Genomic DNA, 288358 nt, shown 5'->3' on the forward strand with positions numbered 1-288358 from the left:
GGAAACATGTTTGTAACAGCAGTATATCTGGGCACAGAAATTATTGTACAATATTTTCATCTGCAAGCTGCTGCTGCTGCTTTCAGTTGTGTAGGGTGGTTCTGCTGTTGCTGTGCAGTGACACATTAGGCTGGGCATGTAAAGTAATGCAGTGTGACTGATACAAGCTGATGTTACACTTCACAGCACAATGCTTCATAATGTGTTATGTCAATGAGAGCATTGGAAAAAAAAATAAAAAAAATTCTCCAGACAGAACTGATAGAAGAATCCAAGAATAATCTCCCTTTTTTCCTCCTCCCCTCGCCCTCAAAAAAACCCCCAAAAAAAGACACTGAAAACAGGGCAATTTGTATTCAACACACAAAAATAACTTCTGGAGAATACATAGCAGTTGTTGGTTGTATAATACACTTAGAGTCGAATTAAGAAGGGGAAATAATTTTTATTTTAAAACCTGTCTTTCTCTTTACAGAGTTAACATAATTTCACAGATGTGACCTCTGCTGGCTTTCAAAGCCATGTGTTTTTAGAGGACTAAGACTAGAGTGCTTTAATGTACCTCTGGTCTACATAATGTTATGAGCATTTTCAGCTTGTAAAGCAACATGTTATTTCAATTCCAAACAGAAATATTTCTTTAATGAACTATCTTAGGTTTCTCTTGTACATTCCTTTTATTTATTTTAATTTTTAAACTTAATGTCTGTTTTTCAAGGTGTACTTGTTATTTGTTTTTATACAAATACTTTTCTTGAAGATCACATGAACATACAGAAACTGGCACAGTGTTTTCTTCATGTTATTGTAAGCTTGTTGAATTTTCTTTTCCATGGGATCCTTCTGAAGTTTGGAAATCTTCCCATCTTATTCTCAAATTCAGTCCTTATACCAAAAAACCCCGAACCACATTCCCCCTTCTCCCTCCCCAGCTCAAAACCCTCTTCATAAATACACACACAAACAAATGAAAACAAAAAAAAAAAAAAAAAAAAAAAAAAAAAGAAAAAGTATTTCTTTGACTAGTTAAACTTCTTTTGGCCTGAAAATTAGAAATTGATGAATTGATAAATTTTTAAATTTGATAAATTATTTTTATACCACATCTTACAAATTAAGCGAAAGGGAATTCAGAAATCAATGAAACTTCGGCATTTAGAAAAAGGATGGTAGAAGGATTAAAAATCAGCCTTAAAAATATCTGCCTCTTTATCAGTGTATCTCAACATCCCAACGATTATTCACTCAAATCAGGTCATCCTCGAGGACACACTGCTTGTAATCTCAACCTCTATAAAACATTTTTCATCCCCTTATGGTTGTAGGTTTGACCTTCATGTGAGAGCTCAGTGAGGAGGGAGCTCACAAAATAATGAGGAAGTTTCTTATGGGAATGGTGCTGCACTTTTTAAGTTTCTGGAAACCCAGGTGGTAAAGGCATTCATCTGTAACACATTTTCATCTTTTCAAACATGCTGATCTTCCCAATCAAATACTATAATTAGTATATTCTGTTGTTATTTTGAACATGATCCAGTTTTGACTGTTCCACATAGTCAAGGATTAAATTATCACATTTATACTATATTTTATAGCTATTTTCTGATAAAGTGAAAGGAGAAACTAGCAGTAAGGATAAGTAAGCAATTTATGAACTGAAAAAGTCAATCTGTTTCCTCAGAATAGAACCTGATTTTGCTTTCCAATGCCAAATCTTCCATTTTAACAATCAAGAGGAAAAGTTATATGTTTCCTTAACGTGAAAGATTATTTTGGTGTATTTATGTGTGCTCGGTTTTTTGGTATTGTTTTTCCCCAAAATAATGCCATTCTGTACAGTTGCACAACATTGCTTGAAACACTAAATTAGAAGACAAATATCAGAGACAACAAATATGTCATATCAAGAAAACAAAATCTTATTAGAAAAGCTCAGATTTTAAACATATTAGTAGAGATTTAAAATCAGCAGGTTTTTTTTTTAATTAGATAAAGGAACTATAGTAAGTCTAGCAGATATTAAGTTGTTAAGTGGATGAAACATGGATGACACAGTGAAAAAACTTCTACAGCTAAGTCCTTAATTAGTCATGCCAGTGTTGATGTAACTCCATCCTGTAGTCTCTCCTACAGTGTTGTTTAAGTAAAGGCTTTATATCCTGCTGGGAAACACTACTCAGTGGTTAACTGACCAAGAAGGATATAATTAATAAATTTTAATGTATATGAAGTTTAGCATGGGCTCTTTATTTTAGCACCTTATCCCTTATACTTTGTTTCCCTGTTCCCAGCACTCTGCAGGAATTCCCGTTCCTGCCACTTGCTTTGCAAAGGGAAGAAACTTTTCTTTGGACCAACCTGTGCTACTGAGTCACATGCAGTGGAGAATTCTGGTGCCTCCTGAAGGGCTCTGCCACCTTTGTCCTCCACAGATCCCTGCTGGCTGCTGAGATTGATGGGAAAGAGCTGACCTTGCTTCCCTCTGTGTGCTTCTGCTCTTTACTTCTTTTATTTTTTTTATTTTCATCAAGAAAATGTAATCAGCCAGGACTGGACTTGTTGTTTGAAGTGTGCCATGTCCTGCTACAGTAACAGCAGCAAAATAATTTAGGTTAATTTTGGTTATGGAAAAAGTAAAATTTTGGATATTTTCCAAATATCCAAAATCCTTTGTGTAAATGCTTTTTTTTTCTTCTTCCTGCAGCAGAAAAAGCTGATATATATCAGCTTATGATAATAATGGGGATTTTTTTTTGTTTAGACTTGTAATACCCATAAACCACAGTATTTGGCCAATCTCATTTACTTGGTGGTTTTTAACCAAAAGAGGATGGCAAAATTGTGTAAAAAGTTCACACTTTGGTGTACTCTTATACTTCTATAATAATAGCAATAATTTACCATTATTGTACTACCATTGATGTTTGGAGGGCCTGCACAGGGATTGTGCTATGGGGTTCAGCTTCAATCTTTTTTTTTTCTGTGTTGTATATATGTGTGTTAATCAACTTTTTCACTGGTGAAGAGAAACAGGCAGTTTCAGAGCACAGTTTATAGGTTTAGGTACGGGCTTTATATGAAGCTTCAAAGCTTCACTCTGTATCTCTCTCCAAAAATAAAGGGAATCCAGACAAAAGTCTGGTTATGTTCCCAGTCACAGGTGTGACATGTGACCCCAGAGAGATCCAAACTAGGGACCACTGTGAAAATGTAGACACAACAAATGGGTGTCAGTGCACAGCCTCCTTTCCCTATGGAAGCTACCTTGGCTAAATTCCTAAATAGTTCCTGCAAGCAGATATTTGAATTAAATTGGAAATAATCCAAAATTTCAAAAGACAAAAGACCAAAAATACAATGTAAATAAAGTACTGTCCCTTTTCTGTTGCTACATGTGCAAATGGAAATAAAATATTACCCATGCATTGCTGTAATGTTCGTGATTCAGAAAAGTCAAGGAAGAGTAAAACATAGTTTCATTATTTTTTATGAGGGCCATCAAACCCACTTGTGGGCCAGCCAGCTGGAGGGCTGCTGGGGAAGGACACATAATGTGTTACAAGTGCCAAGTCTGGTAGTTACATGCTGTAGTACAAAATAGTTCTTAGACAGACAAGTGTTTTTATACAGAACAGATCCCAGGAACTGTAGTTATTACTGGAATGTAATATTAAAACCAACATGAAAACTGACTAAAGGTTACAGCATTTGCTATTACGAATCTTTTACAGTTAGCATATAGTCCTCTTGGGGTGAGAGTGATGGAGAAAGGAGCAAGTGTTGTAACAGGAGATCTGACATGATCTGATTTATTCATGTGCTTGAACAGCGGCTTATGTTATCTGCTTGATTCGTCATTTAAAAAAGAAATTATTACAACTGAATTTTAGCCACAGACATGAAAACGAGGGAGTCATCCTGAAAAAGACTAGAAAACAGCTCACCAGTATTTGTGTTCCTGCTGTGAAATTGCTTCTTTGCTTTTGCATATGCAGGAACATAATAAAAGGTGTTGACATGAAAATAACTGTAAAAGTTCCATTTTCTTTTCCCTAAAAGCAGGAGGCTGAGGAAAATTTCTTTTGGCAATGCATGGAGTATATGGAAGGAAATTTAAGACATCATTATAATTCTCTCACAGCTGGAAGAGGCAGACTCCACCAGGAAGCTACTTCATCATCACAGCTTAATTTTATATTAAAAAGTTCAAATATGTAAAATGATTAAAACCTCCAGTGGTTTAAGACTTTATTTCTGGGATTGCAGATACTGCAGAAAACGGCATACTTTACCTTGAAAAGAGAGGGTACTTTTCTTTCCTTCAGTTATTGAAATAGAAAACATCTATAGTTGAAATGATTGAAGAATGACATTGTGACTCAGTGTTCTTCATTTTGAAATGACAAGACACTCAGCATTTGCCCTCAGTCGCAGCTGGTGTTAAAAGCTCTCAGGTATGGTTAGGACGAAGGCTTCAAGCACCATGCCTAGATCTAATAGATGACCTTAACATATATATTTCTGCATGCCTTTCATAAAAAAATAATTTTATTTGCTTTTAACCATTTTTTACATAAATGAAATTTAATAGATATATTTTCAGTAACCTAATTTACATAGGCTGGAATACCTAATCCATTCTTTCCAGACAATATTATTCTGGTAGGGGAACTTAATTTATCCATATGCTTCTATTGTCGACACCTTTTTTTCTTTGAGGGTTATTCAAAATTCAGAATAATAGTTGTTGCAGACTTTTTTCTGCTTATATTGATGAAGGTTTTTTTGGGTGAGAGAAGATCTCTCTTATTGTACCTTTTATTTTGGAAAATGGAAATGCATTCAGAGTTAATTCATAGACAATCTGTAAAAAATATATGTATATATATATATAGTTTTCATTAGAACAATATCTTTATTAGCTAAAAAAAATAAGCAATACTTCATAAACACTTTATAGAGTGTTTAAACAAAACACGTTTGTTTCTTCACTTAAGGCTAGCCTAGAATTTTGTAATCATTGTCTTTTTTATTTTTCCCCTAAGATTCTATTTCAAAACTTTGAGTGGTTCTGGTAGGGTATGAGCCTGTGGTGCCAGTAGCACACTATGAAAGGAAGTGAAATTTATGTAAGAGAAATAGACTGTGTTTCATAGGGAAATTATTCTTAATTAAATAAATAATAAATAGGGCAATTTAATAGTTTTCTGAAAAAAATACCTTAAAAGTTACAGAGATAGAAAAAAACCGGTTAGAGAAAGAGGAATGGAGACTAATAATGAACTTCCTGGCTTTAATTTAGCTTGGAATAATTTGCTTAGTCTGGGTAGCAACAGCAGGAGCAGGGCAGAAAGGCTCAAGTGTGTTATTAGAGGAAGGTCAAGGAGCTCATATGGTCTTGAAAGAGAGGAAGTTAAGAATACTTGTGATGTGAGGAATAGGTATGGGATGGGAAAACTATTGTCTGTCTGTTTACAGCTTTAAAATACACTGAAGGATTTTGAAATTTGTATTTTTAATCTCTTTGTGTTAGAATTTGAGCACCTACAGAGCCTCATGGGGAACTAAACTTGGTGCTTGCCAAGCCAGGAGTTCAACCTGAACTTGCAACACATGCAGCAGGGCTTCAGGAAAGACTCTTGTACTCAGCGAGAGGTATCTCCTGCACTTTTCATTCTTCCCTCCTTCTTTGCCTCTTGTAGAATTAATTCTGGTGGGGCCACAAGGACAGAGTGAAATCTGCCCTGACTTTGCCATGCAGGATTGCTGGGAACAGTCCCGCCCTCTTATACAGCTATTCCAGACCTCCTGTTAGTCTTTCATCAATTTTATAAATATTTTTGGGAAAGAAGGAAAAGCAAAATGCAGCTTTGTCACCCAGATTAAAGAGCCTTTTATTTTAATTCTGACAGTTTCAGAACTGTAATGATCAAAGACTCTGGCAGAAGGAGCATTTCCATGACTACTCTGTATTTCAGCCTCTTCGTCTTATAAGCCATGAGCTTGTGCTCAGATGTTAGCTTTAATTTTTAGTTTAAGTTTTAAGATGTTTCCTTTAGTTTTTAGTTTAATTGTTTGTCTTTAATGGTCACTTTTCAAGTCCTGATAATGAAATAATAATCTTCCAGATTTTGATAATGGGTTGAAAGCATACTGCTGTTTTCCAGTTAATGAAGTTTATGGTTAACCTATGTCATGAAAAAAAAGTATTTGATACTTTTATGCACTTCTATACCATCAAAGTCTGTAAAACCACACACTTCCAATTTTAAGTAGAGCACAGATATTGTAGGTAGCCAAGTCTGAGGGCAGGATTAAAAAACCTGATTTAAGTATATAGAAAAAATTCAGCTTGATTTACAGAGTTTTAGTTTCTCCATAAATAGACTTTTTCTTCTTTTTTTTTTCTGAAAGAACAAGCATTTTGAATTTGAAACCTGCATTCAAACATAAGAGTAATGACTATAGATATTGTAGATGTTTGTAAATGAACAAAAGTCCTCCTTGATGGGATCTACACATGCCTGTTACTTTTCCATAAAGCTTTTACGAAGGTGCAGATTATACCTGTACAAGAAAATCAGTACAGTTCCCAGCCTCTACACCACTCACTTGGGAATGAAAAGCATCTCAACAGGAGCCTCTAACTAAAAGCAAATGGGTGGAACAGGAACTATTTTAGTCTACCTTACATTTTTGGCCAGAGTAGAAGGAAAGAAGAGGTTATGTTGAAAACATAAAGGATTATGGTGAAGGAAAGTGAGCATTCTGTGCTGGTGAAATAGTGTCAGAGGAGAGCTGTAAAGTAAAAACCATCCTAGCATGGATAATGCTATCAAATGTAACACAAGACATGTGTAAGTAAGTGGATTTTTTTTAATGCCTGACAAGTCTGGCATCCTGTTGCACTGTAGCTCTGTTGAACTAATATCTCTAGTCTTGACTGTGCTATGGCTCTACTCTGTAGAACTATCAAAAATTGTCTAACAGAGAAATCTCTGAAGCTTTTGATGGAGCAGTTGAAGTACAAGGTATATAAGCAGAAGAGCTGATGGTCCCAGAATATCAAATCAACCCAAAGTTCTTCATTCTTTATTTAGAATAACAAACCAAACCAAACCCTGAATTTGTAGAGCCCATGACAGATGAGACACCACTACAGTTTAAAAAATTATTTTCACCTTATTTCTCTGAGTGTTTCCCTTATTACTCTGAGTTAAGAGAAAGCTGATGCTTCAAATACCTACAAATTTGTAATCAGTGTGCTGCTCTAAATAGCAACGAAGCGTGTTCCATCGTGCGTTGTTAGCATATGCCACACTTGGATAGCAAGCAAATAAAATGAACTAAATATATGGCTTCAATTGTCTAGTGACAATGAACACAGAACCTGTCAGACTTTCATTTTAATAAAATTTGAGAAATACTTTTTTTTATGAAATTAATATTAGTATCTTATCAATCATGTCAATTCTATAATTGAATCTTCTTAACAGATGTTTTACTGAAGTTTGCATAGTGATGTTGAGGTTGCTTGAAGCTTTCCCTACAGCTTACATTGGTGTAGGTTTTTTTAGGTCAGTGATTACCATACACACAGATGAATACAGAAAAAAGACTGTTCCTACTGCCTTTTGCTTTATTTTGCTGATATTAAAGTGAAAAATTAAAAAGTTGACCCTATTATCTAAAAATCAGCCTCATTGTCTCACTCTTTGTCGTATTAAGTTATACAAAGCTTCTAGAATAATTCAGATGATGATCTTTCCTTAAGTAATTATTAACCAAACCCAAATTTACAAACCTAATAAGCCTATCTTGCCAGTCACAAACCTGTCTGTTAGAACCTTGATGGATTTAGCACCTCTACAGTATGCAGAGTCTTACTTTGGTATACAATTTTTATCTAAAAGCTTTGGATTTGTAACTTTTCCTAAATCAATAAAATGAGATAAATACAGGTCAATATTTGGATGAAATATCTTACATTTCACAGGGTGATCTAGTAGCAGCAGATAAATTCTTACTCTTCATTTAGCTGTGAATAATTGCCATGGCTTTGCACCCAGAATTTCTGCCTTTTTTAAAGACATCCAGCATAAAGATCTACCTTATTTGGTGCTAGAAATAAACAATTCAGTCACAGATATATCAGTCTCTGTCCTGGCAAAATTCCAGGCTGTTAATTAAATTCTGATTGCCTAAACCTTTGTTTGTTTGGTCATTGTTAATAGAGTGGAGGTATTTTATATTCTGTGAAGATATTTCATGGCCATTGACCCCTGGATCCTAAATTTCTTTACAGATTAAAGACCAAAAATATTTATTTTGAACATGTGCATTACCTGAAAGTGAGATAAATCTCTTTGAATTTATTATTGATATGCAGATCTTACAGCATGTCACACCATAAATAATAATCATTATCCACACTTTACAAGTGGGAACAAGGCTCAAGGCATTGCAAGCATCAAGAGGTCACCCAAGGACAAATGCCAGAAGAGAATATATGTCTTCAAAGTCTGTCTATTAATTCACTGTATGGATTGTAGATGGTTTAACTGATACAACTGTTTTATTTTTTCTTGTTTTGTAAGAATTTAAAGAAATATTTTAATACACTGTACACACCAGAACTTATTGACTCATATAGCAGTCAATCAATCAAAGTCTTTTACAATTCTGTTTAAAATTATTCTATGACACATTATTCACTATGGGACAGTGACAGCTGTGCTTTAAAAATAAGTTCCTAATTTTAAACTGTAAATCTTAAAAAGCTAGAAAATAGCTGTTATTATTCCAAGGGAGAGGAAAGATAGAGTGGTTTTTAGATGTCAATTTGTGTTTTCTTATGTTAAGACAATTTCTGGAAAATGTGTTTTAAAAGTAGCTTTCAATGTATTTTCATTAAGCAGAAGTGAAAACATGATATATTCTGAGTGAAGTCAAAGAAAGCAGTGACATTTAATGATGGTTTTTAAAGGAGGGTAGACAAGTTTTCAGCCAGGGCTTCCAAACACATAAGTAGTTCTAGCAGTTGAAAGCAGAGCATTTAAATCCTTTTGACATCCTTAATTGGATGTTCCCTCACTCTCTCGCCTGTCTTGCTATTTGCCTTTACTTCTCTCTGAGTTTTTCAGAATATTAAAAATGTTCATAACCTTACAAAAATAATGCACTTAAATATTTGTAATGCCCTCTTGTGTATACAGCATCAAACCATTAGTCTGTGGAATTATGCCTGGTGATATTTTTACCACCCACCCTTTACCAGTCAAGGCAGATAAACAGATGTGTACACTTCTTTAAAATCTTAATTTTGCCAGAGGTTTGGTATGTGGCGAATCAAACTGACAGTAATGGTGGGTTGGTAGAGAATGGGAGTAGCATGAGCTCTGCAATAGTGTCCATGTGTGTTTATATGTGTGATATGTGTAGTAGTACATACAAAAAAAAAAAAAAATCAGGCCAAGTTTTTTATCCTAGAATCTGGATTTTTAAAAAGCATTATCACATTTTACCAATATTCAGTATTTTTTCAGCTGACATTTTCTTATCATGTTTCTTGGTATGTCATGTGGGACATTCTCACAGTTCAGTAATAAAAGACCACCACCAAGCAGCTACCACCAGACTTTCAATGACAAAAAACCTGCATGCAAGAGAAGAAGGGAGGTTTCATCATTATTATTTTTAAACACAAACAGAGAAAAAGGAAGGGTAAGAAGTAGGAATATTTATGAGAGGAAAAGAAGCCAACACACACACACAGCCACAACCACCTTGATTGTGTTAATGTCTATGTGATTTGTTCCTGTTTTTAAATTACTAAATTCTATATGTAGACATAGTCCTCTTAATTTTAAAATTGTGTGGTAGAAAGAGAAACCGTTTAGAGAAGAACAAAATGAGAGTTCAAAGCTATGGAATAGCTTCCATGCAGAGAATGACAGGTAAGCAGGGAGGGTTTCTGAAGAGCTAGCAGAAGAGATAGCAGAAGAGATAGCAGAAGAGATAACAGAAGCGCTCTGTGGAAATGTGGCTCAGATGCAGAGAGACTGTAGGTGTCAATAGTCATCGTCTCTTCCAAGACAAAAACTGAAATACCAAACTGATGCACAAGGTGACACATCCAACACCAGCACAAAAACTTTCGGGCCTTTAGGATGTTGCAGATACCTGACCTTTGTACGAATTTACTTTTTTACTGAACAAGAATCTGCATCAAGGATAGAAACACATGGTGTGTGCAATTTTAGCCAGTGATCAGCATCCTGAAGTACTGAGAGGGAGATCTTCACAATTTTTAATACAAAATTTCACTGTATCATGTACTTTTATGCATTGCTTTCCAAGGAAGCAAACCATGAATTTAAGCAGAATAAAAATGAACATTGTGGGAGCATTCTTAAGCCCTGAAACTGAGAAGTAAGCAATGCAATGAGAAGAAAACCAGGTGGGATTTCTTGAATTTGGATCTTTTTTAATCACCTCTACTTTTTATTTTTTTCTGAAATATTATTATTAAGTAGATCTTTTTCATCTTTTCTTAGGCTAATATTTTTTCAAATTTTGAACCCAATATGACTGACATTTAAAATAATGTGTGTAATTTTTTCTCCTTATTTTTTCTTTCATGATGCTTGAAACATTTTTGTTATGCTGATAATTTAGCATGGAAGTGTCCAATCTAAGCAAACTCTACATTTTCAATCTTTTCTTTTTGTTTATTTGATTTTACCACCCCTTCAGTTACATAACTGTGTTATGTGGGGTTTGTTTCTTTTTTTCCAAACCACTCATTTCAAAACATTTTATCTGTTTAGCACAGTACATCCCAAGCTATTGAACATATCAGCCAAGACAAAATGTGGCAGTTGTAGCCTCAGGTAACTCATAAATGGGCTGCGTTCACATCTGAGAGAGAGGAGGAAAAAGTACAACTTGCTGTGCTTAGCAGTAACTGAGTTAATTATTTGCTGACATTGATATTCCACGATAATTGCCACATTCACCGGATTCCACAGAGACTCGTGTGTTACCAAGGTTCAAACGTGTTTAACCAAACCAAAGGAAATGAAATCAGGAAGTTCATGAACTGCAGATTGCTGGAAATGGTATGGCAGGAACCATAGCACTACAAGCTTGTCCTCCTCTTGTAGTCCCTCAGGTGCCTGCTGCTGACCTCGGGCAGAGCTGATCCTTTGGCTGGCTGTGGCTGTGGCTGGACACGGTGAGCCCCAGACACAGCTGGGGCACTTGTGCACTGTGCTGTGAAAGCACTGCACAGCTGGCAGGGGGAAACACTGCAACCCCACACCAACACAACACAGCTGGCTCACAGAATATGACTTTGCCATGGCTGCTGGTCTGCCTGAGCTGCTGGCCACTGGACCAATAAGTGGTGAAAGCCCCTTTTTATTCCCTGGAAAGAAGTGACGCTGGGAGGGAGCCAAACTCTGCCACCACAGACAGGGAATTTTAGGAATTGACCATCTGAGGTCATTCACAGGCAGAGAACAACAGCTACCAAGAGGAATTGAGGAACGAGGTTTTTGGATTAAAATTAGCAGGCGGTTTATATAGGTAAGGCAGCTGCTGGAGAAGAGGCAATGTAATAAACTATTGATCCTGTGGAGGGTGAGACAGCTACAACTGGAACACACAAAGCTGAGATGTCTTTGACAGGCACAGAATAGAAACTATATTACCTCAGAGAGTGCTTAAATAGACCTGGAGAGCAAGGAGGGACACTGTTAGCGAAAGGGAAAGAAAGATGGTGAACTTCTGCCCAGAACAGAAGGAGAGGATAAGAATATCACTGCAGAGAGAATTTAAACTGAAACAGTTACTGAGAACATTCACACCAGGTGAAAGGATAGGGGGTTGGTGAGTTTAAAAAAATCCCTTATATTTCTATTAACACATATTTCTAATGAGTTTTGAGGCATCACATAAAAGTTCTCCTATAGAAATATAGGATCTTTGTGTTTACTATCCACAGTTAAGCATTTTAAAACTTCCATGAGGTAGTAAGATCCATTCATTGCCCCCTGACTATATTGTCTCACTTCATCATTGGTAGATTAGTCACATAATGGGATACTAGAACAGGCACTTAAGTTTTTTCTTTTGGTATGATAAATACACACTTCTCTCTTTCTACATCAGAGCTGTGAAACAAAGAAGCGTTACAATTATACACATAAATGCTTCTAAGATGTGAAACTTTTGTGACAGTGATTTTAGCCCTAAGAACATCAAAGTTATTTTGGGGATTCTCAAAATTTCTATAGCATAGATGCAGGAGGAGGAATGGAAGGGCTGGTGGCTGTTGAAGACCTTTATCCGTGCCACAGCAGTCTGATGTTCTCACGCAACCGATGGAAATAAGTATAAAGAATTTTCTAAGGCATGACTAATTATGAGTGAAGTTGGTTAAAAAGAAAAGTTATGTGCAAAGTATTTCTTGTCTTGGGTATCTTTTGTCTTTTACCTTTGGGGAAAAATATCATTTTACTGTTTTTTGTTTTGTTCTCTTTTGGAACACAAGCAAATTGAAGGAAGTTATTTAAACATGATTTTGGTACTTAACTAAACTAATAAATCCACACAATTCCTGATCCCTCTGCAGAGACTTAAGAAAAGGTCCAACATAATTACCTTTATTTCAGCATCTATTCAGGACAAAATTAATTTGTTTTTCAGAACTCCAGAATGTAGATATTGAACAGATTAATAAGAAACAAGGCAATTATTTGGAATGCAGAATTTGGGGAAAGATAATTGGCAAGAAGATGAGGGCAGACGGATGGGCCTTCTACGTTGTCAGTCACAATATTCTTTGTGGGAAATCAATAAAGAGTTTGAGCTAAAAAGAGGTGAAAATCTTTTTCTAAGTTTCAGGCTAAAAGTGTTCAGCCCTCATTCATGCTCATTGCAGAGAAAAAGAAGGTTTATAATTTTGACCGTGCTGTTGCGAGAGCACTTGACAGCCTACTCCTTGTGCTTGTGAGTTATTTGGTTATTACTGCTTGCTGTGCAGTATCTCAGAGCCTGGGGGAGAGAAGGGGCTCACCAGCTTGATCAGTTTCTCACAGCTTTCTCTGCAGTACATTCTGTGTCCCTTGGTTGTCTCTCATACTTGCACTCTCTCATTACTTTTGAAAACTGAGTTGTTAAAAATGAAGTTAGAAATCTTGTTTGGTTTTCCCCAAACAGCTTTTCCATGATTTTCTGGACTGCTTTAAAAGGAGTATGGTTACGATGCTGACAACTGCAAGCACACTGTAGTCTGCATGTTTTTAATAATGCTCTCAGGTAATTTCTACTGGTTTATTACTTTTTTTTTGTACTATTAGTGCTCTTTCTTGCTACATTGTTTTACAATGTTTTTCATTAAAATGCAAATGTTTATCCATTTGTTTGTTTTTTTACCATAACACATATTGTGTTTCCTCAGACATTAGACAGTGCCCATACGGTAGTTTAGGCATCCAGTATCTCCCAAAGGTACTGTCTAGCTGCGTGCTAACCCATCTAGTGTAAAAAGGTATTTGAAATCCGACACCTTTTCCCAAGGAAATTCCTCTCTTAGCTAAAGGCAAACGTTCCCATTTTGCCTGTTTTCAACTATTTTGGCCTTACTCAGAAAGAAAAAAATCTATCAGGCTGAAGAGAAAGAGAAGTTGAAGCATTTAAGCGTTACCCTAATCCTGAGCTCATCCTGGAGAGTGTGTCCTAGGGAATGCCTATCTTTCTACACCCTCTACGTTCCCTTTTGTTAACTCCTCATTAACAAACCAGATCTTTGGTGTGTGTTTTTTTCTTAAATGTGAGAGTAGTGAACAGAAATACAATTATACAATTATATACCCAGGTATGAGATTAAGCATGTCTATAAGGTTAGATTTTTGCTTACTTGTCCCCCATGCAGTCCATACAGACACTGAATGCCCTACCAGGCTGGTCTGATTGTGCTGTACTCAAAGTTCTTTCCTCACTGCTCACCCACCTTGAGTATCTGAAGGATGGTGTGGATTACATTTATTTTAGCAAAGTCTGCCAAGGTGAGCTGAAACTTCCCCACTTCAATGCTTACATCTTCTAGGATCCAGGATTTGTTCAAGCCTTTTAGAATTCAAAACATTTCATAAATAACTAAATGACAAGAATAAAATATTGTTTTTATTTAGAAGTATATTCTTTGTAGTTGCTTTTTAGATCTTGGTTTGGGTCATGTCACTGGACATTTGATTTTCAAGCAGAAATTCAATATTCAAACACTCATGTTACATGCTAGAAGATACTTGGTGTTCTTGCAGACACCCCAAACACAACTCCATGGTCCCATATCAGATCCCTGATTTCATTCTGGGGGCATTCATAAGTCTCACATAACTGGAAATTTCGTAAATCCCAACCTTTTTTGTTATTATTATTATTATTTCTGTGTAGGAGACATCATCTGATTTTTACATGTCATACATCCTTGCAAAGGGCACAGACCAGCTGTAGGTTCTCTGTGTGCACAGCTGCTCAGTATTAGTTTTCCTACAACACCCAGATTTGGTGGTTAATCAGTACCCAAACTCTCAGGTGCTTAATTGTTGTAAGCTGTAGCAAGACATTTGTATGAAATGTGGAACCACCTCCAAAAATCTATCAAGTGAAAGACTCTGAACACGTGGCTGGAGCAGGCCCAAATTTATTACAGGAGAGTTCTTGCTGCTGGGGCTCCTCTGTAAACACATGCATTAATTTGTTCACTTTTTTTCACCTTATCATGTGAATATAAAGTAACATTTAAATCTCTTTTTTTTTCCCCCTGAATGTTGTTGTGACAGTATCCCTCAGTATTGTATTTAAAACCTTTCCTTGCTAAAAACCAAGCCTGAGCACAAACCCACCAACCAAATACCCCCAATCTGATGCTGAACATTTAATGTTGAAAATCTGTTATCTTGCTGCAGATTTACCTTTCATTAGGCATTAGAAAATAATCTTATAATCAAACCAATATTACACCGTTTATATTGAAGATTGCAGAAAGGCTATATCTTCCCCTCAGGGCCCATAATCAAGTCTTTTTCTATGTAGTTCAGAGTGGTTAAACAGCTGAAAGTCGTAAAAGAACAGGGAAGCTTTTAAGATGTGGAGAAATTTAATTTGTGCTAGTTTTTAAAAGTAAGACCATATAATTTACTTAAAATTTTATGTTAAGCCCAAAAAGAGAGAAAGGCCACCACAGAATGACAGGGAGAATATTAGTAAAATGTGATTCTGGGTGTAAGAAAATTCAGAAATTCTCTGTCTTGTGTGTGAGAAAGTTAATTTGTTACGCACTTTTCAGCTTTGAGAATAGAAACTTAAATTTCAGAAGATAATTTTGTTCTTCCTTTACATTTATCAGAGTCAGAGCAAAGTTTTCTCACCAGTGCTTAGAGGATATCACTGCCTGAAGGAATTACCTCATAAAGGAAGCTGGCATGGAGGTGAATGTAGACTGTGATTCACATTATTCTCAGTGTCTGTAACGTCTATGAGCAATAACCACCAGTCAACACCGCCTTTAATATTTTGCAGATTTTTATATTTGTGTTTTTTCCTTATTTTGGAATCAAAATTGAATACATGAAATCATGCTTTTTAAATCAGGGGCAAGCTGAACATAGTGAACATTTTCTTTCAGTCGTGTTTCTCTTATTTGCTGTTTACTCCTGGAACATTATTTATAGCTAGGTTTTTCTCACACTAGAATTTTGATTTTGAAAAATCTGAAATTCAAGCCCTAGTGGTTACCTAAAATTTAATCTAGGGGTGGGTGTCATGATGCTTTAGTTCTGTTTACACCAGAAGAACCATACTCTTTTAAACACCACTGGGTATAATTTTGATGCCAACCAGTTACCAAGGAGGCAATTGGGAGACAAAGATCACGTGGTGTGTAAACTTTGTGCATCAAACACCCTGCTCCTCCAGCAGTTAGTTCTACAGTTAGTTTACAGTTTGATTTTCTGCCTGTGTAATGCTGCAGCGTGCTATTAAGACTAGCAGATGTTCCCTCCAGGGATGGTTGCACTTCATTTGTGAACAAAGTGATTCCCGTGTGGAGCATGACAAGGTATACTCTGTCATAACTTGAAAGTCAAGCAAGTCCGACAGATGTAAAATTAAAATGAATAATTGAAACAGAATTTGATCTGTTCCCAATATTAGGTTTCAGAAAGCATTTATAGTCCATGCAAATGAAGACAACTAATGAATATTTATGCAATGCTATTATTCTAATTATCTTTGCATATGGAATAGTAAATATTGGTACTATTAATAAAGTTAAAGCAAGATGGAATTGAATATTCATAATTTACCTCACAGTACATTACAGATGTTTTACACTGAAAATTAATTCTGTGTGAAGTAATATGTAACTTTGATAAGCTTTAATTTGGCTGCTTTTTTATCTATAGTATGCTTATTCTGTCCTTGATTATCACCTTCTGGCAAAAAAAGTCATCTATGAGGTTTTCCATAAAAAAAAGGTTGCAAGAATGAAAAATGAAGAGAACTTAAATTGTTCTGATACAAAAGACCTACCTCATTAATTTAAAAAACTTTTTATTTGTTTCACCACTGGAATGACAAAAAAAAAATTATCTTTCTCTCTCTCTATCATAGTTGATTTTTTCTGCCCACTTGTTTAGTATGATTTCAGTATTACAACTTGCTTTTCATTCTTGATATCTTCCTCCTTTTTTTTTGAACCTTCCAGATTTCTAGAATTGCAACTGTAAGATCCTGTGCAGAGTCCCAAACCTTTTCCTGAACTTCCATCCTTATGCATCTGAGGTATCACCTGTTGAATATTGCTGGCATCTGAGATTTAGTCTTTCTATGGCTGTAGAACTACCTCCTTTCAAATTTCTGTTTATTTCCCTATTTCTCTTAAATTATTGTCATTCCCAGGGCTGCATTTAGAATTCTGGTCTATTTTTGTCTCATCTTCACTCTGACAAATAACTCTTCAGTTCAACAAGTTGTCATTGCTCTCTCTTCTCTTTTCAGTGCTTCTCTTTTCAGTGTTTCTCTTCCTTCAATCCTCTTTTTAATCTTGTTTTCTGGGCTAATGAAAAATAATTATAAGTTTAAAAATATTTTTAGACAGAAGATTCACTTATCTTAAAACTAATTAATTCCACTCCTTTCCACCACTGTTTATTTTCCTTGGAACACAAGCAAGAAAGTCCAAGAAGGGTTCATGGGCTCCAGTTTCTTTTGCTTTGGTGGGCAGCCCCATGCAGTTGCTTCAAGGCTTGTGTTTATTTTGTTTTCCCTTGAAGAAGAAATTTTATATAGAAAAGCAGTGTCTTAGCATGATCTGTTCTCTAGAGATAAGTGTCCTGAGGTTTTTCCTGTTTGGCATTTGTTTGTTTTCTTCCTGCTCTAGACCAGACGTGCTTGGAAACATATATTAATGCAGCTTAAATAGAAATTCAGGTCTTTTAAACTCTTGTATAACTCATTTTGCTTTTGAGATCAACTACTAACTTGTTCGTATATTGTAACTATATAAATTCATTATATGCACTCAAAATTGAATCTATATAAATCAATATAAACCAAGGGAATGAAGGATCTGCTGTTTGATTGCTAGTCTTTTTCATTCCTCAGGAAGAGGTACTTTGCCAACAAACAAGAAATGGAAAGGAATTAAAATATAAATTAAAAATTAAAAATTAAAAATAGTCTTCAGGGAAATCCTCAAGTATACCTTAAATTACATTGATTAAGGAATATTTCAGCTTGAGATGAAAAAAATTAGAGTAAATATAATTCAGCAGGGTATAAAGCTTACAGATATAGGCTCAGAGTACATTTAACAAAAGTTTATCACTAAGTGTTCCTCAGTTTTGCACATCAAGCCCCCAGGTTCATTTTTTCTGGATGCCTGATTGCATTATCTGTGCCTAGCACAAAAGTACTGACCTGAAATTCTTGTTTAAGTGACCATCTAAGAATCCTTTTTTAGAATGAATCACAAGCATGAACAGCATCCTTTTCTCTAGGGTAAGATAAATTATGCTGCCATAATTACAAATTACTAATTTTAAAATAGTTTTCTGCTAAATTTAAAACACATATTTAAAGAAATAATATAAATTATTTATGAATAATAAAATAATATAAATAATATAAATATTTATTAATAATTTCCCAGATAACCTTGAATCATCATCTGCTGCAAAAATATTTTTAACTGCATGAGGCAATGATGGGGAGGATACAGGTGGAAGAGAAGGGAAGCTTTGTTTTTTTCTTCAATACACTAATTTTTAAAGCTTTTCTTTCTATCTCATCCACTAGAACCACAAATACTTTTATTTAGTAAATTAGGACCTACCAGTTGTTTAATAAAAAATTAATTAATAGTCTCACAATCCACATGTGTGGATTTCATTAACATTCTCACAGTCCACACCACTAACTAAAAACTAGAAACACCCCCACAACATCAAAACACAAACATCCAACGATAAATTTTCAGAATTATCAGCATTAACACCTGGGTAGCACTCAGTTTAGAAAAATGTAAAATCATATTATCAATCTCATAACATAGTAAATTAACATTGGTATCTTTGCAGTCTCTGAAATGCTATTAAAATTATTCTGGTGATGTGAGGTAGTGAATTCATTTTTCTGGTGTTTATTCTTGACCTTCACAGAGCTGCAGCTGAACTAACAGAATGAGGTTGTCTGAGTGCCCAGGATGCTGATTATAGGTTATCCATGTTTGATATACAGTTTCCCTAAACATCTTCAAATCACTCATTGCTCAGTTATACTCAATTTTCTAGAAAGCAGAATGTTTGCAGCACTCAAGCTGCATTTAAATTATTGTAGTTTATTTTTTTTTAATCTCTAATTAGAATATGAATTTTTGTTCCAGTCACAGTCTCATCTGTGAGGAACTTTGATAGCTCCATGAATTTGCAATATACTTAAATTTCAAATTAAATTTTTTTATATTTTTTTATTTTGTATTCTGAGTTCAATTCATGTTTCTTATATTTTTAATTTCAGGAGAAAAAGAGCCTCCTCCAGCTAACAACCAGAATTTTTCAGCAAGAAAAATGCTTTCTTTTGCGACAAGTGCTCACATTTGTCACAGGGTTCTAGGCTGTGAATTCCCAGTGGAGAAATAAAACATTTTAACTCTGTGTTTCCTTTGGCTGGATTAATCAGGCCTTAATCTCTCTTCTGAGAGCTTCTGGCCACAGTCAAATAGTGTAGTCTGCTTTCTTTTCCTTTCTTTCCTTTCCAAAATACGTGGAGAAGCACTCACACCACTAACTCCTTGCCAGCTGCTAATATAAAATGGTATTTCTCCCTAAGGAGACCTGTTCCATGTGTGTTTTTCCAAAGATCAGTATAAATTCTATCCCACTCTTACAGTTCCCTTGCAGTTTTACAGTAGCTCTGTACGGCCATGGTTTAGCTCTACCTTGGTTAATTTCCCATGCACTTGGGAGAGTGTAAAACATCACAAAATTACATCCAGCAATTCAAACACCTGGAATATCCTTTCCATTCAAGTATCTTTCACTTCCCACCTCTTTAGTTAAGACATACATTTTTCTCTGGCCTTCTCCAGGTCTATATGCCTATATATGATTCCTGAGCACCCATGATAAAGCAAAAGTTTGCAAACAGGAAGATCTAAATATTTAGATCTAAATATTATTATGATCTAAATCAAATATTTGATTCTATAGTGGATACCTGATCATTATACATAGTTTAAAGGGGACTATTTGCACACTTTTCAAACATTTCACTTAAAAACTGGTATTTTTCCCAAAGTAGTTTTGCAGATCAGCTAAATGTGCACACTTCAGTCCTTTAGGTGTGAAGCAGTCAGAAGACAATTGTAGTAAAAACTTGTATTTCTATTTAGCCACAAACATATTGCTAAATGCAACAACAATGGAGAGGTCAACAAATAATAGGTACACAAGGTCAAGTTTTTTCATCATGGCTTCTCTACAGAAAAAAAAATTCTTATCTGGTCCTTCATATTCTGCCAAGGATATAGTATTGAGTATACTAAAGTTGCAACACCAATGAAAACAAAAGTATTATCCACAGATGCTAAGAAACTGTATTCAGACAACTTAAACTGCATTGAAAACAAATCCAAAATTACTTTCAAATTTCTTATTACACCCTTATGTAGATGTACTCAAGAAGAACTGAATAATCCTAGTTCTTGAGCAGTTCTATGGTTGCTTTTACTGTGTTTTACACTTCTCCAGTTGCATTCCATGGCTAAGGGAGTAACTGTACATGTTGTTCCAGCAGTGCTGGATGTGAGGAATCATAGTTTGAGATTTGTAACTACTGTTAAATCTACTTTGAAAATTAAATTTGATGGAATTTCATGCACCCTTTTTTAACTGAAAACTTCATCTGGAGCAAAAAGCTTGTATTTTTCACAGACTGCATCACTTGCCAAGTGTCGTGCTCCAAATTTGGATTTATTATGTTTTGGATCAACAACTGTTTTATTATTTTATGCAAAGAAATTTTCTTAAAATGGAGAAACACAAGACACTGAACAAAGAAAAGTCTTTGTTTTTCAAACTAGAAAAACAGACCCAAGATTCTGTTTTCTGCTTTTCCCTCAGACTTTGGGTTACAAATTATTCTTCGATTGCTTATTTAAAGGCCTTTCTGCTCAAGGCATTCATGCAATTAAAAAGAAACCAAAACTGTAAAAACAAGTGAACAAGCTAAAAAAAACAGCAAAAAAACTCTACAAAAGCAACATAAACTTTAACATTACAGAAAAAGCTGATCTAAGGAAATTTCACCATTTAAAAAAGAAAAAGCTGATCTAAGGAAAATTCACCATCTAAAAAAGTTATATGTATATATATATATACAGCTGTGAAGTCTGTTGGGATTTAATCATGAGTGCCTTTATCACTCAAGAAATGGCAAAAGAGAAATAATGTACTTTCCAAATAGATACACCTGAGAAAAAAGAAGAAAATTGAAACTGTTGCATTTGTTTAAAATTAATTGGATTGCCTCATAGAAAAATGATATTCAGATTACCAAACATTTAAATCTCAGTGAATCAGATTTCTCTCTTTGGGCTAATGGGAAGGAAAGTTCACCTCGAAAACCAGAAAATTTTACAGCTCTTTCTTGATGATAAGGCAGCAAAGAGAGCTGATGCGACAGCTCAGTCTAACAGAAGCAAACTAGTTTATTCCCCTCTGTAACACCTAGTAGGAGGCAATGCAGCATCTACTGATGAACTGAATCACTTCACCAAGGATTTTACATGTATTCCATTCAAAAGACATGATGTGTTAGATATCAAATCTTTTTGATATTGCAATACACAAACACACACATACACAAAAAAAATATTTCAATTTATTGTTCCACTCTTGTCTTATATCAGTGATCAAAATAATCCAGAAACTCTTTTCCGGATTTATTAATCCATCAAATATCATGACAATACATTCTGCCCTTTATCACAATATGCAAAACTAAAGTATTTCTTTCTTAACAGAAAATGAAATATTCTGATCTTATTCCCATTTTTTACTGGATGGAAATAAATCTATTTTAAAATAAATTATTGGAATAATAGTGTTGAAAATGTTCATCAACCACAAGAATATAATTTCTGACAACAATGGTTCTTCAGCTTGATGCAGTGTCAGTGAATCTGGCTAAGTTGTGGAAAGAGAAGAGTCTTTGACTTTTCTTTTTCATTTATTCTTTCCCCCTAGCCCTCTCCCTGTTCTTTCTTTTTATTTCCAGATAGAATACTGCATGACAAAGCTCTGGGAGGGCCTGGGGGAGAAATTATCACCATATTTCTTACATTCGCTTATTTTTCCTCCCGTTTGTTTCACACTGTTCTGCTTCTTTATTTTGTTACTCAAGAAACTTTCTGGAAAAGAAGTGTATTGTTTTCCAGGACTGGAAAATGCTTCAGTACTGTAGGTATGATTGCAACATACAATTACCTTTATAAAAAATGAAATCTTATTTAATAACAGTAATCAGCAGAGGCTGAACTCGTGGAGCTACTTAAAGCACTTTGCAAAATACACAGAATCAAACAAAAGTGAAATTTCTTTCAGCAAAAGTGGCTCATTTTTATATAAATTGCAAAGTTATTTTTATTTGGTTTTAAACTTACAAGATTCTTAATGCCTTTATAGGTTCTGACCCTCTAAAATTCTGATGTTGATTCCACAGAGCTTTTCCAAATATAAAAGCAAGAATTCAGTGTTTCTTTGATGGCATTCTTCTGGTAGGAAAACCTTTTCTTTTCTTACAGATGTTGCATAAAACATGAATGCATTCTTTCCACTTTATCCCATTGAGATCAGACAGAGAGATTTGCCCTGAAGCAGCCCTAGTTCTTCAGATTATTTTGCTTGTTATGCAGGGGGTACATTTCTATGTTGTTTTTTCATGATGCTTCTTGAATTTGGCAGGTAGGTGGTATTTCTCTGGATCCAAAAATGCATCAGACAATGCAACAATGTTTCACACTAAGCAATATTCAGGAGCCTAACTTAATGCTTGCCACTTTCAGGTGAGTGATTTTTTTAATATCTCCACCCCCTGTTTCTTGTGGTTCATACTGTATTTTTGTGAGCCTCAAATGGGTATTTTGCATACATGTTTTATCCCCATAAAATTCTGATACCTGGTAGCCTATTCAGTTCACAAACCATGAGAATCACACAGTTCTTTCAATCTACATGTTTGTTACTAAATCACTCAGCTTTTTGCATGAACAGGGTTTTTCTCTCTGGCTATGACAATCTAGTATATTTCAGTTCAGAAATCACATCTCCCCCAGTTTATTTTTAATGTCAGCAATAAAAACTATCAATTTTCTCATCATCCAATTTAGCACAGTCAGCACACCAACGATTTGGAACATAGGTCTCAGTTTTCTCTGTAAAGCATCACACTTTACTCATACACGTTCATTCACCTGGCCCTCATGGTGAGAAGAGTAGGAAGAATTATCCAACATCTCAGGGTGCTCACCTGGAAGACCCACTTTCTTCATGAAAGGCATGTATAAGATCTAAAAAAACAAAGAAAAACTAATCTAGAGGATAACCAAGAATCAAGACCACAGAATTCCTTAGTCAAATGATTTTCTGATGTTGTCAATGAATTTGTTCCGTGTTCCACAAAATTAAAGAAACTGTTACTTCCATGTGGTTTCCTATGGCTGCTTGTACATTTGGCTTAAGATGAGAGGAGAAGACACCAAAAGGAGTCTGGGCCTACCTGCCACTGACCTATTTTGCCTAAACAGTACCATGAGCTTATTTATTTTTGAAATTTAGGAATGATTGCAACCAAAGATCTAGGGAATAAATTCAAGCATACCCATGTTAACCAGTTGAAATAAACTTCCAAGTCACTCTACCTGTAAACTCTTTCTTCCTTTTCTTCTCTTCTTTTTATTTTCTTTTATTTTTTAATATAGTTTGGCTCTTATTCTGAAGTGTCTAATCTTTTGTAAAGTTACACATAAAAAAACCCTAGGCTTTTCACTGAATCCTGGGTTTTACCCTGGAGTCAAATACCTTCTGAAGCTAAATTTGGCAATCCTTCGTTTGTGTCCCCAAAGTCCCAAATGGGATCTAATCCAAAGTGCTTGACAAGATAAAAGCATGAAATCTGTCTTCTAAAAACCACATATTACAATTTTCTCTTTTTATATATAGCTATAGCTCTCACAGCTAGGACATTCTAGCCAAAAAGTAATAAAATTAGTTAGGCTGCCTTCCCTGTGAAGATCTCTTAAGCCCCACTTGAAATTACAGTAATCTGAACAGTAAAGATAGTTGATATGAAATACATCAGAGTTATCTTGTCAATGAGAAGGCTTCATAACAAATCTGACAGCTTATTTATGAAGAAAATGTGTAATTTCCTAAAGATTTTATATCAGTCTTCATAAATTGCTTACACATTCTTTCCATGAAAAAAAAAGTCAACGTTTTATCTATAGAGGTAGATTCAGTTAAAGAATAAAAAAAGAATTAAAGCAAACAATCCACAATAAAAGAATTTAGGTAATAATAAAAAAAAAGAAAAGATAACTTATATTACACTGAAACATTAGAAACTAATGAAATATTTTACCTGGGTTCACAACAGGCTAGATGAGCACAGAAAAAAAAAAAAAAAATATCTACCCATTAGAATTTTTGAGCATAATATTTGGCCTTTTATCACTTTTGTTGTGCCCTGGAACGCTGGTCATTTCCCTCAGAGGCCAAACACAAAAGAGAGGGTGCTCTAAACATTGTTTCTGGATTTAATAATTTTTTCCCATCACAAAATTATAGCCAGAGGTATTTGTGTTATCATTACTCAGAGAAACAGATCAGTTTTATAAAACTGAAGATACAGTGAGAGTCTTAAAAGTCTCTAGGTAGATGTGTATAGCTGAGACAAGAAAAAAATACCAACTTTAGATTAAATTTTCTGCTTTTGTAGTGTATCTATTCCTGTGGTTTATTAAAGAATCAAAACTGTCACGCTTTTTTTAAAAAACTCTTTGGAAGCTACTTGAGGACAGAAAAAGGGCAGATGTGGAAACAAAAAAAAAAAGGGGAAAAACATTACTGGGAAAGATTTTACAAGCCAGTGCATGCTAACAGGTTAAATGGTCATGTTACTTATTCTGTGTGCTGATAAAATGTAGTCAAACTGATCGTTACTGATCTACAAAGCAATTCATAAATGACACAGGAAAAAAACTGACATCTTTAATTTTGTGTGTAAACCTTCCTCTCAGCATGTTATTGTATTTGTAAAGGATTAAAAAATCAGAGCAGTTTAGGAAAACAACTAAGGAAAAATACAAGGGGTAGGTATGATCAAGCACAACAGAATTCACAGTTGAGTGCAGAAGAAATTAGATAGGGTAACCTCTACACCACTAGGAACTATTTTTAAAAATTTTAGCAGGTTACTAAATTTTCCAGTTTTATAAACTGTGAAAAAAAGTTACAAACCATCTAAATATTCCAACTGAGAGAAATGGGGAAGAAATTGTTCACAGAGTAGTTACTGGTAGCTCACTGAAAAATTATAACTATCCTAATAAGGACAGAATACAACTTTCAAATATTTTTACTAAACTGAGAAAAGAGGGATGTCTACTCTTTGAAAACCAGATTAAAATTTTATAGTTTCTTTTTTTTAATATTAGTGATAACTCTTCTGACTCCTTGCCAAGCCAAAATTGAAGCTCAAAGAAAAACCCTAAAAGAAGAAGGACTAAATAAAAACCAACCAAATGTAAATACATTTATAAATAAATAAATAAATATAACCTGAGGAAAAGAAAACAGAACACTAAGTAGTTTGGTTAAAATACAGTAACATAGGAATGGAGGAAGAGGAAACAAATTTGAGGTTAACATCAGGACCACATTTCACTAAAATTACCTGCCAAAAATGGAATGAAGCAACAAGTACCAGCAGAGCTACCAGCCTGCTTGGCAGAAGTTATGTGGCAGCCAGTTCAGAAATATGGCTATTTCTGCCAATCTGTTTCTAAAAAAATGCAGAAAAACTGAGAAGAGTCCAGAGAAGAGCTATAAGGGATAAAAGACTATCTATAAAATATAGAACATCGAAAGATTTGGATATTCCCTACTGAGGAAAATGGGAACATATAGTTAGCTAAATTTCTAATTTAAAAAAACCCTACGGTCTGATAAACCAAAGAACCCCTAACCATAGATAGAAATAAATACTGAGATCAACTCAGAGGTTGTAGGGACACTTTCACTGTAAGTGCTCAAGGAGAAAGAATTAACTTTTATTAAATCTGTTTCAAAAGGTCTACGAAAACATCATTCTGACTACCAGCTGGGGAAATCTCCATTCTCCCTAACAGTTCTAAACATGAAACTCTATTTTTAGTTTAGTGAATTGGGAGACAAATGAGTTTAACACCCCATGTTTTTGGAAGCCTAATAAATGAGAACAGAAGAGATAATGAGACATAGTTCTTGTGCAAAAACCTAGAAAGAAATGAGGTTACATCTAGTATCAAGAAAGCTTACAGACCCCAAGCTACTACTGTGGAAAACTGAATTTTCTAGGCTTTTCACAACCAAGCATATATTTCTCAATGTTTCAGTATGAGCATATGTTGTACATTACAAGTTGAATATATTTAAATCAGACAGCAATTAACAAATAAAGCTATTTAACATTGGTAGAATAAAAACCCATCTATGATCTAAGCAAACAATATTGTTAATAAATTTTAGCTTTTAATTATAATCCAAGTTTTACAAAGGGAGAAGAACTCTTTTCTGGAGAGCAAATATTTCCTCATATAACAAGATTTAGTTGTGTTCAGTGTCCTAGTAAATGGAGGAATAAATCTGGAAGAAGTGAATCAGCTTGTTTAGATTAATAAAACCTGACCATGACTTTTTTGTAGGTCAGTCACTTTTGAACCTATGGGTGACAGCAGTAACATATACAAAAATTAAGTCAAATTCAGAAGCTGGTTTCTACCAAACGTGGAATGGCTTCACACAGCTTGAGTGGCTTAACAGGGTGAACATTTACATTTTTTTCCCAGAAGGAAGTGCCTTTGAATGATGAAAGCTGCTCATAAAAGGGATGACAGAAGGAATACTCACAGTCTTCCAGCCTTCTGCTTTCTTATCCTGTCTAGAGCTAGTCCACAAGACAAGTCTACAGGAATTTGTGTAGGACACTTTCAAAATACTTAGCTAAAAGATTTGGGCATGAGCTGGGAGGAAACTAGGATGTCAGAAAATGAAAAAGCGGCTTTTATGTGGTATTTTCCTGCATTAAAGTCAAAAAACTATAACACCTATGGCCTAAAAACCAAGTACAGACAAATATCAAGCTTTACACTACTCACCATGCCCTCTGCAACTGTTGTAAAAGAGAGGTTATCAACATGAGATACGAATTAATGAGGATTTTTTTAGCTTACCTACCATGTAATAGCTGACAGACAGAAAGCCCTGATGTTAAACTGACTACAGATTGCTCTTTCTAGATCATAAAAGATGAAATTCAATATATTTTCATTCCACATAACACTTCAATACTTCAGTAAATGACAAAGTCTTTGGATAGTTTCTGGTTACATTTTATTTACTTTTTTTTATGGAATTATTTCTCTTGACTTTTTATGTGGACATATTTGGCTTCATTCTTGATGAACATTCCATCTATAATCTTTCTAATGCTTTGCAAGACACATTTATGTGTTCACAGCCTGCAATCTAAACTTACGTAAACTTTCTTTACGTCCTATTGTCATCTGTGTGCAGCTTTTCAAAGCTGCAGTTACAGGATAGAATACAACCAAAAGAATATTTTATTCGGAAGGGACCTGCAACAATCATCCAGTCTGACTGACTGAGCACTTCAGGGCTGACCAAAAATTTTAAAAAAATTACTAAGGTCTTTGTCAAAGCACCTCCAAAACACTGAGAAGCTCAATGAATGAACTACCTCTCTAGGAAACATATTCCAGTATTTGATCACCCCCTCAGTAAAGAAATGTTTTTTAATGGCATGCCTAAACCTTCCCTGACATAGATTTGAACCATTCCCACACATCTTACCAGTGGATACTGGGGAGAAGAGCTCAGCAGCCCCCTTGCCACTTTTCCTCCTCAGGAAGATGCAGAGAGCAGAGAGGTCACCCCTCAGCCTCCTTCTCTCCAAGCTGGATAGACACAGCATCCTTAGCTCCTTCTCCCTGGACACGCTTTCCAGCCCTGTCACCAACTTTGCCACCTTCTCTGGACATATCCAAGGACCATCACATCCTTCTTGACGTGTGGGGCCCAGAACTGCACAGAGCACTCAGGGTGAGGCTCCCCAAGGCTGAATGCAGTCACCTCTGTTGGTTGTCTGCTTGTGCTGTGCTTGATGCACCCCAGGATGGGGTTTTGCCCTCTGAGTTCCCTTCCCACCGAGACCAACACCCCCAAATCCCTCTCTCCAGGGCTGCCCTCCAGCCAGCTCTCTCCCGATTTTACTCGTTCCCAGGGTTTCTCTGTCCCAGGTGCACAAGCCATCATTTGGATTTTCTATATTTCATGCTACTGACGATGCCCACAGCTGCAATCTAAAACTATTAACTGAATACTAAATTCAGCATTTCCCAAAATAAAACGTGAGACATTAAGGTGGCTATTAGTTCATACAGTTTTACAGAGCTCATTGTATCTAGAGTAAGGTCTGGAAGTGCTTTCAGCTTTTTCAATTTTTTTTTTCCTCCTCTAGCTTTTTCATGTTACAACTCAGTTAACAACAAAGGTTTTATGTGGAGAAAAAGGTGATACCTTTGCATGTTCTTTTGATGTCATTCTGCCTTTTTTAAAACCAGCATATGTGCATATTAACATTCCTCTACTTTTTCTTTCTTTCATCTCAAAGATATGCCTTTATTTTCAAAGGTTCATAAATTGCTTTGATACACCATATAGGCTAAACTACTCAGCTTTATACGTGTCACTCAGCCTTATACATACATATTTCCTTGGAGAACCTTCAGCATATTTGTTGATATTAAACATTTCCTTTTTAAAATGGAAATGTCTAGGCAAATGGCGATCCTCTGTCCTGTTTTTGCTTAGCGGAAACTTTTACGAAACTTGAAGAGTTTTAAGGAAAACAGCAAATCTGTCACTTTTCTCATGTGACTAATGACTTTTAAAATAGAGATTGATTAATTTTGTGACCATGGAATAATTTGAAAGGGTACCTAAATTTTTAAATAGAAAGTACTTTCTCATTTTTCAAGCAGAATTAGTAAATAGATTAACTGTTATTGTTGTGACGACGAAAATGTATTAGTCACTTTAGGGATATTTGAACTCTGCAGCAAACTTATTTTTCATTAAAGGAAAACTTATTTTTCATTAAACTATTGGAAATTCAAAGTGTATTTCAAAAATAATTAAACACAACAACGACACTTACTAGGTCAGATGTGGAGTCACATACATCTAAATCCTACTCATTCAATATTTCTTTTGAATCAAAGCAGAATAATGAGGATTATTTTCCTCATTGCAGTACAATGTGAGTGGTTGCATGAACTAAATGTGCAGTGGCACTAATTAGAAGGTTGCCCTACTCTATGTCCTTGGAGCAATAGACCAGTCAGTCCTGAAAGAAGAAACATTTATATATTTACGCACCATACCCTATTTCGTTTGACCTTTCCATGCCTTAGAACCTACTGATGATTTCAGCCTGTTAAAAATATAATCTTTGGATTCATAACAGAAATAACCTAATTAATAATTCCTATTTTCTGTTCACTCTATAGTGAAACTGGAACCAGTGTCTGATGCAGTAGGTATCTCAATGTGGCTCGCTATTGCTCTTACTTTTGCATAATCCATACCATTTCATAAGACTAGAAGAAAACTGTTTTTAGTGTTCTATAGCCCTAGTCATAATAATAGAAAAAAATTATATTTCTTGCAAGAGGAATGTTCAGTGTTTGGGAGTGACATCTTTGTTCTGGGAGAGAGGCAGAGAATACAGTGCTGAAAAGCCTGATAAGCTATTGGGTAAAAATGGATTTGGGGTGAGCTTCACCTTGTATCAACCAGTCACCCCAATCAGCCAGCGTGCTTCTTATTTCTCCAGAAAACTCACAGGCTTTGTATGTGAAAACACAGAATACCTCCAATTATTAAGGTTTAGGCTAAATAAAATTCAACAACACATTCTCAGGTAAGAAAATGAAAGAGGAAAAAGCACAGGCAAAGTCTTACAGAACAATTGTACTGCTGTGACCCTGTTATAGACTAAAAACTATCACAGCTCTCAAAGTCCTTTATGAAGAAATTCTTCCAATATACTGCATCTCACCTAATCAGGAGAAAAAGGATCTTCCTGTAAGTTCTTATTGTGTATTTATTTGCTTGCATAGTCTTGCAAGCATGCACTTCAGGAAATGCTATTTAACGACTTCAATATAAACTATTCAGTTAGTTTTCAAAAGTAAAGGTACAATTGCCACAGCACTAGAAGCATTTAAAGAGAAAATCTTTGAGTTCTCAGCTAAAAGGTGTTTGGTCTTTTTAGGGACAGTGTCTTAAAAGCTAATCTTTAAACAAGTATAATCTAAAATTTGAATGAAATTAGAGTCCCAGAAATAAAATTATTGCAACTTTGATTAAAATGTTTCAGGGCAACATGCAAATTAGAGTGATTTATCCACTTTAAATTTTTTTTTTTTTTATATCCAGATTTTTCTTCTGCCTTCATCAGAATAGAACCATAAAGGACTCTGTGCCATGTGGGTGTCCTATCTGAGTAAAGCAATATTGTAGAAATCTGCATGGAGTAATATGGCCTCCATCCATTTAAATTTCTAAGTCAGTTAATAGTTTATTATTTAGCAGGGTAAATTTTTGTGTACAGTGCAAAGAAAACATCAAGATACTTTCTATGTCTCAAGTATTGTATGCTAAAATAGTCCAGTTAGAAAAAAATATAATTTTTGAGAAATAATGAACATCAAGTCACAATGTTTAATATTAAAGTGGTTTTCAATAATTTTGTAAAATGTGTCAAATTCAAAAATTTTTCATATGCATTGATTGACAAGATTTCTAGGAAGCAATACAATTTTTTTTTATGCATTCCAATATATTACACAGGTCAGTTTCTACAACCTGTTGCTTATTATACAAATTCTGTTTAATAGGATTATCTATTTCTATGCTTCTATAACTCTTCATGATGTATGTATGGTCTACCCTACTCAGACTCATTTTATGCTAAGTTGGTGGACTGGACACACCAGGAGAGAAACTTTTCTCTGCAAACCAAGAGATGTTGATGCTGTGTTACACTAAAAATACAGAACACCATGATACCCTTGTGTTACCAAAATGTAATTATTCTGTCATGAAGAATTGTTTCATAAATTAGCATTATTTCCCCCCATCCCCCTTAATACTGTTGCGTTTTCTCAGCAGCTTGAAAAATCTGTTATGGCAGAGTCACCAGAAAGAAATAAATACAGGCTGCAATTACAATCTAGATCTGTTTTGTGTGTCTTTGAGGCAAAACTATTCCCTCTTAATGCTGGAGCTACAGTAAGCAGTAATGGAACATGTTGCAGAATTCAAAGCAATAACAAGATGCACACTTCCTTGTCTATATTTAAACGATGAGAGTCCTTGATGTACAAGATTCTATGGTTATGTCTGAACATTTTTAAGAACTGAACTGAAAGAGATCTAGTAGAAATTCAGAATATGGAGTGTGATCTCTGAGAAACTGAAGTCCTAAGCAAGTAAAAAATTTAGCTATACAAGAATAATACATTAGGCTATTTTATAGTGGTTTAATTTTAAAGCTCAAATACACTATTTATGATAATTTAATTTTCAGTCTTTAGTTGACCAGTATCTCTTTGCATTTTTATAAAAAAATTATTTTCTGAAGAGTTATCCACTGTAATTAGTTAGTAGAAAAAGCTTGATACATCTGAAACCACAAAATTATTAATATACTGTGATCCCAAGAGTAATATGGTATTTGAAGAAAATATGAGCTCTGTTGAATGATCTTTTAAAACACAGTAGATAATTTTTTGAAATTTTTTGAAAGAACTGGAAATTGAAAACTGAGCCTTTGAGAAACATAAAGAAGTGACTCACTGTTGGGAGCCAAAGTTGCAAATAATATATTTGAGAAACAAATAAATGAGTCACTTGTGAAACAGGGAGAAAATGATTTTATTAATCAAAGCACTGATTGTCAAAATAAAGTGAAAATAATACTCTGGAAATCAAACATCTGTACAGTATATATATGTATATGTAAAGTCCTTGATACATCAATTAAATAACTGAAATCTTCATGTCCTGTCCTTGAACTTCTACAGTAGTATCCACTTCAATTATAAAATTACTTCTGCCCACAACAATGGCACTCTTTAAAACATTTTAAGTTCAAGTGTAGTCAACTGGAAACAGGGCAATATAGTCAAGCATTATTACAAAGGGGATGAAGAGAGTTGTTGCACAATTGAGCACAAAAAACCTGCATTCTAGTCCTACTTAGGTTGCCCTCTGGAAAACTATCAAGCTTCAGGGCTCTACACTACTTGTAATAGCAAATGGTTTTACTTGAATTGTCATATTTTTTCTTTACACGATTATAAAAAAGCCAACCTCCCCAAACAATCAAACAAGTTACAGTTGTCTCAAATCTGTTGTAACTACCATGCTCCTCAGTACAGGAACCCAGTCCTTTTCACCAGAAAGAAGCAGAACCTAAGAAATTGGGCTGGTTCTTTTTACTTTTTTTTTTTTTTTAATTGAACTACTGTGTGAGAGTAACAAACATTTTCCCTAATTGAATGATAAAAGGAGTACTTAAAGTATTTAATGGTCTACAATGTCTGTAATTTTGTCTAAAATAATGAACATGTAAACCAGTGAAATATAATTCAGAATGTGAAGAAAAGGCCTTTAAGCAACTTTTATTTTTTGTTTAAATTTTGAAACAAATGTATTTTTTTTGGTATTGTGAAACTCTTTGAATCCAGTTTGTTCTAGTTATCGAAAACCTTGTAAAGCATCAAAGACACAACAATAACACCTTGTCTTTTTCCCTAAACAATTTTTATGAACATGAAGATCAACATAGATAAATGGAACTATTTAGGAGGAGACAGAAATTTGAAAAAAAAAAAAGTAAAATTTTCAGATTCTTTATGATAAATATAAGAATTTCTGTATCACACTATAAAGTCTGGAGGAGATATCAAAGCATAATTTAGTTTACCTGCATACCAAGAGACAGCTTCAGGAAATCAAACACTATCCCAAATATAAATAATTTTAAACCCCTAAACATTAGTCTTAATTAGATAAAAAACTCTTCATCTTTACTTACACATAGGTGATGATACAAATTTCACATAATCTCTGTTTCTGTCAGGAAAAAAAGCTGTAAATCCACACAGTCAAGCATGCTGTTCAATCAAGCTGACAAGAATCTCCCTAGGACCACTGGCTGTTTCTTCATAACTCATCTGTTGGACAGTTTTCTGCTCCTTCCTCTATCTGAAGCAGGGTTCAGGATTTAAATGTTCCTGAAACTCTCCTGTGAGTATTCTTTCCTGTTCAAATTCTCTGTTGTGTTCTTTTCCCTTTGCTAAGTGGCCAAGACCTGAATATGACTTTTACCACTGTAACACCTGTTCTAGCACCTGCTCTGTAACACTATTCATGTGACAATCCACATTACTTCCTTTTCATATTGCTAAGAAGATTAGAGGAAGTCATTGCAATGAAGGCATAAATCAGCTCTACCTTGCAGGTCCAGATGCAGGCCAGAAGAAACCAAATTAAGTCACTAGGTCTTCAACAATCCACATTCCCCAATGATGTGATGTTAAAATATAACAACACACAGAAGAAGGAAAGGGTGGCAAGGAAACTTTCCAAGTAAATTTAAAAAAAACCACAAAAGAACTTTCAAAGCCACAGCCACTTAAAAGAATTAACAAATTGAAAGATTGACAACCATAGTAGACATTAAGATAATTTTCCTACAATTTCCCATCAGAAACAGTAAATTATCTTAATATACTCAGGCTACATTTGCACATGATAGCTCAGTGTATAGCTACTACTGATGTTATGAATTAATCTCCAATTTGAAGGAGTTCAGTGCAGAACTTACCTTTATATGAACCCACTCTATACAACAGAAGACTGTTAAAACAGAAAACGTTACCTTTGGAGCTGGTTATCTAAACTTTTCCACTCACATTTGTTTAGATCTAGTACTCAAGAAAATTTACACTGATATTTTCAAGAGTAGAATCTTGTGAGAAAGAAAATAAGCCAATTTTACTTGTTTGCATCCCCTAAAAATGGTAATTCTGCTTTTACAAAGTTTTTGCTTGTATTCTCCTTGTTATTAAAACATAAGTAAACATCTGACATCTGAGAATGTTTCACTATGTCTTTTAGAAGTCATACATTGTTGTAACTGAATTTCCTATATGGCTTTGTATACATCAATTTAAATAATCACCCATCTGTGCAAAAAGAGAGCCAATTCAATGTCAAACATAAAACTAAAAGCATTTTTTTCTTTCATTCAAGAAGAATGAAAGATAAAATTCGTTCTCTTTCATCTCCTGTGTTATAAATAAGACTTCCTTCTTTCTTTTATTGTCTGTTTAAGGATTAGATATTTAAATTAGTTGTTGGAGAATGAGAAAATTTCATTATCTTATCAGTTAATTATAACTCATTTAATGACAATAATTTAATTTATTATTTAATGACAGTCTCACTTTTAAAATAGATGAGGTACTTATTGATGTTCATGAACACTCTTTGGAACTGATGCCATGCATCATGTCTTTGAAAACCACAGACTAATTAAAAAAATTTACATTCGTTGTTCAATGTTGGTTTTACTAATTTGATGAACTATGTCAGTAAGAGTAGAACAACCACTGGCACATGAATTACCTCAAAACTCCACATTTGCCATTTCATTAACATTTAGCTCTACAAAAATGCATACAGATAGGATTAAATGTGGGATTTCCCATCCATTTTTGACAATAATTATGTCTCACTACAATCATTTGTGCTTCTTATTCATTTAGAGTCAGTCCATGTCAGGTTAACTCAATTTTGATTTCATTAGGGATGAACATACGTCAAACATTGTTGACTGAGTTGAGACTCAGATTTTCAAAGATCCACAAAATCCAAACTACTGTGACCTGAAGTAACACTGATGCTTGTCACCTCAAATGAAGATCAGCTAAGGCATGGGTATGGCAGAGTTTATGAGGAAAGCAAAAATTGTGCTATGACTAGGCAAACCCAGAGGCATCCTGTTCTGGACTGAATAAAGCCTACCTTTAGATTGATTATGTTTAGTGATTTGACTTGTAATTTCCTCTTGAATCATGAGCGTCTGAGCCTTGACTGTTGCAGATTTTGACTTATTGCTGTTTCATGCTACATGAATGTGAACATTCAATATCTCTCTCAGCAGTCCCAGTGTCAGTGTGATTCTGAGCAGTCCCAGTGTCAGTGTGAAAATTCACAGAGTATATCAAATGCACATTACAAAGCCAAAAGCTAAGATCTCTCATTGTGGATTGTTAAATAAATATAATTCTACTTGATTATCAGTGTTGAGACTTTTCTGGGTGCTCTGCATGCATGTGTCTCCTCAGATCTAATTACATGGACTTCTCTAACACTCTCCAAACTCCTCTGGTTTTCCTGACCTGAGGCAGCTCTCCCCCACAACCCTGTTCATCATTTATTTCTCTTCTGGACATCTTTTATTTCCACAATTCTTGTCTCTTCAGTACATCACTCAATACTCATATTATTTAGTTCATGAAAAAAATAGTTAACTACCTTTTGATTTTGTTTTTCAAAAAATTAAATCTGTGCAAAACAATGATAAAAAGGCCACAGCAGCTGACCTTTCAAGTTACTTTTTAACCCTACATCACCTTGACAAGAGATGAGGTTCATTCAGGCCACTCTAGCATTACTTCAGTGAAATCTCTTTTCAGATAACCCCCAGTGTGTTGGGGGGGGTGGGGTGTAGGTACTTGTTCAGCTGGAACCCTGTGGTGAAAGCTATTCAGAATGGGAATAAAACTGCAGTTCAAACCACAGGTGTTAGAATTGAAATTCATTATGCAAAAATCAAAGGAAGGTGTGCTTGTACTTTGCTCCTGGGGAGGACAGAGAAGCCAGCCATTACACACCTTAATAACTCCTTAGTCAGTTAATAATAGTATTCATTCACAAACCCTTTATCAAAATGCAGCAAATTTTAGTGTAACCTGAATTACATTTTAAAAAACCTAGAATGTTTAGAAGAGAAAATTGCCTTAATCACAGTTGAGCTGAATTCAAGTAGCAGAATTGAAAAAGTCATCATCAATTGCTCTGAAATATTAAATCTTTTTAAGAGTGCAAAAAACCATGTAAAACTTCATGAAATGAGTAAAAAGTTGTACATCTTACAGACATATAATGCAAGCCAGAAAAAGTAAGTACACTTTTGGCTATAATTGTTTCAGCTTTGTAGCAGTGCAGAAATGCACTTTAATTGTAAGGATCTAATACTGCCTAAGGTGTTATTGTTCTTGGCTATTAAGACCCCTCTTCTTCCATTTACAACTCATCAAAATTAGAGACCAACATGGAAGTAGAGATATAATTATATTATCTCCCATATTCAAAACAGGTATTTTTCCCAAAACAGATGTTCAATAACTATTATTAAAATGGCATATTCATATTGTAATATGAATTTATTCAGATAGTCAAAAATATCAACATGACTTCCCACTTTTAAGTTTGCTTTAGAAAAAAATTCAGCATATAGATGGAACACTGGAAGTTTTTTATCCCTCTATTTTTTCTGAGTCCGCACGTATTTTTCCATAATATAATTATTAATCAACTCAACAACATTTCAAATAACGATTATGCACACTTGAATACTTAATTATGAGACAACTCATGAAACGCTTCCTAGCAATGTTAAAAGGGATTATCATAAATCAAGATGGATACTATGGAGGACTCTGTCACAAGCACATGGGGTTAACAGAGCAGCAGTATAAAAAAAGTCATTAAAAGTATCAGGATGAATGCAAATTGGGAATGCTTTCCCTAGACCCTATTCTTGATCTGAAACTAAGATGCTACATCCTAAAGGATGCAGTGTAATGTGAACTTACATTGTGGAGGTATTTGAATCGCTTGAATAGCAAAAAAGACAAATATTCCCATATGACCGTTCCCTTGATACCTGCTCCTGCTTTCACTAGAGTCTATTCAGCCTATCCGTGTAACATCAGCCCAATGAGAGAGAAAACACAGGCAAAGGCCTGGTTTAGATGCACAGCAGAAACACCATACAGGGGGTACAAGGTTACTCTGCCTTCTAACATCACTTCAGATTTCTTTCATACCAAATATTATCTATTTATTTCTCTAAAATTCTTAGGAACATGAAAGAAGCCCAAAAATGTCCGATTATACATTATGCATACTGTAATATTTAGCTGACCATTTAGCCGATAGATTTCATGTGGTTTTATCCCAAAATAAAAATATGTTTATCAGCATTGATATTAATCAACATCTAACCCCAATGTCTTCTCAAAAGACCATTTAAATTAGCCACAAAAATAAGGCATAGTATAGCATGTACACAGGCACGAGATCTGTTGTCCCAGCAAAGTTTTCTCATTGGTTTATTTCTGTGTTTGGATGCAAAAGTGAGGAGATTCTCTGACTCCTTTTCCCTGTCATCTTTCTGCCTTAAGAAGAAAGATGGAAAACATATATCTTCCCACAGGGAAATAATTTTTTCCTACCTGAAAATACTAGATGAATGGCACTGTAACACCAGCACTTTAAAGTTATTGATCAAGTTGTTCCATATAAAAGAGCATTAAACGTAAAATTAAGATGTGCCTCACAATTTCCCACTAGTAGCTGTGGGGTTTTTTTTTTGACTCCCAGGAAACAAATTCTCACACAGCTGTTATTTCCCCATTTATTCTCTGCATTTTTACAACCCTTTCACTGCAGATTAGTTTCAGTGAAGGTCACACAGAGTCTGACACCCAGAGGAGAAAATGATATTCACAGAAAATTTCTCTGATATCAGATGGGGAAATCATACAAACGAAAATTTTGGTATAGGTAAAGCTGAAGAAGCCTATCCTTTTGGGAAAAAAAAAAAAGCCCTCCAAAGGCAGCAGCTCTGCAGTTGTATTTAGAGACATATCTCTTTTGGAAAACCATACTGTCTCTTCCAGAGAATTGCTTCATTTACCTAAAATACTTCCTAGTCAAAATATTCCCTATAAGTCTGCAGAATTTAACAAATTTATCATAAGAATAGCAGAAACCAAGAGAAAATTTATTTCACTCTCATACAACAAGAGAAAAACAGCCGTAAATTTTTCATGAGCGAGATGAGGAAATAGATGGAGAAAAGCTTTCTCCTAGATCAAAAGTTAGAAAAAAACGCCTTTTCATAAAGAAGAAATTCCAAATTTGTGTAGACACAAATTAAAGGCTGATATAAGCTATTAAAGAAAAATAAATTCAATCTGGGCTATGTGATGGGTTGATACGATTCATTCCTGTTCATCAAAAATTTAGTTAGTGCAAAACCAGGACAGATTACTAAAGGCAAGTAGCAATGTTTGAGGTACAGAAGGAAGAATGCTATCCATGTGTACAACATGGCCTCTCCTCACTCTTATGCTCAGGGATTATTTGGACTCTTTAAAACAGCAATGAAGAAAAACATGACTTGAAATAAATGCTATGTTAATAACTGGGTTTCATGGCAGCAGGACCAAAGGCAAAGCCCTCTAAACCTTTATAATGCTGCACATCTTGGACATCCTATGATTTAAATTATGTTAAAAAAATGAACTGAAAACATCATACTTGTCCAAAATTCTTGTTAAATAGACAACATTATGGTCAACATCCCCAAATCAGAGTGAAACTTTTGTGACAGTACCTTACATTAAAATATTTGAATTTTCTTCAGAGTAGCATTTTAGTAAATATGATCCAGAAGACAGAATGCTTTAGATGGAATTAAGGAGGCATGATTAAGGACAGATAGGATAGTCATTTAGTTACTCTGCACGGGAGGCTGAAAAAACATAAAAACAATTTCTGATTTAATTGGATAAAGCCAGAATCCAAGCACCTAACTCATGCCTTTCCACCAGCTAATTTTATATCTCTCTGAGTCTTCTAAATTATTAAAATAATTATTAAAATAATTTTATATCTCTCTGAGTCTTCTAAAGGTGTAAAGAGGCATGCTGCTTACCGTTGTTTTTGTTATGTACACTATGTGTTTAAAATAGATCAATGAATAATAGGTTGAAATGTCCATGAACCCACTTGGAAGTTAATGCTCCTTTGATTTTTAAAGGTTTTCTAAACATTGATTCTATGGCACAATTTTAAAGGCAGAATTAAGAATTGATTTTTCCTATGATTTTGTTCATTTCAATGGGTGTAGTAGCTTTTTGTCAGCTTCATTTACCAAGAAATTTCACACCATTACACATTCTGGTGCTGGAGATCAGTGCTCACTTGCTTTCCTCATCTAGCAAGATCTTCCATCTTCAGGTTACAAAGAAACTTCACAGGCCCTGAGGGAAAAAACCCAAGGAGATAAAAAATACTTCCTACAGGATAGCTGTCTTCCTTGATTATCTAAACCAAGCAGTTTTGTTTAATTTCCAGCATCATTAATTCTCTAGAACAAGACAGAATCCCAAGAGAAAATTACTCATAACACTATATAAATTGCAAAGGACTTTTCATGGGCTTTTTAGTTTTTAGAAGTAGAAAAATAGTATATTTATTTTTTAACTTAGCTTACCACAGCTGTAGAAATAGACAAAATGTGCAAACACATAATAACTAAAAAGGTGAAAACATATCATGGGTAGATACAAGGAATTATCAGTTAACAATTCAAGCATGATGCAGCATAGTTGGGCAAGAGCTGCTCCCATTTGTGTTTTGCAAGTTTAAATAAGGGCCTGGTTTAATAAATAAAGCATGCTTAAAAACAGGAAGATGGCAACACAAATGAAGTCCTGACTGGGATATTCACAAAATTTCAGTCAGATTTCTGCTAAGGTCAAAAGTCAGGTAATAAGAAATGTCACTTTCTGTTGTGACAACTCTGTGTTGCCACCTTATTACAAACCTCATTATTAGGAAAGAACTGGTTTTATTAACATAACTTTAGGACAAGACCACAGAAAGTAAGGAAAATAACAACCCACTTTATATTTTTATCTTTTACAGCTATGGGTGTTTCAGAAACACCCATATGGTTTTCCAAAAGTATTTCAGTCCTTGTGGCCTAATAAATACTGATTGTATCTGGCTCTAGGCTTGTTGAACTATCAACACTGGCCTCAGGCCATCTCTGACTTTGGGCTTGTGTTGGCCTGTCTGGAGTGGTGATTTGGCTTGGAGGAGCTGGTGGCTTTGGCTTCAGAAATGTGTGTGGCACAACACCTGCTGTTATATCTGGGGTTTGCAGGAGATGGCTGGTAATAACAATTAGTTGTTATGTGTAGAATAACTGTCCCTGACTGCAGCAGGAGCACAGTGTGTGCCAGGACAGACACACGATTGTAGCAGGAGCCTTGAACCATCACAGGAAGCTACCGGAGGCACCAGAGCTAGAAATCCACCAGTGCTAGTTCCCTGGTTAACAAAGAAGGGCAGCTCTGGGAAATGAGCAAAAGCAGTGTTTGGGACAGCAAAGAGAAGAAAGTATGGAACACACTTACTGGACAGCAAATGTGGATACACCATGGAGACCTGAGCAAGGGAAGAAATACAAAGGCATGGAGGTTGCCAGCAAAAGTGTAGAAACTTCCACTGAGTTCTCACATGTGGATGAAGAAATCATCATCATACTCCTGGCAACTAACTGGGTATGCTGCTGGCTTTTCCCCTGGAAGCCCAAAAACTTCCATGTCAGGACATGGGAAATAAGTGGAAAGAAGGTACCTATAAAAGAAAGCGGTGCATACTCTGCAGAAGTTTGTGTATATTAATTTTAACTGTACTTCCTTAAAACTCTAAGTCCTAGCAGCACCAAAACTGGACTAATAGTAATGTTTTGATTAGAACTACTAAGATTTCAGCTAGATTAATAGTAAATCCTAGACTTATATATACAATGTGTTACCCAACTTGCACAAAAGAGAAATTTGAGTGCAACAAATTGGCAGGAAACTATCCTCCAGGAGAGGAGGATCAGGGAATCCTATCAATGTGTACAAACATCTAGTGGAGGGTAGTAAAGAGCAGGGAGACAGACTCTTCTCCATGGTGCCCAAAGACAAGAGAAGTGGCAACAGACACAAATAGCAGTTACAGGAAATTTCCTTCAAATATCAAAAAAGCCCCGGGTCTGTGTCAAGTGGATTGTATATCCATCAGTAGTTGTAATTTTTTATTTCTTATACCTCTCTGTCTATTATGAAAAGAAGTTAATGCACTCAAACATAACAAAAAACACATTAGAAAAACAATACTTTGTACTAGAAGAATCAGTTTAGAGAGCTATTAAATATAAAGTGGGAGAAATAGTAAATAAAGTTGTTAAACATTTGCATTTTACCAGTCTTATTTCTTACTGCCTTTACTTCTTGTCTCTTTCCAGTTGTCACAAGACTAGTAAGTAGAAGAAAGGCAACCCTAGAAACAATGAGGGTTCACCCAATGGAGTTGCATCCATATGAGATGCTGTACTCTGACAGCATTACTATATTGCAGAATGTACTTTTGAGGAAAGTTTTTATTTACTATGCTTGTATAAACATTCCAGGAGCATAAAGAAGAACCTTTGGGAGTTTTGCCAACTCATGTCTGAACACAGTGTAAAGACTCTCTTTCTCTGGATGTAACCAGTGGCAGCAGTTAAAGGACATATGATAGCTCCTCTGCAGATGACTTAACACAAATTTTTTAACTTAAGGAACAAGCAAGAACATATTGCTTTTTTACTTTGTTTTTAAACTAGGTGACATGGGCCAGTTCTAATCTCTTCAACAAGGACATAAGGCCTGTATATACTTCAGTGAGTAGAAATGCTGTCAGGCTGTGAGATTATTTTGTGTACAGAAAGTTTCTCTTTGTGTTCTGGCAAACACAGCAGCAAGATGTACTGTATATAAGTGAACTAATGTGCATATAAAACTTTAACAATTACCTTGTGGACATTAGAACAAATTCAGCAGACATATGCCTATGTGAATTGAGATCTAGTTGACATCCTTTTTCAAACATGTTTATAGACCAGGCATTTTTTTCTCATGTTAGCCCTGAAGGTTAGATTAAACCTTCATAAAGACTTTGACACACTTCATTAAAAAGTAAAATGGCATCACTGGGGTGACTTTAAGTGAGCAAAGTAATCCAGGATGAAGGAAAAACTGGCTAAACTTATTGAAAAATTCTTTGGATTGCCAGCTGCAACAACCAACTGCAGATCTACCACAGAAGCTTAATTCAAGTTTTTAAATAAGAGAGCTTTGCTTTTTTTTTTTACATGCTGATATTTAGTAAATAGGAACAGATTTTTACTTTCATTTCAAAGTTTTCCTCTCATTAGTATCCTCTCATGCTTCTTTTTTTTTTTTTTCAAAGTTCTTGCATTCACAGAGTACATGCAGAGAGTAATTCAGAAACAACTCAAAAAACAGGAGGAATTTATTTTAAGACAGGATTTTCACTGGAATAGTCAATCTAAATGCAGAGTTGCCTTTATTTCGGATGTAACTATAAGAAATATAGTTCTCTGACTCTCAGATTTCACTTAAAAAAATTCCTTCTGCTTTTGCATGCGTTTCAGAACCAAAGACTTTATGGGCAGTCAGTTTCAGTGGGCTGAGGATTATAATCAATCCAGAGAAATTAAAATACTTGTAGACTATGTAGCTGGTGTTACATAATTGTTTGAATTTCCCTGTGTATTCAGTTAATCCACTCCAACCAGAGACAGATGTTTTTTACTCAGATACATCTGTGAGAAGAAAATACATCATCATCATCCATTTGATGTCATATATTCTTGCAGTTTAAAAGAGGCAGAACACAAAAAAGTCAAAAGGGAAAAGTGGAAAATTCAGTAAGGCTCATTGCTAAAGGCTAGCAGATACTTCCTTTCATTATTAGAAAGTTTTCTATCACAAGTTATCTTTCTTAAGATTAGAAAATCAGAAACACTTCTCTGTGGTCTTTATTCTCTATAGGTCTGTAAAGTTAAATAAACACTCAGTTACCCACACTAAAAAAGATTGTGAACTTAGTGCACCACACTGTTCTTATATTTCATCTGCAGTTTGAGACCTCATATCCATCCTTTCATGTATTTCATGTTTAAAAACAAATTAAATTTCTGTTTAATTAATAAATTCTGTTAATTAAATTAATTAAATATTCATTTGCCCAGTCAAGTCAAATTCTCTATAGGCTCTCTTCCATAATAAGCTCTTTATTCTCTTTTAGAATTGTCATTTAAAGACTAAGCAAATAGTAATTCCATATAAACAAAGATCTGATGAATTGCCAATGCTTGGAAATCCCACAGACCATAATCCTGCACATGCCTGTCAGATCCAATGCCACATGGACCAGATCCAGCAATGAAAACAATTTAAACAAGAGGAATGTCTCTCTGTATCAGTTCTGCTCAGCATTGGATTTGGGCTGGCTGAAATTCTGTCCTCCTCAGGCTACAAAAAAATCTCTTCTAGGAATGGGCAGGAGATGTGGTTTTGACCCAGCTTCCCTTGCAAATATGGGATATTTATTTTTATTTGAAAAAACTATTTATTTTTATAAACTAATTTATGTTACACTGTTGTAAAAAGTTGATTCTTAATTGTGCTGAAAGAGCTAAATAAGGTAAACCTCGTTTATTTCTTTACAAGAAAAAGAACATTTACTGCCAGAAGAAAGGTTTTGTGTGGAAGGCTGGAAGATGCAGTATCTTCCTTGAGACATAAAGGAAACAACTTTGAACAAAAAGACTGAGATCTGATCTACTTGCTTGTCAGGGACTCCTAGATAGCTGGTGGTTTGATTATAGGAGCTGCCTATGAAAAATTGAGAATAATAATTTTTTCTAATTTCTCAGTTCTTTGTAAACACTCTTTGTTTCTGCACAGAGCCACAGAAGTCCTAATTATTTTGTCTCTAGCTTTTCGAATAAGCTAGATATGAGGATCTGAGTGTAAAAAAGGCATTTCAGGGCACGCAGGCTGATCCTTAAAAAAAAACTTCAAATAAAGAAAAGAATAAGGAATACATTTTAATGACTAGCAGGTTATACTTTTCCAAAGGCAGCTTCATCTGAGAGCAGCCAAGAAATATATACTCCCACAGGTAATAAAAAACCCTTCTATATAAAGCAGCTTTGAACATAATTGGAGATTCATAAAAAAGTATATGGGTTTTTCACAGGCTGCTTTTCAAGTAAATCCATAAATATACTACCATTTTTCTTAGAGCTAAGCCCAATGAATATTAATATAATTACAACACCACTGCTGAGATATTTGTAATATTACATACTCATACGCAGCCACAGCTTAAACCATTTGGGGTACAATCCTGCTAACATTGTTCCTAGCAACATTTTTCCCCTTTCTGAGACTGAAACAGAGGTACTGGAACCAAGAGAGAAAATTATCTGGAGAACGTAGAACAGCTGACCTGTTATATGCTTTGCTCTTTTCATTTCTGTTTCCCGGAGCAAGAAAGCAGGTGCCAATCCAGCAGCTCATTTTCACCAGATGAAGATAATCACAAAGGACACCTCACCATTGTCTTGTCATTTGCAGAACCTCTGACACCAGCTGGTATCAAATAGTAGAAAACTATCCTTGCAAACAAGCAGAACAGGGTGGGGGAGAAGGAGGGTTGGCAGCTTTGTTTTCCATTAGCAAGTTGGATCAGCTGGAGGAGAGTTCTGGCAAACACCAGGGCCAGGTGAGGGTTTGTAGTGAGAGAATGAAACCTGGATGCTGTGGGTTAGCCCTGCATGCAGTCAAGCCCCACACAGCTGGTCACTCACTTTGTTCCACAGGATGGATGAGAATTTGAAGAATAAAAGTGTAAAAAGTCATGATGTGAGATGAAACAGTAAAGGAAGTAAAGAAAAGCTGTGCACAAACAAAGCAGAACAAAGCCATCCCATGTTCACTGCTTCCCATGATCTGATCAGTGCTCACCCATTCCTAAGCCAGGCTTCATCACATATAATGGTGACTTGGAAAGGCAGATTCCACAACTTCAAATATTCCCATTCTTTCCTGCAATGTCATATGCTGTCAGGTATCCCTTCGGTCAGTGAGGGTCAGCTGGCCCAGCTGTGTCCCCTCCAAACCTCTTGTGCAACCCCAGCCTACTCACTTTATTTAAAAGTCTAAAACTGGAACTAAGTGTTTAAGCACTTCTCAGCAAGAGCTAAAACATTGGTGTGTTATCAACACAATTTTTGGTCACAAATCCAAAACATAGTCCCATACCACCTACTGTGAAAAGAATTAACCACCTCGAACAAGAACACTGGCTATCAGTTTCAGAGAGGTCACAGAGAGACAGGCACATGAAAATACCTACTATGTCCCTCTCCTCCTAAAAATATCACCTGAAATTGGTTAAGACATTTAGATTCTCAGGCTTTCTTTTATAAGACTTCAACACCTGAGACGAGGTACCCCAAGTAAGAATAATCACAGCACCAAGAGGTAGATAATCAGAAGAGAAGAGAGAATTAAATTGCAAAAAGCAGGTAAGATGACAAGTATTACGGAGATTCATGAGGAGTAGCAAAAAAGGTCATATGAAATAGCATCTCATTTCACAAGACATTTTAGTGAGATATTTTAATTAGTGCCACCATGCATGTGGCACCTTAGTAAGACATATCTCTGTGGAAACTCTCACCAGTTTGTAATGCCAAGCATTTGGCATTAGACAAAAACTAAAAACCAATTTCATTCGCTTTTTGAATATTGCCCTTTAGGAGTCAGAATACCCACTGGATTTCTACCAGACAAAGTACGAAGTCCCAATGTACTAAAATATGTCTCATAGATGATCTCTACATTTCAACAATGAAGGATTTAATGACTCACATGAAAAAGAGAAATAGAAATGCAAAGATTAATAATTTCTAATCATTTGTTTAACAGTCTCAAAGCAACACAGGCAGCTCATAGCAATGAAATATTATTGAGAAGTATGAGATCAGGAAGGAAAGATGTTATCGATACTTACATAACAAAATGAGAGCACTTGTATTTTTAATATCCAGGTATGAGCATTCCCACTGGGAGATCTAATTTCCTCTACTTCAAAATAACCACAAATCAGTGGTTATTTTGAAGTTCAATATTTGAATCAATATTGTTCAATATTTGAACAATATTGAGTGTGATGAGAAATGCTTACTGAAGAACAATATTTCCTTAGAGGCACCATTGACTATAGATACCCAACTCAGTAATTTAAAAAAAAAAATTCCATGATTCTGTGGCTAGAAAGAAAACTCACATGTTAATTCCAAGCTATTGATTTGCAAAGAGGAGCAATAATTAATGTCTGTGTATGTATGTGTGTATATGTTTACAAACAAATTTTTATGTCATGAGTTTTGTTTAATATTACTAGAAAAAAAATCTGGATATGTAATCAAAACCAAAAAGCATAGGGAGTGTATATATCTATATATATACACATACATACACGCACACATATATATATACACATATACATATACACACACACACACATATATATATATATACACATATATATATATATAGATATTGTAATATTTCAGGTAGGCTCTGCTTCCAGGAACAATATCCAGGGCTATTTAAGATGGGAATAGTGTTTGAAATCGACTCTGAACATAGGAGAATGGATTTTCAAGTGTCAGAGGATAATCCTTTTTCCCGCTTGGTAAAGGATGCATCTGAGGCTAAGCTTTATTTAAAAGTCTAAAACTGGAAGTAAGTAAATATATGGTAAGAGATAACATAAATCAAAGTGTCTGTATGTGATAAAGCCTGTTAAGAGATAAGGAAAAAAATATATCTGTCAATAGACTGGCCATGAGGTGTTTCCATGTTTCTTTAAAAGCACCTACATACAGTCACACTGTGAAAATTCACTCAGATATTCTAACCAGATGCAAATGTTATTTGTTCCAACTAAGCACACTTTTCAAAGAAATCTTACTGAGTAGTCATTGTAAACAAGATGCCTTTGAAGATGATGAGGAGGTGCTAAAGTGAATTTCCTGTTAAATCAGATACTGTGGAAAAATACACTGTTAATAGAATGAGACTGGTATTGAAGCATGAATTTATTGTCCTAATATAGAAAAACAATGACAGTGAGAAAATGCATCAGGATTTGGTTCACTTTGAAACAAGAAATAATTTATTGCATAGTATCAAGAGTAATAAAATATGTAATATATCTGTCTTTCAAGCTCTTCTTTTTTCTTGTTTTCTGGTTTTGCTTTTTATCTCTGTTTTTCCAGATACATCCCAACATTATATAGGCAAACCATCATTCTGTACATCTATTTTCCCTATCTGATAACTAGTTTATCCAGTCTTAGAGCTTACAACTTTCTAATTTTAGAAATATTAATGTCAGAGCTATGAATGTAAGTGCATATCATTCAATTGCTGTTAATATGAAAAGAAAAACTCTAGAAATTCAGTTTTTATCTTCAAGTCCTCTGAGTAAGCTTTTTTTTTTTTATGCTTTATGGTTTATTATACAGCTAGATCCATGTGTTAGATAAAGGTATATCTTTCAGTAAACTATTTCTGACAGAACGCTGGAATAATGGCATTTAGTCAAAATCTGTGCACAGATTTTGACTGCCTTATTTGGGCTTTGCTGTAATTGATAGCTCGTACTTTTTGAACTGTGAAGAATCAGTTTCATGGAGACCTTCTAAGCTTAATGATACTGGTCATTCCTTAGCACAAATGTTACAGTATACCCTAATAATTACTCATTCACCAGTAGTCAGTCTGCACCACCCATTCCTTTAGTTCTGTTTTAAAAACAGAAGGCACTGGAGCAGATCTAAACAGCACCCATCTTGTGCATCACATGTGTTTGTTTCTGCAATATCTCATTTTTCTCATTAATTGGTCGTTGATGCTTTCCAAAAATCAACAGTCTTGATTTCTGCTTTGGTGATTAGTTATTCCCCATTAAAAACTGTAGCACTTATACCTCACCAGTGGAAAATGTGTAATCATTTGCACCTTTCAGCAAGGTAAGAGTTATATTTCCTTTTACATTTGTTTTACAATGGACTGTACAGACACAATCACAGTTCAATACTGATCTTCTATTGCGTATGCTTATCAGGAATTATATTTTTCCACTAAAATAAACTAATTGTAGTATTAAGAAACAAAATAATAAAAAAATAAAATAAAAGATTGACGGGATACATCTGGTTTGTTATGCAAACAAGCAAAACAACAAAAGACAATATTTACTGAAAGTTAAAAACAACGATTATATCATGTTCCAATTCAGCAAAATCTCAAATTAAAAAAAAACCCTTATTCTTTAAATACTTTCTTTGTTTTGAGGACTGTAAAAAATCCATGACCGATGCAACCTGCTATGGATGAAAGATCAAATATTTTTGCGCACTGCAGATGGTGCTTTGTTATTTTTGCAAGCAGGTCACTAAGTAAATTCTGTTTGCATTTTCAAATGGACAGCTGTTGCCAGATGTTAAATTGATCTCTAAAACTTTTAAAATATTTCTTTGTAAAAACAGAAAATGGAGAGATCTGATAGCACCAACTCTGGTATCTCAAAAACAACAACACTGCTTTAAATAAGTCAATAAATACAGGTACCACACAAGAAGTTAATATTTAAAATCACCATAGATAAAGGACTTAAAATATTTATTTTCTATGTTGTAGTAGGACAATATTTCCTCTAAGCAACTTAAGTTCTGAATTTTATTTCTGCCTAACAAAACTTGGACCACAGAACTGAGGTCAGGCCACTTCAAATATATAGAAAAAAAAGATTAGCACACTTAATATTTCCTACTCCTTCTCTAAAAGTTTGAGACATCAGTGATTTCTTATATTTTATTTTTATTTCCATCTTTTTCACATTTACAATTCTAATAAGTAAACTTCCTGTGCCAAATACACTGACTGGCTTCATTGCAGGAAGTTGCCTGTTAATCTGTCATTCACCTGCAAATGCATCTCCAGCTTCAATCTGTCAGCTGACAAAAAATGGAGAATAAGAATCTATGCAAGAGTATAACTCAGTATATATAATCAAAGCTTAGGAAAAAAATGCTCAGGTTTTTTTAATAGTCATTTAGAGAGAAAATAACTTTAAAAAATTTGATGTTCCCTGCTAAAAGAAAATAGTGGAATGAGGAAATCTGTGAATTTGGTGCAATCATGTGCTTCCAAATTTTATGAAGTAATCAATTAAACAGTATCATCAGCTGGTCATACATCTGACTGGACAGGCACAGTATATGAGCTTCAGAAGTTTCAATTATGAGCTGGAAATAAAGAGAGGATTTGTAAGAAAAAAGATTTTATTATGGTCAGGAAATGAAACGTCTTGCTAGCAACGCTGACAAAATTAATTTAGCAAAATGCTAAATTAATAAGAGAAATTAATATATGTTTCTGCTTTGTTCCTACTGCTTTAGTTAATATTGTTAACAAATCTTTCATACCTGTCTCAAACTTTTAAAATATACTGGCTTTACCACAATTCAGTAGAGTTCAAGTGGATGATTGGAGACCTCAGTAGGCAGCAGCATGTAACAGTGTGATAGCTGCTGATGTGAATACCTAAATTACCAGCTGTGCATAGAAATAACAAAAATATTATATTTAGAGAGGTTGTTTAATTTGTGAAAGCACTGCTCACTCTCAATATTCAGTTCAAACAAATTACTTTAATGTAGAAAGGCTATGAAATGAAACAAACAAAACTCCAAGCAAATCACAAACACAAGAAACTAAATGCACGAGTGAACAAACAAGAGAACCAAGTACTGAGAAAACCAGTTTATGGTTTTGCATATTTTCACATTAAAATTTCATCTTTCATTAAATTATACTACAGTTAAATAGGAAACTGAATTTTTGCTTTTACCACTGTAATTTCCTTCTCCTAAATGAATGACTGCACCTTCAGACCCTTTTATTAGGTAATTAGCTAAATTAGTCATAAATAATTCAGACTGCTCTGTTCTCTTTGCATTAAACAAATACATTTAAGATTCTATACAAGGGCAGTGCACTGTGTGAAAAATAACAAAATAGAAAATTTTCTAGCAATAATAAGGAAAAAAAAATGGTTTAATTCTTATATAAGGGACCCTTAGATTAACAATGCTAAAAAGAAAAATTACAAATAATGACAATTAGAGATTACTAAAATACTTTCTGGAATAGCCCAGATTCCAACTAACATGTATTTTTTACATACTAACATTCAATAATATAATTTAAAGACTACTGGCACTACAGGATTGATTATATTTTTTTTTAAATATATTTTTTGCTGAAGTGATCTAATATACTCTTTCAACTCCTTTTATCACCACAGCAGCATCGCAGGGTCATCCAAAAATAGTTTGCTCTTTTAAAAACTTTTTATCTTTGTTTATATTGTGAGTCATATATGGTTACCTGAACCAAGGCTTTTAAATGTTTTAGTACTTTTCAAAGTACCAAAAAAATCAATAGCAGGTTGAAAGGTCCCCAAATGCCTTTCGATCATACATTAAGTAGTGCAGCAGATTTTCAATGTTGAGCCTGCCCTAATATCTGTTAAAGGGCCTTACAAAACACTGTTTTGTTTGTTTCTTATATGAATAGTGACACTTAGCAAGTATGCCCAGCATTTCTGTAGTATTTAGTAATAGAAATTTAAAATAAGAACTTTCTGAATTTAATAAACAGTAGGCTGTATGCACCTTGGATATTTACTGCTGTAAATATGTATTTTATGATGGATGTCTTTGATGAAAGTAGTCTGGGGTCATTTTAGAGCTGCAAAACCTATTTCACAAGGCACAAAAAAGGGTTGACATACAAAGCATGGAAGTATTTATGTGAAAATACATAGGAATTCAATGACTTGTAAAAATAACATTTATATGACAATTTTTCAGAATGGAATAACATACAGAGGGAAACTGTAATCTTGCTATTTTATAATTAGATCATATGTTAACACAGTGTCTCTTACAACCTCATCCATCACCACAAATTAGATACCACCTTTAGGAGAGAAACTCAGGGATCTGTGTGTCTCTTCTGACCTGAAATCTTATTCTCTGCCTCTATGACCTCCCCACAGTGGTTTGTCATCAGCTAAATGTGAACATGACTAAGAAATGCTCTTTCAAACCCTTCAATAACTCCTGATCTTTTCCCAGCCACTGCTTGCAAAGTCACTCTGCTGACCCCAGGCTCTGCTTTCAACCATCACCGCTGACTGATCCTTTCTGTGAAGTACCACCTCAGTGACTCTCCCTGTGTGGCTCTCCTTGTCCACCTACCCAAGCTACACTCTCATCTCAAAAACTGCAGCACCCTATTTTCTGGTACTGACAAACCAAATGAATGCTGTCCAATCTTTTCAAACTGCTCCAGTACCCATCATTTGCTAGCTGGCTTGCAAATGTACCTATTCCTTCCTATCTATTGATCAATTTGAATATATTTTTTTACACTGAACACAGATTATGATCTTTACTCTGAAAAGACAGACCCTTCAGGACCTTTACTCTGAAAGGACAGACCCTTCAGAACATTTTGCAATGACAACCAACACCTTTTAATTCACTCTAAAATTCTTTCAAAATTTCCTCAACTTTTAGACTCTACCACCTACCAATTTACTTTGAAGAGGGGAATCAAGTAGACTCCATAATGCTCCTTCCAACCTATCTTTTATGATTCTAAGTTTTCTAACAAATTTTCTGTGCCTTCTTTCCTACTACTGTAACCAACCCGTTATTCTCCCTTTAATTCTACTTAAACGTTTCATTTTGTAACACCTACAGAACCTTAGTGTGCGTTGTACTGACAATTTCTTACATAGTTAACCTCTACTGATTGATCCCATGTCCTCAAGATTCTGTATTTTCATACACTAATACTCAAAAACCTACAAACCCCATGAAGCTCGGCTTCCATACTGTTAGGCATGAAAGGCTCCAGCCAATAGCAAGAACTCCTGAACACTATGACAACATAAATAATAAACAAAAATCAGCCTCCAGATTTAGGTTGCTTACAATCCTAAAACAATCATTATTTTCTCTTGAATATATTTTTTTTTGCTCTCCTAACAGTATTATTATAGTATACAATACTTATATTTTGATGAATTTATGACTTTTTTAACTAACCTTTTTCACATAGTATTTCTCTCTATCTCAGCAACAACATTAATTTTTATATTTTCATACTTGTGTTCAAGCAGTAGCTCCCAAGGTTTTCCTATTATAAACTGCTATGCAGAAAAGGAATTTGATGTGGAACTGTCAGGCCGTAAGAAAAATCATGTTTCATGACTGAATGCAGTTTGCAACATTATATTCGACCTTAAATATGTCTACACCCTATTAAACCTCTGATGCACACATGACCATTTAAAAACATCCCAGACATATTCAGTGACTGAGTTTGTGAGTCACAATTCTACAATATGTTTTAAGACTTAATGTCTTGATGATATGATTTTATTTTTCCTGGAATAATTTATCTGTATACATGTAAAAAATATTTCGTTTCCTTCAGAGTAAAGGTAATCTTTTGACATATGCTTCTAGATGACTAGCAATATTTGCCATTTTGTCCCAAAGGGACAGACTCTAGCTTCTAAAAACTTTAGACTTGCAAAAGAAGAAAGCAAAACACACAGCTTTGGTTTTCTTTTAGGAACCAAAACTTTGAAAATCCATTATAAAATTAGAAATAATTTTAATTTATCATTTTACAGTTAATAGGATCCTGAGACTTTTCATAACTGAAAATAATCTTTTCATAATCTGAAATACAGGGGTTTTCTTTTGTCATAGACAATAGATTTATTATAAAAACTTCTACATGAGTAAATTATTGACATTGGCCCACTTCTGCCACAGTCCTGAAGCAATTGGGAACAAAAAGAATAGGCTTCTTCAAAGATAATACCATCACCAAAGGTTTCCAGTTAGAAACCAAAAAAAACCTTCTTTACATTACTGGACAACACCAGCCAACAAATTCAGCCTGCTTTTCATGGAAAAACTATTTTTCTCAGAAAAACATAATTCTATTATGCTTGGCCACTGAAAGCCTTGATGTGCTCTGTCTACAACACCAATTTCAGGATTCTTACTCAAGTCTGTTTTGTGACCAATGGGGAGCATTTTTAAAACATCTTTGTAATTTACTAACCAACTGAAGGCACTCTGCACTTCTAAATTACTTATGCACTTTCCTACTTAAAGCATTTAACAAAATGATATAAATTGGCTTTTTGCTTTAAGAAATCTATTTTCTTTCTCTTAAGCAAAGTTTCTTTATTCATACAATGGTTTTCAGTCCTTTAACTAATTTTCTCTAAAGGTAAAACATTTTTCATTTTAAATTATTGGAGTGGAAAATTGCACAGGTTTAAAAATTTATGAAAAAATATGTAACAGCCTACGGTCTCATAAAATATGTATCATGCAGCACCATATTTATTCTACCTACTTGTTAAATTTGCTTAAAGTGCCCACTGTGATTTGTTTGGCAGAACATACTTCTTCTGCATAAAAGTCTTTTCTGTGTCTTACACTGTTATCTATTGTTTGAGCTGTGCCAGAAAAAAAAGAAAGCATAACATTTTTGATTATTTTTTTTCCTGTCTTTATTAACAGAGGTTAGCTGATAGTGGAAATATAAAACAGCATTATTATTTATTATTAAATCTGAAGAACACTTACTAAACAATAAATATAAATAAATATAATGATAATTATATAAATATAGTTTTTACATTTAAGTGAAATTTTCGATCAAGATATGAGAATCTGGAGTGAAAATATTAATTTTGTTTAACCATGATATTCTTTCAGGTCATCTTCATTCAGTAACAAGCTTAAATATCAGAATATTTTACAACAGGTCCCGACAAATTATTTGTTGATAATGTGTCTGCCTAGAAGTGGAAAAATTGCAATATCAGCAACATAGCTTAAAGAGAAAATCTCTTTAGCCATTTTTTTTTTCAAGGATAAATAAATATTGGTTTTTTCTGTACTAGTTTGTAACCTAAGCAGAAAGTAAAATAATAAAGATAAAAATAAAGATGAGTCGATTACTGTTAGATAAAGAAGACTATAAAGTTTTTTGGAATAGTTTTGAAGTCTTAAAAGAGTTAAAAAATATAGTTCTAGTTCGTAGCTGTTTCTGGAATTTTTCCCACATTTAAAATTACTGAATTTGCTAATAGATTTTGAAATATCACTCACTATGTCATATGATGTTGGAACTCTTCTTTACACCATTTTAGAAAATGAAAAATTGTTGGTTTTTTTTTTTTATCAAGTAAATCTTCAGCAGAACTTCTTATCATATCACTTTCATTATTTTTTTATATTTATATCAAGAGAAATACATATGCGAGTTACTCATCATGCTGGGTCACAAATCTGTTGATTCAGGATTCAGTTCTGCTGTTAAGTGTATGCTTAACTTAGTAAAAAAAAGTAGTTACAGATCAGTTAGTTGTAACTTGTACAGCAGGAATACCAATTGATATGAATAGGAATATGTAACTTCAAAAAATGCATCGCACACTTTGAATAAAGACCATAAGCAGCTTGTGAATTGTACAGATTTTTCTACCTTCATTAAAAAGATATTTCAAAGTTAATAAAATCTATTTGCAGTTATACCACTAGAGACATTAAATTCTTGTTAAGTAGCTACTGAAATTCACATCTTCCAGAACAAATTGATCTACCTGGATATCCGACTCCATCCATGCACCGAGATTTCCTCTGCCTTCTCCCAATGACACATGTAAGAAGAGCAATATCTCTAAATATATAGATATATAAGTCTACTGCTTACTTCCAGTTCTCGCCACATTTTTAATACTTACATGGATTAAAATATGTGATACATCATGTATTAAAAGTGAATAAATCTTTTACTTCCCAATAAATTGCAACTGAATATAAAGCAGAAAGATTTTATAAACATATTTAATTGCTGTACCTTAATTTTTCATACCCATGAGCTTTATACTACGTCTTGCTACAGCTTCATGGTATCTTGCACTAACATCAATATATCCAGAAAGGATACCAAAATTAAGGTTTATGAAACAAGATTTTAGGTGGAAGGTGCTGAAAGCAAAACCAGCCTCTAGCATATTGAAGAAAATACGGTTTTAGAGCAGGTGAAAAAGTCCTAATTTTTAAGATGCTTATTTATTTAAGATGCTAATTTTTAAGAAGCTGTAGATGCTGCATCATATGCTTGGTCATACAAAGAAATTACCTTTAAAATTAACAGACAATCCACACCGTGTGGATTGAAGAGTTATGTGAATGAAAATGTGACAGATCTATGATCAGTACGTCTAGGAAGTAGGATACTGCTTTTATTTCTCCTATTTTGGAAAGAATTGCAGTAGGAGTTTTAAAAGTACAGATCATTCATCTCTGTACAAGGAATTCCCGTGGGCTTCAATCAGTAAGGTATTTTTAGATTTTTATTAAATTAAGTCTGACTGCCTCATGTTTGTAATGACAAAATAGCTGTAAAATCAATTTAGTGAGATTCCTTCCTCTTCTTAAGCATAGGAAGACAGAAAAATATATATGACATATATCTTATATAAGTAAAAATGTTTCAGTAAGAAGGAGGAAACCTTCTTAGGTTTAGGGGGTTCTTTGGCAAAAGTCATTCACTGATAAAAGTCATTGGATGTTTGAAGAAGTGTGAGACAAATAGAATACGAACAGATGTACTGTTCCACATCCACCAGAACCCAAGAAAATAAAACATTGTCTCCATTTTTTTTTATTCCTCTGTTAGGAGTTGCAAGTGTTATGAAATGTAAAGATTCACACATTCCCTAAGGTTCTTTGAAACATCACAGAGACAGGTTAACTCTGCCTTTTAAGGGAAGTGTGCACTGCTGTATTTCATTTATTTTTTTGTTCTGCAACTGAGAGAAGTTTATTGGCCTTTCCAATTGCAAGTGAATACAGCATACCCAAATGGTGTGCTTGTAGGGGGATTGATTCAAATCTAACTACCACAGGGGAGTGGCATAGATAAAAGCTGAAAATAATTAGTTCATATATAGATTGTAACAAGTTTCAAAGTAGTTCGCAAGTGTCTAATCATTCTAATTAATTACATTTATGAATTCTAAAATGTGCATTACATTATACTCAAAAAGAAAGATGCCTTTATTCAGAATCACTTGACTTCTGAAAGAATATATGTGACCCTTCAGTATTATTATTTTAAGATGTCATAATTTGCTTCTCAAAACAAGGGTCATTACACCGGGCATAGCCAAATAAAAAAAAAAAAAAAGAAAAAATAAGTAAAAATTTTCTCTGAAAATAATTTATTTGATACTGGTTAACATTTGAAAAGAAACCAAACCTACATAACTAATTATTAAAGTTTATTTTTAAAAGAATTTAAAAGTTTTAGTGTGACAGATGCTCATCAGCACTCATTTTGAAGATGTCACTTTGAATCAGATGGTTATTTCTGACCAGACAATTAGAAAGAAATCCCCTCATACTTGTTGATACTTAGTTGACTTAGTTTGAGTTGAATAACACTTTAATTTTTTATCTTCATTTTGCAGATAGTACAATTATAACAAATTGCTTGAATTTTAAATATGAATTTCTGTCAGTTCTTAAAATGAAAATTCTCTCTTTTCAGGGTAAATTATCTGTGTGATTTTGCAGCTATCTTCCATTTACCTACAGAAGATGTTGTCTTCATAGTCTTTTAGTGGAGTGGAAAGAGGAACAGAGTTTCAGTAGCTCTCAGTTATCCTAAGAAAACAAAATCCTACAGCTTTTGATGCATGTTCCAATGATCACTCATTCTTGAATTCTATTAAATATAAATTTCTGAAAAAGCACTCGTAAACAACAGGCAGAATCGATTCAACAACTGACATTCACCCATTGGCTCAGCTGCACACCCTCAAGCTCAACAACTTCTTTTCTCCCATCTGCTATAATATGACTAGATAGAAATGGATGATTAAATGATCATGTGTAAAATGAACCCTAAAGGAAGAACTTGCAGCACACACAAAAAAGGATGCATGTGCATCCTTAGGGTAAGAGCTTTTTCAGTCTAAATTTGTCTGAATCTGGACTACATGTTGAAATATCAAATAAGGTTATTTAAAAGCCTCTCAAAATTAAATCTGAGCAAGAATGAGGTTGCAAAAACAACACAAAAAACAACTAAACAACAAAAAACTAAATCTCAGCTGCTGGTTCAGAACTTTACTTTTTCAGCCGTAAGAATGTCTTTATCTCAGCCTACATACTAGAAATAAGCTGCTGGCCTACATGCAAAAGATGCATGTGTCTTCTGTAAATTCACTGGCCTCAGTTCTCTTCCTACAATAAGTTCAGATCAAACCTGTGAACCTGCCTCTATCTGTACCTTAAATTTACACTCACATCCACCTATCTCCTGTATTTTTCTTTTTCCTTAACCTTATAAATGATTTACACGTATGTATGTATGTACACATATTGCATGTATTTGAACATGTATTTCTCCTCTTGTGTGTTCATACTTGTGCTCTCAAACACAAGTCTCTCCATTTCAAAATTTGAGAGTAGTTTAGGATTGATAAGAAAAACAAATAAGGCATAAGCCACTGGTGTAAACTTCCAAATACATAGTTGAAAGCATTAGGAAGTCTATACTTTCTGATTAAATACAGAGATATGGGAAAATACTTAAATTCTGAATTATTTTAACCAATGTAGCTTTTAGTGATTTTCTATTCAGCTACCCTCTCATTTTCAGTCACGGACTCATTACAGTTTTCATGTTAGTGAAATTTAAATGAGGCCTATGTACATATCTCCAGGCAGTCCTAATCAGGGCTGGCTCCTCACCTCTGCAGCAGGAAGACAGAAAATCATAACACTCAGACTTAAGTGGATCTCTTGTGGGTTATATATATTAAGGATTTATTCATGCTGTGAAGCAAGAGCATTCAATTCTCTCTTCAGCAGTGAGAGCTGGAAATCCTAAAAATCACAGCTTGAAACAGAGGGAACACTCAGGTATCTTTGATTTCCTGTGAAAGGAGACAGGAAAAAATCTAAGATTATTCACAGACTGAAAATTTCCAATCTCCACCACTTTGATTTGAACTTTAAAGTTTTTCTCTGGAGATGGATGGGTAGAAAAAGTCCCTTAAGAGAGGAAAGCTGCAATTTTAAATACTTTCCTGCAAGATATGATCAAATTACAATATCAATTCTTATTAAAGCAATAACTAACCTGTGCATTTCAAGAATGAAATAGCTAGGGTAACAGGCAGCTTTCAAATTTCAGCACTACATAAGATATGAATAGAATTAAAACTTCTTTCTACTCTAAAAAAGAAGGAAAAAAGGCATATTTCATAAAAAGTAACAAATTCCAAAATCTTACAGAAGTTTTGATATTTTTTATCTTAAAAATATACCCAAATACTGAAACAGAATTTTTCTAGTGAAAAATATTTTTGACTGAGAAGTAAATATAAATTCTAGTACTTCTGATAGTAAGAGAAATACTACTCAGTATAAAAAAAGTATTTTTGCTGTAACACAATAAAAGATGATTATGAAAGGGGAAATGTATGCAAGCCATAAGCAAAAACTTCCTGATACTTATATACATTATTCATAGCACTGATAGGAATATTCAAACTAGCCTCGCTTTTTGTATGATTCAGGGTAGCAACTTTCCACCAGTTATCTCATTATTGATCAAAAAACCTTTTGTTTGGCTGAAATGTGTCTTTAAAAAAAAGAGTCATCTACCCCTGTTAACAAAAGACAGAAAACTCATTTCCTTTTGCTCTTTCTCCTGTGACTAATCTCCTCACTGTTAATATTTATGCTCAATTTGTACTTCAGATTTAGAACGCTGTAGTTTACAGCCTTTTTCCCTAATAAGAAGTATTCAGTAGAAAGTCACACATTAAGTTTATTCTAATAAAGCAATCAGATGAAAGTCTTTAACAGAAAAAATTTATCACTTTTCAAGAAATACTAACAGAGGTATTGGAAAGCCAAAAATCACCAACCATGAGAAGATATTTTCAAAGGTCAAAACCAGTGATTTATCTCCTTTGAAACGCAAAAGACAGAAGTAAGGGCGATCAACAAGTTTTACAGGAAAATTCCATTTTTACACAAAAGATCACTAATCCTCCACCAGTTCACAATGACCTTTACAAAATTAGATCTGTACAGAGTGCTACAGGGTAAAGTAGCAGTCCCTGGATTTGCCCTTTCTACTACACTGTTTCTATATTTTCTGACAAAGAGTTCCCTACCAATTTCTGTTTAAGAGAATCAGAGAGGAAGCTTCAAAAGAGAGCAGCTGTATGCACTGCACTGACTTTTCCATGCATTATCTCATCGACTTTCATTTCATAAAAGCTACAGATGTCATCTGTCTGCATTTCTGTAAGGCACATGAATACATAAATCCTTCTATCTGAATTGGAGAGTTGTAGATTTGATAGGTGGACTGCTCAGTGGCTAAGGAGTTGGTTGGATGATCACATCCATAGGGCAGCAGTCAACAGCTCAGTACTCAGACTGAGATCAGGGATAAGTGGTGTCATTCAGGGGTCCATATTTCAACCAGGACAGTTTAAAATATTCACCAATTAAAGGACTGGGATTGAGTGCAGCTTCAGCAAATTTGCAGATGACACCAAGCCGAGAGGTGCTGACAGACCTGAAGGATGGGAAGCCATACAGAGGCCCTGAACAGGCTCAAGAATCTCATGAGGATCAACAAAGCCAAGTCAAGGTGCTGCACGGGGGTCAGGGCAACCCCTGGTATTGTCACAGGCTGGAGCATGGACAGATCAAGAACAGCCCTGCTGAGAAGGACTTGGGTGTGCTTGGGGGTGAAAAACTGGACATGAGCTGGCAACATGCGCTTGTAGCCCACTGGCCAGCCATATCCTAGGCTGCATCCAAAGCAGCATGGCCAGCAAGTCAAGGGAGGTGACTGACCCCCTACTCCACCTGGAGTATGCATCCAGCTCTGGAGCCCCTAATTTAATAGGAGATGGACCTCCTGGAGCAGAGAAGGGCTATGAACATGACTGGAGGGCTGGAACAGCTCTCCTGTGAGGAAAGGCTGAGAGACCTGGGGCTGTTCACCCTGGAGAAGACTCTGAGACACTATTATGGCATTAAATACTATATAGTAATATATAAGTACCATATAGTAAAAAAGGACCTTCTTTTCAGTACTTAGAAGCAGCTTACAAGATGGGAACAAACATTTAAGCAGGGTCTGTTGATAAAGGATATGGGCTAATGGTTTTAAAATGGAGGAAGTTTGATTTAGATTGGATGTTAGAAAAACGTTTTTACATTAAGGGTGGTGGAACACTGGAACGTGTTGCACAGAGAAGTGGTGGATGCCCAAACCCTGGAAACATTCAAGATCAAAGTTAGACAGAGCTCTGAGCTATCTGGTAGTTGAACACATCCCTGCTTGTTGCATGTGGAGTTGGACTACATGACCTTGAAAGGTCCCTTCCAACTCAAATTATTCTATGATTCTATGCTTCCAAATCTTGAAAATGTACCACTTTAAGTTACACCTGTAGTTTAACATTCTCAGGTGAGCCATTTTTGCTTTACACACCCCTGATCGTTCCTACTGGTCTTGACAACTGTTTCATTTTTATCACCATCATTTCTAGTTAACTCAATTTTTGTTTATGTCCCATTTTAACTTGCAAAACTCGTTTCTCAAAATGTATGTATTCTTGGACAGGACACCTTAAACCACAAATTTGGTTATTAGATATATTTAGGTATCTATGTATTATGAATAATTCCAAAGAATTTTGCACCAATTGCCTATGAAAATTGACTCGAAAAGACAATTTTATGTCACATTTTTTCCAACAGCAAATCTAATTGAAGAAAATAATCTCTCATCTCAAAAAATGCTTTTTTCTGCTTCTCAGTTATGACACTGCTGTAAACAGATTATAAAGATTAAAAATGTGGCTTTTTATATAAAGTAGTTGTTCCAAGTTTTTTCTTAATACTAATCTTTTATCATAAACTGCTGTAAGTCATTAACTGCAAAGAAAATGCCAGGATAATAAATTGAACATATATAGGCATATACTTTTAAATAATTCCTTTTCTATTTTATGGGTACTTCTGTATTTTGTAAACCACCTGTAACACTGAAATTCAACAGAGATACAAGTTTTGTGAAGGGTTCATTTCTGGCACGACAATGATTCCTCAACTCCTTCATAATCAAGAACATATCTTAATACAGTAAAAAACTAGTGTTTGAATAGGCAGTGTAGGGAATACTGTTTCATACTTTGTTGCTTTATATCCTAGAACTTAAAAAAAAAAGATTACAACATGAACCTAGGGGAAACATCTGTTTTCTTATTCCAGATACTACCTAAGAATACATAGGCTTCTGTAATCTTGTATGAAAAGAAACTGTATGACAAACCAGTACTTAATACACATCTGTTAAAGACTTTGTATTATGCTGAGGGTTCATTTTGCCTGGTGTTACCACTTTCTTTGTAAATTACCCGTAAGTGACAGTGAATATAAATACAGACTTAAGAGAAATAGGCAGAAAAGGTCAATGAGTTCAGAGAACTCCTTCAAAATATTTCAACCACCAAATATCCAACCAAAACCCACACAAAAAACTGAGAAAGACAAGACTTTCCAAAACTGCAAATTAAAAAGTTGCATTCTAAAATAACAAGCAGTACAGTAGTGAAGAGGTTAAATAATCTCATTAAATTTCCTGGTTAGATCAGCTTGTTTTGTTATTTAAATTCACTCAAAAGCATCTATAATTTTATTTATTTTGCACAGCTAATGTTATATCCTATCCAGATGACAGGACAAATTTAGAATTAAAGTTGCTTAAATGTATATTAATCAAGATAATCACACACAAAAATAATCAAGAAAACAGTCATTTACATCACTTCTGGTTTTGGTCCTTCCCTTGCCTCAGTACGTAAAATATTCTTCCATGTATGTTCCATAATTCCTTTTCAGCGCTTGGAAGTAGTTCTAGCATTCATCATTTAAAGTCACAGTCAAACATAATCATTAATCTGTGATTAAGATTAAGATCAATTTTTTGGTAATTCACTAGTTCTATATAATGTGGTATGAAGCCAAATTACTCACTTGGAGACCATCCTTGGAGAATTTAATGCATTATGGCAAATTCTTTGCCAATGGAAAATTCCTTACGGGGCATGTAGATCAATGACTGAATTTATCATGGTATTTAGTATAATGAAATAAATGTAAATAACATGGGCATGATGTTCATATATTTTTAACTGAATATTTTCTAAATTGTAATTTCCTGTATAGATAGATATTATAACTAAACAATTTTTATAGAAAGTCAAATAAGTGGGAATAGTACTGAAGAAAATTTGGTTTGTTTTTTTTCCTTCTCCAACACATTGGCTTCTCTCTGTGCTTTCTTTCCTGTTTTACTTGGTGTTTTCTGAGTATCCTTAAAATTAATGCCCGGTTTTCCATCTTTGATTCCCTATTTTGCTGTTGAAATTGGACTGTTTATTTAGAATCTAAATATTAATTAAGTGATCTGGGTCCTATCTTGGTCTACATTCCTTAGCCACCAACCAATGAAAAGTAGAGCCAGGGAGTTCTTTGGTTTATTATTATATTAATATATGATATTAGCATTATATTAATACATACTATATTATCATTACCTTTTTCTTTAAATCCTTCATTCTGACTATGGTTTCTTGTGAACTGGAATCAGTAAGCTGAGTTGTTGAGTTTTTAGTCCCGTTAGTTGCTAACACATATTAAAGACCGTATAGAAATAGGCTAACCCTGTCCCCAAGGGTAGCAGGGCATGTTTGATTAATTCCACTGTGCTTCATGTGCTATGTCAACCACAGAGCATTTCTAGAGTCATTGCTTGACTAAAGAGGGCACTTCCATGTTCAGTGTGAGAGTATGAAAGATTTATTTAGGGGATCTAATCATGCTTGGAGTTTAATGCTGACTCAACTGAAGAATTTACAGCCTACAACTTTTAATGAAAATTTCAGGTCTTTGTGCTTCCTATCACCATAAAACACAGCACTAAACTCCATGTCCTGTTGCAGCTCATATACAGAGTTAACAAGTGAATTTACAAAAGTGGCAGAATAGAGACATTTTCTTTATAGTCTATATTTCTCAACTCCTTGTTGCCAAGGTCTGTTTCAGTGGATGATCTAAGGAGGTGCCCAAATGCAAGGTTTCCAGTGTGAGCAGCACATACAGGGAGCTTACTGCCCTTCACTACTGCAATAGCCAAGTTAATGTGAATCATTAGTGGACACTTAAGGAAGAAAAAGTCACAGAATTACAGAATGGTTTGGTTTGGCAGGGACCTCAAAGAACATCTAGTTCCAAATCCTATGCCACAAGCAGGGTCACCTCTCACTAGACCAGATTGCTCAAAACACAATCAAACCTGGCCTTGAACACTGCCAAGGATTGGGCATCTACAGCTTCTGTGGGCAATATGTTCCAGTGTTTCAACATCCTTGCAGTAAACAACTTCTTTGTAACATCTAAACTTAAACCTGCTTCTTTCAGTCTCAAGAGGTACCCTCGTTCTGCCACTGCAGTTCCTTAAGATGAGTCCCTCTGGCTGCCTTATAGGCCAGATTCTGGGAGGCTGCTACAAGGTCTCCTCACATAACACCAGGAAGTGTGGTTTGTATCTTTCCACATATTTATGTTTCTCTATGAAAAAGAATTTTGGGAAATCAGAAGCCAACCATGCACAAGCATGCACATATGCTCACAGATACCAGTGAAATAAAAAATAGTTGTGTGAACAGAAAAATCTACAAAGAATAATACAGATTCAAGCATCAGAAAAATAGGATTGCCTTGAAAAGAATGACTCAGATTTTGAAACAACAAATTCTTGTTCAGTGTTTTGCTCCAAGGAATACCTACTAAAACTAAATATAAAACAGGTAAGTACCCATACACTGTGATGATGGGCAAACTCATCAAACATCCTTATGACATAGCAGTTGTACTTTTAAAATACATGTCTGAACAGCACAACTTAAACCAGAATTTAAGCCATTGGAAATGATAAATTCGAATTCTGAGAATAATTTTCAAATGTGGCCTGCCCAGTTCAGTTCAGCGGATAAAAGCTCTATCAGCTTATGTGAAAATTATACATTGATTGAATTCTCAATCCTTTGTAAATAACACTGACTTGCAGTTATCATTTGATAGTATATGGCCTCTTACATTTGGAGGAAAGGGTGAATTAATTTTTTACAGTGTAATCTAAATAGAGATGCATTCCGGCCCGCATCAAATTTAATACCCACCAAAGAAAAGCTGTTTTTGAAAAGACATGAAATAACATTCTAGTAGTATGTAGTATCTAGTGATAAAGCAAGAAGTCATACTACTTGTAAGGAATGCACATAAAACTAAGAAATATGCATAGAAATTTGTGCTTGTCATTTATGAAGCATCCTTGATTTGCATTTTTGACACACTAAAGTCCCTCTAGAAGCCTGCCTTTTTTCATCTATTTTACACACACTGCAGTGCTGTTCTCAAGCACTGCTGTACTGGCAAGAGCTCAAAACAGAAATTTATAAACATTAACTCTATCCTTTGCTTGACAGAGGACTTGCATAAAACTTGTGTTGAATAATTACAAAACTTTTAAGTTTCCTCCAGTGCAGTCTGGGAAATGACAGTTTTCAGCAGAGTATCAGTAGACTTCATTTGTTTCTGGCCCACAGAGATGTTCACCTTAAGGCACTGCCTCAGGCTTTTGGATTTCTTAAGTTTGCCTATTTCCTTGAGACTGTTTGCACTGCTTTTTACTTCCCACTAAATAAACCTACCTTAAGAACATTTCAGCACCCTAGAGCAGTGCTGTGTTCTAAATTCAGCTCTATCTTTATCGAAAGATAATTTATAAAAGGAAAAAAAACCCAAAACTGTAGTATCTACACATCTGTGTACAAACAAGAATAAAGTGTGATCTGGATAGAGCAAAGACATTAGTCTGCTCAAAAAAGCTCTGCTCACAAGGATAGTTTATCACAAGCTTTTGCTGCTGCAGCAATCATCAGTTACATGCTCTTTACAAATCCTGTAAGTAGACTTTGTTTTACAAATTTTGTTTTAGTTTATGCAATTAAAGAGGTAAAATGCTATTCAAACAGAGGGGATTCCTTTGGCAAATACAACTGTTTCACACAGGGGCTCTGCCAGTACAGAGTAGCAGGGGTCTGTAGAGTCATACACAGCAATCTGCAGATGAAGAGCAGTTGATTTTAAAGCTACAGGCTTCTAGAAACTGTTAGCACCTCTAAACTCGATGGCAATTCATTTTACACATTAGCTGTGAGTGCTGCAGCAGCACCTACTTACAGGTGTAATAGGCAAGCACAATATCAGGCATTACTTCTGTTTTCAAGAACTTAGCAGCTGAAATTCATGCAATATTCATATATTGCTCCAAACTCTTCTTTAAAAAGGCACTAATTTTCCCCTATTTCAAGTGTCTACTATGTATTTGATACTTCCTAGATGAAGCTTTGAAGTGAAATCAAATGTAATATTTTTTGATTTCTTTAAGTTAATTATAATAAATTACATTCTCACAATCTATGTTTGGTAGGACTAAGGACCAAAAGATAGATGAATTTGCAGTAAAAATTGAAGAAATTACTCATACATTGCTTTTCAAATAGTCCATTTTTCTTTTATTTTAAATTAATGCAGTCCCTGTTTTGCCTGAGCTCTTAGATACTTGTTACTTCTTAGATACTTAGATACTTAGTTACTTCTCTCCTACTGCAGAATTTTTCCCAATAGTTTGTATCTTTTTTTTTTTTCCTCTGATTTGTGAGGAATTTCCCATCATAAACAGTGAAATCCACTGAAAAATTTTGTTTAAACACAATAGCAATATAATCCAAAGTTGTTTCACCTTCAACAAGTTGAATCACTTGTTCCTTATACCACTTCAACCCTCTAGCACATCCCTAGATGTGCTTCCAGTCCTTAAGCTAAATTCTCAACAACACTAAAAATTGGAGCACAAAATTTGGCTTTAAGCAAGTGCTACTAAATATAAAGCTTACTGCTCTAATTTCAGAATATGCTCTTGCCTACAGAGCTTTAAGGATTCATTTAATTTTTTTTTTTTTCCATTTTTCTAGTAGCTTAACACCTTCATGCTGTTGTAATTAACCAGGATATTGCACACACAGAATGACAATACAATTGGCACTTGGAAAACTAATGAGGAGTATTAACTCAGCTATTATGACAGTACAGAAGGCAAAATCTCTAGCTCACCCTATGCATTTACTGTCCTACTCGCAGAGCACAGAAAAACTATTGCCTATACTGTATTTTAAGAATACCTCCACAGGTTTGTAAATATTTGTCAACAAAACTTTTTTTAAGCCCAGAGCACATTCAAGGACTTCCTGGATGAGGCCCAGATAAACCAACTCAGGAAAACAAAACTTTAAATCTGAGTGTTTTAAAGTCTTTCACTCCTGACTGGTGCTGCTTCCCTTCACGAACATGCATCCTTGACCAGCACAATCAAAGATAACACTAAAATACCTTGAGACAAGACAAAATAATTTTTAGGCATTACAAGGTCAGTTTTTCATTTAATACCTTTCCCATCCTGTCACAGGAGCTCTAGATCATACTGTCAATTACTGAAAGTCCAGGCTGTCTCCACGGCCAGAACCAAAACTTGTGTCACCCTTTCAATGGTGAACAGAAGATAAACTTGAAAACCCAGTGCAGCTATTTTCCTTTATCTCAGTTCACTGTCCTCTCTGCTGGACTCACCTCCAGAATTAGCCTCAAAAAGAGTGTTTGTTCTCTGGTCTTTTCCTTATCACCACTGTAAGCCAGGATTTGAGGAATCCAGCCATTAACACCAGTTTTCTTGGCACCCATTGGAATGGCATTGCAAATAATCCTGTCCAGGGTTTTCAAGAGTAGTTGACAAAGTATTTACATCCTCACCCTGACAGTAGACAGTGAGGGGTATGGGGCACACAGGGACAGCCTAGCTGTTCCTCCTGGCTGAGAATAGGTAGTTAAACAATGCTTTTATAAAGCACATTCACCACACAGTTGTTGAACAAACCACTGCATATGTGGCAAGACAGGTATTGTTTTTTCTTACAGAATCAATAGATCAAAATACCTTTCCAGTGGCTACAGAGACTACACATTAAAGAAAGAACCCATATCCAAAAACTAGATTTATTTTCCTAAATAAACTAAACTAAAACCTAGGCTCACTATTCCCATTCTTGATTCTGCTCTACTAAAAGGGTGAGATCTCTCAGGATGACAATAATAACTTATTTGTGAGTTCCCTCTTTATGTATATCTTATATTCTGTCTGACCTATGTCCACATTTACTTCACATCCCCTTTTGTTATCAGGCTGGAGAGAAAGGATGACTCCTAATCATGCTGATGTAAATCTATAAAGAATCTGTTATTTATGAGGATTAGTAAAGAACTTTTTTGAGGTGTGTTCAACATTTAGAATAATCAAAATACTCTACAGATATGCTGTGTAAAGGCATTCAGAAGTGCTGAGTCTATGCAGACAAGTATTTAATTTAAAGATAAATATTCTGGCTAATACAGTCAACATCTGTGAGACTGACAGACTTAGTCCTGCTTAATTTTCCTGTTAGGGCAGATAATAATGAAAATCAAGCCTTTTCCCTCGTACCACTGTGGGGAGGGAAGGTAGAACCGGGAAGAAGACACAAGGAGGAACTAGAATCAGTGGACCAATACATGAGAGCAGAAAGGTTGTGTCCTAGGTCACATTTCAACAGATGTTCTGCAGTATGGGCACACCTAAGAAAGAACAGTCCCATAGTGTCTCCATAAATTACAAGATATTTGCAGTGCAGTCCTCAATGATATCACTGATATTTGACTTTTTTCTTTTAAAGAAATGTAATTTTAACGAAAGTTAATGTTCTTGGAATCAAAAGCAGAGCAGATTTTACAGAGTTGTTCCCTCTTGTATCCTTGTTGCTGCTCACAACGTGAGTCTCAAAGGTTGAAGTGTGAGATGAATACCAAAAGCATGACTCAGACTGTGGGAACTTAGAGTAACAGTGGCTAGGAGCATGCTATACCCTAATGATCAAATTCTGAAGTTATTAGTAGTCCAGCTTTCAAAACCACAGTCAACATCAACTCTCTGTTTCAAAATCCATTCCTTTGTGTTTTGTTAATTTGCATGTCCTAGTTATTTGCATACTAGTACTATATAACCTCATTTGGAGAGTCTCACAAGCTAATAGCTTCTGACTCACATCAGCAGACTCCAAACTGTGGTTTAGTATTGCCCAATATCTTCTAAATCAAACCATAATTTATGTAGAAATGTTTCATCATCAAATACTGATCAAAATCTGGATTAATGTGTGCAGCAGTATTATTTCAACTTCCAGTAGAAATAAAGAGGGGCAAGAAAAATAAAGGACCTCCCTCACACCATTGTTTTCTTAAAAAAAAAAATAAGGAAGAAGAGGAAAGGAAACTACAGAACTAAATTAGAATGACATCATTTGACCTTTCAGAAAAAGGCATTTGCTGTATTAAAAAGAAAAGAAAAGAAAATGATGAGCTACTACTGACATTTTTAGAAGTAGAAACAATAGCTCTCTAAGCTTCTGAAAAGCTCATTTTTTTACTCACGTCAGGGTAAATGATTGTTTAAAGAACCAAATCTAGCATCAAAGTAATAAGTTGTCCAACTGATGAATTAGAATCTTTCTTCTTCACCATCTCCTTTAAAATTTTCAAAATATCCTTAAGCTACAGGCAGACCCCGAGCCTTTTGGAGCTATTCAAAGGTCATTTCAGCTACAAACTCTATCATGCAGATTACTGCACTAACCAGGGGATAGGAATCATTTTAATCCAAAAGTGAAGTACATGTAATGAGATGTGGCCATGGGGCCTGCACACTGAACAAAGAGTTTACATGCTTTCAGTCAGAAACCGATGTATTTGTCTACTCAAGAAAAAATGACGAAAAAGGACACACCTGGTTTCAAATAAAAATAGACACAGATTAATCATTTAATGCTGGTGTTTTACTATACATTCTACAATATTCTAAATGCTTACTTTTAACCAGAATTTTGGTTTTTTTCTGAAGACCTAGTCTTTGGCAAGTATGCCAGTCTGAGGAGCAAGACTAACAAAAAGGCAAGTACGAAAATCTGTGTTACATACACAAAAATAATGTGCAAAACATTTCGCTCTATGGGAAGTGAACAATGCTGAAATTTGAGCTAATAAAGGGAGAGTTCATTTGTCAAAATTAAAGGAGCTAGAGATTAGGATGATGAAATAAAGCTTTTTCATTCTTTTGCTTTTGATACCTTAAGATAAAAACAATTATATTAGTTAAAATTTAGAAAGAAATTGTTTCATTAAAGCCTGCCTTTCAACATGATATTTGACACTTCAAACAGTGACAATAGCAGGCACAACAACATATTCAAACCAACTTTGTCAAATACAGAGTGATGCTAGGTTGTGTTTTGGGGAATAAAACAATTGGGTCTTGCTGTGATACCCAAGTAAGTTGTGCTCTCATAAGCAGCAAGCATCTTAGAACCACATTTCTCACAGGCTAATTAGAAGCCTGTGTCGTGGCTTACCCCCAGCCAGCAGCCAAGCCCCACGCAATCACTCCCTGACCAGAAAGATCAGGGTGAGGACTGGAACAGTACAAGCCAGAGAACTCATGGGTTGAGATAAACGTGGTTCAATACGGAAATCAAAATCTGCACACACAAGCAAAACAAAACTAAGAATTAATGTCCTGTTTCCATGTGCAGGCAGGTGCTCAGCCATTCCCAGGAGTGCAGGGCTCCATCACAGGTAATGGTTATCTGGGAAGACAAAAGCCATCACTCTAAACATTCCCCCTTTCCTCTTTTCTTCTTTCTACTTTACATACTGAGCATGATGCCATTCGGTCTGGAATACCTGCAATATCCCTTTGGTCAGTTTGGACCTGTCCTGGCTGTGTCTCCTCCGAACCTCCCTGCACCCCCAGTCTCCCCTCCCAGCCTGGCAGAACAGAAACCAGAAAAGGCCTTGGCTCTGTTGCAAGCCCTGCTCAGCAATAACAAAAACATCCCCACATTATCAACCCTGTGCTCAGCACAAATCCAAAACACAGCCCCATGCCAGCCACTGCGACGAAAATTAACTTTATGCCAGCTGAAACCAGCATACCCTGTTATAGCAGTTAGCTTGCTTTCAGGCATTAATGAGTATTACAATAATGGAACTATACTGACACTATATCAGCTGGTCTGTCCAGACACTGCAGTGCTCAGAGCTGCAAGTTCAAAAGCAACAAGTTTAAAACAAATTTATTTTGATGTGAAAAAAGCATTACCTGGGACCAAGGGTGTTTGTCTCTTTTTTGTTGCAGGAAGGAGAATATGTTCAGCAACAGTGACATTATCTACTTAGATTCCCATGGATAAAGCAAGAAAGTACAACAGCTTTGACATTAGGGGAAGGTAAACTGCATTTTTAAACAATCCCAAAACAGAGGGAAGAAACAAACCAGAGCTTTGGACTCTGCTATACTTTCTTCTAAATAATTAGATTTATATGGGCATCCTTTCTTCCTGGTCGCTTCCGCTCATCACTGTGTGATTCAGGTCTGAGAAACAAGGTGAGATACTCAGTTCTACACAATGATTAGCCCTTAAGGACACTGTCTATTCAGAAGTTCTCACACAGTTCTTTATGTGTTTGTGGGCAATAAAAATGCACATCTAATAACTGCATGACCTGAAGGTATGCAAATATTTAGCACTATTGTTAATCCAGTTCAATGTCCTTTCTTTTCAGGAGAAAGCTTCTGCTGGAAAAATCAAACGCTAAAAGGAGTAGCTTTTGTTACTGATTTGAACAACAATGTTCTCCCTGGGTCTCCTAAACCCCCCTTTAATTCTCAGAGCAAAATAATCTTTGCATAGTATTTGATTTGTCACACTTTAGTTCATTCAAGACAATTTTTTTGTTTCCTTTTCTCAACATAAAGGGCTCCCTTCAGGTATAGCCAAGAAAGCATGATTGTCATCAGGGATGAAATGTTTTAGTGCAAAGTACCATCTATTAGCTTGAAAAAAATTTAACTTTTCATATTTTTTTAAATTTTTCTGAAGGATAAGTCTGATATTTACAAATGAAGTGACAAGTCTCAAAAACAACAATGCACATCAGAAATTATTTGAGTTTGCATTTTCAGTACATTTCTACATTTGGCATTTGTTATTATAATTGAGATGACTGGCAAGTTCTGCTGCTGAAATGTTAAACAGCGTGAGCTATTCATATAACTCAAACAACCATCATACAGATCTATTAAAAATACACTTTCCTCTTATATTACACACATCCTTGATGTTATAAGCTGAAATGTGTACTGAGAGTACACAAAAAAATAAGGGTTTATTTTGCAAGCTTATATAGTATTGTCAGCATGTGTTTACAGCCAGCACTAACTTTTTTCCCTGATGTTTGCTGTAGTTCAAGATTGTATGGAAAGTAAACACTTAAGGCCATGCCTAACTAAATGCTACTGCTCATTCCGTTCAGGATAAGCACAATTACAAGTTGCATCTTGTAATTCCAAAAAAGTCAGATGCTCTTCTCTCTTCATTTGACATTCTGCATAAATGAAATTCTGATCATGTTGTTTTCCAGTTAAGACACACAAAGACTACCATTAGAACTAACACTGATAGAATTTATTTCACAAACATCTGGAACCCACTCTTAGTATCTTGAGTGGGAAGGTTTGTTATGACTTATTAGTGTGCTGTACCCGTAAAACAGGCACATATTGACTGCACAGAGCCCTCAGAGATTTATTGATGATGGGATCACCTACTGAACACACATATAAACCATTTAGCTACAAGTTTACTGATATAAAAACACCTCATGAGTAAAACATGCAGGATCAGATTATGCTACAAAAATCTACATTTACAAAATTCTACAGGGCAGAAAGTAGAGCTCTTTCCATATCCAGCTCATCACAAAAACAACAAAAAAGTACACACATTCCATTAAAATAAGTTAACTAATTAAACCTCTGAAAATATTACTGATGCACTTTATTGAAAAAGATTACTGATATTTGTGCCTAGGCATGATGCTATTTTAAATATTTTTATGTAAACTACTTGTGCTACAACAGTTGAATAAATAGTGATAATTAAAAACTCAAACAAGGTTGGTCTACTACATATGACTATTTCTCCAGCCATTGTTGAATGATTTGGAACTCAGAATTACAGGCTAGCTACAATTTCTAAAAGTTCACCATTTAAATGGCAATTTGCAAAGAAACTTAAAAAAATCTTTGAGAATTTGTTCTTAGCATATACAAGAGGAAAATAATTTGTGTTTTTTTTTAATTAATTTTACCTACATAAATAATATGCAAGATATATTCAACTTTATTTCCCTTATTATAATAGAGCAGGGAGCTTGTGAAAATCCAGTCAAAATTCTAAGGAGGTACACAGAGACCTTAAGAAAGACCAGCAAGATGAATGTCCCAAACAGCAATGAGATGTTCAGATTTAACTCAAGGACAATAAATGTGATTTATACTGTTTTCATTGAGCTTGCATTCACCCTATGATAATTTGTATCAGCTACAGTAAGATGAATCACCTTAAAAGCTTGTTTACCTTCTCCATTTTATGTAAAAATGTCAGTTTATTGGTGCTTCTTACTGACACAGTATATTTACCCATATATTATATTTTGTTTTATCAGTAGATAAATCAATATATTGCAGTTTTAGAGGGCTTTTCAGATGGCAGTTCTAGGAGGCAGTTAAAAAGCAACACACTGTGATGTGAAGGTCTTGGCCATGATGAATATCAATTGCTCAACATCCTAATATTCTCTGAAATCTTCTCTGCTAATTTGGCACTAATGAGCACCTGTCTATTTCTCTCACTGAAGTATAAATGACATGGAGAAAACAGAATAAACAGAAGGGAGAAACACAGCAATTACATTTGAAAAAGAGGTATGTAAACACAGTTATATCAGCCAAAAAATAATACTAACTACATCATCACTGATGAAAGAGAAAATTTAACAATGCAAAAAGGAAGGTAATTCACCATGAAATTTAAGGAAATGGGACAAACTTGTTTATTTGTCCCCACCAGTTTCATCTGCAAAGCCAAAACTGGGAAGGGGTGAAAATTAACAGTATGCCTCACCCATTTTCACCAGTAATATGTTAACCTCCCAGGGAGACTTAGTTAGGCTATAACTCCATATTAATCTTGAATAACTACCTCACTTGGGCACAAGTGAAAATCCTCACAAGAACATTCAAAGTTTATTCATGTCTAATAATGGCACAAGACTAAGGGTTAAGAGGTAGGTCACTGGTAGCAGTATTAGCTTTTGAAGAAAAATAATAAATCTGGACTCTTCCAGCTTTTTTCTCTATCTTCTTACTCCAGTATGGAGAAAAGAGAGAAAACAGGACAAGAAAGCAAGATCCTTTGAAGCATTCCATTTAGTCTAAAAAATGGTAGCATTAATGACATGAATGAGCCTGGTTCTACAAATGTAGCAACAGATTTGGAAGGTTTCAATCTCCTCCTTACAGCCATCAGACAGAAAATGTGCAGCTTTACCCTCTCTGTACACATTTCTATTTCAGACGAAAACAGTAACATCAGGTGATTTGCTTAATTAGCCAGTGCAGTCAGACTCAGAAACAGTAATCCCAGTAAATTTACAAAATTAATCTGCAGTGCAAGAACTGTTTGCTGGAGAAATCAATGAATTTTTATTAGTTAATAAGTTTAACATTGTTGTATTTCAGAAAATTTCCAGATGGTGAAGGGGAGTACAGTTATTGAACAAATAACTCATCTCTGCCTTGTTACAGAATGTGTTGGCAGTCCTTGGGTACAATACTTAGAGCCTAACTTTAAGGAACGGCTGCTGAAATATTCTTATAGGAGGTCAGTGTAGTTCTTTGTTTCCTAAAAAATACCTCAAACCCCAACAATCTTGTTATTCAACCTGTAGGCATCTTTGTCTTTTTTTTTTCAGAAGGAACATTAGGAACTTGAGAGACACTCTTTTTCCTATTGTCTGATTATCAGGCAAAAGATTTTTCTTTTCTTTAAAGTATTATTCTTAATCATATGAAATACAGCTGGAAAGAAACAAGTGCTTCTCCTTAATGCAGATCCAGACTTTGAAAATCACTTAAACACACAAATATATATGACAAATAATATGCAAATAAGTATCCATTTATGCATAATTTATATAATCATGTCGTTCAAAGGCTAAATTGCTTCTCACATTTCTACTACAGAACTAACATTTAGTTCTTGTTTCTTTCCAGTTTTTACTTTTTTTTTTTTATTTATTTTTAAAATTTTTTACTCTTTTACATCTGTTTCAAATCAAAGAATATTTTGAGTTGGGAGGGACCCAAAAGAATCAAGTCCAGCACTTAAGTCAGTGGCTCATATGGGGATCAAACCCACGATCTTAGCATTGTTAACATCATGTTTTAACCAAATGAACTCATTTTTATATCTGTACTGCTGTGAAGTTAAGCAGTTACTGTTAGTTAGGCTACTCCTACAGTGTAATATTAGAATTTCTGCTAAGGTTTTCTATCATAAAGGAGTTAATTGAACACTGCATGACTAGTCTACAAGGACTGGAAGTTAATCATTATTCTGTTAGCACAGAGGAAGTCATGAGCTTTTGCAGAAGGTTTTTATCTGGTGTTTTTTTCCTGAAAAAAGTAAGAGAATCTATGCTTTCCAATACTGCTCTTAAGTGACTTTAAATATAAGCATACATTTTTAGTTTTTTTTAGCAGTCCTATGCCAACCAACAGGTAGCATTCATTGGCAAGTTAGTAATCAGAAAATGTGTTTTCCCTTGGCATTGGAATGGAATTAGACATTAAGATAAGGGAGGAAGAGGATTCTTCATCTTTCACCTGCTATCTAGCAGCTAACCACTCTCTAAACAGAATTTCCAGTTTGAATCTTAGTATGGTGGAATGCCGCACCAATATTGAAAATTATTTCATGTTTAAAATCGGAATATATTCCCTTCTGTAGATTAGAAGGGAAAGAACTGAATACATACCAGAAGAAAAGGAAAGATAAAAAGTACAGGGCAAGAAAGTGTAAGTGTCCTTTCCCTGGCACCAGCTGTTGTAGGGTGAATGCCTTTGAAATCAGACAGACCAGTTCTGTTGTGGTGCATGAGTGATGCATTAGGAAGAAATCAAAATATTTTCAAAGGTTACAGCCTTGGGACAAATTAATCTTCACTTTTCCTGAGTGAGGACTTTATTTAATGACAATTACATATGACTGCAAAAGTATAGAAGTTAAACTGTTCTGAGCATCATTGGATGCACTACAATGCTGATTGCCATCTCAGTGATGGTACTGGCTTCAGTTCCCAGGAATTCTGAGGACACTTGTGCATACTGCTGGCATTACTAATGAGGTCTGGATATAAAACAGGTACAGGATTTTCAAGGCTAGGCAGCACATCTTAGGTAGTGAGTACAGATGAAAAAGCATACAAATTCAGATTCTATATCCTTTCTCCAGATCTGTTGAGATATTTTCCTTTCAGACATGTTTTGATGAATGCTTAAGAATCAGATGCTTTTTTAAAATGCCTGTTTTCTACAGCTCAAATGAAAACAGACAGGGAGGTCACTATGCTGAATTTGTACCAGTGACAGGTCCTCTCCTCCCACAAAATTTTCCTGAAGCAGAGAAGGTTACTTGCTATGCAGAAATAGAATGAGACATAGGATAGAAGGATAAATAGATTTTAAAATTAAAATAATGTTATGAAGTTCAAAGCCTACGTTCTCTTGTTCATGCTGATTGTTCTCATATTTCATGAGTTCTGCTTCTGGTTCTCCAGCTGAGTTCTGACATTTCCTTTCCAATGCTAAATTTTTTGTTTCTGCTTAAACTATCTTTATCACACTTTTCCAAACAAGTGTTTTGTTTTCAAATGTGTTTATGTAACAAAAATACATTTTCAGTGCCAAAGTTATGAAATTTCTTCATGGAATAGCAGCCATCACATTGTCAAGACAAAAAAAGTAAAATGCAAAGAATCAGTAGTTAGTGTAGACAATAGAACTCAGGATTCTTTCTTAACTTCAACAGTAATCTTCCAAAGCTTATAATTTTCTGGATTTTAGAGAATATAGCTATTGAATTTTGACCCTCTTAAAATAATTTTAAAAAATTCTAAACTGAAAAGCAATTTCGAAACATGAAAGATATCAAAAGATTTATTTAGAAACTACCAACATATTCTTACTCTTTCATTTGTTTATTTTTAGTTTTGGGATCCTATCCCCAAATCTAGTACCTGACACTAATTCACAGACTATTGAAAAGCCACTTGATTTTGTTACTGCTGAAAATCCTTCTTCTTTAGGAATGAATCTTGATTTAAAAAAATTTCCTAGTTTGCGAGGCACCTGGAATCTTCAGAATATTTGAATAAAACCCAAAGTAAAAGCTTTTCATACTGAATTGATTTCAAGAACTAAATATATAACAGAGACAACTTCAAACATTAAGAAATTTCTCTGGAAAAAATGAAACAGCAAATGGACTCACCGTATTGCACATTCTGTTATAATTAATCTGCAGCACACAAGTAAGCAAGGCATTCTACTGGCAAACTGAAATATTTTTATTAGATAATGCATCTTAAAATATAAGAACACTACTAAGCTTTTTAAAGCTTGCTTACTACCCATTTCTGGAACGTCATTCTGTGCTAGATTCAGTGAAATCTTAAACACATCAACCCACATGAAACCAGAGTCTGAATTCTCCTGCTGCCTCTAGCTTGACCCAATTAGTTTGAAGACCTCGGCCAAAACCTGTCCCTTGACATTTTGTAATCAAAAGCTGCTGCCACCATCACTTTATATGTGCTCAGGAAGGCTCTTTGTTCTAAAAGGCTCCAAACTGACATGATAAGCAATTATCTTGTAATATTTTTTTCACGTTCACAGAAACCCAAGACAGTACAGTTGCTGTACTGTCTACTTGACAGATTACAATACAATAGTATATGGGACCAGGGTTTCTTTAGACAGAATACAGCTCTATAATTCCTTAATCTTTACATCTATATCCTTTGAAAATTGCTTGCATATCTGAAGGAAAAATTGAGCTCACCATCCAGTCTCTAATAGCAGAAAAGTGAGATGACATGTATAGGAAGTCAAACACAAGAAACGGCAGTCCAGAATAAGAATTTGTAAAGGGGAAGCTTTCATGGAAAGTACTTACTTTCTGGAAGCATTAATGAAAAAGTGTAGTTAAAAGTGCATCTTAATTATGTAGAATATTTGCAACTTTATATGCAAACATACCATATAAATACTATTTTCCTTTTACCATTACTTTATAGTAAAGTTCATATCCAACTATGTCCTATGTTTTCTTTCTGTGTTCCATCTTTCTTGGAAAACTTCCCATGATTTTTTATAGAAAGTGTATATTGCCAGAAGGCTGCAATGGAGACACTGATGTTACAGGTGTCAGGATTAACTTCTTCAGTCTTACTGAACACTGACAGAAAATATTAATACTAGCCACAGAAAAAAAAAATTGTCAACAGATGTTCTAACGCAGTTATTTTCATGTCTAGCCTTTTACATTTGGGAAAAAGTTCTAATGGAACTGAGAGAAATTCTGCTTAGAATTTTTATTTAAAGTTTGTCAGTTCTCCTTTGTGGGCTCTCCTTCCTGCCTCTTCCTCCCCTTTTTTGAAGTTACACTGGTGTCTTATCAACAAGAAACAGCAGTTAAATTATTGCTCAATGTGTACACCAATAGCTATTAAATTTTGCACATTTTACAGAACTTTGTCTTATCAACTGTTTCTAAATTTTCAGCGAGTGATTTCAGAATTGTGGCAAGCTATGAATAAGAAAAATTGAAATTTTTGCCCATCCATTGCTTGAAATGAGTCAAAATATTCCTCAGTTCTTCTACATCTCAATGCACTATTTCAATTTGGCACAGACAGAAGAGAACCTCCTGAGCTGATCTAAACAAAGTCTGGTTAAAAAGAGCTGAGATAACCTACTTCCGTCAACTCCTATATATAAACAAGCACAAAGATTTTTAATGCTTTAGAAACCAAGAAAACCATTCCTTATAATTTGAAAGAGATCAGATTCAACCCTCCCCAAAACAGAGCAGGAAGGAATTTGCTGAGAAACTAGACAATAAATCACCTATCTTTTCTCAGTAAATACAAGGAGAAACCCACAGCAATACAGTGAGAAGGAACCTGTTTTATAAACTGCAACAGCAAACAGTACAACTGCAAGTAACAGAATTAAAGTCAGATCCCATCCTGGGGTGCCCACTTATGAAGGCTGATATTAACAATCCTGATACATGAAGTAACTCACACAGTTACTTTGGAAGTACATTATGAAACGCATACCATTTCTAAGAGAAAATATTTTTATTAATTAGCTTATCCCTAAGAATGTTTTATGTACAGCACTGCTTTTTCAAAATCTGTGTGGGTTACAGAAGTAGCAGCTCCTCCTCACATCAGATACAGATTTATTCAGGATCATACCCAGAGCCTGTTGAAAACAGGCAACAAAAACTCCCCAGCTCTGGGTTAAGCACCACTATTTAGTGGGTGGCTAAACACCCTGTGGCAGGCTATGAATAAGATGGTAAATTGAAAACTTTGCCTATCCAGTGCATGAAGTGAACCAAAATATCCCAAAACGTCTCAATGCACTATTTCATTTAGGCACAGACAGAAGAGAACCTCCTGAGCTGATCTGCAGCTACCACCAGGGAGTCTTTACATTCAAGGGACTGTCCAGACCAAAACAGAAGTAGAGTCCCTTTTCTGGATAGGTGGGAAGAGGATAGTGAAGTGCTTTTGCTTCCATGAAGCTTCACCACCCACCCAAAGCCCATCTGTTCTAACAGGAGATAATGTGGAGAGCAGCCATTCTGTATAAAATACTTTTGGGAAGCAGGGGGACATGGGGGGGGTTGGTGTGCCGAACCTTTTACTCCTCTGCTGGCTCATACTGCAGCTTTTCCTCAGTGGTAAAGCTACTGGAGCCAAGTTCCAAGACATAACTAAGAGGTAATAAGCAATTTTTTCTTTCCAGTTCAGGTGCCAAATAGGACCCAGCTAACCATACACTTACAGAGAATCCCCTTTACCATCTCTGGTTCAAGGTCCACCCCAAGCTGGAGCACACCAGAAGAGACGCAGGATGTGGCAAGATAGAGAGGAAAATGCAGGAGAGGAGAAAGCTAGAAGGAAAGGAAACTCCTGATCTGAAGAAAGACTGAAGCCATGGGAGTTCAGTGGGTAGAAGGTACATGAACAAGAGAGTGAGCCCTCTTGTGAGGGCTTTTTCCCTCCTCCCATTACCCCAGAGCTGCCCCATAGGGACCCATCTTTCCCTGCTTTCCCTCTGGCCTAAACCATGCCACTGTAGCCCACACTCCCACTCACCAGGCTGCTGGAGCTCGCCTGAAAGGCCAGCCCAGACCTTGGCCCTGGCAATCCCACCTCCTGCAAGGGCCAGCCAGCACAGCTGCCACACACCCGGCCCCACTGGGGGAACCCGGGCTGAGGACACAGGCTGAAAGGAATGAGAAAGACCCAAAGAGCCCCAAAAAGCAGATGGAAATGAGCCATTAAGTATAGCTGGGGTATTCCCAAGGAAAGGAGCAGGAGACAGGAGAGGGTAAAAGAGATGCTGAGAGAGGGAGCCATGGAGGTTCACCCAGATATTCACCCTGCTTCCCACCAGGCAGGCACACACAGACCCCACTGCTTGTGGGTCATTTAATCATGTGTTCCCATGAATCCCACATCGTAGTAACTCACTGCTCTCCTCATATCAGAAAGAAAAGGGGAGAAGAAGTAAGAATTCTGAAACACATTTCCTTCCTCATCTTCCCAGCTGTCTGGGAAACCAGGCATAAAATGATTTAGTTATTTTGAAGGAAAACAAATAAAAATGGTTTCCTAGCAACAGGATTTGCAGTACTGGTCTCTGAGGAAACTCTCCTCAATGTTTTCAAGACTTTGCCCTTTTACTAATATAGGAATAAAAATACTCACATCATATTAATGTGATTTGTTTAAACAAGGACAAGTGTCTACTACTTTTTGGCAACAGAGGCATTGCAAAGGATGGTGTTAAAAGAGCTCAAGTTCTTCCAAAAAGCAAGAAATTTCAAAACTTTGTAGCAAACACATAGCATACCTTCAGCACATGTAATTTCATTTAATCATATCAATCATATAGGTATTATACCCCTTCTTACAAACCTACAAAATTCTGTTTCAAAACACAAACCTAAGAGTACCTGGAACTGCAGAACAGATAATCAATATTCAAATAATTTATAAATTAGAAAAACCTGCTATTACAACAGAAAAGGCTACAAAAGATGTTTCACTTCTTCAGCATCAAAAGAGCTAAAAAAACAAACAACTTAGCAATCCTGAGAAAGAAACAGAAAACAGAAAATAAAAAAAGCATAGAAAGGTAAACATCCATGGAGTAATTATATGTCAAACGTGAAGGTTTGGTTCCTCACTACAAGAGAAGATGTTACTGCACTCACACAGAATCAGGACTGGAGTTTGAAGGGGCCTCTGGAGATCATCTAGTCCAACCATAAGCCTAACACTGCCAAGTCCACCACTAAACCACGTACATAAGGGCCACACCTACAGATCTTTTACCTCCAGGGTTGGTGACTTTACCATTTTCATGGGCACACTGTTCCAATGATTTGCTAACCTTTCAAGGAAGGATTTTTTCCTAAGATCTATTTTAAAAATAGACAAGATAATCAAGACTATAAAATGGTTTTCATATGAAAAGCAAGTAAGATTCATCTTACAGCACACAACACTTTGTGAAGTCTGTAAGGAAGTGAAAGGCTGTGTATTTTTCACAACCTGTTGTAAAGGCGAGCTCATCCTTCATGGTAAAATTGGCAGGTAGAGGAGCATCCTTCACAACTCTTATCATTCATGCCAGCTTGAAGATTGGAAAGCTCTCCTGAGTACCCAGGTGAAATCTATCTACCAGAATTCTCTGCTCACCTCATAAGATATGAGAGACTCTTCTTCCCTGCAGCAATCTCTGAGCCATCTGTTAATCTTGCTTGACTTCCTCTACAATTGGCCTGTACATCAGACAGCAGAGTATTACAGACTTTTAGAATCTAAGTTAGATTAGTTTAAAGTGTGTTGGGTGATCCCAAGCTGTTTTCAATTAGTTGTTGTTTGTTATTAAGTCATTTAACCCAAATAAGCTCTGCCAGAAGTATATATTTACCACCTGGTTGTAGCTGAATGAAATACCAAATCTGAAGCTCAAAGACGAAGAAATTGCAGGGAGTATGAAGTTTAGCCATTCCCACCATGAGAAGAATTGCTCTTATGCTTATCTTTCTCTAAATTACTGCTATAGCTTTGTACATAACTTAATGGAGTTTTAATTCCCCTGATTCAGCACTCAAAATACTTTTTTTTATGGATCACTTCTGCTGTCTTGTTCACCATCTAATTAGAAAACTTTAAATGAGAAGGAGGTCCCAGAGTTTTTGCTTTTATTTTATGAATAAGAAATGTGTTTGGCAAAGTCCAATATTTTGCGAGACTGGGCTGGATCCAACAACTAAAAGCTTATTAAATGAAATAAAATGGGTTTGCCACTGGCGGCTATACCAGGCTGGCTGCTTTTCTGAAAATCATGGTACCATAAGCTGCCTTTAATTATGTATTCACACTTCTTACCATTTATTATACAGGCAAGAACAGTTTCTTGCTGACCACATTTAAATTGGCCATATATTTTTTATTTATGATTCATGGAAATAATGAATTTTTATCTGAAATGCTTCACATTAAAAATTCATAATGCAAATATGGCACATTTATGTAGTAGCCAAGTTCCTGTTCAGAGTCACTGCTTCATTTTCCAGGGAACAGCCGATTCCAGTTCCGATCATTACAACTCACTGGCTCAGCTTTTGGCAATGAAACAGAACCAGCTTTGTTTAAACAGCATTAGTACCATACTGGCAGATTGACAACTGGCATAGAAAGGTGCTATGCAAAAAGCTGACTGTTCATTTCACTGGTCATGTAGAAAACTGACTCAAAACGAAGAAAATTGCTTCTATGAACTTCTCAAAACAAGCAAACCAAATAAATAAACAAATCAAAACCCAACAAAAACTCTTAGGGGTGCGCAGAAGTTGTCACTCCTCCAAACATTTCGTTTTCTTTTTGATTTTTTTTCAAATGTCTTTAAATTGAATGTGGATTTTTTTCTTATTTTAAAAAATTCATACTGGAAAACGAAGGGAGGGAGGGAGGAAAAAAATGTTCTAGAGCTTTTACTCAAATTTGCAAGTACTACTAGACATGAAAAAGTTGTTGGCTAAGGTTTTGAACTAAAAGCTTTCACATGGCATTGGGTATAATCACAGTAACAAATAGACTGTGTTGATTATATAGCTGGTATTTATATTCCTGTGTCTGCAGCAAAGATTTGACTATCATCTTTCAAAATTACTCAATTAGCTTTAATAATGTGATGTTGTTTTCATTAAATAAGAAAATACAACCATTCCTTAAGAAGCTGAGACAATTTTCTTTTCTCATTGCTGCACACATATGTACCTATGAGAAAATGGATCCTGGTTAAGTCAGGTGCAACACACATAAACAAGAAAAAATAATAGTGGACAGCAAACAAAGAGAGAGAATGCTTAAATAAGGAATGCTTAAATCCTCGTTTTACAGACCATAGGTTGAGAGACTTGAGACTCAGTCTATGTCAGAGCTATTACCTGAATAAAATGAATGCAAGAGAAAGACAGACAGGTAAGATATATTATGGCATTCTGAAAGCAAGGCTAGTGATCTAAGATTATATTCCTGATGTTGTGCCAGTATGCATATTTTATATTTTCAATTTGCTTGTTGAAAATCCATATTGCACTGTTTTTCAATATCTTGTTGAAGAGCACCAACCCTCCATATTTTTACAGAATACTATATCTCAACAATTTTTCTGTCTCTGAAGACCTGTGCTTTAGTTATTCTTGCTAAATAGAATTTTAGAGTCAAAAGGACATGATGTGCATGCTGTTTGCAGCTCAGCTAATCAGAACAAAATAGTTGCCTCCACTCATAAACTCCTGCAAACCTTTGCTATATTGTAATTGAAAAAATATCTGCTGGATTTCTGAATACATGCACCTGTACATACCTGTCTAGTAACAGCTCTGGGAGCAGCAATTGACACTCCAGTTAGACCTGTAGAAGAAGACTGACTCTATGCAAGACCAGGGTTAAACTGTTACACACTTTCAGATTTATTGTTGTGCATTAATAATCTACTACAAATCCTGAACTGACCATTTTGAATTAATTAGAAAGCAGGCAAATAAGCTTCATTCCAATATACAAGTTTCTGTAATATATGTTTAATATTATTCTGTTTATACGACTAGATGGAATCTGAAAGAAAAAAATATTAAAAGTATTATAGTTTAGACAAAAAAAAGACATATGGAACCTACTTCCCACTTATTCTTTAGTATGAAAAGAAAAAATGACATTACAAAAGACACAGGAAGGACACTGATGTGTTAGAGCAAGTCCAGAGGAAGCCATCAAGATTAGAAGGATGGAGCACCTCCTCTACAGGGGAAGGCTGAGAGAGTTGTTCAGCCTGGAGAAGAAAAGGCTCCAGGGTTACTGAATTGTAGCCTTCCAGTACCTGAAGGGAACCTACAATGGAGATGGAGAGACAATTTCTACAAGGGCACATACTGACTGAACAAGGGAGTTGTTTCAAACCATTGTAGAGTAGGTTTAGATTAGATATCAGGAAGAAATTCTATACTGTGAGGGTAAAGAGGCACAGTAAACAGATTACCCAAAAAAGTTATGGATGTTGCATCCCTGGAGGTGTTTGAGGCCAGGCTGGACAGAGCTCTGAGCAACCTGGTTTAGTGAAAGTTTTCCTTGCCCAGGAATGGTTGAGACTGGGGAGGTTGGAACTATATGATCTTTACCATCCTTTCCAAGCCAAACCATTCTAGGATTCTATGACTAGAGAACAAAACATTCTGAAAAAGAACTCTGGACGAGAATTTATATAACTGGAAAGGGTGGAAATTGTTAAAGATGTGAGGGATTCTTGTAAATATTTATTAACAGCTTTATAAATTCATTAAATGCAGACAGAAAGATATTCAGAACAAATTAATTGCATAACAACAGCTTACACATCATATGACCAAATGTGTAGATCAATAAAACAGACAAATTGGCCTTTAATGTCTATATATATACATTACAGAGGGCTTTAGAACAAGCTCTGGCTCATTGATTTATCTTGACTTCATTGTTATTCAGGATAGTAAGTGGATCGTTCCTTCTAAAAAGGGGGGAGGGGGGGAATTAAGGGATCTTTCTATGACACTGATCACTGGATATTTCCTCAAAATAAATGTTAAAATATTTGTCACATCAGTTCCTACAGAAAGAATGGTCTGCAGGGGACTAGACTGGCGGAGTCAGGAAGATGGCACAGGATGGGCAGTTCTGCAGACACAAGAAAGAAATGTTCATTGACTACAAAGTGGCCCAGCTCCCTGAGACAGGAATGAAATGTGGGCATCAAAGCTGGTATACAAATGTAATTTGCTATATCATTGGTTTTCATCCCTATTTAAAAGCTCAGACAGAAACAATAAAAGTTTTATATTTATCCCATGGGACAAGATTTCACAACAGTGCCTTGTTAGAAGCACACATTTTAACACCTTATCAAAGGAAGCCTGATAGAGACATAACTTGAAGACCATGAATTTCAGGTCTGCCATGAGGGAACACTGAGATTATGCTTCATAACTTGCAGTTACTGCCATTGTCTGGCAAACACCAAGTTGTCTGACACTGCAGCACTGATAACACTGATAGTTTTGTTCCTCTCATTTTAGAAGGAATTTGTTTGGAGCTCATAAGTTCTACCATTGGTTTCAGTGGCTATTGAGGTCAGAACTGAACACTTCTGGGAGGCCCACCGCTCTTGCCTGGCAAGTGAGTATTTTTCAAAGAACACCTTTCCTTCTCTTTTGTTTAGCATGGCTTGACAGTGAGTACAACAGTAAATTCTTAGTTGTCAGCCTGTATTACATACTGCATCACCACATTCAGTGATTCAACCTGAAACTGCACCTCTGGGGTTTCAACTCATATACCCACTTTAGAGATGACTAAGCTATACTTACATGAAGAGGTCTATGTGCACTAATTAACACAGAGAGAAAAGAGTATAACAGCAGGACTCCTAAAATATCTCTACATGAAACGTGTTACCATGACAGCAAACAATTTCAACATCTGTATAGGAGCCTGTCCTTTAAGAAAGCGTATCAAATGAAAAAGCTGGAGTTGAGGGTAAATAATAATACATGTATCTGGTAAAATTAAGCAACTCCATCAGCTACTTTTTTATGAATCATTCCTATAAAATATCTTTAATCTTGTGAGTTATCCACTCTCTGATATACCAGGAGATCTAGAAATGAGAAGCTCATACACTTCAGGGCTAATTATATTATCAGTTTATTTCAGAATTGCCATATAAATTTAATTATGCTTTTTTACTACATAAAACTTTAGAATTTGTATTAATTTATGTATATATACAGTAAGATAATATATAAAATTTACATATATAAACAACCATCTAACACCAACCCTAAGCTACTGATGAAATTTTTCTCATGTTTTCTGTTGATAATTAATCACCCACTTAGCTTTTGATGGGGAGCACTAGCTCATAGATTCTTTTAGGAATTGTAATTTAAATGTTATTTATGAAAAACATGCTTCATAAATTTCAATACATCAGGAAGAATTATATAGAGTCCACATATTGCATAGTGCTGTGCTTTGTCCTCAGACATGTTCCTTTTCAGTTTTGCTTCTCATAGAGCAGAACTTCCCATATATAAAATTCTAAATACCAAATGGGTTATTCAGCTATAAAGAATAACATATATCTCTTCCCAATGTTAGCTGCAATTTTCTTCTTTGGCTATTTTTTAGTAAATATACAAAAAATACATTTTAATCCTCTCTTTTCTCATATATATATATTAATGTAGTAAATGTGATAAAAGATTAAACTGAGTTAAGCTGGTAATTTTTTGAAAGTCACTTGTAAGGTCTTGAATGATTCTGGAACGACCTGGACCACTTCTAGCACATATAGGACCCAATACCTGAGTACTTCATTTTGGTGTGTCCCCTGTCCCTTTTTCTGCAGAAATTTGAAGCATAGAAGTATAGAGCTGAAAAAATATTACTATAATTTTTAAGTCATGCTTTTCTTTTGTTCATCATTTTCTGTGTTCATTATACCTTGCTTGATCCAGAGTAGGAAAATATATTGTATATATTACATTAAGAAAATTAGTCATAGAGTAGTTAATTATTAATAAAGAGCAAAGGAGTAATTTTCAAATTAAAAAAATAAAATATTTGTGCAGCTCTGCAATTGGAAAAGTTGTTTCTACCTGAAGCTATTACAAAAAAAAAAAACAACAAATAAATCATCAAACAGTCCTTTAATGTCATTGTCACAGAATCTACCTTACTATCAATTATAGAACTCTGCATTTTTCTGTTAGCTGTATGCAGATAATATTGGGGTTTTTTTAACCTTGAAATGAATGTCTGTGTTGCATTAAAAATAATATGGTTGTTTTTAATATTAATTTGCAAAATAGATTCTGGCCACTTATTATTACTTTTCTATACTTGAGTAAATGTAGGTAAGGAAGGATGGTATGGTTTATTTTTGCACAGATAGTTTTACTAAATTTCACACAGAAATGATGGTCCAGGAACTACATCCTTCCAGAGTAAGAAACTTGGCAACAACTTGGACACAAAGTCCTGCAATGAGGTCTTCATTACTCCAGATTTCATATTACTATAGAGCTGACAAAAGCAGTTGAAAATGTGCAAGAACTGGACTCCTTTGTAGGCCCTTTAGCAAAACCATTGCTGTGGGCAAAATATTCTGTGTGTTGACAAACCAAGAAATCAGCAAATGCCTTCCAATCAATTGCAGTACAAAGTTGACTTTTTAGAATGTTCAGAGGCAGAGCATGGTGAATAGATTAGAGAGTTTACTTTGTACCAATCAACACTGCAAGGGTGCTTCCATATGAAATAATATGTTCTGTTTTGACACTATTTTAGTGTAGATTTCTGAGGTCTTTTGAATGCTTACTTCTTACAGCAGTAATTGCAAAATCAAAACAAGTCATAATTGTTGTATTAAAGTACCTGGCATCCATTTCACTCAGAATCAGTAGTTGTGCTATCCCACACAAGCATATTCTTTCAGCCTTCTAGACTATTCAGTAATTACATTAATCCTTTCAGGATTTTTTCCAGAATGATTTATGTTATAGTTTGCATTCCCTTCTCTACTGCTCTATGACACACATATGCCATGAAGTCACTGAGGAGCCTCCAGCTCTTTATAGATGAATAAAAGTCTTCACATTAAACAGCAGATATATTGATTCTTCTTCATTTTACTTCCCTGACACTTTACCGTCCGTACATTTCAGACAAAATTAAAAGTGCCAAGTGTAATATGAAACAATGAACACAGTCAGATAAACTCACCCCTGATTTGAGTTAAGGAAGAAGAAAAGACAAAGGAATAAAACGTATAAAATATTTTATGTTATATCACTGATGGGCAGCATATTGAAATTAGCTTTTATGGGCATACTACAACATCTTGTTGTTCTTCTTTTTACCTCAATATAGAAATAAAAAATATATTTATTTAGTGAGTTGAAAACTTATTTTGTTTTTAACAAGGGAAAGGTCTTATTTTTAATGCAGCATATTCAGACAAAAGAAAAAAAAAAGAGTGAGAGAATAACTGGAAACTACAAGAATAAGCTATTTTTTTTCTAGGCTGATACAATTTTGTTTGATAATGATATATCTAGATTTTTTTCCTTTCTTTTTAGCTTACTTCAGGCAGGTAAATTGCAACCTCCTTCAAAGTTTTCATTAGATAGCCTATTATTCCCTTGAAAGAAATCATACTCTATGCATTATTCATGAGGGGCAGCAAATCTTCAGAGCAGTCACACAGGCTGCAGTATCACAGAACTACTTGAAATTCTATGTCTTCTTTCTCCATTTTCTGCTGAATTCAGTTCTGGTCTAATCTCCGTGCATAATGCAATATCTCTGGTTAATTCAGATAATGCAAAGCTGAAGAAAGTACATATTTTTTATTAGTGCTGGATAAAATAATCTCACTTTTATTTATCAAATACATGTAGTTCAATCTGTGGATGACATTTTGATACTTTCATCTTTTATTGCTTTTTGTTTGTTTGTTTGTTTTATGTTGGTGCATATTTGTACACATCTATATGCAGTGGATGTCCAGAGAGAGTGTTTAACTGATGCTCTCCCCTGTTTACCTCCTAGAGTTTATTTTTTCCAGGAGTCTGCTTTATGTGTGCCTTAACAGCTTTCTGTACTCATTAAGAATGTTACTGTGTGCTTCCCTCAGTTTCCAGCCAGCTGCTACATTACCCTTTATGGAGAAAACCAGTGAATTCTTCTTTCATATGTGTCAGATGATGCCAGCTTTACAAGGTGGATTCTAAAGGGTTTTGGAGGTGAGCTAATAAAATAATTCAACTAGATTTCTTGGGTGTGTTGTTTTCTCTCTCTCTCCTCTAGATATCTCTTCTAAACAATATAATACAAGTTAGGCAAACCATGTATTTCAGCAGAAAGGTCACTGCATGGAAAGGTATAGACCTTCATCCTGTTCATGACTGGGCCATTGACTTTCCTGTTTTTTTCCCTCCACCCAGGACTTACAGATGTCATTTCTGCTTAGCACCCAGCTAAGAACACCAGAGCTGTCATTTGCTATGCACACATTCAAGCAAAACCCTCATCAGGGGAACTTCAGTCTATAAAAACCCCAAATTTTAAAAATCACAAGTTGCTGATTTTTACCTCCTGTTAGTTACCTCATATCAGCTTCTTTGCTTTTTCTCTCATTTTTCCTGTCACTGTCTTTTCTGACAAGTCTCAGTTCATCTTCTTTTAAGTGCAAAACCTTTGAGAACAATTAGAAAGAACACATGGTTCCTTCTAAAGTACAGTTCAAAATCTGATTTAACCCTTCACTACTTTTCAAATGATTGTGTATATATTACCTTAACTGCTGGTGGGGTATAGTGCATTCTTCCTGCCACTCCTGAAGCTAGTTATGTTAGTTAACACACATGTTCCAAATCCCACGGTACCTCTTTAGTCAAGACTAGTTTCTGCATATGTTATGAGGTGCAGATTTTAACAGCTGTCCTTTGCCTAATACTTTTTTTTTTTAATTTTCTGATAGTATTAATTATTGCTTTTTTTGATCTCGGAATAAATAAAAAACTTTGAAAAACAAGAAGATATCTATGATGCTATATGAGCTGCTTAAAGACAAAGAAAGTGATATCCTGAAAAGATATTGAAACAAATTGTAGAGTTCTATAACCCTATAATTACCAAAAAAAATCAGAGCGGGGAACAAAGTGCAAGAAGACAGTTATGCAGTAATGACTAGAAGAAAATCTTGTATTATCCCTCCCCTCAAATGAAGTGGTGATGGTTGTTTCTGGGAGTTTTTTTCCCAATTTTGACCACAAGCACAGCGTGATGACAAAATATGTAAAGAAATTAAAACCAGCAAAATACAAATTACTCTTTCAAGCCTGAAAGCAAATCTGAAAAAGCAAAAGGACTTGTGATCTAAATTACCTCCATACATAATTTTCAAAACTAGAGAAATCAATTCCAAATCTTATACACCGATCAGTCATTCTACAGATTCAAGACACTTGCCTCAAAAATTTTTTACTTTATTATCTAAGTATTCAAATAATATTTTTATAATACTTACATTAAAGAAATCCCATCACTGTCAATACATACTTAAACACATTTATAAAATCAAAAAATTAAATTCATATTACAAAATTAAGATGTTTAAAACTTAATTTTCTTCAATTGTGTATTAAAATGCCAACATTATAATTTTCATCAACCACATTAATTTTGGTACAATACTGACCAAAGACGTTTCATTATTGACATGATAAAATTGAATTATATAAAAGTAAGGTCATGAAGAAAAAAGATTAAAGTATCAGTACAGCGGTTTTTGGTTTTGTTTTGTTTTTTAATTTGGAGAATTCAGATTCTAAGTAGTATGAGGATATAAAACAAGAATATAAGAACTTCTTTTTACCCGTATTTTCTCAGAGGGATGGAGGATTATCGACAGCTCTGAGTATGGGACTGGAAGGTAAGGTCTGGAGCTGAGGCAATGATTAGTATTCATATTTTGCAGAAGATAAATTTTCACATTAAATATACAGACACTCATGTATACTGAATGTCACTAGGGATTAGCATAATATTTCTATTAGTAACGCTAGCTTATCTAGTTGAGCGACACTCTTTAGTCAAGAGAAAAGTACTGGAAGGATGAAAATGAGCTTAAGTGTTCCCAGTATGGGTTAAGGAAGGAGAGTGACCATCCAGATAGGCAATTATTTAGCCTTAAGTGGACCCCCCACAAAAATTCTCTGTCCTTACATAACCAGTTGACCTCCCTTCTTTCTGTGTATTTCACTAATTTCTCCTTTTCTCCATCATGCTGCTCACTCCAGATGCCACCAAATGAAATAAGAAAAAATATAATTTTATCATGGAAAACTGAAATTTTTACCTCAGCACTTGATTGTAAAAATAGTCTTTGTGTATGTCAGATATACCTCTTTCAATGCAATATAAATTATAAATAATAAGTCCAGAATTTTATGTTACTACTATTTGTTATTGTTACTGCAACTGAGCAATTAGCATAAAAAAATCCTTGCTTAAATACTATATTAATAATTTAATTTTCATCTTTCCCACAGTTGCAATAAATTTGGTGCTTCCACATAGAGAGATGTAGCACAGGGTATCTCTACTCTTTACCCAAACATACAAACCATATATGAACAATGTAGATTAATATGCACAGTAGATCAGAGAAAGTTCACCCTGATGTTCTCTTCCTGAAGAGAACAGTGAATTTTTTTTCCTTTATCATCAATGGGCTTTGTGTTGGAAAGATCTTTTCACAGAGAACACCTGGTATTGCTTGTGTGGTTTTAAATAATATTACCAGGATGAAAATTTAAGTTTAAGTCAATCATCATATTATAAAAGCACTTTAACCTGAGTGAGAAAGGTTGAGACTAATCAATTCAGTACAGGAGGGAAACCAAAAGAACAAAGCAAGACAAGGAGCCAGGACAGAAAGAGATCAATCCTTAAAAAGTACTTCTGAAGTGAAAAATCCTGTTTGATCTCTGACCCAAATTTTTTGAGGAAAATTTTTTCTGACTGGATTTTATTTTTTCTAAATCATATAGAGAAAAACATAGTGTCTATATACTTCTCTGTACTCTCACAGTTGAAACAGAATGGAGAACAGTGATAAAAATACTAACAACCATAATTTTATCCTTGGATACATAATACATATGCATATAGATAGAACTATCTCAGTAGATATATATATTTCAAATACAGTTATTTGCTCATATTTGGAGAACAAGAAGTAAAAAGAATATTTTATCATGAGAAGAAAGAAGAACAAATGTACTCTGTTGAAATCTGTTTCAGATAAATGTAATATGAATTATCATAGCTTATTAGACAGGGAAGTTTCAAACCTGATAAGTTAGATGTCAGGAGTACCCATAACAGAACACTTAGTGACAAAATAAGATTCATTGATTCAACATATAGGTCCCATCCTGCTCCCTGACTTACACATGCTTCTGTGTCAAATCAACTCAAATCAGAAGGAGGGTGAACTGAAACAATTTTTTATATCGAGACTTCAAATTCAGGGATACAGATCTAAATTATTTTGCAAGGCTACAGCAGCATAATACAGCCAAACTGGTCTTCCTTGCTCAAGTAGAAATTTGTGATCAGAGCTGACAAGAATTTCCACTCTGCAGGAACTTGATGGGAAGAGCAGGGCAGGAATGTTCAATTTTGTAGAAGAAAAAATCCACTGGAAATTTTCTAACAGGCAAGAATTTTATTTTGTATGACTTTGCTTCATTTACAAAGTTTTCAAATAAAATTGAGCTTAGGTACACCTGAGGTCCTTGTTCCTTACATATTCTTAGCAGATGGATGAGGACCCAGAAGACCATCAGGCAGACTTTCCAGCCCTCAGCTCTGCAACAGGTTGTATGAGGAATCTGACTAATCCAGGTAGTGGATGCAAGTGTACATCATGGAAATCCCTGTCAAAGAATAGAAGCATTTTATTTTCATCAGACAATAAACATTTGCATTGAATTAATGTTTTATGTGTTATCATGAGCTCAGCAATGTGATGTCAGCCTAATGTTTCACACCCTCCAGCTTCCCTTTCTCTATTTTTATTTATTATTTCATGAAGACTTGTCCAAATAACGTATTTTTTTTCTCAGCATAATCCAGGTATCTCAGCCAAAAAATTCATTCCACAGTGAGAATAACCCAGTGCATCATTTATTTCATGGCCTACCAAGACTTATTCAGCATTCAAAAGAATATTCCTATTTTGGTAGAAGTAGCTCATTATCAAACTTTCTCAACAATTAATGTGGTGGATGATCATTCATAATCATTAGAAGTATTTTTCCAAAAAAATGTTTTATTTCTTCCTATATTAATCTTCATGTTACCTGATGAACAGATTTTCACTTGACATTACCTCATCAAAAAACATAGATAAACCCCATTGCCATTACTTACTTTCCTTGCTTTATCAGTGATTCAGAGTTTCAGAAAGCCTTAGTTTTTGGTAATTCACTTCCCCACTTCCTTCATAGAAATCATTAACAGGCAATCACTAGCCTTATACATATTTTCTTCCCACTGAAAATAATTCAAAGGAGCTACCTGCCTTTTTCATGCCTTGCTTGTTTTTCTAGCCGAGACAATTATGTTGTTACAGTCTTTCAATTCTCTCAATGCCACTACCTTAAACATCTCAGGGGGTGAAACACTGTTGTCTACCACCATCCCACATCCATGTCTCATCATCCTACCAACAAGAATTCCCACCACAACAGTAGTCCCTTTGAGGCTGTTATTTGAACATTCCTCCTCCTTTTCTCAGACATTTTTACTGAATAACTTTCCATAAAATCATTACCGTCTGCTGATGACTTCATTTTGACTCTCTCTGTTACATTCTGAATAAACCGAGGTTTACAGATCCTTACCATCTAGCACAAAATATAAATAGAATTTGACTGTAAGACCCCTGATGTTCTCCCACCAATGTAAAAATTTCTATTGATGAATTTAGACATGGGTGCAGAGAAAAAAGAAAAAAAAAGAGAAAATAATAAAATAAATAAAAATGGATTTTTTTTCTCTAGACTATAAAATATGTGTAGGCAAAATTTACTGAAAATATCCAATGGCTTATTTCTATTTCACATATCACAGTAAAAATGTTCAGGTACTTTTGATTTTAACTGTAAGCTTTTATTAAGCGCCTTATGGCTACAGCTTTGATCAGCATTCTTTCTATTTTTTTGTCTTATTACCAGATTATAATGGTATTATACAAGAAGTGAGATCTCAAGGATCATTAGCTGTTGCAAAATATTTGTTTAAAAAGCGTAAAGTGACACCATATAGTGAAAGTAGAGATACTCCTTGTTACAATGCTAAAACCATTTGTCACTCTCCCAGTAGAATTTCTATGTTCAAGAAGGAACAGTGACCCTGTCTTAATCCTCTCAGTGCCAAAGGAATTTTGTTGCTCCAAGTAAACTTTTTTTTGTTTTTTCCTTTTCCTCACATAGCCAAACTAAATATATTTGAAGTTCATATAGTGTGTGAGAGTTGCTGAACAAATGCGTAATTATTTAACCAGAGAAAAAGGGTTATATTTAGAAATGTAGGACCTTTTGAAAATTCTCCTAATTCTTGTACTGGGAGTCAAGACCACGGACTCTGAGGATCATTCAGTTACTGCAAACTTCTCTAAGATGTAAGCCTTGTTCACTAATTAACAGAACATTGGTTAACTTAGGGAAAAACACTGAAGATTCAGTGAAGATACAGCGACCCAAGTCATGTGCAGTAATAAGATCAGAAATGTCTGTGATACCAGAAAAAAAATATAACTTTACACTGTACACATTTTTGAATAAGAAAACTTGCATTTTTTTATTTTTGAGTAGAAAGTTCTGGAATTTCACAAATTTTTATGGAATCAAAATTCTCAGAAAAGCAGTATTGCAACATCATCAAAGAATTGTCTGTTCCCTTATGCATTCCAGTTGTGGACTTTGAGGACAACTCGCTATACATCAGTGTGTTTGTTCAGATTCCTTTTCTAAATAAATATATGAAATGTACATCTGGTAAGCTGATTTTGGTTTGGTTTAGTTGGTTTGTTCTTCTTCCAGCATTAATTGCACTGCATTTCTCAATAGTGAACTTCTTTATCGCACTTTGGAGAATACTGACCCACAGCAACACTGTGTTTCAAGAGTGAAGCTACGTGTGAATCCCTGAATTCCTACATAACCCCCCCATTTCCAATCTCTGTGTCACTTCAAAATTCTATACATGGTGAGAGATCTAAATGTTAAATATCATAACACCTAAATTATATTGTGGCATATTCAACATTGATTAAAGAGCCTAAGCTTCCCTCCAGATTCTTGTCTCATAATGGAATTGATTATGGGAGCTCAACTATAAGTAATCAGGTCTGAAATTTTTATCTAATTGTACCAAAAGTAATTTTATTACATTTTTTAATGTTCATAATTTGGGAGAATATCATAGTCCACTGTAAAAATTTGTCTTTATTACACCTTCATTTTCATGAAGGACTCAAAAAGAATGAAAATCTCTTCTCTCAAGAACTTTGTACTACATAAAATCTTAATTTTCTATGTGTGGAAATGCTCTCAAAGGAATAACATAAATTCAAGATGGCATGAAATGAAAGTTTAAAAACTCCTAAGCATTCATGGTATTTCTGTAATTTATAAATTTTGTTTTCTAGTATTTTATTTCTGTTGGTTTAACCTCACGTGAGCATATGTTTCAACTCATCTAAAATAATTTTTGCCCCAGATGCCTTGTAGAGGCTGGCAGTGTTAAAGTGCTGATGTGAAGAATCCATACACTCAAGTTTTTTGTATTCCAAAGGAATGACGTAAAACCTATGGAAAAATGTTTCAAAATATATTTTTTATATATGACAAAAAAATTTGTTGTGTTTTGGCGTGGTTCTAATTTATACTATACATATTTTTTAACCCAAACAGTGCTTGTCATAGTTGGCCCACAATGACATCTTGTGGCTACTCTGAGTTGATGACTCAATGATTAATAAAATTAACTTGTCTTCTGACTTTCAAGAATCCTTTACACATGAACAGGAAAGTTATCCTCAGTGAAGATCCTGCATAAGACATCTGCCTGTCACAGTGGTGCCTGGTCCTTCTAATCCTTAGCAATCATTCCAGTTGCTCCGTTTTTCTGTCAGTGGAAAATTAACTAATTAACTTTTCATATAAAATAATCTGTAATAGTGGCTACACTACACTGTGCAAGTGACAACTGAAAGTCTTCAGGCTATCAAGATGTGATAGATGAGTTTATATCTGCAACTTTAGAAAGAAGGAAACCAAACCTAAGGGAGTGATTTACTAAGTCAGGTCCAAAATAAATCCTTTTGTACAAACTTCAGAGAGTTCTGGTTTAGTTGGGTTTTTTATGGCTTTTTGTTTGGTTGGTTGGGTTTTTTTGCTAGACATTAAAATGGTTTGCCAGTACACCTTTTTTTTTAGAATCAGTCCTCAACTATTTTGAACAGATATCCCTTCTCATTTGCTTCCCTTTCTGCAAGTACGAATTGCAATAAACTTCTTGGGATATCAATGTTTACCTAAAGCTATGTAAATAAATTCATGTAACCATGACTGTTATGTTATTTCTCTGACTAAAACACTTTTGCTTCCTTAAATATTTCTCCAGTGGTTTCTTAATTTCAAGGGAACTTTCCCTGTCCTTTGCTAGCTCATAGCCTCTTAACTGAAGATTCCTAATAAAAGTTGAGGATTCATTGCAAATGTTTATTTTAATATTTCCCCTTTGTCTGTTTTTGGATAGAACAGCAACTTTCTAATTTCACATTTTGCAGATTGATATACTTTCACAAAAATTATAATAATACAACAGTCTTCATGGTTCACTGCAGAATCACCAGCAGCATAACTTGGAGTATTATTAGACCTCAAAGTTATTTTAATTTTTTTTCTCTTACTTTTGAAGGACAATTTCATAAAGGTAATCCAGAGTCCTTTCCATTTGAACTAGGTTGTAGTGTATTATAAATACACACATATACATATGTAAACACACATACACACACACACACATATATATATATATGTGTGTGAATATGAGCATGTACACGTTTGAAGCCCATGTTCTGAGAGGACTGTCAGGGAATTTTGGAAGATGATCACTGCCCATCCTTTATTAAACCTATAATTATCACCGAAGTGTTTGATTTTCCTGAACATTACATGAGGCAAATCTGATTAAAGGCTTCCTTATTGCTCTTCACTGCACGTGGATAGTTTCATACAGGGTTTTTGCTGAAGTAAGAGCTATGCAAAACACAGCATTTGGGCTCAGGGGGAAGCCATCATTTGGTTGAGGGAGGAAAGAAAAGCATTATACTCTTTCCAGCAGTACAATGCAAAATTCAGGAAAGGAGAGCAGCTGGAAAGATGGAAATGAGCTGGGGAGCCCAGATTTGGCAATGGCTGAGCACTCACTGAAGAGAATCAACATCAGACTGAGAATAGAATCTTCAGTTGCATTAAGGATTAACATGTCGCTCTATTAGGGATGGCAAGATGAACGACACAGACTCTCTAAGGAGTCGATCAGGAGAATTTCTCCTAGTTTATTGCTTCAGGTCTTTTTTATAGACTGATACATGAAAAGTACAGAAAAGAAACTCTTATTGGTTAGCAAACTACTACATCACCATCATTGGTCAGTGGGGCTCACCACCTCCCGACCTTCTCTTGCAAGAAAACAAGGAACAGACAAACAGCACCTGCAAGGCTGTTTTCTGTCTCTGAGGATTGTTTTAATTCCTCCCCATGAATTCCCAGGCCACTTTCTCAGGCAAGACTGAGAAAGCTATGCGGCCTGCAATTTTCACAGGCACTATGCCGCCTGCTTCAGAGTTAGCATCCATATTAACAGAAGCATGAGGTGAAGGATGAGGCAGCAAAAGGATTTTGACAAAAGGAGGCTGATGGAAGGCTGCAGTACAGCAGTAAACAGTAAAAGGAAGAGAAGGCATGATGAGAACGCTGCTCCCCCAACCATTGTCAGTGAGGGTGGGTAAATAACACCCATTACATAAAAGAGTGGGAAAGAGTGAAAAGAATGGTGAACTCTCTAGCTGAACTTCTCCAAAAACCTATTGTGAGACTCAGGTTCTAGCTCTAATATAAACATCCTTTTTTGGGTAGGGAATTGAAGTTTTTCAAGCATTGCTAGCATGCGGTTGATGGACTAGAAGTTACCAGTGTTAAGAATTACTTGCATTGTCTACTGGTGTGCTTTAAACTCCAAAATACAGGCTTGAAAACCTTAAAAAAAAAAAAAATTAACTGCATGTGTTTGTTATGAATAATCCCATTTGTATTAGCTGCTAATTTAAACTCATCAGTAGCATATGCAACAATGTTATCAGACACAAATTGTAGAAACAGAATTGAATGTGTTGGAAAAGACCTCTGGAAGTCTTCCCATTCCAAGTTCCTGTTCAAATAAAAGTCAAGTTGAAGTAGGTTGCTCCATTCTCAGTCTGAGGAAGGAGATTTTACAGCCTTTCTAGGCAATCTTTGACTGTATTTCGCCAGATCAAAAAAAACCTCGCTGCCTCTGCAGTTAACTTAAATTTCTCCATTTTTTCTATTTCTGCAAAAATTTATTAGCTCCTATGTTAATAAATGAAAAGTTATATATGCTTTTCACCAAAATACAGCTGCAGTGTTTTTTGTCCATTTACTTAAACTGACATCCCAACTAAAATAAAAATAGAGCAAAATTTGTCTAACTGCATTTGGAGATGTCTTAGACATCTGCTGGCAGTCTTCACTAAGCCATGTGCCAGAAGGTGTCACTCTTTTGGCAGAGATGGGAATCTAGTTGCCTCAGGCACTTTGAAATTCAGGAAACTAACAGGGTTGCACCTTCATTCCCTAAGGACACCGATCCAATATGCACCAACATACAATAAGGAATTTATCTGAAATTGTGTGATTAGGCAGAAAAAGGCCACCTTTTGCTGAATAGCATTATGCAGGGATTTCAAACCGCCCCACGCAGCCACCCTCTTGTCATCCGTGAACAGGCACAAGTACAGGGAGGTCTTGTGTTACAGTAATTGTGCATATGTTGTTTTGTTTTGCTGGACAATAGATTGCCACTGTCAGTTGACTGTCAGTTAACATCAATCAACTCATTAGAAGCTCTTGACTTTCTCATCCAAGCTACTCACAAGGTCTGGTAAAAGAGTGCAGGCAGTCCTGGGCTGGCATTCCCCCTCAGAAAACTAAAATAGGATCTAGGGAGTATTGTGCTTGTGAGGTGGTGAAAGCTAGAAGCAAGATTTAGATGAAGGCATGATTTGAGTTACCCCTGCAATCATGAAAAATGGTATTGAGAAGGAAGGAAATGGTATGAAATTGGGTCACTGTTGCTGTGGAAGGGGAGGACTAGCACCATGTATACAAATGCCAAGGTAAACCGCATTTGGGTACAACTCACCCAAAAAGTGGGAAAATGGGGAATAAAGGAAACATGGGATCTTCCTAGTCACCAGGCCATTTGTACATCTTCATACAGTGTTATGCATTTTCCTTGTGCGGCATTTTGAATGTATTAAGTGGAGCTCAGAATATGAGTATCATATGCCTAGGTGTGATGCTACACTCTGCTACTGCACATTCCTGAGGAGGTACAGGCCATTTCTGGCATGTGTCTGTTGCAGGTGAATTTGTAAAATTTTAAATTCTTAGTTAAATAAAAGTATAATCTGGAAGAGAACAGCTTCAAGTCAACTCAGTTTCTTCCCCAACCCTTCAAAAGATCCCCTACAAACCACACAGATTTCTAAGAGATTTCCGAATCTACTGCAACCTCCACAGGAGTCTTCTTTGTATCCTAGAATTCAAAGGCTCTCTTTGAACCCTAAAATTGACAAGTCCTTGAAAAGCAGTTTCTATTATGTTTCTATTTATCGTAATTCAGGTTCCACCATTCTTTATTACTCTAAGCATTTTTTGGAATCTGATCCAGGACACAAACTTCCAAAAGAACTGTTATAAGACGTAGGTTGGTACAAACTTGATAGGAAATTCCATAGCTTTCCCTTTTTTGTGATAAGGGAGCCTGTTGTGCGAAGTCAAATGCCAACACCTAATGCATACTCAGGGAAAACAGAGAAACACAGAGAAAAGCTGTCAGCCCATCTTGGATAAATCCAACATTCACTTTTTGGACTCCTCTTCCCCACCACTGGGGTCTTGTGCTGTATAAACACTCAGAGTAAAACCTAGCTGAAGTTAATCTTGATGACTCACAATCATGTCAAACAATAGATTCCATAAGAGACACAATAGATTGTTCTTACAGAAATACCCATGGGAATCCACTTATTTTCTATTGCTTCATTTTAATTTCTCAGGTGCAAACTATAAATTTCATATTAGGACAGAATAGTCCCTCTCTGATCTGCTTCACTCCCTAGATATTTGATATCAGAATCTAAACTCAGACTTTAATGGGAGAGAGTGAATAATAGAATTCATTAGGGTTTATTGCCATTGTAAACTGTCCTGTGGTGCACAAACTATCCTTTATTTCTTTCTTGATTACAACAAAATTGCACTTGCCTGCTGCATCAAAGTTAATGACCCAAGAGTACGAATGGAGTTGCTAGCAGCTAATAAAGGTGTTATTTTAAGGAAGGTATGCAATTAAATAGATTCAATTAATGTGCTGGTCCTACTGATAAAAAAAGTATTCTGCCATCTACAATGAACTTCCATCATGAGAAGAATTGCAGAAGTTGTATAGTAATGCATCTCTTTAGTAATAGAATTGGCTGGTACAAACCATGATTCAGAAGACAAAGAGTAACACTTTTAAAATCAAATGTATAAGACAGAGCAATGATACACAGGCCTGAAAAATATGAATACTAGCTGATAAAACCACATTATGGATCCAAGCTTGAATATGTAATTTGTAAGCAACTTCAGAATAGAATAGTGAAAAAGAAGTTTCTGGGCTTAAAAACCATGAAAAGCATGCAGTGTTGTAGGGAAAGGAATAGAAAAACAAATGCAGCATATCAATGTGTACAGCTGATGTAAACATATGGTGCTTGTTTACAAATGGAGTATGTCCCTTGGAACCAGATAAAATAATAAAATCAATAGAAATTATTACGACACAATGTGTAATTAATAGATGTAGGAAGAATAGATCAAGAGTCACTTGTTTAGGATTCACAGCCTGTCAATTTTTGTCACAGAATGGGTCACCAGCACAGGTGCCGGACATTACACTTCCTGCCTGGTTTATCATCCTATTGCAAAATTGTGGCTCTGGGGTTGTAAGGACATAAAGAGCACAGTCTCAGACACTGTTGAGGACACAGAAAGATTTTGTCATGAGATAAACAAAAAAGGGAGCAAAAGAATGGCAATAACTTCAGCCAGGAAGAAGTGAGATCTGGTTGAACATCCTGGGTAATGCATCCAGACAAAAATTCCCACAGTGGCAAACTAGAAGTGAAGTAACTGCTCATGTGCATATCACTGTCTAAACAAAGACCACTCCAAGTTATGGGACAGATGACATGTGTGACACTAATGACAACAAAAGCCCCCCTGACAATGCTCTGTGAATACCTGGAATTTAGACTGTAAATTAAGCCACCACAGCAGGAACTTGAGATAAGATGAAGGTGGCACTGGGTGTTATCTCAGACCTAAGGAGAAGGTAAAGATGCTGGGGTAGAAGAACGTATTACCGCTAGTGGACACAGAGAATGCATAATTTATGTGCTACAAAGAATATGGAATTTATGGGCCACAGGGAAATTCAATTTAACAACTGTGTTGAAATCAGCTCCAACTGGCTAAAAGGTAATTCCAGCAGGGGGGAGACCACAACCCACCAGCTCAAGACAAGAAACCCACTGACTCAAAAGAAGAGAAAGACTGAGCATGTGACTAATTAGCATTAGAACCAAGGGAGTCATTTAACCAGTAGAATAAGGGAACTGTATAGCCAATATGCACTAGTTTCTTTTTTTTGCTAAAATGTATAAATAGTGACCATCAGTGAGAAACCTGAGGTGAAGAGACTGGATCCACAGGTAGTGACTATCTTCTCCTAAAACTCTCTGCCTGCCCCCACCATCTGCCTCCTCATCTCTTCTCTTTTCTTTCTGTCCGTCTACATCACATTTTACTGTTGAATAAAATCTGTACTATGGACTTCAGCATATGGTCTTTTTTTGCACCTTAATTCAGGCTGAGGCATCTCTCGATAATCAGGTCTTAATGGATGCCAAGTGGAGTTTTGCTGATGAACCAATTTGGCCACACTAAACGAGGTGTACTTCCTGCCCTATCAAGACCTTCAGGGGGAAGTGTTTAGTGGCTCAGCTCAACACAGAGCACCTAGCTCAACATCTGACCACCTACAAAATGACCTTTGGAAGGAAGTAGAGGACTTGAGGACTTATTATGTATTCCTCCCAGCAATCATGGATAACATTTCCAGAGTGAGCACACTGACACTAGTCATGGGGATCACATTTGCATTGTGATCCAGCTGTAACTGTTGTAACCCTTGTGCTCAAGTTGTGATTTCAATAACTTACCCAAACATGCTGCTAAATCTAAATCCTGTGTAGTCAAGGATCTTCAAAAATGCGAGCTGGGTTTTAAAACATTAAACTCTTCCTGTGTGGAATATCTAAGATATCTGTTCAGAAAGTATTGGACCATGAAATAACCTGTCACAGTTATGTATAATTAATCTAAACTGGAAACTTGTGTGTTCAATTTGAAAACAGGTAAATGTGTGCAAGTCTCTTCTTGATTTCATTTTGGCCAATTGCTCTTGATTTAAAACATTATATGCAGTATTTCTTCAATTTCTAATTGTGTGTAACACAACACACAGTTAAGTTAGCATGGGTGATTAGTACTCTCACTCTAAACCCATGAACTTTCTGTTTCATGTAGCTCTTAATCAAGCCATTGCTTAACTTCCTCCTTAACAACAAAAGCTTTTAAAATCTTTCAGACAAACAAGTGGGTGAGTTCTGAAAGAATTTTTGTCTCTGCTGAGCTCAGGACTAGTAAAACTAGGCAAAACCTTCTAGTAAAGAAGTCATTAATACCCTGAAGAAGTAAAATCTCGTATTCTAATTATACTTAGTTCATAATTTCTCCAGATCTGATTTACATGTATTAAATTTTTTTGCATTTAATTTATTCTTATACTGTGCTGCAAAAACCATTCTTATTTGGATTCAGCATTACAAGCTGAGGTTTTTATAAACCCCATATTTTTCCATAATTATAAAACTAGAATGTTGACACTTAAAGGCAGGATAACAAACATTAGGCATTCAAACAACATCCAGTATGAATAAAGCATAAGTTTGATAATTTTAAGTCAAACAAAGCAAAAAATATTGCATTGAACCCTCTTGCGACCACTGCTAAATAATCCTTAGGATTATACTGTTTAAGTAATTTAAACAAGCCTACATTTTATCCTCAAACACTCATTGGAAAGCTATTGAGCTTTCATGAATATTTTATTTGAATCCCTGATTTGTAAGATGAAATTTCTCTTCCACAGACTTCATACAGAAGTACAAAGTATAAATTGAGTTTTATAAAAGCAAACTCCTTGATGTGAAACATCACTTTATCCCCACCTTGTGGAAGCTTTCGGCATATGTTGAAATATGATATGTTCCTTAGTTGAAAAATAAATTCATGGGTGTGATCCGAACAATTCTAGTAAAGTAGCTGAAGTAGGTAGTGTATCCATAGGGATCCTCTTGAATTTACCTTGTCATGGAGATTTATAGCTCCCAAATTAGGTTTTCAATTAGGTAAGCCTGAGCTGAATCTGTTTATCAGAAACGCCAGGAGAGAAGAAGTGAGGGAGAAATCAGAGCAGGTAAAAATTCACATTCAGGTTTTGTTTCAAAGATTGGTGGTTCTAAACTTTAATCTGAAAAATAGATAATAAGAGGTGAACTAAGATGGATTGATGTTGTAGGACAGAGCTATATTTCTGAACATTAATCACATCCATTCTACAAAGAGTTTACTGAAGCATTGAATAATTCATTTATGCAAAAAGAAACAGGGAACATGGACAAATAATATAAATTTAAAAATTAAAATCTGAATTCTTACCTTGATCTGCAGTTGAGATTCACAGTTCCTATTTCTCCCTGTTCTCTTTTGGCAGAGAAAATATATTATCTTCTTGCATTTAATAGTCTGGAGAAATGCAGAAATGAAGAAGTAAAGTGATCCCTGGAATTTGGTTCTCTGCTAATATTAAAAACAGCATAGAATAATTTCAAAATTACTGTTAAGTTCTTTTAAAAAAATATTTTTTCTCTCTATTTTGCCACTAGAAGGTTGTTGCAGAAAAGATTTATATTAAAGAGTAGGAATATTTTTATAAATTTTTTAATTTCCAGCCTTAACTCGAGCTGTTTAGTTTTTGCTTATTTATTCTCTTACTAGTTCTAGCTCATTGACTGAATAATTACTTGCCCTTCACTAGAGTTGTTCACTGTCATTCACATTTTCTTTTAACTGCAATAATTAAAACCCCTCAGCCTTGGTTTGCTTGTCTGAACATGTCAGTGCCTTCATGGCCTCTTTTCCATTTACCTGGTCATCTTTGGAATCTTTCCATGCATTTTTTTCCCTAAAATCAACTCCCTTGAACTGCACAAAGTACCCTCACACAGTGTCTCAGCTAAGATTTTACACAAGGCAGTCCTGTCATCATACTGAAGCACTTATTCTCAGGATAACAACAGAATCACAATTCTGCAGGAGCTCTGTCCACTCTGACTGTGTTCAATATGTCCAGAAAAAAACAATTGTTTTTTTTAAACTCTTTTTCTTGAAGGTTTTTTTTTCCTCATTCTGTTAGTAAAACTTATTTTTTTTATGTGGGACAGAAGAGAAACATTCAGCATTAAAATAGGAGGAGGAAGTTTCACATTCATTTATAGCTAAAAAACGCTATATTTTAAATGGTATTTTTACCAATCTTCCTTTAGTGATGTTTCAAATCCAATATATGTAGTAAATATGGTATTGCTTATTTACAAGTCCACAAAAGCAGGGCAATTTTATGAGTCATGTAAAACAAAACCCAACAAAAACAACACAGACTGAAATAGTAGTCTTAATATTTTTGTAACCAATATGTTTCTTTTTGCTATTCTTTGCAAGCTATTTTTAATTTCATCTTACAGACAAATAAAAAAACCTTAAAATGTTGGGGTTTTTCCTAACTTCAGTCAGAGACAGTGTTTTACCTCTTTTATAAAGCCTTCCAGTAGATTTTAAATATTGTGCTCCTAGCTGTATCTTAATGGAAGAATGTCAAACCTTTCAAAAGCACAGATCACAAGCTACTGACACCATAAATGCTAACAAAAGGAAGATTATATAAACATATAAACAAATAGAACAAAGCAAGGGACCATTATCTCAATATGAGCTCAAGTAGTACAGACTGGCCACATCTGTGCTGCACAGCTCTGGGCTGGGCCTCTCCTCCAGACTGGATATGGAATCTTTACAGATATAGCATAATTGTCATTTCTTTAGTTACTTAAACCTCAGAGGGAAAGACATAAAATGAAGGTGGTATTGTAGTTCATCAGAATATTTTTATATGGGAAATTGAGGATGAATGTTAAATGAATATTCATATATTTTCTATGAAACCATGGAGAAATAACAGCAGCAAGCTTCCTGAGGGACTGATCAGGGGCTTCATAGGATTTTTATTTTCTTCTTTTGACAGACTGAACCTGGCACAGGCTCATCCATTTTGCCTAGTGCACAATATCCCACAAAAACAAGGCTTGGCATTGGCTGAAAATATATTTGACAAACTGAATTAGCAGTTAAACAAAATGAGCAACCAGACATTTGGTGCTTATGTTCATCTTTCACCTAATAGAGTACAATATTAAGGGCAAAACAGATAAACTGGCTTCCTGTGGGACACCAGAGTTATATTTTCAGGTATGGAAAGCAAGTACTTCATTGGTGCACTGCTATGAGCTTGACAAAGCATCAGTGTAGGGTGTCGTGATGGTGGCAGAGGAAAGGAAAACCTTAGGGTGATGTTTCTCTGATGCATCACAATATCAATGATCTTTATTTTTTATTGCTATATAACAGTGAACACCTAGGTTTTATTTCCTCTTTTTCTGTAATAAACTTCTAAAAGCATATTTTATATGCCTAAATCTGCAGAAAATCTGAAAGATACTCTGACTACATGTAATCATCGGGACCAGTGATCCAGAGGTATTCTTATTCAATTGTTTTACTGATTTAAACAGTAACCTCTTGCTCTTCATTCCTCAGTTACAAATTTTTCAGTCACCCTATAATACATTTGCAGCCTTTTGATATCCTGACAAACTAGAGAGGGAGAAATCCCTGGTTTCATCTCTTTGCTGAGGATGTATGCCATCCTCACTGTGGCTAAAACAAGGTTGTGACAGCTGCCTTTTTTTATTTGTTTGTTTTTTCGTTTTGTTTTTTTTTTTTTAAAGTAGCACAGCTATGTAGAGGTTTTTATGTGGGTATGTAAGCAAGAGATTTTGGGAGTGGCAGCTATGTAAGCATCTGTAGAGCAGAGACCTAAATAAACCTCCAGCTGACATTCTGGCATAGCATCTAATCCCACACTTGTTTTTTCACTCATTTGAGAATTTGTACAAGTAAAAGGACAACACAAATTATTATTATTGCCATTTTTATATGGCTGTTGTTAAATTAGTCTGAAGGTTTGATCATTTGGGTTTGGTATTCTTTTTCAATCTCACAAAAAACTCCCCCATACTTGCTTAAACACTGCATCAGATACTGAATATTTTCTCCTTGTTTACATAGTACAATATTACAAAACTTGCAAACTCTACTCTGTGTGACAACAGCAGGTGGCAGCAAGGGATCTGGATTTAGACTGTGGGGAAAAAAAACAACTAAGGTTTGCAAAATATGAACACAGTATGGGACAAGTTATTTTCTACAGGAGCAGCTCCTCTCATGGAAATAGTTTCCTCCAATCCAAACTGCCACTAGGGAGAGTGTTTCCAAAATATTTTTGATTGAAACTAAAATAAAATAGTTTAGTTTGGTTTAGATTTACTCATTCCAAATACCCATACCTGGCCTATTTAATTTCAAATTATTTAAAAATTCCAAGACATTAAACTGTTTCTTAAGTAAGGACATGGGGAAAGATGGAATGTGAGCCTTCCTAATCTACTTAACTAAGCCCCTGAATGCTCTGAGAGCTGTGTGAACATCCACATTATGGAACAACCAGCTCTGACAGCCAAATCTGCACTGTGTTGTCCCAGTCCTGCAAGGAGATATTGGTGACTTCAAGTTTCATTCATGTGAAGGAAGGCAGAATAATTTGATGACTGCGTAAGTAAATTTTTTTAGGGCTTTCTCTTTTTTTTTTCTTTTTTTTTAATTTTTGGAATTTAAACTATTAAATTTACACACACTGAAACAGCAATATTTCTGAATTTTGCTAATTTCTGGTTATCACTTCTCTCTGCCTATTTTAGTATCTTCCAGGCAATTTGAACAGAATAGACCTGAAACACTTGCAAGACACTTGGCAATCTTTCATAACTTTAATTTGCTGTGTATGAAATATTTGTTTGGCCTGGCTTTCATTTTTCTGTTTGCTTCTAGACAAACATAGGATGATAAATTAATTTCTGAGAGCTGAAAAACTGCAAAGAAATGAAGATGAAATGGACAGAAGGAAACTAAGAGATAGCTCTAGCCAACATGAAAGGCTATATGCACGTCCTCATCTATCAGGAGCCAGAGCACAGCCACCACCATCCCCTGCCTTTTAATGACATTCTCCACAGACAGGTAACACAGCAGACAATTCCCATCACCCAAAACAAAAGGACAAAACAGAGGCTGATAAGGACAACTGGAATGATTACATTAAAAATGAGAAGGTATGAGAAGAAAAGTATTGATTTTGCCTTGTCCTTCACCTCATATCAGAGAGTCTCCTTTGATGGACTTAGGAGGCTTCATCTGCATTAGTTCTGGCTGAAAACTAGAGAAGCTTCTGCTTCCTGGGAGACCATTAGTTACCTCCTGGTTGGACAGCAGTGTAGGAAAATTAATTTTCTTTAAAGGATATGTCATACTAGAAATAAGAAAGTGTAATATGTTCTGAACCTAAAAGCAAACATTTGCATGAATTATTATTATCTAAGTCCTGCTGAGTTTGTAAGTTTGTGCAGAACCACTTGCTCTCTGGACTCATGTCCATGATCACCAAGTACTGCTAAACAGACTTATTTTTCTTATACCAATATGTATTTGTGAGTGCTGGTTTTTTTTCAAAATCTTTCTTGCACATTCAGATCTGTGCTGTAGTCTCATATCAGGTTGGAAATTATCTCCTCAGTTTCAGGTTTTCCCATCCTGTCTGATGCTTCAAGACCCATCCCAGCTCTGTTCCACTCTCAGGGCTCATTGCCACATGGCATCATGTTCTGATTCTGTCCTTTTGCTGTTGTTATCCTGTCAGCAATTTGTCTTGTCTTTTCTTTCTCTTACCACATCCTCTTTGCCCCACTAGCAATACCCATTTTCCCATTTTCCCATCAGCTGGTTTTCATGTCCATCCCTTCCATTGCCTGCACCAGCTCTCTGGAACAGTTTGCTGTCCTCTCAGCACTGGTTCTGAGACAGACACACACAGACTACCAGAGTGATTAACAACCTTGTGTGTAGCACATGTGGTTGTGTGGTGGCTAAGGAGAGACACTGTCACCACAAGCACAAGCACTGATACATGGAAAATGTATAAATAAAATAAATTACCAAATTTATTTGGTAATTTAAAATAAAAAATCAAATAAAATTTGCAGGTAAGTATGTGATAAGACTACATGCTGACAATTCCTTTTCCTGTCTTTAGTGTCAGAAGCCAAGTTCCAAGACTCTTTCCAGACTGCAGACACTGCAGAAATAATGATGAAATGCGTGAAGGAAGATATTTCACACATTTGGCAGATGAGAGAGGGGAACAGTGAAGTCAGTCTTTGACAGGTAACATGCTTTTAAACACTGCCAGTGTTTCCACTTGAGTCAGAAATTTTACTAGAGATATTCTGTCTTTGAATTTGCCTAGTCACTTATTCTGATGCCTTTTTCTGGATCTAGAGATTAACTGGCTGTGCAGCCAGGTATGAGTTACTTTTAAGAGAAAAAGAAGTGATAATATAATACATATTTCTGAAAAAGTTCTTGTTTTGGGGGAGAAAAGTTTTTCTGAGGAAGCTGTCCAATGAATCTTAATAATTGGTTCAATCAAACAAGAATACAATGTGTATTTATGGCAGCTATTGTCATCCAGATGATGTCTATATGAAAATAAACTTAAGCATCTCCTAAAATTAAGCAGTGGTCAAGACACATTTCCCATACTTAAATATATCAAGAACAAATTCAGCAAGAATACTATTTAGCTTGGAAGTTTCTTCTGGGGAAGGGACTATATGTTGTTAAACTGAATTAAGAAAAAACTGAGAAAGTTACATCTTTGGTAAGGCATTTACTTCAAAATTATTTTTTTTTTAAGGCTTTTCTCCTCTTACTAGAATTTTGTTCCGATAAAGACTTATTCCTGGAAAGATTCCCTACCTGTTCCTCCAGCTGGAAGACGCAGAGGTGGATTTGACTGTGTTGTCTTCTTGCCAAGGAACAAGACTGGAGGGTTGAGCCAGGGACAGCAGCACAAGGCTGGCTCTGATGTCTACCCTGAGAAGCCCCAGCCAAAACACTGGATATTAAGACATATAAGACTCACTTAAGTCCAGTAACTAGGTGGTACTTCGCATTTTTCAGGGTGTTTGATACTCTTGACAGAGCCAGCAGGTGCAAGATATCATGTTTGACACTCCTGGAGTAGTAGGTGAAGACCAGGAGAGATATCCTAAGGCCCCCAAAATAATCATAAATATCATCTGGTCTATCCTCCTCTATGTTTTAAGCTCTAGCAGTAACACAGATTTTTTTTGACAGCTGCTTGGCTAGCTAGGCATAAGGGAGCTTAACATGCAACTTCCATGTCTGCAGAGGTAACACCACTGACCACAGTCACTCCCAAGCTGGGTTGCCTCAGGATCCCATGGCTTTTGAACCAAGCACAGCTCTGCTCCACTGGAATTTAGAGTTGTGCTTGTCACTTTTATGCCAAACAAGGCTTAGCTACTATTGGAAACTCAGTAGTTTATTTAAAAATATGTTTATTCTAGAAAGAGACAAGCATTTATAAAAAGCTAGCATCCTTGTTTTCCCATCGGCTTAGGTAAGTCGGCATCATAATTATCATTTTTATAAGTTTTGCGTGTAACATGCAAAAAAAAAATCACTGTACTACAAAAGTAAGTGTCATTTGAAGTGGGGGGTGGTGGTGTGGTGATTCACATTACTGTCTTGCAACCATAATTATGTTGAAATGCCACTTCTAAAGTAGGTGGAAAACTCTGCTAAAGATTAAAAAATCCCTTTAGAATAATGAGCAATGCCAAGAAGTCAGGTTCCCTACGGAATTCCTTTAGTTATTCACTCCCTGTTAATTCACTCCCACTTATGCCTGATATTTAAGGGCTTTATCTATTCATATACATATATAGATAAAGATCTATATAGATATATACAAAAGCAGAGTGTTTGATTGTTTTTAAGCTGTGCTACAGAATAATTTCTGAACATACAGCCGTAGAAGAGAAACACGTTGGTCTTACGAAAGCTATTACTTAAAATCAGACGCTCTCAAATGGATTTACTAGCCGCCTTCTACTGTTTTACGCAGCTTTACCACCAGATGTCAGCACTCCACACATCAGTGTGAGATCCACCATATCGTCATCCCCTTTAACTGTTTTCCTCACTGCCACTAAAAGCTATAAAATATATATATAAAATATATATATAAAATATATATAAAATAGTACTTTACATAGATAATCTCTTTATTTTGTGTTTTTGGAGGTGGTGGTGATATTTATATGTAAAGATATTTAAGGAGGAATAAGCAGGAAAATCAGCATGCTTTCAATTTGTTCACAACTGTGTCTATGGGTAGAGCACTCAGCTGTGTCATACAGGCACTATGAAAAAAAAAAAATATATATATTCTTCCTTCGGGATTTTCACTGATGTTTACTTAAATTGTATTAGAGAGGTGTGATCGTGCCCTCGGAGGGCCTGGTCATCAAAAACTAAACTTGAATGCCAGAATTTAATAGGAAGATTGCTCGCAGTTATTTGTAGCACATCTTGACATGTAATTCAGGGCAGAAAAACATTAATAATATCCAATTTCAGTGTCACCACAGCACTTGTACTTGATTCCACTTTTATTTTTTTCCTTTTTTTTTTGTGAATCTACTTATTTTGGTAGAAGAAGGATTTGCTTTGAGATTAAGGCATTTTGAAACTTATAACACTTCAAAAAGAAAAGTTAAGTACATTAAGCTACTTTAGTTAGATTTCTCAGTCTGAACAAATTCCTGGAAATAAATAGAGCTGAAATGATTGAATTTTCAAAAATGTATACGGAAAAAGTATTTTAAAATAATAAAAAAAAAAATTAAAATTGCCAAAAAGTTCAACACCAAATAAACTGAATTATATTAAAAACTTTTCTCTCTGTACTACACAGAAGAAATTAAATTGGGTCACCTGTAAGTATATGAAATTAAGTCTGCATGTGCCAAAATAAAAACATAGAACAAGTAAAAATAATCTCCGAAAAAATTATCAAATTTAAATGTAGCACTAGATTATGGTGCCCCTGCCTAATATCAACCCAAAAACTCACAAGCAGTAGACAAAACAATGCTGGATGAAACAAAGTTTTGTTTCCATTAGGTTTCTATAATTTTTTCATCTTTTTTTTTTTTTCAATTTGGATTAAAGAAAACAAAACAATAGAACTGTTAGGAGGACTATGACCCTAGAAAGAAGTGCAGTCTTTTCAGTTGGCTTCCTGGGAAAACCAGTGACACAGAGTTCAACTTTAATCTTCTGGAACATAGTCAAATTGTCTGCATGTCTGCTCAGAAATACCTGTTGGATAGATCTGGCCAAATACTAGTCCAGGAACTGAGTGGATTTTGTTCTCAAGAATTTAATCCAGTTAAAGAGATTAATGCAGATAACAAACTCTTACTGCTCCCCATGGCACACAGGGAAGCCTTTGGTAAGAGGAGATGACTTTCACAGTCCAACGGCTCCTTCAATGCACATGGTCTTCAATTATATTTTAATAAAGTTAAGTACAAATGGATATATGAATCTGTGTATTTGTTGTCAGAATGCAAAAAATTTCACACCGCTCACAAATTACCAAAAAATTTCTGAGTAATGTTAAATGGTCTTGTACTTTAAAAAGGACATTCTTTTAATCTCTTCTTTTAATCAACTTTTTTCCTAAGGATTATCACCTCCTACTGTTCACTTAATTATATCCCGTGAATTATGGTATGAACTCACATTACTTTTCATTTCTTTTTTGATAGACTTATTTGACTTGGCTTTTTTTTCTTTTTTTTTTTTTTTTTATCATCAACTTCTTTGTTACAGATGAACAGCCCTCCCAGTTTAGGGAAATATTATTTTGTCTAATATTGCTATTTACTATTTTGTTTGATCTTAAAGAAAAACAACAATAAATCTTGAATAACAGTTGAAAAACATTGTATAACACAAGCTAGGATTTATGGTAACACGATACATTTAAATATCTCCCCACTTGCCTGGTTTTACAGCGGGAATACTGAAGGATGATAGAAATTTCTCTAAGGAGCTCAGGTTTTTCTCCCTAGTGAACATCTTCTCCATAGCTGTTCTTCACAGGGTAGCTCACATTTGGATAATGAGGCTGAGAGGAGCCAGAGGAGCACGATGGATAACCGCGTGGGGGGCTTGGCTGGGCTCAGCATCGCGTTTGATCCGAGGCAGGTGAGATTAACCCTAGTGCCAGCCTCAGCCTCTGCAGCTGGAGCAAAGCAGACTACAGACATGAAGGGGAAAGCTGGGCCCAGCAGGGGCTTGCCCAGGGGCAGGGATTGTGGGTGAAGGGAGCACCAGGAAAAGAGAAAAGCAAGCATGAGGGCACAGCACCTGTGCATACACTATGGAGGCTGTGCAGGGAGAGAAAGAGCAGTACTGAGCTTGCTGAAGAAAGGCAGGCAAAAATATCTGCTCATGCATGTATTTCCATGTGTTAAATGCTGAGAATTAGGCTTAACATTTCCAGCAGAATCTTCGGAAGATCTGTAGGGAAAAAAAAATAACACTCTGAAGGCCAGAGGCCTGCTATAACCAAAAAGCAAAACAAGTTGAATAGGCTCATGAAGAAATACCTCTGTAGATGATCTTATCATTTGGAAAGTATCTGATAACTGTGGTAGAGTAAAATTTATGCCATTTTTTATCTGAAAATTTTCCCTAATACTTTAATTCGCTGCTTTTTCTTAAGGTTGTATGTATTGAATGTATGCGTGTGTATATTTAAAAGATATGAAAAATGCAAGAACTTAACTACTACATTGCAAAAACTCTTGACATATGTCACATACAAAAATCAGATTTTCCAGACTGATCACCCTCAAATCCTTACTTTTCTTCCTTGTGTTAGTGAAAAACAACCTTGCTGCAGTGGGGCCAGGACGATAAATGCAGCAGAGGTCTTCTTCTGCATCATCCCCTGAGCTGTTTAAAGTGACACAAACTCTACCCCGTAGTTCCATGCAGTTGCATATGTGACACATCAGCTCTGCCACCATGTTACTCATGCTGGGAACAAATCCTGAGAGTGCCCAGCCAGATGACCAGTGACCAGGTCCTGCTGTGACAATTAAAGGTCTACAAGTTTCTCCCAGCCATCTGCTCCTTTTATGAGAAACATGACTTTAGACTGTCCAAAATCACTACATTCCCAGTAGCATTTTCCCCTTGTACCTTGTCAGAAACTCTCACTACTCCTAAAGCACTGGTCCTCCAAGGCATACCTGTATATAATGCTTTAACTGAGGTACTGGTCTCAAGCCCAGCTTATCACCTAGCAGCTGGGGCTTACTAGGAAAGGAAAATCTTATACTTCTTTTTATCTGCCTTCCTTTTTCGCTGCTCTCATCCCTGTTTCCAAGCATGTGGTACGTTGCTGCTCAGTGGCATTGGTACATCCCCTCAGTAGAAAAGTTTTGTGTTGCTTCAGCTCCAATTCAAATTATGGCGCAAGGAACAGCATGTCATGGAGAAGTAAATAATGAACGGAAAGCTGAAATATTAATTAAAAACCTTAAAGAGGTAACTGTTCTTAGCATGTTTCATACTTCAGAAGATGGCATCAATATGAAGCATTCAACATTGCTGTCTTGGGAAAGGTTTCCATCTGCTTAGTCAGTTCAAACCAGGCAGCTGATGAACCTGACACTTTTCTTCTGTGTTTAACCACGTGATTTATTTTATTACTACAAAAGGATAAAGCGGTGAGGATGTGATTGTACATACAATTAATCTAGCAGAATTGTAAAATCCAGGAATTGATTTGCATGCTTTAACAGGGACATGAATTTGTTGTGGATAAATTTGTTTCCCCATGAGGTTTGTTCTAAAATTAATATTTATCCTTGCGAAGAAATACATGTGAGTAAAGATATTTAATAAAATGCAGGACTTAGAGTCTCAGAGACCAAATATTCTCTATTAACCACAGGAAAGTGATTCATGCAAAGTATCATTTTCCTGGGCAACTGAGAAGAAATCCTATTTAGACCCTTTGAAAATCCTAGCTCTAATAATCCCTTTTCTGGCCTTCACAGTATTTCTGTCTTGAGTAACTCATCATGTAGAACCATAGGATATTCATGCAAGGATATTCTCTTGGGGTTTTTGCTTTGTTTTTTAATGACTCCTAAAGTAGATACACCTGGCCCCAAATCATCCCTTTCAAATATTGGAAGCTCAAGCAGTGCCAAATCAAAGACTGACTCAAATGATCTTCACTGGGGCTCACATTTATCTGACCAAAATCCACTTTACACAGGGAAAGAAAGAGTCCACAGAAGCTTGTGGGCTGAACCTTTTTCTCAGTATAAATTTCTCCCTGCAAATCTGGCTGATGCTTAGACTACTGCAAGCCAAAGATGATCCACTTCTCTGCCAGTCACCATCCCTGTTGGTGTGCCGGCAGAAACCCTTACCTGTCTCCATCATTGTTAATAACTGTTAAACACAGAAGTAACTCTGTGATGTGTTGGGGTCCTCTGCAGACACCTGAAAGAACAAGAAACTATAGCTGAAAATCTCAAAATTCAGAAACTGCTGGAGCTCCTCCCTTGTAGAAAATACAAGTTATAGGAACCCATGTGGGACAGAAAGCTGTTAAAGACAGTGTGCGCTCTGGACTTGTTCTTCCCAATTGATATCGATCCAAAATGGAGGCAGCACTGGAATGTGAGACATAAATCGGCTTGCTGTTTAACAATATATGTGGGGTTTCTGTGCAACCCAATGAAAGTAAAATGTTGGGATTTTATAAGAGAGAGCTTGTATAAACATCCCCTTTCCTCCTGACATGAAATTTACTATAGTCTGATCTTTTATGGTTTATAAACTGAGCTGTGCTCTTCAGAAAACCAACTACATAAATGCTTGTGGTAACCCAGAAGTGAAAAATTAAAAAATGCATTGGTTCGTGATGATAGAAAAGATTCTAGAAACTGTTGTCATTGGCTATTATAGGAAATACAGTACAGAAATATTCTGTCCTAAAATATACTACATCAGCTGAAGGTGAGTTGCAATCATGATAATGTTCAATAAATACTTACAATCAATGAAGACATATTGCAATTTAAATAATTGCATTAATGTAAGATTAAAAGTTGCATATATAATTTAAATTAAATTTATGGATGGATATATATTTCCAGTTGTAGTTGAAATTCTCTTACTTTAGCTCCTGTGGAAAAAAATATCATTAACTATTTAGAAATATTAAATAGGCATATAATTTCAGTGTCTCCTGCTTTTAACTATGTCACCTAACTATTTGCTGCATTGGTTTAAAAACTGCCATTCTCTCTACCAAGGTGTAAACACTCAGCCCCACATCTGCCATGCACTGCTGTGCATTGTCTAAATCATGCTGATTTAATGTTCTATCTGCTGGTGCTCAAAGCAGAAATGCTGTTGCTGAGGGAAACAGTCCTGCTGAGGGATAAAATAATCTTGTGCAAAAGAAAAGGGGGTGATGTGAGTGGGAGAAAGGGACTGGGAAGGATTTCTACCTCAAATCATTTTTTAATCTATTTTGTAACATGCTATTAGTAGTATTTACGGGGCATAGTAAACTGTGATAAACATGCAAAACTGAGTATCTGAGGCTAGAATCCTCTTAAATTGAAAATTTTCATTTAACTGAAGCCTTTTGTCCAGCAAAAACCCGCACCAAAAAGATTAGTCTACAATGGTTTTCTTGTTTCTTAAAAGCACAATAGACAAAAGTTTAGATTAAGCACAGAAGAGTTTATAGAAATCAAGATTCATTCAGCCTACCTCAGGAAAAATCAGCTCAGGCTGTGAACAAACAGAGAAGACTCTGGAATAAACCAAATATGCACAGACTTTGAAGTGAATCACTTATGACTGATGTGCTGTGGGAAGCTCCTCCACTCCCTTGGCTTGTGCTGCTTCTGAAAAATTGTTTGCCATTATGGCACATGTTCTCATCGAGAGCACACAAAGAGCTACATAACAGCTAGTTAACTGAGAAACAAACACATTATGGAACTGTATTTTAAATAATTTTCCTTAGTGGTATCAGGTTAGTTGGCATGGCTATAGATCTCTCTTAACCATTTCAATTACTTTGCATGCACATAAGTAATGTAGTATTGTTATTGAGGTTTCAAAGTATTAGCTACTGTAACATCCAGAAATCAGTATCCTCAGGAATATTCAAACTGCTGTCAGATCAGTTTCTGCTGAGCTGTTCCAAATTATACTGTAGTAATGGGATTCTTTCCCAACTGTTCTTTTGACTGATATGTTAAAAATATAGCAAGTATGGCTCCTGCTACCTGTCACTTCCTAGAGTACGAAACTCTGTTCTAAGAAAATATTTTGCTCTCTTAGTCTTAGGATATATGATTTCTGACATTAAATGCTGATTAGGAGACATATTCAAAGCAATCTGTGCAGTAGCAAGGTCTATGGGAGAAACAAACTTCTTCCATTTTTGGTTTCAGTGACCTGTCCAGTATAGGCAAAGAAAAACTACACAAAGAATTAACAAGAACACAAAGTACACAAGTGTGTTTATTACATTTTGCAAGCACTTTGTTCTACATTTCAAAAACGCCACCATCAAGCTGTTGGCACATTTATGTACAAAACAGATTAATTGTAATGCCTGCTACAAAGCATTCTTTGTGAAAATACAAACTCTAATACCAGAGAAGAGCCAAAAGCATTAACATCATTACATGAGTTTAAAAGACATAGTTTTAAAAATCAGCACAAACATTTTAAGACACAAAACTGAAACACTACAATATAGAATCCAAAAAGAGGTTCCTAATACTTTTTGCAGAACTGTAATACCGGTACTGCACATTATCAGAAAACTGTTGACCCCGTAGGACAGCTTAAGTGTAAAAAAAAAATTCCAAACCAAAACCAAAACCCCAAATCAAAAACACAACCAAAAAAACCCCAAAACAAGCAAAAGAAAAGAAAAAGAAAAAAAACTCAACCAACTAATACTACTTAATGCATTATCATGCCACAAGTAACTATAGTATTACCTTCTACTTACTACAAGAATCGTTAAAAATTACTGATGATGCATGACTATTAATAGTACAAAGAAGAGTTTTACTCAAGAAGTTTTATTAGAAATGCACTTACACTGAGAGAGAATTCACAATGGTCCAATAAGTGCACAAAACTACCTAAGATTTTTAACACTGACAAAAATGTCTTGTCAGGCTACATCACTTTAAAAGACACTTTACAGCATTCTTGTAGCATTAGAAATAGGCAAAATAAAATAAAAAAAAATCCACCAAATTTGGTCCAATAATACCGACTTTTCTTAAATAGGGTTTTTTGTTCTGTTTTTGATACAGGTAATTCTTTCAAATTAAGATGACCTATCTTTCTGATAACATTTTCCTATCAAAATAAAGGTTCAAATATATTACTACACTTTGAAATAATAAGCTCTGTAGTGGTCTTTCACCTTACTTCAACGTAATACAGGTAAACCATTATGTGTAGGAAAGCTAGAAGCCAAGCTATAACATTTATGGAAGTCTCCTTTAATATATCTTTTACAGTTCAGACAGGTGCAATCCATTTAAATTTTTAAAGCAGGTAAAAAGACATCTGACTCCTATGGTCACTGCATTTTTTGATATATTACTTTCATAAATGTAGCTAAGCAGTAATTTCTTACATCATCACATGGACAGCTCCAATTTAGCATAACCATCATTGAATTAAAGAGAGATTATTCTGTAGAAAACTATGAATAACTATATCACTTAATTAACAGTTGTCTATATACCATAACTCGTTAACAGGTAGCCGTGGTATTGAATTCCTTCAAAAGGCAAGTGGCCATGCATTGTTAGCACCACGGACTGCATGCTCACAATACAAACAGGAATTATCACCCATGGAACTTGAAACAAGAGAATATTCTTTAAAAACATCAATAATACAATGTTAACAAAGATAAGAAGCACTTTTTTCTTTTTTTTCTTTTTTTTTCCTTTTTTCGCTTTTTTTTTAATTTTTTTACCCACTATTACAAATTTAGAAATTGCACCTTTGATTGTTTAAAACGTTCTTAGGACCTTCATTCAAGTTGATCAGGGTCCCTCTGGCAGGTTTTCCATATATAAAGGAAAGTCATCAGAATGTTTTCTTTATATATTGTACATCATGTACAATGGTCCCTTTGAAGTATACCTGTAGTTAAAGTAGTTACTGAACTCAAAACTAAAAAGTATAAAAAGCTACTCTTTTTTCCAAAAACATATAAGAAACAATGCAAAAGGTGTTATGCATAACACATACAAAGTGATTAAAAAAATCAAACACATAGTTGTATTTGACAATAGTTTAGTATCCTTGACCTATCAGAACTAATTAGCTTAAAGGGATTCAGGAAAGTCTATTTAGGAGCTTTGTGGTGTAGAATGGTCACACAAAGTAAGAACTAATTAAGAAACCAAGTGCTAGACAACCAAGAATTGTATGTAGGTGATATGTAAGTCACCCAAACTATCTTTTGTGAGAAGCACTTTCATTTGTTTTTAAAATGATAGGATGGCCTTTAGTTAAACAACAAAGCATTCACATGTTAGGAAGTAAGACAAGGTTTCTTTTATGTATAAGCATTGAGCCGCTCTTTAGAGCGAGTAGAATGAATATCATGCAGCTCTTGTTCCTCCTTTGATTTAATATCCTCATATTTCTGCATTCTGCAAGCATCTTTCACATAGGCCCAGTTGGCAGACAAGACCATGAGATAGTGAACCTGCAAGAGAGGTAACACAGCATTAAGAAGCAATAGAGGCAGCCAGAACAGAGCAAGTACAAACCTGAAGGCTGTAGGGCAGAGACTGGGTTCTCAGCAGCATGAACTAGGCATTCTTGTGTCAAGAAGTAGTATAGGACATTGATGGCAAATTCAGGCTTCATTAATCTTCAGATTACTCATCTCGTAGCTGTTACTGTTACTATAACTAGCAGTTGGTAAAAATAGATATAAGAAAAAAGAATCTAAAACCTGAAAAATCCACAAATCATCCCTGCATTATTTTTCAGCTAGTCTGCAAAGGTGCATGTAAAAATGTCCTCTGGTTATGTATTTATTGTACACTTTTCCCTGCTGAAGAAGTGTTTGTTAAAGTAGTTCATAAGATAAAAATATGCCATAGACATATCTTATGGCTATATATCTAATATAAATAACTACAGGAAGTTTTGCTTTTTAATTTCTTAAAGTTAGCATTGTCTTTCTATTTAGCTATGACTTCTTTCAATTACAATTTTAGCTCTGTATTTAATTCACCAATCTGGGGAAAAATTGTCAATAACTGAAAAATAAGTTCAGTTAGGCAAAATGAGATAAAATATAACTGAAAAAAAAAATAAAAATTTGGATGTTCTATTTACTCTGTATTGAATCAGAAAATAAAAATGTTCCACAAGGATAATCAACTGGTTTATGCTGGGACTCTCTAGACATTTATTCCTTCCCTAGCAGGCTTTCAGACACTTTCTGATGAGAAAATCTCTTTAATTTATGTTAGTCTACTTCCTCAGAAGCAATGGACGATTTTGTGAGATCCAAAGTATTTCACTTCTCTAAGAACTAAAGGAATTATAACAGGGTTCAGTTAATGGAAAATGGAATAATAATACAATAAATAATAGGAAAACACCTTGAGATTATGGAAATTCTCCCATTCATGTTGTACTGTTGTAGATACAAGTGTCTTACATTCATATTAAATGAACAGATCTATTCTAATACGATTTTTTATCTTTTGAAATATCCAATGTTATTTGGGCCTTTTTTTTTTTTTTTTTGCTGATTAGTAGAGCAAACATACAAAATATACAAAGAAATATACAAAAGTATATTTCTTTATCTGGATAATCAAGATCAGGGAAAGCACTCTGAAGCCCTTAAAAAGACCAGATATTTTTGCTACTTTTTTTATCCTCATGTTTTATGCCAAGTTTCCAATTAATCCTTATTTGAGGAATACTGTCTGACTTGAAAAGGCATAAAATAGAAGTTGTTCAGAGAATCTGTTCTCTAGGAAAAAACCCAAAATTAGAGAGTAGTATTTCTGCACATCTTTAGGATTTTCTTATTATCTAAAGAGCACTAGCAATGCAATCCATGAATATAGATTTTGGAGATGGCAGCATGTTGTGTGTCACTCTGGAACACTCTCTAGTCATAATTTAGTGCACAGGAAAAGGGAACACCTTCTATCCTAACTCAGCTCTTCCAAAATCTTTCACTATGGGTAGTTTCTGGATCAGGCATTTCTAGATCAAATGAAAGATCCTAATCCTGGATCCCCATTGTACTGAATGAAACACCTTAAATTCTCCACAGCAAAACTATTGAGAAAAATCAAAATAAAAAAAATAAAAAACATCAAAATAAACTGGTAATCTTAACAATTTTGTAATCTCAATTGCAATTTTCACACAATGAAAACATGAATACTGGTCCTTTGAGTCTGAAATTTCTGTTAAAAATACAACCTAAATCTCAGACGTGAGAATCCTGAAAGTGGGGGGCATCTGAGCAGTGTACTCACATCTTCATGACTTTTTAAAACACATTTACCAGAAATCCTTGCAACTGAAGAATCTGTGATGAAAATGGGATTATGTAGGCAGTTGTCTTATCATCACTGAATATTTGGTAATGACCCAGTGAGAGACAAATTTAAACTCAATGTCTTGCAGCTTCACTTGGTGTTTTTCTTTGTTAAAAAAAAGACTGTTTTGAAGGTATACTGGTAACAGTCTGACCTTCATTAAACAGCCATTCTTTGTCCATCCCTTCTTTATGAAGTTGCTGAATCAAACTACTGTAGTAACTGTTGAAAACTCTTGGAGTTTATATTCACAGTAAGTAGGAAGACATGCCAGGAAAGACTTACTTTAACTTCTATAATCTCAAATATATGTCCATGTTTTATAATGATATATACATTGAACTGTCCCGCCACCTTTGTTATTTTTATTTTAACACCAAGTTCCTAGATAAAATTGCCACACCAAGGAGGTCATTTCTAAGTGGCTGTGTAATTGGATTTCACAATTCCATGACCTGGATAGCCTGAAGCCAGTGGGGCCCCCATCAAGGCTTATTTAAATTGAAGCCAGGCAGCTTCCACAGTCTGCCTCAGGAGGTTTCAATTACAGACATATGCAAAAGAGTGGAGGGTCTTTCCATACCTATTTCAGCTTAGATTTCTTCATAATGTGAAAGTATGCTTCAGTGTTTAGAAATTGTGGAATTGCAGGTAGCGTAGCAGGGTATTTGGAAGGGGGTAGTTGTATTTTTCCATTCAGGACATGTCACTACTTCCCCAAGACCCAAGTCTAAATAACTTTTCTTCCTCCCTTTACATGCATCTCATAACCTGCTGTCATGGGGTTACTTTACCTTTAAGAAAGTTAAAGTTGCTGGGGACTGCTGGGAGTTGTCTCTCCTGACCAATTATCGGTCATTGCTGAGAATTGACAGCAGTTTTAGCCATTGAAAAGTGGAATCAACTTGTGAACCCCACCTTAAAGTATAAAACCAGAACTCTGTGGTTCTCTTTGTTTTCTGGCTGTGAAAGGTAGCAGAGCTTCGGCCTCTCGGGCTCTGCCCGGCCACATGTGGCCGGGCGGGGGCCGGGCTGGGCCTGCCGCGTCTCCCGTCTCCCGGCCGGGAGATGGGGCCTGCGGGAGCTTGCTCCGAGCCAAGCTAGGCCAGGCCGGTTCCTGGCTTGGCTGCAGGTTTTGCCGTGATGGAATTCACCAGAAACTGCCGAGTAAAGAAGGAGAAGAGCTCTAAGCCTGCTGCAAGCAGAGACAGTGACCATGCTCTCCAGAGCAGCTATGAGAAACTTTTCATCGCAGACAGCTCCAGCTCCTGTTCAGCAGAGATCACCGAACCATCTACAGAAGCTTGGGCAAGATTTTAACTCTTTCTTATCCAGATGAGACTTGCGGATTAATCTTTTTATCCAGAGAGAGAAAAGGAGAGTGATCAACATGAAAAGAGACTTTATAAACTACTAGTGGCAAGAAAGAAAAGAAACTTCAAGAAACGTAGAGAATTAAGAAGATGCTTTAATTAAGCTGAAATATCTTTCTGTTAAAACTATGGGGATGGACAATGAAGTCCTGAAAAGAACTCCTTTAATTCATGATAGTGTATGGGGAGGAATAGAGTGTTCAAAGTGTAAATTTGAGTAAAAAGCAGAGTAATTATGGTATAGTGAAGTGCTGGGAGATTTGAAGCCTTGAGAGGCAATGAAAAAACTGTTTTCTAGTGAAGCTCACAGAAACAGATGAAGAATACTTTTTGCCTTTGACTAACTTATCCTTAAAAATACTATCCCTAAACATCATGACCCATAACACATTTCAGAGTGATGTGGAATGGGAGGAGTGAGCTTTGATAACAGCAGCTCTGGGCAGCTGATATCAAGGAAACAGAAAACTATAACAAAATAGCTTTCTTGTGAGAAACTCCATAAATTAACAGAAAGGAACTTCTGTTTCTTTACAGAAACTGAGGAAAAGACTATAGAAAGAATTGGGACTGTTTAACCCATCAAAATTATTAAGTTTTTGTCTCTGTTGTCATGTGAACAAAAGAATGGTGAGCAGTAAGAAATGAAAAGGTTTTTCTGGAAGTTTATTCTGGTGTTCTTGTTCTTGTAGTTTGTCAATAAACTTTCTTTATTCCTTTTAAGTTTTATGCCTAGTTTGCTCTTGTTTTAATCCATATCTCACAGCAAGAAATAAATAATTCTTTTTTCCCCTTTTTGTTAATTACTGGTTCAAAACCACGACACCTGCATAAGAGCACAATCATACTGGGGAGAAGGACAGACCACTTTACATTTCCCTTGTTCCTATTTCAGGATAATTGATTGCATCTCCACCTTGCAGGACATAATTTGTGTGGAAGTTAAGGCAAAAGCTCACGTGGTAACTTTTGAGAAAGTACATTTTACATCTCATAATTAAGTTTTTCTACAGTATTTTTGGGGAAACACCACAGACGGAATGTATACTGGCTTTACAATCAACTCTTGATTTTAATGATCTTTTCCATATGCATTTGTTATTCACTCAGACATCAGAAAGAACAGTACTCCTCAGAATTATCTATGGTACAAATTAAATATGATTCAAAAGCTTGGCTATATTTTCTGTGACGAAGACTCTCAAAAAGCATTTACAACATAAATAACTCTATCAGGTTTTGGTTCTTTTTTTCCCATCCTGGGTTGAAGCAGGAATTATACATTTTTAAAATAAACTCTTCAACGGTGTTCTTTGATGCAAAACAAAACTTTCCCTGACATATACTGTAAAAAACATGAGTTTTTTCTATATATCAGACCTAATATGTAGGACAATTCTCCTTTTGAACCCCCAAATTCTCCTTTGCAGACTAAAGAGGAATCTAGTGAATTGTGAAAAAATTCATATGCAAATCTGAGACCAAGAGATATGAGGAATTTGTGATTTTGTGACCAAATGGTTTTGCAGGCATTAACAAGTTTTGTGATGCTTTTCTAATAAGTGACTACTTTTTAAAAAAACTGTATTTTTAAAATACAGTTTCATGAAAAGTATCCTGGGGACAGATAGAAAACATTTATGAATAAGCTGATTCTTTTGTGAATTTTGTAGAACATATTGACATTGGAGGGTTTAGGAAATCTTCAGATATTAAATAGTCTGGCACTTGCAAATGCTTACAATTTCAGAAGTGAAGATACAGTGGAGTATATTGATGACATAACTTTAAATGTCAATTCAGAGGGCATATTCAGCAGTGTCCCTGATGTTGCAGTAGTGTTACTGGCTGGCCATAAATACAATATACTTACCACTTTAGTCAGACGGACAATTCTGGTTTAAAGTAATTGTTTGCAAGAGAAGTTTTAAGAGTACACTATATTAATAAGCTTTTTCTTTTGCAAAAGACTAGTATTTTAATCTAATTTTCCTGTTGAATTTCACCAACATGTTCTGGATATACACAAATTTCATGTTTGTGATTATTCTTGAAACAGCCCATGTAGTGAAGGGCAGTGGTTCTCCAATGACTGAAATGACTTCTGCAGTTTCTCACTGCTGATGCATTAGCTCTGTCTACTAATTTGAGTGTAAGATCTGGAGAAAAAAGATTTCTTCTTCTTCCTAGATGAGATAGTTAGGACCCCAAATTAATTTTTCCTCCCTTAAATCACTTTTACCTTGGGAAAGTAAACTTCCCTTAAAGGAGAACCTGTTAATATCTGCATGTCCAAACACAAAATTCTCAATTTTCCCTCATGTCCTATGCTTGTGTTTGGGCTACAGTGTCAAGTGTGAAGCACAAGTCTCAACCTACAGATATGGTCTGGGATGCTGGTTTTAGAAATTACACTATCAGAGAGTGGGGTGTGCTGATCTTTAGAAGGTACCTAACATATTAAAATGGTAGGTTAAAAACAAACAGTACAGTGACAAACTTGAAAAAAGTGTATAAAACCATTGCAAACTTTTAATGAAACATACATCTACCAGCACTGGGACAGTATGCAATTTATTAGCACTTAGAACACAGTATGCAATTTATTAGCACTTAGAACATTAATTTTTGTTTTTGTTGGAACAGCGTTATCATGTCTGCACTGTGCAGTTATAGAATTCAACAGAAAGCACACTCGGATATGGGCAACCCTTCAAAAATGTGTGAATAAATGTGCACCATCAAAGTGAATTCAAAGGGTGTTTGTGCCTGCTGTAATACAGCTATGGTATCTTTGATATGCTGAGCTTTGAAGGTAACTGAATGGTAATTGAATTACTATCACCTCTTTTTAAAATCTACATTGAAAGTATTATGTATTTAAACTATGTGGCAAAATGTACTTAATTTTCTTTCATTGCAGATGTGTTATTTTTTTATTGAATACCTTTTGGTGGCTATTTGGATTCAAAACTTTCTTGAAATGCAGAATTTTCATCTGAACGAAATAGCATTTTATGGTGTCTACTGAATATACTTCAAAATAATCATACAGTGGAAAAATGATCTCTTGGATTAAATTTCCTAACACCAATGATATATTATCATAATTGTTATATGGTGACCATTTTTGGAATTATAGCAGAAAAATTTTGGTTTGAAAACAACAAATTATTATTTTCTGTCTGTACTTTTTTATAGATGCAATTATAAGGATAAAAAATAATCATGGCCCTATGATCCATAAAAAATTCCAAGTGTAAGCAGTATATAGTAATCACCACAACTAACACTTATGAATGCATCAGCACCAAGTAAGAGTCACTTTTCATTTCCCATTCCAGGGTGCATAATGCAAACCTACACCAGTACAGAACTGCGAGTCTAAAAATATCTTTATGCTTAAGCAAATACAGCAGACAAACGACAGAAGAGCAGGGCACTAGCTCATGCACTTTTTTCTCAGTGGAACCTTCTCATTGAAAAAATGTCACTAAATTTAAAGTAATCTTCATTATAAAGGAGCAGAAAAATTAGTCCTGACAGAAAAATCAACACATTCATATATATTCACAGAACTGACAAAAAGATTCTGCTCCTAAAATAGCAGTGTGGCAAACCTATGAATACCCAGAAAGGCAGAGATCATAAAAGTATAATACTATGGTTACAACATAGACACATGATTCAGTCACTTGTCTGAATACAGCAAGAGAATAGTAAAAATTCTTAGCATGTGCTTAAAGGTGGTTTTTTTAATTAAAAAAAAGTAATCATCATATTCTATTCTACTTCAAAGGGAATCCATCAATATATTAAATAAAAAAATAAAAAAAAAAGAAAGATAATTGAATTACAGAACTACATTTTAACAATAACTTTGAGTGATAGTATGGAAATTGAACAGCTGATCCTAAGTCAGAACCAGAAGGTATCAGCAATTCAGATGAGAGTGTTGGGTAGCTTACCATAGCAATGACTGCTGCTCCAGCTCCAGCAAGTGCCACAATGAACAAGTGGAATGTCATATTTAGCTGCAAAGGAAAGTAAAGAAAGGACTGTCATGGTTGTACAGCAAACAGAAAATGAACAAAAATTCAGAACAACATAGAACAAATAATTACCTTCCTGGTGCCACCCTTCCACAGAAGAAATTAAGAGGAATATTTTTCCAAGAGATTTATATCACTACATGTAATTGTGCTTGTGCTTGTTTTGTTACAAGGCTCATATTGGAGGAAAAACATATCTCTATTTAAAAATACAGTATTTACATAATAAAATATTAAAAAAATAATTATTTAAAAATCAACACCGCAGTACATTTTGAGGGGTTTTTTGAGTTCTTTTTTTTTATGCTGCAATACTACAACGCTACCTTACAAGGCTTATGTTTGAAGTGGTTTCTCCAGTGGCAGAGACAGCCTAAGAAACCCCATTTCCCCCTCATTAACTGTAGCTTTTCATCCTCATATATTGATCCACTTTCCTCTCAAATTTGTTCATAGTGATATAATATAAACCAGGTTACTTACATAATTCAAATTAACCACCTTCCTCACGTCACCCCAAACCAAATGACTACATTTGCTTTAAATTTCAGTGACCTGGTTTACACAGCAGCCAGAGAGAGTCAGTTGCACCATAAGAGCTGCATTTTCTAAGATGGTTTTGGTATAAGGGCAGATTGTGTACCTTCCCTCTAAGATTTATCCAACCATAGTAAGATCCAGTAAAACACTTAACAAATGTTGATCCTTCTGGCTTCAGAGGGATCAACATTTTAGCCTCTCTTTGTTTTAGGCAGATGTAATTTTGTTTGTCCTGTCTTCATCCTTTATCATTTAAAAGCGAAACCAGAACCCTCAGCTGCACTGAAACAGGTGGCGATTGCCCAAGGGAAAAAATACAAAGGAAAATGTACTAAGTGCTACTATTCTAAAGCTCAACAAGGTTTGGCCAAATCCATTTGAAATCTTTACTCTTCTGTCACAACAGTAATCACAAGACCTTCAATCAGTGATTCATTATATGCACCTATTCATTGTGCAGCAGGGGCATTAGCTTTCAAAAACATCTCAGTAACAAACAACTAGATACTGGAATCATTAAAAAACCCCTAACAAATAAACCACAAGTGTATTTAGAAAACAAATGGATGGAGAAATTGCACAGACTAAATTTGGTACTTGGTAAAAGACTAGGTAAACTACTTGCTTGACTGTATTTTTCACTGTGATTTAATTCATCACCAGAGCTATAATTTTACCATTAACAGTAAGAAAACATAGATCAGCTACTTCCTACTACAACATATATTATGGATTTGCCAAGAATACTATATTTATTTACCTCATTAGAGTCACACAACTTGATGAAACTTTCTGATGAGGTGCAAACCTTCTTTTCCTCTCCAACAGTTACAATACCTGGAGAAGAATAAATATCCACATTATTTAGAATTCCTGGTACAGATCAACTTCCTTTATACGAGAAAAGCTAAGAATTTATTTTAACAATGATATTTGGGTTTAGTTGACAATTGGGAGTCTGGAGCCACTCTCCTGTAAAGACAAGCTGAGGCAGTTGGGATTGCACAGCCTGCTGAAGAGAAGGTTTTGGGGAGACCTTACAACAGCCTTCCAGTAACTAAAAGGGTCAGTGTGGGGAGGGATTTTATACAAGAGCATGCTGGAGTAGAATAAGGCGTAATGGCTTCAACTGAAAGAGGGTAAGTTTAGGTTAGATGTAAGGAAGAAATTCCTTATTGTTAGGGTGTCAAGGCACTGAAACATGTTTCCCTGAGAAATGATGGACATCCCATCCCTGGAAGTGTTGAAGGACAGGTTGGATAGTGAGCAACCTGATCTAGAGGAAGGTCTCCCTGCCCCATGGCAGGGGGTTGGAACTTGTCGTTAAGGTGCCTTCCAACTAAAACCATTCCAGGATTCTATTTCAGCCAGCACAAAACTAACACATCTATTTAGTGAAAGCCCTAGTAAGATATATGTAGGTAACAATTTTTCTGCCATTTTTCAACATATTTTTATTCCCTACTTTGATCAGCACAATGATTAAAAACCAGATGTTATTTGAAACCAGTTTATACACTTAAAAATGTTCACAAACCTTCTCTACCTTCACGTGGAGAAATGTGCTGTATATTTGTTTCAAACATATTGATCTGGTATAAAGCTTCTTTCACAAGTTATAAAAAAGCATTACGCAATCTTAGACTTTATTTTTTCTCTTTTCAGCAATAATAAGTAGAATCTGCTACCTTGCTTCCTTTGGCTAATGTCCAGATACTAAACCAAAGACTAACTTGAAGAAAAAACTGCAATTAACCCAGTTATCATGAAAAATGGTTCTTTCCTAATATTAATCAGTGCTTTTTGCACTGAATCTACAGGGAACTGCTACATTCACAGAATACACGCTGTATATATTAGTGTTCTATAAATATTCTAAATAGAATTAATAAAACAATAATAATGAATATTAACAAAATAAAAGCTCATAGAAAAAAAAATTTAATACACTTGATGGGATCTATACGGATAATTGCTTTTTAAATTCATCTGCCATGCTGTGCAGGAAAAAAACCCAATTAATAATAAAAAACCCCCAACTTTTCTTTCCTCTCATGAAAGAAAAATGTCAAATTTTTTATTCCAGGTTAATTGAAATATTTACTACTAATGAAACTGTTTCTTTGGCAAGAAAAGCAGCATCTTTTAGATCTCCACATAACAATTAAAAATATACTGTGATTTTATTTTAGGTCAAGGAAACAAAAGATAAGAAATTGTCTGTTGAGACACAAAGCTCTGTGGGTTGAGAAATCACTAAGACAATCAGAATTGTATTACAAGAATCAAATGTAAAATCAAACCAGTCTAGCAGAAGGAAGGAATTGAATTACCATCATCAACACCAGAATTCTCAGACACTTTAGGATTACAAATCCCTTTCTCTCCAAGTTTTGCGTCCTCTCAAAACACACATAGGTGCATATCCGCACATTACTTTAACCTCCACCCTTCAGGCTTTAGCCCCAGTCTCTCTATCTCTCTTTCCACCTCTTTCTTAGAGTGTTACTATCAGTACTGTAACCTCACCAAGGTCTTTCAAAGCAACGAATCTTGTCCCAAATCACCTCTGCAGAGACAGCCGATACCCTAGGATCACACATCTCCAAGTCAGTGTCCTTCCACAAGATTAAAAGTCATTCTCCAGATAAATGACTAATTAAGCATTTCAGATGAATTCCAACAATTTCTAAAGAAGACACTGAGCCAAAGCCCCATGCTGGATTTTCATTGCTCTGGGAAGATGGACAAGGTTGACTCAATTTTGGTCAGGTCTGGAAATGCTGTTCATCTTTTATGTGTTGCCTAAACAAGTGAGTAAAAGGGCAGAGAGAGACGCTTAACAACAGCTTCAGAAACACTGAACAGCTCATTTCAGATACATAGAAGCAAAGCAGTGGAATGCTTTCTTTTGCAAAATCTTGCTTTTCATTTAGTCCTTTTTATTTACATACCATACTGGCGAAGGTCCAAGCAGAGATTAGCTCCATCCACTACGGTGGCATTTCGGCAAATGGTCCACAGATTGAAGTACATGTAAACAGGCAGAGAAGTGAAAGCTGTAACTCCAAGCCAGGCCAACATAAAGATGTATGTCAGCATAATAAACTGCAGTAAAAGAAGGAAAAACAATACCAGTGGTAAGTCAGAACTTAACTGATACACCATTGGAAATAAGGAACCACAGAGAGTAACAAATGCATCTATGACTGGCTTTGTCTGCTTCTGTCCTTATTTGATTTATGGTTTTGGTCTGATAATTCACTAGTGATCAGGTCAAAATGATGCCAGAGCACTAAAGTGATGTTTCAGAAGAACAAGAATTATGCTTCCAGAAGTGCAAGCTTGCTTCATGTTCCTCTAACTCTTGTGCCAACGCTGGATGCAAAGCGGAGCACCTGAAGTACAGACAGCTGCATGCTCTGTGAAACCCATCTGTCCCTCTCCCACCACCACTGTGCCATAGTTAGGACAAGAAGCCCTATGGTTGTATCGTCCACTTCGATCATGATGTAAAAAATTTAAATTAAATACTGTAGGTTTTGCTTCCTTTGCTTTTAAAATTGGGCTCTTGATAAAAATGAACCTTTGTCTATGGCTGCCACAAAATCTAACTGGCAAATCCATTTTGCATTGAACCAACGAGACTATATTTTTTTCTTCATTCAGAAAAAATAGTAAATAAATGTTCTATAAATATGTAAACATGCTACCTTGCTGCTCCTTTGCTGGCCTGACACAACAGGGAAGTACACTTAGTAACAAACCATAGTTTTGTTCTATGCTGTGGAAAGGATATAGGATGCTACATGGTAAAATGTGGAAATTATTCTCCAAATATTGAATCCAAGTAGGCCCAGCATTTGATGGTTTCAGAAATGCTGAGGAATCTAAATACATGACTGGAAAAAAAAAAATTCATTACACTAACATTTTTCTAGCTGCTTACATCAGAAAAATATTGGCTCTGAGAATAAGAAATAAGAAATAAATATTATTGAAAGCTGAATAAACTGATCAAAAATCTGCTTAAAATTAAACCTTAAAAAGTAAATAAGGGGAAAATGGACGATATTTTCCTGTTTGATTTTTGGTTTTTTTTTAATGTAAGATGTCTCAATTCAGGTAATATAGGAAAAAAGCCTAATATACATACAGATTTTATTATATAAATCAAATAAGGTCAGAATCTTAAAGGTTTTAAATAGTACTAAAAATTGTAGCGGGATGGCTCATCCACATTGATCTGATCAGGAAAAGCAATCCAAAACAAGAAAAGATGTGAATTTTAAGTGAGGTACTTTTATTGCTTTGAAGTTATAAGATGTATGTTCTCAAGCAATATTAAAGAAAATTTGATTTGCTTTAACTCATTTCCAAATATTATTAAATAAAAGTAATTTTAATTCTGAGGAAGAATATTTACATAGGGATTTAATGTATTTTAATTAATCCAGTTTAAAATTTATTTCAGTTAATTTTCCTGATTGTCCCTAGGTAAATGAGAATTGTAATAGTAGTTTGAAAAGCTGTTTAATACTTCTGATGTCAGCTTTCCATCCCTTTTTTGAGTTAGTACTCCATGCTTCAGTACTCATACTTTACATCCATGCTTACCAGTTTGAGACTTACAAACAGTTTTAACTTTTCCCTCAACTTCCAACTAGTTTAAAAGAAAAACTTGATGTGTCTAATTTATACCAAAAAAAAATTCTAAAAATGCATTCATGCAGGTAACAGCTGTCTTCCTTACCAAATTTTCCCAATAACCCACTTACTAGAAACCCAACTAGTAAAACGGAGACAGTGATAGCCAAGTCCAAAATATTCACCCATGAGTACTGCTGTAGACATTTCCATGCATCAGTTGCTTTATATATTGGAAATTCTATTCCATCTATTGCAGGGGAAATAGTCAACACAAGTAAATACTGGTCTGTACATGCTCCTTTTATTGTTGTTTTTTGTTATTTTTCTTTTACTGTTTTGTTTTTTTTTCTTTCCATATTAGAGTGTTAAAGGTAATGAAAAAACATCTGGCTCAGCCCCAGGCATGCACTTACAAATAATTACTTGGAAAATTACTTAGAAATGTAGATTTAGGGATATGAATTCCCAACTAAAGTGTTATGTCCAATCTTAATTTATTGCCAAACTAAAGAGTTGCACTCATTTTTTTTCTAAGGCAGGAATAATAAATAAGAAAGAAGACTGTCTTGGTAGAGACTTTAAATTCTCATTTATTTAGAAGTGTTTTAAAAGTACACCAACCTCCTAGACTATATTCTTAGCTTGTCAAAAACAAATAAGTCTGAAGTCTTGTGATCCTTGTAGAATTTTTGAAATAAACAATACTTAATAAATCGAGTACATGTCTCAGTGTAGCACATCCATTATATTTTAATGCAGTACTAAATCTTTTATATTAGTTACATTACTGAAATGTAGTAACTTTTTTTTTGTCTGGTCTCCATATAGATTTGAGAATCTTCCTATTTTGTGATAAACACCAAATGTAGAAAAAAATATATAGGCCTTACCATGAACATTACAAATTCTTTTTAATATCTATTTGTTTTCTGATCTGTAGTAATGATGAAGCAGCCTTCTCAAAAATCTCCACTGAGATAATACAAAGCACTAATATAGCAAAGAGGGGGAAACAGAGTTTATTAGCCTCTAAAAAGTCTGCCTTGGGCATAAAATGATAGAAATCTGTCAGATGATAGTTGCTGTGAGTCACAAGAGCTGCCTTCTCAAAGAGAACTGCCTGCTTTGTTATGGAATGGATTCTCTTTAAAAACGTGAATCTGATTGGTTGAGTATCTCAGAAGTAGCTGTTCAAATGATGATTTCTTTTTAAAACCATATGTTAGAAAAGGAAGAACTTCATTTTTCCTCTTTCAGTTACTTACGGATAAGAGCCAGTGGCCAATGATGTGCCTAATTTCATGTCATAACACCAAAAGCACCAAGAACACAGGAAAAAATATGGAAACTTCCTTTGTTTATGTAAGAATAACTAAAACACAAAGCTTCAAGTTAAACCACGTGGTAATTATGGTTATGCCTGGAAGCTGCTAGCACTGATATCAGTGAAGCAAACCACAGAAATGTAATCTGGGCTGTAATATACTTCCTGCTGTAAGGGCAGGAAAAAAAGGTTAACTTTACACAACAAATTATTAGTTTCTTGTCATAGCAGGTGGTAGCTTATAAATTCTTTTTAAAATTGAATGAAATTGTGAATTATTTGATTTTAAAAAAGGCACAGGAAAGAATAAAGTCTTTTTTTAGATCATTTTCTCTGCTATTACAACCTTCCTTCTTTGCTCAAGAGAATGTACAAGGAATGCTTAAGGAGCCTGTTCACTCCAGGAATTAAATTCAGAACCCAATCTCCTGAGATTCAAAGGGACCTTTCTCCTTTGAAGTAGCATTCTGCTACGTGACAAGCTGAAGATTTCTGAAATAGCGGTATAGCATCTTAAAGAGGTATCACAGTTTGTTCTTTAGTATCCTATCTGTTGTGTTTATAGTGAGAATTACTTTACCTGATCAGTTTGATTTTCACTGAGAGACACCAAATATATAAAACAAACTAGAAGTGATAGCAAATAATGAAAATAAAAGATCACTAATTTAAGCTCAGATCACATTTGTAAATAAATGAAATCAATAATTACTTGAAAAAACAAATCTTTAACCTGCTTAGTGGTTATTTTTTTTATATCATCACTCTGGCTGGCAAAATGTTCTTGCCAGATTTTGTAAGCTTTCCAGGGCCTGTAATGGCTTTTCTGAGTTATAAATTATCAAAGCAGGCGAATCATCAACCTTCTGGAGCAGTTTTTTTAATCAAAACAGACTAAAGTCAGGAAGCAGGAATTTCAGAGCATATTCTGAAATTGTTTGTGTGGAGCACAACTTCCCTGGTGGTCACACCTGGTTGAAATCCTTTTTCCACTGAAAAAAATTACTGAAATCCTATCTATTTTAAAAAAATTAAGATTTCAGTTACTGGCTTCTTTTTTTTTTTTCCGTCCTTCTTTCTAATTTATGGGTACTTGTCCCATGAAAAGCATATTCATTAAATTTCAAACACTGTTCTTGTTTTAGTTTTGTTATAAATAATTTAGTACCCCTGAAGAAACACTGTATGATGGCTTCAGTGACCCTAGGGACAGAGACAGTGAAATCTTATCTAGAAGGTACAGTTTCTACAAACAGGAATGGAATGAAGAGGAAACAAACTTCGTTCATTTCGTTTTATGAGGACACTACTGCTTACAACAAGAAAAAATAATACAGAAACATAGCAACAAATTAAGTGCCCAAATAAAACTTAACTCCAGAAAACTCACGTTGCCGCGTAATTTTATCTTTGCTCCAAACTGCTCGGTACTTACTTTTACACTTTCTCTCAATCTCATCATATATTTATTTTATATGGACTCCCTGATGTGAGCTCTCAACGCAGAGAGCTGCAAATATGTACACCTTGCTGTGTTTGCATCACATTTAGATTTATTATTCTATCACACACAAACACACAAAATGTGTATTTTCAGCTACATGAACTAAGAGGTTCCTTCCAAACATCTTCACAGCCTCAGAAATTCTCTTAGACAGTTTTGGCCAGAGATCAAAACCATACCTACAGAGATCATGTGCACCCATCCTTCCCAAGGCCTATCATGTTTCATTATGGAACCCTGGCTGTGCTGGACATCACCCAGAATAAGCCCAGGGTTAGCCTGGCTGTCTCTTATGGGAAGACTGGGAAGCAGCTGGCCTCTGCAGCACAGTTTAGTCCTGGCTTTGGGTGCGTTTTCCAAACAGGAAATGCCAGAACGAGGCACCATGTTGTGATTTTTGGCAACGCAGAAGTATGAACAGAAAGATATTTTCAATTTCTTTCTGAATTGTCCTGCCTCTCAAACATCTTCACTTTCAGTTGTCCATATATTTGATTTCAGTACTAATAAAGACTTATTTAGTTTTAACACTTTGCCCATCCTCAAATTCATAACTGGCCTTTGGCTTTCAAGCCTTCTGCTTCATCTTGCTCATTTTACTCAGAAAAAATTCCTCTCAGTTATTGCTACTGTGTCTTTACCATGCACACATTCTGCATAAATGCATTTGCATACTCTTTTTAAATTATTCATTGCAGCTGACACATATTTTCTCAAATGCTGAAATTTGTCTTGATGCAGCTGTACTGGGAGCACTGATAGAGTGCACAGTTCTCTCTTCAGGCTACAAGAAGTCACATTTAAAGTACTACACGTGTTCCCACCTCAGGCCTGCTGTTTATTTGCATTCAATTTCCTATAATGCAGGGTTCTGACTACACCTTACACCAAGAGTTCAGACTCTATAAGGGCTCTTTGTCAATAAACTTTTATGACAGGGTAGTTTAAAGATTATATATTTGTTCCTGTTCATCACCTGTATCGTCCCATGGGAGTTTAGTTCTTTTCAGAGGTTCAGATTTCATCCAGAAGATGTTTGCATTTTTTTTTCTTTTTTAGGGAAGAATCCCTATATAAATACTTTCACCTCTTCCCAATGGATTTTTTTCTTGTGACAGCATCTTACATATATAGTTCCCCAAATGCAAATATGAAAGAGAGCAAGTAGAAAACTTGCTGAGTTCCTCTGGAAAACATTTCAACGATGCAGAAGCTAAAACAGCCTCAGCTGCTTATTTTAAAATGTTGTCTAGAACCAAAAATTCTATCATTTATTTAAATGTAAATAAATGAGAAAATTTAAAAAAAAAAAATTTTAGACATTAACATGTTTAAGAAGGACTGTTGAGTAGCTCACAAGGAAATGGCCTCTAACATTTTCATTTCTGTATGAACTAGCATCTCCAAATTCATACCTCATTTATGGAGAGAAATAAAAGATGAAGCAAAAACATTTCAACTTGTCTCATTTTATAGACAATGCTTCTGGAAGAGACTGTTATCCCAATATTATCACTAAATGCACTGTAAACCACAGAAAATACACACATGTAAAGTCTTTTCTATAACATCACTTTCATTGCTAACAATCACTTGTTGGGCATTTCTTATTGCCTCTACAAAACATGTTCATCCTCTCTCTCTAACATATTATACTCCCAGGCACAGTTCCAAAAGTCTTGTTGAAACATGGATAGATTTCATGGTGTGTTATTACTGTCATGTGGTTGATATTTTAGCAGAAGCTAAAACAGCCTCAGCTGCTTATTTTAAAATGTTGTCTAGAACCAAAAATTCTATCATTTATTTAAATGTAAATAAATGAGAAAATTTAAAAAAAAAAAATTTTAGACATTAACATGTTTAAGAAGGACTGTTGAGTAGCTCACAAGGAAATGGCCTCTAACATTTTCATTTCTGTATGAACTAGCATCTCCAAATTCATACCTCATTTATGGAGAGAAATAAAAGATGAAGCAAAAACATTTCAACTTGTCTCATTTTATAGACAATGCTTCTGGAAGAGACTGTTATCCCAATATTATCACTAAATGCACTGTAAACCACAGAAAATACACACATGTAAAGTCTTTTCTATAACATCACTTTCATTGCTAACAATCACTTGTTGGGCATTTCTTATTGCCTCTACAAAACATGTTCATCCTCTCTCTCTAACATATTATACTCCCAGGCACAGTTCCAAAAGTCTTGTTGAAACATGGATAGATTTCATGGTGTGTTATTACTGTCATGTGGTTGATATTCCTTGGCTTGCGTTCAAGTCAACTGCTTTGAGAGGAAAAAAAAATAGCCAATATTGGTCCAAATTTCTCTCCATAGAAGGACAGACTTCTCAGGTTTACCTAATTGAAATCCATTCATATACTGAATACTACCTAATGAGAATTTCCTCTGATTATTAAAATACGTTAGCAGAAAATATAAAACCCCATAAAATTGAAATTATATTTTGGAGCAGTTTTGTTTCTCTTTTTTAAACATTTTTCTTCTGCAGACAGCTTAGATGGAAGAAAAACTGAACTTGTCAAAATTAGGATCAATTCTCACTGTTGCTTTCTGCTTTACATCTGCACATATAATTTTCTAACTGTGTATTTCAAGGTTAAAATATTCATGTTCTATTGCTTTGGAAAACATTTAGATGCGTGTGAAAAACTGGCTTACTTTCTGACTTATGCTGTTGATTTGCTGGTAGCAGTGTAGGAGGAGATTTCCACAGCCACGTCAGAAATGATTCTCCAACAAATTGATTTACTTTTTGAAATATGGCTTAGTAAAAAAATCGATGAAATATCAGTTTGAAGAAGATGGTTTTGCATTGATGTAAGACTAAGTTTCACCTTAACATGATATAATTTGTCTCTTTGGTACTTCCTTAGAAACCAAATCCTCTAATTTATTTTTTATTACTGAATTTTCGTTGGAATGTTGATGGGTTTGTAGCACTGTGTTGCCTAAAGTTATCATTAGTTGTTTTATATATCCTTCAGGCAAGACTATAATTTTTGTAGTCTGACAGGCTTCTGAAGCCCTATAGAAAACATCGGATCTTTACTGCTGCTTGACAAAAGAAGGATTTCCTCTGTAATTTTTTTTACAACCTTTCAGACAGGAATTATTTTTTCTCAAAATGCCTATGCTTATATTTTCACATTCATAAAGTTATCCTCCTCCTTTTGTTTTTCTTTATGGTGGTATTTTTCTAATGCTAGGAGGTACTGTTTGGGACCATAGCTAAGCTATTTTCTCTGTATCTAAATGTGATTAAAGATACATAATCTGGCCTTTAAACTGGCTCTTTAAAATACGGATACGTTCATTAAATTCTCCTTTTCTATGTGCTCTCTTTTCTATGTTCATACCACTTAACTGTTCAATTTGAAGACATAAAGTACTATAAACAATCAGTTCCATCGTTACCTTTTCCCTGACAATGTCCTAGTAGTAAATTTTCTTGGTTAAGCTACCAAACAGCTGATAATTTTTTTTCTAAAATCCTGAACCATATTCTATTTGTTTTCAGTGATTACAATTTTTCTATACACAGAGGAAGATATAACGGGAAAGGACTGAACAATACAGATTGTTTACATTTTTCACATTTACTAAATTCGCATTGCAACATTTTTTCAGGAAGATTCTATGGTTTGAAATTGGACACAATGCAGTGAAGCTTAAAACTAGAAAGTAGAAATAATAGTTATAAGTATAAACAAATGTGTCAGTCAAGGTTAATATTTGGCTGTCAAAAAAAAAAAAAAAAGTGTTTTCTTTCCTGACATATTCTTAATGGGCTTTGAGATTCCTGTGTGAAAATGAAGGGGTAAGGACCTTCCTTGCTTGTTTCCTGTCTTTCCAAGTATTCAAAATCAATAGCACATCCTTTTTAAGCTTTTATTGTGACCTTAAATAAATTTAAAAGTTTCCCTCTTTCCTGTGCAAGTAAAGCCAAAAAAATGTTTACAAAACTATTTATGAGTTCATAAGACATCAACAGGAGGATGCAGTTCATATGAAGGGCAAAGGTATATTGTTTCTGTGGATTTCCTTTCACCATAAAAATAAGTAATCTGTGATAATTCCACTGATATTCAAAGGCTTAAATAACTATAAAAAGAGTAAGATGTCTAGATGCAGTTAATAAGTTAGCCAGGTAAGAACAGGGATCATGGAAGACTGTCATCATCTGATGAAATACTCAAGTTAAAGCTGAGATGGATTATCTGAACATGGGGGAAATAAAGCTATTATCTTGAGCAATTTATGATGATCCATAACAGATAGTTGAAGCCCATGGAGAAAGTGCAACTGCTCCCAAAGTTAAGCATACTTTGGAAATGCATGACAGCAGTTTAATTAACAAAAAATACTGACTGAGATCACATGCCAAGAAAAAAATCTGTCATCAATGTGCAAGACACAAAGCACAATCTGAAGCAAAACCATCCTGTTAATCCATTTTATCTCCACCACCAGCATTGCTGTCAGTGAGCAGCAAGACCAAGAGAAGAAGAGAAGGCACTGGCAAGGCACATTACAATGTCTGGCAGACTCTATTAAAGGGAGTAATGAATACCACAGTAAACAAAAGGGCTGCATATACAACACACTGGAAATTATGGGAGAAAAGGAACATCAAATTCTTTGCATGTATGAGTTTATAAGTGCAGTATTCCTGAGTGAGACAATTTGGAGCAATACAATAATGAAAAACATAAAGGCTTGGACAGATTACAGAAATAAGACAGGAAAAAAGGTAGAGTCAGCACCTAGAAATGCATAACAAAATAATTTCTGATCTCATTGCAAAATATTTATAAAAATACAGCAAATAGGGAAAAAAATAACTTGCTTTCTTCTTTCTTGTCAAGATGCTATATATATACTAACAATGAAGTTGGGAGAGAATGATATAAAGATTATTCTCTTAACCATTCAACTGAGTTTTGAACAATTGCTGGGGCTTGATCTTCCTATTTCAAGATCAAGAGCAGAAAACTGCAAGAAACACAGTTCTCTAAATAAGTTGAATTCCAACAACCTATAAAATTGGTAATATGTTTTCTTTCATCTATTAACTCCAGCAGTGTTTAGATAGGAAATGTTATTCACCTAAATTCCAGCTAAAGGGGCCAGGAAGGACACATCCAACTAAATATATATAGTTGATTGAAGAGCTTAATATAAAAGACAACTTAAAAGTCTTGAGGGTTATTCTCTTTGCAGAAAATAGGACAGCCACAAAAAAATTCAATTCATCTGACAAAGTTTGCTTAAACCTCCCTCTCCTCTAACTACTGAAGGAGCATAGGCCTTTCTCTTGACAACCTTAGTGACATCCTTAATTAGGTGGGATATATCTGTGTCATAATATATTCCCTCTGAAATTAACTACTTCATTAGCTTCTGGGTAATTTATGGAAAATAAAAAAATGTTTCTGGTTTTCAGTTGAGCAATCTGGAAGTTCAGAGCACTCTGAATCTCACCTTCCCCATTTCCCATATCATGGTCTGAAGCTACTGACAGCATACACAACTAAACATATATGAGCACAGGAGATTTTTAGGTACTTTCCCTTGTTAAGATTGATTTAAAGGATTCTGGACCCATAAGTATATCTGCTGTCTTGGAGAGAAGGTCCTTTATTTCTCACAAATATGGTATCTCAGTCCTCAGGTGGAGCAGAATTTAATCAGAAGCAAGGCCTCCCTGTCTGTCAGCTCAGCGTTTTTTCCCCAGAATATCCAGATACTGTATCTAATTTTCAGAAATGAGAGCTTCATTTGTAACATTCAGAAATAATACATCTGTTCTGGGTGGGAAAGCCAGCTGAGCCTGCGCTGAAGTCTCCTCCTCCTGCTACACAAAGAATCAAATGTCAACATGATGCAGTTTCACTGCCTCTAGAATAACTGGTCTGGTAAGAAAAAGATGAAGTGACAAGTTCACAGATGGTTTCTCTAAACATTTGTGCAGCTCCCATGGATTTTTTGCAAAATAAAATCTGGAAAGATTTTGGGAAGTTCATGTTTTCGGTTTAGGCACTCAAGAAGCATGTGTGATATAGCACGTAGGTAATCAAGTATCCAGAATTATTTTCAAAGGAAGAAAAATCCTTGTCAGTAATTAAAATAAAATATTCTTAAAAATAATGATACAGAAGGTATATGTAAGTGCAGCCTAGAATATAAAACATCTTTCTCTAGAGATTCTTCTTAACATGTTCCTTTGAAAAGCGAAGGACATAGAAATACAACTGCCACGATAAAGTCTTTATAAAATGTTTTCTGATGAAGTAAAACAAAAAACCAAACCTCCTTTCCCATTTTATAGCATAACATAGGAGGAAAGTGTAATTTTATTTCTCTGTTCATTTTTTTTTTTATCGACTCTGTAAGCAGACAGTCTAAAACAAGTTGTAAATGAGGAAAGCCTTTTCTATGGCAAAGGCAGATGAATATAAATGGGAAAGGTATCAAACTGCAAACATGAAAACAGTGTTACAGTTGGCTTCAGGTCTGTCTCCCGTTCTTTACTAATTATGCTGCAGCACAGTTATATATGACTGTTTATTTAATACTCTAAAAGCATATTCAGGCATGGAAAAATGAAGCCTAGAAACAAAGTCATCCCTCCTCGAGTGTGACTGGCATTGTTTTACTGCTTTTGTTTTATTTTTCACAGTGAGTTAAGTCTGCCAGTGTTGCCAGTGAGTCGTCACTGTCACTTTCACAAGGCCTCTCTGAGATGTGAGAGGCTCTACTCCATGGCAGCACTGACATGATTTGGATGCTAAGCCTCTGATTTCTCATATCAGTTGACAAGTCAACTATACAGCCACTGGAAAGGTTAGGCTGAGCTATTTCTTTTTCCATTACTTCAGGCAAAAATAAAAAAAAAAAATCCTTTTGCCCATTTGGAACTAGAAAGTGAGCGATTTGCAGCTAAGGAGGGACGTCAGGAAGGGCTCATTGAAAGTTCCTTCAGATGTTGGCTATCGGTGTTCTTAAAAGCCTGCTTTTCAAAAATATTTCTTAAGAAAGAGAAAAAGATGTTACTTTTCATATTTCCATGCATAGAAATACAGCTTATCCATACAAAGTTAAAATAAAGTTTTCCTTCTTGAAATTTTTTATTGATTTTTTTTCCTCCATTTTCATAATAAGTTTAGTCACAGACATAACAAATTTGGTCATGCAAAATTTAAATGACAAACAACTGGTGGCAACAGTAAAGCTGAAGGACTTCATTTTCAGACTTTAACATGCTAAATGTCTATTTACAAAGATATCAATGAATTTGATGTGAAGTCATAGTCACAACTGGAGTTTTTATAAAGGTGTTTTTGATTTGGAGCCATTTTGTAATTTTCATTTTTCAAAACAACAAAGATCCTCTGTGTACATTTCTGTTAGTATTAAGGTGCTGCTTAAAGAAACCATTTAATCCTTGACAGTTTAGATTTTAATATTTAAAAAATTACTACCTCAAAACTGTATACAAGAAAGCTTTCTCACAACTTGTAGTATCTGCCAACCCATTTCAATAGCATTATCTCATTTTGGCAACTGTACACAACAAAATTTATTACAGCACATTTTTAGCAATTGAACAATCTGGCCTTGACACACAACACTGATTTGGTTTCATTTACCTCTTCACTATTCATTTTGTTCTTCTTAGGTCTTCTTTCTTTATATCATTGCATGTTTTTAAGGAGCTGAATAAATGCTAAACATGTCTCTCTTGAAATATTTCCTAATTCCAAATATATAAATATATTAAATCTAAGATGCTATTTTTCCCTAAAGAATTTTGAGACAATGAAAATCAACCTAGTCAAAAGGATATCGAGTTTTAATTGACTTAAATACTCTCTAGAGCACAGACACTAAAGCCAGAATAATAATCCAAAATAACTCCAGACATTTGTATAGCAATCTTACTGACACATCATCAAAATGAGACAAGCAATCAAACAGGAGATTCGTGGGGTTTTTTCATCAGGAATAAGAAAAAACTTCCACTGACTTCAAGAATAATGACAACAAGGTACTCAAAATAATTGATGGATTATTGTAATTGTGATCATAAATACTACACAGCCTTAAGCTTCTCTGCCCAATGTGTATCAACCCAGGGCTTCTCAAAGTAAGACACAACCATTGTAAACTACTGATGGGAAAAGTAAAGTGTTGAAGAAAATCATGTAATGAATTGATAATAGTAACAACAATGATATTAACCATAGAATAGCTGCTTAACCGTTCTAGACACATGCTAGAGAATTACAGGTATCAAAACTGTGAGAGGATGTAGCACTGCTCTGCTGAAATACTGAGGACAGGCATTCATGGGAGCTGTAAAGAAAAATATGTTCTGAAAATCTTACTACTCTATAGAGATTTGGAACTAACTTAGTAGGTCCTCAGTGAATACAAATTAGAGACTTCTTCCCAGAAGATGTTGGCATAAGCAATGACTGCCCTTTATTTAAAAAGTTCTCAGGGTTTTTTAAATAAATATTTATTTAAAGGTTTTAAAGCAATCTTAGTCAAAGTGTCAAAATCATATAATGATGACAAGAACGAAAGTGAAAAAGACCACAGGATTACTGTGGATCAGGTTACAACTATATAGGGATGATGTACTCACTGCACTCCCCAATTTACATGATGCAGATCATCTGTGTCCAGTTAAACCTTAAATGTCTAAATATTTAGATAGTTTAATACAAATATATCCAAATTACTAGTTTTGATAGTCTTTGTGTGACTGGAAGTATCTATTGCTTAATTTGTTTAGACTGTATTCCACTTAATTAAGTGTTGACAGTTGTAGTACAGTACAGTGGGAAATCCAGCCCTGCCTACTAATTTATATATTATTTATCATTAATATAGCATGAGTACATTTGTTTTTTGCAAGACAATACAACACTGTACAGATCTACTTGGCTGTATTTATTCATTTAGTATTCATCACAAAATAGGAGGTTTTGATGCAGACTGTGTTTTCAGAAATATCCAACAGCTACCAAGTGCACAGGCCTTAGTTTAGACACAGAACAGTCAAATACCGAAAAAATTAGTTACTTACCTGACACTGAGCAGAACTGTTAAAATAATCCCAGTTGAAACAGTCAGCAATTTTAGTTTGATAAACATCCATTTAAGTCCTAGTGCAAATCAGCATTTTTTGAACCCAAGCTTTCCAGGGCCATAAGTGAACAGTCTCTCCAAACCAGAGATTAACACAGGAATAAATAATGGGCTGTTTACCATTTAGAAACAAAACAGACCCTGATGACAGGTCTCAGCTTGTTCCAAAAAGGAACAGGCAAGATTCATAAAATAATTGAAAATATTAGTGAGGGAAATATTTCATTCCCAGTAAAACTGGAGGCCTTATAGTTTTAGTCCTGTTCAGTACAGTTTATGTTGCTGAGGTAACAAGATTTCTCTTTCAGCTTGTGGAATTCATTGCTCCCGAGTAGCAGGAATTACTTAACGTTTAACCAATACAGAGAATATTTGTAACACTGTGTTCTCCTTTGCTATAGTTTTTAAACACTGAACTGAGGTATCACAAAATATTGAAGAAAAACAAAACCAAAAAATCAACATCACAAGGCACTAAAAAAATGTAAAAAGCATATAGAATTTGTCATAATTACAAAAGCTTTCTTAGCCACTTACCCAGGCACTCACGCATCTGCCGCAAGTGGTGATTTTGAAATCTCCATAGAGATCCTTGATGGCACCAGTTGTAAAGAATCCCTCCACCATCAGCAGAATGCCATATACAAAGAATGCAGCTGCTACACCATATATCACGTACTTGAAGATGTCAATCCTGTATAGGAATAGCAAAAATTAATTATCTGCATAAATATTTAAAGCTGACTCTGAAATTTCAGGGTGAGATAATCAGACCCCCTGAGTCTCAGACTTTATGGATGACTGGAGTCAGTGTAAGTGCTAATGTGCCATAATGACAGGTAAATCTGAGGAATGAACTCTGAAATAAAATAGCATTGTTATAAGAAACACTGGGTCATGTAATCTAATTAAAAGTAAAAATGGATCTGTTAAAGTGAGACACCAAAAATTGTCACATCAATTTAAAAGTCAATTGCTTTTCAGTCTTTTCCTCTAAATGAAGTGGAAAAGAAAAGGGGGAAAAAAAAAGGGAAAAGGAAGCAAAAATCTGACACGTCTCCTAAGCATCTCCCTCATACCCAACACTTGGTTTATAGAAGATATTTAATTACAATCTTTAATAAAACTTTCTGCACATACAAGTAGTTCTCAAACTGCAATGTCAGTCTGTGCCATCATTGTTATTCTCCGGTGGACAAAGTGTTTTACACAGAATAATAAAATCATCAAGAGAAATTGTTCACTTGAAACCAGAAACATATTATTCTAGAAGTAATGAGGTCAGATCATCTGACATTCTTCTATAATGAGGCTTTAAAACATCATTTCACAGACACACAGCTGAGGCAACGGAGGGATGGCTTGAGTGCAACATGCAGAGTCCTAGAAGGCTCAATTCACTACAGAGATTACCTGGGTAGTGTGGTTGTTCTGCTCAGCACTGCCTAGAAGTTCAAAATTGGCTCAAGGAGACTGTGCCTCCTAAATGTTCCCTCATGATCAGCATTTCTGAAAAGATTTTCTTTGGTACCTATCTGCTCTGTCACCTAAACTTGGAAACATTCCTACTGACCATAGTCTTAGATCAGCAGATTTCAAAGTTTTCTCCTTGAACTTCTCTAAATATAGGTCACAGTAAATTTTCAGTTTGTTGATGTGACAAGGCAGGAGCTGTACAACTCTTTATAAAATGATAGCATGCAGATTTAGGATGGTACTAAATTCCATTCTTATTCTCCAGGTCAAAATAATGACACCTCTTAACAGCAAAAGACAAAAATAAGGCTGAGAACCATTAGGATCTGCCAGATGAATTTTGACATGCCATTACCGACACTGGATGTTTTCTCAAGGCAATGATTAATATTTTTATTGCTATGAAAGGAAATATTTAATGATAACAATTCCTTAGGAGCACACTATCCATCATCACTCAAAAGACAACTCACAATACACATTTTATATGTATAATACAATAAAAATGCTCAAAAACCTGTTAAAATATCTTTGAGTTTGAATGGTTTTCAAAAGATTCAAAGCCAGGCTCAGGTCTACATTAAAAAATGCAGTAAAAATGCAGTTAAACTTCTGACATAATTGGGAATGGGAGAAGTACTATAAATGAATGCTTCTGGAAACGAGACAGGTTATGTTTTTCCCTAACATTCTAATTTCAAAGAACTTCCAGCCTTTTTTTTTTTTTTTTTACATTGCTTATTGTTTCATACTCAACTGAAAACTAAAGTAGATTTCTGTATGGAATAGATATTGGAACAGCTCAAAAGGGTGAAACAAATTTAACACTGAAGTTGTATGAAATGATGCGGATAAAATTTCTTTTAATATATATAATTCTGATTACATCACAAAAATCCCATGTCCCTGATTTGACAGTAATTTAACCATTATAACATTTTTTTTTAACATCAAAACTGTGTTTTGAGCCTGTCTTGTCATTAGCAATTAAAAAAAAAATTTACAAATACAAATAGACACCAACTTTGTGACTGTTCTATAAAAACTCTTTTAATTCCTGTGTTATATACTTTAAACAATTGTGACCTTCACCAGTGGTTGAAGTCTGGGAGCTCTGCCAGCAGCAGCTCCTCTCAGACCTCTATGTGCTCAGTTACAAGCTCTCATTGCCCTAAAGAGATTAGGACTTTTGAGAAGTCCAGAGACTATTTCAGTCCTTACAACAGCCCTTTAAACCATCTGTGCTGAGTCTCCCACTGAGCTGCTTGTGTCAAAAAGTGTACTAAGAGATCTCTGCTTTTTCCTTAGCCTTATGTGCATCTACAGGAATAACTTTCACTTAAGCCTTCCTTTCACAAAAGGAAAAAATATATATAGCCCAACACTAGCCAAATATAGAAATCTATTTCTTCCTCATCCACTCGTTACAGAGAGGTCATAAAATCTCTGTTCATCAGACTACACAAGATGAAATAGATGGGCTTATTCCAAGGGAAAAGGATCTCCTATAAAGGAAAGAGCAAAAAGATAAAGGAAAATTGTGAGACAATCACTCAACTACCTCTTTAAAAGACAGAATTGTATTGCAATATAGCTATATTTAGTGTCTGCTGTATTTAAAGGAAGTGTATTACAACAATAACTTTATATATATCTAGTTATGAAGATAGTATTGCTATTAAGTTATTCTGCAGCATCTAATATAGTTCATATAAACTTTTATTTCCTCATTAAGTTATTATAGGTAAAAGATAGGCCTTGTAAAATGGAGATTGCCTTTCTTTAAAATAAAATGTGATGCTTTGTGGATGAACTCACAGAGATTAATTGCCATCTGTGCTTCAGCAAATTCTCAAATGCTGCAGACAGAGCATGAGAGCAACCAGGGAGGTAGCAGAGAGCGGCAGAAGGGGTGATGAACGTGAGCCAATGGACAAGATGGGTCCTTACAAAGAAAATGAACAAGAAGGACTTACACTTGTGCAAGCTGGAATGGAAGGAAAGAAATGGCTAATAAGTAAAGAAAGGAGAAAAAATGATAAAGATGAAATTTTGTTCTTCTGACAGGATTGGAAAAATATACATTATGTGAAGACTAAAGCAACTCTGACCTAGGCTGCTGAGTAGAATAAGCTGAATGATTATCTATCTAAATATAAAATAATTGTGAAAAGCATCTTGAAGTTAGCAAAAGCCTTTTTTAAAAAATTATAGGATAATCTAAACCATATTTTGCATACTGTCTTAATCTGGTAGATTCTCCATGGGTTCTGGATCTGCCTTCCCTCACAACACTAAGTGCAGAAAGGTTAAAAACATCACTGTTTTTAAATTGCAGTTTAAATCAAGCTGATCCTTCAATTTTTAGTTCTTTCTCTGCTGCTAGATAATTAATTATTCCATATTAACCAGACTCCTTAATTCATTTGTCTGAATCTGGATTATATCCAACAGAAAGCCTGTTTAAAACATCTCTAGAGAAAACACTTTCTTCTTCTGGCAGAAGGCATTCAGGGAAGCCATCAATGCTAATTTCTCAATGAGCAGGTTGAAACTGAGTACCAAGTAGACTATTCCAGCAAAGGCAAGTCAGAGGTGAGTGAAAACATTCCTAGTGTGTCAGATGTTGCAGATTTCCTACTGTGTGTTTTCACGGTGTTTTGGCAAATTAAATTATTAAAAATTATAATCAATCAGCAAGAAATAAAATAATTTGCTGAATGATCATGTCTATGTTCAGCAGGTTTGGGTGAAAAGTGTGTTAATATTGCTTTGGGACAATCTACATACTTGTTAGGTGTGTATATATATATATAAATTTTCTTAATATAGGAATGCAGTAAAGACATTTAGTTGTAATTAACTGCTAAAGTTCACACTAGTTTGCCTTGTGTCATGATTTTCATTCTTCCCAGAAAACCATTATATTCAAATAAACTGTGTGTGCACTTCAGCCTGAGCAAGTGACAAAAACCTAATATTTCAAAGGCTTTCATTGGCCTACCCACCATAATACTAGATATAACTGTGGGACTAGTTTTCCTGAATTTATAATTCAAATTTCAATTCCTGAATTTATAACATAACTTCTCCAGTATATACAGTGATATTAAAATGTTAAATAGAATATGATTGCAAGTAAACTGTACCTATACTGTCTGAATACAAGTAGTTTCAGGCAACTACATCTATTTCCAGTGTAAAAAAAAAACCCAAACATAATAAGAAAAATAAAATACCAAAGTAATCAAAGTACTGAAATGTTAATAAGATTACCTTAGTAAAATATCTAATGAAAAACTGTCCTTTTTGTTTTTCAGCCTGCACAGAAAATTTAGATGGACAAGAAACACCTCCAACTGTTACCATTGGGGTAGACGGGCTCTCCTGTTTTGCGGGGTTGTTAGGTTTTTTCAAATCTTTTTCTCTGTCAGTTACAGGAAATTTTGAATACTTGATGTTTACATCTAGAACACAATAATCCCTATTACTCTGTAAACCAGAAATGCTGGCCTCCATGCTGATCCTCTTGCCCCCTGGGGGACTGATCCTAAGAGGGTGTTAAGACACTGAGATAACAGCCTCCACCCTCAAGCTGTCTCAAGCTTGTAGAAATAGTTTTGCAAATGTGTTTTTAGAAGACAGACAAGATATAAGGGGATGTTTGTGAGCAAAAAGGTCTGTTTAGGCTATGCAGAAACCAAGCCCCGTGGAACTTTTCTAAAGGTGTGCTCAGGGTCTCCTGCAAACCAGCTGGGAACAATTTCTTGGTGTCAGTTCATGATACTATTATACTATTCACAAAAACAGGTTGAGCAATGAAGATAGCTGGTACCATGAAAAGAGAGAAATTGTTAGGAAAAGGGGGAGATGAGCAAAGACAAACTACAGAAGGAAAACAAACAGAGAGAAAGAAGAATTTATTGATAGCCATGTACTAACTGCAGAGTAAGACAAAAACCCCCAAGTAGCAGCCCAAATGAGGCAAAAGAAACTGAAATACTCTCACAGTGAAGGGATAATATGAAAGCTCTATGAAAATGTCAGCGTAAGACCATGAGGAATTTTTTCTAGATTAGGTTTATAAGCAGTCTAAACTTCAAGTGAGAAATTTTCTTCAAGGAAGAAAATAAAACTGGTGCATAGATTGTTCAGCTAAAATTTATCATTAAATGCTGAAAGAATTAAGAGTAGAGAAAGGATAAGACCAAAAAGTAGTTATTTAATAAAGTAGAAACAAAATACAATAGAAAAAAAATGGAGACTTTGATTATCTATTTCTGGAAAAAAAATTGTGTACAATCATACAAAACATTTGATCAAAACTAAAACCAGATTGTTAGTATTATATAAAGAGATCATCATACTGCAATATGCAAGTTACATTCACATTCTGCAAGGGCCAGATTTTGTTGTTCTACTCTGAAACAAAGCTGATGTGACATAAAAACCCATTGGTTTATTTTGTGATGTACAACTCTCTACAGGCATGCAGGATAGAACCCTAGATCATCATCCTCTAAAAGTTTTTTGTTTCCTTCCTTGGAATGGAGTAGTGGAGTGGAGATTTCTTACACAACATCTATAAAGCCATACAGAATCCTCAAAATAATGGAAGAAGAGCAAAAGCAGCACAAACCACACATCTGCTCTATGAATCTTGTAACTTTTTTGAAATAGGAAAAGATCCAGCATAAGAATTTTAGTAATCATGAAAACTGAGTACAAAACACTGAGTTTTTACTATGACTAAACGACAAGGCTTCTTGTCAACATTTTTGGGGGCTTTTTATAACCTAATTGTGTTCTTTCTAAGACTACTGTCTTAGAAACACTTTTAGAGATGCTAATTACAGAAGAAAACAGAAACCTTCTTTATCTGAAGAAGGCAAAAGCCCCACTGGAACTAATGCAGAGTACTGCGCTGACTTCTGGTGGAGCTACATGATGTTTGATATACATTATGGAGACTGAATTCCCAAGCAACCTTCTATAGGAATAAAGTGCAAAAAAGATGTGGCAAAAACATATCACAGGATTTCTGAGTGTTTCATTAGTACAACTATAAACTTTGAGACATACAAAGTAAATACTGACAGCGTAAGACTAACAGCTTGTTACTGTATATCCAGATTGGGATCATTATAATGAATTTACCCTTTTCAGATATCCTGTGGAACAGAGGATGTAAAACTAACATGACACATAAAACATATTTAGCAACCTGGATATTACATATAAATATATGCTTTCCATTTTATCTATTTATAAAGTGAACTCAGACTAAAGAGAGTTAAAGGCAGTTAAAAAATAAAAAGATATTTCTGTGGAGATTAACCACCTATTGAGAAAGGGAAAATCACAAGACATGAAGTGATTATAGCTAATCTAAGATTCCAGTCAACCAGGAAGGAGAGCTACTTAACGCAGTACTAAATAATACAGATGTCTGCTGAAAAGTAAGAGAATGTATTTGCACTGAAGACGACCAATAAATTCTTTATGTAATATCACTCTGCTGGTATTCACATGCACTGCTATGAATTTTCCAGATTATTCCACTGGTATTCTCATGCAGTGCTCTAAATTTCCTTATTCAATTTCATAAAATGAGGATTGTGTCTTGGCAGGTAATTCACAAATCCTAAATTTTACTTATATAAATTCTCCTTGGTATTGCCTTTATCAGGATACAGAAGACTGGGCTACATAATATAGCTGAGTAGGTGGTAAATGTGATTTTTCAGCACTGTATAATCTTGTAAAGGTCATGTTCTCAGATTTGTTGCATCTGCCCATGATACCAAATCTAAAATCCTATGTTCTGCATCTAATATTTAATATGTTGTATTTGTCCAGTGTTGCTATTTGTATGTGACTCAGTTGTTGCAGTGAAATAAAAACTGTTCTCCTTAAGTAAAGTGCATCTTCAATGACATTGTGCTCTCCCTGGTGTTTCCTGCAAAATTATAATACCTGAAGAAGACAAGTGGATCAATCTTGGATATTTCATGCAGAGATAACTTCACTCTTCTACACAATGTCAGTTGCTGTTTCTAAACATGCTATGGCACAGGCCTGCATAAGTCAGAAACTGTTTGATAGAGAGCCTTATATGTTTTGTTTTCCATAATACAAATGGTATTTAAAACATAATGTATGTCCAAATTTAAAGAATACCAAGCTTTTGTAAGATATCAAAAATGTATAGGAAAACTCAGATTACTACTATTGTGTATTAAGCAGATGCCTCAAACAGAATCATCACACAGTCTAAGAAAAATGTTTATAAATATCCCATTTCATATTACCTGTCCTTTACTTCAGGTCACATTGTAATAACCTTCGCAGTTTTCCACTAATATAAGTGTAGAAATATTGATGATAACAGTAATATTTTAGTGTTACCAGCATTTAACTTGTCATAGCAGCAAAGTCAACAGCAAAAAAAAAAGACAACAAATCATAACTTTCGTTTACTTAACTCTCAAAACATTGTTTTTTATCACTAAGAGGGAAGATATAAAAGATTCTGCACCAATTTTTTTTGTTTTACTCAAAAAAAAACAGTTGTACGTACATACGTGTATGACAAAACAATATCATCTTAATAAACCCTGACTATACACTAACAGAAAAGTCATCAGCAAGCATCAAACTTGGCCACAGCAGTACCTGAAACACAGGTTTCAGCCTGAGAGGAAGGAAATTTTTAAACCTAGGAAGGTGGTACCAATACAGCGTCTACGAAACTTTCTGTAGAGACCACAGTGACAACAGATTTACAGATTCCAGCTTCATTTAGATTACTATTTGGTTTCACACCTTTAAAGGAAGTGAATTTACAACGACCTGAATTAGCTCTGACTGTAGTAGGAAAATGGGTTTAACATTACTATCAGGGAAGATTTCTTCATTTTCCACTCTAAGAGCATGATTCCCTTGTTCCATGGCCTATATATCACAAACATGTGACAGATGGCACTAACTGGCCCTGTGCACTAAAGAGAAAGAACTGGAAAAGGATGCTGTTGGGAAACACACAAAACATGCCTTGTGCTGCTGATTTGCTAAAATCTTCTTTTGGAATCTCTTCCGAACACCAGAAAAATATAAAATTCCACCTCATGCAATACATGCTTGATAAGCATATGTCTGTTTCTGCTGACTTTGTAATCTGCACAGAAACAGTGATTAAGTAAGAAAATCTAGTTATACCTGGTACTTTGCAGATAGTGTTCACTGCATTTTATTAAGTTATTAGGAGAATGACTGAATACCACATCTACCTCTAGCAGATTACTCAGTTTTAGTGAAGCCTACAGAGCTGCTAAGCTGACAAAGTCAGGAACATAAACCATTCACCTCTTGCAGTTCAATATTATAAAAGCACTTTTCAGGATAATTTAAAGCATCATATGTATTTTCTCTGTCTTCCTTTGGACCACAAAGAAGTAAAATAACTACTCTACAGCCACTGAGAGTCTACATCCCAAAAAATGTTTATGACATTATCTGCAAATTCCCAAACAGGCATTCCTTCACTTTCATTGGTTTAGTCCCAATGAAAAGGTCACACATTGACAATTCCAAATGTTTTTATAGGCATCCAATTTATTAAAAGTTCATGGATTTAAAAATGACTGCCTAAAGAGAGAAGAGTCTACCCTTCAGCTATGTGATTTTTGAAGATATGTTCTCTCCATAAGGAATACCTGCCTCTACAGCACGTGTTCTCATGGATTTGAACACATTTGATTTATGTTAGCTTTCAAGTAGTTAGAGTAACTATTTTACCTTTCTCCCCTGAAGAAATTAAAGTCAGGCTATAATCTAGTGCTTTGAGACAAAACCCTTTAAAAAAAAAATCTTTGTTTCATTTTGTTTTGTTTAATTGTTGGGTTTTGCATCCTATTACAGGCTGAATTTTGGGTTGTATTTTCCCCCTAAAAACATGCAAACAAAAAACCCCTATCCAGCATCTCTCTAGGTTGCTCCCATAACTTCGGAATTATTGACCATGATCATTCTGTATTGCAACTTGAAAAGAAAATCATAAATTCGAGGAAATTTATGTGACTGGAATTTATAGAATTTAAATAACAGCTGCAAAACTTGCTTATAATTTTTAAACTGCAAATATTTACTACTTCTCAATATTTCCACAGCAAATATGATCTGCAGCTGGTATGTGCTCTCTGAATTCAGACCAGAGAGATGGGATAAGGGACCAGTCTGCAGGACCCACACTCAGATCACCTTTTTTATTCCACAGGGCTGCTGCTCTTGGCTGAATCCCCAAGGGCCGAATGCTCCAAGGGAACTTTGCTGCCCATTGCAGGTTGTTAATTAATTAATCTCTCCCCAAGTGTCAAGGCATCATGTGGAGCGTGGGCAGCCCAGAGCAGACCCCGTAACCAGGAGAGTTAGTGATGAGGGTCTGAACCCCTCCAGCTTCACTGAAATGTTGTCTTGGAACATGGGAAAGCTGAGGGGAGACCCCAGGAGAGGCCAGGCAGGGACAGTCAGGGATTTTGATGCCCTCAGGGACATTGAAATGGGCACTTCTGAATGGCATTGTTGGATCTAGGTGTTTTGGCTTTTATTTTAGGCATTTAGAGAATGTTTCAGATTTTGTTTATGCCCTCATTATGCCCTACTTTCTCTACAGGGGTCTACTGCTTCTTCTAAATTACAGCCAGTAACTGCATGGACAGAGATAAAAGATACAGGGTGGCTTGAGTTGTGTAATTTGCATTCAGAACAAACACTTGTGGACACAGTTAAAATAGCCTTCATCTCTTGCCACCCACGTAAATAGCTCTCAGATAGGAGTTGATTTTTATGCTGAATGACATTTGAAGTCCAGCATGCTAATAAAAAATATAGACAGAAACCATAAGTATGATTAAACAGAATCTAACGCACTTCACTCCACTGCAGCATCTGCCTAGCTCATTTATTACAGAAGGACAGACTCCAGGCCAGCCTGAGACACTTCACAGCACTAGAAGCATTAAGAGCCCAAATGTGTTAAATAACCCTTAAAAAAACAAAGCTGAGTAGGGCACACTGCTAGATTTTTTTGAGGTTCTTATCATTTTTAATCAGAAAAAAAACCCAAACTAGGTTTTATTTCCATTTCATTATGTATTAAGAATGTAGGCTCTACAGCTTTTATTTCCACATACATATTCTTATTTCTGGTTTTCAGCCTTTCAGAAGTATAATTACTATAGAGCTTTTGAACAGCCAATGGTTAATCAATACTTGTAAGAAAATATCAAGGATTTATTCTCTCTACAAAATTATTTTAAAAGCAGTGTAATATCTACTTAAACAGGTAGAAAATTAATATGTGCAAATTTCTTTGCGAGTCACACAGTTTACCCTGTTCAAAACAAAAGCTTATCTGCTTTTAGTCAAAATATTTTCTCTTCCTGCCTTTATCGCATGAGTTTAGATATACCTTTCACAACTGAATAAAATCAAATTTCATTACAATAGGTCTGCCAAAGGAAGACCTGGGTTTAATATCTCTTTAAGTAAACAAAGGACACAAACAGATCCAAAAGCTACTAGCTATGAAAAAAAAATGCCAGGGGAAAAAAAATACCTTTACAATTCCATAATCTTTTACGGTCAGTTATATGCATTTGGACTATATTCCCTGACTGATACTTTCACTTTACTATGTGACAGAGATACGCTGGAAAATGTGCTATGAAGAGAAACCATTGATTTGTGGCTGTTCTACACTAACAGCTTCCTAGGGACTAATAAAATAAGTTAGAGCCTAATAAAATGACTGATCTTCCATTCAGGATAACAATGAACCTTAGCCACCAAGTCAAGCCAGACTCATTATTCTAAATGACAATCCAAAAAGGCAAAGCAGAAGATACATCTTCAGCTCAACCCAACATATGCAAGGACATAAGAATTCCTTGATCCAAAGAAGAAATTTTAATTTGGCATAGCAGTGACATACTTATTTGTTCCATACTCCTTTCTGGCTACTAATCCCACAGTGAATACACCTAAAATTTGCTTAAGAGAGAGAAGCTTTGGAAAGGATGTTGATAACATAATCCAAGAGAAGTTAAGAAATTTCAGATTCATTTCTATCTCTCATGCAAGCAGTGGTACCTAGTCAGATCAAATATAGATATCTTGTTCATCTTTCTGTGTCACAAAATGAATATAAGGAAAGATCAAGAGCAGGAAAGTCAACAGGATAACTTCCAATATCAGTCTAGCCTTCGTGCTTTCTGTATGTAGAGTTTTGTGGACTTGGGGTTTGTTTGTTTGCTTGTTCAGATTTATCAGTGTTATATGAAATAGATTTTAGTAATTAATTAAAACTGCAATATGTAATATTATTACAAATTGCTTCTAAATACTAAAAAAGATCACCATGGTCAAATTTCATCTGCTAAGCTTATCCAAACCATTTTTTCTAAGATTTTCACAAAAAAATTCTTTCTTGAGTCAAATTTATATCCCTTGTGGAATTTTTCAGCAGTTTTAAAAGGAAAGAAGTAAAAAGAACAGAGGACTCACAGGGTAAAGGCATCAATAACATCTCCTGCAGATCTTGTCATCTCAAAGTAGGTTTGCAGAATGTTGACGGTTCCTGAAAGTGCTTCATGTCCACAGCCACAGAACAGTGCAACTCCAGCATAGAGCAGGATGGTAGCAATCAAAGATGCGTAGGGAATGCCTCCCAGGCATTTGATGCAACACTCGAAGCATCCTACAAGAAAGTTAAAAGAAAACGGTTATATGCTACTAAATTGTATCAAAAAAAAAACAAAAAGAATTTTTATTCTTGAGGAACACTTCTGAAAATTAAAGACTGTAGGCCAAAGATGGTTTAGGTCAAATAGAACAACTCAGACTGTCAGAAAACCTGTGAAAGGTTAATGAAACTTCTGAGTTTTCTCAGTAGCTACTTGGCCTATTAAATGTAGACATGCCATCTGATTAACATGAATGGTTAAACAGTTAGATCCTTACAGAGCTTCATGTTTTTATTCACAGCAGGTTACTATGTCAGTCCTAGGTTATACCTATATGCATGATTCCTGCTGATCACCTGTCAGATTACTGAGGATGACTCTCACTAACAGGAAAACCATCACGAAAAAGAAAATTCCGTCCAATTCCTTCCATCATCACAGGTTTATTCCAATTTCTTGGACATACTCTTCTGACAATAGAATTGATCCTGCCTGCAAGACCAATTCCTTGTGCACGACTCAAATACCTCACAAGAATTAATAAAGACATCCACAAAAGAACACAAAATTAGAAAAATAATATAGCTGAGTTTTCTCTCAATATATTTTACCCTGTGTGATGTTTCTTAAGTGAAGGTAATTGCTCTTGAGTTACAAAAGGCCAACGTCATGTCCTGCCATCACAGTGTCTAAAACAATGCCCAGTTCCACAAAAATACATTTCTTCAGTAAGTGTACTCATGTTTCTGGCACTACCCTGCCCAGTTTCATGAATGCAGCAGCTCTGACTCTTCCAAATCTCATCAATCCCATAAGACCTCTTACACCCCATGGAACCCTTCCTATTTCCTTCTGAAGGGACAGAGCAGGTGAGAATCACTGGCTGAGAGAAGACAAGCAGGCATGACTCAGTAATCAGAAGTTGTATTTTCTCCTAAACACTACCAGTTTATATCCAAAAGGACCTGTATAGAACACAAAGTGAGGCATAGAGATTTTAAATATTTATACAGACAAAGACCAATTAAAAATTATGTATAAGATGTTCTACAGGTATAATTCAATATATTTTAACTTGTTCCGAAGGCTTTACGCTATACTAAATAATAATACCAGAGATATAATAAAAGAAAAAAGCCATTCTTTAAAGACAGTATGTCTACTTTCATTATGTCTAATTCTCAAATGTAGATTCTCTATGTAATTTCATATTCTGTCCTTTAACTTGGTATATTTCTATTTCCTTTAGCCTAGATAATCCAGGTAATAATTTGCTCTGTCTGTTAAAACCTTTATTTACTGCTTTTAATGAACAGATATTAAATCATCACATGTATTTTCAGCATTTATATATATACACATCTATTTATATACGAGATTCCCTGATGAGAACAGTTTAAGCCACTTTCAAATATGTACACATTTTACCCAAATAGAAACCCCTTGTTATTTTGCAAATACAGGTAATATTAGGGAAGGCAGTACTCATATGGTTGGATAGCTTCTGGTAAAAAAAAAAAAAATACAGTATACTAAATAGTGAATATACTAAATATAAAAAAGACAAAACAGTACCTAAGTATGTATGATAGTTGTATAAAAAGAAAGTCATAGCTTGAGATTACTTTTTTTTAAGGACAATTTACTTTATCAGAGCCAACTGTGAAGTATCAGAGGTAAAATGTGCAAATCCATCCATTCCAACTGCTGCCTAAGTCTTGCTTAGGTAGCCTGTTGTACAAGTCACCCACCTCCAGCATTCACCACACAGGTCCATGGGTGTAACACCCTCCAGGCTTTTAGGTGACAGCATCCATCTCCCACCCCCCACCTCATCTCTGAGCCCCTACATTACTGGGTGAGGAGCAAATTGCATTCCCTGCCATTCCACCGTTCTGGCAGCAGGCAGCTCTCCTCTTCAGCAGCACAAGGCTTTGGATGCCCAGCAATCACTTTGGGTCTTTCTTCAGTGACAGACTATGAGAGTTTTATACCCAGGGACTCTGTGTGCTTTTCATCAGTGCAAGATCTTAGGAACAGGCTAGAAAAAATGTATAAATGATTTTGGAGTAACTAATTCTGCATGCAAACAACTGCAGAAAACACTTAAAACTCCTTTGGTCCTGTTTTCTAAGATTACCCTCAATAATAGCGACTCTGATTAATCCTTCAGTGTTTAAAAGCCTACACGAATATTAGAAAAAAAATCACTCACTGGAAAACCTACTGTCTTAAAGGCAAAAAAACTAAGAAATATATATTTAAAACAAGTTAACTGAATGAGAACTACTGGACAATAAACAGTTACCTCAGAGTTTATCACAAATAACAGCAGAAAAAGCCTCAGAAAGCTAGTACCACTGTACATCTATTGACATTAAATGAGAAAGTAGAAAAGGAAGGGGAGAGATGACAAGGGGGTAAAACCAGAAATTATCTATGAGAGCTTGTAAAATCAAAGATGAAAAAATAAGATAGACCTAAATATTTTCAGGGACATGTGAACTTCAGGGAGTATTTCTTAATACTGCAATAGCTTGGGGCAGAGAAGGGGAAGAGATTTTGTAAAGATTTCTTTTTCCCCTTCTTAGAAAGATGAAGTGGAATAGAGAGAGTTGTGTGCACTGTTGTCTGGGAACAGATGTCTGTGCATTACCTCCTGAAACTGCTGCACCTCACTCTCTAGGTCCAGTGAGGGTTGAGCACACACTAAGGTGTCACAAATACAGATGCCATCCAAACCCGAGGCTAGTGATAGTACTTCAGCTTTATTATAGTGTAAAAGTATAGTAAAATAGCCTAATAAAGTAAAAACAGTATAAATTATAGGTGTAATAACACCAATCCAAGTACAATCCCAGAAAAAATCAAAATCAAAAAATCAGAATCAAAAATGAATCCATTTTTTTCCCCCAATGCTTCAAAATTTGCAAAATAACTGAAACAAATCTATAGTTTGTGAAGATTAATCTCTCCCATTAAAACTGTTCATGTTCATAAGTCTTTGAGGGAAGCTTTCAGTGGTATATTCCACCAACTTGAGATCTTTTAATTCATATAATTATGGGGAAAAAATTCAACAATGTGAAATTTTCATATAATCATATAATGTCAAAGCCTTTCTCATTTACTTAGCTCTTCCATAGCCATACTACTACCTTTCTCACTGTTTACTTCATGAGTAACTAGAGTTTTGAGTGCTGTCAGACCAACTCAAAACTAAAGAAAACCAGTGAATCAGCACTATGATTTTAAAATGGATATTACACATCATTCATACCCCACACAAGGTAATGTGCTATAGGTAATATCTGCTCCAATTCTTTCCTTTCAGCTGTTCAGCATGTGCAAATGGCTGTTTAATACCAGAACAATAGAAATGCTATTTTAACCTTCACAGTGAAATTGAGTCACCAGCACAGTGTGACTCAGCTGTGAGATATGTGTGTATGTCTGTGCGAGACAGGCACTCATTCACCTCTCAGAACACCCTCTTCACAAGGCAGTTAACACATACAGTCACAGAAATAATTACTGGCAAAGATGAAAAAGACTGTATGCTTCTTTGATGTTTGTTCTCCTCTTCAAATACAGTTTTCAGCACTTTTCAACTCTGCTCAATAAGCTTGTGCTATATAATTCAGCACCTACCGTTCTTATTTTGCTTATGTCTTCCAAAATTTTTCCTTCAGGTAAAAATCCAGACCACATGTCTTTACTAAAACTGTAGAAGTTATCAAAAACACTGTCCTTTTCAGTGGTTTTCAACATGAAGGTCTGTACTGTTCTTTTTTTATCTATTTTATTATAATCATTCCATAGAGAAAATTTAGTCATGAAAAACACAAAAGAAGACAAGACCAGAAATTTTATTTTACAAGGATAAAATAAAACTCCAAATACTGTCTCTATTCAGCTATCAAAATGCAACACATTAATGTTGCATTACATCCCTCCATTTCCAGTCAACAAACATCTCCTAGACAACTACCTCTCTGTTAGTACAATTATTACTGTCTATATCAGAAATATTTTTGATATAGATATCTAAACTTGCCTTATACAGGCAAATCTGTAAATATCTTCTAGTTTCTGGGGTTTGGGTGTAAATATCCTATTATATCTTCAAGTGCATCAGCCAAAAATAAGTTGTCTTTCTGTTTATACTATCTCTACATTAAGAAGGCAAAAATGTAGGTATCAGACAGAAGAAATTTTTTAGATGTGATTTTTTTTTTTAGATGTGATATACATCTAATTATGCACACAAATTGCAACACTACAATAATTTCTTTGTTCATGTGTTAGTGATACGTGAACTCTTTCTCCTCGGTGTAGACCAGGACCTATAACTAAAAAATAAAATTCTCAATCCATTTCTGGTTAGTATATTTAAAAGAAAAAAAAAAAAGATTCGGGACTTACATCTCTTGCCACTTTTGTCTGTGAAAGTGAAGTTAAACCAATGATATCAGAACCAGTTACAGAAGGCTGTTATGTTAGTGCCTTTTACATAAACGGTTAAGAAAACCAATTCACCCCAGATATTACCATGAAGAAAATCAGTATTAAAAATATCTATAAAAAGTAAACATACAAAATACAGAAGGATATTCTGGTTTTGTTTTTTTTTATCCTTTCCAACTCATTTGCAGCTGAAACACCTAAATGATTAATCAGAGACAACTACATGTCCAAAGAATTACTGATTAATCACAGATAATTACATCTCCAATGGGAACAAGTACCTCTGAAGAATATACAACATTTTAATAATGTTTTTTCTTAAATTATTTTTCTTCAAGAGTTTTCTATCTAATATTAGAAGACAAGACAGCAGAGTACAAGTAAAATGCCAGAGAACTACATAAACTTGAAATAGAAAACAAAATAACAAAATCTTCTGTGTCTTCCATGCCTGGCTAGGCATGCATTTTCTTCATATCTAAATTTGTACCACTTGTCGCACAGCTTTCATGGCCAATCAACTCAAATACAGTTTCACAGCCCCATCATGAAACATGCAGATTTACTTCTGAATTCTATTAAGCTAGACTTAACCTCAAGTCAAGCTACTGTTATGTAATACTTTAATTGATAAATACAGCCATCAAAACACAATGTATTGAACAAAAAGAAACATTTTTTACTTATATCTTGCACCCTGAAATTAATCAACAGATGGCATGACTTCCTGATCTGAAACTGGTCTCCAGAACATCACAGTATAGCAGCAGGTAGAATCAATCCAGCTCCCTCAGTGCTATCCCAAGGACAGCAGAAAGACAAGACATTCAGGATGTGGTTTTACAGAGCTGCAGATGAGGTGTAGCAACATTTGGGAATGGATCACCAGAGATCACCCCTGTACTCTGACTTGGACGACCTGCTCAAGAAGCGCTGCATACGCAATCCCATGTGATTGCTCCCAGGCTCATGAATGGAATACATCCCCACTCTGCTCCACCCTCTCCCGTTATACAAGAAACTAGACCAGCAATGCTAACAACTGAAGTTTTCTTAGTCTTGCTCAGGAGATGATTTCTCATTTAGATTAGCCTTCAATAACAATGATTACAATTACAGAATTACCTAGAAAGCAACAAAAAGTAATTTTACCACAAAATTAATTCTGATATCCTGACTGCTATGACTACAGTGGAAAAGTAAATAGACATTGAATACTTTTAAGAAACACATGTAGAAAAGCAACAATAATGCCACAACAAGCACAAAGGGATTCTAAGAAATAGGCAACTAATTGCATGAAAATAAAAAACAAACATGAAGATATCCTTTTACACATTATATCATGTATCATTAATGGATCTGCTTGGGCTTATCTCCACATTGTGACTGGATATTAGCTAATCAGCTAATACTGAAAATTAAAATGTTAGTCTTTAGGCTTTTACATTCATTCTGTAGTTAATAGTTGCTTCAGTTACTGCACTCAGCGTGGGACCAAGGCTAAGAGGAATCATAAAGAAGTTTTCTTATTTACATGCAAAATGCCTCAAGCTAAATTGACATACCTAACACTGTGCATTGTCAAAATCACTATAATGTGTGTTTGTTCATGAGAATCTACCTGGCCAAGATTACAACATTAAGCAGTGGAGATATACTCTGGTTATGCTGGATCTTGGAAACAGCTCCCACAAACCCAGCCCTTCACCAGATCACTGTGCTTATATTACCTTGCATTAAAAAAAAAAAAAATAAATAAAATCCCAAAAACGACCTTTGTGGACTGATTAGGATAACATTGTTGCCCAGGGAGTTATATGAAGGATAAATATCTGCAACTTGCAGCCAGAAACTGCTCTGTAGCATCTCATACAATTCACCTCTTAACAATAAAGCAACAAAATATTTATCTGTGCATCATCCATTCCACCCATGCTCTGATTCTCTAACTGAGAGAAATGTTCAGTCATAACAGGAGTATGACTTCAGATATTTGAATGATACTGGGATTATCTTACCATGAACATATCAGGTCTGCACAGAGATATCCCCCTGTAGCCCTAGGCCAACAACAAAAATGATCATTTTGCAGCCTAAAAAACCCCAAAATTTTCCATCTTATTTATTACTATATTTTGTCTATAGGTTGATACAAAGAACTTTCACTAACATAAAAAAACCCCATTAAAATCCTTCAAAGAGATTTCCAAACAAAAATGAAAAGAGAAATTTCATGCTTGCAATAAAGTGGTCTGAAAATGCAGCATTAAGAGCTGAATGTGTATGTCAGGAATTCTTTAGTGATAAAAAATTCACTTTATTGACAGCTTTAAGAGATGATGTTTTCTTATGTGGCTAAATGCTGGAATACTTGAAATCAAAGCAATAAAAGTAAAATATTTGATCCTTCAACATGTTTTGAAATGCAGAAAATATTTGGAATCTTCTTTGTAGTTATTAAAGCAAAAGGAATAGAGTGGTCGCAGTCTGGGGAACATAACTGAGTTTGGCTCAGTTTTATCTAGCATTTTTGAAAAAAAATTTTGAAATAATCAACTACTCATTTACTTTATCCTGTAACATTACAAGATTACTCAGTACTTGTACTAGGAAAATATATTGTTGTAAAAACTTTTCTAAACTGAACTTAATTCTTTGAGAAGTTTTAGTTAAAGATTTTAGGATCCTAATAGCAGCCTAAATCAGTAGTCCAATGTAAATTCAAGGGTTTCTTGGAATGCAAGTGGTTTTTTTTTTATTTTGTGCTACCTCCTGGTAGCAACATCAATATTTTCAGAAGAAAAAATTGTGCAGCAAAATATTTTTGTCAAAAAGAAAATTATGAAGGCCTTCAAAGACCTAATTTACAAATTCATTTATGAATAACTTTTTTATCCTTAGTCCATATGCAAATCTTAAAGTTCTTTCTTGCACAGTTATTTTCATTTGAAATATGGGGATCTGGGGATTACATAGTATTTTAATAAAATCCAGTACATTACTCAAAATCCCTCCCTCCCTTTTACATATGGATTGTGTCTTGATTTGAGTAACAGCTAACAATTAAACCTGAACAAGGGTAATAGAATTAGTACATTTTTTGTACACTGCTTAATATTCGGTATGATTTCATCCAGAGCTGTCCCTTGTTGTTGTCAAGCACTCAATACCCCAGCTGAATTTGTAGCATTTAACAAACTGCTCTCACTACAGAAAATAAAGTTATTCAGCAAGCTCACTAATAGTCATGGTACCTCCTGTATCAGAACTATAACTTAGATTTGCATTTTTATCATATGCACTGAACACATTTCTTCACTTATACTCAAGGCAATTAAATCTCAAATGGATTGTTTATATAGATACCTAATAATTCCCTGTCTTAATGTAGAGTTGGAATAAAATGAAACAAGCTACTTGCCAATGAGAAGAAATATGGTTTCAAGAAGCCTTCATCTATAACACTTAGCTATTAAAACAAATAAGTTTAGCAAATCCACCTTGCTGAGTGACCTGTATCTGTGTTACCATCAACTGATGTAACAAACTTTCAAGGCCAAATTTAAGTATATATATATATGTATATATACACACATAGAAAAATCCATTTCCATCATAGTGGACTGTACTCTTTCATCAACAATCAAATAGCTTGTTGACTTCCTCTGTTGCACCAAAGTATTCTGCCAAAGTATTTGTTAAATTTGGATAACTCTCTAATGAGTGATGAGAAGCACTAGATACCACACATTTATAAAAGAGTGCTGTGGAGCAATAAGCCTGATTAGTACCTTCCGGCAAAATGCAGATCTAAGGTTTAGTGACACCGGAGAAACAGTGGCTTGGCAGTAAAGTCTCATCATGAGTCATGATCAAAGGTTTAGATTTCATGTAGTGAAGGTACATTCCAAGCTGTAGCAGAGACTGCACAACATCCTGAAGATCTACTCTGTATTTCTTTCCTACTCCGTAACTCTCAAGAACAAAGGGAAACTACCTTGGATTGACTGGAAATACTTTTTTTAAAGCAAAAGGCCTCATTTGCTTTGCCAGTTAGACAGGAAGCTAACCTTTTCATCACTCTGGGTTGTTTTCTTTTCTTTTCTTTGATGGACAGGTAAATGATCATCCTGCATGCTTGTATGCTTCCTTTAAGGTACCTGTGCTATCGCTCCCAGCCCTGTCAATTGTAATTCTAACAAAGAACTAATTTAAGCAAAAGCTCCTGGCTGAACACCTCACAGCTTGTCAAAGAAATTGGCTCAGCTACTATTTAGGTACCTCCACAAGGCTCCATTTAGCAAGGTACTGAGAATGTGCTTGGCTGAAAACCTGTGGCTTGTCCGATTGACTTAAAATCAAATTAGCACCGTAACTTCAATAAAATATACAGAATATCATGTAGGTATCCAGAACTAGATGACATTACACCAGCTGATATGACACCTTTGTTGTTCCACACTCATATAAAAAGAAATATTGCATATAAGATATTTATAAATGTCCATGGTTCTGTTTATCTGTGCCCAAGGGGGTAATGCTTCTGGTGAGAAAGAAACACATTGCTAAGAGAAAATATTGGAAAAGGCACCTGTTCATGCTTAGGAAGATTGATTTTACCAGTATTGGTATTGCTTGCAGTGTAAACCAATGCAATTTTTTCAGAAAGAATGTATCAATTAAAATAATTTAATTATACACATGAAAAAATTTATACATTTACACCTTGGACAGAAACAAATGCTCATATTTTGGACATTGATGATTACAAGAACGTACAGAAAACTGTGTTGTAATTAGCTGTTATAGAGTATTCAGTACATTAGGTTCATTGCTGCTTAATGAGACAGATCTCAATCTAGCAGTTAATAAGTATTAAAGTTACTGACACAGAGCAGTCACTGCCTAAAATACGAATCATTCAGGCATAACATAGTCAATCTTTATAATCTTAAAAAAACTTTCTGGCTGATTTAACACAGACAACATTTGTCAGCTTCAAAATCACTCTAAAGTTAAAGGGACAGGAATAAAACAAACTGGTTTCACAGACTTGATACAAATGTTTGTATGTGGCTCAGTTAATTCAAAGAGTTTGCCCATTTCATGCACTCCACAGATCATGTATCTAAGATTTGTACATTAAATAAATCAACAATTTATTATTGTTGATAGATGGGTTATAAGCATATTGTATATATCAATAATACATAGATTATGATTGAAAGAATTATAAATTTTTATTGTTTGATTCAATTGAAAACAATAATTTGCAACACTAATTCTGTGCAACACTTACTACTCTAATTATAAAGTGAATGACAATGCCATGGATCATAAAATCAGCAAATAAGCATCCTTTTCATCTATCTCATCTAGAGTTCATAGAATCAATCCCTCAGCTCTTTTCCTCAGCCTTGAACAGAACTATTCATCCCAAAAGAAAAAACTACTGTGAAGTATGTTCTGAAATATAATCCTGCACTGTTTTCCTCATTCACAAATAGGCTGAGTTATACTAGGCTTTAAGCTACTTATTTTTTCTTTTTTTTAGTGCATTAATCAAACCTTGAAAACCCAGAAAACATTGCTTCCTGAATTTTCTGTGCACTCATCTGTTTAAATGGAATGCTCTACAAACCTCTTACATATTTAATAGGCATTTGTGAGTTTTGCACACCTTCATTTTAGAGAAGGTAGCATACTCCTTTTTTTCAAGTGTTGGAACAGAGGAAGAAACAGGTTATTTACCAAGTGACTTTTCAGTTTGGTACTCAGAATAAGATTAATATGACTTCTCAGAATGCTTACATTTATATAATCAAAGCATACACTGCTGTTGTCATTTCCAATCCTTGCTGTTTAAAACTCAGAAATAACAAAAATGCAAGCAGAGGTAAAATGTAAACACTTTGATCTCAGGAAATTTTCCGGCAGCTGTGCAGGGCATAGTGGTCAAAAGCATATGAATAAAATACCAAATATTTATCTTCCTTAAACGATCTTTTTTACCTCACAAATGTTTTCACTGCTGAAGAGGATAGGGTGTGTATTTTTTACAGCTGTTAGCTGGAAACAGTGGAGTTAGAGAACTCAAAGAAAACAGACTTTTGGAAATGGTATCAATTAAAACTTTAATTGGAATTATATAGCCCTTTCCTTTTATTCTGCATCATATGCAACTTCTGATTCTAATGCCCTCATATTTTACACCACTTTTATCTCAAAAGCCTCTTTTTGCTTCATCTGCTCCCTTTACCCTCAGGCTGTCTTCATGCTGGCTATTCCTATTCCCTTGAACACCTCTTTGCCTGAGAAACACTCAGAGCTGATAATCTTGCTCGTTCTCTTCAAACCAGGAGACAGAAAGCTCATCTGCTCTGGGGAATGAGCAGCAGGAACACAGCATTGCTTCCCCCTTCTCTCCCCATCCTTGTTCACCACCCCTCTCCAAGGCACTGAGATATTCCTCAATGAAACACACATGCACAGGCTGTCATGTTTACTATCCAAAAGGGTAGAACATCTTTAACTAAAGAAGTAGAAAAAATATTCTGAATATTTCTGTCTGGAAAGAAATATCTTTTAATCTTTTTAATGGAATCATTATACAACTGTCACTTTTACACCCCAGAAAGGAAAAAAAAAAGAAGAAATAGATCATGATGAGGCAGATAACTGTAATCCTTCAAGACATGACTACTTATGAAGACTGCTCCATGAAACTAATTAATGCCATTGTACTTATTTTAAATATATATATATATGTGAATATGTATAACACTTTAAAATGAGCTACTTGAACTCTTCTAAATAATGGCTTAATCTGATTTAAAAACACAAACCAATGAATCTATCAATAATCAATCAAATTTCAGACATGAATAAAACACAAAGATAAGTATTTGTTAATTAACTTGGAATAAACAATCTATAGGTATCATTTACTCAGTGCAAATTTACACTTTCTTTTTTTATAGATAAAAACTTGAAAGATGCAGGTCATAAAGAAAGTGTCTGTGGACCAGTATGTTACATGATTTCTCAAGTCTACAACTAAAAATCTTAGTGATATAAAACTGAAGTTTTTTATGGGAACAGAGCCATTAAGTTTCCTCCTACAAAGACCTCAAATTAAGTCATGTATTTCTTCTGAACAGAAATATCTGCAAGTGACTTCTAATGGCTTCAAAAAGCCTATATAAATAAAACCTAAGCTGTCTCCCACTGGAGTTAAACAGCCCTTCTTACTGACTCCAGCAGGAACAATAAACTCAACAAGAATTAAATGTAAAAACAAGTTCTAAAGTAAAGGAGTGAATAACAGTATTGAGGAAAATGGCTCTTAAACAAACAATAGGATCTAGCACAAGATCAATCTGCATTAAGCGTGCATTTCATTTTCACTCGCTATGTAGAGTGGAAAAGCATTTATACTTATACATTAAAATACTAAAAGACATCTACAAATAATATATGGGACACAGACAAGAAAACTCCATTTCAAGAACAGACTCTGAAATCATATTTCATATTGCTCTAACTCACCTGCTGCTTTGCCAAGAATTACTTTGCTTCACAAAACAGTTCACTTTGTTACAAAAATTCATTTTTAAGATACTTAGATGTAATTATTTTCTTCCTCATAGAAATCTAAGGTTAAGGAACTATTTTTAAGATGGGCACATGAAAGCAAGGAGAGATCTGTGAAAGACCAAAGGCAATACAAAGTGGGAAAAATGCTAAAAAATAAAAGTAGAGTTGCCATATAGCATTTTCATCCTAATAGTGATAGACATCTACTAGTAATTTTTTTAACCACTGATTATGAAACCAAGCCAGACCAACCTAATTCCTACACAAAATTTCATTAAGACTGTAACTTACAATTTTAGTTTTATTTTTAACATTTCTTTAGAAAGAAATCAATTTCAAATAATGCAGAATGAAACCTATCTCTATGTGACTTGCAAAAAATATAGACTACAGGACTGCATGAAATTCAGCAGTACCCTGACAGCTCGAATACACACAGTTTCACCTATACCTCTAGATATAGATATCATCTGGTATCTTTATACCATTTTACCCATCCTATGCCTTAACCTTAAAATAGGAAATGCCTGCAGAGTATGGTTTATGTTGGCTTTAGACTGTTTTATTATTATAAATTTTGTTTTTCCTATATTCCAAGTGCTAAGGAGAGGAAAGGTATTACATGAAACAGAAAAAGACAGCCAATCCTGAAATCAAGAAGCACTGTCCAGCAGCCAGGATCCATGATGACTGGCTCTCATTTCTCATGCATCTCCCTTTCTGCTAGCTTGCTCTACAGCTGGAGATCTCTGTAGCTCTTCACAGCTACACCACTGTGACGGGGTGCTTGCTAATCTCACATTTCACAGCCAGAAATATCTACCTTCCAGAACATTATTTCTCTGAAGGAGCTCCAGAGAGAAAAATCAAACAAAGCAAAAACCAAGATGATACATCACACTTGCATAGAAACAATGGATACAATAAAACAAGTTCAAAGGAATATTTCACAGAAGTATTAGTACTTTGGCAGTGGAAAAAAAGTCTTTCAAACTATATTTGTAGTGTAAGGTTTATATTGGATTTTCCTTATTGAAAAGGTGTGTAGATTTTTTATTACGGTGAAACAGAAAATTTTCAATCAGTATGTTTGCCTTTGAGATGCAAATTATTTTTCTCATACTCTCAAAAGGTTTGAACTTTAAAGTTTTCTAATGTAATATATCTAAGATAATGTAATATAATGTAAAATATAAAGTGTCTTTGACATTTGCTGGTGATTTAAAGCAAGATCACTATAGAAAGGGAACAAATATTTTAGGAACACATAGTTATTACTATACAAAAAAACCACATTTGTCTCTTTTACAGAAGTGGTTTTTTACCAAAGATTTACTAAAGACTGTTATGTCCTGTGTCAACTGCAGTGCCATTTGGTGAATAAATTTGTTTTCAGTTTATTATCTTCAATTTAAAAGTATTCCTACTCATTCAATAAACATGAACAAAATAAAATTAAGGCCTGTTTGAAAAAGCAGTTTAACATTATATCTAACTTTTTTGAAAAGAAAGTTTTTTAGAGGAAATTATGTAAATTTTTTACACCAAAATTAAAGACATGATAGTTGTAAACCACGATTTTTTAGACTTGAAACTGTCAAAATTAATCCATTGCAGCTTTTCTGCACTAATTAAATTAGGTTAGCACATCTATCTCCAGAGGTAAGCCATTTAGCATTAAAAAAGGTCACAGACTCAGGAAGTCTTACTGAGCTCCTATACAGTCTCTTCATTGTAACACTATGCTAAGAGCAATATATTTTACTCCTGGGAAATAAAAATGTACAGAAGTGAAAAGGTCAACAGACAGAGAGGTCTGACACAAAAAAAAAAAAAAAAAAAAGAAAGAAAAAAAAAGAAAAAAAGGAAGGAATAAAATAAAGACAAACGCATTTGAGGAAAAATAATTTGCTAATGTAAAAGATATGGATTTATGTGTATCCATACCACACTTAGGTATAAGTATTTATACAACTTAATTTAGGTTAAACTCTAGGTTTGTTTGAAAATCAATTGGAGAATATGTCTTTTCTACTGTATCAATTTTTATGTCCATGACAATTATGCCTAGGCCATTCTGCCTGGGATTTCTAGTAAGCTTCACAATGCCATTATTCCAGGCACACACCTTCACCTACATTTACATGGGAAACTCATCACTCACGTGTGAGAACAAAGCTGTGTTCTACTCAACAGCTGCTGCACTGTGATAACAGCCCACAGTCAGTACTCACTATGGGAGTACAGACAAAATTTTTAAAAAGGAAGAACCAGATTCTTTGTGATCTGATATCATCCATACAAACAGCAAGCAGATAATTAATTTATTTTGACTGCCACTACACCTCTTTTTGCAGTCATGAAGGGGCTGCACAGAGCTATACAAGCAGGCAAAAGAACTTTGACTACTTTAACAGGTATTTTGAGCAGCTTTCACCCACTTGCCCCATTCCAGAAAAATGTTCCTTTAAACCATCTGTTGGAAGGGACATTATGATTTTCACAGATTTTTTAAAGTTTTTAAAAAACTTTGAAATGTTGTTTTTAAAATGCTTTAGCATTTTCAAATGGATGTGTAATTTTAAGCTTTATCTATTTTTATATGAAAGATTATAATAAAGCCAAAATTAAAACACACATGATTTTTTATAAAGCCATTTCTCTGAATTAACAACTAATAATATAAACTGAGATTTCACAACTTCAGCTCTTTCAGAAGAGAGAAGTAGTATACAGAGCAGAGACGAGTATTTTTATATTTTGAAGAAACAAGACAGGGGCAGGCTTTGGTTCATGGTATAGTTTTCCATTTCTGTTTTTTTCCAGTGAATTCTAAACTAAGATTAGACAGCCTTCCTACTTTGCCTCTTGCATTACCTTTTCTACCCAGAGCTATTTGAAGAGTTCTGAACTTTTCATTTGTAATTATATATATTATCTGAATTCTGGACAAGCTTATTCTCATTCACTTGCCAAGTACCTGGACTATGCCTTCTCTGAACATGCAACACATGAAGTGAAACAGAGAGCAGTAAACATCATACAGGGGCATACCCAAGGATTTGGAAGAGAGCTGTTTTGCTGGCCAAATCCTCCATGTATGTGAAATGAGGTAAACTAAAATACTGAATTTTAAGTGAACTACACATATTTTGATTAGATGTCAACATGAAGAGCCTACCAACAAGCTGAAGACTGACCGATTAACTATGCATAAGGGAAATATGCAAGTTATTTGCATTTACATTTTGATGAGAGTTTACAACCAGATGTCATACATGACAGCAGAAACCAGGACACTGGTTTACTATTTCATTTATTGAAACAACATTGAATTGAGAATTTCCATTTTATGAACAGGATCTAACATGGCAACTTGCAATATTCTCTGTTTGCCAAGACACAAAAAACATGAGCAAACTGTAAACAATTCATGTATACAATGTCATAAAAATATTGTAATTATACAATGATGTTAACATTGCAACACTGTTCATATGGATTTACAACACTTTTCTTAGTTAATTGAAAAAAATTCTTTAGTCTTTTTCATTTCACAGAGCCAAATCTAACAGTGGCTGAGAGCAGGTGAAGGAATGAAAGTTCTCTCCCTAATCAGTGATCTTCTCCCCATGTGAAGATTTCAGAGCTTTGCATGCTGCAGGCAAACATCATTAGGGAGCACTACAAAAATCATTCTAACTGCTATTGTAACAACTATAATTGACTCTAATTCCACGTGCTGCAGATAAATATCATGGGAAATTTCCAAAATTATGCTCAGATCACTGTTAGTCAATCCACTGCATTCTTATAAAAAATAGAACCTGACATTCTTTTCCATTTTAATGCAAAGAGCATAGCGGTATGTTACATGGGTTTTGCCAATCAGCTTTCAACCACAGGATGATAGTAACCAGGCTAGGTTACAGACACCAGCAGAGGGAAAAAGAATTCAGCTGCCTCCAGGGATTTCATCTGTTTCCTGGCCTAGTAGAAATCCTCCAAAGAGATGATGGAAAAAAAATCAACTTACAGTAAATTATTCCCTTGCGTAGCTAACAAAACTCTCTGAGTGCTGTGAGTACAGTAGCTTTTTGAATAGCTAGAGAATTCCTGGTGGGCAAATCTCAGCATGGATGCAGGATGCATAGTCAGGGAAGCAGATGTGTACTTACTGAGTATATTAAAGGGTAAATATTTAGAGTTCCAGCAATGGTACAGAGTTACCTTACATATAACACCTTGAAGACTCCAAGCAGATATTACTGACTAGGCTCCATGAAATAGCACATGCAGGCACTATATACAGCACAGGCAACATCTTAATTTCCAGTTACATAATTTCTCATCTGCTTTTCCCTATACTTATTCAATGTTACACACCAATGAGGGTTTACATAACCAAATATGAATATTGATAAAAAGAAATTTATTGCTTTTCTATATGGGAAATGCTACAGAACTATTTATCAGACTTGGTAAACTGAAAATTCAGGCCACTTCCAAAGGACTCTGCTTTATAGACTATTGAAAAGTCTGAGTGAAATAAAATTCTCATGCTATTTACAAACACCTTCGAATATAATTTCAATAACCAGAAACTGAAAGTGTAAGCCAAGAGACCAGGTAATACAAGATAATGCAGATGAAATGGACACTATTTTTTTTCTCTTTTTTATCATTTGCTAGTAATATTTGAGAGTACAAATGCTTCTCCTACAACACAGTAGGAGAATTGCCAATAAATTCCAGGGAGCTCAGTAAAAAACCCTAATGAATTTTCAAGTATATGTCCTCAAATGACAGAAAACTGCTCATTTCCACAAAGAAAATGGCAATATGTTTATGTGAGCTCATCTAAATGACCTTAAAAGGCTTTCCTCTGTTTTCTCAAATAGTATCTTCTGAGGAAAATCACTCTGAAGAGACATGAAAAGGTCAATATAATGCTTTAGATAATGACGATAAAGAACCTAAGAATCCTTCTAAAACTTGACCATGCCTTCAGACAGAAAGTGTACATTTCAGATCCACTCAACTAATATTTAATAAAGAAGTCAAAGACTTTGGAAAGTATCTTATATGGTGGGGGAAATACAACAAAGGAAAACTGCAAAACACGCAGCAGGGTGCATCTTCATCCAAACATACTGCATTCTAGTAAAAATCCTTTCTTTTGGAGAGCAGATGGTATTTCAGCATGGAACAATTTGCAGCTCTGCTGATGAAAGGTTTTTGTAGGTTTTTTTTTTTTTTTCTTTGGCCTTTTTTATTTTAAACCTTACTACAGCTTGAAAGACTCCTACCAACAAGCTTTTGAAGAGCTATGCTGGCTGAATGGGCTCCAAAATTGCACTAAAAAAAGAAGACAGTTCATTTTCTAGATGATGCCCACTCCCACACACCTAAAGTTAGGATGGATAAGTATCACCAAAATGTTTGTTCACGTTCTGCTCCATGTGCAGTTTTATATCAGAGTAAACACCCAGTGCAATGCCTGGGAGTCTGGTGCAACATTTATTTCTCGTGCAGCATTAAGGTACACTGTCACACATAATTTCCCAGCCTGAAAAGCTATTCCTGGCCATCATACTGGTGTCCAATGCCAGATGGGCCTCAAGAATCACTGAATACGTTCCAGTTAATTTTTTCTGACAAAAAATGTACTCACACACTTTCTTGAAAAGAAGAGGATTATAATTACTCATTAGAAACAAACCTTTTAATAAAGACAAAAGGGACTAAAATTCTTCATTAGAAACATATACACAAGTTTTATTTTCCTGGTCACATACACACACAAAACTGACTAATAGATATTTCTGGTTTCTGTTCTCAAGACCTCTAGGAATGTCTTTTCTGAGGGACAAAGAAAATCTCCACTTGACTTCTATCCAAAAAAGCCTGAACCTTTTAAAGGTCAGCAGTAGCACATTACAGGTTCTCCTGAGAAGAATATTTCTGCAGTCATCAGTGCACTAGTATTACAAACACAAGACAAATACAAATGCAGAAATTTGTAAAAACAGGTTCAGTAAAAAATGACAACAACTGAACAAAAAGAAAGCTAACCTGTATTAGGAAACAAGTTAGACTAGAATATTGTTGAAATTGCAGCACCATTATTAATACTGTTAATTAAAATAAAATTTCAAAATAAATTCTTTCAAAAGAATAGCATCTTTCAAAGGTTCCAAATATTCAGGGCAACCAGGGAAAGTACATGTGAGTTATTTACACAGGAAACTTATAAGAATTTTAAGAATCTTCTAGCAAAATCCATATGTGGTTGTCTCATTAAATGAGAAAAAAACTAACAGTGATATTGGCAACAAAATATGAACTTGCTGCTTGTCAAAATCAGTTAAAACCTACTTCTATTGTGAAGTTTGCATTTCCAGATCTATAGTCTTGTCTTTCACTATACAATATTTTATCCGTAGGCATTTGTGTGCCAGCTGTAGGTAAGATGGAGATGTACAGTATCAAAAGTCTCCAAGAACTTCTTAATCTAGAGGACTGGTTTTTAAATCTCCAGGAATAGTTTTATTCTACTACCTTATACACCCGTAGGAACAGAGTTTCAGATAAGATTACCTTAAAAAAGATCCTAAAAGAAAAACACAGGCTCAATCACAATTTTCAAACACAGATCATCACAATTTTCTCTATTGTAATGCAAATATACACATTGCAATGATTTATGCTATGAAAAAATATTTATCACTAAACCCAGGATTATATGTCAATATTTTCCCTACCTGCAGAACAAGAAAGGGAGCAATACTGCTTTTTTGGGCTGATCATAGGCAGCTGTCAAAGTATAGGTCCTCTGCACTTTACCTTGCCCTAATCCCATTTGTTTTTCACCTGGGATCCCTTCTTTCCTTTCTAGAGCCCTCATAAGTAGATTTACAGTTTCTCCAGTAGCCATGGTTATCTTCCCTAGCTACAGAGGCATTTTCCATGGATTATGTATTTCCTGAACAAATGTATCACAGAATGAAATAAAAGGGCTGCAAAGGCAGCTAGGGATGGAGCAAAAAACAACTTAGAAGAGAGGATTGTTCCGTGGACAGAACCAAGACAGTGTAAATTAAATTTTATGTAACTTTTTTGGCCAGCTTTTTCATTCAAACCTGTGCTTAAGACCTCATGATGTTGTTTGTGTTGCTCTAGACTTCCTTTTAGGATGGAAAAAAACATCTTCTTAACAAGAAGAGAGAACACAGGAAAAAAACATGGAAAGAAAGACTCAGAACCAATATCCTCAATACTAGTGAATGCATATACATTTAATTTCCACTGTACAAAAATTTTTTAGAACATTTCAAAAACAATTTCACATTGTTTGAAAAACTTTTGTGCCAAGGCTACTACCAAAATTCAATTAGGTTGAGAGAACAAACAGAGATTCTCTTGTCCTTTATTATTTAAAAATATAATTTTTATATTATGTATGAAGTACTTAGTATGAATGGGTTTTTTCTCGATCATCCTTCCCCTTCATCATCCCATATGCACCTTCACACTGTGATGTCAAAGTGCTTTGGCAATTCATATTTTTAATGATGCAAAATTAACCTACAACATTCTAAGTCAAATCAAGTCTTCCCAAAACACATAATAACACAGTGTCTTTTTCCATCAAGAGAAAAGATTCCAGACTGTAGAAGAAAAAGTATGTCACTGTTAACTCAATCTTAGCATGGTGCTGATACCTAGACATATTTCTGTCTCAAACCACTGAAGAAAAGCTTACAATCTTGGTGATAATCTAAAAATACTGAATTTATTTTCTTAAAAAGAGTTGGGACGATCAGCAATTTTTTTGCTTAAAAATCATTGTAAAAAGGCAAGTTCAATGAGAATAAAATATTTCACAGAAACATATTGTTTGGATGAGGTTTTGTCATTTCTAGACTGGAATGTCTGTTTAAAAACACAGCAGAACACAAAGATTTGACTAGTGGTTACATTCAGATGAGAAATGTATATCTATTTTAGAAAGTGAATATTTATTTCTCACAGAACTATTGCTAATTTTTCATCATTTGATGAGCTTAAGTTTTATTTTGAGACAGTGAATTTATGTATTTCTAAATCATACAGACATGCACAGCAGTAAGCTCAGGTATCTCCATCAGAGCAGTTGTGCTATCAGAGAGCAACACAAGCTCCATAATCCATCTGAGAAACCCACTCGGCTGTTGGCCTACATACTGATTGGCATACACTGATAAGAATACCTAAGCTGGTTTTTTATGCATGAAACAAGATCAGAAATGTCCTCAGGAGCTGCAACTTCTTGTTTCTTCTCCCCTTTAAAAGCACTATCATTTTACAACAGGTCCTCTGAGAGCACATAGCTCATTCTTGTATCATTGTGGCAAGATTCTGAATCACCACAGAAGGTCTTCAGTCCACAGCCTGCGTCATCTAGGTGGCTCTAATTGAATTTTATTTTATATGCACACTCTATGGCTTTTATAGTAAGCCCATTTTCTCTCAGCAAGCTGAATAATCTGCAATTGTTTATTTCTCTGATGTAAGTCTGATAAAGGGCTTTCAAACATTTACACTGACCATGGGATGAGTAAAGAAATGCATAAGACAAATGTTTTCTGTAGCTATGCAAGGGTGAAGGAATAATTTAAAGATAAAATGCATTTACCTTTTTTTAAGCAGGGGAACAGAGGTGGTGGCAATGAAAGTAAATGAAAATAGAATTTATTCTATTACTTACAGTGTGAAACATATCAAATACTTACCTCCCTCAATTGTACAATTATCCATAAAACTAAACAGGCTGAAAATATTTTTTGTATTATTTTGGGGGGTTTTAGCACACATTCAGTTTTCAAGCACAGTTTTGCTATCAGATCCCATGCACATGTTTTGCACTAAGGATGGATTTTGACCGTTTACATTATATGTAACATTGATAACATCAAGATATTAAAAGAAAATAAGAGAGGTAATAAGACTTATTTTAACTAAGAATAAAACTATTGCAATCAGATACAACTATTTATGCAAGGAGATTTTTGTTATTATTGTAAGATTCCTGTCCTGAGAAACCATTGTCATATTCCATAGAACAGTGAAGAATCCAGACAATTAATATGGCAGTATGTCCAGCTATAAGTCACCATTTTTTTCTAAACTCAACCAGCTACTTCACCACTTCACACTCTGCCTCTTTCTGGATTTTCTGCTTCAAGCTCCAAGTGTTAAGATTTATTTCTATAGAGCTGGATCAATGAGCTCTTTTGCACTAGTTCTGAATTTTATCTCATCTGCCAAGGTTGCAGAATGATGTGGAATAAATGAACACCTGCTCTTGAAAAGGAAGCAGCATCTGAAACACCAGGCTTTGGCAAGATCAGTATAGAATATGCGTGTCGCCCAGAAAATCTGTTACAATGGCCAGCTGCCAAGGCATTTGTTTCCAGGGAAGCACAGGTTAAAACTGCTGTCAATAATTTGTCTTCAAGAGACAAAATACCCAGTCAAAGTGGGGAAAAAAAACCAACAATGTACATAAAAAAATACATTTGAATAAATTTTTCAAGTAAAATATTTGAGTTTCTTCTTTTCCACTACTTCTAAAGAGCCAGAAATATATTGTTGATACACTGAGCAATGATTCAGTCAGAATTGAGTCATAAGTTCATTATTCTCCTCAGGGACAAAAAATTGCTCAAAATTCTTTATAACAAACTGAATTTGATGGCATAAATCTGGTACAAAGCATCCCTTAAGCCCTTGTTTTTTTCATCAAGTTAAAAATATTGAATTATATATGCAAACAAATTTTTACTATTTACTTTTTTCTTTTGTGTGCATGTGTTCTGATAATAAAACACACAGGAAAAGAAAAAATTGAAAGAAGAAAAGTGAACTTCAGTATCAGAAGGAAATACAGATGAAGCTCAGAGACAGTAGGCTACAATTATATTTCCTGTCTCAAAACATACTTCCTGTCTCAAAAATGTTTAAATACAGAAAAAGCTTGATACTTGTTTAAATACCAAATCTTCTCTGTCAGCCCAAAATCGCATTTCAGAAGTGCACCTGGCTTGGAATTTTGCCAAGAATACAAACTTTTGGGACCTGCTTGACATCCATAAATGTGATAGAGTCTTAAATTTTGTTTTGAACACAACAAAAAGATAGGCATTGTCCTTTTCTGTTTATAAAGAAAAGTATTAAATATAGCAGTAGCTTCCTTCTAAAGAGGAAGTTCTCTGCTCTCCCTTAATTGAACATGGAAGACTGTTAAGGGTTGTCCTCTTTCCTCATGACAGCATTTGGCATATTCAAGACTAAGGCATGAGCTTGCTTAGTTGACCAACATTTTGTCTTCAACCTATGGTCAGATACCAAAGTTTTCGCAAAATTCCATCACATATTATTTCTGTGTATTGGTTTGACTGTGACACAGCTTCCTATGAGATTTCCTTTGATTTCTTCAACAAAATATCTGTGCTTTCAATGACTGCAAAGTCAGATCATTGCAGAGTTCAATTGAGTGTAAGTTGTAACAATGACATGTAAATCTGGATCAAGACTTTTTAAAAAGAACACAAAATCTTGTAGAAATAATTAAGAGAGGAATATGGATGTTTACTTCCATAAGTTTAGGGTGGGAGTTTTTCTCCTACAAATAAAGAGGCTAACAAGAAATTTAGTTCTTGATAAGATTTGTTTGTCTTATTGATTATTGAGTTATCTTATTTACTTTATTTGAACATCAGAGCCCCGAAGTCAAGTAAAAAGTAAGACTGGCTTCCCAGCCAAGGAGAAAGCTCTCAGGGACACTAGGATGCTTTACAGAATATCCTGCTCTGACCTCAAAAGATTTGATGCTTCTAAAAAACAGCAAAAGGTTTGAGAGATTTATTTATTTATAATCTTGACAAATTTAAAAAGGAAATGCTGGAGGGTTTATTGATCTAAAGTAGAGGCTTCCTCTAGTCTGGTTAAACTACTATTTGCTTTTGGACAATTAACTACACATGTCCTTCACTACAGGAGTAGAACACTAAATTTCTCAGTAATCATGTGAGATCAGTAGGGCAGATGTCGATTTTAAAGAGAATGGCCTAAAGATATTTCAGCGTTCACAATTGAGCAATTAGCTTAGATTTCAGCTTGTATGGATTTCTAGTTGCATCAACCTTGTCAGTGCCTCATAAAGCTGATTTCATATTAGTCTTTACAGCACCATTTTATCAAACTGAAGATTTGAATACCTTTTTGCTTTAATTTTCTGCTTTTCCCAAGGATTTAACAGCTTACTGCCCAAAGCAGTTCTATTGGTCATAACATGGCACAGCTGTAGCTCCTAAAACTTCATAAACTGTGACACGCAGATTTATGTTAACATTTTCCTTCTTTTCATGAGATTAAAAAAAACAACATAGTGACCCACCAAGCTGATACAGTATATGGGTTATTTCTGTCCTAGCTCTCTGATGACACTGAGTTGTTGCATTCTGCTAGATGACATGAGGAAAGCATAGGAGTAAAATATACTGAATTTTCCCTTCTCCCCTTTTATTCTTTTGTCTGCTTGCTTTAACTCGGAATGGAACAGTAGATTTGCCTAGAACTTCAATATAAAAAACAGTATACAATATTTAAGATGTGCAGATTTTAATTTCTATCATATGATACAAAATGAGAAAGAAGAGGCCTCCAAAAGCTATCTAGGCCATTTGCTTCTATCAGAGAGAAACCAGTAATGATGTAATGCAATGCCCAATGACTTTACATCAGCTTTCTGGTATTGTGATTAGAAAATCACTTGCCAACAGATATTCTATACCTTCACTTTGAACAGATTTATTTGGACTAGGTTTCCCATACATCTAACAGCCATAATTTACATCTACTCATGTAAGAGTTAACAAAATTATGTCCTTTCTTCTTATTTCCAATTCAAGTGAAAAAAAACCAAAGAATCTTCAAAGGCTTTAAGAATTAACAAGGAATAGTTGTGGCAAAGAGATGTTCAAGGTGAAAAAAAATTGAAGAGAACTGAGGATCCAAGCATTACTTTGTCTCCAAGTGTACTATAGGTAAATCACCATACTATAAATAATGTGTTACTTATTATAACTACTAATTTCTTTTTAGATATTAAAATTACTGACATATATCGATATTTATATAATTTCATGAGTTATATGAAATTTAGGACATATCTAACATATGATGTAATAAGAAATTGAAATACGAAATTCATATAGTGTGAAAACACAAAGGAAGATAAAAGCAAAGCTAGGGAGAAGACACATAACTTATTTACACATTTCATATGTCATCATTTCCTCACTAACAATTTACAAAGCATAAATGAATCACTAAACAAGTTTTCAGGTTTAAGCTATTTCTTTAGGCCGGCAAATATTTTCAGTTCCCAGTATTTCTACACCCACTAACTGAGGACTTCACCAGAGTGAAAAAATTTGGTATCCAAGATCTTACAAATCAACAAAACACAGTATTTAGGGTAACTACCTGAATCAAAAACATGCTTCTAGAAATTTGAAAAAACATTTTTCATATTAATAATTTTATATATATGTGGATGCTTATAGTCACACAGCCTGATCTGTTAAACAACTAATTCTACAACACAGTTGAGAGTAACAGTAATCTATTCTCCTTGAATTTAAAGCAATGAAGAATGTTCCAAAAAACAAAATTTCTTTTCGGTTAAGCAAGAAATAATGTATCATTTGAGAGATCTTTGCTCTTCTGTTGTTCTTCTGTTACTCTTTAAAAGTCATTGCTACAATTAAACAAAACAAAACATCGTTTTCTCAAAATTTTCCCTACAATTAATGCAGAATGGTATTTGAGGTGCCAAAATGTTCTTTCACCTGGCTGGTGCAAAACATATTAAACCTTGAAATTATTTTGAAAAGAACCAGAGAGTGGAAAACTCTTCTCTTCTCTATATGAAGTGTCATAAATAAACAGCTTCCTGACACCTGCTTCTTGATGTGTCAGATCTCCCTTTCTGCACCAGCTTAAAAGAAGATGAGAAGTACACACTGAAAGAGACAAGAAATTATCCATCTTTGCTTCCAAATGGTGTACAGCTAGTTTCTGAAGCCATTAACACTGGCATTTTTCTATTGTATTAAGTGAGGTAACACAGATAAAAAAACAGAGGGTTTTTTTTAATCTTATTTGTAAATTTATTATAATTTACAAATATTATTAATATATTTGCCTATAAGAATAATAATATCTTGGCCTGAGAGGTCCTCATAATGACCTTCAAAGTGGGTAGATCTAGTGTAAAAAATTGTAAAAATTTTCATTATTATAGTGTCCCAAGGTAGACTCATTCTAATAGAGGATATCAAAGGTGAAATAGTCTCTACTGCCTCCTGAAAGTTCCAGGAAATGACAACTAAAACTTTAGCACTTGCTTTTTTATTAAAAAATCACATTAAATGCAAGGTCAGATCTGGAACCATCAGTTCCAGAGGAATATCCAGAAGGTCATGGAGTGCAGACAGTTTTACAGTCCAAGGTGATGTTCTCATGGAAGAGCTGCTTTATTAAACTCTATCTATAGCTGCAACCTAGAAAAAGGCTTCACTACAAAGGACAGGCTTTTTCAGCTGTACTCCCATTGTTACTGGGAAATCTACTGGCAGAGTAATGCAAAATTGTGTTGAAAAATGCTGAATGAAGAGAAAGTCTTAGCACCTATTGTTTAAATAGAGGTTAAAGGAACAACGCTTCAAGAGAAATGAAAAGCATGGGCTGGGTTTTTTGGGGTTGGTAACACACACAAGTAAGGAATCTATTGAAATCCCTAGTATGATCAGAACTGTCAACAGACACAGTAGAACATAAACAGTATGGATTTGTATTGGGTGATTTGCACTTCAGAGTATTAAAAAAAATGTTCTTTAGCAGGAAGAATACATGATAGAAGAAAGTTGAGGTTGAAGACTCCAGGCTTTGCTCTGTAAAATTTAATAAAACACAATGCTACCTGCTTTACAATAAATACACAGCAGAACCTAAGAAAATCTCTCCTGAACAGTTAGAAAAACTTCTACGTAATTCCTCAGCTGTAGCAACATTAATGTTTTGAACTATTTTGTTCTGAAGATTTTGAGACATTTTTTGCTCCAAAACCTATCCAGTTGGTGTCAAACTCCTTCGTTTATTGCCACATTAACTTCTTCATGAACTCACGTCATAAAGATAGGAGTTGCAACAGCCAATTTTGCGCTAATCTTTTTATACCCATTAAATATCTGAGGAAGGCCAAAATGTCTCTTCCATTAATTGAAAACCATAACTATGGGAAAGAATCCCCAACACTTATGATGCAAGGCCATTTTATTCTAGGAATTTAAAGGCTGAAAAGAAACCTCAGGGTAACATTAGAATGAAACTGTCTCCAAACACTGAGGAAGAGTGAATAGAGTCCAATGAAAACAATATGCTACTTAATGCCAGTTGCTTCAGCTTCATTCACATAATCAAGCCTTCACATATTTGTCATCATTGTACTTCTGCAACAAGTCTTTTTATAATGGAAATGTAGCTTTAAAAAAAAGCTTCAGAGAATATCAGGTAACAATCCCAGACACTACCAACACTATAAATTTCCCTGATAATGCTTCTTGCGTGCTTGAGCCTTTCTGACATGTGGCATTACCATGCAACAAAGTCTGTAATTCAAAACAAAACAAAACCCCTCACACCAAAATTAACCTCCCAGAGTTTACAAGTATTTGTCTTCATTTGGGACCAATACAAATTGAATTTGTGGATATGGTTTAGGGGAGATTATAGTGATGCTAGGTTGATGGACTATGAAGGCCTTTTTCAACCTTGATGATTCTGTGGCCCTGAGATTCTGTTTAAAGGAGGAATGAAGAGGAACAAAATTGAAGTCATCAAACCTGGGGATAATTTGGGGTTTTATTTTGCATTCAGGAACTTTTCTGGTAATGGTAATTACTTTATTGTCCCACATAAAGAGATGTAAACCATCATAATGTTCGTAGAAATTACTCATGGTCATATTTATTTAACTTCAATAATCAGATGGCAAGTAATGATATAAACCAAGAAAATATAGGATCTGTTTTATATCTAGCATTAATGAAGAGAAATAAATATCACAATCATATTTCCGTACTCTATTGATTTAGAAATTAATTTATTAAATAGAAATTCCATGTAAAAATATTTAAGATTTTTAGTCATATCAATAAAGTTGGAATACAATGTAAATTAAAGATCAGTCTGTCATTCAGTGAACACCAGAACAGGCATAACAGACAAATTCTGGAAATTTTTAACATAAATAAACTTTAACTCATTTTTTAATGCTTATTTATTCAGATAGACCCTCCTCCAGTGCTTGATATATATAAAAATTCAGAAGTAGAAGTTACTACCATTTATCTAAAATTTCTTAATGACTAAATCTGTAGACAAGCTGCAACTAGCACAGCTTTATGCCTGAAATAATTTGACTGGGTTCATTTCAGCTGTCACTGCAGATATGGCCAGAATACAAATTCTCTTTAACACGAACTACTTGTATGAGCTTTTCATGTAAGACATCCCTTCATTTCCTTTATTGAAATTTAGAATTCAGGATGTGTAGTAATACAGTGGTCTTTTTTTTTTAAAAAAAAGCGCTTATGAATAAATAGATTTCCAATGAAACACTGACTGCCAAAAATACTTGCAAAGAAATTATACACTCACTTGATGTCAGTGGGCTCTTCTGTATATCTCTTTGGACATCAGAGATCTTTCAAACCCACTAAAGTATCTATAAAAGCTCTTTATAAATGCACATTGTAAAGCATAAAAGCACGTGCAGTTATAAAAGTCACAAAGAATGACTGTACCATATAAAGACTGTGTCTGAGATAAATGAAGATTTCTAAATCTAAGTCAATGAAAACCATTAAAATGGAAACAGTGCTTCATTAAATTTTCTATTTATCACATAATATTAAATGAAAAGATAAATACAAACCTTTTAATTACAAGTGCTTTTTCGTATTTATAAGAAACTAGACAAAAAGTTTCACACATTTTTGTTATCTTTGCAAAATATGAAAAATTTTCCACGTTTCATCACCTCTGGCTTAACACTGCAAAAGTGAAAAAAAATTGAAATTATAGTTTGATAATAATGTGAACTAACTTCACTGAACATTCCAGACCAGAGGTATGTGAATGTTTGCATTTCTTCCCTAAAATGCTTCAAGAACTTCAAGGTAAGAGGGTAAAACAACATATTATCATTGGGAGTGTTTATGGGAGTTAATTTCTGTATAACCACATAATGAGGGCAAAAATGTTCTTAATCTTTCATATGCAGTTTTGAAAGTCTGATATCACCACCTCCCTTTAAAACACTATAACAACTTTAGGGTGAAGCTCAAAGGTACTTTGGAAAGTCTTGTCCCTTCTACTGATCCTGCTCACAACCCCATTCTAGGGAAGGACAGAGCTGCAGAAAACAGCATGGGACTGGGTCAGTCTGCAGGATATTCAACTGCAGATATTTTAGGAGTGTCAGCACCTGTGATAAACAAAAAAAATCTTCCATCTTAAGCTGGGAAAACTAACAGGTGGCAGATAATTGGGTGCATGTGTGGAGGAGGATTGAATGTGAAAAACTCAGCGTTTGAACTTTCAAGTAGAAGTTTGCTATTTGCCAGCTGCATGTACACTCTGATTGTAAATCTTTCTAACATCTGGTATAAAAGTGGCATCTCCCAAGTATTCCAATTGTAAACACATAAGACAAAACCACAAATTAGAATGCTGAGCACAGACTGTGTTTAAATTGGGAAGCCTGGGGCCCTGGGGCTGTGGAAAGAAAAAGAGGATGGAAGAAAAGGGACCTGGAGAGAAGGTGGTAAATATTTTGGATGGAGGAAAGATCCTGGAAGTGAGAGAAGATCTAGGAGATCACGTAGGTGGAGGGAGACAATTGTTATGGTCACCCAGGGTCCTTGGCTAGCAATGCCTAAGATGAGTAAGTACAAACAGAAGAGAAACTGCAGCTTCTTGCCCAATCCTCCTGGAAGAACAGTAATCTCTGTGCAAGGGAAGCATGATCTTGTGAAAATATCCCTGTTGAGGAGACAGGGGCAGTGTGAGAGAGATAAATAAGTTGGGAAAAATCTGGTTTAGTTAGTTCTTAAACAAATCAACAAAAAGTTATTTATAGAATCTCACATGTGATATAAGCACTTAAAAACTTAGGCATCCTATATATTTTATAATTATGGTATCAGTACCATATCTGCATATCACTTTCATGTAAAACTCTTGTGTCTTTTTTAAATGTGAGTAATTTCAACCATGAAAAGCATATACTGTGATGTAAAATACAAATGGACATAACCAGAATTTTTAAATGATGGAAAAAAAAAAAACCAAACGCTAAGGTATCTGCCTTACAAACCAGAGGATTCTACTAAAGCATATATTGAACAATATTTTAGTCGCATACTGCAGTAACCATATTTATTACTTACCAGTTTTTCCTCTATGTACACATTTCAACAAGAAACATAGCAGCAACAACAGAACTTTGAGGAAAAATTCAGTTCTGAGTCTTATCAGTATTCTGCTCAAGTATGATGATTGTTGGTATGCCCTCCTGTTCCTGATTCACAGATTTTCACAGCTGTAGGATCTCAGAAGTGCATAGGAATCTGCAGTGTATTGCCAGAATATATTGAGAGCCTTCTGGAAAGAACTGACACAGGCTTCCTGAGATCATGGTTTAAAAAAGGTATTTTTATTTCCAGAGTTTCTGGCTACTTAGAGACTTAGAGACTGACCACTTTCTGTTACAACAATCAAGTCATTGCTTCCAAGCCTGTCAATTAAGGGAATTCAAAAAGATCTCTGCCTAAATTACTCATATTTCTGCACAATGTTTAGGCAGTGACACCTGCATCTCAGATCTCCACTTTCTCTTGCTGCTGCATTACTGCAGACACTCCAGAAACTGTCTGTATAGAAGTAACAGAGAAACTCAGACTAATTTATTTTCTTTGGGGAATATTTTAACTGGATGAGCCTGGGGACAAATGGTGATCCAACTAAGAGCCTTGGTATATACAAGATATCATTTCACCTTTTATTCTGATCCCTTACCATGCCCTCATTCCACTCAAACATTAGCTAATTTGATAGGGAGGTGTGACCACCAATCCATCAGGTGCTGTTGCTCAGCCCCACTTGCAAAAGACTATCTGCCCACCTGTAGATTCTTGTAAAACTAGGCCTTGTGTTCCTTCAAAATAAAGAATTCCTTGAAAAACCTTGCAAATATTACATCCAAAACCATATAGAGAAACAAGGGTTGCTCAAATACATAACTTACAGAACAATGACAAAAGATTTAAGTACTGTTCCAAAGCTGCAACATGAATAATACCATATAAGCTTTCAGCCATGAGAACCTCATTTAAGTCCTAAAAGAAGCTTTCATGTTCATTGCATATCAGAATTTGTGAAATCCAGTTTGTATGGAATTTATAATATAATTTGAGTGACCCATTCACTGCAATTAAAGGAATTTCCTCATAGCTTTTAGAGGTAAGATTAATTATCTTTTCAAGGTCAGATATTCCAGAAAGGCAACTATTTTGTCCTTAAGGCTTCCCTGATGGTGTCTCTGCATGAGAGGTGTATGCCAGCTAGGGGAGAGTGTTGATGCATCCAGAGGAAGTCACACTGCGCTGCGACTCCATAAGCTTGACAGATGACCACCACATAATTTAGAGAGCCAAAAGTGATGCATCATGTGGTTAGAACAAACTGGAAATTCATTCTGCCATACATAAACTTATATAAATGTAAATTACCTTTCAGGTGTTTTGTTTTGCTTTTTCTTGTTTTGCTTTTCTGGACAGTCACCTTAATCCATTAGCAGTCTGCAGTAGCATTTCAGCATAACAAAATTTTAAGCTGTTCAGTATATACCACCTAGGTCAAATCCACCTCAGGTTTCCTGCAGCATCCATATACAGCTAACTTGAAACTGTGTTTGTACCTATAAAGTTACTTCATGACAAATCACCGGAATCAGATGGAAATTCAGCTCTTCCCTAAGGCCTGCAGTATGTCACAAATGAAATGTTAGTGGAGTGTCAGGAATACAGGGGCATCTTTGACTCCCACGTTCAGTAATCAGCCTCTCTCAAACACAAATTGTTTTCTAAAAACTACCAAGAAAATTTACAACAGAAGGAAAAAACATAGAGAACAAATATTCATAAAGTATCTCATAAGCTTTGTAGAGTTACAAGATAAGTAAGAAAGGCAGACCCATTACTGAGTATCAATTATAAATGTTTGCTTAGTCTTAATTTCCATGATTACTGTGTAACTCAGAAAACAACAATAGAGATTTGTGGCATTTTTATTTCTACTACCTAAGCTTCTTCTGCTGACACTTTTAATCAGTACAATTAGCAATCTATCATGCATGCAAAATGAATACTTCTCTACATATCTGGGGGGCAGTAATTAACCTTGTGAAAGGGATGCAATTACTGTTGTTTTTTTAAAACTGAGCACCACTACAAAGACTCACGCCAAAAATTCTTCTAGAACCTAAAATATGTACCAGAAAAGAAGTTACCAAAACTACATGTCTATTCTATATCCCTAGCTGACCGGGAAGATAAGGTTCTGTGGCACTGGAAAATTTGGTCCATTAAGGGGAGGAAAGAGATAACATATACATGAGGTAGTGGTGTAAAGACCATCAGCAGGATGTCTCATGTCTCACTGAGTACTAGTGGTCTTTCCAAATGAATATTAATATGTTTAATCCACCACATGTCATCTTGTATTACATGTCCCACATTTTACAATTATTATTTTATTAATATTAGCATAAAAAATGTATGTGTTCATGTTATCCATCTGTGCCTAAAGCCAAAATCTTACTGACTACACAACATAATGTACAGCCATGTGCTCAGGCACCAGGATTTTCTCCTATTCAGCAGGTCCACAGACCAACGATTTTGGGCTCCCAGCCAGCAATACACAACATTCACACATGACTTGGGTGCCCACAGCAATCCAGAGACTGCTGGTGCTTTGTGGGGACATACCAAAACAGGGAAGGGAAACAACACAGAAAAATATTTATGAGGGACCTGGAAAATTCCCTGCTATGACAATGCTACTGGCACTAAGATTTTCATCAAATGTGGGTGGTTTTCACTAAAGGAAGAATTTGGGGTAAGTCATTCAAACTCATTGTCATGCCAAATGACAATTTTCTCCCACTGAATGAAACAAACAAAGGAATTTCAGGAAAAAAAAAAGATTAAATCTGAGAAGACCTGAAATAATGGACATACAATCAAATCTAATGAATGAAAAGACATGAAAATATGCTGAAATTATCACTATCATTTGGTCAAGAAGAAAACAAAGTTAGATGAAGAAAAAAAAAGAGCTTTTTCATGATACAGCTACATTAATATTTAAGAACATTTTTTGTTACTATTATTTACATAAGCACTTTATAATAATTTGGAACCTTACTGCCTGAATTAAATGTTATAAATAATTGTGTGTACCTGCATTTTTCATCAATTTACTTCAAGTAAAATATTATTTCAGAGAATGGAAAATAGCAAGAAATTCATCACAAAAAGAGCATGGAGAATTTATAGTTTTTAAGGCCTTGGGAGTCCTTAACTGTATCCCAAACATTGTATCAAGCAGGTATCAGAGTGGGACCTCTCTGGAACTGCACAGGCCTGATAAAAGCTGATACAGTAGGGGTCAGGAGGAGCAAAAATGACTGGAGTAAGGTTTGAGACATCCTGTGACTCCATAAATATTGGAAATCTTCACTCCAAGAAGGAGCCCACAAAGCACTGCAGCGACTTGAACCACACAGGGTGACTACTATGAGAAAACATACGCTTAGTCTACGCTTAGTCTGCGCGTCATATTCAGATTGAGAGACAGAATATTATCAATTAATTATGAAACCAAGAAGACTAACTTGCAAATTACATTTCTACAGGACCTCCCTCTTCTCAGTTTCTATTGTTTCCCTGTGATCTTGAACTGAGAAGTGAATACTTGCATATAAAGAGAAATCATGACAATTTCTCATATTCATGACAAACAAACAAATAAACAAAACCCACCATATAAAGCTAAGGTAAGGTATCACACACGACCTAAGAAAAGCTGATCCTGAACTCTTGCATGGCATCAAACTTTTATAACTACTTGCCCACGCATCTCAGGAAACAAGCAGTAGAAAATCAAATCTTTCCTATGTCACAATAAAACCAAGAAAGCAAATCTTCTGCCTCACATGTGAAACTATTTTCTTTCTTTTTTTTCTTTTAAATTCTTAGGAACTATCATTCCTGTGGGACTTAGTGGAGAAAAGAAAGAAAGAGGAAAAACAAGGTTTATTTTTGTTAAAATTTCTAAAAGAAAAATATAATTTAAAAAATTAACTGATGTAAAACTTAGGATTTGGGATTCAGTTCTTCTTAAAAAAAAATTAAAAAATGAAAAGAAATCATTCTTGTTACCTACCTTTCCTAATACTGGTTCTAATTTGCTCTTTATCTCATTATACTTTTCCACAAGTTTTTCATAAATCCTCTAGCCTTTTTATGAAAATAAATTAATTTTCCATTTATGCTTTCCTTATTTTCTTCCTTTCCAGTTTAACTAATGCTGACACATTATTTCATTGGTTTCCTTTTTCTTTGGGAGCTTTGTTTTTTTTCTCTGCCTTATATCTTTAACTGTATCATGAAGGCACATGGCATTTTTCCTGTTTCTTTCTTTCTCTTCATTTGGAGACGTGATCAGTCATGCCATAACCAGTATGTTTTTTAAGACTGTTCATCTGTGTTCCATTTTGGCAGAATTTTCTTACTCATTTTTCACATACTAACTTAATTTCTCAATGCATTTCAAATTTGCTTTCCCAAATTCTAAAATTCCTGCATGGCTATAAAGCAGCCTGAGCTATTTCTTCTAGGCTGAATCCAAAAAAGCTGCTGACCCTGATGTTAAATCATGAATCCTGGATTTCAAGCAATTTAAGTTAACTCATAACAGATTATTTTCTGATAATTTTCAATAACATTTCTGTAATTTACATATTTTTGTAATCAAATTTTACTATGGTATTTAAACCTCCTGAATCATTGTACCTTATGAAAACAAATGCTCAGTCATACTACAGAGACTCAACCATACCACATAAGTTGAAAACATATTACAAACAAATCAACTTGTGCAAATGTATTTTGAAAAAAATAGCCATTAGGTAAGTATGCAAACCAAGGACAGCATTTTATATATATATATATATTTAAAATGAACAAATGAAAATTTGCTTTCTGTTTCAAAAATTATTTTTGACATTTATTATTTTGCAGAGTTTTTGTGTTATTATTCAGATAACACCATTATTATGCTTGGCACTTTACAGATGTCTCTAAGAATGAGGTCACTGCCTTGAAGAGCATATAATTAACCCTCCTGTGAATTATATACTGAGTAATTGAGGATAGTATATCTATCTGCCTGTGAGCTATACAGACAACATTATTCAGGATTACATATTACATATTTGTATTACTCTGGGTTCCAGTTTGCATCATCTAACACAAAAATGAAAACAAGAGAGTGGTGAAAAATTTAAGAAACAATTCAAGCAAGATAACTGTTTTCTCATTTGCTTTTTTGTAGATGGAAGCAAAGTGAATGGGTTACCAAGACAACCGTTTCATGAAATCTGATTGTCAAAATCTGTTAGGAAACAAGTAGTCTATAATATGAGCCTTTGGCTAAATGAAATCATCTGATATGATGGAACTCTAAAATTACCTTATAATTTCAATTAAAACAAGTTTCACCCATTCAATCTTGAATGCTGGCCACTATATTCTGCAATTGTCAGTCTTTGAATAAATAGTCAAAGTCTAGGGAGCAGATCTACTAATCCTTTTCCCTTCCCTGTTCTTCAATAATGATTTTCTTTGTGCTGACCACCATAACTGAAAGAACACTTTTGCAAAGCTAGCACAAAAAGGTTTACATTTTCCCAGCCAAAAAGCAGTACTGAAGAGATTGTTTAGTATTCACAATATCACTTCTATCCTTCTTTGCCCTGTCTAGGCAGCTAGGGAGTTAGATCCTGTGTATATAAACCAAAGAGAACAGTGTGAGAAGAATAAAGGCTTTGCAATTTCCATTTATTTTTGTCACTTCATTTTTGTTTCTCTTTCTCAAATTCTCTGATCTAAAAGTAGCATAGATTTTTCACTTGCCAATACTAAAAACGTGCAATCATTATTAGTATCAAATTAATGATGTAGTGAGAACATAACCATCTCCCAAGGAATGTATGCCCTTTTTGTGACACTGGTCCTGTGTATTAACCTCTCTACAAATGGAAGGAATAATATTATTATTATTATTATTATTATTAGTAATAATAATAATAATAATAATAATAATAATAATAATAATAATAATAATAATAATCTACCATTTATTTATCTTTGTTTATATATGGAATATATGCATTTTACATGCATGTAAAGAACACTTTTTATATTAAAACACAGAAATGTACACACGGGTCTTCAAAATTATGTGCTGTTTCACGATGCTTTTCCTGTAAAAGATGTTTAACTATAGCTTATGAAAGGTTCTGATTTTTCTCTTGGTAGGTTTCTAGAATCTCTGGGAAACACTAAGAGCTCCAGATGGAAGAATTTTTTGAAAAGCTTGATTCAAGAGACTTCTGAATTTTGGCAGATAAATGCTGCATATGTTGTGTGGAGGTGATCTCCTGTGGGGGACAGGAAGATGATCTCTTAATGCACATTCACCAACTGTCATAAGGCTGAAAAGAATATGCACGTATTGTGCAAAGATACTTATCAAAATTTCAAGCCCCTGTTTTTCAGTGCAAAAGCTAAAATAAATCATAAAAGTGAACTGTCATGTTCTTCAGGGAATGAATTAAACATGCTGTTAAGTGTATACACCATTGGGGAAAAAAAGTGGTCTTTTTTAACCCCTATTTATATAACTCCCTTTAAAAAAACTGATTTCCAACAGCATGTTTTATTGAGGGGAAAAAAAAACCCAACTCTGAACATGCCAGCATCACATACAAAAATCCAGCTGATATTTTCAGACTAAGTGAAGGTATCGTTCTAAACTAAAATAACCAGACTAAAGTAAATCATTAACTAGGACAAAAAATTAATTCTGTTTAAACAGTGGCAGTACAGTAACCTTTCTACTTAAAATATTTACTGATTTAGGTGCTTTAAGATTTTCAGATCTGTGGCCTAAATATATGGTAAAAAGCCCCACAGAATGAAAATTAATTAATTATTTTCCACGGGTTTTTTTACTGTAAAAGACCACAGTTTCCACTGGAATGAAAATAGGTTTAGAATAAATTTAGTAGTTCCACTTGTTGACCATATACATAAAGTTCCCTCTTTATCCAACAGGTGAAATGTTTATACCAGGCAGCAGTGTCATAGCCCATAGGATTGTTTTGGAGAATATTAATAAATGTGGTTTTCCTTAGAAAGTAATGAAGTCTCTTCGAGAATGTGGGACAAGTAGGAACTTTATTGTAAATGGGGATCTCAGCACTCACAAGGAGATCTAATTCTCACTGCTGTTCTGTAGACTCTTTTATTGCTTATTAGATATAATCTAATCTGCTAAAATCTGCCAAAAGTTTATTTTTCAATAATGATCACATTTTTGTTCAGAAACAAATTGTTCCATATGAGTTGAAAATGCAGCCCTCATTAGGCAATTCTCACAGCCTTAGGCTCCTGGTGTTTTATCTAACAATAATCAGTTTGGGTTTTTTTATTTTTTTTTTTTAACTTAGAAGATGATGGTTTACTGATAAAGACTATGGAATGGCCTGGGTTGGAAGATCACCTGAAATATAATTGAGGTCCAAACCCATTTCCATTGGCAGTGGCACCTTCCACAGTCTTCGGAGAGATACAAACAATGCCTTCTGATACAAACAACAAGCTCTAAAATTCTGAACCACCTATTATTCTGCATTTTAGGAATAATTTGCATACATAGAAAAACAAAGCTTCTCATTCAAGAGGGGATATTTAAGTATCAATGAAGCACTGAAAAGTCTCCCTTGCAAAATTCAAATTTAAAATAATTAAAAAGGTAATTTTAAGAGCAGCAAGAAGCACAATTAGTCATTGTTTCAAAAGATTAAAAAAAAAAAAAGGTTATATGAGAATCTTAGAACAGAATTGCAAGTCTTGACATCATTGTTTGTAACTTGATACATTTCTGTGTATTTACCTAAAGTACAAATATACTTCTTTTTCGTTCTCTAAAGGTTATTTTACTTTCCATGGCCAAATATTTAGTTGTCTTAAGTAATACTACACATTTTTTTTATTTTTTTTTTTAATTAGCCACACCATATTGTGCAAGTTGACATATAATAGAAGTGAGAAAATGGTGTTACATCTTTTTCATGTAGCTCATACAAAGTGGATATTCATCATGACATTTGGCATGCAAAACAGTGACTCGGCTGGTTAGGAATACCAAGGAGGTAAATCCAGATGGGGAAAAAATTGAATGATTTGGACTAATTAGCACAGTTCAGAAAACTTAAACAATTTGAATGGGTTCCAAAAAAAGACAGATGTAAAAAATGTCTCTGCAATGCCTTGGTTTAGTTTGTTTATTGCTTCCTCAGGTACAGATGCTGGAAATATTACAAGAATAAGGCTTAAAAAAGAATAAAGAGCTGTTTTTGAACTAATTATCTTCTCTGTTATACTACAGATGGACTTTCCTTCAAGGCTGAAGAATCAAGTTACCTTTTCTTCCTCATGCATTTCACCCTGAAAAGCTTTAAAATGGGCATCTTAGTAGTACCTCTAGAAAAGTACAATTAGACAAGGAGTACTACCATTCAGTTGCAATTTGGTGTTTTCACATTTAGATAAGAATTACACACACTGTAACATCTAGTGTCCTAGTGTGGTATAGAAACCAAAGCTGAATTACTTACTGTAATGTACAGCTCTCATTTAGAAAGTCAAATGTAGACTTTCATCCTCTTTGCAATGTATGTATAATATATGTTTTACATATACAGGTATTTAGTGCCGGGACAGTGACTTTACCATATACTTCATTCTAGTCACTCAGTTACCACCGCCACACCATTCAACCAGGATACAACTTTTCTTTGTTAATACAATACTTATATAATCATTGAACCATATCGAAGATGATTCTAGCAGAGAACTGCTGGTGAGTACTGTATTTTTAGGAAGCAGCACACAGATTAGCAAAAATGCTGCTTAAAAATGTTTTCTAATGTGTCTAAAAGAGCTGTCCAAGCACAGAACAGAAAAACAGGCAAGATGGAGTTGTATAGTATCAGTAGTACTTGTACACTAGTACTTGCAAAGACAAGTGATTTTTCTGGGTCTCAGAAGAGTCACTGTAAGGATTATTGACATGAAAAGAATGTGAAGAGGTAGCTCTTAAAGTGTAAGCCATAAATGCAAATTGGTTTTGTCTTGAATTTGCTGCTGCCCATATGAAGCTGATATATATGCAAAATAGTATCTTTATCACATGCTAATGCAGACAGAATACCAGACATCCTAATGCACAAGACCTGCCTAGTATTTGACTTTACAGTTCAAACGAAATAGACAGAATTTAAGTGGATTATATCACAAGTATGTTGTGATGTGAATGTCTTCAAAACCTTCCTAGAGTGAAGCTACTTTTAGGTAAAAAAATATTCCATTTTACTAGTAAGCCCTGAAAAGTCAATCCAGATAAATATATCCAATAATTTACCATGCCAGTGTTCAAATACCAACAAATTTATCATGCACACACTGAGGAGCTTTTTGTTAGTTCTGAATGTTTTAAAAAGGGCAATGTCACATACCTACAAGTGCAATATAAAGCATTTGAAAGTATTAACTACTACATGTACTTCACAACTAATATAAAAACAAAGCACCAGTGCTTGATCAATAGATTGAATAACAGCTGTCTCCCAGTCAGAAGATGAAATACATATCTAACAACAGTACGACTGCATTCACTGATTGTCTGATAGCTGTGATTGAAAAGGCAGGCTGATAGGTTCACCACCAAATGTTTCACAAGGTTGTTTTACCTAGAATATTCCCAAGGGGAAGACAGTGAATTGACAGAAGTCAATGGGGAAATAAAAGGGTTACGTATCTGTAACAATAACATTTTCATAAACATTATTTTAGACATCTGAATCTCCTCTGCCTCACATTCCAGTATATGTGTATTCTTCTTCATTATAAAAATTATTTCCTCCAACTTATTTGTAGGACAAAGATGTGTTTATGTTTTTCTGTGACTGTAACACTTGCTACAGCTGCTGAGCAGAGGAGGGATGCATGGCTACATGAGCATGGTACAGTCAAGGCTATCATGGTCTGACATATGACTCTCTGGTTAGACAGCCTCCTGACACCTCAAGACTCGGAGATCTGTATTCTTCTTCAGTATATGCAAATTGCTAAATGAAGATAGGAATGACAGATTTTTCAAATCTTGCTTGCCTAGACTGTTTACCTTAGCATTCACATTTAAAATTACAGCAAAATGTGATTCTCCAGGTAGGAGGAATGCATAGTAGGCTGTACAAGAGTCTCAGATAGCTTCACTCACTACCTGAGTACACTGGAGACTTCAGAAGTTCTCCCTAATCTCCATAATCATGGGGAGTCACTAACCACATCACGTCATTCCAGCAGACATGCATCCTTAGAAAGTAAAGTACCTGCTTTGTTGGCCAGTTTGATTCAGCACAAGTTTGTTTCCAAGATAAACACATTCAAAAATTATATTAACAGAATTAAATACACAAGCTTTAAAATTTAAACTTTAAAAATTCACCAAAAATCCAAGAGATAAAATGTAATGTATTTCATATTCTATGCCAAGATTATTCAGGATTTTCATGTTATCAGTATTTTTAGGTGTCCCAAATAAGGTGGGTATATCAAGGTGAGAGATATTTCAATACAATACAGACCTCAGGTAAAAAATAATGTGATGAAAGTCAGACTAAATCCTCCACAAATATATGTTTCTGCCACAGAACAAAATGAGCATGCTCACGCTAAAGGTGGCTTAAGAAACTTAAGTAAAATGTAAATAGTCAGGTTTTTTACTGAAAATTAATTGGTAACCATGACTCCAAACCTACAGTGTTTGGAACCTAGAAGGAACCACTAGCATTTTAAATTATTGTACAGCCATGATAGAATACTTTTAATGGAGAAGACTGCATGAAAAGAAAAATCAGCTTAGACAAATGTATTTGATTCTTCTGTGTAAGTACAAATCACCAGTGTCACCATCTCATGAAGCAGGTTTTTTTGGTATAGACAAGAAAGGTTATCAGTTAAAAAAAAAAAAAAACAAACCAAACTTCTTAGGAAAAATTTCAAACACAGAAGTTAGTTTGACATCTCTCTACCAGTCACCATGCAACAACATCCATTTAGGTGTCAATATATCTATCAAAATTCTGTGCTGCACATGCATTTACAGAAATTTAAATTTGATCATATACAACAAGAACAAAAAACCAAATATTAAAAGGAAAAAATATATCATTACACACAAAGAATAAATCAGGCGATAACCAGTTTGAGCAAAGTATTTTTGAATAGAAAAATGTTTTTTACTATATCCAGTTGTATAAGCCAAATAAAAAGTTAATGGACTTGTCTTTGACCTTGCATAGCTTTTATGGGTGGAAACAAAATGCTCTTTTGCTCATTTTTGAATGAACAATTTAGAAAAAAATATAAAGCAAAATACTTCATTAAGCCACAGATTTTTATCTAAACTCTTCCAAAATATCAGTTACCAATGTATCTATTAGCGTGCTTCAGAGAGATTTAAGTCTATGTTCACAGATTTGTAATGTGGCAAAGATTAAGGTTTTCTGGTTGCTGGCTTTTTTAAGTCAATAAAGACAGACAAATCATGGTCCCCTCATGGCACGATTCTCATCAGACTAATAGACTGGGTTAAGGAGCAGGTTTGAGGTTTTGATGCTCTGATGGAGCAGAGATTAAATCAATTAGGAAAGTGCAAGGATGGACATGGCAGGAAGTATGATTTTCTGCATTAGTTCTTCTATCAATTAACACAGGCAAGTAAGCACACTGAGTTGAGCACAAAATCAGTGCTATCCTGCAATAACCAAGGGCAAGAAAATAAAACTGAAATTCATTTCAAATTAACAAAAGAAAACCCCACCAAAAACCCCTAAGTTTTCCTCACTGTTCAAAGCACTAAGTTCCCAGGAAACCTCCTTTTCTCAGTTATGCTCAATAAAAAAATAGGAGAGTAAGGAAAACACCACTGCAATGTTGAAGTTACAATACTAAAGCTGCAGTAAAAATCTACCAGCAAAGAAGTTAAAATTGAAAATTGCTTATCAGTTTCTGAAAAGCAGAGATATATTAGTAGATTTTTGTTTGCTTAAAAGGATGACTTTTCAACAGACTTTATTGAATCCTTTTTTATGTACGCAGAGGAACCCCTATTACCAGCATCATATACACAAAAGAAAAACAAGATACATATATATGTTCATACCATTATTTTTGAATGGGTAAAAACAATTTAATCTTCTTTATTACCACAAAATTTCTATCTTTTATTTTTGCATATCAAAACCATAATATAAACACTAAAAAGGTAATTTAATAATGCAAACCCAAAATGGTTTGAAAATGTGTGAAGATTACAAAGATGTAAATAAGAAATAAGAGAGAATAACCAGCTTTATTTTCAACTGTTGGATAAAATATACATTTTTTATGTATCATACATTAAATTCATACACCAACAACAGCAGGGAAATTGTTCTTGTAGCATGCTCACATCAGAAAATTCAGATAATGCAAGAGCAAAGACAGAAGTATAGCCCAATGAAGAACTGCATAAGATAGTGATGCAATTACCAAAACCAAGAAAAGTTAAAGAGCGTACCTAAAAATTCAGGTAAGTCTCAACCATTTTTTATTATGCACTTTTATTAAGCTTCACATGGTACACTGACTTTGCACATCTGGCTTGGAAATTCACAATTTTTTGCCATACAGCCCAGCAGCCAAAAAGGAGACACAATCCCATCAAGCATATACTATGTAGATATTATTCAACTTAGACAATTAAATGTTAGGTAGACTGAGAATTGAAAATTATTTGATTTAATATTGTTCCTGCTGGGTTAGGCTAAGGTCATAGAATTCTAGAATCAATTGGTTTGGAAGGGAACATCTAAAGATCATCCAGTTCCAAGCCCTCTAACATGGACGGGGACATTTTTCACTAGATCAGGTTGCTCAAAGCCCTATCCAGCCTGTCCTTTAACACTTCCAGAGATGAGGCATCCTCAGCCTCGTTGGGCAACTTGGTCCTGTGCCTCACCACCCTCATAGTAAAGAATTTTTCCCTAATATTTAATCTAAACCTACTCTTCTCCAGCTTAAAGCCATTCCTCCTAGTCCTGATGCTACATGCCCTTGTAAAAAGTCCCTCTCCAGCTTTATTGTAGGCACCCTTCAGGTACTGGAAGGCTGCTATATGATCCCCCCAAAGCCTTCTCTTCTTCAGGATGAACCACCCCAAACTTGCCTCATAGGAAAATAGCTCCAGCCCTCTGATCAACTTTGTGGTCCTCCTCTGGGCTTGTTCCACCAGGTCCACATTTTTCTTGTGTTGGGGGTCTCAGAGCTGGACAGTTTTTCATGAGATGGGCTCTCATGACAGCAGGGTGGAGGGCCAGACTCACCTTCCTTGACTTGCTGGCCAAACTTCTTTTGATCCACCCCAGGATGTAGTTTGCATTCTGGGCTGCAAGTGCACGTTGCTGAGACATATTGAAATTCTCACCCATGAAACATTTGTGTTCAACACATCAAATAAGTCATTCTTCTCTTGGAAAAACTTCTGCACCATTTTGATCATGGTGTTCTTTACTAGAAAAATAAGCATCTTCAGTTTAATTAACTTAGGGTGCTTCATTTTTTTTTTTTTTTTTTTTTGACACAGAGTAAAATGAAGGTATATTTTAAATATTAATAGATCAAATAATATTTTACTTGATCATTGTATCTGAAGTACTCCAGTCAGGCAGAAGATTAATTCTGACCACATAGGACAGAGCAACCAGAGATGTACCTACAGACTGGGGAAAAAGAGACTGGAGAGCAGCACTGTGAAAAGGGTCCTGGCTGTCCTGGTTGACAGAAAGTTGCATGTGAATCAGCAGTGCCCTGGCAGCCAGGAGGGCAAACTGCGTCCTGAGGTGAATTAAGCAAAATATCACCAGCCAGTCAAGGGAGGGGATTGTCCTGTTTTGCTCTGTGCTGGTGCACCTCACCTTGAACAGTGCAATTTTGAAGGCAGACCTCAACACAATCTACAGCTTCCTAAGGAGGAGTAAAGGAGGGGCAGGCACTGATCTCTTCCCTCTGGTGACCACAGATAGCATCTGAGGGAACAGCATGAAGCAGTGTCAGGAGAGGTTTAGGCTGGATGTTTGGGAAAGGTTACACCCCAGAGGGTGGCTGGGCACTGGAACAGCTCCTCAGGGCAGTGGTCACAGCACCAGCCTGACAGAGCTCAAGGAGTGTTTGGACAATGCTCTCTGGTGTGTGGTGTGACTCTTGAGGCTATCTTGTGCAGGCCAGGAGTTGGACTTCAATGATTCTTGTGGGTCACTTCTACCTCAGGGTATTCTATGATTCCATGAAAAATCATACACAGTGGTATGAACCTGGGTGACAAGAATTATACTAGAATAATATATGTAAACAAATTAATATCTCTTCCAAGAGAAAACTATTAAATGTAGTTGTAATAATACAAAATAGTAATTTAAAATATTCCTCCTTTTTCATGTTGGTTTACTTCTTTTGTAGGCTCAGTATGAGTTATTACAGTTGCTACCTAAGCCATTTTCTTTCAGGATTTTTTTTCCTGTCCTATTTAATACTGACTACTGGAAGTGTATTAAAAAGTGATCTGGAATGTACTCATAAGAAAAAAAAAATCCAACTAGCTAGACAATGAGACAGCAGACAGGAAAAAAAGAAAATCTATATAATATACATCTTATAAAATCTTTATATAAATAAAACCATTTCAAACATGGAGGATATCAGAATAAAGAATTTCACTGCTTCCTTTGTGATGTCTCACTCATTATATAAGCTTCATTTTCCCCCAGCACATTTTTCCTAAATTATCTTCCATTAGCTACTATGAGCTAGCACTTTTTCTTTCAAATAGCTCAGTGGAAAAAAACAATATATAAAATTCTAAAATATCTAATATTTGCATAGAAATATGTCAGCTATGTGCTTTATCTTCATCTTTCACACTTCTTTTGCAGCAATATTCAATATTTAAGTTGTTTAGGCGAAAGGTTCCTTTTGTTCATAGAATACAGTAGATTGTAAGTGCTTTATTTATATATATAAAATGTATGCCCATTAAGATCTTGACTTTGGTGTCCCATGTATCTTAACGTTATAAAAAAGGCAGAAAACAAGCACATGTGCTAAACTGAAACACTCTTTGAAGACTTAAAAGGACCATCAACCCCAGAATCTCAGCAACTGGGAGTATCTGCTGAATTTTTAGTATTATTTTTACATTCTTATATTGCCTTTCCAGCTGTGGGGCTTCCAGCATAAGAAGGACAGGGACTTGTTGGAGCAAGTCCAGAAGGGAGCCATGAAGATGAGGTAGTCCTCTCCTGTGGAGTCAAACTGAGACAGTTTTTCAGCCTGAAGAAGGCTCTGGGGAGGCTTTTAGCAGCCTTCCAGTACCTAAAAATGGCTGACAGGACAGCTGGAGAGGGGCTTTTTACAAGGACATGTAGTGATGAACAAGGGAAAATGGCTTTAAACTGTCAGAGGGTAGGTTTATACTAGATGTAAGAAAGAAATTCTTTACTTTGAGAGTGCTGAGTCACATACAATCTGTTCCAAAGAAGTTTCCCAGAAAAGTCATGGATGTCCCATCCCTGGAAGTGTTGAAGGCCAGGCTGGATGAAGTTTTAAGCAATCGGGTCTAAAAGGAAGTGTCCCTGCCCATGCTGAGTGTGGCAGGGTTGATGACTACATCTTTAAAGGTCACTTCCAAATCAAACTATTATATGATTTTTAAAAAATAAAAATAAGGAGACCCTTATTATGATAAAAAGTGGCAACTGTTCCTATATTAAGGCTGGAGGTGTTTTGTCATTTAGGTGTCTAGAATTACACATTAAGCTACAAGTCCAAAATGACCTTAGTTTCATATCTCTTTTGCAGAACATGAAATTCTCTTGAAAGATGCACAATTTTCCTAGCTGGGGCAAGGGCAAGAATTACAAGTGGAAGGACAAGAATTACAAGAAAGGCAACTGTGATAGTCCTGCACAATAAGCAAACCTTCAAATTTTTATTTCAATAATCTATTTAGTGACAGCCTATTTAAAATATGCATGCAAACACTAGAATTCCTCATCATGTTCTCTTTACTGTTCTTTTTTTTCCCCCTTCCTCTCTCTTTTCTTCTCATTCTATAATTATTTTCAGCTTTATTCAACAGTTTCAGCAGAGATAGAATGGCCCCATTTTAACCTGACATACAGATCAATTGTTAGAATATACTCAGGGATGTAGGAAATGTAGGTGAGAAGGGACTTGATCCCAAGCATATGCTGTAACCATTAACTTAGCACTCCTCATCTCTGATGCATTTTCAGATCACACTTCTCAAGATGAAACCTGGAAGTCAGCACAGGCAAAGCAACACAGATGAACTACACAAAGATGTGAAACTCACTAAGCCAGTTACTGGCAGCTCCACTTCCAGGATGTCTCTAATGCAACTTAAGGTATTTTGGTACGTACACATTTTAGAAGCCACCAGGATTAGGCAAAACGTTATGAGGTTTAGTGAGGATCAGATTAAAAAGCACATACCTAAACTCTAACTCCCTTTTGGATGAGTCCTAAGTATTCCACTCTTCTTATACAGACAACTGCAAGAGATTCAGGCTGGGAACTTGAAAATATAGTGCTACTGTCCATCACAGCCTACATGAAACTACGGCCACTGGAAGCTTCCCTGCCAATCCAATCCAATCCAATCCAATCCAATCCAATCCAAAACTGAGTTGTGGGAGGTTCTCTGGGGACAAGTATCTAAGAAACTTCGGAGGAGGAGGAAGGGGGAAAAAATGAAAGTCTACAAAAAAAGCCCCACAAAACCAAACACCAACATGATGACAAGATTTTAGATCTTCCTGCTGGTATTAAACAGTTTTTATTCCCACAATTTCTTTTACAAGAAGTCGAGTATTTTTCTTCATTTTAAAGCATGGATACACCTGAAGACAAGTCTCTTTGGAAGTTCATGATGTAGACACTTGATGCAAAACCTTGATGAGGATTACTGAATATTTTGTGGCAGAAAATGTCAAAATGTACAGCTAACGTATCTGTAGATCCAGGTTGCACACATGTTGAAATAAAGGCATTCATATTTTTTTCTGCATATGAGCTCTGACAAGGTCATGGTTAGGTCCCAGCACTTCTACTGCAGTAACATATCACAGTAAGAATTGTGCTTCCTTCTATTCAAGTTTATTGACTTCAACTTTTCTTCCATCCCACTGCTGAAGAGAAATTAAGGGGAAGGAAGAGGCCTTGGGGTCCCCAGAAAACTTCAAAATAAAAGAGACCAGCAGGATAAATTACAATAACATTGTCCTCTATGCAAATTAGAAACATGGAGAGAGGTGCTTTAGTGGCATTCTACTACCTTTGCAAGATCTTAAAATGCAGAAAGTTGTAAATATTCTCCGTGATGCTTCAATCCATTAGGCTTATGTTCTACATCCCTAGGAATGAAGTAAAAGTCATATCTATCACTTTCAAAACCACCAATCAAACAAAGATAATTGGAAAAGATACTAGAAGAAGATCCACCTAGCTGGAGTCCAGTAAAAGCATCTTCTCCACATCTCTGTGCACTAATTTACATATATGTTTTACCTTTCACTTCTGATAGGCTACTCAAAAGACATGACAGCCAGGACAAGAAAGAGGTGCACCTGCATCTTGCATTACAAGTAAAATATTTAATCAAAATAATTTCCAAATTACAATGCATTTCTGCTCTTTCTGGAAAATTATAGGTCATTTTAGTTATGCAGTAAATCACTCTTCAAAAATCAAAGTGATAGGATTTTTAGGCTTATTTTATTTGGGGGATCTGGGCGTTTTTGGTGCAGGGGGAAGTTATTTTTCCTTAACATCTTAAAGATATCCTCATCTCTGACACACTTTGCTGTCTGGAAGTTGGCACCAGCTTCCTGTATTCTCATTGCAGTCCATCTGTTAAAAAAGATCCAGTGGGTGTTTAAGATATATTTTGCTACAGGTACTAGCTGTCTCCTTATATACAACCTAAAGGAGAAAAGGGAATCACTGAAGGTGAACAAAATTTAATTCCAATTCTTTTCTTTTGACAATCCAAAGTTCATTTTGGAAAATACGGAACACATTGGAAATAACAGTGCTACAAATGGGAAATAAAAGCAAAGAAAGCTGTGAGATTTAAGACTGTGCCATATGTCCTCCACTGCCTTGTGCACCCACTTGAAAGTAAACTCCTTAAGCACAGCCTCTAGAAATCTGAGTCCCCAGTGCCAGTGACTGAAGTTGTGGCCATTTTATTTACTGTTCCTGGTTTTTCTTGCAGCTCTGTCTCTCACATTCTTTAACATGTTCCAATGAAATATGAAGTATTTATTCGTGAACTTGAAGAGATTTAAAGCCCTGGAGAGGAAAATAATTTAAGATCTGACTATATATCAGTGGGCTCTGTGCAGTTCTATCAATTTCTGTAAAAGCAGCACAGAGTTAGAATCACAGGACTACTTGGGTCAAACTGAACAGCAATATGTCTAGTTATTTTTCTCAGAAGAGAAACAAACAGCAGGAAACTATTAATGAAATAGACTACAAGAAATGGAAACTTCCTAAAGGAAAGAAAAAATAAAATTGTTTTACAAAAGTAGTTCTAAAAGGCTGAAAAATTATTTCCCATTTATCAAGGAACAAGCAATGTTTTCAAAAGCCATGGAGTTTCTCCAAACTTGAACGAAAATGAATGAAAAGGAAAATTTTCTCTGCTCTTTTCACCACCAACAAAATATAGACTTGCTACTAGGTGTATGCTAGCCTTTAAAAATGCTTATGTATCATTGGTTTTACTTAACTTTCTTGTTAAAAACATATCTTCAATTGCCTACATAATAATTAGGCAATAAAGGTGAAAGGTTAAAACAGTGAACAACTTCAGAAACTGTAATAACATTTTTTTAAAAATTGAAAACCTACCATCTTTCTCCCTTTTATTTTCTCCTATCAGTAGCAGTATAATAATTATTTTTTTTAGTTTTTCTGTTCAAATTTTGGCTTAGTTAAACTATGCAGAGAAATAATTAAGTCAGCCAAAGATGGTTCAAGAGAAAAGGAGAAAACAGAAAGATAAGCTACAAGGAGTATTGGGAGAACTAAGACTTGTTAGCTCCACATTTTTTTCCCTATTAAAATCTTTAGAGAGCATTAGAAGGCATTGCACCAGATCATGACTCAGTGTTCATCTAGCTTCAGTTTTAAACTTGAATAACTTTTATAACTAATTTTTCCACCTTCTACTTTCAGCTATTTTGGGTTGGAGCCTGCCTACTTCTTATTTGTCTAGGGTGCCATTTTTTATTGAAGCATTTACTTAGAAATACTTTCAAAACCCTTTCTGAGATTCCCAAGTAGTTAGAATGTTTGGTTGTGTATAAGATGGTTTCCAAACTGTACTTTTTCTGGTACTTATTAAACACCTGCAGGGCCAAAACATGAAGTATGAAATATTTACCATGCAATGTGAGTTTACTCTCCAGAATTTCTATTGATCAGCAAAGGATGGGAAGCATACGAGTTGTGCAGGTGACAAAAGCTACGTGCTATTTCGGATCCAGATGTGCAGAATTATAACACTGGCATTCTTAGGGATTTTTTTGATTAACTGAAACCTCTGTGAAAGGTACAGTGAAGCCTGGCTCCCTATGTTAGCCTAGCATGAATGGCAAAACAAAGCTGGCTGCTGCTACTGTTGCCTCTTCTATAGCTGATTGCAGGAGAAATCTACCCATGGGAATTCCTACCTGAATATAGTTTTTTAAAAAAAAGCTTTGCAACTAATGAACATTACATGTCCTCAGCTCTGTACAACTCTTTTATTTTACAAAAATAGATGGCTTTGACAAAGTCCATACCTCTTCCAGTCATCAGCTGCTTGACTGAAGCAAATGAACACAGCCCATGGCATTGTCAGTAGCAAAGCTATTTCCTCCAGATGCTGGACTTTTGTTCATGCTGTGATGTGGTCAGTGGAAAAGATTTTAATGTCTCTGCAATCTAAAAATTCCTTCCTTTTCCCTTCATGTCCCTTTTCTTCCCGTTTTACTGGTAACATACTAGAGGTCAGCATCAACTGTAGAAATCAGTTAATTAGATCAACAATTACTATGAACTTGTGGATGTTCAGATTCAAGTTTTCTCTGTGTTCAAACTACTTTTCAAAAATCTATTATAAATTTAACTATTGTGGAAGTGTTTTGAATGTTAGCATACATAAGGATTACAACACATGGAATTCTGCTTCTTTATAGATTCACATAAAAAAGCACTTTGTCAGTTGCTTTTCTATAGTGAGCTGTGGAAGAGAGAATGGCAAACTATAGCACAGTCTAAAGCAGTTATGAAATATTTATCTTTCTTGTGTTATGCATTAGAACAACTAGGTCTGACTGATGTATAATGTCTTCAATCCCACCAAACTAAAATAAGTCCAAAGACTTTAGAACAAAGAAGTAACATAGAGTCAAATGCTGTGCATTTCTTCATTTTATTTGTAAGTTTGCATTTCTGTCCCTCCCACCACCACTCTAAGACAACAGACACATTAAAAAAGGGGGGAAGAATCCGCTGCCTGTTTCAGCATCCAAGGGATTTTTCCTCCCTGCCCTCCAGCGAGACCCCGTGAGAGCAGCAGGCTGGGAGCCTGCTCTGCGCATGATTCCTGGACCACTGCCGTTGCCTTGCCAACGCAAAGGGAGAACTCGGGGCTTACATCGGGCATTTCAATGCAGTGACCCACTTACTGTCTGTCAACAAATTCACTGGGACAATAGTGAGTGTAACACATTACAGAGATTAAATCCCAGGGACTGAACTACAAAGATGTCTGGAAAAAAATCTTTGTCAGTTTGAAAAGCCAGAACACTATAAACAGAGTTAACGGTAATATGTTTTAATCCTCCCATGTATTCGTTGCTTTAAAGGAGAAATTTCTACCATGATAATCTGTATTCATTATTTGTGTATTTATTTTTTTAACTCGGTTCACAAAATTAAGTCAATATTGCCATAAGAGTAATGGGAATGAAATAGCTTTTGTATTTTGCATTCTTGGCTAGAGCTGAGCAGAATTAAGACCTGAAAACCTTCTTTCAAGCTAAAAGAATGCAATGGTTAATTTAGAATATATTTGTACAGATGGCTATCGTAGGAGCAATTCGTTACAAAAACCCCCACAGTGGTTCCTGCAAGACAGTTAGATCACGGATTTATATTTAAAAATTAACTATGTGCAGGCTAGTTACAGGTTTCCCATTCAATTCTTCCCCTTTACAAATATAATATTGCAGGCATGCTCAAAATCTTCCCCCTTCCTTCATTTCCCAGTTTTCTTCTGATCTTTTCATTCTCTGCAAATAGATTATTCAAACATAAATAATTTGCTTAAAGAGGCTGGCAACTACCAAGAGAACTAAATATACATAATGGCATATTACCAAATGGAAAAAACGTATGTTTAATATATGTTTACCTACATTCTTCAGTTTCTTAGCAATATTACCCTGTCACTTTAAATAAAAGTCAGCAATTTTTTTTAAACTCATGTGTCACCAGTTACCAAATGGAATTATCTGAGGAACCATGCAGTGAGCAAAAAATAGCTGCAGCCTTCTGCAGTATCTGTAGAAAAGGCTATTTTTTAATCCAGTGAAGGTTTATTTATATGTTCACTCTTAATATTTTGTATATTTCTATGAGTTGCCTGGCTATATGGATCCATGTTGCAGCAATTAGATATTACCAAAATTCTTGGTTTGGATTGTTTCTCCACCACCTACCTCTAGCAGAAATACCTTTCTAATTAACACGTTAGAGTGGGTATTGCTTCACATCCTGAAGCTGATATTTCTAAACCTTTGTGGCTTTCAAACTCCCATAGTTTCTGTATGACATTTTTTTAAAAATTATTTTCGGGAGGTGTGGGGGAATGCAAATGTTCCTTATGGCTGCATGAGATTACTGATACTAGACAAACTTAAAGGTGAAAACTTTATTCTAGAACATTCAGCACCAGTGAGTGGTAAAAATTGCAATTCTAGATTATATATAATATCCCTGCAGTGCTGTCTAACAGATTAGCTAGTTTAGAGATATGATGAACCACACACCACCCTCTTACTTCCAGCCACCTTTCCCATGCACATTCTTTATATTCCACACTGCTGACCACTCAGTCCTTCCTCTGGGCTCTTCCAGCTTTCTTGCTTTCCACAAAATTAAGTCCCAAATCTCTCATATCTTTAAAAGGCTCCCTAGGCCACTGCTACTATGCCATGCAAAAGGAACACAGGGGCTTTCCTTTCTATCTCCCAGGAGGATTATCTTTGTTCATAATCTTGTCTTATTCCACACACAGTTGAATTCATGTTTGCATTTGTTGTTTAAAATATCAGAATATTATAAAACTACATATGTTAAATTCTTTAGACAATATATATTTTTTATCAAATCCATAAGCTCCCATTCTTCACAGATACTACATACTAGTAATAGAGATACACAGCTGTGTTAATTTTCTTGTTCCACTCCTTTCCTCTCTTCCTTACACTCTACTTCTCTCATATGTAGGAACTTGCATTATTATGTCAATATTTTCCAATGTAAAACAATGTTTTTATTTATTAATTTTCCAAAATCAATTATTAAGGATGATTTGGCTATGCATGGTGTCCCTCTAGGCTACAGTCTTTAAAGTTACAGCCAAAATACCTCCCACTATTCCAAAGAGTGAAGTTGAAGGAAAAGATATGAATTTTCCCTCAAGGTTGGGAAATCCAGCAAACTTTTCTTTGAACAACTTCAAGATTTCTTTCAGGATTTACAGGAGGGACTTGAAAATGGCAATGGTTCAGGCATACTCTCAGAGGTGGGCTCTTTGAAGCATTCCTAAAAAATTCCTTCGGATTTGTTCCATGAAATTTGTGATACACACACATACACAAGAGATTTGCTGTGTCTATAGAACAAATGCTGTCAGGAATACAGTCCAGGTCTGCTGAGTCATAGCACAGCTTCTCCAGTATCTCTGCAAAACAGGACATAGAAAGAATCATCCTGAACTGAGTGCATCTTATGGAAACCTTATAGTGCCCTTGTGAAGAGGGAATATCTGCTGGTTTACCAAATGCTCTCCATGTTTTTCAGCTCCTGGAAACTCTATAAGAATTCTTACAGCCCAGTCTGCTGTTCAAGATTACAGGACACATTAACCTTCCAGTTCCCCTCTTTTCCGCGCACCAAGTAACTTTGCATCTGCCAGTGACTAAAAAGTACCTTTCTCCTCAACACATCCTTAAATGAGAGTCATTGTGAGAGAATGATTTCAACATTCCTGCCTCTGTTCCAAATTATGTCAATGACAAATTGGGAGAAAATGCTACTTCAGCTTTCTCTCCACTTTCAAACCACATCTGGAAGGGAAAAGTCACTCTGCTGTATTATGTGAGGTAGTCCTCCTTCCCACATATCCAGCCTTTCCTCCTAGTTAGGAGCTTAGGAAAAACTCCCAGCAGATCTCAGTCCAGTGCCCCTCATCTCCATGAGAAACCACTGCAAAATGCATTTCCAGAAGCCAAAGACAAAGGGCAGCAAAAATGAGGGAATTCAATCTTTTGTACTAGAGGAACATTCTATAATTCATTGTATATGTCGCACTGAGCAATGGCAAGTATCACCAAAAAGCAGCCTTAACAGTGGACTATGCTAAAGTTTCTGCTCAAAGCAATGTTTGTATATATTTTTTTGAATCAAAATTAATGTGCACATCCTATGCAGCACTGCAACCTAGATGGTGATACTAGATAGCTAGAGAACCATGACTGTGAGAATGATCAACTCCCAGCTGACCCTGACATGGTGCAGTATCTGCTTTTCCAGCTGTATCCCTGCCAGTCTAAGGAATCTAATGGGATTCATTCCAGAATCCTGGTGGAGCTGGCTGATGTATTCATAGAACCTCTGGATGATGTTGAGCAGTCTTGGGAATCCAGAGAGGTCCCAGATGACTGGAAACTGGCAAACATTGTCCCAGTTGTCAAGAAGGGAGAGAAAGACAACCCCACTACAGGCCTGTCAGTCTCACTTCAGTGCCTGGTAAAGTTGTGGAGAGGATTTTTCTGGAAGGTATTGAAAAACATCTGAAAGACAACACAGTCCTCAGCACAGCTTCATGAGAGGAAAGTCCTGCTTATCAAACCTTGTTTCCTCTTATGACAAGGTAACCCACCAGGTGTTGAAGGGAAGCCTTCAAAAGATGTGATCTTTTTTGGTTTTCAGTAAGGCTTTCGATAATGTCTCTTCCAGGATCCTTCTGGACAAAAAGTCCAGCCCACAGCTGGACAAACACATCCATGCAATGGGTGAGCTGCTGGCTCACGGGTCAGCGCAAAGGGTTACACTGCATGGGGTGACATCAGACTGGGGCCCTATCACTAGTGGGGTTCTACAGGGCCCCATCCTCAGCCCTATGCTCTTCAACAACCCCCTAAATTAAAGTAATCACCAACCACAGGAAGTTCAAGAAGGCAAAGAGCCAGATTCTGCACCTGGGATGAGGCAGCCCTGTAGGTACCGTATGGACTGGGGAATGAGACACTGGAAGGCAGTGCTGTAGGAAGAAATTGAGGTGTCTTGGTTGATGACAAATTGGATCTGACTTATTTTGCCCTGGCAGCCAGGAGGGCCAACCATGTCCTAGGGTGTATCAGGCACAGCACCACCAGCTGGGCACTGGAACAGGTTCCCCAAGGAAGTGGTCACAGCACCAAGCCTGACAGAGTTCAAGAAATATTTGGTCAATGCTCTCAGACACATGTGGTGTGACTCTTGGGACTGATGATCCTTGAGGGTCCCTTCCTACTCAGCTTATTCTGTGATTCTGTGATACAGGGCTAAGAGTTCATGGAATTCTGCAGCTAGCTGAAAAGTGATTTTGGTTTTCTTCTCTCAGCTTCTTGCTTCAATAGCAAGTAGCAGGAATAAAATATTATGTAGCTATGATATCACATTCCCTAAACACAGAATAAAAGATGGAGACCCTCCTGTCCTAACAGCTCCCTCTGTACATTAAGCCCTTCCAACCTGTACAGTTACCTAATTTGCTGGCCACTGGCAATTCCAGCAGCTATCCACCCTCTCAGTCCACATAAGACCTGTCCATGGCCCATCAGATGTACTCCACTATCCAGCTCCTGCAAGTGCAGATCTTCACTGAATAGTGACCTAACACTCCCCACTAAGTGTCTACCCATCTACTGCCTTCTACTACATCCCTAGATACAGAGACTCTAATTACACATCCTGAGTAGCCCTGCTGTTTTCTGCTTTAGGAGCCAGGAAATGCATTATTCAAATGAAATGAACTTCTGAAGGATACCTAGCCTCACTATCATAAAATAGTTAACTGTCTAGGACTACATTAATTGTCATCAACTGTAAATGAGGCCTGACTTGAAAATCAGGCCTCCATGTGACACTTAAAACAAGTTTGGGCCATTTTTTAAAAAAATTGTGTGTAGGTGTTTATTTGTTTTCTTTTTATTTTTTTATTTTTTTTTTTAACAGGTCTTCTATTCATTCACTTTTCAAATTTTGTTCTAGAGCTTTAAGAATGCATCCACTTCACATTTTCAAGATGCCTCATTTTTTTATGACATTAAGCCTAATATTAAATTTTGAAAATCTAAGCAGATGTGGCACACAACTTCAGGGAACAGACACCTTATATACTGCATAACTGTTCAAAATTCCCTCATGCTGAAGGTCCTCTTCATTCTTTTGTTGTTCTTTCATTTTCCAGTGGTAATGAATATTGGTGATCATTCATTTCTTCCAGACTGGTTCACCCTCAGATCTACCTGGCTTTGCTGAACAGTGGAACATGAGAAGCTGCACTTGCTTTTCATTTTCCTCTTTCCTATTTCTCCTGGTGAGGAATACTGACATACAAATGTGCTCTACCCCTATTGCTAGCACAGGAAACTTTATGGGTTTGTTTTACTTCATGACTCTGAACAATGGCCTAATGCTTGCTACACAGCAAAGGGAAATATTCTACAAAATGCATTTTTTTTCCTCAAAATATATTCTTGAAGGTCTGTTCATCATCATTTAGAGCAATTTGTTTCACAGAACTGAGAAAGGCAAACCATTTTTCAAAACATTCCATACTCTGCTCTTCTAACAACTACAGTATAGATATATTAAAAAAATAAAATAGTTATTGCACCATTAGTACAACCTATGATGACTATAAGCCCCAGATTGCAGATCCAAATTGCATTCATTTTTTAAGCATCTTTTGGTGCTACTTCACCTGTCTCTAACTGTTTCATGACTAAACCAAATCACTATAAATTTAGTGCCTTTTCCCCCACAAATATCAGTGTTTACTTATGGGCAAAAGGTTTCCTATATATTTATTTTGGTTTTGGCCTAAGCTAATTTTCTTCAGCTGGCATGGGCTGTGCTTTGAATTTATGCTGAAGACAGGGTGGATAATGTGGAGATGTTACTGTTTTTGCTGAGTGGGGCTGCACAGAGCCAAGGCCTTTTCTGGTTTTCATACTGCCAGGCTGGGGGGGAAGTGGGGGATGAATGGGAGGAGACACAGCCAGGACAGGTGGCCCAAACTGACTACAGGGATATCCCAGACCATGTGACATCATGCTCAGTATATAAAGTAGGGAAAAGAAAGAGGAAGGGAAGGATGTTTGGAATTATGGTGTTTGTCTTTCCAAGTCACTGCTATGCATGATGGGTCCCTGTTCTCCTGGAGATGGCTGAGCACCCTCCTGCCCATGGGAAGCAGTGAATTAATTTTGTTGTTTTGTTTTCCTTGTGTGTTTGGTTTTTGTTTTCCCTTATTAAACTGTCTAGATCTCAACCCACGAGTTCTCTGGCTTTACTTTCCCTGATCCCACTGGTGGAGGACTGAGTGGGGCTTGGCTGCTGGCTGGGGTAAAAACACAACAGCATGTCACAATAGGAAGTACTACACTTATTAATAGAAATTAAAAAAAACAAACAAACAAACTTCAAACTTCCCAAGAAATTGCTGTAAGATTAGATAGAATTATGAAGACAAGAATCTTTTTATAAAATGTTTGAACTTATAAATGCATTTTCATAGGTTAGTATCAAATTTGTAAAAAATTAATTCAAATCTTTATTTCGAATACTTCTTGTTTGAAAATAAAAAAAGACTGGAAGTAATTGGAAATATGCTTCTGTGGACTGACCTAATAGTATTATTAAGCCTCTCTAGCAAGCTAATTGTACTACTACAATTTTTGACTGGATGTTGAAGAAAAAGTTCCCTCCACTTTTTCCCAACCCAGATATTAGACAGTCTATACTTCAGAAACATTTCATCTGTTTAAATTGCAGTAAGTCCTTCCTGCCTACTTTTATATCTAGGGAAGCCTACAATAGTTTGACATTGTTTTCAGTCATTCTAAATGCAGTATTTGTTGTTTGAGGGCAGAGCTGCTCTTCAATGTTATTCAACGCATTAGTGGCAAGCACTAGGTCCATCATGTGCTTTGACATTAAAACTAAAATACCAAAGGCTGAGGCTCATCACAGGAAAAAAAAATTAAAAAGAAAGAAAATAAAAACCAACCTTTCAAATTCTTTGGAAGCACATAAATGAAAATAAAGATAGGGCCCATGCATGCTGAAAGTGTCACCAGCACTGTCAGAGCCTCCATATAATCCATACCCTATTGATTAAATATATAATAAATGTAATTTTAAGGATAATTTTTTCATTGAAGCCAGTAAGGCCAGAAATTTGCTTTTATAATAAAACTGTTGATATTTTGTTCATATCACATGATTTTTGGAGCTGCTGCTTAAGAGGACTTCAAGCTTGCAACAAAGTAAGGGATGCAGAAGACTGGTTATTTCTACAAGTACTCTAATTGTGCTTGTAAACAGAGAGTAGTCCTAAAGAAGGGATTATAAACAACATTTAAACATGATAACAGTGTAGAGCTCACCACAGTGCATTCTTCCCACTAAGACAAATTAGCTGGTGGTGCTTACAGTTTTGGGGAGAGACTGGATGTGACATGATGGGACCAAATGGCATGCACCACACAGGAAGATACTCAGAGAATCTCTTTGCATGGGCTGTATATCAAATATATTCAAGGAAAGCAGACACATTTAAGAAACTGTATTTTGAGTATTTTTCTGTCAAGAGTTAGGCCTGTTAATTTTCAGCCTGAAATTTTCTTCATATTTGGGTTTATACTCCATCATGTGCTGATAAAACAAAGTCTGTATTTTTTGCTGCCAAAGACAGAACAAATTTTGTCATCATTTCGGTAGCTGAAAATGTTGCAATCACCTTCCTAAAGAAAAATAGCCATTCATCAGAAGAAAATACATATTTTTTTGAAACAAACAAGCAAACACGGGCTAATTTGTCACTGTTGGATATCGCTTCTGTAAAATGAGTTTAAAAAGACACTAATGACTAGTAGAGGCATATCCATTCTGAGATTCCATAACACATATTATAATCACTAAGAAATTCAGGTTTTTTGAAGGGAATGGAGTTAACAACTTTCTGAACTGTTCCTTCCCTTGGCATGCTGTACAGACATCCACCATATGTATATCACAGCGCTCTGCCTTAGATTATGTCACTGCTAAAAAATCAAAGGTCTGTCACTCCTCATTTTAACAACACATATGCCATATGCATAATGAATGCAACTCCTTTAGTTTTGCTCATTCAAATAAAAGGTTTGATTAGGAATTGAGGTGGGACAGGAAAGAATCTTCAATTACACTGCATTTCACCCTTATAGCAAAGACCATTGAATGCCTGCAATTTATTTATTTATTTACAAATTTTTAAGTATTCCCTAGCACACTTCATCTTGCTTTTATATCTACAGGATTCAACTGAGATTGCATTGTAGATTTGTAAAGACAACCACCTATTAAAGTGATAAACAAGGCATAGAATGCTTGGAAGAAATGAAAGTTTATTTGTGTCCTATATGGCTTTTCACAAATGGGAAATCAAGACAGTGTATCACAGTGAGATTTCTCAGGATCACAAATAATTTTGTAGTAGTCAAACTGAAAAATGTAAATGGCACAAATAATCCATTTCATATATTTCATATCTCAAGTCAGAATCTTAGATGATGTCCCAGAAATTTCACAAAATACTATCTCTAAATGAGAAACTTATGAATTACTGGCTGAAAGAAGAACTTACCTTTTAATTCAATAACAACTTTTAATACCTTCACTATTTCATAACAATTTAATTCCTCAGAATTACCAAGCATGATAGAAATTGTTGCTGTGACAAATTTTCTTTTTGTAATTGTGTACTCTTACTGAGATTCATAAAAATCATAGAATATCCAGTGTTGGAAGGGACCCACAAGGACCATCAAAGTCCAGCTTCTGTCCTCAAGAGTCACACCATGTACCAGAGAGCATTGTTCAAATGCTTTTTGAACTGTGTCAAGCTTTGTGCTGTGGCACTTCCCTGGGGAGCCTGTTCCAGTGCCCAGCCACCCTCTGGGTGAAGAACCTTTTCTTAATATCACCATAAAAAGATAATTCATGTTTGTATCCACTGAAGATGCATACTGCTTGAAACTACTTGAAGGTCTTTGATTTGATTTTTGGGTGTTTTTTCCCATTATCCCATTTGTTGAAAGGCAGTTGTTGGTATTTTGTACAGCTAGTACATTAAAGAGATTGTTTTAACAACAGTTTATCCAAGTGTTCTACCTCATGGAACCAGGGACATGGAGTATGTTCATTAAGAAATTTATTTCATTTTCCCTAGAACTTTATTTTCACTCACATTAACATTTTTATGCTTCTGTTGCAGTAATTTCATAACCCAGTTCCACAAACCAAAAACTATCATTTCAATGCTGTTTTCTTTAAATGTTAAAATAGATTAAGAGGAGTTCAGAGAGTTCATTGACATAATCTTATTCATTTTGGCTGCATACTCCACCTCTCATTTACAGAAAGTGACACAGTCTCACAAGTTGCATTGAATACAAATCAGCCAACATTTTGTTTTCAGTGTCCATTACCATTACAGTTGCAGGTATTCTGGCTATCTTATTAGCCATCTTATTAGCTCAAATATAAAAAAAAAAAAAAAAAAAACAAAACTGAACAAAAGCACTTTTCTGTGAGGAATGGAGTTGAGTGGTCTACTTTTTTCCTTCTATGTCCTTTTGAAAAAATCTCAAAATACTTTTAATTGTGTGATTTTTGAAATTTGTTTTCTCTCAAATCCAATTAGAAAGCTCAAAAATAGCATGGTATGGTTGTTTATTTTGCCACCATTAGGTGGCAATTAAAGTTGTAAGATAGCAATTGGAAGACTTTTTAGGGTTTTTTTGCATTAATAGATACTGAAAGACTGTGTACTAAATACAATATACAGCATTCCAGCCTTATCTGTCTTGATAAAATATTATGTCTCTGTGATCTGGGCTTAGAATTTAGTGTTTTGATGGCCACAAGCTGTATAGATAAACCAAATCTGTGTGGTCTTCAGCACAATAACTGTACGAAAAGATGGCCACTGTCAGGAATACAAATGTATGATAAACTAAAGAGAAGGTAAATAAAGAGCAAATAAGCATTCAGAATGATGTTCTTGGCTAAAGAAGCTGAAGTGATAAACCCTGGACCAATGTCAGAAGCACAGAGAACACCAGGGTTCACCACTGACAGTCTGACCTACAGAATCCTTTATTATTTTACAGAGGAGGGTGGATTCCATTCATTTTTAAGCTGTGCAGCTCTACAACACTCACAAGAGTGAAATGAGATACCAAGCTAAAAGACGTTATTTCAGCAGATGGCAGCTCAGAATAAATGAAAGCATAGCTGGTAGCAGCAAAATGAAAGAGACCTGCACCTCTGCATGATGCTTCTGTGCTACCTGATACTGAGGAGCCTAAGAAGCTTCATCTAAAGCTCTTTTTCCTACATATTTGTCCTCAAATAGGAATAATATCAAAATGGCAGAAAACAATATTCTAAAGAAACTGTCCTCAGGCCTTTTGCTTTTCAGTATTAAAAATCTCCAGAATGATGGACTACTGAGAGGTTTTCTTTAATAATATGGTTTTTATTACTTTGAATAGTCATACCTATTTTTGAAGTTCCATGCACTGCTAATAAGCAGTATCTCCTGAATTCATCTGTAGGCTGAGTAACTGAGATACAGAGTGCTTATTAATTGCACCACTGCCATTGAGGATGTAAAAAGACTTAACTGACACCAGCTTTAAATACATACTACAGAACCATCTCCATAAGAGGCCTTAAAATTTCCAAAATGTCAGATTTTAGGGCAGATGTTTGCCCTCTACAAATATAAAAAAGCCCAACTCTCCCTCTTTTGAATACTTATATTTACAACAGCTTTGTTGTATTGCACAAGAAATACAGGACTGGATAATAGAAATTTGAATATTTTGTTCCCTAGTCATAAAAGTGTAAACTGATACGAGTATTTGTCAAACATTATGTCATAGAGAAACCTAGTTTGAGTTTTAATGCAAACGATTGCCTGTTATGAAATGAGAGCACACTGAATTAGTCATTTCCATTAAATCTATGAAGTAGAATTGCCTAGCAACCAAGAAAATTAATTCAGAGATTAAAATAAACACTGTGACACTGACAGAGCAACTGCTATTCTACCTCAATAACCAAAAAGACACTTAGAAAAGAGGTGTTTTCTTAATTCTTCTTAACAAAGGTAAAACAAACAATTTCATAAAATGAATTATAATGGACAAAGAATGAAAACATAGAGTCAAAGCAACTGCACAAAGCAAATGCAAATAATTACCCTCTTTTTACATAACATCACTGAAATGAAAAACATTTAAAGTTTTTCATATTCTGACAATGGTGAATGAATTGTGGTGGAAGTTTCTAACATGTTTTCCTGCTTACAAAGGAGAAATTTTTTTTCATTATATGCATTCTATGCTAGTATTCTATATTTTAGTACTTACTACTTTAATTTATTATGGAATTTATGACCATGTTTACCTGAATAAATTCTGCATCATTACTACCCACTCCTACCCCTAGTCAAATTATTCCTAATCACACTTTGGTAGGAAAGCTTTTAAATTATACAGTTTATCACACTGAGATAGTTATGGAAAAGAAAAAAAAAACCAAAAACCAATGTTAACAGATTAAGGACAGTGAGGATGAATGCAATAATTTAGTTTAATGACTGCTACATATTGCTTGTTACATCTGGTCCATTGTGTAATTCATTGTCCCTGAAGGACCACAAAAAGCCTAGTAAAATTATCCCTTTAGAAATAAAACAACCACATTCTGTAACAACATTGAAGTCTATCACCTTTTCAGGGTATTAGATTAGAGGAATGATTACAGATCAGGGATTCTGGAGTGGCAGTACTTTCATACCTCTAGTAGGAGACAGTCCATTTTTCCAGTTTGAGGTACAGAGTTAGTATGGAGTCAAAAAAAAATAAAGATCAGGAGTGATTAAGGCAAGAATAACGCAAAGGCGAAAAAATATATCCCAGAGGATATGACAAGACAGCAACTGCAGCAGCTACATCAAATCTAGTTGAGTCTACATTAAAAGATAATAATAAAAATAAAACAGTATGAGGAATAAATCAAGACAGACAAGCAGGAATAAGCGTGTATTAGAAGGTAACTCCCCAGGCAGGGACATAGCTCCTCTTCTATCAGGAAAATGTATTTCAGCTCTTTTGGTTGTGTATAATCACAAAACACACCCACAGCCAGCTACAGGTTCTTTAAAGTCTTTAAATCCACATATTACAATCACTAGATCCAGTCCAGAGGTCTTCAAACTGGATTTTAAAAGTTCATACTGTCAAAAATTATGTAATAAAGTAGATGTATTCGTCTAGAAGGGGACATGACATGTAATAAAGGAGGGATATCTGCTGGAAGTACAGACAATGCAAATGGTATAGACATGTAACAGATCAAAATGAAAAAAAATATTAACAGCAAAAGTCCCCATTAGATAAACACAGCCATAAAGCAGATAAAAGAGCACAAATGTCCTTAACAGGTTCCCCTGTGTCTTAAATATTTGATGAATGTACCAGATGGGGAGGGGGGAGAAAAATATCTTGTCTGAACCACAAGCATAAACACAGCTGACCTAAAAGACCTACTCACCACTAGGTTATAATTACTCCAGTGCAGTCAGTAGTGAACAATGTTCATAAATCTAGAATAATTTGGAGAGATTGAAAGATAACATCTTTGAGAAATGGTAGCCTCCATATGCTGTCAAACAGCTACAAAATTAATTTTCATTTTCTGGCCTTTGTGCCACATGTCACAATTGTGATTGAAGCCTACATGTTTTACTGAATTCCTAGGATTGTCACAATGATGAGCAACCTTTTTATTGATTTTATCTGTATTAATAAAATGATATCATAAAAATAGAAGATATACAAATTCTACACATAGCTGAAAATTTTATCTTTTTTCCCTTTAATTTTTTTAATAGCATAGTTCATATGGTAAAAATCCCAGAAAAAAATGCATAGTGATCAGACTAGACATTGTCAGAATCCAGAACCTTCTAATAAAAGAAAACCTTGTAATAGATATTCAGTTCAGAAGGATTTATTATATCTTCTCCAGTCTTGCCCAAAAATACAGGCAAATAACCAATATGCTGGTCCAGACCTACATTCATAGATCATCTATAGTTTGTTACAAGAGGACAGCAAGAAGGAAAACAACACTGTTAGTCTTGCACTAGAAGCAAGAATTTAATGAAAATAAACTCCCAGATAATCTTAGAAAGCAGACCATGACCATGTTGCAGAAAAAAGAGGTAAAAAGAAGGTCACTAGTAGCCTGCCTTGGGAAAAATTCCATCTGCACAGCAAATTTGATGATCATCTTGGCTTAAGTGTGTGAACAGGACACAGTAGCAAAATTGTTCAATACCACTAAAAGGGCCAGTATACCCTGCCCGGGAGTAAATCCAAATTACACTAATTCAAAAGAAAACTACAAACAAAAACCTTAAAAAAAACCCAAAACATCTAAGACTAATATTTTTTAGAAACTGCAGACAGCCACAGGAGACCCAAAGCATATTAATCACTGTAATGCCATGTGATACAAACAAAAAAACCCCTCAGATGATAAACAAACTCCATTCAACCTTCCTTCCAGTCTCCTCTCAAACCCTTTTAAATTGCATCATCATGTCTTCTCACAGATATCCTGCCAAAAACCTGACAGCAACATGCAAATTTCTCCATGGCATTGTTAGGTCTTAATCTTAGACATTCATGTGCTTCCTTTTTGTTTATATTGGAATAAAACCAATGGGATTACTCACAGTGCATAACATCAAAGATGTATATTTAAGTCTACAAGATCAGAGCATTTGTCATTGATTTTTCCGATTTTCAAATTACTGATGTCTATAATTTTTGGAAGTAATTAAGGGCCATATATGCACTCACAAGCAAATCTTAGTCTTTTCTACAACATTGGTAGGCACTGTGGATAAAAGGAGTCCTTAATGCTCTATCAGAACTATGAGTTTTCCAGCAAAAGGAAAGCATTATGTAGCAAACATAAGTCAAGACTAAACAGTAGACATGTTTTGTGGCTCAGAGGAGTAGATATTAAGCTGATTATGAACACCTGGAAAGCAAGATACTCTTTCATTTTAATCTGGTTCAGCCATCTAGTCAAGTAACATGACAATAAGGTGTCTGACTACCTGAGAGACCTGCAAAGAGAACCTGCAAGTGTTTCCATGGAACTGCAGTCTGCTACTAAGAGAAAAGGTGGGGGGAATAACCATGGTTATGTTTATTTATAATGTCAAAAGTGTATGTTGGTCAGAAGCAGTGGTCAGCGTGTCAGTAAAAAATTAGAAGGCTGAGAAACTCTCTGAAAATAATTGTTCTGCTATATTTAAACACCACAACAAATAGCAAAACCATTTTATGTATCTAATATACTCAGACTAATTCACAATAAAGTAAATCACTGTTTTTGTGTCAATCAGCTAGAAATGTAAATTACTTTTCTGTACAGGACTGGTTTATCAACAAGTCTTGAACAAAGGCAAACCCTTTTAAGCAGGAAGCATTTCACATTAAAGCTATTCAGTTTAAAAATCAATAATACAACGTTCAATAATATAATTGAATACCTGCATAACCAACACAGTAGCTAGTAGTCAATGGTCCCTTTCTCAAGGCAATTTCAGACATTTACTTTCATCCTCAGTTATGCATATTGAATTACTATTTACAGTGACTTATCAGCCCACTACCCCCACAAGTTCAAGTACATGTATTTTATTGGTTATAATGTTTTTGAAAAACACTATATTTTTAGAGTTTATAAGTTCTTTCACACAATATGCAGATTTCAAAATATTATTTTATTTTACTCTCATCATCATCATTATCAGTAAAAATAAAAATCATTTCACAGATATCTGCTCAGTTAAGGTTTTTCACAATGGACTAATCCAGCAGTCAGAGAGGTTGAATTTGGGCTCACTGCATCCAGTTGCAGCTACTGCATCTTCTCCTACTGGCCATCTGCCTGGCCTGTTTAACATTGTACTCAGGTAGGGTACAGAAGCATATTTTTGGTCCAAGCGCCAGCAGCGCGTTCGTCTCGGTCATTACCCACCTCCTCCATTGGAAAGGGAGCAAATCAAACATAAGCATCACAGAGAACAGATCCCAACTCCAAGCTGTGTCATGAACATGGTAAATAAATTATGCAGAAAAATGTGGCTGGAAATAAATTTTCATCAGAGAAGTCACAGAACAAGCAGACCAGTAAAGAGCAAGGAGTTGCTGAATATATATTGCTTAGTACATATGAACACATTATGGTATTTAAGTGCCAAAAGGCAAGGATTAATTTACTGGACAGGTTAAGGTAACTTTACCTAGTCTATCACCATTCACTAGCAAGGAAAGCAATCCGCAACTGAATGATTTCACTGTTACTTAGGTAACTCACAAACGCTCCCAAAGCACTCCTGTTACCGAGAGTAACTTTCCCTCTCTCAGATCTGAAAATCTTTTGAAGGTTGTTTGGTGTGAGATGAGTCATAAAATGACAAGAGAGACTGGGAGCAAACAATGTGGCAGATGGAAGTAGAACAAAACAGGGTGTATGTATTAGCTTTCTTCTGGAGAGATGAGAGTCCGAGCTTTGTGCCATCCAAGCATAGGGATAAGTACTTAGTTTGGATAGGTTTCCTCATCCCAGCCTGCAGTACCAACCAAAACCATGACATCAGAACCTCAGGATCGACTTCTGCATAAAAATATGCAAACTTAAATTCTTAGCTATTGTCAAACATCCTCACTTGAGAACTGCAAAGGTATACCCCAAGCTCTTCCCATGATTCCCATGGTTGTTTTCTAAATGTTTTTAAATCTATTCGAAGTTATGCCAGGTGCTTACTATTGCATGTATCTTAACAGAGTAAGAGATGATTTGGTGGGAAAGCAGGGGGTGGGAGGCTTTGATGAACTACATAAAGAAAGCTAAGCTGATTCACCAGTAGCACAGTGTGCCACTACACTATGGAGCCTCCCACACTGGCTACATCACCTTGCTAAGCAAGGGGGTGCAATACCAGCTTACTTCAGAGAAACTAGGCCAACAAGTCAATTCTGATAACTGTTTTCCATGAATGTGAACTGATGCACTTACCTTTTCCAACTAACAGAATCTTTCCTCTTATCACCTTAAGATAAAACCAGACTTACTCTCTCTCTTCCCTCATCTATAGCCTCATAGAGCTAGCAACTGCCCACAGTTACAGTATTACCATAGTAATTTTACGGTATTATTAGTAGCCATGAACATAGCTGCTGTTTTACTTGGGGGAAAAACGTGCTTAAATTAAATGTTTACTATTTTAAAAACATAATTCAAATTTATGCTTCTCTTAATTCCTTATGTAAACTCAAATGTTCTTTCAATTTTAGTGCTGTCATCCACCATAATTTAGTGGTGGACTTGGCAGTGCTAGGTTTATGGTTGTTCCTGGTGACCTCAGAGGTCTGTTGCGACATAAATGGCCTCCTGATTCCCCTATTTCCATACCAGTTTCAGATTTCTGAAGCCCGCCAAAGGTATTTCAAATTCTACTGCTTATTCTTTTCTTCTTTTCTTCATCCTGCCTCTCTTGAACCTCTATCAGCACAATCATCAATCATCTCTGCTTTTTTCTCATTGTGCCTTAGTGCAGAACAATCCCTGCCTAATCACTTAGTTATGCTACTACACTCTCTTCCTTCAAATTCCTCCTTAATGTCCAATTTTTCCTGTATAAAATCACTCTTCTGCAACCTGAGAAGTAGGATGTGACCATCTATGACTTAATTAATAAACATGCAGCACTTGTCATCTTCTATTACATGTTCCTAAGAGAAATTTCAGACTGTTGCAGAATTTAATTTTCATGTGTTTCATTTCCATGTTAAAAAGAAAGTAAAGAAAGTGCTTTCACAGAAAAATGAAATGCAGGACAACAATCAAAAAGAGCTATTTTTTTTTAAGAAGTCTAAAAAATAATTGGAGTCTTGGGGTAAAAATAGGAATTCACTGACAAGCATGGGGAAAAAATATTTTTTCCCTTAAGTTTTTTTAAATTCTGGCAGCAGCACCTTTCTGTAAAGCTCATATACCAAAAGTGTAGCAAATGCATTTTTTTTGGTCTAGTTTCAATACCAAAACCTCAGCAAATGCCCTATTCCCTTCATGCCGCTGTTAAAAAGACTGAACTTTTTAAAAATTGACACTAAATTCATTGTGATACTCTTTTGCTGTATAATTGTATTATTTTTACTATTGCGGAGAGAAAACTTTCATTGTGTGAACCAAATAAAAGCCCTTAGAAACCATCCAAGTGCAAAAGTCAGGTACATTTTAAGCATAAAAAGTGTAAAAAGAAGAGTAGTGTTTTCATTTAGTAGTTGTATTTCAGCAACTGTTATTTGGGAAAATGTTGTTCCAGATGGCTGAAGCATAAATTTTGGAAAGAGTACTGAACTCCTACATGATAACTAGTAAGAAGGAGATGAAAATTTTAGAGGGGGGAAAAATATAAGATAAAAATTAGCCTTCTTGAGACTAATGCATTGGTGGATAAGAGTTACCATAAACAAGCTAAGAGAATAAGTAAGCCATTTTTTTCTGTCAGTGCTGTTCCTTCAAAAGGCCCCAGAGAGCACATACACAATAGTTCCCAGTTTTGTTAATTCCTACTTGGTGTATATCTTTGACCCTCTCAATTCCGATGCTCTGAGTTTGATTACTCTGCAGCTGAGAAAATGACAAGACTTACTCCTCACTCCTTGCACAGTGGAACTGAAGCTTCTCTAACTCCCCACTCCCACGTGAAAAAGATTTGTGACAACACATCAGTGTGGGACTTGCTGCCTGTCTCAGAAATCAGCCATGTGATAAGATATTGGCTGGAATCTTGCATTTTAGTCACTTGAATCAGCTGAAAATCCTTCTGAAATAGAATTGCCAAACAGAATATTAACTGACAAAGTATTTCATATAAAATCAAGACACACCTTTGACTTATTGACTCTTTTTTTTTAATGGCTATCAGCTGCCTATATTCTTCATGAGTTTTATAAAATCATTTGCAGTGTCTACAATCTGAGGCACAACAGCCAAAAAATGTGTGTTGTTTTGTTTTGTTTTGTTTTTTGGTTTTTTTTTTGGTTTTTTCTGTTTTTGGTTTTTTAATACTTTTCTACTCAGTCCTCCATATAAAATTACTAGGAGAAAATAGCATACTCTCACCTATTTATATGGAGAGAATTAATAGGTAAAAACTATTTTATGAAGAAAGCAAACATAAATATGTTAGGCCAAAAGCATTTCCTCCATTCTTTCATGTTGAATTTTAGTGCATTGGCAGACTACTTAAAACAGGTTACAAAGTCATGTTGACAAATTGTTTAAGGTACTTATTAGAAATGAATGCATAGTCACAATCTAAAATGAAAATAATTTGGATATTAGGAATAACAGTCTCTCAATCCTTCTCTATAAGGAACCTAAGCACTCATCTGAATCAAATTTAATTTTTCTGTATCTACAGTATTGCATTATCCTTCCTAATTTATTATTTTTTTAGAGTAATTGGACACCCAGAGTAGCCCTTTTTCCCCAAAGTTGAGCCTTTACTTTCACAAAGAGTCAAAGAAGCTTTTTATAAATTGATATTGCTTCGTCAATAGAGTATTTTTTCACTGATTGGTGAAAATCAATAATTTAAAATACATTCAACACTTTTTTCCTAAGCATTTACATCTCCTATGAAAAATCTTTTTAGTATAGCTTATTTATGAAATTGACATCCAAGTGTCAAAATAACCATGAAGACTTAAATTTTCACACATTGAATTGAGGATTCCATCTGCCTTGGGGCAGTTGGAATGTTTTTTGCCCTGAAAGAGTGTATATAAAATTATAATTAAGTCCTATTAATGCTGGATTTTCATGCCTAGGACTAGCATAATGTTAAGCCTGTTAGAAATACAAAGTTTTCTACTATTAACAGAGACATTTTAATGTTAAAGATTAAATAAGCAAGCAAGACTAAATTTATTTACATCATTATCTATGAATAAAAGCATAATGTATTGAATAATAACATATTCAAATTACAGCTCTACAAGTCAGTGCTCCTTATGTAAGAATATTAAGTAAGGTAGCCTGTAGTTACTAGATAAAGGAGAATAACTCTTACAGTATCAGAACAATGAACTTCAAATTCATACTGACCGTTATTGCATTTTTCTTTAATAAAACATATTGATTAATACTACTAGGGAGAATTAAGCAGGAAATACAGTAAGATAGTTTGCCAAATCCTAAAATTTATTCTCATATTTAGCACTGATTACAAAGAAAATTTATTTACTCTGTTAGTGACTTTGTAACAGCTGAGTATTTTATGTGCTGCTCTTATTACAACACACATGCCTTTAAGAACAGGAAACAATAAACATGGTGAAAATTAAGACCATTCTACTCTGAAGCAACTTGCAAGAATCCAATCTGAACACAAGTTTGGGAACTAAGCTCACTAAGTTGAAAAGATATTCCAAAAGTAAATAGAGATTGACCTCTGCCCACCATGTTTTCTTTAAGAATCAAGCACTACAAATCCAGATTTGGTATGAAGAATATCAGCCAGCAAATGTCTGCTAATTCCTACTCATAAGGCCAAATTTAAAAAATATTTCCAAGTTACTTTTGAATACTTACAACATAAAAAGGATCTAACTGAAGATACAAGCATGGATCTCACTCAGTGTGGCATTTACACTAAAGAGCAAAAAATAACTGCTCTGCTTTATCTACAAGCATTGTCACCAAACAAAATCAAAGTGAAAAATACTGGGACTTCCTCATTCTTATTTTAACCAACTTTGCAACGACAGTCAAAAGAGAAGGAAAATTCTTCTGTTTTAGAGGTAAATAAGAATATTTAGAAGACTAACTTGGAAGAATGCCAACATTATTTGAACTGTTTGGCTGTTGATATTTCTGAATATTAAAAAAACCCACATAATTTTCATTTACTCTACACTATCCTACTAAGTCAGTCTGCCATTTTCCAAAAAGTACGGAAATAAGAGGAAACAATTTATTCTCTCATGGCTGAAGAAGCAGAGGCTGTGTGTGTGTTTTACTGATAGCATCCTAGTTTCTTTATAATTTTCTTCCAAAACTCTGCTTTAAGTCCTCCTTTACTGGTATGCTGTGACAACAAATGAAAAAGCTCTGATAATAGGCTGCAGGCACACTTATATTGCTAATACAGGCCAAACATTATTTTCTGGCATTCAATCATTTCTAGTCACAATAACACTACATTTGTTTGCTATCCTACTGGTGAAAGCTTAACTGTGTTAGGTATACGCAGTTGGAGCCTAGGTTAGATCTTAAGTAAAATTAGTATATTCCTCACATTTGCTGCTGTACAAAGAGCTGATGCTCCATTCATTCCCAAGAGTTTATTCTGTATAGGAATTCAAACTATAAAATGAAGTTATGGATGAATCATTAAAAAAGGCAAATTCATCTTTCATTTAGTGCAAATGATACAAGTATGATTTTCTGTGCTCCAGAACATTTTCTCTATTTTTCTGAAACAGATTGTGGTGAGAATAATCTAGCATTCCCCTGTACCAAGTTCCTTAACAGTGCAAAAAATTACAGAGCCTGACCCCTGAAAAGATCTTTTTTGGGATGAATAACTGGGGCTGGGGATACCATTGCAATCTTAGTTTTGTCACACAGGGAGGACCTGAAATGCAGGAACTGGACCTATGCCTTTTTCCACATCACAAAGCTATCAGTTTGACATCACTCTCTTTCAAACCCTGGCAGCTGAGACCTACCGCTGCCACATTCAATTTATGCATGAGGTTTTCAAAATTAGCATGCATCCCTAAAGAAATCAGTGAAATTTCTGCTTCTCAGTGGACCTGATATTTTTTGAAAAATAAACCCAGATTAGTTATCCTGTGTTTTCCAGACAGAAAATTTGCATTCCAATGTCTTAGCATGTTAGAGGTCTAGGATGTAGCATAATGTCAGTGTTATAGAAATTGTTAACAAGTTGATATTTCTAAATATATTTCTATAATGTTATGACTTTTTACCTTTTTAGAATATATTTTAGTGTTAATTTACTTTGCATTTGAGACAGACTTCCTACACACTCTCAGTTCTTGGACAGCTAGAGAAAGCTGCATAGCAAATACTTTTAAAACCTCCTTCCCAACCTGTACTGACTTCCTAGCAAAGAAAATGTGATCTCAAGGGGAAAAAAGCAGGTCGAGGAAGCACAGTAAGTCTTCCAGTACTTTAAAACAGGAAATGTATTAATAGAAATTATTCCTGGTTTCAATGTTTACAGCTTTACACATGAAAACTGCTGGAAAACAGCCTTATCTTGCCATATTAAGGGTAGTGATGGCAGTACAAAAGTAGACTTTCTGCAGCCAATAGAAAGAAAATGGGGAGGGGAGAAGATGTCCCTTACTTTGAAGTGAGTTTCTAGTAATTCATTACTTTCAGAGAAAAAAAAAAAAAAGGAATGTTTCTCTCTGCTTATAATTTTCCAAGATACAGACATAAAGAAATCATAAGTGTTAAATCTTAGAATGTTGAGAGACTGTGGCAGAAAGTAATTATTTGGAATCACTGTGCTAAGAATTATGTTTGCACTTAATTATATCTTATTTCATAAAAATCTTAAAAATAAAGACTTTCAAGTCTGCTAGATCTACCTTGATCATATTTATGAAATGCATCAATATGAAGATATTCACTTCCATCATGGCTGCTAGCAAGACGTAATGCTGTTCAGTGGGAGGTTCAAAACATCTGCTGTGAAAAGCACAGGAGCTGATAAGCAGTGACAATTTATACTCCCATTGATTTTGTGTAAATCAGAAAAGAAAAAGAAAGAAACACTTTCATTCGAGATAGCAGGAGAATGAAAAATAGAATATATGAATTACGATTCGTGTTTCTGAAACACTACAATTAGCAAAATAGGTTTGGGTGATCTGGAACTATCCTCTGGATATTAATTAAACACACAGTAGGTAGATCACACTAAATGAAAGTAAAAAAAAACCAGAAGCTATGAAAGAGACCTCCCATGTTATACTTGTACCAGTCAATATTTTTCAAGTGAAAAGTGAAAATCTTAAGGAGATCCATGATTTCATAATCATCCCGATGCTTCCCTATCATGTAATCAAGCACCTCCGAAAATCCAAAACTGAAAATATTTTTTGATTTGCCTCCTGAATTTCAAATTTTCTTGAAACTCTAAATAAATTTCAAAAGTTGTCATAACCTAACGAGGGAACACGACATTTTGGAATGACAAGTTCACAGGTATGGTCACAGAAACTAAGCAGCATCCCCTTTCACACCAATAAGGAAAAATCCATATGATTTGTGAGCTCTTAACATTCTTGTGCCACTGTCTGTGATGACAGCTGGGTACCACTAAAGGGAAAAAAGGCTGAACACATGGCATTTTACATGGGGGTGGGGGTAAGTAGTGTTAGCTGTTGTAATCACACTATTAATCACACCATTTTGAGTGGCTATTGGTCATTCAACTGCTTATCATATGAACAATGAGGACACAGTTTATCAATAACAAATTCTTTCAATATACAAAAACTATTCACTTTTTTCACTGTATTTTTTTTTTTTCTTTTTACCTCTCTCTAATGAGAATTTAGGGATTTTGAATTTCACACTGTTTCATCAGGTAACATCGTTTGGTAACAATGACGTATTTTGATTCCCTGGTCAAACAGTTCAATTTACTTGATTTGAGAAGCAAAAGAATGCTTTTCTGATTTTTTTTAAATGCATGTCTTCAATTTCTAAGTGTAAAACACCCTAAACAATTTGAATCATACAGTAAAAGTATTGATTTTACCTTCAGGGAAAAAAACCCCACTAAACCAAAACAAAACAAAAAACTGACCTGTCCTGTACTTCCCTATTCTATCTTTCATTCACAAATAATAAAATTCAACTGAAGAAAGTACTGTAATCAGATACTAATCTATTTATCTATAAACATAAGTGTGTATGCACATGGAGCTCATATATCCTCTTCTAATGTTCTCATGACTATATACTGTGCATCTAGATCAAGTCAAGACCATAAACAATTCAAAGCTGCATTCTGTCTAAATGGGTCACTTATAATGAGAAAGCACAACATTTACATGTAGGAAGTAGATTGATCAGGGAGCAGAAAAACAGAATATGGCATCAGTGCAGAAAAAATATGCCTTTACAGGCAATTTATGCTAAATTATTTGGCAACTTCCTATATCCTCCTCAAAAATGGAAGTGAATTCAAGAAATGTAAAAATAAAAGAATAAACAGTTAGCATAGCAAATATTCACTAGGATTACACTATGTGCTTGCAGTAAAGAAAAATGAAAAAAGCCTTGGTTCCTTTCACTACTGTTATGTCGCTTGTACAGAATAACACTTAAGTGAAAAGACTGAAAACACTGTGTGTCCCCCACATTAATTAAATGCCCACAATCACTTTAAATTGGACTTTTAAGTGCTAATGTATCCCACAACACTCAGTTGTTTTCAACCAGAAGCCGTGGAACACAAATGCTCTGAACATGCTGTGTACATCTTGCTAAAGCAATTTCAGCTGCAGCCTGCAAAATTAATTTCTGCAAAATGCAAACCTGTGCCATGCAAATATTAGAACGATAGCAAGTCTTCTGCAACACATTACAAAACCAAAGTGGCAAAAAGGCAGAGGGAAATTTCAATACTGCCTAATATACACAAAATATACCCCATGTCTTTGTTCAGTCCGGATTCTCATTCAAGGTGTAAATACTGGTTACATTGTTAGATATCCAACTGCAACCAGCTCCAGATATTGTGTGAGTAGCTCTCTCATAGTTCACACTAGACTCCCTTGACCCAGCTAGACAGGCGTGAAAACGTGAAATAAATGAACATTAACAAAGACTAGTCTGGAAAGCAGGCTGCGTTAAATGCTCGCAACCTTATTCGTATAGATGCAAAATCTGCTACCTAGATTCTTTTCATACTAGATATCAGCTGGCAGTCACTATATTAATGCTATGTGCTACTGCAGAGAGAAAAATGAAGAAAATTATATGAAAATAATATGTCTTTCCCCATCTGCCACATATGGATATTCCCCAACCTTACAGCATGCTGCTAAGGCAAATAAGGAACAGCAAAATAATTATCTCCATGCAAAGAAAAAGCAATTTTAACACAATACCTTTCTGTGTTTGTCCCTCTTCCATATTCTCTTCCATGGCTACCTTTCTTCACTAGAAACAGCTACAGAGAATTAATCAAAAGCTTCAGTCAGATGTAGGAAAAAGTGTGGATTTTTTTTTCCCTGGGAAGCTCCAACAGCAGAGGCTTAGGCAAGTCCTCAGAGCTTAGCTAAGGCTCCCTCACTCTCCTTGTTTGCTTGGAGACAGGCTGTCAAGTGTAATTTCATTCAAATTACTCTTCCGTGAAGATTATCAATTTTTCTTCTCAAAGCTGCCCATTGTGTACCACTGTAAGCAGGTATTCAAATGAACAGCCTGTGAATTTTGGGGGGAAATTTGGTCTGAGCCCTTATGGCAATGACACCGATTCATAAACCTCACTTTGCATATAAAATGGAGTAAAGAAATCGAGGTTTGTATTGAAATCTGTGTTTAAATTGAAAACAGGCTGTACTGAAAACAGATGGAGGGGTGTCCTCCTAAGGGGAAGCAGACCACCAACCCATAATTCCCCCTATTTGCTACTGAAGTGGGAAAGCCCAAATGCCTGTGGGTTCTTTATGCTGTATTACTTGTCTTTCTCTCTCTCTCTCTCTCTCTCTCTCTCTCTCCCCCCCCGCCTCTCCCCCTCCTCCTGTATCAGCACATTTAAGAATAATATGACTCTTCATTTCCCTTCTTCTCATATATCTGTATCATCAGGAACTAACAACAAATATACACTATTGCCCTCACAGTATTCTAAAAAATATCTTTATAGCAATACAATTTTGTGTGTATGTATATGTGTACACACAAGCACAATTTAACACACGACATTAATCACTGCAAATTTCATGCACTTTACACAGTCTCATTGTCACTGTCAACAGGAATTTAGTGGTAGTTAAGAGGTTTAAACCAGTTATTGCATCAATTCTTCTTCTGATTCCTCATATCTTAAATTAGCTTTCTTCAAAGCTCTTTTAAAATAACCGGATCTTAAAATGGTGAAGCACCACATGTGGGTATGTACACGAGGAAGCACATACAAACACACACACACACTGCTAAGACTTTGCTCTGGAAAAACATAGGTTAAATACACTGTGAGGGCACCTACTAATTTGGGGAGCTCTGCAGTCTGATTTGGAATGCAAATTGGACGCTGCAGTCTAGCAATAAATTAGCATTTTTGTACCTTAGTCTACGGAGTAATATATCATCACTTTAAGACTTTCCATTATTTCACCAAAAGTGCAAACCGAACACAATTCCAATTTTTCTTTGCAGGTTTAACTTCTCATCCTTCTGGGGGAAGTGACTAAAACAAAAATAAAAACTACTATGGCTGAAAATTCCTATTAATATATGATAAATAGCTCATCCATTTACTTTATGCTATCTAAATACATTGACTTAGTTCTGCCTTCTGAGACACAAAAAAAACCCAACTTGTTTACTTTGGCTGGTTGGGTTTTGTTTGGGGTTTTGCTTAGGGAGGGGCTTTGGGGGGGGTGATTGTTGGGTTTTTGTTGTTTTTTTACTCTGTTTGCATATAAATCTGTTCACATCTGGTTCCCATCAGAAGAATTATCATGTATGAAGTTAAATGTATATACATAATTAAATAACTGAAACATTATTTATGACTCAACACATTTTCTACCTTTTTTTCTCTTTTAGTTCATGTTTCTAGGGCTCCATTTTCTGAAATAACTGAAAAAAAAATATCAGATTTTCAGTTCTCATATCTAATTGATCATTTAAAATCAACACATTGAGAAGGTCTGTATTTATAGAAATGCCGCAAACACCATAGGATCTAAGCGTCTTCCATCTTTCTAGGAATTATTCCTTTAGACAGTTTTTTAAGAGAGGCCTATCTCCTTTAAAACAGATCTCCTGTGTAAGTCTCCTCTGCTATTCTTTCTCTTCAAAATATTTTCTTACATAAGCATTAACAAATCTCCATATTTCAAAATTTGCCATTCAAAAAATGGCGACTATTTTACCTAGGCTGGCAAATTGTTTCTAAGATGTTTCTATTTCTCAATAGCACCAAATATCTGGGGTGACCAACGTCCTCAATAATGATGTTTGCAACAATGGAATATACAGGTCACTGATTAAACCAAATTACCTTGTCTTTGAAACAAACATTAAAACTTTTTTTCAAATATAACAGGAAACAAAAAGAAAAAAGGTTGGAAAGAGATAACTGGGAGAAGCTACAGTAAAGATGGCACAATCTTGAGCGACATAAAAAGGTCAAGAAGAAATTACTTGCTCAATAAAAGGACAGGACTGCAAAACAAGTAAGCCCAGAAGTAAACGAAAGCATGTAACACAACGTGTATTTAAGTTGTGGAAACTAGTTGTAGCAGGCTGTTGTAGAGGGGGGAAAGAACCCAACAAAATAACAAGGAGAATCTGAATCACAAGGATTCATGGACATGAGATCCCTGAGCTGAAATTTACCAGGGAGTAGAGGAATATTTTGTGAAAAAGTTTTGGCCCTTTCTTATTCTACTTCCAAGGCAGACTGCTTTGGGCACAAATATATAAGATGTTGAGCTGAATGAATCCTTGATCTACTTCCCACAATGGTCATTTTCACACCACGTTCACACACACCTTAATTTTAATGACAGGATTTTTTACTTCCTAAAAAGCCTACCACACTCACATGCAAAGGTTAAGATGAAATCACCATAACTGATGAAGCAAAACATAGCATTGACAAAAAATGGCTTTAAGTTTTACCCCCACCCCTACAATAATCTATTTTTCTTTGTAAATATTATTGTTATGAAGATACTGACAGCTCCTCTTGTTAAACAGCAACTCCTCCAAACTATGTAAGTGTCAAAGCTCCTTCAGAGAACTCTGCTCAGTTTCAGGTGCTATTAACTGGTCATCCACACAGTTTGTGTGACAGTGAGCAAAAGAGAGAATGTGAAAGATATTTCATGTGAGCTTCCTTCATATTTAACTGCACTTTATTAACAAGGTTGAAACATAAATCTGCCTCCTCGATGTTTCTTTAGAACTGCTCCAAGGACCTTTCAAGATTAAATTATGAATAGATGTTAATCCTAAAGCCAAAGAACAGAAAAGCTCTGCAATTCTTACGCAGAGTAGCAAACCAATGCAGAAAATACCAACTGTATGTGACTTTCTAAGCAGCAACCACAGCATACTGGGAAAACATGTTTTCCACCAGTGATACATAGCTACTCTAAAACCCTACAGAGAAGCTACACTAGCTTCTGTTTCTGGAAACACTTTTACCACAGAAAAGAGCTATATTAGTGGGAACTACATTAAACTGCCTAAAATTCCCTTTTAATGTGAAATGAGATTATTGGTGCAAGTGATCATTGGACAACCATGCCAATTGTAAATGGCAAGACAAGACAGAATATCCAACTGTATAATGAGACTAAATAAACAGTTAATCAAGAGAATAATTGGAAGCTGATGACATTAAGGGATCCCCTGGTGTCCATTATGATATTATGAAATGTAGCTGAGCACTTACAGCTTTAAACAGCATGACAAACACCTGACTTTTACTCCCAGTTTTGAATGGCCTTCAAATCAGTTTACCATTCCACCCTTCAGTCCTATTGATTTTCAATTACATAATAATGATAATGTTGTGGTGCAGTGATGTCTTGATCATGACAACATAATGAACTTGATTATGAATACATAATTTAAAAGCATAAAATTATTTATGTTGCTAATACTACTACCTCAATAACCAAATAAGAAAAATCAAAGGCCAGCTCAGATTACTTCAGCTATTTTGCCTCCGACTACAGGAGAAAGTTGTGATGGATATTGGGAGTGAAGCAATAAGTGTTTGTGCTTCGAGGGAATTCACTTTGGACTAATGCCAGTCAGGTCTCACAGACAGACTGCCCTTCAGGAGATGGAGTGGTGTACAGTTCACTCCTGGAAAGCATGTTCTCATTTCATTGTATGAAAAAAATATAATGCATATATAAAAACATTTATGAGAACATAAATTATAAAAACAATGTATGTTCTTAGAGAATATTCTGTGGTGAAAACCAAAATAGAGCAGGTGAGGAAAAGTGGGATATACATTTTAAAAGCTCACTGCTAAACTCACCTAAACATTAACATAGATGAGCAGGTAGTAATTATTTTATGTAAATTAGGCATCAGATTATAGAAATCTGGAAAACATTCACAGAAAAATTAAAACTTTAAATTAAATTTTTCTATTTAGAGTGCTCCACAATTTATATTTTATATTCAAAATTGAAATGTTACTATAAAATAATGGCACATACTATTTAATTTTTGGAAAATCCCAACAGACGGGTGTTAAAGGAAGCATTGTGAAGCTTTAAGACTTCCAAAATGTCTCTAAATGTCTGCTCTGGGATGTGTATTTCATATATACAACTTCATGAGATACTTACAGAATAATAAACCAAGAGCACATGGCCCTGAGTTTAACTCATAGCAGACACTCACACAAGTATCCAGGGAAAGGAGGAATGCTTAATGACATGAAAATTACCAGAATTAGTGAGGAAGTGGAATGTTAAGAGTGGAAGGAAAAAAGTAGAAGGCAAAATGTAACGGTATCAGAATATTGTTGCTTACCCCATTGACGGGATTTGTATAGTTCTACTAATTCCCAATAGTAATTTTTTCTGAGGAAATTATATTCTTCTAGAGGAACAAACTACCAGTTTAAAACAGGAAGCTATCAAGAGACAGCAGGATAGTCATATAGACTAAAGAAATTTCAGTACAGGGCTTCACCTGATAGAAATAAGTCTCTTACTATTTTTTATAATGGATGTTACATTTGACAGAAGATTAATGGACATCCTTTCCTTGATGACCTTAATTTATTTTTATTTCTTTCTTCATTCTTCTGTCTTCTAAACATATTATTGAAGAGGGGAGCAAGAAGACAACCTCCTTGCATATAGCCTCATTATGTTAAATACTAATAAACACTAACATCATTATCATATTCAGAAACTTTGTGAAAGTCTTGTCTGCTTAAAAAAATTCTTTCACTGAGATCTTTCACCACCGCATATGATATACTTAAAGCACAAGAGATAAGTAACCCGTTCATATCAGTATTCACATATATATTTCATATACACAGTCTCGATCAAGAGGAGAATGATAATAGAAAATGATTAACAGTATCTCTGATTCAGAATACCAATCTTAACATTCTTCCAGACTATTATCTGGAGTTATTGTAAGCATCATCTGTAATTTAAAACCTTTAGTCTGACTGGATATGTTTCATGATTCTTACTGGTTTCACTTTTGAAAATAAGTAAAACTTTCCAGAGTAAAATTAGTTAACATTGTCAGTAATTATACTGAATTATATATCCTCTAAAATTTTGAAGACCTTCAATCATTTTGAAACCTAAGACTAAGAAAATTATGTCTTTTGTATTTTGGGATCAAAATTAATTGTCCATATTCCCAAAGGATACTGCTATTCATTCTCTAAGGTTTAACTCTGAAAAGATGCTCCTGGTTGACAGATAAATAAAGAACTATCAACTGAACATGAATGACAGTATAACTGAGGGAGATGCCCAATAATATATTTCTACATACAGGTTTCTAAATATTATGGCTAGATTCTCCACTTGGAAGCTCTAGATCTCAGCAGTAAGCTTATATTTAAAGCCTATATTTAATCCCAACTTCAGATAGCTGTTCACATTCCCTTTGAAAACTGGATGCCATGAGATTAACAGAGCATTGTGATCATCCAGCTGAGCCTTTTTCACCCCAGATAGTGCTATAGGAAGTGGATATACTAATAAATACCCATACAGGTATGTATTAGATCAAGTGATTCTAAAAAGAATTACTTGGTAGCATACTCAACACATACAGTTCTAGCAGACTCTGCTTTTATCAGGGGACTTGGACTGCACTCTTTTCAGAGGTCTTCTCCAAACCAAATCACTGTGATTGTATTCTATTATTTTCTACTGGTACAACTATCACTGAAATATTCCATATAGTTTTTGGTGCCATCAATGCAAAGATGCTGATGAAAAATGGAAGTACTTTAAAACTGACCACAGGCACACCTTCAATTAAAAATTTTAAAGTGTTAGTATGGTAAATTTAAGAATAAAGGTGAGGGGTAACTACATTACACCAGAGTATCTGCAAGAAAACAGACCTAATGGGAAATTCTAAAGTCAATATTAATGGAATTTGAAACTAGACATTGGAGAATAGAAATTATATTCAAATTATTTTTTCAAAACACTAGAGAAATTAGCCAAGATTGGATTCTTGGATCTACACACACACAAAACTAAATCATAATCTGTATTTTCCTAGCTAAACTTTAAGTTAATTAGGTCATAGGAATTCTCTGATTAATACTTGCATTATGCAGCAGTTTGGACTAAATGACCACATTAGACCCTTCTGGCTTTTAATCTGTTAATTATTTAAAGCTGTAATCATGTTTTTGAGAGATTTCATATCTTAATGTGCTTTGAGATTCCCTTGACTTTTGTAGTCTTTGTACATCAAAGTGCTCATTCAAATATCTTCAGAATGTCGGTGTCTGATGAATGGAAGAATTATTTACAGTCAAACTGTGTTTTCTCTTCCCTTCCCACCAGCCTTATTGAGCTGAAAAACTGTGATTAAAAATATTATCCATCCTACAAGCAACAACAATTTGTATTTCCCTGTGTGCCTCTGTTCCATTGGAGGTTATTGGTCTATTAAAGCATTCAAGCTTCTCTTTGGCTCCATAGAGTTTCTCTCTTATCTTGAAAGTCTGAGGAATGTCTAAAAGCACCTTCTGATGATTTCAAGAGGTGGTACATGGTAAAGTCCTTTGTTTTGACAAGGACTCCTAAGTTAGTAGCTAAGCAGGCAGCTGGGCAGAGAAGAACACACAACACATATATAACATACACTAACTGTAAGAAAAAAACTAATCGAGCAGTATGAAAATAATGTAGGAGAGGGACTAAAGTGGATCATCAAGTCCCTCTCCTGTCCCTGCACACGACAGCCCCAAGACACAAACCATGTACCTGAGAGCATTGTTCAAATGCTTCCTGAAGTCTTGTCATGTTTGTGCTGTGACCACTTCCCTGGGGAGCCTGTTCCAGTGCCCAAAAACCCTCTGGGTGACACATGTTTTCCTAATTCCAACCTAAAACTCCTGTGATACAACTTCAGACCATTTCCTCAGTTCCATCACTGGTCACAAGGAAGTTGCAGACTGCAATGAGGTCTCCCCTCATTCTCCTCTTATCTAAGCTGAACAGACCAAGTGACCTCAGCTGCTCCTCATAAGGCTTCCTCTCAAGTCCCTTCACTGTCTTTGTAACCCTCCTCTGAATGCTCTCTAATAGCTTTATACCCTCTTACACTGAGGCACCCAGAACTGCCCCCAGCACTCGAGGTGAGGCTGCCCCAGCTCAGAGCAGAACAAGACAATCCCCTCCGTTGCCCAGCTGCCATGCTGTGCCTGGTGCCCCCCAGGACATGGGTTGGCCCTCCTGGCTGCCAGGGCACAATGACTCAGATTCAACTTGCCATTGACGATGACCCTCAGATCTCTCTCCAAGGTGCTGCTCCCCAGCCTCTCATTTCCCAGTTTGTGCATACATCTACAGTTGACACTTCCAAGGTGAAGGATCTGGCTTTGCCTTCCTTAAAATCCCAATTTACTAGCATCTGCACATTTAGTACTCTTTTGAGTCATGAATCCAGGACATTAATGAAGAAGTTGCCAGTCTGATGTCACCCCATTTGCAGTAACCCTTTCCACCTGACCCATGAGCCAGTTGCTTACCTGCTGCATTGACATGCTTATCCAGCTGTGTGCTTGACATCTTGTCCAGAAGGATCCTCTGAGACACAGTATCAAAAGCCTTACTAAAATAGATTATATCCCTGGCTTCCCTTCTTCAGCTGGGGGACTACCTTGTCTTAAAAGGATATCATCAGGTTTGATAAGCAGGACTTTCCCCTCATGAATCTGTACTGGCTGTGACTTACGACTGCAGTGTTTTTTTCAGTAACACCCAGAATGATCTCCTCCAGGATTTTACCAGGCGCTGAAGTGAGACATAGGGATTAGTTACAGTAGATTCTTTGTGTAGATGCCAACTACATTTTTGCTAACACTTGACTTTTCTCCAACTGCTTCCATTTCATCCAATCTCCAAAAGGAGTAAGAAAGGAAAAACAAGCCAAAAAATGGAGATTAGCAGTTGAGGGAGAAAAAAAAAAGATAAATAAACAAAAGGCTGCTGTGTGGGTCCTCCCACTGGCATAGAAAACTTATGATTTATGGAGAATTGTCAAGTTGAAAAAATCATAGATGTTTAATGATTATTATAATGACAATTTTAGTTGCCTTATTTTTAAAACTTGAGAGATCACAAATATACAATTTGTAAAATAATAGAAGTTAGACTCTGCTTATAACAGTTTACCAGCAAGCTTTTTACTCCTTAGCATACCCCCTAATGAGCAATGCATGACTGTCTTTTATAGCTTAAATGCAACAAATGTAAGGAATCTAAAACAGGCATCATTGCCATTCTCTTAGTGAAACTGTCATGCCAAAGAAAAACCCAAAAATGAATTTTTTAAAAAGAAAATTGGCAGACTTCTAACACTGTTCCATGCTCTAGAGATGAAGTGCACCTAGAGCATGCAAAGATGCACGTATGTGTAAATGTGTCTGTATATATACACACATAGATTCATGAATAGAAACACACCCATACACATATATACTCCTATGTAGTTCTATTCAGATGCAAAGTGTCCAGCAGATGAGACCTTTATGCAATATGCATGCCCCTCAACAAAAGGCATGTAAATCATGACAGAACATACACTGAGTGTTCCACTGCGTCCCTCACCTCACCCTTTTATCATTCCTAGGAAATCAGAGAAAGAGATTTAAAACCATAACTAAAACTGAGTGTTCAATTACAGGCTACAAAAGAACAGTTTATAAATATCTTACATGAGCACTGGTTTAATGATGCTGGTTCAGTGAACTCCCTGGATCCTGTAATCCCTTTTTTAATCTCTGTTACTTACTTACTGCCTTTGAAAGATTCAAAGTAGCATCTGATACTCTTATAACAGAGCAACATTACAACAGGACAAGTTGTGGGAAAAAAAGATAACCAAAACTTTCTTTTTTTTTTTTTTTTTTGAGGTAGCACATTTTGGATGGTATTCAAGCTAAGATTCCATTACAAATTCTAATGGCAATCTCTTAATACAACATAATTAGAGGATCTTCCTAATCTGGAAAACTAAATCACATAAATGGATTACAGATCAGTTTTCAGATGACCAAAAGGAAAAAAAAAAGTTTCCCACAAAGAGAGTAAAAGCTGTCAGATGGCTAAAACACAGCAAACCAAACCACATTTCCTGAATTATCACCTTCACTCTAGTAGAGATAAACTGATTACTGATTTAGATATGTTTTAAATATCAGAGTTCTCTAAGCCTTCTTTGCACGTATTAAAATGCATACCCTACGTTGTAGAAATTTTAGCAAATAAAAGTGTCACCAAATATTTTCTTCACTAATCCTTGTATAAATATAATAATTGTAAAGCCAGCACTTACTCTGGTAATGGATTCTTAGGATGTTTTCCAGTCTGTCTCTCAGACTATGATCCAAATAATGGAAAAATATGGGCTGAATAAAATCAGGACTTTTTTAATATTGTAACGCTCATGACAGTTATTCTATTGTTATTTTACCACTAAGAATTCAAGTGTGCATCACAGTAAAATGAGTACCTTTCTGAATTGTGTAATGCCTTATAATCATGAAGATTGTTTGTCTTTCTAAATCTATCTGCTAACAATGTAGATCATAGGAATGCATATCTACTCTAGAAACTATGTTCTTATCACTTCAAAAATATTTTGTATACTTAGCACATAAAACCCAAATGAAGCAATCTCAGATGTTCAGGTGTGAATTAACCACCCGTATGATTTTTTGAAGGATATGTTTAATAAAGTACTAACTTGCTATGTGCCTTTTTTAATTATCCTGCACTAACAAATTTTTTTTTAATTTTTTAAAACATTTTGTTGATACCTGTAATAATAATTAGCATCAAAATATCATACCTTTGTTTTATTTATTTTTAAAGAGAAAGAGTAATTTACACATATAAAAATGGAAATATAATTTTTCCCCAAGTGAAGACACTGATGAACTGGTACATCAATACAGAAGGAAAACAATCAGTGAAACACTGAGGTATTTGATTTCAAAATATACAGCAACACACAGAAAAGCTATGACAAAACAGAGAAAAAGTACAGTCCATATCAATCATTGTTTTACTAAAGTTCATATGGGGAATGTTAAAAATAAGGAAACTTGTTTAAAAAGAAATTACCAAGATGGCTAAAAAATTAAGTACTCAGAGAAGGGATAAAAACCCTGAAAGTGATGGTACTGGAGGCACAGCATGCAACTAAATATTTGAGAAAGTGTGGAAGCTAGCTTAGATACACATGGGTTTTGCAGATTTTTCCCCACATTTTTCATGCTCTTAGCAGACTACAGTAACTTATAATAGTTTATGAGATCTGCCTCTTAGGAACCCAGCTGCAGCTGTTACTCACTGCATACCTATTTCATTATAATGTGAATTTTATATTGCATTATAATGTTAACTACAAAGGTAGATGTATAAGGAAGGTTCTTCCATGAAGGAAGACCCTATGTGAAAGAGATCATAGTTGCTTCTCAAGTATCAACTCTTTCAACCTTTCCCACATTTTCTTGGAAGCAAGGAACCTATCTCATCAAAGAGGCTCAAATAATTCACAACCTTAATCATGCTTTTTCTCTGAATCAGCACAAAAATATTTCTGTGCTTATTTTTACAGGTATCACTATCTTACAGCTCTTCAGCTCATTTGAATATATACATTAAAACTGCTATGGGGGAACATTCTGAAGACATAATGAGGAATTAGGACCCTGAGGTATATGCTGACCCAGATAAGCCTCCCCAGCTAGTACCCATATGTCATCCCAAGTGGCCGCTGAATGACCCCGTGCTCTGTCCCGTCATGGTAGCTTGCAGGTGTTACAGGAGGATGTACAGATGTTACAGGAGGATGTACAGATGGTCCTGTCTGATGTTCTAACACGTATGACATGTCCTTCATGGACATTTCACACTCATTAGATCAGAAATTATTGGCTTTATTGTGATGAAACAGACCATTTTTATGATAAATTTAATGGTGAGGAAGAAAACTATAAAAGCATGGCAGGTGGTGAGGTATGCTGGACCTCACCATGGATGGACATTCTATGTAGTGTGTCATGGACATCTTGAAGAGGTCTGTCTGATTTTGACATGCCTCAGGGGTTCCTGGCATCAGAATTAACACAGGATTAACTCATTAATGCCACTTTCTAATTATTCTGTAAATAGCATAAACCACGTTTATGTTTGAATAATTTTTCTTATCAAGCCCCAGAAAAAAAGAAATATGAAAGAACTGTAAACAACATGATGCTGTATTTAAGCACAAAGGAAAAAGACCTCTTGTTCAGTCAATGACAGAAAACAGACACAGTAAAAACTGGATTGCTTTCATGGCCTCCATCAATAACTTTGCAGCTCACATCTGTATGAGATGGAAAGTGTTAACAATATCTAGTATTTAGTACAGTCCAATTCTTAACTTTACCATTGCATGCCTCATTGTAATGATGCCTTTTTTTTCCTTCCAGATTGAGACTCTGTTCATATAAGGTGAACTACATACCCAATATCTTCTTATCTCCCAGTATTTGTTTCTTCCTCAGCCTTATTAGCCATTAAACTCTAGTGGACATAAAAGGGAAGCAAAAGGATGATAAAGGAAGTATAATTTTTCTTTGATGAAGCACAACACTGCCAGTACAAAGCTAAACTTATAAAAGGAAGGCTATAAAAAGCAAAAGTAGAACAAATAAACCTACAAAAAAAAAAAAAATCCTCATTTCCATGACAACAGAAACACATCATTAAGGGCCACTAAACTTCAGAAGAACATTTTTCTCTAACAGACATCACATTAACTCTATTTTTTTTAAGCAGAGAAGTTCTTCCTCTGAAAGGAAGATAAACAAACTGATAAGGAAACACAAACGGTTACTTTTCATATGTAAAGAAAACTTCACTAAGTGGTACCCACAGGAAGGAAACAGAGCTATTGTGTGCAATGCTGAATATATTTTGGCTCAGAAGTCCAAAAATCAGTTATAAAACTATCAAAAAGCTACAGAAGTCTCACACACATATTTTATTTGGCTTTATGAAGTTCACTTACAAAACAAGTCCATATAATTTTGCTCCTCAGGGACTGTTTTACCTTGTTATTTTAATATATGTGAATGTGTGTGTGTGTGTATATATATATATATAAAATTCCTTCCTCTTTTTTGATTATATGTAAGCAGTCACAACCATTTCATGGCAGCCCCCCAATACTTTTCACATCTATTTAAGTACACATTTATGGTATAAAAATGGAAACAGAATCAGTCTCTCCTAACAAGCAAAATATACCAGTCTTCCTATGTCCCTATAACTGTATCTAAACTATCCCTTTACAGAGATCCCTGTTCTGAGCAAAATTATCATTCCAGCTTTACCTGTTGAAACACATGATCCCTTACTTAACACTGTTTAGAAAAATAAAATAAAAAAGTAAAATCAACTTCTTCCTAATGATATTTCCATCTTGTTATTCTCCCCAGATTTTCTCAGTTTAACAAAATATCAGAACTTCAGCTGTATGTCAGGTTCGTTAGCTGGATAACATTACCTGGACCCAAGTTGTCTGCTATATTATTTCCAATACCACAATTTCAGGAACCAATCCAACTTCATCATTTACAGCACCTTTTTACACCTTACCAATGTCATTCACAAAATACCTATTTCACAACTTTCTAATTTCTTGCTCTTTCATTTTCTATCACAGCAGCCAATATTTCCAGAACTCATGCCTATCTCTGCCTTGTGAGGTGATCACTTTAAATCATTTCCCTCTTTCTTGATTTTTGTCCTAATTTCAAAAATAAAATTCACTTCTTCAGCCATCCTAGAATACTGCTTAGTGTTAATAAAATGCAGAAACTTTAAAGGAATGTGGTCAAGGTACACTGCTAAACTTGAAAAATTATGTACTCTAGGTCAGAGTTATCATGCTCCATTTGAGCATGATCAGCCATGACTTGATACATGACAATTTTCATAAGCAAACCATCTTATTGCTACATCATTATAATATATTGCTATGTTATATTAAAAAATCTCTGCTCAAACCCTAACAAAACATCAGAGCCATTAACTGAATATTTTTAGCTGACTACTTTTTCTATCCAATTAGAAAAAAAGTCATACCTCATCTTTCCAAATGGCCTCTGAACAGGATGAACAATGCTACAGCAGAATAAAGACTGAAAAAGCTTCCTAACTAAATTATAATTAAGAGATTTAGACAGAGTTAAAGAAAATAATGTTTGAAACTGATTATTAAGACAAAATTATTTTGGAACATAATAGAAAGACAACATGTTCAAATTCACATAACATTGCATGAAGACAACCAGAAGATACAGGGTTGCTGAGGAACTGGATCCTCAACCTGAAAACTTGAGTATCTAGTAGAACACCAGCTAGAATTTACTGTATGAAAATAATTTCTATTGCTGATCCAACACAGATATATATGTAAGTCTATTATAACAGTTTCAATGTCTGGGTAAGTGTTGCTAATCCCTATTTAGATATTTTAAACATTTATTATTTCACTATTTTTACTTTTCAAAAAATTTCTTTTATTTTACACATATGTGTTTTATTTTTTTACACATATGCAACCGACCTAGTTGGAAACCAAGACTAAAGAAACTACAGACCTCCTTCTTTATTATCTCTTATTTAAAGTGTTTGTGTGAGTGAGCTATGGGAGTTTCTTCAGGGCATTTTATCTGCTTCACATTTGTATGGACAGTCCAATATCTGCTTCCTTTTTTTTCTCTCTAAAACACAGTCCCAATTTGGTTGACTGACTAGCACAGCGCCTGGAGCTATCTTTACTGAAAAATCGTCAAAACAAGCTATCTGGTGACTCTGAAAAACTTCTTTGTAATGCAGTATTTTGTGAAATGCTCATAGCAATACAATTTTAGTAGCAAACTTCTTTGCGAGCTGTCCAGCTTGCCCTGGTTCTTGGGCCTCTTCCTACATGTTCCATGCCCAGAGTTGTGTTGTTTCTAAGCAACTATTCATTTTCAGTAGCCTCCTGTTGGGCCCAATGACATCACATTCTGGAAGCTTCTGTCCTGTTTAGGGCACCAGCATGAACTGTGATGGATGCATGCACTTCATTTTTGTGTTCACCACTTAGTACCTGTATTTTTGTGAGTATGGCTGAGCTGCTGAGGAAAGGCTAATTGCCTTGCTTGTGCTGCTGCTAATGAGGACAAATGCAAGTTTTTGGGGAGCAAAAAGGTTGTTTTGAACAACCTTTATTTGGAAAAAGCTTACAGAAGGCAGCAAGGAAAACAAACAAAAAAAGCAAACCTGGGGGAGGAACACACCACACACCATAAACCCCATAAACTTTTCCCAGGTAACCTCCCAAAGGCTGTATTGATTACTACAATCAAGAATGCTGGTGAAAGATGCTGGACTAAAAAGTGAAGAGGAAAAAAGTATTAATCACTTTAACAGACAAGAGATCTGAATTTCTATTTCAAAAGCAACCATATTTCAGTTTTGTCCCAGTAAATTATATTTATTTTAGAAGTGGTACTCTGGTAAAATCCTGTGAAATGAACAAAACAGGAATATGCAATGCAAAGATGGAGAGATCCTGACCTCTCACGTTCAAGTAAAGCCTGAATTCACACGTTTTCCTCCGCAAGAAGTGGAGGAGGGAATGAGGCTATTGGGAAAAAATAACAAAAACAAAGCAAAAACAAACAAAAATCCCAAACAAAACAAACCAACAACCAAAAACCTAAAACCAACCAAACAAAAAACTCAACAAAAACCTTAGAATAAATATTTTCAAGACAAATATTTCGGTTTGATTTTCTTATTAAATATCAAATGAACAAAAAAAAATTGAATATTTTCTATAAAACTCATTTTAATTCTTAAATTATAATGATTTATCATATTTGGGATTAATTTTCTACTAACAGCATAATACTACAGCTTTTTTCTACATGTTACAAAAAAAAAAAGCAATAGTAAATCCTGCAGTTTTATGAATTCCAAAGGAGTTAAGACCATGACATTTGTTTAACTAAGACAGGGCAGTAACTTGATGTCCTCCCACAAATGTTTCTTAAAGATCACATGAAAAGAAATAGAAGACTATACTAGAAAACACATACGTTTAACCTGAGACAAAAAAAAAAAAAAAATATTACAAATGAAGTTTTGGCTCCATCAAGACATTATTCCCCAATTTGGTCATTTTCTGAAGGGAGTGCCAGGATGGATGACTATCTCCCACAGTCCTGTCATTGCCCTGCTATCTATTTCTTTCCAGTGATATATTCCACTATAATTGCCATAATTTCTGTTATATTTCCAGCATGAAGGAGAAGATGTCACTAAAAGTGTTGTAACAGCTTGCAAATACACTGAGAGAGAACTGCTGAAGCTTGGTCGATGGTTACTTTAAGAAACACAGCCCTGAAGATGTGTGTTGGGGAGCGTTGCTGTGAGAAGCGAATAAACATCCTTTCACTCCTTCTCCCTGACATCACGCAGAAATGAGACAGGGAAGTCGACAGAGGTCACACACAAATGTGAAGAGCTCTGTAGAAGCATCTTCAGATTCTAATCTGGACTGACAGCTATCCTATTCTTTACTAGTGTTATGTATAATGGACACATAACTCCTGGTTCAAAGTCAGAATAACCCTCTGTTTAAATGTTTTAAAGACAAAAACAGTAGGCCTCATTCCAGCCTCCTGAACCAAAGTACTCAAGAATCAACAATCTACTTGGGCAAGTAGTAGTTCAAGACAACAGGCCAAAAAAAGAAAGCAAAAATTTCCCAAAGTAAATTGAATTATTTATGCAATTCTAAGAGAATTAGCACATCTATTACATAGATGACTTAAGGGAAATTATTAATATTAATATAATATATACATTTATACTGTTGAGACATTGTACTATATAGATCACAAAGAAAAGGAAGGCAACTTTCCACCAAATGGAGAAATTGTTTTCTACAGATGTTTCATTGGCTTGGATATTTAATTTAACTGCCATTTATAAAATCACACATTTACTTTTTCAATATAAATCGCATGTATATTTATCTATTTCTAAGGCTGATTTTCTATTAGCTCTTGGAGAAGAACACTGCTACTAATCCAAATTTTCTAAAACAGCATCTAGGTAATGCTGCAGAGCACTTAAAATGGATAGAAAAGCAGTGTGTCCTTTTGGGCTGCAGAACAAGATAGGTCTCCAGGCCCTTTCCCACTGGAGCTGGAGAAAGAAATGGCAAAAATGGTCCTCCTGGAGAAAGAAGGAAGGCAACATTGCAAGAATAACACTTCTAGGGACTTCTAAACTCTCTTTTGGTGGTGTCCTATGGTGGTATAAGTCTTGTGCAAAGGGGAGAGAAATAGTGGGCAACAGATGAAACAAGGGACAATTTACACTAGAGGAATGTGACTGGAAAATTTAGAATTCCCATGAAGTCTCTTTTCAATGGCTACTGAATATTTGCAGAACAATGCACCATAACACAGTCCTGTCCCTGCAAACACTCTTCTGCCACTGCAGACCAAGCTATTAAATCTCAAAACACCACTGGCTGGGCTTGGATGGCACAGACACCCCAGCACTGCAGAGGCTCACGCACTGTAGAGCTTATCCCTTAAAGTCCCACAGATTTTAACTCTTCCAATTTCAATTTTCAACTATACATGCAGAGCAGTCCGAAATGAGTTAGTACCCAAAGGTGAAGTCTTGGCTCTGACAAAATCCTGAGATAGGATTCCAATATACTAGTCATGTCAACTATTTTCAACTCATACCAGTTCTACAGCATATATGCACAGCAGGCAAATAAAATGTTGACAAACCTCAGCTTTCTAAGATTTGAAAAACATCAAGTTTTCCTGATGTGCAATCAATCCCACTTATGCATACTTGTCCATGGTCAGAGAACCACCACAACAGCCACTAAGAAGCTTTCCCAACACAAGACTACCTGCACCATTAAAGCTCTGCCTGGTAAACCTTGGCCTGAAAAACATTTTCAGCTTTCAGCCACGTGTCATTTTGATGAGACTAAACAGCTTTCTAGTGTCAAGTTTTTGTTTATTGCATGATACTTCAGAATGTGACCATCTCAGTACCTTTCTTTTAGGCTAAAAGATGCACTGCATTCTCTGGGTGTTTCATTATAACCAGTGATCTCATATTTTGTTCCAGGTCTCTGAAAAAAAGCCTTAAATATTTTATAATCAGTGCCCTCAGAGTACCTCTTAAAATACACCCCATAGGTGTCTATATACACTTTAAAATGAATTTGGGAGCCATCAACCAACATCTACATAATTTTAAAATTGTATCACATTTTTAAGGACACTGATTTCCAGCATCCCTTGTCTTCTTTTAAATACATCATTGCATTAATTTTGTCAAGCAAGATCTACTTTAACCCCACTTGACTGCATTAATTATTTTGGGTTCTTTCAGTTTCTGATTAATGAAGTCTCATAAGAAATATTTAATCTCTTGACTGAATTCAGAATCATAGTGATTAGAATAGAAACATTTATTTCTTTCACCCTATTCTTTTCTAATATTAGAATTCTCATGCCAATTTTCAGGAACTACTACTGTTTTACAAGAGTTTTTTAAAAAAAGTTGGTTTAAGTTGGTTCCTAAAACTAAAAGGCTTTTGCAGACTGTTCTTATATCTCTTCAGGATAAGACAGAAGTGACAAAAGGCACATAAATAGAACGCATGTTTTGACAGTTAGGAGGGTATCTAAGTATTGCTTCTTCCAAACATGGAGAATGAGACTAGAATCATAGAACAAATCCATAAAAGCTGAAAATTATTAATACAGTTTGAATAAAGTGCATCATTTGCTGAGCCTACTCAAACATCAACTAAAAGATCCAGTTCTGATAGCATATGAAATACACTGAAGGCAAAGTGTTGGACTTTCAGAGATATCTAACTACATAAAATATACAATAATCTGTGACACTAACCCTGTCACCAACCAATATTTACAAACTTTTAGGATCTACTCCAGCATTTGGAAACTGCTTCTATTTCATGACCAGTTCACCTAGTGAAATTCACAGAATCTTGGAATGGGTAATGCTGGAAGGGGCCACAGTGAGTCATCTGGTCCAGCCTCCCCACTCCAGCAGGATCATCCTGAAGCACATGGCACAGGATCTGTCATATCTCACAGATCTGGAATGTCTCCAATGAGGGACACTCCACAACCTCCCTGGAAAATCCGTACCAGTGCTCAGTCAACTGCACAGTAAAGAAGTTCCTCCTCGTGTTCATTCTGAACTTCCTGTGCATCATCTTCTGCCCATTGCCTCTTGTCCTATTGCTTGGCACCACTGAGCAGAGCCTGGCTCCATCCTCTTAGAACTCTCCCTTTATGATACTGACAGACATTGATGAGGTCCCCTCTCAGTTGTCCCTTCTCAAGGCTGAACAGGCCCAGCTCCCTCAGTCTGTCCTAATAACAGAGATGTCCTGGTTTCTCAATCATCTTTGTCACCCTTCACAGGATGTGCTCCAGAAGCTCCATGTCTCTCTTGTCCTTAGGAGCCCAGAACTGGACACTGCACTCCAGATTCAGCCTCACCAGGACTGAAATTATTCATCCTGACAATTTAAGTTCAACATGTAAAAATCAGCCTTGAAGCATCAAGGTATATAAAGCACATCTGTATTCTCAAGTGTATGGCCAGGACAATTGTTTTTGGTGGAACCATTCAATTCATACAATTCATATTATTTTACTGAGTTTTAGACAGCATGGAGAGAAAAACAGCTTTTTCTGTGATCTTTCTATTCAATTAATAATGCAATAAAAGTTGTTCTTGATAAAGATAAAAAAAATTAAAATCACACACACACACAGTATTAGCTGCAATAGTAAAAACTAATTAAACAATATAGTCATTAAAAATCTATTAATTTTGAGATTTTATCTCATATACTTGAAAGGATTTGAGGGCTTGGATTTAAATTTCAGAAGCACATATACACTATGTCAGATTTCCCCAAATAAAATTATATACTAAACTAGAGTAAAAGAAAATCCTTTTCCTGAAGGAGGTCCAACTTCATATTATGCATCTGATACTGCCTCAAAGAAGAGAGACTGGAAGTAATATTAACATGAGGAAAGTTAAAATTCTATCGCTGAACACTGATGCCATATATTTAACTCAGTAGTAACACCGGGTGATGAGATCTGATGATAATTCTGAGAATTTAGATATTATGAATAGAAACACTATGGAAGTTCCATGTCTTGAAGTGTTACAGTGTTATTTTATCCTAATAAATTAGCATGTTAGTGAAAGAGGCCATGTGATTAATATGCAATATTCTGCTAAGTGAGCTCTTAATTAGGCTAGCAATTTAGAAGAAACAGGAAATCAAGGAATTAATTTAGCACTTTGTACATGATAAAAATTAAAAGCTCATGCTATTCATGCACTGAATAAAAGTGAAGCCAGATGGCATAACCTGTGAAAAAAGGAGACACAAAATTTTCGTTTTCATGAAACTGTAATGTGAGCAGCATCTTGTCTACTAATTAGCAGAACCTGATGATCCCAACTTTCAGTATATGTAACATATGTAACATATGCACTTCAGCATATGCACAACTTTTTATAATAAATATTGATAAAGATACCATACTATTTATTTGATCTTTTTTTCCCTGGAAGTTCTTATACAGCATTTGAAGAAGTATACAATATTGTTAAGTTCCTAGTCAGCCAGGAATGTTAACTACATGGAAAGTGGAAGCAAACCACAACATTTTTCCAGTTATAATGTGGCACTGCCTAGAAATTCAGTGAAGTAGCACAGACCTGCAGTGTCATGCACTGTCAAAAGAAAAAATATCAGACATGGACCTGCCCCAAAGTATTTTTTTTATTTCAAACATTAAAACAAATCCCCTATCCCATAAAGGAGCAAAACAGCAATGCAATAGCATATCCTCTGAAACAGGCACAAAAATAAAAAATCAAAGAAGGGGAGTGGGGCATAAGTGCAACAGAATAGTAAGAAAGAAAGAAAGATTAGAAACTTCTGAAGATTAGGAACAGAGGTTTGATATTCATAAGTTTAACATGATACTTAGCCACTTGGTGGTCTCAGACTCAGAACAAGTCGGTATTACAACAGGAAACTCAGTGCAAGATCAAACCTCAGTCATTTTTTTTAACTTTATTTGAATCTCTGTTTTCAAGACATATTACTGTACATAATCACTTAATAATTACTACCTGTCGAAATCCTCACTTCTCTCCTGCACCTTCTGTAAGCATGAAATAAATTATCTGGACTTAAACACTTGTTATGGTGTTAATTGGAGTTGCTTTATCTCAGCCTACTCATTTGTGATTTGGTGAGTTTGCCTAACAGAAATAACACTGAAATTACAGGCTCCAAATCCATATCTCCCTATTTCTCTATTCTAAGTAAAACTACATGAGGAATTTTCTCCTCATAAGTTATGGCAAGAATTACATGTCATCTAAATAGATATTTGTCATTCTATTGCCTTTCATAAGGATTTGTCCATAATATTGTACACATTGATGTACAATAATTTGCACTAACAAGTAGCAGCCAAAACAATTCAATTGGAATCCAAATCACATCCTTGTTGTGGAGATGGTTGGACCACATATACAGTAATGAGAAATATCAGTTATAACTTCTTTGTGTGAATGTTGTGACACATAAGCCCTTAGTCTTTTACAGAAAAGCTAGAGAATCAAATATTTGGACATTTCTCTCACTGTTTTACCCCTATGGTACCCCTCCTATGAGGTGTACCATAAGCAAAGGTTACAAAAATACTTAATTTTCTATTAAATGTGTATGATCAGGTTTCAACACCACCATTTCTAAAAATCAGAACCATTATGAAATCAGAATTTCATCTCATGTTTTGAATATTCTCATTCAGCAAATGTACATTTTCCCATATTTCTCAAAGTTCAAAAGATGATTTGCTTGCTTACAACATAAAAAAAAAAAAAAGACAACTTACCAGACAAATCTAGATACAGAGATTTAATTAGTGACACCAAACTTCAGACTGAAAATAAATACTCATGTTCAAGGTAGATGTAAGTGAGCCACAGTGTAGGAAGCAGATTAATCCACATCATCTTTCTAATAAGGATTTCTGGCACTCTTTCTACAGGGTGCTGCATATTCTGACCTAAAGAGACTATAAAGCAGTGAATAAAGATAAATTATGACTGAAATATGAACTGTAGCTTTTTACAGCTTTTATTTCCTTTTTCACTTCATGCCTTTGGCAAGCTTAAGTATAAGAAAAACAGAAAAACCTTTTGCAAAATTGAAATAAATCTGGAATACAAAAAAAAAAAAGTCATTATGGTTCCAACAACCAATCTGTTTAGTTATTATCACTGCAATTATCCCTTCTAATTCAGTGTGCTCTATTGTGTTACCTCCACCAGAGATGATTACATAATCACTGAATGAGTGTATGTTCGCTGGTGTAGTGAAAGATATTATGAACTGTTTTCAACTGGTTTGCAATGTTAGTTGTGTTTATGTTAATTGTTATTTAAATTAATCTATTATTGAACAGTTTATTAGACTATTATGCAGGAAACCTTGCTTTGGTGGATATATAAAAATAGCATTTTACAATTAAATTCCAGTGTAAGTTAGATGCTTTAAGTGTCTATGTGCTGATTCACTTCCATCACTTTTTATCAGAACTGGGAAGAACAATTAACTCACATTCCAATTTCAGTTATATCCATTATATCACTTCTATCCCCACGTTTTGGAAGCAAAACTAAGGAGCTGACTCTAATCCACAGTAAAGGTCTCACTATGCTTTAAGATTAACATAATTAACACATGCCATTTGCCAATCCAGAAGTTGAGAGATGTGAATAAAATTATAATATTTAAGATTAAATCTTGAAAAATAGATCAATATTTTATTTATTATTATTTTATTCAAATACATATAACTGTTATACATACAAACACACATGTACATCTATCATCCAAACAGATGCACACACAAGTAATGTTCATTCTTTGGACAGAACTATTTATTATGATTTTTAAATGTTTATTATTGTATTTATTAAGCCCAGTGATAAAATAAAAAGCAAAGAGTACAGCACTTTTTGAAACCACAAACACAGCTTTCAAAAAGCACTAAAAGATCTGAGTAAGAACAGAAGCATACCCTTTATGATCTTAATTTTCATTAAGACATTTGCTGCCAAAGAAAATAGCTGAATGATTCCAGAAGACAGAAATATTTTCAAGGTCTATTAATAACTAGATGAATGCTATTCATCTAGCTAATGTCACTCAACTAATTTTCATTCAAGCTGTCACCAGTCTACTTGTAAAAAGAAACAGTATAAGCCAAAATTTCATAGAATAATTATTCAGATACATGACTGTATGGCTAAGTAGCCTATCTTACACCATAGGGTGGGCCTTAAGTATTGAAAATGCATCTATTATCTATAGATTTTCTGAAAACAAAATTAATTAAAGTGCAGTTCAGGATGCTCCACAGAATAGCAAAAGGGTATTTTATTTGCATGAGAAATCTGTGATATTTTTGTGTTAGTGTGAATTATGCTATGTGTCATAAAGTTCCTTTACCTTTAAGAAAGTTAAAGTTGCTGGGGTCTCCTGGGAGTCTTTTCTCTTGACCAATTATCAGTCATTGCTGAGAATTGACAGCAGTTTTAGCCATTGAAAAGTAGAATCAACTCGTGAACCCCACCTTAAAGTGTACACCCAGAAGTCTGTGGTGCTCCTTTGTTTTCCTGACTGTGAAGCGTGGCGGAGCTCCGGCTGGCCTCCGGTTCCCTGCCCAAGCCATGTGGCCGGGCAGGGGCCGGGCCGGGGCCGAGCCGGGCCCGCCGCGTCTCTCGTCTCCCGGCCGGGAGATGAGGCTTGCCCCGAGCTAGGTCGGGCTGGGCCGGGCTCGGCCCGATCTCTGGTTCAGCTGGAGGTTTTGCTGTAACTACATTCACTAGAAAACTGCCGAGTGAAAGAGGAAAGAAACTCTGAGCTTGCAGCAAGCAAAGACAGAGACCACGCTCTCTAAAAGCAGCTATGAAGAACTTTCCAGCGCAGACGGCTCTAGCTCCTGTTCAGCAGAGATCACCGAACCATCTACAAAAGCTTGGGCAAGATTTTAACTCTTTCTTATCTAGATGAGACTTGCGGATTAATCTTTTCATCCAGAGAGAGAAAAGGAGAGTGATCAACATGAAAAGAGACTTTATAAACTACTAGTGGCAAGAAAGAAAAGAGACTTCAAGAAAAGTAGAGAATTAAGGAGATGCTTTAATTAAGCTGAAATATCTTTCTGTTAAAACTATGGAAATGGACAATGAAGTCTTGAGAAAAACCCCTTTAATTCATAATAGAGTATGGAGAGGAATAAGGTGTTCAAAGTGTAAATTTAAGTAATAAGTGAAGTAATTGTGGTATAGTGAAGTGCTGAGAAATTTGAAGCCTTGAGAGGCAATGAGAAAAACTGTTTCTTAGTGAAGCTCACAGAAGCAGATGAAGAATACTTTTTTACCTTTGACTAACTTATCCTTAAAAATGCTATCTTCAAACTCATGACCCATAACACATTTTCAGAGTGATGTGAAATGGGAGGGGTGGGCTTTAATAACAGTAGCTCTGAGCAGCTGATATCAGAGAAACGAGAAACTATAACAAAAATAGTTTTCTTGTGACAAACTCCATAAATTAACAGAAAAGAACTTCTGTTTCTCTACAGAAACTGAGGAAAAGACTATGGAAAGAATTAGAACTGTTTAAACCATCAAAATTATACAGTTTTTGTCTCTGTTGTCATGTAAACAAAAGAATAGTGAGCAGTGAGAAATGAAAAGGTTTTTTCTAAAAGTTTATTCTGGTGTTCTTATTCTTGTAGTTTGTCAATAAACTCTTCTTTATTCCTTTTAAGTTTTATGCCTGGTTTGCTCTTATTTTAATCCATATCTCACAGCAAGAAATAAATAATTCCTTTTTTCCCCTTTTTGTTAATTACTGGTTTAAAACCACGACACTATGGTAACATAAAACTACCAGACCACACATTTGGTGACAGGTTTTGGGCATTAAGGATAATTGTGGCTAGAGACCGTGTTAGAAAGATGGGATATTTTATTTCTTTAGATGTACAATATTTGCCTTTATATCTGTCATATACTGTACAATTCATCTCTTTTGTACAGGCTATTAACTTAAGAGCTGGACTTGGCGATCCTTGTGGGTCCCTTTCAACTCGGAATATTCTATTTGGAATCTGTGGATTTAACTCCTGTGACATCCCCACAGACCATGTCTGAGTTTTAGGGCAGAGAGCAGGTACACATTGTCAGTTTGCCAGATTCAAACTTGTAAAAAGGTAAAGCTATTTTCAGGACTTTATGGATCACTTTGTTTGCCCTTGCACTGTGGGGTGCACAGACCTGGGAGTTTGTCACAGCACCTTTTGTCCTCAGCAACACAGATCTACCAGGGAGCAGCTGTTCATTTTTGTTCCAGTTGCAGTACTTATGCATGGCAATCCAAGCTGGCCCTATTCTCCATCCTCACAAGTCTTCTGTCCCAACTGAATATGTTACAAAAGAAAGCATCTTTTTCAGGGGAACTTCACATTTGCAGAAGTTAGATTTAGAAAAGATCCATGGAAAGGCACTGGAACACAGAAAAAGACTGGTTATTGTTCCATATTCCTATTACCATGAGAAAAAGGACATGTAAAGCATTGCCTTGTGGGGATCACCCCCTATGACTAAAAAGTTTTTACCCACACTTACACTAAGAAAATTTAATGAAATCCATGGAAGAAGAAAGAAAAAAAAGGCATTAAATATTAACCAGGTCAGTGTAGAGTGTCTTTGAAACTCATACTTTAACTAAATCTTTAGAATACAAATCTTGTCTCCAATCAGAAAAAGACTGGACTGACTTTAGCATTGACCAGCCTGCAACAACTAAGGTTTAATGCTTACTTCATAATTTGGCTAAGTAACAGCTGTTTGAACTGCCTCTGTAGGCAAAGTGGACTGAATCAACTGCAGACCAAGTCGGCAGCTATGTGATAAGTCAGTAGGAAAGAAAGAAAGAAAGAGTGTCTGCATAATCCAGACTTGTTGAAAAAGTGAATAAAATGAGGAGTGAGAAACATCTCAAAAAAAGTCAAATCTACTCCATAACAGCTTCAAGCAATCCCTTCTGTAAAGCCCTCTTCAGTAAAAGAAGGGTTCAAAGAAAAAGGTAAAAAGAATAATGAATCAGAGAAGCAAATGAGAGGAAAAATAGCAGAACAGACTTGAAATGAAATAGAGGAAAGACAACTCTTATAAACTAAAATTCCCACTCATATCACTATTCTAATACCAGGGGGAAATATCACTGGTCTGATGCTTCTATTACATAACCAGATGTAGCTAGAATACCCATTCAGATTATTTCAGTTTGAGATCATCTTACTTCATAAAAGTTTAAACAATTTCTTGAGTTTCATTATAGTTAAAAGGTTTTTCATGTTACTTGTTTTATTATTCTACAGTAAAGTCCCTAAGGAACTGGAGCAAAAGGCTGTAATTCTGTTTACTGATATGACCGATATAATGGTGTTAAAAAATACTGAAATTAAAATAATATGCATAGGTAGCAGGTAGTGTTTCATTGGTTTGTTTTTCATTTATGCTATATGACTTTAGTAGACTATCTAAGGTAAGACCCTTTGGGAAAAAATTAAAAAACAAAAGAATGGATGGCAGGGAAAGGCTGCTCTTTTTCCAAGGAGAAACTGAGCATGCATATGGTGGAGATACTTTGAAGTAGACAGCACACAAAGGAGGAGGTGCAAGTGGCACCAAAGAGCTTCAAGCTGCATTTCAAGCAAAGAGAATAAGATTAGTGCTGAGCAGAGTGTGAAGCAGGCAACCAAGTCTCAGAGAACAAACACCTCACAGACCAGGCAGGAGTCCACAGACTGCAGAGCAGAAAGCCACGGAACTAACCTGAGTAAGACCCCACATGGTAGAGCACTGTGGGCAGAATTTTACAACTGTCCTCTTCTATTTCTGCTCTCTCTGATATAATCATTTTGAGTTTTATATATTTAAGAAGGTAATAATTCTAACTTTATTCTTATAAATCCTGTTGTAGATCATTAAAAAAACCCCAAACAAATAAACAAAAAACACCACAACTTTACTTCTCTGGGACACACTACAGAATAATATTTTCTACTACATTAGTATATTCAATGGATACTAAATAAGTATCTAAGTAGCTAAGTTATCATAGCACCACATCAATATAATATTAAGCAAGTATTATAGGAAAGATCTGAAATAAATTCTTAAACAAGAAACTCATTGACTTTCGAAAATTTATGAGTTCTCCATCAGTAGTAGATATTCAGTCATACCTGAAGAGACACTGCCACACAGAAATAATTCTGACTGTTAATAATTCATATTGCAAGAGTCAAGTAATGAAACTCTTAGTTCTTATATGTGCACTTGTTAAGACAAGTTTTCTTTCCACAAAGGATGAAAGAAAATTATTCAAACTTTAAACAGGATTGTTTAAAAGAAGTTGCATTCTTTCTGTTTACAAGTGTCCAAAAATATTTTCAAATTATGAATAAGAATATGGGTCTTTGCCATAATGTGGGTGTACTATATGTGACTAAATACTATTTTATTAATAAATAAAATATTATAGAATATATAGAACAAATTTTTATATTTCACTAGTTTATCTTTCGTTCTTAGAAATGTAATGTGATGATGTGTATTTTCTGGAAAAAAAATATTCTTCACAACAAAAATATTCTTACATTAACCTGAACTATACTTTGTGCAGAACATATATTTCAGTAAGAAGTGAGTGAAAATACATACATATATATGTGTATATATATACACATACATACATATAAATACACATATATATTTCTTAATAAAGATATTTATTCTATATTTTGGAATCATGCATCTTCCCACCTAATTTCACTTAAGTATGCACAGACAATCTTCATATAATATAAAAATATAGTTTCAAGTCAAATACATTTTATAATGGAAACAATGTTTTAAATAATCATATTAAATGATAAATTTTCAGAGGACAAGAAGTTATATAAATATGAACAAAAAGGTATTAAGCTGTTCTGATATAAACTAAGAGTACAATTGAAGTAAAAAGCATACAACTTTACTTTGAACAAACTTGGCTCTTTAACGTAGATGCTTTTTGAATTCCATAATTTGTAAAATATTCTGTATATTGATTTTTCCTCCTGGAACTTAATATCTTATCCCATTGTGGGGGAGGGAGGACTGAATTTGGAGAAAATTTTATTACAATCCTTATTCTCATAAACTATAGTTTATTTTTCCATTACTCTCCATTTCCTCTCTTATGAGAGAACTGGAGGAGTCTTTCTATCCAACTCTTCTATTACTACTTTTGCCTTCCTTTTATGCTTTGACATTTTGTATAAATCACTCCATTGCAGTAAAGGCCAAAACTTGACAGATGCCCTCTAATACGATACTGGAATATCAAAGAGAAACAAGCACATTCAGGATATTCATGCAAGGATTTCTTCAGTATCTCCCAGCATTAGATTGGCATTTTCTGTGACAGCTCCATCTTTTCTGCTGTTCTCTTTTGCTTTTGATTTAAGTGCAGTGCTTCATATGTATGTATTTCATTGAATTTCATTAGAATGGTCTGGGTTAGAAGGAACCTTCAAGATCATCTAGTTCCAGCCCCTGTTCCACTTTACCATGTTATTCAGAGCCCATCCAGCCCGGCCTTGAACACTTCCAGGGATGGGGCATCCACAACTTCTCTGGGAAACCTCTTCCTGTGCCTCATCACCCTCACAATAAAGAATTATTTCCTAAGATCTAATCTAAACCTGCCCTCTTGTCAGTGAAAAGCCATTATCCCTTGTCCTATCATTACCTGCCCTGGTAAAATGTCCCTCTCCAGCTCTCCTGCAGGCTCTGTTTAAGCACTGGAGCGTGGCTCTAAGGTCTCCCAAAAGCTTCTCTCTCCAGGTTGAACATCCCAAACCACCTCAAGTTTGCTGATTTTAACTTGTTGCTTTCAGGTATCTTCTTCAATTTATCAGATTACTTTTTATACAAATTCTACCTATTTTGAATAAAATATTTCAAATATCTTTGCATAGATCTCATGGTTAGATGACAGTACTTACTTTTTCCTCTCTACTTTGCTAGTATGAGACACTATCAAGGTGTTAATATTTTAGACACACTGTTTCCTTTATGTGCACTAGCCAAGTTACTCTGACAAATAGAATAAAATCTGTTCCACACAGAAAAAATTAAACTGGCAGATCTGACATTTCAAAAATGCATACTGTGTCTTTCTTTTTCTAGGACTTTAACCACCTTTCTCAAATTGTCCATTTGTTCAGAGAGTGCATCTGTTTGCACAGTAGTTATTCTATTGCCTTACAGACTTGAATGTCTTTAATCTCCTGTTGGCATTGCAGAGGGCCTTCAGGGGACACACACATTCAGAAAATCAAGAACACAATCTAACAAGGATCAATATTCTTCTTCAGTCAGTACTTTCATAGATTTATGGAGAAATACTTTTCCCAGCTGTCATGTCTGTAACACATACACCCTGATGTACACCAAAAATCCTTGCTCCTAGTTAATGAAAACTAATTCAGTTCAATTTCTTGGTTCCACTTCATCACATCATTATTTAAAATAAGAAGGGTACCTGAGGCACAAGAAATATTTCTAAAATCAAAGAAACAAAACTAAAATAAAAACATATATTATCATAAAATGCGAAATTATATTATAGACAGTTTACATAAGTTTCCTTTAACTGAAAAGACTTTTCTCTCTGTTACATCTCAAAATAATGAGATTGAGGTTGGAAGTTTGAGTTGTACGGAAGAGGAAAGATTCTCTGGAGATTTTATGCAGAAGGAATCTGTAATACATACACATACTAAAAATCTAAAGGCCTAAATTCCAGTCAAAAGATAAGACACAGATTACAGAATGTCTGAAACGTAACATTACTTGTCTATGATTTAAAAAAAAAAAAAAAAAATTAAAAAGAAAAGATAAAATGAAAAGAGAGCCTGCAATGAGGCAATGGGGATCCAGCAGAGAGCACAGACTCTTTCTTAAAGTTACTGAGTTTCAGGTCACAGTTGGACATCCATAAGACTGAGAACAGGGAAAATGGTGTTTAGAAGAATCTAAAGCTTTTGTAGCAGCCTATATTACCCAGAGAATGTTTCTTTGTAACAAGAGAAATATTTTGCTGCATTTCAATTCTAAGTTTTCACCATGCTTCTGTAAAACCTGTCAAATTCTCAGTTAACTAAATCTATCATTATCCTCACCATACAGCTTTTACTGCTGCAGAGTTCTATTTTGACTATTTTTTCCTCTACTTTAAACATTTAAATATGTCATCTGAAACCTTTCTCTTCATGACTAGTCCCACATTTCTCAGGATCAGCCCTTATATCCAAACACAAAGAACGAGAGTCATTGATGCCATTTATTACTTAGTCAATATAACCAAAAGAAAGGCTCATTAACTTTGAAGACAGACAGTGATCAGGCACCAGCTTCCACCAGAAGACTAAATAGAACTTGGTATGGTTATTTGCAGAATTTTTATTTGAAGGTTTATGCAAGTTTCATGTATGCATAGGGATTTTACAGGCATATATGCAACATATGTAAAAGGAAACTGAGATCTGTTATTAAGCCTTCTACTTATAGTTGTGAATTATCCACCCCCAGAGTAACAGTTTATTCACTCAAATAGTTAATTGTACTCAGCATTTATTATTGAAGCATGATCAGAAGTATATTTTAGAAGAAACTTAGATGGCATAGTGAAATAATATTGAACTATAGTCCAGATGGCATCAAGATGTGAGAATTAGAGGACATCTCTTTCATCAGAAAGAGCTGTACATTAAGTTCTCAGTTCATTCTCTACTTAACTCTCTCTGAAGTCTTGTTCCTATAGCAACTGAATATACAGATATATTATAGCCTGAAAGAATTATACACCAGCAAGCACTCCCGTCTCCAAAGTATATATTGCAAATTAACACATCTTTGGGCAAGAGCTTCCATTTAGTAACTGCAGCAAAATCCTCTTGTCCTTCCATTTGGGGGGATTACAGTCCCTGTCTTCTAACATCCCAGGAATTTTACTGATATTTACAAGCATCTCTAGCTCTGCCTCACCAGAAGCTACTTCATTATTTAAAACACAGTCATCAAATTCATTTGGAAAAAAAAAACCCAGCTATTTGGTCACAATATTAAAAATGAAAGACTGGATTATATTCCTCAAGGTCCTTAGAACCATTATCTTTTCATGGAACATCTAAAATATATTAACGTACATATATTCATATACATAAATATATAAAATATATTTACACATAAAAAAGTGATGTTTGACAATTCAGAAATTTAATTTTTTCTTATTTTTAAGAATAACCATCTCATCAAACTGGACTAATTAATCTCCCTTTCTTCATTATACTTCCTCAGTGCTTTAAGATATTGATATTAAGAAACATTTAGATATAATACATGGATTATATGTATTGAAATGAGGGATTTATGGAACTGAAAAGCAAGGGCACACAAACTAAGCCTAGAGGTTACAAGAGATGCTGCTGGAACAACCACATGTCCCTTGAGTTAATTTTGAATTGTTTCTGAATAGTACACAATATCAGCTATTATACATAAGTTGAGTCAGGATGGGTTGACCTTTATTTTTCTCTCTGAAAACCACAGAACTCTTGACAGACTTCCAAAAATTAAAACCCAAGTAATAATTAGGTTTTTTAGCATTTAAAATCTTCAATCCCTCTTCTTCAGAACATCTAGAAGATCTTCTTGTAGAATAAATATTTCACATCTAGGAAATTTACCACAGGCTCTGAAAAAGTATCTTCTTGTTCTCTGCTAAACAATAGAGTTATATTCCAGAGAATTTTTAGATCAATGAAGCTATAAATTCTTTCTCACAAGTGCAAAAGACATTCTTTCATCGTTTCCTTGACACTCCTTGAAAGGTTGGCATTTAATCTACCAATCCAGGCCCTCAATGAGCTTTCTTCGAACTTTGTAATTCCTAAGATCACAAGAAAATAAATAAATAAAGTATTAAAACTTGATCTTGAACCTGTCTCAAGAGAGCTTTAGTCCACTTTGAGATGGTCTTTCTGAAAACATAGGGTTAGATGACAGTTCTTGTCATTTCTAAGCAAAACTAATTTGAAGCATCACCAACATTTACCTGTTTTTTGAGAGAAATTTTATCAAATTTTCACCATCATGGAAGTCTGAAACAGCTAAAATGATAGCTATCAAAAATTGTTTTTAAAAAAGCCTTGTCTTCATTGTTCACATGTCATACAAGAAACTATGTCAGTTAAGAAAAAGAAAGGGAAAGTCAGCAAATATGCCAGCAGGCAGACAGAGAGCAGGTGGGTTATTTATAGCTTTGGTTATAGTAGGTGGAATAGGCTTATGAACAGGGTCCTCTGTCAACTCCTTCTCAAAATGATTTCATTAGAATTTAGCCAGGCATAGCGGTCTTATGGAAGTCTTTATGGAGAATGCAGTGATGCTCCATGTGATAGCAAAAGGTAAAATACTAGGCTATAGAAATTACATAGATTGTTCTCAGTTCTAAATACTGTTCACTTTAATTTGATACACACTCAACACTGATTTTATACTACTCTAACCATATTGATTTCAATAGGGCTCGTCATGATTGATTTGGAGCAAGTCAGATAAACCCCAACCATTTTACTTTATTCCTTGAACTACAGAGAAAATTCAGTATTTACTGTCTTCAGTCTCAAATATTAAATTCAAATTTGAGACTCAGCTAATCCCCAAAACTAAGTGAAATCAGCCACAATGAAAGTTCCTTATTTTTCCATATTTTTTATTTCCCATGGAAGAGTAGAAAACTGTCTAGCAAAAACTGCTGATGAAAGTACTACATTCTTCAAAACAAAATACCAAGAATGTGGAACACTGCAGACTGCAAATTTTTCAGGTGAATATATTAGGAGATGCACAGGTCTTAGAAGATGAGATGCCAAGCACGCTACCTGATAAACAGGAGTAAGTATTATTATGTGGTAAACATCTTTTACTCTATTCACTGAAGCAGTGGGCTTATCAGTCTTCCACTGACTCCTCTTTTCAATTGATAATCTAGCATGAAAATTCATCTGAATAATATTTTAAAACAAAAACAGATCAGGATACCCAGGGTCAAAAGAGAGGATCATATTCAGAAGTGAAAAAAGGAAAACACTATCAGACTAAAATGTTCTGCCTCCTCCATGGTTATACAGGAAAACACAGTGGACCACAGGCAGAAATAATTTTTCAAGCTAAGAAATTCATGCACTACTACTTTAAAAATCTAACTAATCAATTAAGCATAAAGATCTTCAAGCTCATTAAAAGTAAGAATGCTATCCCTTAAGGATCAAAAAAGCTGGGTCACCCCAAATTAGTAAACAGCTTTCCAGGATGAAACCTCTATTCTGAATATCAGCTTGCATCAGACACATGCTACATCTACTGTGTAGAAGAGATTTTATTCAAAATCCACCGATTTTAACTCATCTGCTAAATCAAGACAGAATTAAAATACCATGTTGTTTAATCAGAAGCTGTTGATCTTTCTTTTTTTAGGCTTTCCTGGTTTCCTTCTGGCTCTATGGACTTCATGTTAATGTTCTAACTTTCATGAGGATTATTCAATCTTTCATCAGGCCATTAAGGGTAGGGAATTAAGAGTTTTACAACCCACGGCAAAATTTAGTCTTCAGGAAGGATTTGGATAGGAAAAAAATCACAAAATGACCTTGTGTTAAACAAGACGAGAAGCAGTAGAGCACTTAGAATATTTCTATGCAGTTTTATATTCTCTTTTGCAACCAGACATCTGTTTCATCTTAATCCAGCTACATAAAAGCAGGTATAGGCTGAAGACCATTCCTGGAAAGGATAAGGCCTTCGGGCCAGAGATACAGACGCTAGGATTCTAGTCGAGCAATGAAGACAAAACTTTAGCCTGACATGTTTAAAATGAGTTTCTCTTAGGAGATGGTCTGGGTTTTGCTTGTGATTTTTAATCAATATTAATATATAGAAGATATCTAAAGTAGAACACAATTTCAGTTTTTTGCTCTGGTAGCTTTTTGTACTTGAAATGATGAGAAAATTAATGATATTGATATGCAAGTATTGTCAAGAATGTCTGTACTGAAAATTCCCAGCACATTGTGGTACTTTGGCTGCTCCCCTTTACCTGCTCACCACTACTGACTGCCTGACAGCATGCAGTACCGTCTCCATAAGACTCTTGCATCAAGGCATTATAGGGTTAAACTAAAATAGTGCCTATTTTAAGCTGTCTTTATCACATAGAGCCAGTAATGACAAGTGAACAGGGCATAGCCTGAAAGTTGCACCTTCTGACAGCAGACTCTTAGGCCAGTATATGCCCCCAAATTTTAAAATGTGGGCATTTGACACTCGTGTCCACTTGGACTCCTGAGAAAGTTTTCTAATTCTCAGATAATCCCGGAGAAAATTCAAAGTATAAATATAGTTCTAAGATTAGTAAGTAAGAATTGAATTTATAATTCTAAGTAGGTGCTATACATGGAAAAATTATTATGGGCACAAACAACTTACCAGAACATACAAATAACTGAGACTTAGACTACCTTATAAAGATACAAGAAAGACCCTCATGTGTTTTTGCTTTATAGAAGGCCAAAGGAAATTCCAGAGGTCCACATACCTGTCAAATAAATTCTGCTTTCATTGACCAACACTTCCAGGTCCTTTTCTGCCAGACAGCTTTCCAGACACTCATTCCCAAGCCTGCAGTGCTGCAGGGGGTTGTTGTAACCCAGCACTTGGCCTTGTTGAACTTTGTACAACTGGCCCCAGCCCATCGATCTAACCTGCAAACGTACTGAGGGTGCACTTAATCCCCTTGTCCAGGCAACTGTTGTTGGAATACTTTTTAATTTCAGATATCCATTGGAGAGTGAAATAAAAATATCTGAACATGCAGCATTCTGCTGCTAATAGTTCAATAGGCAATGCAGAGATGGAAAAAAATACTGTAACAAATTTAACATTTAAATAAAATATTTTGCCAGTGTGGATCAGATATAAATACCAACCATAACGATTTGCACATACACAAAAAAGAAACATTTTCTAGTATCTATGTCTAGTATCTATGGAGCCTACCTGCTCCAAAGATATTTTCCAGCTATATATTAAAAAAAAAAAAAAAAGCTGTTGCATATTTCCAATCAAATACAATTCAATACAGACAAAGCCATAGCATACATACATACAGATACCATACTATGAACCACCACATGCTAAAGCTATTTCATTATCCTTCCTTAAAATTGCAAAAATATATAACAGTATTTTCAATATGAAAATGAATGAATTAACAGTACATCTTTGTAGATTTTCTTAGAATTCAGAATGCAATGGTAGTGATAATTTCAAAATAAAAAGGAACAAAATGATTTTAGTTTGCCTGGAAGGCAGAAAATAGTACTTTAATAAACAAAAATTTCTATTTTACTTTTGGAATAAACTTAGCTGACTGTGACTAGTTAAAATTAACATACTTATTCTTTTGAGCCAAGTAGTTTCTGAAATAAATTTTCTGTTATAAATACAGTTCCAACTCCACACTTACTGAATTTCAGTAGGGGAAAAAAAGTCTTTACACTCTGGGGCATATAAAGTAAAATCTACAAGTAAACACACTATTTATGTTAAAGCTGTATATTCTCTTACTACTTCATATATAGTGTGGAAAAGTACCTAACATTTTTAGATGTTTCACAGTATAAACAATATCAAAAGAACTCTATTCAGTTCCAAAAGCAACTGCTGCATTCACTGTCACTTGGCAGTATGACTGCTTTCTGTTTGTAGTACAGTTCAAGTGACAGGAATATTAATTTTCAAAACCTCTATTAAAGAACAAAGCATTTAAGATTCTAAAAATTTTGTTAGCCTTTAAATAAAATGAAAAAAACAGAAATCATTTATACAAAAAGATTTCTAAAGTCACCTGAGAGCTGTTGCTGCAGGCTTTGTTTTAATGTTACATATTTATAGAATATTCTCTCATTTAAACACCTGAACTCCTTTCCTAAGGCATGTCAGAATCAGACCCTCTGGACAGTATCCCAGGTTAAGCCAGGGAACAGTCCAGAACTTGCCTATAGAAACAGTAACTGGGAAACAAAAAACACCCCAGTAACTCAAGGCAGGCTTTGTACTATATGAGTGTAATGATTTTGCATCTTATGTGGTTCAAACTGACAGATTACCTAATACATAAGCAATATCTGGATTATGTAGTCAAAGTCACAGACATATCCAGCAAAGAAAATGTGTGTGAAACAAGCAAGGAGGCTAAGTTGTCCCTGCCTACAAAGTAAAAAGACAGAAAAGACGACTGGGAATGCAGTCTAAATCTCTTGGCACAAGCTAGGATAAGCTTTAACTTTTCTGCTCTTTTAAAGAGCTTACTGCAATGTCTGTTTTGAAAACCAGTGAGGTTTGCTATGCTCCTGGCTGTTGCAAATATATCTTGTTTGTTCCAGAAAAATACAGTGTATGATTCAAGATAAATCATGCATCAGACGTTTCAGTCACATGACTGGGGATGTGTTCAGCTTGATGGTCCCTGTATGCTCTGTGCAGAAATGACTCAGAAGCAAGTTACACATTTGTGAATTCAAGCAAGGGGCACAAGAGTAATTAAAATCACTAACAGTTGGGTGAGGCTCAATACATCCATCTAGATCTGATGCACAGGTGATGATTGATCAATATCGTATTATAATATTGTATCATAATATCTAAAAAGATCTGATGAAAACAATGTATTAAAAAAATAACAAGAAAAGGAAAAATTGGCCTAGTTAGTCAGTTCATGGAAGTGTGTGTGCTCACTGGCAATAGCAAGGATTCTTATTAAATAGTTCTTTCTTTAAGGCTTGAATACTTAACCAGACAACAGCACTAGACTAAGAAAAAACTATACAAGTAACTCCCATGTCTCCTGCTACTTGCTGATTTGAGATCAGTGTGCAGTTAAATTTTCATGTATGCTTTCAGATCTTTTTGCTCATCACCAAATTGTAGCATTCTCTTGGTGGGACATTCCTCATTTTTCCCAACTGATGTTCAGAAAAAAACAGATACCCTACCCATATCTCAAACCTTACCAACTACTCCAACTGTATTTTGTTCTCTGCCTTCTGACTTTTCCTCAAGAAGATCAATGTCTCAGCTGCTGCGCTTTTAGATGCCCTGCACTCAATGATCCTCTCTTATGCTTTCCATGGACAAGTTAATTAAAAAGCTTTTTTTTTTTTTTATGTTTCTTTTACAATCCAGGGGATAATAAAATCACAGCTTGGAACCTCAATCTCCTTTTGCTACTTCAAATATTTAAGAACCAAAACTAGCAATTAATTATCTTCCCTACAGATTTTAAAATCCTTTTACAACTGCTACTAAGCTCACTATACAGGCTATAAGGAATCTCCTGAAAGACTGGAAATGCTTAATAGATATACAATACATATATAGTATACTGATATATTAACTATGCTGGGAACTATGCAAATATGAATTCACTAGAAGTTAGTGGACACATTTCATGGAGAATTAGACATATCCTTTACTAGCCTAAATTTTATTGGCTCTTTTAATCTTTAAAATACCTTTTTACCCTTAAACAGAAAAGTTTAGTCAAAATTCAATCAATGTAATAAACCACAAACCCACTCAAAATAGTCTTAATGAATCAAGCTAAAACATCTCAATAGCCCAATACTCATCTTTCATAAAACAGTTCATTAATAGCCACCTCTAGAAGTAAAATGAGGGATATACCTCACTACAGACTGAATTTTCAAACAAATGTAATCTGTACCACTCCAAAAATTTCCAGGAGCCCTCTTACCTCTTTAAAAAAAAAAAATAAATAATAACCAAACAACAAAACACTCCTTTGCTATCTGCCACTTACCTAACACCATCAAGGCTGGCTTCAGTTCTAGATTAAACACCACAGTTACCAGTTAAACAATTTCAGGTTTCAGCAGTCTCAGACTAATTCTATGATTGTCACATTTGCTTACTGTCTTCATTATTAAAGACCTATTAGACATTATTTGAGGCAATGCTTTAGGTTTGTTCCTCACTGAGTGGAATATTGTTCCTGTAGATTATGTAACAATGGAGTTAGCAATGACCACAATAATTTAGTTTCATGTGTTATGGCTGTGTCTTATTATATCATAAAATATCCTGAGCTAGAAGAGATCCACAAGGATCATCAAAGTCCAGATCCTGACCCTGCAGAGTACAGCCCTAAGAACACCACTGTGTGCCCAATAACGTCTAAACACTTCTCAAACTCTGTCAAGTTTTGTGCTGTGACCACTTCCCTGGGGACCCTGTTCCAGTGCCTGACCATCCTCTGGGTGAAAAAACTTTTCCTAATATCCAATCTAAACCTTCCCTGACACATCTTACCATTCCTTAGGGTGCTGTCACTCACCACCAGGAAGAAGAGAACCTGCTTTGCCACTTCCTACTGTGAAGAAGCTATAGATGACAATGAGGTCTCCTCTCAGTCTCCCCCTCTCCAGGCTGAACAGACCAAGTGATCTCAGCTGCTCCTCCTTCTGTTTCCCTTCAAGACTTTTCACCATTTTAGTTGTGTTCCTTTGGAACTCTAATAGCTTAATATCTAATGTTGTGGTACCCAAAACTGCACACAGGATTGAAGACAAGGCCACCCCAGTGCAGAGCAGAGCAGGACAATCCCCTCCCTTGCATGGCTGATGTTGTGCCTGGTATCCCCCAGGGCACGAGTGGCCCACCTGGCCACCAGGGCAGAGACTCAACTTGCTGTTGATCAGGACCCCCAGATCTCTTTCTGCAGTGTTGCCCTCCAGCTTCTTGCTCTCTAGTCAATCTGTACATCCAGGGTTGTCCTCTCCCAGGACAAGAATCCAGCACTTGTCCTTGTTAAACTTCACACAATTGATGATTTTCCAGACCTCTATTTTATCCAGGTCCCTCTTCAGGGCCTCCCTGCCTTTGAGCTACAGAAAACTTTAATGAAATACCAAAAGATCACATCAGATAGCTTCCTTTGGTGAGACGCATGGGTTACATTGTCATAAAAGAAAATCAGGTCTGACAAACAGGACTTTAATGAAGCCATGTTGGCTGTGACCAATGACTGTGTTGTCTTTTAGGTGATTTCCAATTCCTCCCAGAATAACCTTCTTTGTAATTTTACCAGTCACTGAAATGAGACTGACAGGCCTGAAATCTCCCAGGTCATTTTTCTTGCCCTTCTTGAAAACTGGGACAACTGTCTCCAGTTTCCAGTGAACTGAGACCTCTCCAGATTCCCAAGACAATTTAAAAATCATCCAGAGAGGCCTCATAATGACATCAGCCAGCTCTTTGAATATTCTCAGATTAATCCCACCAGGCCCCATAGATTTACAGGGATCCAGCTGGAGCAGCAAATCCCACACAAGTTCAGGGTCAACTGGGAGTTTATGACTCTCATAGCCATGATCCTGCTCAAGATGCTGGGATCCCCATAGCCCAGGAATGATGTTGAAGACAGAGACAAAAAAATCATTAAACACCTCTGCCTTGTCAATGTCTCTGACTGTGAGGTGACCATCCTCATCTTGCGAGGGGTGGATGTAATTTATGCACTGACTTTTGACATAATTATATTTTAAAAACTTTTTTATTGTCCCCTATAGTTCTTGCCTGCTTCAGTTCCAGTTGAGCTGTGGCCACACAAATTTTCTCCCTCGACTGTCAAGCAGCATCTTTGTGTGCCTTACATGTCACCTGTATTTGCTTCCACTGGCCATATTCTGTCCCTTTTTGCCTTATCTCCAAAAAAAGATTCCTGATCAGCCAAGCTGGCCTTCTGCAACTCACCTGCTTGGCTTCGGACTGTTTGGAATTGCCAGCTCCCATGCCTTAAAAAGTACTGATTCTTAAGGATCCTTAAGAAGGATCCCAGCATCTTCAGAAGCACTTTCCCAGGGAAACTCACTTCCTAGTTCCCTGAGAAGCCTCAAGTCTGCTCTCATATCCAGCACTGAAGTTTTGTTGTCACTGGCACTTTTCCTTCTGTCAACAGAGCTTTTAAACTCGATTGCTTTGTGGTCACTGTGGACCAGACAAGCACCAATCTCCATTTTGCTCATCAGACCCACTCTGTTAACATCAACAAATCAATGAGGCATTTTTCCTACTTTGCTGCCTTGGTACCTGGATCATAAAGTCATCATCCAAATGCCTTAGGAATCTTCCAGACCTGTCTGTGCCAGCTGTGTGACGTTCCCAGTTAATTTCTGGCAAGTTCCATAAGGACAAGGGCACCTGATTTGGAGGTGTCTCTTAGTTCCTCTAAGAAAACTCCTTGGTGTCATCATCCTGGCTAAGTGGTCTATAAGTAACTCCCACAATGACATCTGCATTACTTGTTTGTCACTTATTCCTTGCCTAGACACTCTCAAGTGTGCCATAACCAGGTGTAAGCTCCATTTTTGTCGAGTTCAAATTTTATATTCCAGTGGTCTATGAGTTCCCTCCTGGTGTCATCCCTATGACTTAACTTGAGGGAGAGGGGGGACATCATGCACATAGTAAACATCAAACTCTTTTTATTTGAATTAAACATAGTACTGAAATATTATGTCTGAGCTTTTCCTCTTTCATGTGTTTAGACTTTTCACTTTCAAAAATACTATCCTTTTACTTTCAACAGAAACCTGCTTAGGAATGCTCAACTTTGCCTCACATTCTAAGAAGTTTCCTGCTATCTACAAGCATATTAGCTATTTATTGGGCCCTTCTAATTCCCATTTTAAAAATTTTAATCGCTACATAACCACTACTAAATGGAATAGGTGAATTATTCCTACAAAGATTTTGAATTTAAATGTGTTACTATTAACATATATATATAACTCCTCATAGAAGTTTTTTCCTAACTGCATCTCAAACTAGACCTTGTGCCCTGCTCAAGGCTAAAATAGAGAGATACTGATATTTTTTCAGTTCCATTAACAGTGATTCTGAAAAGCAATCATTTATGAAATTTAAATGTCTGCATCATCATCCATCGGAACACCCATTGAGTCAAAAAAAGCATTTGCATAATTTTAAACATCTGCATTTCATGCTTTTTAAACAGTAATATTTTTTTTGCTTATAAAGAATACACTGCATTTCAAAGACATTAGATATTAAAAAAAAAACAAAAACATACTACTGCAGTTTACATTGAGAACAAAGTCCCATACCCATAATGTCACACAGAATATTTTTAAAGCGTTTTAGAATAACATTTTAACTAATGTTTCACTTAAAGGGTTAATAAAACTTGAATAATAACATGAACAATTCTGCTGTTACCAAAGTTTGTTTCCATTGTTAAGGCAATTGCCTATTTCCTCCAATTAGCAACAATAACAACCACAAACACCATTTTAGACAAAACAATACAAATAATTTGCCCAGTTAGATGAAAAAAAATGATCTGATTTTATCAAATAGAGAGTGTAAAGCCAGTGGTACCATAGGTACTGTGGTGACCTATTGCGTAGAAGTAATTACATAAAAATTGTTAATTTAGGGTAGACAGGGATGGAGATGCGGAGGGATCAAGATGAATCAACAAGAAACAAGACCAGCAAAATGGAGATAAGTCAGGGAATAAAAAAGACCTGACACAAGAAAAAGGTCATTAGGTTTGTCTGGCTCCTCTTGCTCATGTTTATGAATGCTCTTTGTGTTTTTGCAGGTGTCTGCAATGGCTGGATGTCCCTTCAATACGTGTGGTTGTGTCTGTATACGTGTGTGCCCACTGGGAAGTAGCTTGGTAGACACTGCCTGCAAACAGAGAGAAGCTGCCACCTTACATCTAGTAAGGTTCACGGGATTCAGCTACCACCAAAACAAATCATATTATTTTATCTCTGACCTGGCTAACACTAACTTCTTTAACTTTGTGAGATCAATTCACACTTCTTCTATCACTAAATATGAGGAAAAATAAAAATAGATTATCATAAGATCCTTTGGTTCTTGTGTATCTTCTTTATTATTTTTCTCCCTCATCAGTTTACCAGAGAAATATTTAGCAATTATTTAGTTATTTAAACACATTAAGATAGCTATAAAATCATTCAAAAACCAAAATAAAAAAGTGAATGTTAGAGACATTTAAAACAAATGAATATAAGCCTACTCTATGCTGTATCTTTTAGGCTTGTAGAATCAGGACAGAACAAGGTTTGAGTTGATTATAATCTGTAACACAGAGGTATCAATTCCATCTGCCAATAATAAATGATGGCCAACCATTCTGCTCAAATAACCCACCAATAAACTTGAATATGTCAATACATTTTGAAGCAAGCATCCACAATCCTTTTGGAAACTCTACAAGGAATTTCACAGTTAATTCCAATGAGAGAAACAAACTATTTTGTATTATCAGTACAGCCCCATAGTTTCTGAAACAAATATATGCCTATCAACTTTAAAACAGTGTTCATGGGGATATATAAGAATATAATGAATTGTGAGAGTTTTTAGATTGGATTTTGTTTGAGTATGCTATGCTATAGGCCATCTTCTATTGATTACTCCTTCTCAGTTACTACAACACCACTTTTTAATCACAACAGGATGAGAATGCCCAACAGCTAAGAGATCATAAAAAGAAACATTCCAAGCACTCTGCATCAAACTTAGCAAGCTTACTTTTATTACTTATTGGGTTTTTTTGGTTGGTTGGTTGGTTGGTTGGTTGGTTGGTTGGTTTGGTTTCTTTTAATTTTGTTTCATTTTTTTCCAATTTAAATTGACAGCTCTACCAGTACTGGTGGAAAAGACAATTTTTACATATTGCTCACAGAATGGTATTTTAACTACACTAATATTTACCCTCAAAAAAAAAAAAAAATACTTTACAGTTGAGAAAGTGAAATAGTCATACATTTTTCAGTAAAAGCATATTCTCATTTGGTGCAACACAAGTCCAGAATGAAGGTACCTGAAAAAAGCATATATATATATATAAAATGTTAAATGATACCTTTAAAGTCTAGCAGTAGACCAGCCATCTCATGCAGTAAAATTCTACATAAGAAAGCTTAGAAAGTTTGGAGATGATGGCTAAAGATGAAGCAAGATGGACTTAACATTAAAAGACCTAATTAAAACCCTCAGTCTACAGATAATTTTTCAAGCGATGAGACACTAATGATTATCTTACAATGAGTGCAGCATCTTTTGATGTACATGTGAAAATTCATTTAGAAGTGACTGAATCAATAAAGGCTGACAAAGTTTTTTAAGAAATACAAATGTATAATGCACATTGTATAAAAAGACAGACTTCACTATAGAATATAGCAAGAATTTTTATGGAAGAAGCAAATGGGAGTGACACTGGTTATATGCAATATTCCATTGAATTCCATTCCATTAAAGGGAAATATGCACATAAGCTTTTCCAACTAATTAATTATTGTTAAAACTCATAAATCAAGCAAAGTCAGTGTATCATTTTAGAAGTCTAAAATTCTAGATCTTACTTAGAAATGTATTCAGATCCTAATTCACATTTTTTACTCACAAAACGACTTTTACTGAATTCAAAGGAAGATTAATTTGAGACCTAACCTGCAATCACTGCACTTGAATAACTTTTCACTGAACTGTATGTCTGGTTCATTTGTACTCAGTTGTAGAACCTGAGTCCTTGCAAGTTCCTCAAGCCAGAAGATATGTCTAATCTATTCTCTTTTTTTTTGGAAGGAAAACACATGTATTTGCCTAAGAATTTGAAGATGTCACAGAAACTTCACATTGATAAAAGGCAGAGAACAGAACTAGATGACACTGGATGTTCAGTATGACAAGTTTTTTCTATAATAGCCACTGATCATTACAAGTGCTATATAATTTGAAATTAATGTATCAGACTTGGGTACAATACAGTCCTTCTGTAACCTGTCTCCCTTGACACAGATCTAAGCAGGTATATATTTAAAGACTTTTTTTTAAATAAAATTGAACAGACTAAATATGATGTGCTAGTGTGCTACTTCAGGGTTTGTGATAATAAAATGTCAAAGAACAAGCTGCAAGCTGGTTTTTTTGCTTGAGATACTCAAAGAATTAATTTTATGCTGGCATATACTGTAATTAGAAATAGCTCTGTGCATCATGATTAAACTAGTAGCTATGGAAACCAAAGCAGACTAGAATAAGTGTAAAAGGAGAATAGTGAATAAGCCAATCATAAAATTCCTTTAATCTGTTTATTTTTAATCCTTCTCGTAATGCAAATTGGAATACTAAGGGTCAATACTACTTTTTTTTTTTTTTTAACCTTTGTATGTTTGGAAAGAACAGTATTTTTTCCAAACTACTTCCTAGGTATTAGATTTTGTTTTCACTCCAGAGCTTCCCTACCCACACAATCTTAGGTGTTAAAAGCACACAATTTTTAATGATCCATTCGTTATTAAATAATTGCACATATTTATCCCTTTATGAAATGAGAACTCCTTGTTTACAACAGCCAAAAAAATCCATGGTGCTCTATCCCCTTAACTATTCTGATAGCCATCTGCTGAACATGTTCCAGTTTAGCAAAGTCCTGATGGATATGGAGGAAGGATGGATGTATCTCTGAGCTGTACTTACCTGATGCAACCTCAAGTACTGAATGGGGGGAAGAATCATCTCCCTTGCTACACAGGCTACACATATTGTGACCACCAAGCAGGCAGACAGCCTTCATGACACAGTGCTGACTCATGTTTAAATTCTCACTCAGCCTCAGGTCTTTTAGGAAAGAGCTGTTTCCTGGCACTCACCAGCCTATGCTTCTGCATGGGGTTATGCCAGCCCAGGTACGTCTGTTCTTACTGAATTTCCCCAGGTACCTCACAGTCAGGGTAGCTGAGGTCCTTTTGAACGCTACCCCTGTGTATACCCCTGCGTATAGGCTGGCTCGCTTTGCCACCCATTTTGCTGTCATTCCCAAACAAAAGGGCACTTTCCCTGCCATCATCCAGGTCAATGATGAAAATGTTAAGCAATATTTGTACCAGTATCAGCCTCTAAAGTGCAGACATTCCTTAGAAATCATGCTGTACACCTCGGTCCTTTGAGACATACAGTGGAGCTGCTTTCCCACCCATGTTGTGGCCACTAGTCCCTAATGCTTTAAGAAATCATGTCAAAATACTTGGTTAAATCAAGGTAAACAAAATTGTGTACCTGTTCCACCCTCATCTACATACACAGGTGCCTCACTACAAAATGTAATCAGGTTAGTCAGACACAGTTTGTCCTCAGTAAAGCCACGATGATTGTTATGAATCACATTATTTACCTTGCTATGCCTAATAATAGCTTCCAGAAAGATTTATTTCATAATCTTCCCAAGAACTGAGATGAGACTGTGCTGTGTACAGTTCTCTGGATATCCTTCCTTTCCCCCTTGAAAGTGGGTGTATTAGCTTTCTCCAGTTACTGAAGACCTCTCATAATCACCATAATCTTTAAAGAAAGATAAGAAATAGCAATATTGGATGCACATCCAGCAGTCTCAGATTGCTTATATGAACCCTTAACTCAGTCTTCCTCTCACATAGTTAGCACTCCTCTTCCCTAGAATTTACCAAGAGGCACAGAGGTCTGCGAGGCTAGTGACCAGAGTCCCAAAGAGATCACCTTCAGATTTTCAAATTTTAAAATGGAAAAACAGTAGATATATTAGTTATATTACTTATAAGCAAACTGCACCTGCCTTCAGACAGGGACAATTTATGACACTCAGTGTCAATATCTGGTACATTACTGGGCCATTAATATAAGAGACGAGTTCAAAAAGTACACTTTTCTCAGAAGATTACCGTGGAAGGGGATATGGTCTAAGCCGTTCTCTGGGGTATGGCAACTAATGAATAAACATTTCAGATATCATGCTTAATGTCAGTACTTTCAGATGGACTTAAACAGTTTTTTGATATGAAAGACCACTGACATTGCCCTGGTCAGAAAGTATTTAATTGGTTATTAGTATCATGCTTTGAAATGAAAAAAAATCCTGTGAATCAAACTAAAACCTTTTCTCCTCATTGCCCAAATAATACAAAAGCAGATAAATCTTACACTTCAAACTGTCTTTTCAAGAAAACATTTGGTCTAATAAGTTCAATTTCATCATTCTCAGTTAAGTGTTTTCCCTGGCTACTCCTCCTGCTGCCTCTCAACACAAGTGCAAATATTCATAAAACAAAATATGAAGAGCAATACTTTGAAGGACATAGACTTTTTTTCACCTGCTACTTCTGTCTGGAGTTTTTGCTTCAATATGTGCTTCCTACTATTGTATCTCCTCTATTGCATAGGCTCTAGCATCTTCTAAAGGAAGAAAATCTAGCACAGTCAGTGACAGGATCTCAACACCCATCATACTAGCATCACTTGGGTGGAGAAAACTGTAATTATAATCATCTTTAGATTCAACATATGTGTCCTGCATGGTGACTATATTCACAAATTTTTGCTGCATTTGAAGTCACACCTTTATCAGTAGAGACAGGTAATAATTTCCTTGGAAGAAAAAAGGTTACCAACATAAACTGGATTTAGTTTTGCAACTGTATTTTCCAAACTGGAAGAGAAGAGCCCATACCTACAAAAATAGGTATATATAACATATATACTCTACAAAAGTCCATACCTACAAAAATATCCTGACTAGCCATGTCCCATGACCTATACAATTTTTACACTGAAAGATGAGGAAAGACCTCAAATTACTATCTTTACGATGTTATTGAAATAATTATAGTTTTAAAAATCAGCTGAAATTGTTTTCCTCTCAGAATATGGGGATTCTGTCAAAGTGTGTCCTACAACACCCTAATCGGTTTCACTATTAGCAACAGGATTCTCACAAAACATAAAATTACTCAGGATGCTATTATAAAAAGAGTTTGGGGTTTTTTTTTCACAAGCAAGAGCATTCTTCTTTTCAAAGATCACCAAGATGTTGCACATTTCACAAGCAACATTTTGGAACAAGCCTTCTTCAACATGCTACCTTTACCCTCCTTACTGGCAGTATATTTTATTTTCTTTACCGGAAAATTCACTGCTGCAAGTTTGTTGAGCCACTGTCTACGCAGCTCTGAAGCAAGCACTGGACTGCTTCATGTACTTATAAAGACAGAAACAACCACCTTCCAGAACTATTTATTTTACCAATTGTATTGGGTTTATGCAGCACGGTTTTGTAAGAGGGGAGGGGGCTACAGGGGGAACTTCTCTGAGAAGCTGATAGAAGCTTCGGCTTTGTGCAAAGGAAGAACTGTTTTTCATACGATCTGCATTCCTCTGTGAACCGAAACAGCTCTAAACAACAATAAGAAAGAAAAAAAAAAAAAAAAAAAAAAAAAAAAAAAAAAAAAAAAGATGGGGCGTCGACCTGAATTAAGATCGACAATTTTGACTTCAAGAAATTCCTGTCTGAGACTAGGAACTGCGTTGTCTTCTGTGTCCGACTCCATCAGACCTTAAATTATCCTCCTGCTCTCCACCTGCAGGAGGCTGCGGGAAAAACAACCTCCCTTCACTCCTCAAGGAAAAAGGATTTCCACTCACTTTAAAAACAGATGACGTAATCCCTGCTTTTTTTTTTTTTTTTTTTTTTTTGCGGGGGGGTGGTTTGGGGCGAGCGGGAGGTGGGGCGACGTTTCGTTTTGTTTTGTTTTTCCATCGACCAGAGATAATTACCCCAGGCTCCTGGAAAGGGAAAGACAGCAGCGAGCACAGTGAAGAGAACGCAGGACGCCAAGAGCCAGTTTTTTCCAGGCGGGGCTCTCGGTTCCATTGTGTTCCGCTCCAGAGCAGCTCCCGCTTTGGGAGCCGTACGCGCTCCCGCGGGGCCGCGGCTGCGGGGGCCGCGCTCGCCCCCTGCTGGGCGCGCTCCCGGCAGCGCCTTCAGCATGACGTCACCGCTGCAGCGGCTCCGCTCCGCCATCCCCCCGCCCTCACAGCGGGGGAATATTCCCAGCAGGTTTTCACCCTGCTCTTGTTTTCTTCTTTTCTCTCTTTTCTTTTTTTCTTTCTTTTTTTTTTTTTTTTTTTGGTACATCTTTTAAATAGCTGGTCTGAAAAATGTTAGTGTCGGAACGTTACCAGATTGTAAAGAAAGCCTTAAAGAAATGCCTCTCGTCGGTCCAGGTTATTCAGCAGAGCCGAATCGCTGATGTCACTGGCGTACGCTGCAAACCGAATGTGAATTACCTTTCTGTTGTGCAATAAATAAACAAGCCTGAATGGGGTGCAGAGCTGATGAGGCAGTGGGCATAACTACCACTCCCCTGTGTTTTACGGTGCTAAGCACCGTCTCTCAGAAAAAAACCACGGCATCCTGACATGAGGACAGCACGAGCAATTTACAGAACATCTCTCCCCCACCTTAAAAAAACAACCCGACACCAAAACCAAACACAGCCAAACAACAAAAAAAAGAGCGCAGGAAACAAACAAACAAAACCCTGAGAACCAGCCCACCACCCTCTGTGGTGGGTTGATTCCTCTGCAAAGAAGATAACATTACTCTTCCATATTCCCCAGTCAGATACTCAAATACCCCTGAAAAGCTATCCACAAAGCCAGCCTTGCTATTTGATGTATTTCTCAGTAGTGTTGAATGAACCCCTCAAGTTGCACAAGCAGAGCTTGTGGGGTCGGGAGGTGGGGTCTCTCAGCAACAAGGCAAAAACATTGAGATGGTTACTGGACAAAAGTGCTCTGAAAGCTGCAGGGTTTGCAGAGAGGAAAACACTTTTTTTTTTTTTTTTTTTTTTTTTTTTCCCAGATCTACAGATAAAAATAGCACAAAATAAGAACATAAAGAAAAAAGTGAAGAAAAGGGGGCAGGTGGGGGAAGAGTAAAAACAGCAGGAAATTGAAAAATATCTTTACTACTTCAGGATAAAAGGGAAAATTAGAATGCTCTACCTTTTAAGCTTTAGTGAGCAGCAAAACAGACATTATAGCAATCACGGACTTTGTAAATCTTCTGCTACAGAATAAGTACTAGATTTGGCTTCTACTGAATGTACTGGTGTATCCACTGACACTGCATTATGAAATGTTCAGCATTATGAAAGGAAAAATTAGCTATTTTGTTGAAGGGTACATTACTCTTATGTTTAATTCATTTAGGCAAGTCAAGCATGTATTTGCCATTATTTAACAAGTGTGGCAGACTAAACAAAATGGGTTTGACCCTTTTTCAGTGTTGCATTATATTTTATGAATCATACAATTTTTTTAATTACTGTAGTAGCTCTGCTGTACTTTCCTAACACTATGTTTCAGTAAATTCTGTCATATTGAAAGTGTGTTGAAAGCAGACTTTATCTTTCTGTTTCAAGTATATCTAAGCACAATCTTGCCCTCATTGAAATCAGGGACAAAACTTTTGTTTGATATAATGAAAGGTTGGATTCTTTACTCTTGGATCTTACTACTATAAAGTTCTTTAAAAAGCAGCATTTAAAATGCATTGCTTCTATAAAAGAAGTCACAGTATTATCCTTATTTTATGTAGATGCCATGATGCTCCAAATTTGAAAGCAACAAGATCTCAGTTCTGGAACTTGGTCCTGTTCCAGTTACATCTGCTGTGTTGCTTTCTTGAAAATGACTGATTTAGCTTCCAGAGATGAATAATAAAGCATTAAGAAATTATACCTGCATGAAAGCACTTGACAAGAAACATAATATCCTACTTTATTCAATGAAAACTGAAGAGTTTGAATGGCATCAGGGAGCAAGCAGGAGGGAAGGGCAAGGAAAAAAGATAGAAAGAAAACCTAATTAAGTAGAATTATTCTTTAATCTTCTGTTTTTTGCATATGAAGGATTAATGCTCAAAATGTCTTTCTACAGAAAAAAAAAAAAAGGAGTATGTGAACTCTGACTTTTTAATTCTTCAGCAGAATCGTCACAGCCTGACATAATTTTACTGTGTATTGACTATATAACCATCCCTTATTTAAGCTGTCAGATTTTACTTATAATCAAGAGATAATGGTAGAAGAAGATGGAAGAAAAGCAGGCAGAACCCCTGCTAAGGAGAGGCTACATTGAGGTAGATTTAAATACTCCAAAAAGCACAGTAGGAAGAGGGCTAGAAGAAAATTAGCTATGCACGTGGTCACTGAAAGGCTTCTCAAGGATAAAAGGTGCAAATGAGGGACTGAAAGAAGAAGGAGGCAGAACAGAAAGGGGGGATATGGTAAGAACACTAAAGAAATTATTTCATAAACCAATGAGGGAAGAGATCAGAATGTAGTTATACAATTTAATATACTGACAATGAACAGGACTACCACAAAACTGAAGTTTCAGCAAAACCAGAAAACTCTGTCATCAACCAATTTCCAGTCTCCATCTCCTGAAGTGGTGATGTCTGGCTCATACATGCCACGTGCTCTGTAGTGTCATCCTACACCGTAATTGCATGGTCCCTGCCCACAGCACACAGCTCTAACACATATCCCTGTTCCATGGCATGCCCCAGGGAGCTCCATGGCCCACATACCTGCTGGCACTGGACACAGCACTGTATTTGAAATCACCTAATCCCACCTCAGCTGGATCCAGCCGCTGCTGTTTGAGCATGACAGACTTTCCTAGCCAAAGGAGTGATTTCAGTCTTTGTGTCTGATGATAGATCTGGTTCTTCTGCTGGCAGATCTGGGCCTTAGCAGTGCCATGACATCAAAGTTCATTGGAAGTGTTAAGAGCTTGCAGCATGAGTAACAATTGATTTAAAATAACAAAATATTGGTACAGCTGGCATCTATTGCTGCAATTGAACCAGTTGTACTGCTTCTTCCTTTCTACCAGCAGACTTACTAATAATGAGTAGAAAGTTGTCCATCATTAAAGACCTGATATTACCCCAGCTTTTGCAGTTACCTAAAACTAAAAATTTTATTTCCTAGTTGCTATAAAACAAAATTCCTAACATGCACTTCTCATATTTAATCTATTAGTTCAAAATAGTGTCAAGATAATCAGAAGAAAAAGAAAGGAACCTAGTTCCCAGGATTTAATGTGAGATGTGTTCACAGGCTAAATATGAGATGCAAAAGTTTAATTAGAAGTTCATGAAATACAGTATTTGAGGCAAAATATGATTGCTACCTGTGAAATAAGAGGTGTTGTTAGTAGGGTCAAATGATAAAACCATTTGTACCCATCCTTCTCTCTCCCTTGCTTCCTTATCTCTGAGAAAGGATTTGCAGGAGAAGAAGGAAACAATTGAGAGGGAGAACACACTGTACTTTTACATCAAAAGGTCCATTGAGTATATCTTATAATATTCAGCAGAGTTAAAAAAAGTTAATTCTTTGGTTTACCATCTCAGGTTTATGCATTTGATATTTAATGATGCAAAATTGATGGACTTCATGATCTTGAAGGTCTCTTCCAACCCTTAGGATTCTGTTATTCTATGAAAATGCTATAGTGGGCCACTACAGAAGACATTGTAGAAAGGAAATAATGATTTCAAGTAGAATCTCTATTGTTTAATCATAGATCTTGGTTGTAGAGACTCATACATAGACATGAGTTACTGCTGTAGGGCCTGAACACATATCATTACGTTAGTAGGTACTGCCTTTACTGTTGCTAAGAGCTTGTTCCTATACAGATATGTAAGAGCATAATGTTCTCAGGGAACCTCTATTCCAGGGCATCAAATTTGTCGATTCTGATCTATAATAAAACGAGTTACATATAATTACATTTGCCAGCTCCTTGGATTTTCCACCTCAAAGGAATTCTGCCGAGCCAATTGGAACTGTACAAAACCTAAAGAAGGGAACGAGAGAAGCCTCAACACTTTTTTGATTCTAAAATATTTGCTGCTAGGTTACTTTTTTCTCTTTTCTGTAGCTTAGAAATCCCACCAGTATTTCTTAAAAAAAAAAAAAAAAAAAAAAAGTAAAAAAATCAGAAAAGGAGGTGTTTTGTATTACAAGATACTGGTCCATTATGCTCCCAGTTAGAAAGTTACTTGAACTCTGAAAAGTATAAGTTAAAATGCTCTTTATAATAGCTAAAAAAATTAAGAAATAGAGAATAGTGAAAGTAATCTTATCTTCGTTTAGACACTAAGAGCTCAAAGCTGTGCAGCACTGAACAGGCCCCTGGTCAATATGTGACGAACCCTGCCTGTAGAAAGGGCTACCCCATGTTGGTCATCTGAGCGACTATAGGATTTTTTTACATATATAGAACTATATTAATCATTTCTACTCCTGAACAGGAAAGATATCTGGAGGAAAACTTCCTACTGCACTTCTAGATAATGGCAAAGCCACCAGGTGCCAAGTGGGAGTAAGTTTGCAGTCTCCTTTGTCACAATGATCTGGCTAGTAGTGTTCTGCAGTCACAGGCTTGAGAGCCTGGTGGGATGTGTGGCACAGCACTGGCCTGAGTCTTTTCAAGTTCAGCAGATTATCTAGGCCAGCAGCTCTGCAATATACAAGGATCTTATGGTGAGTATTGCTCCAGGACAGAGGTGTTACCTAGCCTAAACATCTGCTTCCACTAAAACTCTGGACATTATTTAAATTTAGGTATTTAAAATTCCCATTATAGTCAGTAATGATCTAATCAATACATTCAATAGATTTCAGCAAACAACTAATTTTATTCTAAACTCCTTGTGTTTAGGAAACTGAGCTATTGAGCACTTCCATAGTGCAAGACTGTGAAAGATCTTGAGGGACTCCTGTGAGAAAAAAAATAGTAATGACCTACTGGTCCAGCACTTCAAAGCAAATCTCATCCAAATGCTAGATTTGGTAACCAGAGCCTGTCTGGCATCCTGTTCAGAGTAGTGACTATCCCTGGTTACCACGTTTTGAAAACTACCACTAATTATCGGCCAGGAAGGGTCTGTCACCTTCTTCTTCCTCATGTCCTGCAGTGGCTGTTCAAAATCTACATTGTGCAAGTCACTAAGGACAAGCAGGACTTTCTGATTTGGCCTGATCTCATTTACAGATGTTAGACTCATTGCGTTTCATTTCTTGAAATGAATTCTAGGCAAACCCAATGCTGTAACTACCAACAAACATCAACACCACTGCCAAGGTTGCAATTCCTCTGTTAAAATAGTTCATGAAATGTTACTGATTTTTAGTCACAACAAAGACTGTATGCACCTAATAAACAACAGCATGAAATAATGAATTCAGCTTCTTTGAAGTATTTTCTAACTTTGACACCTTTCAGTAAGGAATCTTAGAAAAAACAGGGAGAGATAACAACCAGCCTGAGTTCCACATGAAATCATTTGCTGGATATAATTTCTACCTAAATTAATATGAGGTAGAAAGGCATATGTTCCCTGCCAGGCAGCAAGTGAATAGGATCACTAGTGGGAGAAAAGAAAAAACATTCTTAGAGAGAAATTAAAATAATATTTACATATTCCCACCAGAGGTCACTCATACCATAGGAATAAAATGAAAGCTACCAAAATTCTAAGTACTCATTGAATCTACATATGATGGGAATTTAAATTACATTTTCAATTCATTTAAATTTCTATTTCTACTAGTTTTATTGAATATTCATAACTTCAATAAATGTATCCTCTTTTAACAACATGAGTGGAGGAGAAAATACAGAGGTCTGGTAAGAATAATAAACAACTAGTTGAATAAAGTTCATTTACTCAGCTTTGCTTTCAGTGACTGAGATAAAACAAGCAAAAATTCTGCAAAAACTTAATGCTGTAGTAACTAATGCTGTAGATAAGAAGGTGTATGGTGAACATAGATGACAATAAACTACTGCATTTCACCTCGATACCTTTATTTCTTAAGCTGGAAGTCAGAGAAGTTAGAAAAAGTAGGATTTATTCTTAGAAGTGGGGTAGAGCTAGACACCTTGTATAAAGGCATGCCTATGTTAATCAAGACTCCTAATAGTAGAAAATTCTATTTCTTTTCTGAGTAATTAAAATAAAACATAACAGAGATTGCAGTGCTAAATATAATTTCAGAATCCAGAGAAAATTAGTTTATGCACACAAATGTGATTAGAACTATTTAAAGGAAATGTTTCTCTCCATAGCGTGTAAAAGAGAAAGTATTAAAACTGTTTTCTGTTTTACACCTTGAACTTTGTTCTCTTTACTAAGCACTCCTTAGGCCACATCTGTCATACCGCTTCCAGTTTTGGGCCCCTGACATAAGAAAGGCATCAACAAAAGGGAGTAAGTTCAGTGGAGGACTGCCAAATTCCATGAGCGATCTGTCCTGTCCTTATAGCTCACCCTGCTTTGGAGGTTTGAGTAGATTGTCTCAGAAAGTCCTTCTAATCTGAATCATCCCCTTTTAATATATTATGACCCTGTGAACCATTCTCAGTCACCCTTGGCCAAAAGAATGAAGTTTAACTAGACAAGACAAAAGCAACAAGTGTGGTAATTTGCAATAATCAGTTAGATCTTATTTAAGAGTGAAAATAGGCTAGATCTCATCAGTTGCTGGAAGGGTTGGCTGAAAAGAGCTAGGAAAGCATGGACAGGAAAAAAATTGAATGGAAAATTATTTGCTATCATTAAAAAGAGAGTACATGGATTTCCAAATGGACACTTTAAAAATAACAAATAAAAATGCTGACTTTAAACTAGTGTTCAGTGTTGTGAGCTGTTTTGGAGATCAAAAGTCTAGGATGGTGGAAAAATGTACAGGATACATAACCATGACCTTGAAATGCAACATTTAGTATAAAAATCTCATAGTCTATAACTGCCAAAAGATACAATACCAAGAGTGAAAGAATAAATTTATTTTCCTTATTTTTTTTTATTTACTTCTGCTAGAAGCTTTTGTGAAGTATAATACTTAAGGGCCTTTTGTTCCATTCTCTGTCTGCACCCACTTCTTGTACTGACTGTTGTTGGCTGTGGAAAATAGATAGTGCGTGAGACTATGACCAAGTATGGTTGCTATGATCTTCAAGATCATTTAGATTAAAATATAGCATAGTCTTCTACGGAGGGAAGCAAATTAAATAAAAGTTGCCCTGGCAGGTGACGTATATTGTAAATTTTCTGCCCAGTAAATCACAGACAAAGTGATTCCTTATCCACCTCTTCTCAGTTCCTTCTGCTAAAGAATAATCTGTCAGGAATTACATGGTACAACAAATTTTCTCAAATAACATGTTGCTTTTTTGCAGAGAACAGGGTAAGAAGACATTTTTTCTTATTTGGGTGCACATACATGTCAGGTACAGTGGATTGTGTTAGCTTTATTGAAAGAAATCAAGAACTGTCTTCGGGACTGTGGTTTCACAGTCCATTGGGTACCTTCCCATTGTTTTCATCACTTTGACACAAACACAGCAATGGTAATAAACTGAGTTGGACCGAGAAATTTTTCTGTCTGAAACATAATTCGAGGAAAAATACTTTTCACTAAACAAGTTCCACACTGCAAGCCACCACCCAGCTGCACAAACAGTTGGAGGGAAAAAGTAGAAGAGAAAAAACAAGTGGGTGCTGCCCAGTAAGTGTCTGTGAATCATAAACCCACGTGTGTACGTGATAACCCCAGGTGGAGTGGGATCTGGTGGAATGCATTTTGTCACTCGTGTTCGATGGGATCAGTGCGTTAGTCTGCAGTTCCTTTTTGCCCCTCAGCATGGAGCCACGGTCTCTCCGAACGAGGTGCAGATACTGCTAAATGAGTCAAAATTCATGTCACTTTACAGTGCTTGGCTTGACTACTAGGACGTCTGGGGACGGACCAGCACCCCTCGGAGAACCTCGGGGGGTGCAAAATCCGCCCTTCCCTCCTGGCGCTGGTTTCTGGTACCCCCACAGTAACGGGGAATTCGGCTTGGGAACTCTCAAACCTCCCCTCCACAGCCGGAACCCGCACGGAACAGTCACACAACCGCAGCATCGCTAAGGTTGGAACAGACCTTCAAGGCCACCCAGCCCAAGCGCCCGGCCCGCCCCAGCGCTGTAACCCCAAACCCGAGAGCCGCCCCGCCCAGCCGCACACGGGTGTCTGCGGAGCGCCGCCAGGGCCGCTCCCCCCTCACGGCCGCCAGGGCCAGGGCCGCGCGCGGGCTGCGCGTGCGGCCGCCGCGTTGCCCGGTAACGCGCGGCGGGGGCGGGCGCGCGGGTTGCCCGGAGACGGCGCTGCCGTGCCCGGCGCCGCTGTGCCCGGAGCCGCTGTGCCCGGCGCTGCGGGCGGACAGGTGAGGGAGACAGGCGGGGAGCGAGCGCCGGCGGCCGGCCGCGGGCGGGAGCTCGGCGGCCAGGCGAGGGCACGGCAGGGCAGGGCAGGGGGGGTGCGGCACGGAGCGGTGTTTTTTGCCCCGCGGCGTGCGGCACGGCTCGGAAGGTTGTGCGGGGCTCGGCCGGGCCGCGCCGCCCTGCGCCCACCTCCACGAAGCGGCCCCGGGGAGCTCTCGGGGGCTGTGGGCGGTGTCTGAAGCATCCAGGAGCCGTCTGACGGTACTGTCGGGGATTTTGCACTGCTTTGGGGACTATGTGTGTCCTACTACTGTGTGTGTCTCTCTACAAACGTGCTTGTGCAGAAACACGAACTTAAGATCGAGTAAAGGCGGAGGCAGCTATCTCCAAAAGAAGCAAACTGCGTGGCAAACGCTTGCCCTCCGCAGGGAGGGAGAGCTTTGGGCTTGTTTATACTATAAATGCTTTTCCCAGCTGGGACGAGGGTGGGAGGGGGAAGCAAAATCAAGTTTAGAGAATTAAAAAAAAAAATCATTCAAAAGCAAACTACAGGTTAAGTAAGTAAAGCTTATGAAAGTTAATTTAAGAGAGCGGACTGCAAATAAAGAACTAAGTTTAAGGGTTGTTTTCTGTGCAGTAAGTTCCTCTGATATCTTAAGAGATGTTGCTTTGCATAGACACTGTCATGCAACAATTTGAGAAACTGTTTTGGAGAACTTGAAGATGGCAGGTATGAAATCAAAGTCTGAGCAAGATCTTTAATTGCTGCTACAGTGAAGAACATAATCCTGGATTTTAGAATTGATAAAGACCATACTGTTCTTAATAGTGGGCTTAACCATAGCATGATATAGAAAACAAATACTTAGAAATGTCCTTTTTGAGTGCTAAACCCTGTTGCTTCAAGAGCCTCTTTCTGATCGCCATGCACTTAGTCTTTAAAAAACTTCATGGGCTAGGAAGTTCATTGTGTCTCTTTCTAATTCTACAAGATTTTTATAGGAGTGTTGGGCTTTCTGTTTTTGTACCTTGTTTAAAAAATTTGCCATGACATTATGCAGCTATCTGCTATTCATAAGAGTGTAAAAGGGGAAGAATCTGATAAGAAACACATAGGGTAAACAGTAAGATGTTCAAACTTTAGTGCAGAATTATTTTACCTTAAGTTATTTCTGGTAAACCATATTTCCCAGGTTTTAAAATAAGTTAAAGGTTCATAATCTTTGCACTTCCTAATTTTTTGTAGTCCTAAAGTAAGGAAAATATACTTCCGTTGTGACATTTTTTTTGTAATGACAGGCACAACTGTATAAGTTACTGATACATTTTAAGGTTTCTTTTAGAAAATAAATGCCTTGCACAAACCAGTCTAGATGACTTTGTGTTATTGTTATTTATGTTTTGTATTTCAAATCTGTTCAAAAGCATCAGTTAAGATCGTAGTCATCTTTGGCAAATTGTTGTAACCCATACAGAGATATGGTGGTATAAAAAACTTGCAAAGGTAATATGGAATGTACATGGAAGAATACAGATAATGCAAAAATTTTAAAATCTCGTCAGACTATTGTTTTAATTACTGGTTTTTTGCTTACTTATTAATTATCCTCCCT

The 288358-nt window shown here is 35.4% G+C and overlaps 1 protein-coding gene across 1 annotated transcript; it reads right to left on the reverse strand.

Annotated features, from left to right (window-relative positions):
- Positions 1 to 117209: 117209 nt before the first annotated feature.
- GPM6A (glycoprotein M6A) lies at positions 117210 to 231187 on the reverse strand. Its single transcript, XM_058837825.1, has 7 exons — positions 230816 to 231187; positions 156008 to 156200; positions 144506 to 144662; positions 130259 to 130412; positions 128065 to 128141; positions 126681 to 126746; positions 117210 to 119469 (listed from the first exon to the last, which is right to left on the reverse strand). The coding sequence occupies exons 1-7, from the start codon at positions 230850 to 230852 to the stop codon at positions 119317 to 119319; spliced, it is 837 nt and encodes a 278-aa protein (XP_058693808.1). The 5' UTR covers positions 230853 to 231187; the 3' UTR covers positions 117210 to 119316.
- Positions 231188 to 288358: the final 57171 nt, after the last annotated feature.

The sequence above is a fragment of the Poecile atricapillus genome, chromosome 4, assembly GCF_030490865.1.
Source record: "Poecile atricapillus isolate bPoeAtr1 chromosome 4, bPoeAtr1.hap1, whole genome shotgun sequence".
Taxonomy (NCBI): Eukaryota; Metazoa; Chordata; class Aves; order Passeriformes; family Paridae; genus Poecile; species Poecile atricapillus.

Excerpts from the sequence above, each read along its gene's own strand:
- GPM6A (XM_058837825.1), bottom strand. The coding sequence starts at position 230,852 with ATGGAAGAGAATATGGAAGAGGGACAAACACAGAAAG. Across the intron at positions 144,663-156,007 it reads GTTATTGATGCCTTTACCCT|GATTGACATCTTCAAGTACG; the intron begins GTGAGTCCTCTG and ends ATTCCTATACAG. Across the intron at positions 128,142-130,258 it reads CTTGGACCTTCGCCAGTATG|GTATTGTAACTGTTGGAGAG; the intron begins GTATGTAAATAA and ends ATTCTTCTCCAG.